Genomic DNA, 288,358 nt, shown 5'->3' on the forward strand with positions numbered 1-288,358 from the left:
CTAATATTATAAAGAGGAAAACTTTGTTTGTTTGTAATGAATAGGCTCAAAACTACTGGACCGATTTTAAAAATTCTTTGACCATTCGAAAGCTACATCATCCACGAGTAACATGGATTATATTTTATTTTGGAAATAGGGCTCGAGATATAGGTCAAAACGTGGACCCGGGTAACCTTCGGATGTGTATGTACAATATGGGTATCAAATGGAAGCTGTTGGTGAATGCTTTAGTCCAGAGTATGTTTCATGCTGCTCCGTGACTAGGGTCTCGAGATAGAGACCAAAACGTGGACCCTAGAATGTGTTTGTACAATATGGATATCAAATTGAAGCTGTTGGTGAATGCTTTAGTACAGAGTATTTTTCATGCCGCTCCGTGACTGGGGTCTCGAGATATAGGTCAAAACGTGGACCCGGGTAACCTTTGGTTGTGTATGTACAATATGGGTATCAAATGAAAGCTGTTGATAAGTGCTTTAATACGGGGTAATTTGTTATGTTATGTAATGTAATGTAATGTAATGTAATGTTATGTTATGTTATGTTATGTTATGTTATGTTATGTTATGTTATGTTATGTTATGTTATGCTATGCTATGTTATGTTATGTTATGTTATGTTATGTTATGTTATGTTATGTTATGTTATGTTATGTTATGTTATGTTATGTTATGTTATGTTATGTTATGTTATGTTATGTTATGTTATGTTATGTTATGTTATGTTATGTTATGTTATGTTATGTTATGTTATGTTATGTTATGTTATGTTATGTTATGTTATGTTATGTTATGTTATGTTATGTTATGTTATGTTATGTTATGTTATGTTATGTTATGTTATGTTATGTTATGTTATGTTATGTTATGTTATGTTATGTTATGTTACGTTATGTTATGTTATGTTATGTTATGTTGTGTTGTGTTGTGTTATGTTATGTTATGTTATGTTATGTTATGTTATGTTATGTTATGTTATGTTAAAGTATATTATGTTATGTTAATGTTAACTCATTCTCTATATCCATACAAAATATCTATCAAACAAATAAAATTAAAATTTTCTTTTGAAAATGCAACCATTCAATCAGTATTTTCTTATGACGTTATCACGTTAAGCTATCGTCAGTAAACCGACTTTACAGACAACCTCTTTTTTTTTTGCTGAGATGTTAAGCATTTTCTTCCAAAAAAAAAGATGTGGAAGAAAATTCTCAACATCGTATACACAAAAGCTTCTCAAAAATTAACGCGACTTCAAATTACATTTGAATATATTGCCGACTCCGAACGGTAGATATTTTTTTATGAGGAGCTTATTCATGGCAGAAATACACTCGGAGGTTTGCCATTGCCTGCCCTATTAGAAACAATTTTTTTTTTTTTTTCATTTTCGTCTTTCACCGAAGCTGCGTTCTCTCTGAATTCCGCTAAGGCGGCCGCCGTAGTCGCATTTTATCATACAAAAATTAAATAAGCTAAGATATAAAATAAGGTATGCGGTGCGTAGGAAGTTTTCTTAAGATTCTGATTAAAAAGTTAAAAAATGTTGATGGCATTTTTTTGAAATTCGTTTAAGTTTCGTGAATTTTGTACGAAGTATGGAGCTTTGCGTTATTTCATTGGTATGGCAAGATGTATCTTTCTATGCGGGCAGCATAACTCCAATGTACCTACCTAATTTCATTGGCTATTTTAAAGCTATAGCTGCGGATTTGTAAGTTATGTTTCATTGTGCGCCGCGCCTTCCGTATATTTGTTTTTTTCTTCGTTGATGATAGGTCCCAATAAGTCCTACTAACAGAATTTCATTAGATGGCAATATGTATTTACTTTTACTTAGTGAAACATAGTAAACTGAAAACTTTGGAGCCGTTTTACTCGAAATATTGGTTTTTTGAGTTATGTCGCTATTGAAGTAAATGAGCGATATGCGTTCCCACGACAGTCGGTTGTACGTAACTGGAATGACCCGGATTTATATCTGGCCAAGCGCTGTCACTTCAGCAGCATTCCTCGTATATGCATGGGAAATGTTTATGCTGCTACAACAACAACAACCGATATGCGTGTGAAAAAAATTTAAAAAGAAATATCCCAAAAATGCAACTCCTAATTCCCTGTAAAAACGTAATGAATTATTTTAATTTGACATCGCGTAATTTCAATGCAACCCTATAAAACGTTAATAAATTATTTTAATTCAATTATGAAAATTTATTCAAATTCAATTGACTTCAGGTATTCAAATGTCTTATTAGAAACGTCTTACCAATGCTAGTGCCACGTTTTGTGGTAAGTTTCATTATGCAAAGCAGCAAATAAGCAAGAAGTCAAGTGTCAACTACTAGTCTTAGCGATTACTTTCCTTAACGAAAGGCCACTCAAAGACACGTGTCACACTAATAAATCAAAGGCAGGTTAATCCTTATGAGTCAATTAATATTCTACCGGTTTAGGTGAAAATTCCAAACACCAACAAACTACTCACGCCATCTACCTACAGAATTCTTGTTGCGTCAACAATTAAAAAGTCAAAAATTTCAGTTACATACATAAGTACCTGCATAAAATGAATTTGTGTAAAGGGAAATAATAATGTTGTTGTTGTTATTGTAGCAGCATAAACATTCCCCACACATATGTATATGGGGAATGCTGCTGAAGGAAATACTAATAATTTTAGGTGGTTTAAGTTGTGTGCTTTCTAGAATATTAAATGAATCTAAAACGCATTATTTATTTTAAATGACTGTTTAAAGTGCCAAACGATCTCACAAAACTCCTTGATCATTGGAAAAATTCACTTTTGGTATTTATTTAAAGTTGTTTATTTCACTTTGAATTGTTCATATATAATCGTTTTGTTTTCACTTTTTGTTTGTTTATTTGTTTATCGTTTTATTATTATTAAGCTTTACAATTTCTTCAGAACTACGCATGTTTTGATCATTATACTTATTTATAATCATGAGTGGAGTTAGAAAATATTGATGAACAAACTCAATAAACAAATATTGTGGTGTATATGCACGTATGCCGTTCTTACATATTTACGTAGATGTGCATGCATAATATACATACGCACACACACACACATATGATCAAGTATCAAAGGACAACAAGATAACGCATATACTATAGATACATAGGTAATTCATATGAGAAAGACTTTCTTAAATTCTTGTATTAACATATTTTAATACATACAAACAATGCATTGTAAGTGTTGTGTTGTTGTGTTTCTCATTTCGATATCTTTCGCTTAGTAATGCACCTGATACAGTAGCTTGCAACTACATTTGGGGGGTTCTTTTCATATAATTAGTTATTTTATTATGCACCAGTTTGCGCTTATTATAGCTATAAAAAATATTATAATTGTATGATTTGAGGTATGCTCAAAAACGTAGGTTCTTAGCAAACTTTTTTGAGTGTGAGTTGTAGCCTACAAATTCGAAATTAAAAGCATAAGCTATTATTTTAAACAAAACTCCTAAAGATTAACATTTTTTGAAAAACACTACAAAAAAATTACATACGTAAATATTAATATTATTAGAAAAATATATATTTATTTAGCGTAAACTAAACAATAGAAATTGGAAACGTGAATTTTAAACCAAGGGATAGACATTGAAGTGTATAGAAAAAATTTGCAACAGTCTCGAAGGTAACGCTGCTATTCCTAGACTTAATTTTCATTTGCTTACTTCGGACTTTGTACTAAATGAGCTAAACGTGTAAAAACAATTTCGGTCAACAAAGTTTTTTTAATTTGAATTTATTTCCTTGTTTGGAATTTCTCAATTGAAAAAATCGCATTCAGAGACTAGAGCCTAATCACTAATGCACAATTGGAAATGTGGCATTATCTATATTTGATTTTTTTGTTTGTTTGTTATAATTTAGTTTAGTTTCTCATATTTGCACGTCTGTCAATACGCCTCATTCGAATACAATATTATCTATATATTTATATCATGCGTAATCACACCTGCATACATTTATCTCATTTAATTCATACAAAGTGTAGCAATGAATGTTTTATTTTTGTTTTTTTTTTTATAATTAAAATGTCTAATTGTTTGAAGTTTTCAATCACCATACCAATATGTTGTTGTTACTTGTTCACATTTGAATTTTTGTATGTGTTTCTTGTCTAATTCATATGCGCACGCCATATTCATTTGCACTTAACAGCACTAGTAACCTATTGGTAGTTTTCTAACGGCTTTGGCTTTTCGAGTGTGCGATCAACCATTGCAGCGTTATGTCGATGTTGTCCTTTTCCTTACACGAAATACTATAACAGCAAATTTCTCTGTCTTGTATACTTGCTAGGTTCCTGTGGAATAATTAAAAAAACAAAACAATAGTGCTCACACACATACATACTTATGCCTAAGCTAAGATTTACTCACATTCGTTCAATTAGGCCGGTTTCATCAAGGGCACCTGGAAGATCACGTTTGTTGCCCAGCACAAGCACAGGTATGCCCGCCAACTGTGGTTTATCCAATAATGAATGTAATTCGTTTCGGGATGCCTCCATTTTGTCCAAATCAGCCGCATCTACCATATACCTAGAAATAATTTTTTTGTTGTAAATTTTTTGATTTATTTGCTGTATGACAAATCAGGTAGTTACACAATAGCATTAACACCGCGACAATATCGCTCCCACATTGATCTGAATCGCGGTTGCCCGCCGATGTCCCAAACTTTGATGGTAACATTGCCTTTGGTGATTTTGCGCATGTTAAAACCCACCGTAGGGATCATGTCCTCGGCGAATTGTCCAGACTGAAAAGTATTCAAATTTGACGAAATATTAAAATGAAAAAATTGCATGCAAATTTCGATTATTTTTCATCATAGTAGCTAATTAAAAAGTTCGATAACAAATTTTCATTAGATGATTTTAAACTCTAACATTTTACCACCATCAAAAAAAAAAATGCAGACGACATTATGGTGCGTTTGGCGATGATATTTTGTAGAAAAGCAATCATCATCACAGGGGGAAAAAATACGACCTATAAAAACGTTCCCACGACAGTCGGTTCTACGTAACCGGAACGACCCGGATTTATATCCAGCAAAGAACTGTCACTTCAGCAGCATTCTCAGTATATGTATGGGGATTGTTTATGCTGCTACAACAAAAACAACGAACTATAAAAAGAATCTGGCAGCTGCATTTCAGCTTCTGTTGGGCGCCGCCATGTGGTACGTAGTCTGCCAATTCCTCTACCTGTTGAAATGGATTCCAAAGTAACGCTTGTTTAGAGATATTTCCGTCATTTTCCCTTAGCGTGTGGGCAATCCATTCGCATTTCCTTTTTTTGATTTCTGATGCAACGTCAACCTGGTTAGCTTGCGCCAACAAATCGGCGCTGGTTATTGTCCAGCCAGAAAATTTGCAAATCCGCCGATGGCAGCGATTTTTGAACGTTTGCAGCCGCTTTGTGTTCTTCGCAGTTACTTTCCAGGTGGTGTAACCATATAATAGGACGAATTTGACGTTCGAGTTGAAGATGCGCAGCTTGGTGTGAAAGCTGATACTCTTGTTTAGCCACAATTAAGCGAGGATGCCGAAAGACGATTTAGCTTTGCTAATTTTATTTCATCTATGCCATCCGAGGTGGCCATGCAGCCAAGGTAGCAGCATTTTTCCAAGGTTTCGAGCTGTTGTGCACCGACATGGGTTGGTTCCGATATGGTTTCATTGAGATGCAGCGCTTTCGTTTTTCAAATGTTGAGTTTGAGGCCGTTTGATTTCAACTTCTTCTGCATCGCTTGTGTCAACAATTTGAGGTCTCACAGCTTGTATGCGAGCAAACAGATGTCATCAGCGTATAGCAGCGCTCTAGATTTTGTGAATTTTGTGAACGCTTTCGTTCTGAAAATATTAAATATTAATTTCACTCTCTTCAGCTATTTCATGCTAAATCGAGAAACAACATCAGTAAGGCCGTCATTTAAATAATCATGGCATCCATCTTATTATCCTATTTATCCACTCTCATACGATTTTGCTCTTATTTTAATAGTAAAAACATCCTTCACATACTTTTAGCAAATGCTGCTGCTGCGACAGTCCTCAGATTTTAGATTTAGATTTATTGTAGGTTTGCACTTAAACCTCTTTGTCTTTTGCGACCCCTACAGCACAGTATTTCATCCAAACCCAATTCCCTTACTAAACTCAGGATAGAGCTGGGTTGCATTGAACGTATGTGCCTTTCATCTGTTGAAGCAACATACATATTCCCCATACATATATAGGGAATGCTGCTGAAGTGACAGCCCTTGGCCCGAATATAAATCCGGGTCGTTCCGGTTACGTATAACCGACTGTCGTGGGAACGGTTGGGCAAAATGTCTCAACCTTCATATAGCGCTGCATTTCAAGAGAAGATGCATTGGAGGCTCTTGAGATTGATCGCAGAAACAACAAGAGTTGTTGTTATAGCAGCAATACTAAACCCTGTCAGTGTAATATAAATCACCGGTCGTCTTCGTCTAACTCATCTAAAGCTAGGCCCAGGAAACTGTCTGTTGCGACATGTTGGGTTCAAAGAGAGAGAGGGGTGTTGGATGAGTGGGTCAGGTGGGCCATGCGAAAAAGGTGGTTAGTGTTGTTGCTGTTGTTGTGGCAGTATCTTTGCCCTGTCAGTGTAGTGTAATCACCGGTTGTCTTCATCTAGCTCATCTAACGTTAGGCCCAGGAAACTGGCTGTTTCGACGGGTTTTGTTCAGAGGGAGAGAGGTGTTAGATGAGTGGGTTTGATGGGCCATGTGAAAAGGTGGTTAGTGTCGTGCGGGGTGCCTTCACATGCCGGACATATGTATGTTTAGTACGTCGGGGTCGATTCTGGTTAAGTAGGAGTTTAACCTGCTACAGTATCCAGAACGTAATTGTGCCAAGGTTACGCGGGACTCCCGAGGAAGCTGGAGCTCTTCATCTGCAATTGGTGGTGGTTGGACTCCGATGACGGCATTCGGGGGTCGGGAACTTAAGAAGGTGGTAAGGGTCTCTCGATGAATGTCGTTTATGGCCTGTCTGTACACTGTCCGATCCTGGAGTGGTCTGTCTGTTTTGTCCAGGGTCTCGTCCACGTAGTTGAGGAAGTGTCTCCTGATGTGCCTGGGAGGTGGCTCAGGCTCAAGCAGGTGTCTGCATGGGTGAGGCCCACGGTGACACCCTAGCAGAAACTGCTTGCTGAGCAGTTTATTATGCTCCTTCACAGGATGCATGTGAGCGTCGTCGTGGAAGTGTCGTATGGGGGACATCAGGAGACATCCTGTCGCGGACCTAATTGCAGTATTTTGGCAGGTCTGGAGCTTCGTCCACTGCGTATCACTAGTTCCAGGCGACCACACAGGCGCAGCATAGTTAAGAACCGGTCGGCCTATAGCTTTGAAAGTCGACAGCAACATTTCTTTGTCTTTGCCCCAAGTGCTGCCGGCAAGCGACTTGAGGACCTTGTTGCGATTCTGCACTCTCGTTGCAATAGCGGTTGTATGCGCTGAGAAGGAGAGCAAGCTGTCAAAGGTGACTCCCAATATCCTGGGGTTGTTTACCGTCGGTATTGCGGTATCATCGACGTGTACCTGAAGTTGCAGTTTGACCTCCTTTGTCCAGGTGGTAAAAAGGGTCGCCGTGGATTTAGTGGGAGAAAGTTGTAGGTTTCTCGCAGTGATTAAGCGAGAAATGCGGGCGAGGTAGTCGTTTACTTTTGTGCATAGACCCTCAATGTCATTGCCCGACGCCATTATCGTGCAGTCGTCGGCTTATGAGACCAGTGATACTCCCTCTGGTGTCTGGGGGAGTTTCGAAATGTAGAAATTAAAAAGCAAGGGTGTAAGGGCACCACTCTGCGGTACTCCCTGCTTTATTTTTCTCTGTTTTGACGTTTGGTCTCGAAATATGACCGATGAGAGACAACCACTCAGGTAGTTCACGCTCCACCTCTTCAGCCCTGGCGGGAATGTCGACTGTAAAATGTCATCTAGTAGCGTGGCGCGGCTGACTGTATCGAAAGCCTTTTTTAAATCCAGGTTGGTTAATGTCGTGCGGGGTGCCTTCACATGCAGGACATATGTTTAGTATATCGTGGACAATTCTGGATAAGTAGGAGTTTAAACTGCTAATTGTGCCAAGGCATCCGGTTCTACGATACGTTACCAGAATGATTCGGGTTTTTGCCGACGAAGGGCTGCCGCCCAGTAAACTAACCCTGTCTAGTGAATCCTAAACGGCAAGAGCCGTTTTGTTTGGTTGGTTGGTTGAAATCTGATTCATCCAGAATCCAACTTCCTCGTTACCAACTTATTTAACTGTTATTTACACCATAACTATATCCAGTCTGTGCGGTTTAAGAACCTTATTAGGCTTTTGACTGCTAGGCCAGACAATAGTTCGAGACTCTCGAACAGTGGTTTGTCCAGGGTTGACATTCTCTTCTTCCATAGGGCAGGTCATTCACAGAGGAAATGAAAAATCGTTTCCTGTTTCCCGGTTGTTTACAACCGAGGCAGTCCTTAGTAAGATACGATGCACTAAACAAGGCTAGTTTACTGCGGCAGCAGCTCTTGGTCGGGAAAAACCCCCGAGTCATTCCGGTAACGTAGAACCGGCTGCCATGGGAATGGCAAGATTATACTTCACAGGATCATTTCTGTAGTCAGTCTTTATTTACTTTCAAATTACTTGCAATGCAGTCCTTAGTATTTCCAATTAGTGAAGGAAGGACTTGAACTGAAAATCACTGTTTCCGTTAAGGGGGTAGTATGGTATTTTTTTTTTTTCATTTTTTTTTTTTTTTTTTTTTTAATTATTCTATAACATCTTAAGATTATTGTGTGAAAGTTTGAAGTGCATTAGAGTAAAATTGACAAAGACACAAAGGATTAAGTATCTACCTCTCCAACCGGATTTCACGCTGCCGAAAATCTTTAAACGCGTTTTTCTCACACTTGCCTTTTTTACGGTCGGTGTCCACTGCAGATTCATATCTACTGCACCGATTCTTTTCAAATTTGGTTTTTTTGTTTCTTTACTTTATTCACGAGGTAATGACGTCGAGTTTCTTTTTTTTTTTAATTTTGTCATATTTTAAAACAACAAAGTTTTCAAGTTTTTTTTATGAAAAATCGGTGTTTTGACTTCAAAGCGCTTTAAAAAATTAAAAAAAAAAAAAAAAATTCGACGTTGTTACCTGCGAAACTTTATTAGCTGATGAAATCAATTTGGTTTTTTGATTTTAGTTGATCCAGTAATGAGTTTTGAGGGACAACTTTTTTATGAGACGTCCGCGAAGATTCGCTGCCACCAACTCATTTCTTCATAAAAATCAATGAAAATTTTAAAATTTTGAATAAATCAACTGTGTCGACAAAAAAAATTTCGAAAAATATGCTTGTTTTACACCGAATTAACCATACTACCCCCTTAAGTTCCTTAAAAATGCATTAATTTTGCGCTAATTTGTTATCAAATCAAGTAGGTAACTCAATATAAAGATCACATGGGTAGTTGTGGAAGACATCTACGAGTATATATACATACAGTGAATGTGATTGAAAATCGTCTAGGCATTATTTTACGATGTTCGCATATTTTATGTAATGTACAACCAAAAGTACAATTTATATGCTAACAAAAACAGCATAAATCAAAGATCCAAGCTTCTGCCAAAGTCTACACAATTTCAAACTTTTTAATGAATTTTTAAAGTTTCTTTTGCATACAAGTTTTTGGCATATTCGATTTTAGTATAGAATAGCGCGAGTTTGAACGACTATTCTTACTAGTTTAGAAGTTGTTTTAGTGAGAATCGTGCGCATTTCTTCATAAACGCATTTATGTACGTTTTTGGTTTGCTTGTATGTGCAGAAAACGCGCAATACTGATATGGAGAAACCTTATAACTTCTACTTTCTCTCATGAAATTTCTAAAATCTTACACAAAATATTATATATTGCAAAAGTCTAAAATTGTGATAATTTTTTAATTAAAGTTTCCGAAAAAAGTTAAATATATTTTTATAACAAATAAACGAAAATTTAAAACACGCTAACATTTCAAATAAATAGCGTTGGCCGACTTTCAGCGACACTCACTGTAAGTATTAAGCAAGGAATTGAGATCACCAGCTCAAGCGTACGGTAATACTTAAGCATTTACATATAAAGTTTTATATTCGCGCAGAGGGTTATATTCACTGAAGCATGTTATCACCAGTAAAAGAAAAAAGCAAATGAGTCACTTTGAAATCGTTCCTACTTAGCACCCAACTTAATGAAAGCGGGGTGGTAAACAAATTTACAAATACAATATTAATATATATTTCACTATTCCAGTCAAATTATTTCGATTAATACATTTTTGCAAAAACTGTTCTGTTTGTAATTGAGAAGTTTTCCCATTTAAATTTGAGCTTAAGAAACACAATGCATAAGTACCGCGTTGAAAATTTGGAGGATGAGTTCTCCGAGGGGTGACTTGTGGTAGTTGTCAACGATCAGATGACAATTTATTGATTTCTAATAAAAATGAAAATCATCCTCGATAATTAATTTTAACAATATCTTCTTGCATTAGGTGGAACAAAGCTAATCTTAAGTAATAAATAGAACAAATATGAAGTAATACAATGGAAATGTATAAACAATAGACAGGCTGTTTGTAGTTTGATAGCGACAAAGTACGCCAGCTATGCGGACAGTGACGCAAAGCAGCAGCAAATAGTTGACAGTAGCAACGCAGTCAATGACTGAATTTATTGGTGGGGAGTGGCGTTGGCCAATGGTCACAAAGAATAACTTTTTTCATGCAAAGAGGAACGGTTAACGCTATCTGTGTGGGTCATTACCGAATACTCATACGTTTATAAATGCGGGTTCACGTTTGGGGGGGTGCTAGCAAAATTGGTTTTGCACACGCACAACTACACAATACTCACTGCAATAACATTCACGAACGTTGTTTTGCCTGAAAACTGCAGTCCCACCAGCGTCAATTCCATTTCTTCTTTCCAGAAAATGCTCTTAAACCAATCCAATATTCTGTTTATTAATGCCAACATTTTCTATGTTTTTCTTAAAAATTTATATAAATTTTCACTAGTTATTGCTTTTCCCACCGACTTTTTTCACTTTTTCTTTTACAACAGATGCAAACTGGCAAATCAGGCAAATTTTCTTTTCTTCTTCTACTGCGCCGTTGATTTGTGGGAAAAGAAGAACAACTGACTTATTTGACAATGATGACAAATACCCACCAGTGTTGTAGTACTATTGAGTAAAAGAGGGAAATTCTTGTTCAAAGGGGAATTTAAAATATTCGTTAGATCCATAGTGAAATTATATGAGAACTGTTTTCAAGAATATAACAGGAAAATACACGATTTAAATTTAAAATATTTAGAGTATTACGAGTAAAGCGAATCTATTAAAGGTGGTATCGGTAAATCAGCTGATTTGTTTTTTTTTTTTTCTTTCGCCATATACATGTGGCTGTCAGCCCAGAATGAAACAAGGCGAATTCATTCCATGTTTTCTACTTTTCCCATGCTTTTCTTTGACAATCAAACGTACAAAATATTGTTGTTGGTCTAGTGCCACAACCTTTATTGAGTGCGCCTTGATTACGAGTAATGATATATTATTCCGACCAGTCGATTTTACGTACCTGATATTTATATACATATACCCAAAAATTGATAGGGAATGTTTTATGTCAAGTGTTTTTAAACTATGTGGAATTTTTATAAAATGTATGAGAATTGTATACTTAAATTAAATACAGCCGTAATCTGAGGCTGGAAACATTTTTTTATACAATTTATAAAAATGTCTATTCAAAAATATACAAATCTGACATTCGACTCGGATATAGAATCGGCTAAGTATTATCCATATAGCAATATTCCTAAAAAAAAATTTAGAAAGTGTTATTATGTTACGAAATAGCTTCCGTCACCTCCAAATAATCTCATACCAAGGCAAATTAAGGACCATAGGTGGCGCCGTACCAAAACAATTTATTTATTACCAAAACTTTATTCTTCGCTACTTTGACAAGTCTGACGTCAATTCTTTTTCCAATACAAATCATTCTTGATCTCATACCAAGAAATTTTTGGAGAACCTTTAGCTTATAGAGAAATTATTCTGAATTCGCCGCCTTGCTCAATAACTGCACACATTTACAGGCCATCCAACGTCTGTATGTGTGTATGCGGCCAAGCTTTGTCCTATCCAAATTTTCTAGGTTTAAACTGAAAATAATTTTCCAATTAAACACATTTTATTACCTAAATTACATACATTCTTAATCAGTTCCAACATATTTTTCTAATAGCTCCTGTTTCCGTTTCTTCAGTAAGGCCTCCTCAATATCTTTCTGCGTAGGCACGGGTACATGTGCTGTGAAACGCGGTGCTAACATATCCAATGGATCGCTTACTGTTATTTTCGACGCCGGCTTGCCGCTTTCCTCACCGTCTTCGTTATCCTCGGCGGTTGTCTTGAGAGAACCATAAATCTCCTCTTCTTCTTCTTCATCAATATGTCCATCACGTGCCATTTTTTCTTTCCACTCTTGCAAAGCCTTTTGTATAGCTATGCGTTCAATACGTTCTTCTATTGGTATTAAAGTGCCATCGTCATCGTCTCGATAGCCGTAATATTCGGCATCAATATCCTTCATAAGTTCGGCGCGCGTTTTACGTTGGGGCGCTGGCGGTTCTTGCTCAAATAGTTCACGCACTCCAGGTAAATCTTTCGCAGCACCAAAATACTTGTAGCCACGATTGCCTGGTACTTCTCGTCCTTCGGCATCAAACATTTTTGGTCCATAGCGTCGATAATGCGGTCCACCCAAGGCTGATATTTGATTTTCCCAATGTCTCTTTTCTCGTAACAACTTATTAATTTCATCATTTAAATCTCGTATTCGGAATTCACCTAAACCAGCTGTGAAAGAAGAAAATAACACAAATAAGCTGGTTATCATTGATTACTATTTGTTTTGTCATTAATTACCATTTTGGATCTGTGCAACCTTTTTAGAGATTTCACGTATAATCTCTAAACGATACTTTTCACACTTAGGCAGACTTGTGCACTCCGACGCCAAGTACGGACGTCGATCTTTCTCTCCAGACTCGGCTTCCTTGGCAGCGCGCCAACGAGCCAATGTCGTCCTGTAAATGACAAATTTAATCTTTGTTTACATATTTGTCAGTAATTTTACGACATTAACTTACATTGCTTTCTCTGCATTACGCGCCTGTGTGAAAACAAATGTTTTATTAATTCATTATGATTTTTTATTTATGAATAATTACCATTTTACAATTGTCCAATGATTCTCATGCACACACCAATTATTATCATTAAGATTCACAACATCTCTTCTTCTTACTGCAAGTGCACCATTCGCAATACTTTAGTTACAAGATGATAAAGTACTGCGATGCAACACTGTATAAAGAATACAAAACATGGCACCTTCCAAAAACCGTTAATTAATTTTTCGGGATTGTGACAACAATAAACATCAGTTTACAAGCATCTTGTTTGTGAATATTCAGTGAGTGGAATTGAATTGCGGGACTTGCGACTTTTAAATACAACAATATAAAAAAATCTTGTTGGCTGCTTATTCGCTGATTTCACGGCACTTCTGATTACAAGTTTATTCTACAAGGGCGAATTTATACGATAAATGGCAAAACCCTGCATTTGCTTTTGGTTATAATGTCAAGATCTGAAAATTGCCTGGCTCTTTGACATAAAACTCATTAAGTCGACAAAAATAATTGTATATTGACGTCGCTCAGTGCTCAAATCCGACATTCACCTAAAATGTTCCCCAAACTTGTGTATTCATAATTATCAGGAACGCAATACTTTTTGCAACACACTTGTAATGGTTCACATATAAGTAGATTATCTACTTTTTCGTGCTCAACCCCCAATACGTAATTAAAAAGCGAGATTACCCATACACAATTTCTCTCCCGAAATTTGAGATTATAAAATAATCCTACATTATTATCAAATAACCTGTGTTACAGACAATTATTTTTACGAATGTAAAGAAAAACGCCAAGTAAAAACTTCATGAAATGGATGCCGGCAAAGAAAACAGGCTTGTGGACATTGCTCAAATAAAATGTTTGTTAGGTATTATTAACTATGAATTAACATTACAAAAAAAAAGGTGGTATCCATAGACGCTTTGGCCTTCTATTGCTCATTATAAAATATGATATCGAATTTCACGTGCTTATTGTTTGGAACCCGCAAGGAACGAGCAGAAGCGGCAGACCATTGACGGCTTGGCAAAGCACTATCCGCAATGAAACTGGAAAATCGTTTAATGATCTTATGATTTATGTCTAGAAAAAGAAAGTTTGGAAAACTTTTGTTGAATGGTTAAGCTTCTAAAGGAGTATGGAATAATAATTATAATTGCTGCCATAATTTTTTGCAGTATTAAATTAACTATTGATTCTCTTTGCATTTTCGTTATAACGTTAATAATAATTAAACAAATCAAAAACACAAATATTCCCCCCAAACCAATTTCTACCACCCTTCACAACAGTATTGACAGCTGATTATCAATTTTGCAGGTATCAACATCATAGTACCGGGGTTGCATCTCTTGCATATTGGAAGAGATCCAACGTTAGCCGTGGTAAAGCAAACCGTGGCAACGTAATCTGCCTTATATGAACGGGTAGATTAATTTTGTGTATGTATATGTATGTGAAAGTACTTTAGTTGTAAACACAACCTAACATTATCGAAGCTTCCATTGTGAATATGTAACCTTATTCCCGCCTGTTTTGAAATCGATTAGCATTGTTTGCGAATATTTCCATTGTGCTTGCGGAAAATAGTACATTTTTTAAGATTTGCGAATTTTTCTGAAAATTAGATTCCAAATATTATACATTTCAAAAAAATCTCTTATTTTAATAAAATTATATTAACATGGCCGGAATAGCTCCTCTGTCTACCGGTGTTATTGAGGTAAATACATATAAATGCCCGGTTGTGAAATTATAGATATAAAGTTTTCTTATTTTTCCAATCGAATAGCGTATTATGCGGGGTGAGGAAGTGGATAAACCTGTCTTGCAGATACTGGGCACCAAGAAGATTACCGGCGGTGAAACAGATCGTCTCCGTTTATTAATTTCTGATGGAAAGTTTATCAACAGTTATTCCATGTTGGCTACCCAACTCAACCATTTGCATGCAGAGGGCAAACTTGCCGAGTACACTATAGTCCAAGTGGACAAGTATATAACATCTGTGGTTAATGGCAAAGATGCCGGCAAGTATGTAAATCCATAAATTCTATTATGCAAATTTTTCATATCGAATTTCTCTGTAGACGGGTATTAATCATACTGGAGTTAAGCGTACTAAATCCAGGGACGGTTGTCGGTAGAAAAATTGGGACGCCCGTATCGTACACGGAAGAAGCAGCAGCACAAAGTAATAAAGCTAGTTCGAGCAGCAGTAATGCTGCCGTGAAACCGCCCAGTGCTGCTGCAAATAACGCAAACAGAAATGACAAAAAAGCAACACTATACAACAACAATAACAGCTCATTCAGTCAGGATTTGAATTCAGGACTTACTAGTCCAATATCTAGCTTGAGCCCATACCACAATAAATGGGTTATTAAAGCACGCGTTACAGCTAAGAGCCCCATGCGTACGTGGAGTAATGCAAAGGGTGAAGGAAAGCTTTTCAGCATGGATCTAATGGATGAATCTGGAGAGATTCGCGCGACCGCTTTCCGCGAGCAGGCTGACAAATTTTACGATATAATTGAAGTTGATCATGTTTACTATATATCGAAATGCCAACTTAAACCAGCAAATAAACAGTTTACCTCATTGAAAAACGACTACGAAATGACGTTGACTGGCGAAACAATGATACAAGCATGCGAGGAAGATGATAATGACATACCAGAAATCAAGTATGATTTAGTACCCATATCGCAGGTGGCGAATCTGGAACCACGCACAGTTGTCGGTGAGTAGAAATTTGAGGACGATACGTCAATAAGTAAATCGTTTATACATTTTTCTCTTTTTCGCTTAGATACAATTGGAGTATGCAAGGAAGTTAGTGAATTGCAAACCTTTACTTCTCGCACAACCAATAAAGAATTTAAGAAACGTGAGCTGACACTCGTCGATGCGAGCAATGCAGCTGTAAGTGAAAACAGAAAATCAAATTAAGCGTAAAAATATGAAACTTTGAAATTTTAAGGTGAATTTGACCTTATGGGGTGATGAAGCAGTTAACTTTGACGGCTACGTACAACCGGTGATTTTGGTAAAAGGTGCACGTGTGACGGAGTTCAATGGCGGCAAAAGCCTAAGCATGGGAAATGGTACTGTAATGAAAATTAACCCCGACATTTCAGAAGGTCATAAATTGCGTGGCTGGTTCGACAATGGCGGTGGTGAACATATTTCAAATATGATTTCGACCAGGTGTGTATTTGTACAATGCGTTCATTAATTGTGAAATAAAAAAACTAATAACATTTAATATTATATTATTTATCTCACAGAACCGGCGGTGCTGGTGGCGGCTTCAGCACCGAATGGTTGACATTCCACGAAGCGCGTGACCGAAATTTGGGCGCGGGCGATAAGGCGGATTACTTTCAATGCAAAGGTGTTGTTCATATTGTCAAGAGTCAAAATGCATTCTACAAGGCTTGCCCGCAGGCGGACTGCAATAAGAAGGTCATTGACGAGAACAATGGGCATTATCGTTGCGAGCGTTGTAATGCTGTTTTCCCCAATTTCAAATATAGACTACTAATTAATGTAAGATTGTGGTGTTATTTTGAGTGCTTTGCCATTTGCATGTACTGTTTTTTCTTGCAATTAGATGAGCGTTGGCGATTGGACCTCAAACCGCTGGGTTACTTGCTTCAGCGAAGTGGGTGAGCAGATGCTGAAGCGTTCGGCACAGGAGATTGGTGATCTTTTAGAAAACAACCCACCCGAAGGTGAAGAGGTGCTCTCGTCGATCAACTTCAATTCATACATTTTTAAATTGCGCAGTAAAATGGAAATGTTTGGTGTAAGTAACCAACCAAGTAACCTGTTGAGTGGCAGTGGTGGGCATAGTGCACTATATAATTATTGAAATAAGCGGATAGTTACAACACTGAGAAACTGCGATGGTAGTGCAAAATGCCCAACTCTGTTGAGTTGTTTTTGTTTGCTCTGATGGGATTGCATTATTTCATAATATTTATGGCCTTTTTAATTTTGTTTAGGATATGCAACGTAATAAATTGACCGTACAATCAGTTGCTCCAGTAGACTACAAGGAGTATAACAAATATTTGATAAACAACCTGAAGGAGTTGACCGGTATTAATAAAAATTAAAATTATACTCATTTAAATTGTTTAAGAGAATTATATTTACGTTCATTTTTATCTGCTCTTGTTATTAAAATATTAAAATATGTTTGTCATAAAAAATAATACGCAGTCTATGATTTGTTTTGATTTTTTCCTACAAATAGAAATACTAACACTTTTGTATGTATGCCACATACGCTCTGGAATTAGGGAGGGAAAGGAGAAGGAAATTGAAACTTTAGTTTGGCAAAAATGAAATTCACTGCAAAGCTATGCTGGTTTTTTGATTTATCGAATGCAGATTTATGTTGGGGGGAAACACAGCTAAAATTAATTTTAAATGTGTGACATGTGATATGGTGAACAATTTGAGCAGCTAAACGAAAATCAGCTATTTTGTTTGTCAGCATTTCGCTGGCTTTCCAACGCCGTTAGCACAGTGCACGAATAATTTGTAAAACTAAAAAAAAAGTGCGAAATTATCAAAACGAGCATCGCTCAATGTACTTAAGGTCTGTTCATGAAGCAAAGAATTTGTAGTTGTTATAAATTATCAAGTTTTGTTGCTTATGTAGCCAAAAATATTGCAAAGTAGGGGAAAGTGGGAGAGCAAAATGACATTTCATTTTGAGGGGAAGTTTTAAGCTTTTACGAATTAAAATTTGCGAATTGAGTCAAAGTTCTAAATTTAAATGAAAATGGTGATTAAAATGGATAATGTTAGTAAATATAAGCCGCGTTTCATAATCATAAGACACCCCTGATTTTTCAAAGTATTTTAATTTATAGATTTCAGAGGAAAATAAAAAATTTTACACATCGATTAAAGTAACAAAAGTTATCTGTTTTATTACAGAATTTAGAACTTTTTTTAATACATAAAGAACATTTTTAGCAAATTTAGCAAAACTTTTTCCAGACGTTTTAAAATGATAAGACACTGTTTAATTAAAGTGATCGTTTAACAAAAGTATACTTTTTTCGAGTTTTTTTCTCTGTCGCCTAGAATATGTTAGTATTCTATGAAAGCACCATTTGTTTTAGCGACATAAAATAACCTCTTTTTCATCGATTCTGCTAAGTTTTTAAGTAAATTTACATTTAGAGAAGCCTATTCTGTTGTTGTTGTTGTTTTAACAGTAATAGAAGCCCCGTCGGTGTAGGGTGTATCGCCGGTCGTCTTCGTCTGGCTCATCTAGAATTAGGTCCAGGAAACATGCTGCTTCGGCGGATTGGGTCCAGAGGGAGAGAGGTGTTACAGGGTTTGATTGAAAAGTAATGAGCCTTCCCGCGCGGAGCGTCTGCCAAGCGATCAACCGAAACGGCTGGTGGGGGAAAATGATCGTTGGACCTTCCCCTTCCATTAGAAATCGGTCCCAGTTCATTGGCAACAGCGGTGCAGTCAACATCGCTCCGCGCGTGAAAGCTGTTTTAAAAGTGTGTTAGGATTTTGCAGTGGCGAAAATGCAGCGATCGTTGGAGTAACGTTACTCGATCAAATTTTGCATAAAGCTAAACAAAACGAGTACCGAAACCATTGGGCTACTCAAGGAGGCTTGCGGGGACCAATCTCTGTCCAGTGCCCAGGTAAAACGGTGGCACAAGTCGTTCAAGGAAGGCCGGGAGGACGTCGAAGACGAACAGCGATCTGGAAGGCCTTCGACGACGCAAACAGACGAAGATGTGAACCGGCATCGTCCACAAGGAGTTTGTACCTCCAGGAAGCACTGTAAACGCGGCATTTTACAAAGAAGTGCTCCTTCGGCTGAAAAACCGCGTCGCCTGGGTTCGGCCCGACCTCGTGATCAATTGGACCCTGCATTACGACAATGCGCCGGCGCACACCGCCTTCCTCTGCACCTCTGCATTGCCCAAGATGGGGGTTCCGATGCTTCCCCACCCTCCCTACAGCCCAGACCTGTCCCCTCCGGACTTCTTCTTGTTCCCGCGCCTGAAAAGAAAGCTGAAGGGGAGGCGTTTCGACTCCATCGAGGCGATCCAATAAACTGTGATAACCTAATTGAACGCGATTCCGGCGGATCAGTTTAAGAAATGTTTCTTGCAGTGTAAGGACCGCTACCAGCGGTGTATTGACGCTCAAGGGTCCTATTTTGAAGAATATTAGTTGTAACCCAAAAGGTTTAATAAAACTGCTTAAAAAAATAAGGCTCATTACTTTTCAATCAAACCCTGTAGATGAGTTTGTTTTAAAGGGCATGTGAAAAGGTGGTTGGCGTCGTGCGGGGTGCCTTCACATTCAGGTCATATGTTTAGTATGTTCTGGATAAGTAGGAGTTTCACCAGCTACAGTATCCAGAACGTAATTGTGCCAGTGTTACGCGTGTCTCACGGGGAAGCTGGAGCCCTTCATCTGCTATTGGTGGTGGTTGGACTCCGATTACGGCATTCAGTGGAGGGCAGCTTAAGACAGAAGCCCATTCTCTCTTAATTGCCGTTTTAAGATCGTTGGTGTTGTCAAATTGGCGATCGTTGGCGTAAACTCTTCTGACGAATATACCCCAAATGTTTTCTATTGGGTTTAGATCCGGAGAACACGCCGGCCAGTCCATAGTTTCTAAGGAACAATCGGTCAAATACTGCCTTGTTTCCCTGCTTACGTAGATTCGGGCGTTGTCTTGCTGAAAAACGAAGGGCACACATCCCGATTATCCTAAATAAAAGCAAGGAGACTATTTTTCAAAACGTTGTTGTAGTCCCCACTATTCAATCGCGGTGATGTTAACTGTATATCAAGAGTTGCTTTCGATGTAAATGCACCCCAAACCATAACAGAACCTCCACCGAAGTTGCGCTTGGAAAATAAGATGGGGCTCTTGCGCAAATCACTCCGATAATTTAAAAAACCATTGGGTGCATCAAGGTTCCATTTTTCGCATCGGAAAATATAACCTTCTTAAAAATTAATGTGAAATCGGGCAACATTAAAAATATTCCAATATCTTACTGTGTCCCAGTAGCTGGTGTCTAGGTGTTTTTCTGCAAACCGAAGACGCGCCAGCTTGTGCCTTGGCAAAAGATGAAGTCCTTTACTTATTTTCGATAATTTTAAATGATTGCATCTCTGTAATGTGCGCCAAACTGTTGTTTTTGAAACCTTGTTTTGAACAACAGCGGCCAAGTTTGCGCAAGACTGACTCGAGTTAGAAGCTTTTCTTATGATTTCTCACTGTTCTCGACTTTATAGGGAGCATTTTCTTCCAACGGACTTCAAGGCTTGTTGTAATTCTCAGGACTCCGTTAAAAATTGCGGATAACACAACGACTTCTGCCTGTTTCTTTTGCAATTAATTTGATTGACAAGCCTGAATCCTTGTAGACCAAAATTTTCCACGCTCCTCTTGTGATAATATTGAGCCCCTCGGAATTTTAAGTTAAATTGAATAAAATTATAATTAAAGTCATCCAAGACAACTATCTTCTATCCTTCTATCTCTTCAGAAGCTTTTTTTCGACCAGTGTCTTATCATTATGAAACGCCGAAAAGACTAGCAAAAGTGCAACTTCTTGGAAAAAGATATCGGTTCTACAAAATAGAGTGAGCTTTCGCAAGAGAACCAATTGATGGAAGTCTAACGCCAAATAAAAGCTACTCCGGAAAGTAAAAGCGAGCTTATGGCAGTTCAAAAATTTTATACCGAAGGTGTCTTATGATTATGAACCGTACTTTATTTTAGATAAAATTTATTTGAAGTCTCATATTAAACAGGAATCGACCAATGATTTAGAGGTATGTACTTCTGAACCACAGCCTCCAGTCACCGTTGCTGCAGTTACTGAAATATAAATCGAAAGCATTCAAGGTATATTTTGTGTTTTATATTTGTACTTCTTGATTATTGACTAATTTGGCAATATACAGCCATGGACAGATAAATAGCACAAACGTGAACCTTATTTGTTAAGTTACGTTTTTAGTACGAACTCCGTTTTGATCAAATAAATTTGTTTGTTTACATTTATTACCGTTATTAAATTTATATTTATGCGAGGAATTTACCGTTTTTTTTCGATGGAATTTTTTGCGTTCTATTTTATTTATGCCTATTGCTGTTTTGAAGTTGACATAAAAATAGCAGATTTTAACTTGTGCAGCGGAGAATATTGTTTTAGGGATTTTAGTATAATTTTTTGTTTCTCAAAATTTTAAAGTAATTACTAAAAATGGGACGTGGAAAACATTGCCCGCCGAAGAAAAGAGCTCTTATATACCGTATGAGTCAAAACGAAAAAAGCTATGCAGAAATAGCTGAAATGATGATGTGCTCTCGGAAAATGGTTAATGTTCTGAATTTAGTTAAGAAAGATTCATCCTATCTAAGCAAACAAACGAAAAGATAACCAAAGCCGCGAAAAACTGATGTTAATGTGGATAGAGCTATAATACGCAAAAGCAAAGCAGAACCGTTTAAGTTGCCACGGCAAATAATGCTTGAAATAAACCAAGAATCTGATGTACAGGTGTCCAGAAAGCGGCGACTTAACGATGCCCAACTTAACGAAGCCCAACTGTTTGGCCGCATAAGCAGAAAAAAACCACTCCTCTCAAAAAGACATATCAAACACCGACTTGCCTTTGCAAAAGCCCACAAAGACAAATCTATTCAGTTTTGGAAAAACGTACTTTGGACTGACGAAACCAAAATAAGTAGGATGCGGCCAGATAGGAAAACTATTGTACGTCGTCCAAAAAATCAAGCGCTAAATCCTAGGTTCACAAAAAAGACTATTAAACACGGCGGCGGAAACATCATGGCTTGGGGAGCTTTTTCCTGCCATGGTGTTGGACCGAATGTTCGCGTGGTTGGTAAAATGGATAGATCTCAGTGTCTAGATATACTCCAGAATAAAATGGAGCCATTTGTGTTTGAGTTTATGCCATTAATTTGGACATTTAGGCAGGACAATGATCCAAAGCATACTGCTAAGGCAGTGAAGCAATGGCTTAGAAGAGAAAAAATTAATGTCCTGGATTGGCCGGTGCAGAGCCCTGATCTCAATCCAATAGAAAATTTGTGGAATGACGTTAAGGTCAAAATCGGTAACAAAATTTTTAAAAATTTTGATGATTTGCAGGCCGCATTTGAGGAGGCTTGGTACTCGATTCCAAAGGAAAGATGCCACAAGCTTGTAGAAAGCGACGGCTTGAAGAAGTAATCAAAAACGGTGGATATAGTACAAAATACTAAACTGGTAAAACAATATTATTACTTAACTATGTATCTGATTTGTTCACTATTTTTGCTTTTATTTGGAATCTTTTAGGATGTGCTATTTATGTGTCCAGGAGGTTTCGTGAGATATCAACGTTCTCGTAAATTAAATCAGAACTGAAATTCTTTTTGACCATTTTTTTGTTTTAAAGTGAAAGTAAATAAGTTTTTTGTTTTTTATGTTGTTTTTTTCCTAATAAAAAATAATTATTTAAAAACATATTCAATTCTCTGCTTTCAAAGTCTAAATGTGCTATTTATATGACCAAGTCTGTATATAACGGGTGATCAATTAAGAGGAGTTTTTTTCATTTGCGTTTTTTTTTACAGATCGCGCGCGAGTTGTGGCAAACTGTCATCGTGGATTTGTTGAACGGCGTTTGGCATTTCATCATGGAAAGACTCACACCGCAACAACGTCTACAAATTGTTCAACTGTATTATGAAAATCAGCGTTCTGTGACAAATGTTTTTCGTGCGCTTAGACCGCATTATGGTCAACATAATCGGCCTGCCTTAAACACTATTCGACATACCATCAACAAATTTGAATCCGAATATTCATTGGTGGATAATTCTCGACCGAATAGACCACGTCCAGCAAGAAGCATTGAGAATATAGCGGCAGTAGCAGAGAGTGTACGTGAAAACCGCGATGAATCGATTCGGCACCGTTCTCAGCAACTTGGGCTGTCGTATGGAACAACTTGGTCAATTTTACGGAAGGATCTTCATTTAAAAGCATACAAAATACAGCTCGTACAAGAACTAAAGCCAAATGACCTTCCTGCACATCACCGTTTTGCTGATTGGGCTCTTGAAAAGATTGAAGAAGATCCGCTGTTTTCGAGCAAAATTTTGTTCAGCGATGAGGCGCATTTCTGGCTCAATGGTTACGTTAATAAGCAAAATTGCCGTATTTGGGATGAAGAGCAACCAGAACAGGTTCAAGAGCTACCTTTACACCCAGAGAAAACAACGGTCTGGTGTGGTTTATGGGCTGGTGGAATCATCGGTCCATATTTTTTCAAAAATTATGATGGCCGCAACGTAACTGTGAATGGTGCTCGCTACTGTACCATGATATCGGACTTTTTGCTACCTGAAATTGAATCTAATGATCTCTACGACACTTGGTTTCAACAAGACGGAGCCACTTGCCATACAGCTCGTGAAACAATGACTTTATTGAGAAGTTATTTCGGAGAGCAGCTAATTTCACGTTTAGGACCTGTGAGTTGGCCACCAAGATCTTGTGATATCACACCTTTGGACTTTTTTCTTTGGGGATTCGTGAAGTCCAAGGTCTATGCTGATAAACCAGCTACGATTGAAGCTCTGGAAGCCAACATTACGCGTGTTATTCACGACATACCAGTCGAAATGTTCGAACGAGTGATTGAAAATTGGACCTTCAGAATGGACCACCTTAAGCGTAGTTGCGGCCAACATTTGAATGAAGTCATATTCAAAAAGTAAATGTCAAAGAATGTCCTTTCAAATGATAAATAAAGGTTTTGAACATAATTTACATTTTTGTTTTTTTTTAACTATTGAAAAAAGCACCTCATGATTGATCACCCGTTACATACATGTCAGTCGGATGCAAGGAAAATATGAAAAAAGCTGTGATTGCTACAATAATACAGGGTCCGGCACTCGAAGGGTAACCAACTTCAGACCGCTCGTGCAGTTGATACACGGGCTGCTATCTGTTAGTGGCATAAATGACAGTCCAAAGTATTGTTTACAAGCGCGCGGAAGCATTTTGCCGAGAGTAAAAGCGAAAAAGGAAATCAGTAATGGATTTCAAACGTATATTTGGCTAGAAAATCACAACCGCATAATGAAAAATTATCTCAAAGTCAAGCCTTACAAGATCCAAAGGGCGCATGATCTCATACCAAAGCAGTAACAATCAGACTTGAGCGAGCGAAGGAGTTGCTTCGTTTGGCCGAAAGTGGTTAATTTCCGAATATTGTGTTTTCTGACGAGAAAATTTTTCAAATTGAGCAATTCGAAAACTCCCAAAACGAAAGGGGTTTATTTGACCGACCGTTCATACGAGAATTTGAGTCATTGGCGGCAGGCGATTGGCTATCAGGAGGCAACACCCGCCACAGGTAATGATTTGGGCCGCTGTAACCGCAGATAGGCGCTCTCCAATGACTTTCAACGAGCCTGACGTTAAGGTAAGTGCGAAATATTATCAGGAAAGTAGTCTGGAGGTTGCTTTGAAGCTGTGGGCAGACAAACATTTCGGTGGCAGACCATGGACGTTTCAACAGGACTCCGCATCGTCTCACAAAGCTCGAGTGAACCAAGAATGGGTAAAAACCATGTTCCGAACTTCATAACGTCCACACAATGGTCCCCAAATTCATCAAACGCGAATCCGATGGATTATTCTCGTTGGGCATTTTGCAGAGCAAAGTCTGAACTAAAAGATTCACCAGTCTCGAGGCGCTTAAAAAAGCCATTATCTGCGAGTGCGCCAAAATACCTGCAAGTCACATTCGGGCATCATGCGATTAATTTCTGGACCGTCTCAAGGCTATAGTCAAGGCAAAAGGTGGTCATATCGCGCAAAAGTAAATTTATTCTTAAGGGGGAACGCCACTGTGAAAATTAAAAAAAATCGATTTTTTTTACATAAATTGTTAGTATAACTACTCAAGAAAATGTGGTAAAAATTTTAAAGCGAAATTCGCTTTATTCCCGATTCTATGTGCACTTAAGTGAGCGCCCGTCGGTTCGGCGCCGTAGCGCTTACGATACGATGCTTTATTTCAAATGCGTTTTTCTCGAAGACTAATGAACCGATTTTAATTTTATTTTTTTCAAAATTAAAAAAAATGGTGAAAAACACACATCGAAATTCAAATCACCACCATTTTGTCAAAAAAAAAAAAAAAAAAAAAACAGAACGGCTACGTATAACGATAGCCACTATTGTGTAGATTAATAAAATTTTTTGATTTCAGATGATTATTCATTACTGTCACCAGATGACGCCATTTTTTTTTAACTCGCTACATTTATTTACATAAATTTGTCAATTTTCAATATTTTTTTATAAAAATTTACATCAACAGTTTAATACATATATAATAAATTGCCTTTTGTCTGATCCTCGAGTAATTATTCCTACTTACATAAAAAAAAATTCTCAAAAATCGACTATTTTTTTACCCCCACAGTGGCGTTTTTTATGAGGAGCTTTTTCATGGCAGAAATACACTCGGAGGTTTGCCATTGTCTACCGAGCGGCGACCGCTATTAGAAAAAACTTTTTCTTTAATTTGGTCTTTCACCGAGATTTAATCCTACGTTCTCTCTGAAATCCGAATGGTTCTCACGCACCTACCCATTCGGCTACGGCGGCCGAATACTATTTTTATTTTTGTCGAAACAACTAGCAAGTGCAGCACTCAGACATTAATTAAGTCCATTGTACTACACTTGAATACTTACACCGAATACTATACTTACTTTTAAAATTTTTTTCCAATTAAATTTGAAACAGGTTTTGATTTTTTACTTTGGATTATTATATAGTGTAATTTTCGGATATACATACATTGATACGTTAAATAGTCTAAATTCACACAGTTTAAATTATCAATATATTTTGCACTTAATTAGAATTAAAAAACAAAAACACTCGAAATAATCGTTAATTTATAGATTCGTTGATAAGATACTACGCGCTAGAGCTCCCTTTCCATTTCGCTTCGCATTAAAGAGCCGACCAGTAATCGATTAACCTTACATACTTGACTAGCCGATATACGGATATGAAAATGAATTTTTTTTATTTTTTTTTAATAATATTTTACAACAAAAAATTGCTGTTCTAGAATATACATACATATTACAACAAAAATAATGTCTATAAATTTATATAAAAAGCACACAATTCGTTTATTTTGGTACTTTCGTATATGTAAACAATTGAAAAATATAAAATTTGCTTAAAAATATTATATATTTGTATATGTATGTATGTATGTAGGTTAAATTTGTTTAAAAAATACAAACTTCCATGTGCGTATTGGCGTATGGTAAAGAAGTATTTAGGTAAATTATTTGAAGTTTGGAGACTTGGCATTTACAGTAATGTTGCGCGCCTGTTAACAGCTATATGTAAATGTGCCATGTGTGGTGACTTTTGAGGCGCTTTCAATCCCTTATTAGATGGTACACTATTTTAAAATATTAGTAATACTTTATAATATTTATTTAATAATTTTGTTTTTGTTGTTGTTGTTGTTTTTATTTTAATTTTATAAAATGTGTTGATTGGTGTTTTGATTACGTTTCCACTTATGCTTTAGAAAGTTTTGTATTTTTCGTTTTCATGCTTGTTACGTTTTTGCTTTTGGTTTTGTTTTTGTTTTTTTTTTGTTTGTTTTTGTTAGAAGAACTTTGATTTCGTTACTGCAATAATTTGCATTTTTCACAACTTTTAATTTCATTGTTTATACTCATAATTTTTATAGTTATAATTTTTTTGTTTTTGTTTTTGTTTTGTGTTTTTTAATATACTAAATTTCACAATTCGCATTGATATCATGAGGCTATTCTTACAATTGTTTATATGTATGTGGTATGTTTGTATATGTAGATCAAATGGAAGTTAATACGCATATATATGTATGTATGTGTATATGTACATATATATGTATGCGTATGTATGTATGTAGCAGCTAATATATATTATATAAAATTCAATTCGCATTTCACAATTCTACGGCAGTTGGAATTTTAGTAAAATTTTTTTAATTTTTAGCAATTTTTGATTTTTTAGTAATTTTTGATTTTTTTTAATTTTTATTTTGGTTTTTGTTTCCGACAACTCTAGTTCGCATAGTTATGTTTGACCTGTATATGCACGCATGCGCGTGTTGCTACATAGTTTTTGTAAAATGCAATTTCATAAGTTAAATTTTCGTTTATTCCTTTCGTTTCTGTTGAGGGACTATTTGTTGGTAATTTGTGTCGCTGCATGGATTTTAAATCTAGGTATTTTCTTGCTTTACTTGCTTAGTGTGTTTTTAACGTATTTTTTTTACAGTTGTTGTTGTGTGTGTGTGTTTTCTTTGTACGTTTAAAACTTTGATTTTCTTGCCGTTTGCGCAATTAGTAACTCATTGTTTTATTTCAATTCTGAGACTTGCCTTTTTTCACAAATAAAAAAATTATTGATTAAGGGGGCAGCCTGCTTTAGAGGCTTCAAAAAATCGGTTTTTTCGTGGATTTTTTTGGGAAGGAAAGAAATATTCGATTGAAACTAAACTTTCAGGTTATATTGTTATATATTTCAACAGTCTTCTCAAATTTTTTCATTAAAATATATGTCATATTATGCCTGGTACAAGCATTTTGCCGACGCGCCTCGAGAGTGCATGTGTCGTGCGGCGGGAAAGATGCAGGTCGCAATTTTCACCAGAAACCAAAAACCCAAAAAAAAAAAGTTATTTTAGTATAGTAGAGCTTCTAGTTAAACTAAGAAAATTAAACAAAAAGTGAGAAATTCAAGAAGTTTTCGCTAATTAAATAAAAAATTCATTTTTTTGGAAAAACAAATTCACTTTAGATTGTTTAAAAAGTGGGTTAACTTTCTTAAGGTTTTTTAGGTTCAACTAGAAGAGAATTTAATTCCGAGTACGATCAATGTTATCTCGTTTCGAAAGGACGTTTAACTTATTCCCTATCTTTCCCGCCAATTAGAAAAAATCGTAAAAATAAAAAACCGAGAAATCGCACTTCGAGCGATCCGGCCGCCCGACTCTTGCTCATAATTTCTTCTGTAACTCCAAAAATATTTTGAATTTGCTTCTGAAATTTTGAGGACACATTCTTGGATAGTTTGGGAAGACATTTATGCAAAAAAACAAAAATTGAGTTTTTGTAGCCTCTAAAGCAGCCTCCCCCTTAAGTTTATCATAAATTCTCGACTTTGAATTCATACACTGCTTTTTTTATTATTTTTATAAGAGGGATTGCACTTCATTTGCGTGTATGTATGTCGTTATAAGCAAATATTATTAAAATCACATTTTTGTTTTAGTTTTTAAATCTAAAACTGAGAAAATATATATTAAAAAAACAAGAACAAATAAAAACAACAATACAAATAACTACTAAATACACAACCATGAACCAGTAAAAAAATACAAAAAAAAATTTATCTATGCAAATATGCCTTTATGCGAATATTTGTAGACTTTTGAGCAAAATTAGGTTAGGTTATATTCGTTTTTTTTATGCACAAAGTGAATTTGACTATACAGAGCGAGCTGCTCACAAATCTGGTGCCCGCTTGAGCAGATAGTAACATTTCGTAGAGTTAAAATAAATATGCCTTCATTTACAATACAATTTTTGTTGTTTTGTTGTTGTGTTTGAATTTTTATAAAACATGCAAAAATGTCCTTATTTCCAATTTTTTTATTTAAATTTTTATAAAACTAAAAAAAAATATAAAATGTCTTCATTTCCAAATTTTTTTATTAAATTTTTTATAAAACTAAAAAAAATCTCTCTTTCCATCTCGGAAAGAATGGAATAAGGGATTCTCACTAAACAAGTTCGACACTACATTCTATACAGATGCTAGTATATGTTCTCATAGACTTAAAATTTAAAGATCTGTGCGTCTCCCTAATGCTTGCAGTGCCTTTCAGGGGAAGCTTGTAGGCTACTAATCGCAGATCCCTCTTTTAAGGGCAATATCGCTATTCTTTCGGATAGCCAAGCTGCAATCCAGGCACTGGGTTCAGCTACAACAACCTCTAAAGTAGTGGAACAAAGCAGGACTAGCCTTACCACCTCGAGCGAAAATCATAAAGTTACCTTGATCTGGGTCACGGGACATCGGAGCATTGAAGGCGATGAAAAAGCGTATGAACTGGCAAGAGGGGGTTCTGCCATGAATAACGCTCTTGCAGTACCAGTATTCACACCATTAGGTGCAGTCAAGAGTGCAATTTCCCTAAAATACCTCCGAATCGCGGATTGTAGATGGAGAGACCAGACGAAATGCAAAATTAGCAGAACGTTATGGCCCATCTACAACCTTAAGCAATCGTCAATATTGTTAAACAGGAAACGACGGGACGCTTGGAGACTAACAGCAGTCATAACTGGCTTTTGGTTTGTGGGAGAACAAGCAGCCAAAATGGGCATCCCTCACAACACATACTGTCACAGTTGTAAACAATATTCCATTCCATTTCCTCTGCGAATGCTCTGCCCTATGGAAGGACAGAATGTTAACCCTGGGCAAACCGCTGTTCGAGAGTCTGGAACAGCTGTCTGGCTTAGATATCAACAACCTGATAAGGTTTTTGAATCGCACAGACTGGATATAGTCATGCTGAAAAAAACCGTTAAACAATTTGGTAACGAGGATGTGGCAACAAAATGGTGCGGAAGCGCTAGTAGGATTCTGGAAGAATCACCACTTAAACCAACCAACCAAAAAAATCTAAAATGTCTTAATTTCCAATTTTGTGATTTTTTTTGGAAATTTTATAAAACATACAACACAAAATTAAAAATTCCTTAATTTCCAATTTTTTTATGTCAATTTTTATAAAACTAAAAAAAAATCTAAAATGTTTTCATTTCCAATTTTGTGTTTTTTGTTTTGGAATTTTTATAAAACATGCAACACAAAATTAAAAATCTCTTCATTTCTAATTTTTTTTGAATTTTTATAAAACATACAACATAATTTTTGAAGCGAATGAAATGAATTTTGCCGACTTCCTGATTGAGCATAATTCAATTATTAAAGGTTTGCTCACTAGTGACATTCGATTTTTGACATTCCCTTACAAAAGATTGTAAAGGGTGGTTAAATTTCAAGGGCCGATGTTGTATGTGAACCACATCTAAACGTCAAGTTTTTTTCTGTATTTCATTTGACATTTTTCAATTTCAGACTAACTCAATTTGAACCATGGAAAGATACATAATCGAGCAACGCGTTAAAGTTATTCAGGCTTATTATGAAAACGGGCGTTCAAATCAAAATGCATATCGAAGAAAATCATCTTCAGTGATGAGGTACATTTTCAACTCAGTGGTTTCGTCAATAACCAGAATTGCCGCATTTGGGCGAAGTATAATCCAAAAGTGATTGCCGAAAAACCAATGCACCCACAAAGAGTGACTGTTTGGTGCGGTTTACGGGCCGGCGGCATCATTGGGCCGTATTTTTTCCAAAATGAGGCCGGTCAGGCAGTTACTGTAAATAGTGTTCGCTATCGGGAGATGATAACGAACTTTTTATGGCCCGAATTGGAAGATATGGATGTGGACGATATGTGGTTTCAACAGGACGGTGCCACTTGTCACACAGGTAACGAAACAATGGCTCTTGTGCGTGAAAAATTTGATGGCCGAATAATCTCACCTCACGGCGATGTCAATTGGCCGCCAAGATCATGTGATTTGACACCGTTGGACTTCTTTTTTTGGGGTTATTTGAAAGAAAAGGTGTACGTCGATAAGCCAGCAACAATTCAAGAGCTAAAGGATGGGATAATTTGGTACATTAACGGCATAGAACCTCAATTATGCCTCAGCGTCATCGAAAATTTGGACCATCGGATGGAGGTGTGCCGCCGAGACAGCGGCGGCCCTTTGACCGATATTTTGTTCCATACGTAATTGAGCCATACCAATATTATCGTAATAAAGAGAAATGATAACAATTTAAAAAAAAATTGTATTTTATTCAAAATCAACACCGGCCCTTGAAACTTAACCACCCCTTATTTAAGAAGGTGCATAAAGTGGTAAAAATTAAATCCGTTTTGATAAAAACTGCGAACGGTTTAAAAAATAAATTTTAATTAATATTTGAATGTAAATAATGGTACAGATAGAAGTTATTAGCGGAAATTGGCAAGTCTAATATTAAAACAAGAAATTACTTCACATAATCCAAGATTTTGTTTTGTGAATTAGTTTTTAAATTTAAACCGATCGCGAAGTTTCGCCAATATGAAACTATTTTGTTAAAAATAAATAAATAATTGGCATGTACAATTCTGTTAGGTGTTTCGCCGAGATCCTCCTCCTATTTGTAGCGCGCGTTCCACAAACGGAAGGACCTACAGTTTTAAGCTGATTCCGGTAGATGGGTTTTTACGAGAAGGTTTTTCATGCTGGTACTGTGCTTTGTGCTCAGCCTTCTCTGGACACTTCAACTATCCATGGGAAGGTGGGCTCATTGGAAACAATTTCCGGACTATCCAATTCTTCTCCCTGTCGTAACTCTTTGGGAAATGCTAACTCTTCGCAAAACATGAATTCCGTCTAAATCACCACTTCATAAGAAACAAAGCTTTGTACATTCTCCACTCATCGATCTCGGATTGCGTCAATTACTCTATCATGTCCTGACTTAAGCGGTATGTATTTCATGTCATACTACCTTAGCTGTGAAGATACCGATGAAAACTCTTTAGCGAGTTGTTGCTTGTAAGCAGATGCATTTTGAAAATGAAATGTTTTTTTTACAAATTTTACTTTTCTTCCACTTTTACTTAAAATTTGTAGAGCTAGCAATCCGTATCTTGTTTAGGAAGCCGATTTGACAAGAGAGAATGAGAAAGCTGCTTACTGAGCAAACCTTTTGTCATTGAATCATGCTGATTGAGTATGAAAATATTTAATATATAAAATCGGAGGGATAGTAATATTTCTTAGAGATACAATTAAGAACGTCTTAATTTCCATTTTTTGTTTTGGGAATTTTTATAAAGCAAGCAACATAATTTGCGATGTGAATAAAATAAATTTTGTGGACTTGCGAATAAAATTATTAACTTCGAGAATAAAAATATTCACAAATATGCAAATAAAATCGCTCAACAGCTAATTTTTTTAATTTTTTCGGTGCATAATTTGTAGGGTTTCGATTTTCAAATCAACCGCTTGCTGTATACAGTTTTCATTCTCATTCTCTTAAGGGGTTACATGGGTTTCGTGGGTTCAAAAAATAATTTTTTTTGCTTATTAATTTCTACAAGATCTGAAGAATATTATCCTAAATTTTCAAGTCGATCCGAATAATAGTTTCGGAGATACAGCCTTTGGAAGGTGTGCCACTTTTATTGTTACTCAAAACTTTAAACGCGTTGTTCTGGGAACCGTGTTTTCAAAGTCGGTTGTCAAATATTCTCGAAAACTACTGAACCGATCTTGATGAAATTTTACACAGGTGTTCGAGATACAATTTGCTCGTGCTTGAACGAAGGATTTGGTTTTTTTTTCAATTACAACTATTTAAAAAAACAAAATGCCAAGCAAATTTGGCCGAAATTTTCATTTTTTTGGAAAAATGTTTGCCGAAATTCCAAATTTTTGCTTTTTTTTCTCTCCTTCGTTCAAGCACGAGTTTATGATCTTAACTAAAACATTTATTTTTGTTTTTTTATTTGCTGACAACACGGACGCACCTTTTTTTCGAGGGGTCACCGGAAATGACGTCACAATGGAGGATTTTTAATATTTTTTTTTAAATTTCAGAAATTATTCTTTAAATATGTATCTATAAGACAGAAAAAGTTTGAATTAAATAAATAATGTTTTACATAGAAATAAAAAATTGAAAATATGCCTTTTTTTACCCGACGAAACCCATGTAACCCCTTAAGGCAATTCGCCTACCACAAATTGCTTTGCTTTCCAATGCAAATTGAATAGGCTGAGTGTGGGCGTTCAACTTGGGCACAAACCTCATAAAATACGTTTCGAGTTCTTTGATTAAAGTATAGGAAAGTATCATTAACATGACATATTTGATCTATGTATATACAGTGAGCGTCAAAAGAAAGCGCACACCACAAATCGATAAGTTTTCACTATTTATTTATTTATTCATTTTGTATCAAGTCGTTCAAAAGTTGCTTTGCAAAATGCTCGAACGCGGGAACAACTGGAACGCGGTAAAGAAATACATCGAGAACGTACTACGAAGAAAAAAAGATTGACCTCGACACAGTGCAACAAAGTGAAGCCGCACAGATAGACACACAAGAAGACGAGCCTATAGCATGAAAGCTGGCTACAAATATGGCGCACCCAGACATGGATGAATAGAAGTGGTCCTTTATGGATGCTGTTCTGGGCCCTCCCGAAGTAATATAGAAAGCAGTTCCGGGAAGGGTATCTCCCCAGAAAGAGAGGAGGGATCGTTTTAGTGGCCACACCACACGACGCAGTAGACGACGGTCGCTGTAAGTGCGAAGGCATTTTGAACCCTACCTACCCCACCAAAAACAAAAAAAACAGTTGCTTTCATTTGTGACAATTTTTTCTGCGACGTTTCGTTCCGTTTTCTGCCATATCAAGAAAAATGTGGAGAAAATGCACAAGATCGCGACCGAAAAAAAAATTCTAAAAAATCAGTGTGATTTTTGGACTACTTGAAATTGGCACTTTACTATAACAAAATTTGATGAGCTAAAAAATTTCATGCTTTAATTGTTTTAGAAATTCCGATTAAAAAGATTGAAATTTTGATGTCTTTTTTTTATAAATTTTGATGATTTTTTTTTTACTGTATACATTTTGTACAAAGTTTGAAACTCTGCATTTGGTAGTAGTATGAACTATATTTCTTTATAAAATTAATTGAAATTTAAAAATGAATTAATAAATTGTAAAAATTTTACTCCTAAAAACTCAATGTGATTTTTGACCTACTAGAAATTGGCTTTACTACACCAAAATTTAATGAGCTATAAAATTTCATGCTTTAATTTTTTTAGAAATTCTGATTAAAAAGATTGAAATTTTGATGTATTTTTTTTTTATAAATTTTGATGAATTTTTTTTACTGTATACATTTTGTACAAAGTTTGAAACTCTGCATTTGGTAGTAGTATGAACTATATTTCTTTATAAAATTAATTGAAATTTAAAAATGAATTAATAAATTGTAAAAATTTTACTCCTAAAAACTCAATGTGATTTTTGACCTACTAGAAATTGGCTTTACTACACCAAAATTTAATGAGCTATAAAATTTCATGCTTTAATTTTTTTTAGAAATTCGGACTAAACAGACTGAAATTTTTATGAAGTTTTTTTTAATAAATTTTAATGAAATTTTTTTTGTCGTATTTATTAATTTTTTACAAAGTTTAAAACTCTGCATGATATGGGATTGGTAGTAGTATTAACCATATTTTGTTATAAAATTAATTGAAATTAAAAAATAAATAAATAAATAGTCCAGATTTGTCAATATGTGGTGTACACTTTCTTTTGACGTTGACTGTATGTGCACGTAGAAGCGATGCCTACGTTCGAAGAGATCTACAGATAATCGCATAAAATGACTTCAAATAAAAATAAGTGCAAAGAACGAGCGAAAATCGCACGTTTTCAAATAGCTTTCAAAATATTTATTTCAGAGAGCACAAAATACACTGCGGCATAGTGTGATTTAACTCAGAAAGTAAGTAGTTTGTACTTCAGAATATTGAATTGTACACGGTGGCGCCAGATTAATCATCATCAATTTTGTTTTTAAATAATATTTTTACTAAAAACAAAAAACAAAAAATGTTTGAGTGATGGGAATCTCTATTTTGACCTTTACGCGCCTCATTGCTTATCTGTTTGTATACTACAGCTGCCTAGTACACAAGTGCCAAGTATGATTGACATGCGAAGTCATTTGCAAAAATTATAAATCTTCCAATTCTTCTTCTTTCTTACCATGACAGTCCCGGGTAGTGGTCCACCCGCTTCCGCAACTATCTTTCTACAGATTTCTCGATTCGCTGTCAATCGCCAGCAGTTTTGTATGTTCATCTCTTTGAGGTCATCGATAAACGAATCAATACATTTTTTTCGCTGGTCTTCCCTTAGTTCGCTTCCCATACGATTGCTTCTTGAAGGCTTATTTTAGTGCTCTTTGCTCTGGCATTCTTTTTACGTGTCCGAGCCAGATTCTTCGTTGAGATTTTAAGTATTTTATGATGTGTCGCCCCTTTATAAGGTGTTCAAGTTCTAGTTGGTATCGAATACGATATGTGCCGTCTGCCAACTTGATTACGCCATATATTTTTCTCAAAATTTTCCTTTCGAATGTTGCTATTTGGTTGACGTCATTCATTTTCATCGTCTATTCTTCACAGCTGTATGCCAGGATTGGGCATAGGAGAGCTGATACATATGCAATTTCTGGTATCTCGATAGGGTTTGGACTTAAATAACTTTATATCTGAGAAGTATATCCTGTTTGCTCTTGTGTAGCAATCGGTGAGTCATCGTTGGCACTAAGCACCCAGATATTTAAATTCTTCTACAACTTCGAAACAGTTATTACCAATAACAAGACCAGCTGGGTTGCTTTTTGATTTGCTTCGCAGCATATACTCGGTTTTGTAGTGATTAATTTGTACTCCAATTTGCAGGGCCTCCTTTTCTAGGTCGCTGAATGCTTCTTTTAGTGTTGTTACGTTTCTCGTAATTAAGGCTATGTCATCTACGTACGCACGCCTTTGCATACTGCTGTTGAAGACGCCTTTTTGTGAATCGAAACGATGAACTACTTCATTCAGCACTAGGTTGAAAACCAAAGATGGTAGGGCATCTCCTTGCATAATTTCGAATGGGTCTGACAGATTGTTTTCATCAACCACTTTGCTAATTGTGTTTCGCTGTGTAATATGCACCAAGTGTGCTAATTTTGCTGCGGTGCCATTTCTTATAAGCGATAGTGTGATTAATTTTGCGCCACCTTGACCTTCAAAACAGTCAGTTGCCCTATAAAATCTGTTTCTGAGGTACCTAAAAAATATCTAAGGTATATACTTTGAAATATTACATACTACATACTACTATATACAATACTACACAGTATATTTAACCCTCCATTCGACACCTTTTTTATAACATTCCGTTGGACACCTGGGTCTGGCCTTTTTTCGTCCTGTTCGAGAACCCTTTTTAAAGCGTTATATCTATAAATCGGTAGAGAATTGAATTTGAGGAATCTACCTGGAAGCTCAAGTCGTTAGCTATATAGCAATGAGTTAAATTCACGTCAAATCGAAAAAGTCTGGCCAGACCCGAGTGCCCAGCGGAGGGTTAAAAGTGTTATGAAGTATATTTGAAAACTTTTGTAGTAAATTGCACGCTCTTAAGGGTTAACACCACTGTACACGCGTAAAATAAACACGATTTTTAAAGAATTTTTTTGTATAGAAGGAAAGGGAAAACAATCACTCTGATTTGGGAAGTTATTACTTATATACTAAAATACAAAACTACAAAGTTTGATCGAAAAATTTTACAAAATGGTGGCATTGGACACATTTTTGTAATGTGGTTTCTCTTGAAGGAGCTCCGCGGCACGCAGCACAGAGGGTGCAAATTTTAATCTGGAACAAAGAAACATTTTTTTTCTTAATCTAGATAAGAATAGCTAGAGAAACACGTAGGGGATTTAAAAAATATTTATTTTTGTGGAATTAGCAAGCATTTGAAGGAAAAAACTCTATTTTGGACTAAAAAAACGGCACTTAAATAATTATAACAATCGTTTAAATTAATCTATCGAAAATCCCCTACGCTCTTCTCTTAAGAAGGTTATTACACAGACGTAGTGAAAAACCTGATTAAAAATATTTAAAATTGTTTGAGTTAGGCTGCGTGCCAATTTCAGAAAACGTGTTTTGAGAAAAACGCGTTTAAAGTTTGGAAATTTGGAGAAGTCGTTAGGTAGCAGTCACTAACGCTTGGTTAAAAGCTTAAAATATTTATGAAATAAACTTCGGTAACGTGTACAACTTTTTGTTCTGTATTTTAAAAGGTTCAAAGAATTTTTTAAGCTTATAAAAAAAAATCAATTTTTTGAAATTTCTACAGAGGTGTTACCCCTTAAAGTATATTTCACATACATATATGTATACACATAATTGGCGCGTACACCCTTTTTGGGTGTTTGGCCGAGCTCCTTCTCCTATATGTGAAGAGTGTCTTGATGTTGTTCCACAAATTGAGGGACCTACTGTTTCAAGCCGACGCCGAACGGCAGATATTTTTTTATGAGGAGCTTTTTTCGTGGCAGAAATACACTCGGAGGTTTGCCATTGCCTGCCGAGGAGCGACCGCCGAGATTCGAACCTACGTTCTCTCTATTATTTTTGTATATATCCAACGTATTTTTACCTACAATTTACTATTATGAAGAATTTCTGACTTTTTCTGAAATACATTTCCCTGATTTGGAGCACATTTGACGCGCTATGATATACAACTTACTATTCTGAAATACATATAACGCTTTCTGAAGTACAATTGACTATTGTGAATTAGATTTGACAGTCCTGTTGAAAAAGTGGTAAAATACTACAACTTCGGTAATAACTGAATGGACTGCCTACTACTGCCCTACTGCCTTGCCTAAAGTGTCTCTTTTTTTTGCATACCGAATTATGTCTATAAAATTATAAAGGCTTCAAAGCTATTTCGTGTTTTTTCCTGAAAAAAAAAATGTGCACGCCAAATTATTCCTATAAAATCTTAAATGTTGAAAAGCTATTTTGGGGTTTCAAAAATTCTACAAAATTTTCCAAACAATCATTTATATATGAAAATATTTAAATATAATTGGCGCCTATCCTATGTTGGGTGTTTGGCCGCCTTCGAGCGGGAGTTGGTTTGTAACGAGCACCTTTTTTCAAGGCACAAATACCCTCGCACGTTTGCCATTAACTACCGAGAGGCGACCGCTATGAAAAAAACATGTTTCATGCCCCCAATGGGTTTCGTACACAGGTCGTATTGAAAGGTAGACACGCATAAATCTATTCGGCTACGGCGACTGAATCTACACAACTTTGCAAATACATAATTTTCGAACAAGATTTTCCAATTAATACTTATTTATATATTTACATACCGTATTAAAGTCTCAATCGAAAAGTTTAAAAATCAGTTTACAGCTGAAAATCCTCACTCAAAATTTTAGCAGAAATAAGTAACAAAAAGTTGAAGTTGAAGCTAAAGTTTTAGACCAAAGCATTTAAGTATCAAAAAATGCCTCTATAACCAATTCATAGAATAATTTACTTGCTTAATTTCGTAAAAAAATTAACTTCTCTAAATCTGATTGCATTAAAGTCGTATAGGTTACTTTGAAAGCTTAAATGTCTACACTTTTATTTATTAATTTTATTACTTTTTTTATATGGCCTCTAAATTTTATTTCACTCTCTGCAATCTCTATATGTTATTGCACCCCGGCCTCAAAGTAATCTTTTTCCAAACCTAAAAAAACTATTTGACGTAGATGATTAATAGTAATCCCGCCCCTCACTGGGCGCATAGTGTCAGGATCCGGTATCGCGGAATTGTAGAGTTCCGGGAGAGTCGAGCTGCAGGCTTCCGGACAGGTCACAGGATGCGCATAGTGAAACGGCCTTCAGATATGAAGGGTAGCTGTGAGTAAGTGTTTATTTACAAACAAGCAGTCCCGGACTAGCAGCGAGTAGGAATAATGGGTGTCTTGCATTGCGGTATGGCGAGTCCTTCAAAAAACCCACAATGCTCGATAATTCTAACAAATAAGCCCTCTGCCCTAATTCCACATCGCAGCGGATCAAACAACGTCTGTATTGTTTTTGTTGTTGTTGTAGCAGCAAAAACATTCCCCGTAGATGTGCGGAGTGACAGTCCTTGGCCGGAAATATAGTAAATCCGGGTCGTTCCGGTAACGTAGAACCACCGACTGTCGGAGGAGGAACGTCTGTCACGTAGCGAGCGGCTGTCTCTTGGAAATGCTATTCCTCACAAGTCATAGTGCACCCCCTCCTCGGGGATAGGGTTTGCAGACTAACAACTTATTACTACGAAACCACAAAAACTATTTAAAGGGGCAGATACCTGTAAAATTTCGAAAAAAGTGAGTTTTTTTTCATGAAATGTTAATAATATAATCCTTTAAGAATTTGTCAAAAAAATTTTAGAACGTAAATTTAAGTATTTCTTATATTATAAATCGTCAACCGTGACCACTCTATTCTTTGCGTTCGAGCGCTGGGAGAGGTATAGTTACGTTGCCGACTTAAGGCGCGTTTTTGTCAAATTATATTTTTCGAATTGGCGTACACGATAACTCGAAAAGTTATTGACCGATCTCCCTGAAATTTTGCACACATCTTTTTATGATATTACTTTCTATGTGAATTTAAGTTTTCGAACATTTTTCGAAAAAATAATTTGTTCGAAGCAAAAATAGTAAGGAAATTCGCCTCAAAATTCATTTTTTGTTTTGAAGTATTTTATTCCGCGATTTTTTCCCCCATTTTTGTTTAATTCATATAGAAATTATGACATTAATATACAAAAAAATTTAGGTATACAAAAAAATGTAGGTTTTTTGTATTCAGCTGCCGATGCTACAATGCCTGCCGATTGAGAAGCTCCGCTGCGACCTTCGTGGAGAATTGAGTGTACATCCGCCGTTTCCACGACAGTCGGTTCTACGTTACCGAAACGACCCGGATTTATATCCGGCCAAGGACTGTCACTCCAGCAGCATTCCCCGTATGTAGGTAGGGGGAATGTTTATGCTGCTACAACAACATTAAAAAAAAGTTATATTATTTTAATGTATAAATAAACTGTATGCCAATTTTGAAAAAAATATATTGACTGCTTCATTTTAAATAATTTTAATGAAAATCAGGGGAAATATGTCCGTTTACAGGTATCTGTCGCCTTAAAACATATTATTTGCGATGATTTCTTGGATTACGTAATTTTGTGGATACCAGATTGTCTTTGAGAACTTTAAAAACCGTTCAAAGGTTCACTTACTGTACAGCCTTAATTAATGACGTCATAGTAATTTGCCAAAAAAACTTAAAAAATGCTTAGTAGCTGAAAAAGCTCAGCCAAATAAATCCTATAAGTCTGTTATGAAATTCATTAACGAGGAATTCACTATAATTCACTAACGAGTGAATTTCAAAGCAGTTGCCAGAAAATTCCAACGAAATTCACCCAGAAGCGAGTTACAGAACCTGCCCGCTTTCTCTCTGCGAGTCTTAAAAAACCTGCTAGATTCGAGCATGCTCTGTAATTCACTTCCGAGTGAATCTCATTGAAATTTTCTGGCAACTGCTTTGTAATTCAGTCTGAAGTGGGCTACAGCACTTGCTCGATCGTCTGAAAATTTTTCGTGTTCGCTCAATGATGTTGCATTAAAAAATTATATGGACAGGTTGTTGCACAATTTTCGTTGTTTTTGAAAATGATTTTTCTTAAACTCAAAATTAATTACAATAATTACGTGACTTAGAATATTTTGGGAATTATTTTTCACACTTTTGCAAACCGAAAACTCTAAAATAAAATTTAAGTAACTACTAATTACAACTTTTTTAGCACTTTAGCCACCAAGTAGCTCCGTACTTGTGGTTGGTCTTTCACCAATTTGTATTATTATAATTCGCCTTAATGGTTTATTTATGTTTGGTATCGATAAGTTAGAATATTTGTGTCACAATTTGATTCCTAGTAAAACACGCAACTCCTCCCCTCACTCTGCTTCCCGCGTCTATAATAATTGAGTCACTGTCACCGCCGTCTCCGCCTTCAAGTCCATGCATCATCGCTGCTCATAGGCGAACTCCGTTTGCGCATGCGCATTGGAGCGCGAATGCTGACAGCAGTGCGCATGAATGTGCGTGGTTTGCGTTTGCACCGCACTCGCATAATCCTCACTCGAATCATTCGTTGTCGATTGTTCATATTCATACATATTACTACTACTACTATATACACTTTGGCTGCCATATTGAGTGGTCTGTATGGGTGACTCAAAGCGTACCGTCGGCATTGGAAGTTCATAGGCGGCCTCAGGTTCCACAGTGAACGTTAGGCCACAGGAACAGTGTTCCAGCATGGGTGCTGGCGGCGCTTCGGTTTGTGTCAACGGCATGGAAAGTGGCAGCAATGGCGGCAGCGGTGGTGGCGTGACCAGTGAGGACAGAGATGAGGACGCATGCACCACTGCCTGTTCGGTTATGGTAGCCGCAATTGGCGGCGGTGATGGTGAGGAGAGGCAGTCATGGCAATAGTGTGTGCTGTGGTAATGATTGTGACGATGACGTGTATATGATGAGTGTAGCTGAGTGGTGCGTGAGGGTAACGACAATGAAGTGACAGTCGATATTGCATTTGGCGATTTGCATGGCCGGCGCAATGTTTGGCCAGGTGAGAGTGCGATATGTGATGCATGTGTGCGGAGCAATGGTGGTAGTGGTGGTGGGGTTGGTGAGGGCGTTTGTGTTGTTGATGAAGTCTCAGTTTCGGTCTCGGTCGTTGTGGCTGATGGTAGCGGCGGTAGAGGCGCTATAGGGCGAAGCAGCGGTTGATGGCAGCGACATATTGCAACTCAAAAAGTGCCGCCATCATTTTGTGATTCGGTGGCGCTAGCATTGTCGGCGTTGGCCTCACTCTTTTTGGGTACTAAGTAATTATCGTTGGTGTTGGCGCCGTTCTGTTGATGATTCTGACTGTGCTTATGATTCGAGTGTTGTTGCAAATGATTTGGATGATTTAAGGCATGCGTATGCGTATGATTGGATGAGTTATGGTTTTGATTTGCATTGGGAATCGGCGAATGATGCTCGTCAAGCGAAGAGGAATCTGTAGTGACGATAATATTCAATGACTTGGGTGGTATGGGAGGTGGTGCTGGCATTGGTAAATCTTCCATATCGAAGGAGCTCGCCGAATTTTCACGATGATTTATATTGAGCGTAGTGTTGATGGTATAGGTACTATCCGCACTGCCGTTCGATGTCATGCGACAGTGATCGCGATGATGCACGGTGCTCAAAGAGTTAGAGGACGACTCCTCGCTCAGATTATTTAAATTATTGAAATCGTGTGAGCTGGTCGTTGAGATGCCTGAATCACGAAAATCATGCGGCCCATAGCTGGCCACATTCAGTTGCCCCGGCTCGCCAACACTTGTCAGCGAGTGTGGCGGCTGATCAGCCTCGGGATCATCAAAGCTTATATCTACCACTGAATACTTTTGTCCATGTTCATGTTGTTGCTGCTGCTGCTGCTGCTGCTGTTGATGTGCAGATAATGGGCGGCGCGGTATGGAACCACCTGTGGGGTAATGGCTACTCGAGAAATCATTTATGGCAATGGGGTTTGAAGCGCGTTTATCGGGCGTTATGCCACGCGGCGGTAGCGGTGGCGCATTTGTTGAACCCACCTGATTAGGATTACGCTTAGGTGGCACTTCCGGACCTTCGGTGGCAGGCATGAAGTTCTGCGAACGCGGGCGATTCGGTATAGGTGGCACTTTGTCACGCGTGATTTCCGTTATACTCACGCTTTCATTGCTCAGCGTTTGGTAGGAGTTATTTATAAGCAAGGCATTGCCAGCTTCGACAGGACGTAAGGTATCACCCGGACGTGTATAGATGTCATCCTGCTCATAGACACCATAATAATTTGAAGGTCCAGCACTCATATTAGGATTGCCTAGGCTCAGCGTACGCTTTTCTGTGGGTAGTGGTGGCAGCGGCGTATTTACTATGCTCTCCGAATGTTGGCGCTTCAATCGTCCTAAACCCGATAAACTTTGTTTTAGTTGCGAGAAGCGTTCAAGCAAACGATTATGTAGCGGTTGTACGCCTGCGGGCGCTAGTGTACCATGCAATTCCAGAGCCTGCTCAAGCACTTGAATTTGTTCGAGTATAAGCGCTTTCAATTTTTGCACATTTGCCTGTTGGCCATGACCCTGGGGAGATTTCAGGAACTGCTCCGAGAAGAATGCCTCTTGATACTTGCTTATGCCACCCATGACATTGGCATCGATTATGCCTTGTAAGCGCATCGAGAAAGGATTTATATTACGCTTCGGTTCACTGCGGTACTGCACAATTAGATCCCACAATTCCTTGCCGACATTATTCATAGTTTCACATGCAAACTCTACTGGGGTGATCTCATGCACAGACTTGTGTTTCACCTCGAACCAACGCAAAATGCCTGGGAGTGGATTAGAAATTTCCAATTTGGTGCGTTCGATCCACAGTGATTTGAATTCGTTATCCTTATCGATCGGACCTTTATAGATGGGACGATCGTAGATGAAGCGCGTTACGTCGTTGACCTTTAAGGGACAGAGAAATAAGCGTTAATTATATATTGGTAGATCTACAGTCTGTCTATTAGAAGCGTGACCAGCAAAATTCAAATTTAGAAGGCGTGCATGTTTTAAACAAAAGTGAGTTCCGCGTGTGATAAACGATTTGAAGTAGTGTTCTTAAGTCCACACCCTAAAGTTTTAAAAATGTCACGTGCCTCTGCAAAAAAGTATTTGAAGAAGTCGAAGATCTTTATAAATAAATGGGTGCATCGGTATAAATAAAAAATATATATAAGGTTGGCCAACAAGTCTTGCGGTATTTCCGCAAGCTTGTCTTTGCAAGCGCGTAGTTCTAGTTGTATTCGTCGCATCAGTTCACGCTAGAGCTTTTTGGAAAGCTTTTTTCACGTGCTAACACGTGTTTGATTAATTGTTGTTTGCTTTTAGTCGTTCGTGAGTTATAGCGTCGCAAACATGGAGCAAAATAAAGAGAAACTACGGCATATTTTACAGTACTACTACGATAAAGGCAAAAATGCATCTCATGCTGCCAATAAAATTTGTGCAGTTTATGGACCCGATACAGTTTCCATTTCCACCGCACAACGATGGGTTCAACGTTTTCGTTCTGGTGCAGAGGTGATCGAAGATGCGCCACGGTCCGGAATGCCTGTCGTCAAAAATTGCGATAAAATCGCTGAATTGATCGAAAGAGACCGGCATAGTAGCAGCCGTAGCATCGGCCAAGAGCTGGGCATGAGTCATCAAACCGTTATAAACCATTTGAAGAAGCTTGGATTCAAAAAGAAGCTCGATGTATGGGTGCCACACGACTTGACGCAAAAAAACATGTTTGCCCGTATGGATGCATGCGAATCGCTTCTGAATCGCAACAAAATCGACCCGTTTTTGAAGCGGATGGTGACTGGCGATGAAAAGTGGGTCACTTACGACAACGTGAAGCGCAAACGGTCGTGGTCGAAAAGCGGTGAAGCTACCCAGACGGTGGCCAAGCCTGGATTGACGGCCAGGAAGGTTCTTCTGTGTGTTTGGTGGGATTGGCAGGGAATCATCCACTATGAGCTGCTCCCCTATGACCAAACGCTCAATTCGGACCTGTGCTGCCAACAACTGGACCGCTTGAATGCAGCACTCATGCAGAAGAGGCCATCTTTGATCAACAGAGGCCGAATTGTCTTCCATCAGGACAACGCCAGGCCACACGCATCTTTGGTGACGCGCCAGAAGCTCCGGGAGCTCGGATGGGAGGTTCTTTTGCATCCACCGTATAGTACGGATCTCGCACCAAGTGATTACCACCTATTTCTGTCCATGGCCAACGAGCTTGGTAGTCGGAAGTTGTCCACAAGAGAGTCCTGTGAAAATTGGCTCTCCGAGATTTTTGACAATAGGGAAGCGAGCTTCTATAAGAGGGGCATTATGAAGTTGGCATCTCGTTGGGAACTCGTCATCGAACAAAACGGCGCATATTTGACTTAAATCGCATTATTATAACCAATTTTATGAACAATTGAAAATTCAATAAAAATACCGCAAGACTTTTTTGACAACTTTATATAAATAATTGGCACTTACATTTCTGTTAGGTGTTTGGCCGAGTGTTTTGATGTTGTTCAACAAATGGAGGGACTTACAGTTGGCGACTCCGAACGGCAGATATTTTTTATGAGGTGCTTTTTCATGGCAGAAATACACTCGGAGGTTTGCCATTGTCTGCCGAGGAGCGACCGCTGTTAGAAAAAAATTTTTCTTCATTTTTGTGTTTCACCGAGATTTGAACCTATTCGAATTCTCTCTAAATTCTCTCTGAATTCCGAATGGTAGTCACGCACAAACCTATTCAGCTACGGTGGCCGGCTCACGCATCGGTATACCGAAGTTAAAAACCTTGACGACCTCCAAGGACGAGACCCAAAAATATCTCTCCCAAACAAGATGAGAAGATAATTGATTTGTTGGTGACAAAACCGAACTTATCGTTGCGTGAAACTGAAGCGGTTTTAAAGAAAAGTGGTGTAATGTATCCAGAGACACGATTCGAGAAAGTTGAGATGTAGACGACCTCAAATACCGGAGCATATTGAAAACCGCTGCTCTCATTATCACACATTAAATTCAGATTTAGATTTATTTGAGATTTGCACTTCGACCTCATGGTAGTTTGTGCCCTCTAACATCACAGTACCTTATTCAGACCCAGTTCCCTTATTAAACTTAAGATAAAGCGGGGTTGGACTGAGCGTATGTACCTTTCTTTTGGTTGCAAATGGCCGAGATGTCTTAACCTTCACCGTGCTATAGCGCTGGATTCAAGAAGAAGGTGCATTGGAGTATCAAGGGATTGATCACAGAAACGACAAAAGTCAGTTGACTATATCCCGATCAAGTGCAGATGACTGCTGCCTGCTCACGGGTATTCTCAGCGTATCCTTTGGGAGTGTTATGGGTTTTTTAAACCTCTTTTCGTTGTACCCCCAGTAAGGATTTCGCCTGGCGTAGCCCCATAATTTAGTGCCTGCTAACCTCCCTTAGCCTTATTAATACACATTGGGCACAAGACTTGCATGGGTTTAGACAAATTCAGAACAGAATTGAGAGAATTGGGAGAATAATTGCATGTGTTGGTCCTGGTGAACTGGTGATAGTCCACAAGTTCAAGGAACTGTTAAGATTCCAGTTAAGGTTCATGTTCGGGACTGCTTCTCCGAAAAGAATTTGGCCTCTATGGTTTGGTGGCGGCAGGCCACACGTCAGGAGCTACACAGGCTGCAAGCAAAGAAGTGTATGTTTATGCATTACGAGTGCCATGACTACAACCTACGGCGATGTCCTAAATGCTACGCCTGATTTGCTCCCCTTGGATCTTAAGATACAGCAGGAAGCAATACTCGCAAAAGCTATGTGTAAACTTCATAAATATGATTTATGGTACGAAGACGCAACTTCGCGACATAGAGAAGTCTTTAAGATGCTATCTGAGCAGTACAGAATCGCAACAAGGTTCTCAAGTCGCTTGTCGGCAGCACTTGGGACAAAGACAAGGAAATGTTGCTGTCGACTTTCAAGGCAATAGACTGACCGGTTCTAAGCTATGCTGCGCCTGTGTGGTCACCTGGAACCAGTGATTCGCAGTGGACGAAGCTTCAGACCTACCCAAATACTGCATTAAGGACCGCGACAGGATGTCTCATGATGCCCCCGATACAAGACCTACACGACGAAGCCCATATGCTGCCTGTGAAGGAGCATAACAAACTGCTCAGCCAGCAGTTTCTGCTAGGGTGTTACCGCAGACCTCACCCATACAGACATCTGCTTGAGCCTGAGCCACCTCCCAGGCACCTCAGAAGGCACTCTTCAATTACGCGGACGAGATTCAAGACAAAATAGACCGACAGCTACAGGATCGGACATTGTACAGACAAACCATAAACGACATTCATCGGGAGACTCTTACCACCTTCTTAAGCTCCTGACCCCCGTATGCCGTCATCGGAGTCCAATCACCACCCATCGTAGACGAAGAGCTCCAACTTCTCCGGAGTCTAGCGTAACTTTGGCAGAATTACGTTCTGGAAACTTTAGTACGTTAAACCCCAACCTATCCAGAATCAACCCAGACATACTAAACATATGTCCGGCATGTGGAGGCACCCCGCACCAAACTAACCCCCTTTTCGCATGCTCCATCAAACCCAATCATCTCTCCCTCTGGGCCAAACCTGTTGAAACTGCAAGTTTCCTGGGCCTACCGTTAGATGAGCTAGACGAAGACAACCGGTGATTACACTACACTCACTGTTACTGCTACAACAACGACAACATCTGAGCAGTATCCACTGTTTTTGCCATCTAACAACGGTCTTATACCCATAGTTTCGTTTGGAAGGAAATTTAAGGTCAAATGTAGTAATCCAGAGTGCATTCAAGGAAATTTGACGGATATTTTCTTTACCGATGGGTCCAGGAATGAAATAGGTGTCGTAGGATAGCACGTAAAAGATATTAATAAGTAATTGTGCTCTGGGAGGAATAGCAACTGTTTTCCAATCGAAAATTTGTGGTATTCTGGAAGCGGGGAACAGAGAGTCTATAGTCAGGCTGTACTGAAGGCCCTGAAGAACGCAAAGCAAATCTCAGAGATTGTTAAAAAATGGTTTTGATGAATAAAATGTATCAAAACGCATTATTACCGTCAGCTGCGAGGAACTAGCCAACATTGGATTGTACAAGAAGATAATGAACCCAAGCATCGAAGCCGAAGGTATGTAGAGTGGAAGCAGCAAAAAGCGATTGAAATATTGGATTGGCCTTTACAGTCACCTATTGACAATTTTTTTGGCAATAGTTAAGCAAAAACAAAAGGGAAAACAATTTTAGACGAACAAAAGACTTATCAAGGCACATTCGGCTGATTTGGGGTCGATTACCTCCACAATTTGCACGGAAATTAACACAAAGTATGACTCAAAGATGTTAAAAATATAAGATTTAGTGACAATGAAACCCTTATTTCAACTACCACTAAAATATTAGTGATATAATAAATATTATAGGCCCAGACAATGCAGTTTGTTAGTAACGAATTAGTCAAATGGTTTCCAAGTTATGGCGGTTACGCTTCTATTAGGCGGACTGTAGTATGCATTTAAAATGATAAGCAAATATTCAAAGAACGATCGTATTAACAAAAAATAGCCCAATATGGATTACTCGTTCAGAATAATCAGCTTTACTCACCTCATAAAATCTAGCAATTTTCTCCGGTACCGGCACCATCGCCGTCTTTAGAGCTTGCGCATCACCAACCGGCCGCACATTACTAATTTGTATATATTGCTCGACTGCAGTGAGTATCGAATTGTCCGGTGGACTGTTGTTAGTCAAAATCTGAGCTGTAGGAAATTCGGTTTGTAAGCGTTGAGTGAAAGCACCTATACGTTCATACTCCAAGCCGCGATACACAAATTGTTTGTTCTGTAATATAAGCAGTTTTATGTAAAGTAAATATATCAATAACAATTCGGCGAAAATAAAAAGAAATAGACAAAACCTTACCCGTACAAAGAGCGGGAAACCAAGCCCAAAGAAACCCACACGGAAATATTCGGGCTCAGGGCGCAATTGTGTCAAGATATTTTGGAAAAACTTCGCCTCGAGTATAAGTATTTCACTGAGCTTATTGTAGTCGAAGCGACGTGTTTCATAGAGCACAGCCAATTCCTTGCATAAGGGAATGCCCTTCTCCCAACATTTGCCTTTGTCGAAATATTTTAGAATCTGCAAAGAGGCGCACATAAAATTAGACAACAGAAAGTAAATAATAGTAAAGAGAACTAAGTAGAGTAGAGAGCTACCTCATGATAGAGCCGCTCTTTGCGCTGCCACTCAGGTTGCCCAGTATTATCGTTCGGAGCGAAGCAGAGTGATTCACGATCCCAATTCAACATGTTCGCGTAGAGTTTGAGCGTGTAACCGGCTTCGGTGTAGTTTTCGGCTTGCAGGTGCAAGTCGTGCAGTTTATAGATGTATCTGTAGGTGAACATAGAAATATATCAACTTCAAATAATTTGCCTATTTATTAATTGTGTTTATTGTAAGTGCAAAATAATATTTGACAATTGTTAAAGTCCAGACGTAGGTTTACTATTCTGGGTAGACAATTTTTTAATGAATTGGAAGATCTCAGTTCTGCAGAAATCAGGGATACTTTATCATTTTTTAAAAGTACAAAATGGTTTTAGGGGAGATAGGAACAAGTTCCCCAGGTGCCATCACAATGGGCTGTGAGCCTGAGTGTGCCTCACAGGTTAACCGCTTCAATCTAACCTAATCTAACTAAAAGGCTCATATATACCTACAAACTGCGTGGTACTAGTTGCATTTTGTCTTCAGCGAACACGAGATGGGTTGATAGTCTGAAATGTAGGAAAGAATTTTGCCAAGATGGGATGTCAGGCGGTCCAATGCGCTACTTAAGCGGTTAAGGAAAAACGTCTCTATGTTAGTTGCTTCGATCACTGGCCATTATCTCAGATGCCGACATGCTCAAGGATTGAACGTACCTCATTTCGACTATTGCAGAAGCTGCAAAGCAAGAATTAGGAGGAGAGTCTTGTAGACATCTTCTCTGTCACTGTCCTGCGTGGAATGCCACTAGGTTTAGATCCTTTGGCTCAAAGTTCTTGAATAATACTGATGACCCTAGGGTTATAAGTACCAGCCAGATCAACGAGGAGTAGCAGGTAAACTGGTACTGGGTACCACAATGGATCGGCAACGGCCTAAGTGAGCTGCTTTAAAGACCGACTGTCACTTCTACATATCTACATAAAGCCCTATATGAGTCTTTTTATGAGTTGCCTTAAGGCAGGTTATTGCATCAAATGCCTCTCTTTATTACGACGAAGCTTTTAACTACATATGGATTACCTGTGAAGGTAACGTCATTAAATCTTTGAATTATCTTCTGAGATTTAAATTATTACAAACTATATGGAAGAATTGTCGAGGCAGAATGAATGAAGTTCTTTCGCTCATATACAAGACCTTGTGAGACGACGGTTTTGAGCTGATGCAAGGTTATATAAACTTGATTATTAAGTGGTTCGCGTATTGTGGAAAAGTTGTGAATCCTAAAAAATATGTATTGTAGTTAGAGTAAATTAGAGTAAATTTAAGATTGGTAGCGTTTACCCTCTTATTTTCCATACCTTTTTAAATTTATATCTATGAGGTCAGTCCATAATTTCGTGCGTATTTTAACCATATTCGCGACATATAACGGAACTATTTATATTTTCTTTGATATAATATATTGTGCATTCAACAAGTGATTTTAATGGCGGATAGAAGCACGTGTTGTTGAAAAATAAAATGGAATCTTCGAACGCGTATAAGAGGCATATTTTGTATTTTTTTTTATAAAAGTGGTAAAAATGCAACAACTGCTGCTGCAGAAATAAACACTGTTCACGAAGAGGATACCGTGAGTGTAAGGACTGCACAAAAGTGCTTTTCAAAATTCCGAAGTGGTACCTGCAACGTGGAGCTGCGCGCTGGTCGTCCTGAAGTCTTTAACTCCGACGCCTTGATCGAACTCGTGGAAGCTGAGCCAAATTTGACAGTCGATATGATAGTTCAGAGGTTAAATGCATCGCATGGAATAGTTCACAGGTACCTGGTTCAGTTGGGAAAGGTTTCAAAGCTGGGAAAATGGGTTCCGCATAGATTTTCCGTCGCCAATCTTCAGCAGAGACATTCACTCTCTTGTTCTCAGCTGCTGCAACGGCTTGAAAATAAAAGTTTTTTGAACCGTATCGTTACTGGTGATGAAAAATGGGTCCTTTACAATAATCCTGTTCGTAAACGTCAATGGTTAGATAAAGATGAAACACCAGAACCGACCCCTAGAGATGGCCTTTACCCCAAGAAGATTCTCCTGTCTATTTGGTGGGATATGGCCGGTATTGTTTATTATCAAACCAGTCGATAACTGCTGATTATTATTCCCATCAGCTATCAAACCTGAATGAGGCACTTAACAAAAATCGACCGTCTTTAGTGAATAGACGCAAAGTTTTATTTCACCACGACAACGTAAGATCTCATATCGCAAGGCAAACATTAGGCAAGCTGAACGAGCTCGTATGGGCGCTAATGCCGCATCCACCATACTCTCCGGATATTGCACCTTGTGATTATCACCTTTTCCGTGGACTTCAATCCCATATGAGTAACAAGAACTACTCCTCAAAAGAAGCTATAAAAAGGGATATCGAAGCGTATTTTGGCTCCAGGGCCAAAAAATGTTTTGAGCAGGGAATTAAAAATTTGCCTAAACTTTGGGAAGACATTCCAAATAATGAAGGGAAATATATTATTGATTAATAAATACTTTAAACATATTTTTTATTAATTTTTAAACCACCTTTAAAAAATGCACGAACTTATGGACTGATCTGATATGTGGAATTGACAGACAAATGCAGGACTACTACCTTTTAGACTACAATATAAATGCATCCATTAAAATGGAGATCACTGGCCAACCGAAAAGAGCTCTGAACTATACGTTACTAAACGGACACACACACAAAAATAAGATGCACGGGACCGGTCGGACTCGATTAACTGTAACATTAAATTAATACAGTGTTGAAGGATTGTTAAACAAGTAAACTCGACTTTTATTTTGCATGGCGGAAAATTTCATTCCATGTATTTGTACGAGTATATAGTTGCCGTTTACATCTTCTTTTGGGTGTTCAGGAGAGTTTTTCCTCCAACAGTTTTATGTCGCCTCCGAAAAGCAGTGAAGAGCTTTTTCATGACAGAAGAACATTAGGAGGTCTGTCATTGATAGCTCAGAGTCGATCGCAATAGAAAAAATCTTTTCTAGCATTTGATGTTTCATGACCACAGCGGGTTTCGAGCCAGAGCTTTACCGAATTGTAGCCACGCATAAATCCATTCGGCTACGATAGCCACAGATGCCACAGACTACTAACTTGGAGGCCAAATAATGATAAGATGATACTAAAATTACCTCGTAGCTTTATTGGTAGCTAAACGATTTTTCTATATATCGACCATTTGCGTCCACGGCCCGATGGAAGACTAGGACGACACGAACAAAGATCGCTTCTATGAGGGTGTGGAGTGATTGCTATTATATAAAAATCGTACTTTATTTGATCGCGTAATCGAGAGTTTCATCTTTCACTACGAAACGTTCGCTAATGGATCGAGGCTGAGTAACTTCGCTAATACCCAGAACATGGTAGTCTTTAGCAAATTTAGCAAAAAACGATCCATTGACCTAGGTGACTGTCTCTTAATCAGGCAAACAATTTTGAACACCTTTTTAGGAAGATAATCTTAGTGCGACTAATGTAACTTGCCTAGCTAGGGCCGAAGGTTGTTTATAGGTTACTGCAACGGTCGTAATCGACTCAATTCGCACCTGCATCGAATAAATATCTCTACGGAGACAAAATGACAACTATGTCTGGAGTATTCGACTCATTTTATTGTTCTGGGGCGAAAAAATGCCTGCCAATAAGTGTGCCTTTATAAACTTAAGGACGATCCTTCAACTTGGGTCAATTATAGATGCATCAGTTTTCTTTTAATTTTCTTTGATTTCTTTTACTAAGATGTAATCGAGCGCATTGTATGAAAGTCTAAATCCCCTGTTAATGAACTGATTGGAGAAAAGGGGTTTTAGATTCAGTAAACACACCATTAATCAGAAATTCCCAGCACACTAAACCTTTGTACGAGAAACCTACACCATTTCTTTGGCGACTTTCAGCCTGAATTTGTCCTCCTCGCTAAATTAAAAGGACTGTGCAAATCTACGTTATACAACAGCACCAACTCCATCAGAATTCGGGAAAAATCTGTTCGGCTGATTTGATACGAAACGCGGATGGAGACTGGGTAGCCATCATATGATTTCTCTCTTTCTGTTCCCGGGATGGGCAGTCGCACAGAACTGGTTAAAGTGTAACACTTGGAACCGACTACCGATAAATCTGTTCACGTATTTTTATATACAGGCTGCATACGGTAGTTGAGGACATGCCTACATTTGGCTATAACTCCCAGAAACTTTTTGCCGTTTTTCAGATAAGACATAGAGGACTGCAACTTAACCCAAGAAATGATCAGAAATGCAGTTATCGTCGCTATATACGCAAATGTCACCGATTTAAAAATCTCAAATTTTGCGTCCGTTCATAAGCTTCGTCGTGAATTGGATGCAGAATCTGTTGCAAAACGCAAAAAAACACGAGAAACGTTCTGACACTGTCTGATCTGCAGAATTTATTCAACAAGTGCAAGCGATCATTGACGAAGACCCTTTAAAATCAATGAGTGCACTTGCACTACCCACTAGCGCTGGCCCTAGTCAGGATATCACTACATATGCGGTCGTAGATGCTGAACTTTATAGGTGGAAGTTATAACTTAACACTATCCGATAGGGATATAAGCGGTAAGAATAAATGTGATCCTAATTGGTCTTTGCTTGCAAGACGGGTTGGTTCAATTATCTCAACATTTTCTCTGCAGTTGAGATGCTTCAGACAGACTGCGAGATACAAAGCTTGGTTCCAACTTCCCAAACCATCTGTGTGAGTGATTTTCGAACCGCACACGCCGGTAAAATTCTTTTATTTAATAAAAAAAGTTATTCGAAAACAAATGTAAATGATTTATTTTGTGCAATCAATAAAATGCAATAAAATTTTAATTCACTATATTTTGAAATATGCACAAAATTGAGATGGATTTTCTTCAATTTGATTATTTTTGGAAGCAATTTCAATTTGGCATAAGCTATAAAGTCTTTTTACTTAAATAATACACTTACCCTTTGGCGAGTATCCTAATTAAATATAAATTTATGCGCTCACATTTCCTTTCACTACTCACCTTAAATACATCTCTTTCCGGTTTATTTCATTTTTGTAGAAATTCAATAAATTCACTGTGCAAGACATTCGCTTGTCACGATTCTCTTCGCCCTGCATAACGCTGCGATAATCCAATAGACGCTCCAGTAAACGCGTTACCGATGCTATAAAAGCTGTACCAGAGTCTTTCCAGCTGGGATTCTCCGTTTGAACTTTTTCCAGTAAACTAAATACAAAGCGATTTTAAAATTAATTTTTGTAAAAATAAGGCGCAAAAATAAGCTATAAAAAAATTTGAAATTTCATATCTCAATTTACAACTAAAGCATACATTTTCTATGCAACAACTAAAGCATTTAATTAACTGTACGAAAATGTCACTAATAAGAATTTAAAATTTTATAATTCAATTTAATGTTTTATATAATAATTAAATTGGTAAATAAAAAGTTATAAGTAAAAGTGTGATCCAGACAGAAATTTCTACTCGTTTACCTATCCAGAGGAGATTTTAGTGAAATATAATTAGAACATCTGACTAACAGTATGTATATAAGTATGTATACAATGGGCGAGCATAACTGATCGATTATTTGGCCTTTTACAAGGTGAAATCCAAAATAAACAAGACTGGCGTTAGAAAAATGGTTTTGATGGCGCTATCTTTTTAATGAGTTAGTGCGTTGGAAGTTACGAATTTCGAACAACGAGCTAATATTAAATTTTGTTTTAAAATCAGTAAAACGTTTACCGAAACATTTGAATTGATGAAAAAAGTTTATGACGATGGTTGTCTATCTCGTGCCAGAGTTCATAAGTGGTTTATACGTTTCAGAGATGGTTGTGAGGGCCGCCCAATATAAGTAAGCACCGAAAAGTCTATCCAAAATAGTTCGTAAATTTATGACAAATGAACCGAAATCATTGTTGAAATTCATGGAATCGGAGTTGAATATCTCAAAACCTCGACTTATCCCATTTTAACTGATCATTTGGGCTATAAAAGGACTGTGAACGTTTCATTCCGCACAAGTTAACTGAGAACCAAAAATTGCGCAGAATTGAACATTCGAAAGACTTCATTAAAGAGGCGAGAAAAGACGAGAACTTTCTTTACAATATTGTAACGGGTGATTAAATGTTGTGTTTCCAACATGAACCTGAAACTAAGCATCAAAGTGCCGAATGGAAAGCCCCAGACGAGCCACTAAACAAAAAAATCGCGTTTGGAGAAGTCAAAAATCAAGTCGATGCTCATTTCCTTTTACGATTCCAAGGGAATTGTCTACAAGGAGTTCGTGCCAATGGGCCAAATCGTGAATGCAATTTTCTATCTTGGCGTTTCTAAGCGTTTGTTGCATCTCATTCGTCGAATTCGTCCTGAATACCGCGAAGGAGGAAGCTGATGCTTATTGCTTGATAATGCACCATCTCATCGATCCACTTTTGTGACTGATTTTTTGACTAGAAATTGCATTTTAACCATCAATCACTCACCGTATTCACCTTGATATGACTCCCTGTGACTTCTACCTATTCGGAAAATTGCATTTGACCTTGAAAGGAAAACGTTTTGCGTCCGTAGAGGCCGTCCAAACGGCTTGTACCGACTTCCTGAAGGACATTCCGATCAATGACCTGAAGCACTCTTTCGAAAAGCTTTTAGATCGCGCAAAACAGTTATCGCGGCCAAAGGGGATTATTTTGAACAAATAAACTCGAAGCTATCAGAACAAAGCGCCTGTCGTTTCTATTTTAGCTCAGTCTTGTTTATTTTGGACTTCACCTTGTATATGTATTTACAATGGTTTTCGAGTTGGTTTTTTTTTTAAATTGTTCATTCTTTAACCAAAACCTATTATGTAAATCAAGCTTTCAAACTTTATACAAATTTAAAAAATCTGAATAAAATTTCAACTAAATTTTGAACTTTTCAATCTGAGGAAAAATATTTTATAAAATTAATGCTTATTACTATTATTGTGCCAATTACCGCGGGACTAGTCTTCTAAATATCGCCCAAAAGGTTCTAGGGAGCGTATTGTGTGAAAGGCTGAAGCCCACCGTCAACCAACTGATTGGCCCTTATCGGTGTGGCTTTTTCACCTGGAAAGTCCACCATCGACCAGATATTCGCAATACGCCAAATCTTGGAAAAGATCCATGAAAGGAGAATCGATACACACCAACTTTTCGTCGAAGAAAAGGGGTTATTTATATATCGCGATGTCTGAATTTGGTATCCCCGCAAAACGAATACGGCTATGCAAGATGACGTTGCTCAATACCAGCAGCGCAGAATTGGGAAGGACTTTTCCGAAGCGTCTGATATCAAAGGGTGACTCGCTGTCATGTGACTACTTTAACCTGTTGCTGGAAAAGATCGTGCGAGCCACAGAATTTAATCGCTCAGGCACAATTTTTAATAAAAGCATACAATTGTTGGCGTATGCCGATAATGACGTCATCGGCCTTAACAACCGCGCTGTTAGTTCTGCCTTTTCCAAGCGGGATAAAGAACAAAGCAAATGGAACTGGTGGTGAAAGAGGACAAACGAAGTACCTCCTGTCATCAAACAAACAGTCGGCACACTCGCGTATCGGCACCCACGTCACTGTTGACAGTTATGATTTCGAGGTTGTAAAGGACTTCGTATACTTAGGAGCCAGCATTAACACCGATAACAATGTCAGCCTTGAAATCCAACGTAGAATCTCTCCTGCCAACAAGTGCTACTTGGGACTAAGTAGGCAATTGAGTAGTAAAGTCCTCTCTCGACGAACGAAACTAACACTCTACAAGGCTCTCATCACGCCCGTCCTAACGTATGGCGCAGAAGCTTGGACGATGACAGCATCAGATGAAGCGACGCTTGGTTTGAAAGAAAGATTCTGCGTAAGATTTTTGGACCTTTGCACGTTGGCGCCAGCAAGTATCGTAGGGGATGGAACAATGAGCTGCATAAGCTTTACGACGACATGGACATAGAGGTGCGAATAAAGATCCAGCGACTTCGTTGGCTGGGTCATATCGTTCGAATGGTTACAAACGCTCCGGCTCTGAAAGTATTGGATGTGGTACCAGCTGGTGATAGCAGAGGAAGAGAAAGTCCTCCTCTACGTTGGAAAGATTAGGTGGAGAAGAACTTGGCGCTGTTGAGTATGAGAAAGAAACCTCTGACGCGCTTTGATGAACTCGGCCAAAATCGCGTATGGGCTGATTCAAGAAGGAATTTTAGTAAAATTTATGGTAGTTATGGACGGTGGGTGCGACCACAATTTCGAGATTGGCACGCTCACTCATTTTTTAGGACTACTTGGATAAGCTTGGCCCTTTCTCTACCATTTCCAGCTTTTATCGAAAAGATAAGAGTGCATTTGAATTCACTCAATTAATTTAAATTCCACTTACTTTTTGTATTTAATTTGATATAATAAAAAACATCAGCGATACAAATTTGCGTGATATAAAAATTGTACTTTAAATAGTGGTCATTTGGGACGGATTTTTACAACAACAAGAAAGCAAAAATAAATGTCCTCATTTGAAACTGATTCTGTTTCCTCAAGACTGGTGCGCACCTGCGTAGTTTGAATGGCCAAAATTAAAGCTTGAATTTGTATAAAATCCTCCGTATGTACGTAAGTTGAAGAAAAAAACAAATCGCTGACACCATTAAGTTCATTGTACTGCACCTGGGTTTCCTTTTTAATTTTTTTTAAATCTACCCGATCTCCGAAGAAATCTGAGTAGATCTTGTGGTGCCAAGGAGCCAAGATGGTCACTTCTTAACACATCAGTGCCAAAGACCTCAAGCCTGTTTCGAGCAAAGTCCGGACAGACGCACAGAAAGTGGTCCGCCGTCTCATCCTCCTCTCGACAAGCAGGGCAGAGTGCACTGTCTGAGATGCCTACATTTTCCATGTGCTTTGCCCATAGAAAGTGGCGCGTCATCAGTCCAACAAGCTGCCTACAGATGCTTAATGACAGGAGGATCTGCGACAGTTGGTCGGACATGACAGGCAACATCAGTTTTGGCCATCTGCAGCCTATCTCAGCCTACCACGCTCGCTTGTGCGTTAAAGTAACCCGTTTGCTTATCGCGGCTTTGATGGCTGCAGATGGGATTGGCAGAACAGGCTCCGGCCAAAGAAGTTGGCCTTAGAGCCCGTCCTAGCTAAAGAGTCAGACACCAAATCGCTTAGTGAACAACGGACTGAGAAGGTCATCGCCCAAAATGTCTATTTTTGACCACCTGGAATCTTGCTTTTTCGATGATTTAAAAAAGTCGGAAAAACGTCTAGAAAAGTGTATAGAACTAAAGGGAGTTTTGTTTGAAAAAAGGAAAGAGATATCTATATTAAATAATGCCCTTTTCTGTCTTTTTCTAAGCACTTATTGAACGACCCTCGCGTAATAAAATCACAAAGCATTGCATTAGCATAAGAATTGGCTTGCATTACTTCCATTACTTCCAAAATTTCTATATTGCACGCCATTGCCTATTATTATTTTTCACATAACTGTGTAACTGCGCTGACAAACAGCAATAATGAAATCTAAACAAAAATGTAATACCTACAGCATACGAATGGCTTAGCTTATTTAGAAAAACAAAATACTACAATAAATAAATGTGTAATATTTTAGATTTCACTATTTACTTGATCGTAGAAATAAGTTTTCGCTAACTAATGCTAAAATTTACAATGAGATAGATGATAGCAAATCAGAAATAATAGATTATAACAACAACAAAAATTGGTGACTGCATATGAGTTGAGATTTTTCACTTACACCAAGCTCAGATGTTCCCTTCGTTTAGTTGGTAGCATTTTGTGTAGGGTAATTGAATGCATATTTAACAAGTTTTTTAAGAGGCGAGTTGTAGGCGATGGACAGACATTTAACATGATAATGATTAGTACAAAATATGCATATGTTTACACACATAAATGTATACAAATTAGTAGAATTATTACAATATTTGATTTGGAGGTATATTTTCAATCTTAAAAACATACGCACGCACAAAGACAAACAATAAATATATTAAATAAACATACAAAAGTTTGGCACTGTGCAAGAGGCTGGAGGAAATATAGAGGTTTTAAAGTTATGTACATACGATGGTTCTATACTGAGACTCTGCTGTTTGAATTTTTGAATTAAATGTCAAGAGTTAGAATAGCGTTACAATTCATTAAAAAAACTTGTTTTTTGATAAATAAATACTATACCCGGCTCAATCTTCTAATGGTCTGCATCACAATAAATGAGTTTATCACCGTTTAATAGCGATTAGGTTTCTTCGGGTTAGACAGGTTTTTGTGGTGGCAAGGAAAAAACAAATTCTCCAACCCTACACCTGCTACTTAGCTCTAAGCTATCTCGATATTTTGACGAATTCTTCGACTGTCTTTTTCTTTTTTCCTTTACATCCAACGCGCCCATTTAGCTATACAAGTTTTTAAAGCCAAGTAGATCAAGAACAGTAGGCAAAGCTGCATTGGGCCAGCACCATTGGTGTTTTCGTGAGAAGTCGCTTATTCTTGTATGAAAATTTCGTTTTCGTGTTTCAGATGAGTGTCGCGTTTGCTCTCAGGAGAGAAAATAGGCAACCAGCTGGTCGACCCTGAACCTATTTTAGGCTTTTTTCTTCGGAATCCCTTTCAGTGAGAAGTCCATTATTCCTGTTAAAAAAATTCGTTATCTCGTTCATCTTCACGTAAGTCCCTTTTAGACTTTTCGTCGATCTGTGAATACAATAACTTGTAAGTTTGGACTCAAGTCATCAATACTTAGGTGCAGCTCTCGATTGTTGTAGATGTTGCATCGTTACGTATTTAAGCGTTGAAATTTGGCCTTACTTCGAGTCGCATTTGCGGGAGCTGTCTAGGAGATGAGATGGAATCATCGCAGCACTTCCTCCTCAGCTATCTCGCTTTTTCGAGACTAAGATTTAAACATCTAGGGTCGCCTGCGGAAATAGCAGGTTTGGATATTAGCCGACTACTGAATTTCATCAACAGCACGAAGCAATTAACACAATCTTAGTCCACTTTGGGTTTTCACCTTCTTGCCAATTCCCTTTTCACTTGCTATGACATTACAAAGGACGAATTTAACTTCCGTCTAAGTGAACCATCTTATCCTTGAGGGAAATCATATAACTTAACTCAACACCGGTTGTTTTTTTACACACTTTCTCATTTCTCGGAATACAACTTTGTCTTTGGATAAAGTACAGATGGGAGATCGCGTCTTTACTGCCTACAAGGAAGTCGATTAATCTGTCATGCTCAGTTCATAAGTCGACCTGAAAATTATTACTGACGCTTTAGATCATTACAATCTCAATCTGTTTAGGTTTCCCTCAGAGAAAGTTGACGCGAGAAATCACTAGCTCCAACTTTCATTAGTGATCTCGTCACTTGATTTCGACACTGGACTCTACTTCGCTTCTGGTGGCAAAGTTAGTTAGTTACACCCAAAGCTAAACGCATGGATTTGATAGGGACGAAATTTTCACTTATTTCTCGCTCTGTTCAAAATAGTGGTAGAATGTTAGTTGCGCCAAGTTTTAAAGCGCTTTTAAATTGAATGATGTGCTTCCAGTAAATGTAGAGGAAAAATGGGAATTGGGGTTATCGTTTCTCACCGTTCCGAGGCGCCATAGGTGTTTTTGGACCATTGCATGTTGGCGACGGCGAGTACCGTAGGCGATGGAACACTGAACTGTATAAACTTTAGGACGACATGGACATAGTGCAGCGAATAAAGTTCCACAGGCTTCGTTGGCTGGGTCATGTCGTCCGAATGGATACAAACGCTTCGACTCTGAAGGTATTCGATACGGTAGCAACCGGTGGTAGCAGAGGAAGAGGAATGCCTCTTCTGCGTTGGAAAGATCAGGTGGAGAAAGTCTTGGCTTCACTTGGTGTGCCCAACTGGCGCCGGTTTGCACGAGAAAGAAACGATTGGCGCGCTTTTTTAAACTCGGCAAAAATCACGTAAGCGGTTATCGCGCCAATTAAGAGGAAGAAGAAGAAGACTTTGACAAGCGCTCTTCGATATTCTACTTGTCTCGGGAAGCCGTTAAGAAACTCCATATGAAGCGGAGCCTAGGATAAATAGAGCCAGTGTATGTGTCTAATTATTATTTCATTCGCCTAGTGCAGGCCGCCAATTCTCAACAAGTTTATAAAATAACACAGGCCGACAGCATCTCAGACCCAGAAACCGGACTATATATTTTCGAAGGATTTTGAAAAATTAGTAATCGACTATATCATGTCTATGTTATCTTAATCGATTTTCAGGTGTAGGAAAATTTAGAAACATGAAAATTTCAAAATGCGATATCTCAGTGAAAAAAAATTATATTTGAGCAAACTCAACGCCATTTGAAAAAAGAAGGCTTGTATTTAAAGATGCCATCCTTTAATTTTGGTGAAAAAAAAATCTGCAAGGCTACATAACCTCAAATATGGGCAAAAACGGTGTTTTTTGCACTTTTAGGCTAGGATATCTCGAAAACCAGAACTGATAGAGCAATTCTGAGACCAGATTTGGATTCAGCGCATCATAAACCTTCGGAAATATATAGTCTGGTTTCTGAGTCTGAATGTTGGTTAAATTTTGTCGGCCTGTGTAATCGATCGACGCGATGCGACTAAATATTGAGATCTGCCTGTTGATCTGCATAGCTTGCAATCATTGGGCGAATTATCACTAATTATCACAACTAGAGTCTTCCGACAATGCTATCCCATAAATTCAATCACCATGCAAATTCGCCCTAACCTTAAATTTTGAAAATTATATTAAAAAATTTCTGAAATAAAATGAATACCTAATTTAATGTGTGCTTGGTTTTTGACTACTTTTATGACCTTTTGTAAACCGCAATTTTCATTTGTGACAAAGAACTAAACGAAATGTAGAGTAAAGGTACATAAATCCGAGAGCCTTTACCTCTTATGGAATGGTTTGATGTACAAATGTACATCTCGTTTTTGAAATTCGTTGTTTGTTCATCTCAGCCTATTGCACATGCCGTTAGAAGCTATGATATTTAGTTAATATTGTTTCTTAATTAGAAAACTTACATTGTGCTGAAAAGTTCGCGATACTCATCGTCGCCTTTATTTTCGCTAATTAGTAAATCTAACTTATCGATAAGCTCACTCTCCACCAGCCGGAAGGAACCACGTGCGCTCTACGAAAAAAAAGTAATAAAAAATTTATAAATTTGTAGATTGCAATTTAGTTAAAATTTAATGTAAAATTTTCTTACTTGCTCGCACTGCATCATATCGTAGAACACCGTTAAGGTCGCCTTTCTCAGCGCTGGTTCTGGCACGAGCGTTACTTCCAGGAACGGTCCCACCATAGAGGGTATAAAGTGCAATTTCTGTTCACCCAACTGCGACCACATGCTGAGTATTTGGAACCCCATTAACACACGCATATCTCCGTGAGTATTCAAAATCTTTCGGCGCTTCGGTTCGCGATATTTTTCCAACTGCAGTGAGGGTTGCGTTAAAAATGTGACAGCCAAACTAAAGTAGGACCACCAAAGTGGTGAATCAAAGGATTGCGAACCGAGAAAGCGATAAACCAATGGTTTTGCGAATTCCTCCAACGCCTTACGCAGCACATCATTGCAAGCTAACTTCATGACTAGCCAATCGATGGGAAACACCTGCCAATCCTGCGAGAGTAGCTCCTCGAAAACCATTAAAGATTTGCTGAGAAAATCTTTCAAATCACGTGGATCTTTATTGGGACTCAGTTCATCCCAATAGTGTTTGTAATGTGTCTCATCGAGCAGCTGCAGCAAACCAAGCAGGCAGGCGACCAGTTGTGGCAGCACGGCGTGCGCCCCTTCCATCATTATGCTAATGGTTTTGATGAGTATGCCGAGTATATTCTTGCACAGCGAATCCAGATCGTGTTGCAAAGTGTTTGTCACTTTTTCGCGTTGTTGTCGTTGCAAGTCATAGAGATGATTTAGAATTTCAGATATGATTTCAGCGCAAAGACGCAACTCGTCGCGACGTCCCAAATGCATGCGTAGGTGTTTGCAGGCAACTGAGAGAACCACAGTGCGTGAATCTAAAAAAATGGAGAGGAAGTTTTTAATATTTTTCTAAAAGGGAACAAAGCTGGTATATAGGCTTGCAGAAGCAGTGAAAGAGTGAGGAGTATGAAATAGTCCGGCACCCACAAAGCATAAACACATCGTGAACTCCTGTGCGTCTAAATCGCGAATGAAGTTAACTTTTATAGATTCTCTGTTTGAACTTCTAACTGAGCGAGTTAAAGGGGTGTTTTAATCGCCACTGTGGAAGGTTCTAAACTTTTGCAGCAATATAGGCATTTGCTTTCAATCTCGCACAGGTCCGGTTTTTAGCTCAAAGACTGACTACTCTAAGAAATTTTATTGTAAGAGATTAATTAACGATAATATTTCATATTAACCCGTGGATGGCTGGTTAGTTGATGTGACGTTGATTACAACTTAATTTAACTTGCAATGTAGTCTAGAATGGAAGCGATCTGAGTGGGAATCTTCCTAGAAAATTCAGTGAATTAACGTTAAGGTTTAGTCAAACGCGGCATTTTAAACCTACATAGTGCTGAGAAATTCCAGAGGAGGTACTCTACCGTGATTTCTATTTGCTGTCAAAGCACAGAAGACACTGCATGCCTACGTAAGCACTCGGTGCACCGTGAAGTCAGAGGTTGGGAGGTATATATCCGTCCTTCTCATTTTATTGATGTCTGAAGACTGTGCGTCGAAGTAAGCTTCAAACCTCTCCTCCAGATCTATAGATCATTTCATCTGCCAAGCTCAACTAGTGTTGATTCGAGCTTTGATGCAATTAAAAGACATAATGACCTCTTATGGCTCTAAGATACTTAGAGTACCCGCCGTTCCGGGCCAGTTGAACGGAATTTTTTTACTATGAACGTTACGGTCCCCCGGCTGTGCTGACGAGCTAAGTTGTTGTCGCGGAATGATTTTTACAAACCGCGAGCTTTTATTGCTGATTGACTATCGTCGATACCATTATGAGACCTCCAAAAGGCAGATATCTGCAGCCAACCAGAGCTGCTGATGTAATGGAGAAGAATGGTGGGATTTAAGTTGGCGCAGTGCCCCAGGCTGTCAAAGAAAGGAGCGCTCAGTGACCTTAATCGTGTAGCTGCCAAGCCCGCACAGTTGCAGAGAAAGTACCTAACAGTCTGCTTCTCTTAAAGATCCCTACAGCAGCTGCAATGGGGGTTAAATGGTAAATCTAACTTATCCGCGTGTGTTTCGATCGTCCAATGACCGGTAAACATAGCTACGAGTGTGGAAATTGAATGACGTGAAGTCCCCAGAACTTTCTGCGTCTTCCGTCTGGAGTACTGGATCCAAACGGTTTCCGAAATAGTACAGGAAGGAATGAAGCTCCAACTTTTCTGCGCTTTCCTGAGAAATACTGTGAATATTGTGAAATTCCTCTTTAACAACAGTCAGGGGGATGCCGATGACTGGATAGTAGGTGTCTGATACCAGATCAGAGGAATGTTATCTGCACACCAAAGAGTATTGATCTCCTTCTTACAGAAGTTAGGAGGAGAGGTGGAATCATCACAGCACCTGCTCCTTAGCTGCCCCGCTCTCGCGAGACTAAGATTTAAGCATCTTGGTTCTCACTTCTTTTCTACGCCTGCTGACATAGCAGGTCTTATATCAAAAATCTGATAAGCTTCATCAGCAGCATAAAACGGCTAACACAACCACAAATTAGTCACCGTATATTGTCCACAAATACTCAACCCTCCCCACCCCTCTCTTTTTCGTGCTAGCGTTGTTTTCCCTTCACCTCTTTTTCCCTCTTGCAATGGTATCATAAAGGATGAATCAAACTTCTTTTGTCCAAGTGGGCCCACTCTCTGGGCAACCATTACAGTCTTAGACCTACAGGAAGTAATTAGTTTGGATCTGCACCATGGCATCATCAGAACCTTGATCGCGGCTTGACTATCGAAGAAAATGTTAACATCTCCCTTGCTCCCACGTTCTCTAAAAAGTTTCAGGGTCGCAAAGACTGCTGCTTGAAAAGCACGAGCAGCATTCGGCAGTTTAAAGGAGATAGATAAATTTACTGATTTAGAGAAAACTCCTGCTCCAACTCCCGATTCCATTTCCATTCCCGATTGGAACCGTCAGTGAAGACAGAGGTGCAAGTGTCGGTGCGGATTTTCCCCTTGATCCAATCCTGCTTATTTGGAAAGATTGCCCTAGCACGGCCCTCAAACTCTAGTTTGTGGATAGAGAGATCTGATCGAAGTTCGGAGAAATACGGTGTTAACTGCCCTAAAATGCTACCATGTCTCTTGAGAGATTGCCTCCAGAGGTCGACCTCTTTTAAATTGATTGCACTTTGAGCAGCGATGGAAATAATGTCGATAGGAAGTAAATGCAAAACCCGAAAATGAATATAGCATTTTACACGTGTAAGAGAATGTTGGGAAAAAATAGGGTCTCCAACCAAAACTATCCAATTGGTCCTACACAGCCATTGTAAGGCCAATACTAACATATGCGACACTAGTTTGGTGGCCTGCAACCTCAACAACAACAACAAATGCAAAACGATATTCAGGGCAGCACTGGGGCAAGTTCTACCTGCTCCGGTGATGGCAATACATTTTTATTGCTTTTTTTTTGTATTCTTCTCAGTTTAGTGATATTATAGCCATTCCGAAGATCTTCTCACCAAGCTAGGCATCTATACTTTGTACATTCACAGCACGACCTGTGGCTTGAGCCCCTATTTTTTGCCGAACATATGTAGATCTGCAGGAATAGAAGACTATACTGGCCTTTTTACCCGATTTTCAATGTGTAGCTTCCAATGGAATTTGGAGTCAAGTATCACTCCTGGATACCTAACTTCCGATGAAATCGAGAGAAGGTGGTCGTTTAATTTGGGAAGTCTAAAGTCTCTTTTGTAATTTGATACCAAAACCTTTTTTATAAAATGTGGTTCATACTACAACAAAAGCCATATAACTCAAAGTTTAAAACTTTGTACAAAATTCAAAATTTTTTTTTGAAATATTGTGGGTATATAGGATTGAAGACCTACATCCATGTCATGCAAGTCTAAAGTGGCTCTAAATTGGTTTTGATCTTTTATAACTTTTTTTTCATAGAACTAACAAATGTCGGATGTCTTTTATTGCATAATAGTATATGGTTTTTGTTGTAATGTGAACTATATTATAAAAAAAATTACAATAAAAAATTTTACATAGTCAAAATTTTGATCGTTTTTAGGAAATCTGTGACAAATACTGAGCGCGATTTTCAGCAACACTTACCATCTTCGTGAAATAGTTCGCCGGACACCAGATCCTTAACAGCATTCAACTTCGCTTGTATCAGGCGCACGGGTGCATCTCTGGGTATGGCATCGAGCATATTGCGCGCCAACATACCCAACTCAGGCGCTGGCAAAGTGTCCTTCAATTGTTCCAGCACCACGCCAGTGGAGTTCAGCAGCGCCTCTTGTGTTGGTATGATCACATCGTAGGACGGCACTGCCAACATACCGTTAAGCGCGGTAAAGAGCGAATGTAAATCCCTACGGAATGAGTCCTCGTATTGGCCGCCAGTAGCACGTGCAAACAGTTTTCGCGATTGTATCAGCAATTTGAAAATATACTCCAATGAACTAAAGCATTTTTGGAATGGGTCGGGATGTTCGGCTTTGGTCATAAACACTGCCATATGCTCGACTGATGTGATTAGTCCCTTATAGACGAGTGCTGCGGCAAAGTGATTTTCAATGTAAACATTCATTACAGGTCGAAAGTGTTGGAATTTGTTGCTTTGCAATACGCTGAAGATGCTGACGAGTACATGAAACACCAAACCCGAATGCTCAGTGCTGTTGCCTTCTTCGTTGGAGAACATGGCGAATAGCGCGTCTAGCACATCCTGCAGAAATTTGACCAGTTCCTCATCATTCAACCGCAGTACGCCCGTGAGTGAGTCTTGTATAGATTCGGGATTCGTGCGCCATTGGAGAAGCGATAGCAAATCCGCGTTTTGGGTCAGTTTTGTTGAGCACAACAGTGATTTTATGATAAATACTTCCTTCGAACTACGATGAAATATCGAACTGCAATCCACTATCGCTTGTGGATCCTTCGGTTTACTTGGTAACTTCAGATAATTGCCAGCATGCAGCTTTGCCGGATCCTCACACTTATAAACGTACAACTCATGCTGGCCATCGGTGAGTGTCGCACCACTTGGGTCCATTAAGCGCGCAAAGCTGAAACCGAACAGTTTGGGATCGGATTTATCGCGCGTAGAACAATGCCGGAACTCAAAGCGCACATGCGCGGTTGAGAATTTATCGATTGGCACACTTAAGCGTAGCATTTCATTCCAACAGGGTGAGTTTTGGTGGTAGAGTATCATGGATTTGTAGTAGTTTTGCGAATCCATGCCGGAAGCACCCCACAAACATTCAGTCAGAATAGTACCACCTGTATCGAGCACAACCACGGTTGTTAGGATATTTTTGGCAGTGTTCTTGCCGCCACGCTCGAATTCAGCGCGCTCCAAGGTGATGAAGAGATCGTTGCGCACGTCGCCGGGCATAATGACGTCGGGAAAACCCATTTTCCGGGTGATTGTCGTGCCTTGGAAGAGTAGCGGTTGCTCTTGACGCGCTTGACCGAGACCGCCATGCAGCAGTTTGAGAGACACTACGATGCCCTGCGTGTTTTGATTGCCTGAGGTTATTGGCGAAAATTTGCCATTTGATTTCTTAATGATTAGTTCGTGCAGTTGATGAAAGTCTTTTTCTTCGCATTGATAAATCTAAAGTTTATCGATTTTTTAGGTGATTGGGAAAAATGGAGAAAGAAGAAAACTATTAAGCAATTGTAATTCCGAAGTGTGTATGTGTGTGTGTATTGGAAAACGGACAATAAAATTTCCAAAAAATATAGGGTCCTTCAAGCTCAAGTTTTCTTTTTTTAAATTCCGATAAAATTTTGCATAAAAATGCACTACCTATTTATTGATATATGTATAAGGTGGCGCAAAATTAATCATTCAATTTTGTTTTTGAACAACTTTTACACTAAATAAAAAGAAATTAGTTGTGAATGATGTGCAATAAAACTATTCATCTAACAAACAAAAAATACAGGGTGCTTCACGGCTAACTTTTATTATAATTTTGCATTTATTTTTAATTTTGCAGGGAAATTCACTCCCTATTTATTGATATATGTATGTATATGTATATGTACAAGGTGGCACAAAATTAATCATCCTGTTTGGTTGTTGGACAACTTTTTTACTACAATAAATAAAGAAAATAAAATAATTTTGAATGATCCGGAATAAAATTATTTATCTAACAACAAAAATACAGGGTCCGTCAAGTTTAGGTTTATTCTTTTTAAATTCAGATTAATTTTTGCAGGGAAATTAACTACCTATTTATTGATAAATGTACCGCAAAATTAATCATCCAATTTTGTTTTTGAACAATTTTTATACTAAATAAAGAAAAAAATATTTTGGATGAAGTGCAATATTTTGAATTTACCTAACTAAATAACAGGGTCCTTCAAGTATAAATTTCTTATTTTTAAATTCAAATTAAAATTTGCACGGAAATTCATTACCTATTTATTGATATATGTACAAGGTGGCACAAAATTAATCATACTGTTTTGTTTTTGAACAACTCTTTTGCTAAATAAAAAAATAATTTTTAATGATGTGCAAAAAAATTATGTACTTATCAAAAACAAAAAATAGAGGGTCTCTCAAGTTTAAGTGTCTTTCTTTTTTAAATAAATATTAACAATATGAACAACTTTTTTACTAAATAAAAAATAATAATTTTTAATGATGTGCAAAAAAATTATGTACTTATCAAAAACAAAAAATACGGGGTCTTTCAAGTTTAAGTGTCTTTCTTTTTTAAATAAATATAATATTAAATTTTGCATTCTAATTCATTAGTTATTTATTGATATATGTACAATGTGGCGCAAAATTAGTCAACTAATTTTATTTTTGAAAAACTGTTTTACTAAATAAAAAATAATAATTTTGAATGATGTGCAATAAAATGAATCTAACAAATAAAAAATACAGGGTCCCTCAAGTTTAAATAAAGGTTACATTTTGCACTCTAATTCATTACCTATTATTGATAAATGTGCAGGGAGGCGCAAAATTAATCATCCGTTTTTGTTTTTGAACAACTTTTTTACTATTATGTATTTATCTAACAAAAAAAATTCAGAGTCCGTCAAGTTGAGGTTTATTCTGTTTTAAATGCAGATAAAATTTTGTATGGGAATTCACTACCTATTTATTGATATACGTATACAATAATTCGATTACCCGAGCAGAGCATACAGACCTTAAAATTAAATTCCTTCTCCTCAGATTCAACAGAGCTGTCATAGTGTATAATTTCGTTTAGCGGCAGCACACCCACTCCGAAAGGTCGACGATAGGTGGGACTTGTGCCGTAAACATTACTGTTCTTTTCAACTTTTTTGCCCGTCTCCGAGGGGATAATTTTGCCCACTCGCATTACCACAGCCACTAAATGTAAATCTTCATTCAAATCGATGGCACCTGAAAAAATTTTAGGTAAAATAAAAAGTGCATGTCAATAAAAGCTATACACGTTTTGAAATGGAGGTTGCGGTTATGTACAAGTATACGCGTTTTCATTGGTTTTTGTAAACGTACCCAAATCCGTAAACACTGTACAATTGCTGTGTAATTTTTCTATATAATTCGAGAAACCATCCTTTGAGATTTTAACCAAAAATCGTTCCGATAGCGCACGCATGCGCGATGGGTTGGCATCGTATAGGAAGAAATAGATCTCAGCATCATCGCCGCCGATGCGGTGGCCAAAATCACGCATACAAAAGTACAAATGGTGTGTGAGTATTTTTCTTTGAACTTTGCGGCGTAACGTACCGCGGCTCTATAACGAAAAAAAAAAATTAATTAAATGAAAAAAGTTATGTGAAGACAAATGAAGCTCCGTTCAAGCTTATCTTACCGATGACGCCTTGGCATTGTCTGCGCTAGTCACATGGACGTTGTAAAGTCCCACAATTCCGATTTTGTGCGGATCAACTGCTAATGGGCCGATGCGTGGCACCTGATCCAAGGCCAGTTTACTGTAATTAGAAAAATTATTGATTGAATTACTAAGTATGGAAAAAAAGAATAAACAAAAATATTATATTAATATACTAAATTATTATAAAATTTATATTATTATTACTAAACAAAACTCTTACACACAATAATATTATTAGATATTTTTGTTGTTTCTTTGCTAACAATGCGATAAGGTTCACACACGTATTCAAGGTGAAAAGCTTCTGGCTAATTATTTACGTTTTTGAAATTGATAGTTAATCCTCTTACGAAAAACACAATGACTAGGTGTTTGGCATACCAATCATTCTTGAGAAGTCAGGCTAACACCCATCCACACCAAAAACAAAAATGATGTAGCACCGAATATGTATAAAGGGAATCTATTTCAATGCATGTCCGAACGCCAACGTCTCATAACCCGATTATGACAGAGTTATGAACACTAGCGTCAAAGAATTTTTAAGTACCACTGGTCGACAAAATATTGCCAGAAGAATAACTGCTGAATAGTTTTATTGGATTTTCAATTTTCATTCACGATTTTCTACAAATCAAGCCCTGATGAAAAGTCGGTCAGAGTAATCGGAGTCAGGACTAAAGTTGTTAACATAACACGCCTGACGTTGATATGGATGGCTATTTAAGATAGTGTTCAGTAAAGCAGAAACTCATCTGTTTAGACAGAGTAGGAAATAATCATAGAAGTCATAATCACTATTGATAGTTCCTGAAAAGTATTAGAATACCACCTGAAAACTTCAAAGTATTTTCGCCCGAGGAAACTGTAATAGTATTTTTCAAGCAGAAATTCTCGGGATAAGGGAAGATTGCAGGATAATTAGAAACCATCCGCATAAACTATCGGAAGTACGCATTTTTTCAGATAGTCAAACAGTCAATAGTCAAATAGTCAATAATCGACCTCGCTTCTGCAGATTCCACTACAGCAAACTGCGCAAAATGGATGATAGATGGAAATTTGTACACTCACAGCGATCATTTGGCTATAGTAATTGAGATAAATAACGGTATACAACCGCCAGAAGAACGAAGGTCGCGACAAAAATGGAAGTGACTTGCCTTCAATGCCGAGAGCTTCCAATTGATTTGGAGAAATGTTACTGTCTCCCGCACTGCGGCGGAAGATATGACGAAACAGATTTCCGAACACATGAAAGAGGCGTGTGATGCAGCCATGCCAAGATGTAGATTCAACAATAAAATAAACCCCGTCTATTAGTGGACAAAGGAGATAGCCAGTATACGTAAAGCCCGTAATAAAACACGTAGAAAAGCGCAAAGAGGAAGACATCGTCCAACATGGGCAGTGCTGCACGCCGAATGCCGTGAACGCAAGTTTGAGCTGAAAACAGCTATTAAACAGAACAAAACTCGATGCTACGTTGGCTGGGTCATGTCGTCCGAATGGATACAAACGCTCCGGCTCTGAAAGAATTCGATGCGGTACCAGCTGGTGGTAGAAGAGGAAGACCTCCTCTGCGTTGGAAAGATTAGGTGGAGAAGGACTTGGCTACACTTGGTGTTTAACTGGCGCGGGTTAGCACGGCTAAAATCGGGTAAGCGGTTATCGCTCCCATTAGGAAGAAGAAGAACTGTCCTCACCGATTTCCTTTTTTATAGGCATGTTGTGTCGTAGAGATAAGATTTTTCTCTATAGTTAGGTTTAAGTGAAGGTCTATTAACCTCATCAAAGTTTTCAGTAGGAAATAAGAAAGAGATATCGGTCTTAAGTATTTTTGCTGAGTATATGCGCTTTTATTATATACCTTTACTTTAATAACCTTTTTCTTTCATAAAAATAATTGCTTCTAATTACGTGAACCGGACTGTATGTGACATCAGCGACAAACTTCAAATGAAACAAGTTTTGCGGGTGTCTTATGCTGCTTTCAATCTGAGTTGCTCGAGCTATTCAACGACATCGACACAAAGCAAAGGAGTAGTTTTTCTTTCCACGGACAAGGAGAAACATTTGTTGGTGAAATTTTATGCCGCCTCTGAACGGCAGAGACATGGGACTTAGAAGTTTTTTCATAACAAATAAACTCGGCGGTACCAAGGCGGGTATAAAGTCCAGTTCTTCTTGTCGGCATGGCAAGCACCAATACGCCCAAATACAGCGGCCGTCGATCACGAAAAGCACCAAAGTACTTTATGCCTTAAAAAAACTTCCCGTTCAAACTATATATTTATGGTCTGAAATGACATTAATAAGTACCGGCAATAGTGAAAAATGGCCTCCCCACATTCAAGTTCAATGCAAGACAACCAAAATTCGGCAGTGACGTTACATTCATTTCGAAGTAAATCACCACTGCCAAATCCAACATCCAAATCCAAGCCGACAATGATACGAAAGTGAATAAACGACATTCCAAAGCAACAGAGCGCACAACAATTCGGTGCAGATCAGTTTGGTACGATCATGTGGCGATTGCTGTTGTTGATGTATACTTGTTGGCCAACTACCACTACAAGCACAGCTAATGCTCAGGCGGAACGAAAACGCGATGGGCATTCGCCGCGTAGCACTTACATACAGCAGCAGCAGAAGCAGGTCCGCTGTCGCTGTTGTGCTACACAGCGGGCTGCTGTTCTACGCTTACGTCGTCTACCTGGCTTACGCAAAGAAAGAGACGACCGACCAACTAACTGCCCAACGATGATGACGATGGTAGCGATGGCGACGAAGATGAACGGCGAAGGTGCATAAGTTGAAATGAAGACCGATCGTGGTAGACGATGACCATAGCGGCGACAACAACAATGTTGTAGCGGCTGCTGATGAGGCGCTGCGCGTGCGTGCGACTCTCACCGCTGATGATGGCTCTAACAAGGCACAAATGTGCAATGTACAAATCTATGTTAGTACATACATATTTATGTGCAGATGTATGCACGTGGCTATGCTATGCTATGCTGTATACATATGCCGTCTCATGCAATTCATCACGTTCCAGTTTAGGGTTTGCGAACATTTTTCAAAGTCTCTGAATGCATTCATATTGATTTTGCTTATTTGTTTTGTTTCTATTTCTTTGCTTCTTCTTATGCACTCATTTTGCTGTATGCACTTTGAAGAGTGCCTGGGTTGCCTGTGCCATTCAGCAAGTATTGGAAAAGGGCTGCTCAGTTACTCAGCGTAGGTATGACAGCCAGCTATGCCAGAGTTAATGATATGTACATAACTCATTGATTTTATGCGAGAACACCACCATCTGCACACACACACACACACACATACATATGTAGTACTCACAAACATTTGTGACAACAGGTTATAACTTCATTTCTCTGACTCCAAAAAGCCAATGTGTATGCGCGCGTGTAGGTGCAAGTAGGTGTGCATTTTTGAGGTTAAAGCTGCTCGCTCCAAGATCAGTGAGTCATGTCGGCTACATGCATACAAATATACATGAAAGTAGGTATTAAGCGTATGAGAAAGACACACTCAAGTACTATTGTTGGAAGAGTTGCCAACTTTCAGGTAGGTAAATGAAAATTACCATTTAATTCGACCCAAGCAAGTTTAGTTTGATTGATTTTACGAAATTTAATTCAATTCAACTTTACCTAATCTGATTCAAGTCGATACTAGCGACTTAAACTGTTAGTCACCAGGTCGACATCAGCTCATTTATTTGAATTACGGCAAGATGCTGCGTCTCACAAAACGGGAACTTTAATATAAATTCGAAAAGTGCTCACATATGACCCAAACAAGTTATTTCTTGTTTTTGCAATAGCATACACCCTTAAAAACTCCAGAATGGCAGACGCTTCTTCGTGGCAGAAATACAGTCGGAGATTTGTCATTGTTTTATGTTCAAAGTAGACCTTGAATCTAGAACCTATTGCCGGGTCCACAACAGCTATTTTTTCACCACATACCTGTATATACCATGCTATTCGATGACATCATTACTTACTTACTTACTGCTATCTTAATCTCCTCGAGGAGTTTAGAGTATTTACAATAGATCTAAATCCCATTTTATTCGCTGGCGTTTGCCGTCCATTTCATTTGACTTCCCTATCGACGGTTCTGCGCCAAGTGTTGGCTGGAGCGCCAGGTCGTCACGAACTCTGAGGATTTCAAATTGCATCTTAGCGCCTGCCTTACGATATGGTCCACAGGTTTGCGGAGTGTGACCAATCTAGCGTCAGTTACGCCTACTACTTAGGGGATGGCTATAACAACTAGAGGACGCATCGCAGGTGCCGGATAGCCTAAAGAAGGAAAACTTCGTTAAAAAAAAACAGTCTAATTCTCAGCGTCATTTCACCATGTTAAGTGCGACTGGAGCGGGTGTCGGATGGAGAGCTCAGTGTTTGAGGAATTACTCTTTGCCTACGGGACGCTGGACTATTGTCCACATCTAAGCCGTGCGTGGCATATGAGCTATATTTAAGGATGATAGAATTCAAAATTGCGCCAGTTGTCCACAGAGGTTTGTTTATTTTCTGTACTGGCGTCACTCAACTGTCAAATTGGCCAAGAACAAAGTAGCGGTTTGCGTACAAAAACCTTATCTCTACATCGTCAGCTGTATTGATAAAAAAGAGGTAAAGTCCATTAAGAAGTTGTACAAATGAAGCTCGCATCGACGAATGCGCTTCAGAATCTGAGCAATTTGGGCAAAATCTCACTAATTGAATTCGTTAAAAGCAGACGATAGGCCTTACTTGCTGTATATTTAAAGGTGAGACGAATATTACAATATATGATATTAAGCTCTTCTCTCTTCAAAAAAAAAAAAAGTAACTTTCTTAACTTCATTTTATGTATAGACTAAGTGCCTTAAAATATGCTACTTGTTTCGCATTTCTCACTAATTTTCCACTCTTTTAGCGACATACTTCCACGTTTCTTATTATTGACAACATATTTAATATAAAATTTGAGAATGCTATTGCTGGGGCATTGCTCTGCTTCTAGTGGGAACATTTCATTTTGACGTTAAAATTTTATTTCCTCGTATTTCAATTTCTATGATCAGAAGAATTGATTGACGACAAAAATCACTTTGTAAAAAAAGTAGATCATTCAAGGAGCGACTTCATGTAGAAACAATTGCAAAAAAGTAGTTGAAAATTTTTTATTTAGCAAAAAACAAAAAGTGCGAAACAGGTTTTTTACTCAAAAATTCATTACTCAAAAACAACTCATTTTAGCTACTGAGCATTCAGCTTAATTGAAGTTTGTGGTGTCCTCTTGATTTGGAAAAAGTTATAAAAAAATACACTTTTTAAAATATTGAATTTCGAAAAAATTTCATTTTTTTTCTCTTTTGCTATTGAAATAAAAATTTTCAACTACTTTTTTGCAATTGTTTCTACATGAAGTCGCTCGTGTAAGTAATGACGATCATTTTGAACCCAGAATTACTAAAATCAGTTCATTTTTGACTAAGTTATGGGCATTTAAAAAAATTTTTCTTATATAATTAAAAAAAATCGATTTTGAGCCGAAAAACAAAATTGCCGATAACTCTTAAAAAAAATTTTTTTCGGGCGAACGAAAAAAATACGTGTCTCATTATTTTGACCAGAGAGCAACATATTTGAGTTACATCGAAATCGAACAACATGACCCGAATAGCCCGGTTGAATTGAAATGGAAAGCATCAGGAGAAAATAAATTTAAAAAAGTTGTTTCTGTAAATATCACTAAGAGACGAGTAGCGGTTCCGCCCCATTGATGAAAAGATTTTAAAGGTGATCTCTTTAATAGATCGTTATTCGGCACTGAACGAATTTGACAGAATCAGCTGATGGACTGACGTCACTTGGGGTGGGTTTACAAAAAAAAAAAACTGACATTGTGTGGGTGATATACGAAAAAAATCAACCAATAACACTTCGTTGCTGAACAACGAATGATTGAACGACTGCGTGAATGCATTTGAAACATCGTGCAGAATTAGGTTGCCGAATCCCCATGGTGAAAAATTACACCTTTAAAAATCTGCTGATGTCACTTAGGATATGTTTCACAAAATTTAGCTTGGATGTGATGCTAGCTAAATTTTGTGAAACACATCCCAACTGACGTGGAATCCAAAGTTCCCCCCAACATTTTTGTTTCCACCATACCTAACGAGCAAACCTGGAAATCTATCATCCTTGTCGAATCTCAAAGTGACGTAGTAGCCAAAGTTCCTCCCATACCTAACGAGCAAACCTGGAAATCTATCATCTTTTTCGCATCCCAAAGCGACGTAGCACCAAAAGTTCCCCTCACAATTTTCTTTTTTAGCATAGTTAAAGGGCAAACCTTGAAATCTATTAGCCTTGGTACCGCCCAACCTACTGCATTCTCACCTTCTTTGTTGATCACTCATTACTTTATTTTAAAATAGCTGGCACCTCTCTTGAAAGATCCATCCGTGCATACATACACACACATATATATGCATAGGCACATGAACACATACACGAATACATATTCAACGAAATTTATGAGTAGTTAGTTGACTTTTTGATAAAAACGAGTTTTAATCTTGAAAAATGGCTCAATAATTAAGTAAGCGTGCTTACAATTATCACCTACATACATACATAGCGAGCAAAAGGAGAGTCAGAGAAAGAGAGAGAGAGAGAGTCAAAAAGGTTAAGTTTTTAACATACACACACACATTTACAAGCTAAAATCAATTGGTAGACTTGGCCAAAACAACAAACGAGGATTCGAATTTAAAGCCTCAACGATCGCATGTTTATTGGCTGTGCCGGGGCTCACTAACAAACTAAACAGTAGCAGTTTAAGTAATGAACTCTTTAAGTCGCTTTTAATTGGGCGCAGCAACAGAGTATTATTTTTGGATAAATTTAAGGTATTCAATTTTAAATTACAAAAAAAAAAAAAAACAAAAAAAAAAAATATGTGATCTAAGCACTATAAAATGGAAAAAAATAAAAATAGGATAAATAAAGAAACATGTACACATACACAGGCATTTAAGTTGAAATAAAGTGGGAAGTGTTAAAAATACATACATATATCATATACATATATTACCAACTACAACGGATCTAACAGACTGGGAATTTGAGCCAACCACGCAGATAACCAAACTCTACAATTATTTACTCTTTGATAAGAAAGACCGGTCAATATTTTTTGTCAATTGTCTAACATATGCATACAAATAAATAAGAAGTTAGTTGTGGCATGGAACGTGAAATTGTTCACCCAACTATGTAGATAAGTATGTATGTACGTGCATACATGCAAATAACTTTCCACATGTCAGTGACTTCAATAGAACCGTTTTTTTTTGTTTGTTGACAAACTCAGTGTTTATCGTTTTTTTAATCGTATCCTTGGATTAGTAATCCAAACAAATAAAGTGCAAATAAACAAAAAATGTGACAGTTGAAAAATTATAAATAAAAGTTCATAAGAATGTAAGTATGTATGTATGCGCTTACATACAAATCCCGCATGCAGTAAGAAGTGTTGATTTGTCTGCGTCCGTCAGCATGCGCATATGCACATACATATAGATATGTGATCTCCTTATCTGCACATCGCACAATCTCATCTGTTATACACCTATTACACTTTTATGCGCAAACACACGCACGCACACACACTCTCGTGGTATGTATGGATGTAGTATATACAGATTCATAGAACTCGTCTGCGGTCGGCAGCCTTTGCGTGAACCTTTTGCTGGTATGTAGAAGTGGTCGTCTTGTTTCAGCAATGCCTTGGCGACAAGTTTTCAGCGGTGATATCTTCTTTTCTTCAGTGTGTCGAAAGCCTCGACTTTGTCGTTAACCATCGCCATCTATTATACCTTAAAAATGCACGGATAGGTACACAAACATATGCATATATGTATGTATGTAAATATTCGGCTGAATGTTGTGTGCTCTGGTAAACAGTAAAGTCTATTGATGCGATTTATTTTCCTATAGACAACATGCGAGTATGCAAGAAGTGCAAATAACGTGCATGGATTTGTGTGTAAGTCTTTCACTGGCGACGAACCTGATGACCTGGAGAGACAACAACACTAGTGGCTTCTCCATGGAAATGTCTCTCATTTTTAAAAGGATTTTTAAAAGTTCGAGGTTATGAGACATGAAAAAATATATTTTTTTTTAGAATTTAAGTAATGATACGAGGGTTGCCACTCAAGTTTAGTTCAATTTTTACGCAAGCCATAGAGTCTGAATAATAATACGAGGGTTGCTCTCCAGCTTAGTTAAGTTTTATGCAATGCATAGAATTTACTATAAACAGGGATGCGAGGGTAGCTACTCAAGTGTTGTTACATTTTTTATAAACGAGGGTTGCTACTTAAGTTGAGTTATTTTTTTTTATGCAAAGCGTGGATTTCAAATAATTATACGAGGGTTGCTACTCAAGTTTAGTTAATCTTTTTATGCAAGCAAAGCATGAACTTCAAATAATTATACGAGGGTTGTTACTCAAGTTTAGTTAACAATTTTTTATGCAAAGCATGGAATTTGAATAATTATACGAAAGTAGCTACTCAATTTTAGTTTAATATTTTTATGCAATGCATGAACTTTGAATAATTATGCAAGGGTTGCTACTTAAGTTGAGTTATTTTTTTATGCAAAGCATGGGCTTCAAATAATTATACGAGGGTTGCTGCTCAAATTTAGTTAAACTTTTTATGCAAGTCATAGAATTTAAACAGTGATACGATGGTTGCTACTTAAGTTAAATTTTTTTACGCATGCACTTTAAGTAATGACACGAGGGTTGCTACTTAAGTTGAGTTATTTTTTTATGCAAATCGTGGATTTCAAATAATTATACGAGGGTTGCTACACAAGTTTAGTTAATTTTTTTATGCAAGCAAAGCATGGATTTCAAATAATTATACGAGGGTTGTTACTCAAGTTTAGTTAAATTTTTTTGCGTCATGTAAAAACGGGAGTTGCTACTAAAGTGTGGAAATTAACAAAAAAAATATTTACAATCGAAGCACTCCGATTAACCTACATAACTCAACAAATAGTGGTTTGAACACATCAACCGCTTCCCCAGGCGCTGAACGCAGACCTCTGTGAGAATAAAATGAAATCACTGGGTGCAAAATCTGGATTGTATGGCGAATGACCTTCCAATTCTATGTTTAGAAGGCTTAAAAATTCACTTGTTTGAGTCGATGTGTTAAAGCTCGCATTGTACTGGTGAAAAAGAATTCGTATTTTGTGATTTTTTCCCTCATTTTCCCCACACTTCTAGTAAAAAAAAGGTGGATATACCATGCAGAGATTGCCCTTCCTACGTTGCTCCCATGGGGGTAGTAATATGACCTGATCGTTGCACTGGAAAAAATTCTTCACGATTTATATTTTTCCATTTTTTTTACCAAGATGGGTGCTTCAAGTGTCTGTAAGCAACACAAATAGTCCTCGTATGACAAAACTTTCTGACAATGACTACCATTAGACATTTAAAATTTCACGGGAGGCATATTCCCTCATGCCTGAAAACTTAAGTAGCCACCCTGGTATAAATATATTTGCCACACTTTGTGCCATGATCGTGTTCTAGGTTTCTGGAAACCTCATCGCGTTTCTGATAAGTGTTTTGGTCGATAGCGATATATACATACGTATAACATCGCCATTCAAGTAAACATGACTAAGTAGGTTTTAGACATTTGTGGTTAGTGTGTGCTAAGTAGAGCGGGTCGGCCTCATACAAAAAAAAGTTACAAAACTCCTTCTTCTACTTCTTGATTGGCGCGATAACTGCTTACGCGATTTCGACCAAGTTTAACAAAGCGCGCCAGTCGTTTCTTTCTCTTGCTAACCGACGCCAGTTGGACACACCAAGAGAAGTCAAGTCCTTCTCCGCCTGATCTTTCCATCGCAGAGGAGACCTTCCTCTTCCTCTGCTTCCACCAGCTGGTACCGCATCGAATACTTTCAAAGTCGGAGCGTTTGTATCCATTCGGAGGACATGGCCCAGCAAACGAAGCCGCTGGATCAGAGCCGGAGGATGGTTCAATATGTAGAAGTCCACGCAAGTCGGGAACGTGTCTGCTCGCCATTCACTTGGGAGTGGCCAAGACAATTCTTCTGCTGCATACGGTCCAAGTAGCTCACAACTTTGGGGGCTTCATCCAAGTATTCTCTGGGTAGTTTCCCAACATCCGTTCGAGAGCGAGCTAATGTGAGAAAGCGAAGCAATCCAGAATACCAGGTTGTGCGCTGGGCTTGGGACCCGCCACGTAAAAATTCTCTCCAATGAAAACGAAAACAGAGCCTCGGATGAGAACTGTCTACACTGAAGACGACCACCGCAACCGAATTAAGGTTACGAAAATCCACCCCTGTATTTAGAGCTTATGTAGAGTGAATTTCGGCAATACACAAAAACATTTTTTTTGAACCTTTTAAAACTACTTTTTGGATTATTTTAAAAGAAAAACATTTTTTTTTACAGAGCCGAAATCCTTTCAACCGAAACCAAGTTATAATAAAAGAACTACTTCGGCGACTTTTCAAAGTACAAAAAAAAAATGTTTACAGAGCCGAAATCCTCTCAACATATGCTGGACAATTACCAGTTTTTTTCGACCCAGCCAAGTATGCCTTTGTATGTATGTAAACCGGACGAGTACTACTTTTAACCAGCTGTTGAAATATATTTCCAAATCAGTGTTCAGTGGGAAGGTTCGGCCAAACGTTTTACAGTTTTTCTGGTTTGGATGTGGGTTCTGGCTCAAAACCGAAGATCGAGTCAATGTTTCGCTCAATGATAACACCAATCGGTTAAATGTTCGATAGTGAACAAGTGCAACGGGCTGTGAAAATGAGATTCAAGTGACAGCAGTCAAATGTCAAAAATGCAAAATAATACCTCTGATAAAAGCCCTGATATTACCTCTCTGAGAAACCAGGTGTAATACTACTTGAAATGTTTTTTTTTATTTGTCTTCAGGGAGCAAAAATGACGACTCCTCGATCCTTGATCGACCGTACTAAATGAATATTTGCACCCAATTCCTGCATTCAACTTTTTTTCTTCAATTCCGGTGACATATCTATCATAGATGCACTGTAGGCAACGTCCTAATGGACTTCTAGCTGGAATCAAAATACGCACATTCGCACTTACATTCACAAAACAGTGCATTGACAGTATCCCAGTCCGGCATATAAGAAAAAGGGTGTGACAAAAAAATGCACGACTATCACCGATAAGTGACAAGAAAACGAGATTGACAATAACAACAACAACGCCACTAACAATAACCATAAAATTGTAGGTGCCATTATGCGGTGTTGCTAACATACATACATACACACACATCTGCACATACATACAGACGGGTGGAGCGCCGATTGTGGCTATGGGTTCGATAGAAATGGAATTGAGTATGAAACCATTTTATGACCTGGTTCGTGGTTCGGCCTGCTTTTAGCAGTAGTTATTTACATATAAACATATGCAAAATTGTTGAGATTATGTTGCACTTCACAAAGGTGACCATTATAATGCGTGAAATCGAATTGTGCATGGGTTTTCTGCTTCATGACTTTACTTTTCAACGATCAGTGGCCAAGGGCCGACATGAATGCTGTACGAGTTTTATACACAAATGATCATTAATATCGAGAAAAGCATTTGGGTAATTGGAATAATAGGTTTGCTCATGTAAAAATTATCTAGTAACTTAATTTCCGAGAATTCGCTTTCAAAGAGAAAAATGTTAAAAAAAGTACTTGAACGCAAAACGAATAACAATTTGCGAGTTACATGAACAACTGATTAAATGGTTGCCGAGAAAAATCACAAAAAGTAAAAAAAAAATAATTTGAACTACTTCGTATGAAACTAAAAATAAAAATAATAATAAATAAATAATAATAAAGCAAAAAAAATGATAATAAAGCAAAAAAAAAAAATAATAATAAATCAAATAAAATGTCTAATAATGAGCTTAGCACCACCACACAACAGGTGGTAGCTGTGAAAGTGCGGAAACCAAAAATGTTTGGTTGGATGCGCCAACAAAGCAGCCCGTCTCTAAAGTTGAAGACTTGAGATCAAAAGTAGAGGAAAATGCCACTCTAAAGAATAAAAAGCTGAAGTGGGTCAAAATGGGCAACGAGCTTGTATTGCCTAGAAAGGAAGTCTAAGCGAATAAAGCTCCATAATTCAAAAACAGATAGGTCTAGCCTAGTTTGCCCATATCAACTGTTTTACCCATATTATAGTTTTAAAAAGGCTTTGGTTGCACGACAAAACAGGTTTCTATCTATTTCTCTTTTTCAATCAACTAATAAACAGTGAACTGGACAAAATACAAGTATTTAAAGAAAAAAAAAAACAATTTCCCAGAGGCTGTCTTCGACGGCAATGAAACTGTTAATGAGATCAGCGATTTAGAAGATGACATAGACTTACGTTCCAACGACAGTCGGTTCTATGAAACCGGAACGTCCCGGATTTATATCCGGCCAAGGACTGTCAATTTAGGGGCGCCTCTTATCAGTCGGCTTCAAAAAATCGATTCTTTTTTACTGCAATCGATAGATATATTATAGGAGAAAATGCACTCAAAATTTTATAGCGGAATTTAAAGTGATTTCAGAGTTACATGCCTGTGTACCGTCCCACGTGTGAGTATACTGTCTACCTTCTGAAATCTTTGAAACACGTTTTCTCAAAACCATGGTTTTGAAAATACTTAAAAAAAAACGACGAAAGTTATCGCTTCTAACCGATAATCTATATAAAGATAATTAAAATGCGCAACTATTTAACTAACAAAATACAAAAAAAAAAAACATTTTTTAATGTTATTTGACACCTTGTTTGAAAAAAAATAGCGAAAAAATCACTTTTTTCAATAATTAATTGTGTGTTCATTTTTTCATATTTTTATGCGGGAAAGCCTTCTGAATAAGACAATATTTTTCTTTTGTGTTTCAGGTGAAAGCTAAGACCGCAATCTTACCGCCGTTTTACTAGCGCGCAACGAGAAGCTGTGCGAGATCCCTTATATGTCCGCCATTTCGTTTTTTTATTTATGTTAAAAAGAGGTTGTCTGTAAAGTCGGTTTACTGACGATAGTTTAACGTGACAACGTCATAAGAAAATATTGATGGAATGGTTGCGATTTTCAAAACAAAATTTTAATTTTATTTGTTTGATAGATATTTTGTATGGATATAGAGGAGGAGGTAAATGGAATTGCAATGGAATAGGCAAGTTACATTTACACAAACGTGAAAAATGACGAAACATTTATCAAATTCATGAAAGATATGTTCACTTTCGATTGTGCATCAGGCGTTAATAAGTCAACAACACTAAGAGGCAACATCATCGATTTGCTTTTTTCAAGACACTTTACACTCGAAACATTCCCTTTCATTTCCTACTTTTCCTATCATCATCCTATTCTCAACAGAGAAATGGTTCATTACCATGCACACAGGAAGAAGGCATATGCAAATACAAATATGTGAATTTATATACACATGCGTATATACATACATATATATGTTCACTCAAGTAGGACAGAGCCAGATGTCGAACGTTGCCGAACGCGGGGACCGATTGTGCTCTTTGTCGTTCGTTCCGCGCTCTCGCTTGCAGTTCAAGCACATTAGCTTACATTTGCTTGCGTACGGAATAGACTCGTATATTTGATATGTCCATGTGATTTGTATGCATCTTTACATATAGATTTGCTCGTTTTGAAAATTGCGCGAAATTGTATATGTATATGCATGTTTATATACATATATTAGTATACAACATATCTTATAAGGTATGTGGTAAATATTACCATACATTTTTTCCTTCATATATAATAAAAAAACTAATAATAATAACATTAAAACAACAGGTATTATTAATAAACTTGGTTTTATTTTAAATTCTTCAAGTAAATCAAATTAATAATAATCAATAAGAAGGCATATGCAAATACAAATACGTAAATTTATATATGTACATATGCGCATATACATACATATATACGCTCACTTAAGTAGGAGAGAGCAAGATGTCGAACGTTGCCGTTCGTTTGCTTTGTTCGTTCCGCGTTTTCGCATGCAGTTCATTCAAGGTAACGACAAATGAGCAAGGTAACACTAATGAGCAAGGTAACGACACATTTTTTCGTGCGTGCAGCCGGCTAAATCGAATTATAAGACGTTATCACGTCAAAAATTGTTTATTACTCTTCAATCATGCCTTCAAATAAATGCAAACGATTATTCCTGTGTGTCGCTTTTTTCGTCTCGAAAAAAAATTGAGAAAAAACACCTTTTTTTGAAGCCACTAATAAGAGGCCCCCCTACAACAACAACATGTCATATACTTAACACCAGCTACCCCAGCTTACTTTTCATATTATTCCATACATCCATATATAATATTTATTTAACTCGTAAATATATTTATTTTCCTTTGCACTCAGCTTTTTTCCTCACTTGCAATTTCTTACAAGTTAAAAATTTATACAGTAAAAATTGACAACTTCCCCCCAAAGTGAATGCCATTTTGCTCTTTCATTTTCCCCTACTTTGCAAGTTTTTTGGATATATGAACACCAAAACTTCATAATTTTTAACAATGGAACAAATTATTTGCTATATGAGCAGACCTAATATAATTTTCTTAAATAGTAGAAGAAAATGAATCGCATGCGCATGAAATTAAAGGAGGCTAGCACTTGAAAATATGCAAAAATTTATTTTTGGTTTAATAATTTTATTCCATATGTTTCCGATTTGATGCGATTTCCTATAAAAGTTCTTATACTCTTAAATTGCGCTACACATTAGTTGTTCGTTCTATAGCGGAATCTGCATCCTTTAACTGGATACCTTATCATGCCTGTCATTTAAATAACTCGAATTGAACGTATTCAAACATTGGGCTTACTCTACGTTCCCTTCGTTTTCATGGCGGCATTTTTTTTATTCCTTCATAAATTATACATGCAGATCACATTCTCAATTGAAAATAAAAAAAGTATTTAAGAAAAACATCATAATGCATAATATATAGCTCCTACTCGGAACATAGGGCTTAAATCATAAAGCTAAATACACACCAGGCAGCCGTTGAAGCAACGGTTGCAGCAACGTGTTGCCTTTGTTTAAAAACACGTTGCGACCGTTGCTTCAATCTCAGTATTGTGTATAACTGTGGTGCAGGAAAGGTACAAGCGGAAGATACGTAAAATTAAATTTTTTAAATGATCGACGAAATGCGTAAAATTACTTCTCTTATTATAATTGACGAACTTTTGTACGAAAATGAGGAAGAAAAAAAATCTGGTCCAAAAATTGGCTTTTAAAAAAATCGAATTTTCGAACGAGAGGCTCCTGAAAGAACTGAAGGAAAATGAGCCAGCGGACTATAAAAATTACATGAGGATGGACGAAGCCCTGTCTAGAAAATTGTTGGACTTCGTAAAGGCCAAAATAACGAAACAAGATACCATAATGAGAGAGGCAATATCAGCAGAAATTAGACTGGCAATAACTTTGAGGTATCTTGCAACCGGAAACGCTTTTGCGGACTTGAAATTTTTATCAATTTTATTGTATTCATTTTTTAATTGTTCGTATGCTTTTTTTCTAAAAGTTTTATTTTTATATTTTTCACTACTTATATCCCACAGCTCTCTCAAATTTTTATATTCGTTAATAAAATTAACATAATTTTCATTATTTTCAATTGCCATTTTTTCCTTTTTCACTTTATTTTACTCCGCACGAACCTTCTTCTTTGCTTGTGTTCAACGAACTGAACGAGTAAAAGCAGTAAACAATGATACACACGAAGCAACGGTTGCAGCAACCTATCCCAAAAATCAAATTTATTTGATATTTCAGGCAACGGTTGCAGCAACACGAAAATCATTTGGCAACACAGCTACACACGAGGCAACGGTTGCTTCAACATGGCCGAGTTGCTGCAACGGTTGCCTGGTGTGTATTTAGCTTAATGTATAATATATCGCTCCTAAATGGAACTAAATGAGCGACTAGGAGAAATGATAACATTTTCTTCGAGTGTGTAAGAGAGAGTGAGAATTTGAAATTCTCCTCCCCTCAATTTTATGGTTTGCAGTTATTATGAATTTTTGTTTACTGAGTTTTGTATTTGTTCGGCACTGCAATTTAGAAGGGGAGCGCAGTCAACCTTTACAACCGTGGGACAACGGGCCGCCTTTTTTTTGAAACATAGGAGCGACTAGGAGTTCCGACTGAGAGCTATATAATATGTATAATATTCTAGATGTCTGTATATGAATTTGAAATCTCTGCAGTCCTGGCGATATTTTTTGTCTTTATCTTTCGACTTCGATTTTATTCAAGGTGTTGTGAGTTGCCCCTCCCTTTGGAGCAAATCTGTCGTATGCCTCATCTAGAGCGCTTCGCTATTTGGATTTTCTCCATATTGGCATTGTAAAAACTCTGTATGCAAGGAGTGCACATGCATCAAGAGAGCTCTGATAGAATTCAATATCATCTAGAACGCTTTTGAGATTGACTGTGTTCCTCTAAACCCTCTTTCATTCAACTTCTTAATTATGCCTATGAATAATTGATTTATAATATTTTGTTATATTTTCTTCTTCCTGATTAAGACTTCTACTACATTTTTTGTTAAATCATCTTTATTAGTCTGTAAGACAATAAGGTTTTGTTAACTAATTTTTGATTCAATAAATAAATAGAATTTATAAATAAAAAAGCCGCTAGGGGCTAAACAAGAAGCTAAAAAACATTCAACGAAAGTCACTGGAATTCAGTTCCATTTTATCTATGCATTTTTCCAACTTGTTTTAGGGAATCTCGATTGTTTCAAAGCATTTTATTTGATGGCCTCATGACTCAGAAGAAGTCTTTCATTTGATCTCTTCAAGCCAAAACAACAAGTTTCTCTACTCTTCAAGCCTGTTTAGGTTCAGAAACCAAAGCAAAGTAAACAACTAAAAAAAAAAACAAATGAAGAAGGGATTCTTACTGGCTTCTCATGCATTACTTGCATACATTTGCAAATATCTACACACCTACATATGTATGTACACAAATTTCTTTTGCATGCAAATTAAAAGAAAATAAAATTCTGCTCAGACAAGCCGGAATCCAAAAAGCAGCCACATTCAACAAGCCGCACTTCCAAGCGATAGGTATTGAAATTTAAGGTAGCAACAGGCAATATATCGACTATAGAATCCCAGTAAAGACGAAAACAACAAAACGATTGTAAAAATGTTCGAATGGAGAAGAAAAACGTGCAGGAACACACCAGGTAGGAATTTATATGATCAATGCAATGAGAATTGTCAGGATCAGCGCCACAAATGTAGATGCGTGTAAATGTATTGTATGGATACATACGCACAAACAGGGCTGCACTTTTATGAAGGCTGAATGCGCTCAGTTGAACATGACTTTGGTCATGTTGGTATTCAGAGAGAGCGCGAGAGAGAGAGAGCGTTGGTGGCGAAGGTAAATATAGAGTGGAAAATGGAAATATGCTGAATGAGTGAGTTTGTATGAGTTTGTAAGCGAACGAAATGCAACAATGCATATTTCTCCTGCATTTCTTGGCTTGGATCAACGCTTGTTAACCGAGTTCTTTGGTTAGCGCTGAATGTGGAGATAAGCGAACTCATTGCCAAAGCACCAGCGAGTAGTTGACATACACACACATATAAATGTATGTATCTACCGAAATACGCGCAGAGAGCGGGAGAGTATTAGAAGAGTTTTTGGTATGCAAAAGATACAAAATAGGATTGCCAAACGTTAAATTGCTTAATTCAATGAAATAAAATGTGTTCTTTTTTCTCAATGAATAACGAATTTTAAAATGTTTACTCAAATAACCGTAAAACAAATGAATGAGTATATAAATAAAAAAAAAATAAAATAAAAATAATCAAAAAGTGATTTTCTCTATAAATACACACATTTTATTGGAAAGCACCAGAGATTCAGTGCAAAAATATGTACAGCTTTCTTTTTTAACAATCTGAACAATTGATTCTTTTAGGTATTATACACTGCCGATCCTAATGAAGACTAACAATTTTTTAATTAAAAAACCAACTACTTTTAATTCTTCTTTTATAAAAATCAGCTGAACTCGATTCCGAGTGTGCAGATATTAATACTATCAAAATGCCCGATAAAGTGGTTTTTAACTAGGATTGCCCATCGACAAGTAATGATAAACTTAAATAAAAGTTTCTGTCGAAAAAATGTTTCTATAAAAACAATTTGCTGTCTGGAGGTGGGATGAAACTTTTGTTTTAACTTCATTTATAGGACAACATCAATATGCTTTTTACAAAGTGTGTACGAAGCTAATAACTTTGAAAGCCCCCTTGAAAAATAGTCTAAACACGTAAAATCATATGATTTTGGAAGCTAATGAAGCCACCGATTTACCGAGCATATATAATATTTATCACTTTGCTGTTGAAACAAAGGCATTTCAGATTGAGTTCAAGCACTTTTGGAAACACAGACTGTTGAGCATTGCTTTATGCTGGTCAATTTTTTCGTTTTTAATACGTACGATCAATAGAAAAAATAGTACATTTCTCGTGGTGCTCCCGTGCTTCGATAGATGGAATTCAAAATTGGCAATATTTACAATTTTCACCAGGCCTCCGAAATAAAAGTGAGCCTCTCCACTGAATACAAAAAATTGGAGCAAAGCGCTCTTGGCGCTTACTTACTCAAAGTGGATTTGGAAAATAAATTTCCAGGTTGTAAATGCTGCGGGAGAAAAAGTCTGTATTATAAAATGACGAACAATACTGAATAACGGCGCCTACTGAAAAGATCGTTGCCTCTCTTGCTATAATTTTACGGAATTAAAAATGCTATAAAAAGAAACTCAATATTTTTCCAAACTTTTTTTTAATTTTAACATTAAACATTAAATTAACATTTTAACACAACTTCATTCATATGGCTGCCTCGGCTAGCCATGCACCATCCCATACGATCGGTCTAATTTTTCAACACATTTTCGATTGTATGCGGCTGTATTTCAGCTATGACATCGCGTATGTTGGTCTTCAGTCCATCAATTGTTGCTGGTTTGTTGGCATAACACTGGCCGGGTGTACGCACGGTTTTTGGTCGGGCACGCGTTGATTTGTCAATAAGCAACCCAGTTTCTCTGACTTTTTTCGCAAAGTATTTTCGTACACATTCTGAAACATTACCATGATTTTCAAAGTAATGTCGCAATATTTCCCAGCGTTCTTTGAACGTATACACAACCATTTTCGTTCAGCGGAAGAATAAAACTAATTTTCTGTCAAATCAGATGACAGCTAAGTGTTACCATTCTTCAAATAATACCTAGTTCAAATCCGCAACGATAGATTGCGGGCCCAACACCATATGAGCTTCTCATCATGTCCGTTCTATCGTATGGCGCAGAAGCTTAGACGATAACAACATCCGATGAGGCGCCTCTTGGAGTGTTTGAGAGAAAGATTCAGCGGAAGATTTTTGGACCTTTGCATGTTGGCGACGGCGGCGAATAAAGATCCAGCGGCTTCGTTGATTCTGCGCTCCGGCGCTGGAGAAGTACTAGGAGCCCTCTATGTTTGTTCAATTTTGTTATTTGTTGTAGACTAAAAACTTAAACAATTGCAAGCAACGGAGTTATCCTGTGTGAACGTCGCGGACAACACTAAAAGAGAATTCACAAAGTTGAAACAACAAAAGTTTCCCTGTAAAAACACCGTCTCATACTATAAATATTTTCTGTTGTGGTACTTTTAGAAGAAGTCATGGTGAAACATTTTTTAGAGGAGTGCTATTAAGCAGAATTTTGCAGAATCAGCTGATGGGCTAATGTCACTTGGGATGTGTTTACAAAAACAAAATGAGTTTGTGTTGGTGAAGTACGAAAAAAGTCAACCAATGAAACGTCGTTGCTGTTTGAACAACGACTGATTGGATGAGTGTGTGAAACCATGAGAAATGATCGTGTAGAATTCCGATGCCGAAGCCCCAAGTGAAGTGGCAGCCAAAATTCCCCCCATATTTTCTTTTTCACCATAACGAAATAGTAATCACTCTTGAGAGGAACAGCTGATTTCGGCGTGTGTTTCGTGAAGTTTCAACAGTTATTCGCCGCATTAACGGAAATAGTCTGATTTTTAGAGTAATTGAAATATTATTAAAGCGCTATTAAGACATATATTTTTAAATTCACCGAAGAATATCGATTGCATATTTGGTTATGTCTATAATTAGCGCGTACACCCTTTTTGGGTGTTTGGCCGAGCTCCTCCTCCTATTTGTGGTGTGCGTCTTGATGTTGTTCCACAAATGGAGGGACCTACAGTTTTAATCCGACTCCGAACGGCAGTTTTTATGAGGAGCTTTTTCATGGCAGAAATACATTCGGAGGTTTGCCATTGCCTGCCGAGGGGCGACCGCTATTAGAAATATGTTTTTCTTTATTTTGGTGTTCCACCGAGATTCGAACCTACGTTCTCTCTGTGAATTCCGTATGGTAGTCACGCACCAACCCATTCGGCTACGGCGGCCGCCGCATATTTGGTGATGCACATTAATATTATCAAAAAAAAGTATTCTCGATCTAGCACATGGCAACTCTGCGCGCGGCCATTAGCCACTGAGCTCAAACGCGCTAAAGCTGCAGTTGATGTTGTCGCTGCTGCTGCCAACGTTGCCGTTGGGGTTTTTCATTCAGCGCGGGTTTCGTGAGCCGCTCATTGAAAGTACATTCACCAGTGTGATTTGAGAAGGCGAAAAGATTGGTAGAATTAGCCGGACGATATAAACGCAATAACGATCAAAGTGGCAAAGCACAAACTATAGGCCCACAGTGTCACCAACAACAACAAGAACTACTAACACTACACTACCAACAACTCCATCAATATCACTCAACAGTAGAGCGAAAACTGCCAGCTAACAAACGAACGAACTAACCAACCAACCAACCAGTCAAGTCATTCCAGATACAGTAGCAAAAACGTCCATTTGTAATTTTTTCCATATGTAATTGCAATACACATGCGGCGAAGTTTTTGACGAGAATAGGCTAAACAGAAGCTGTAGTGAAATAAAAATTGAAGTGCAGTAGCACATACGAGGGTGAAATTAAAAGAAAAGTGAATAAAATAAATATACAAAATAGGAAATAAAAATTGAGAAAGTGCAACACAATTTAAATGAATAATTAAACAAAAATTTTAAAGTAAAATATTTGATTTTAAAAGTACATAGAAAGTCAAGGCTTCTTCTATAAATGGAATGAATTTACTACTGAATCATTCAAAATTCAAAAGGTAAGGCTAAACGAAAAACTAGCAACTTGTCAATAAATAAATAATTTATTATATGGCTAAGATGTTGTAGACAATACAACAAAAACAAAAACGAAAAAAAAATCGCAAAAACCTACGTGAAAGCAACAAATACAAAAAAAATGTATGTAAATATAAGAAAAAATTTGCATAAAAGAAAACAAAGTAACTGAAAAAGTTGAATACCATTAATTTTCGATAAAATAAAGGAAGCAATAAAAAGATATGTGTTAAAACTGTAAAGAAAGCAATAGCTGAAATCATGCAAAGCATCAAGAACATCTCGTTTGGAGTTTGGGTCATAAACCACTCTAAAACACACACACACACACGCACAAACACGGAGGCAGTATAAAAGCAGACTCACCACCACCAACACTACCAATGCGGCAGCAAGACAGACGGACGGGAAAGAGTGGCATCAGCCACAGCCGTCTGACGACACTCCAGAATCAAGAACGAAGACTCAAAACCCGTTTCGAAATTGTAGCGAGTTGAAAAAAAACGAAAAAACAAAACAAAAAACATTCCAGAGGCGCAAAGGAGTGCACTCCCGTAATAAGAAATGTGCTCAAAGCTCGCACATATGTTTTGTGCTTTCCCCCCTCCTTTCTATCTTCTACAAAGTCCGCATGCATTTTTAAAGCAACTGCAACATGTAGCAAAAACATTACGGTTAAATTTTATATAAGAAAATGTATGCTCACAAATATTCCAAATATGGTTGAGACATCAGAGAGATCTGTGAGCACAACAGCATACCTAAAAATGAGGCAACACAAGCAACAGTTAACAACATTTCGAATATACAAAAAAACAAAAAAAGAGAGGAAAAGTCGTAAATTTTAATAGAACTGGAAATGAAACATTTGCTTATGACACCTTCTAAACGAACGAAAGAGTTGGAAGGTTTGAAGGTTCAAGCTGCGAGTAAAATACATACACACATACATACCTACATATGTATTTGGTGGATAAATTATGCTTATGTAGTTGTGTGCGCGTGAGTGCGTATGTGGTGAAAATGCAAATTTCTGGCATTGAATAATATCGCAGACCGGAGTAATAAACAAAAAAGAAAAAACAAAAAAAGAGCAAAAACACAAAAAAAAAAAAAAATTAGAGAAAAACACAAACAAAACAATAGCTAAAAAGAGTGTGGTTAAAGAACTCAAATATAGCACACATCTACAGTTAACCCAAGTGTGTGTCGGTATATGCCTTGATATGATTGCCTACATATTTGTGACTGGACGGTAGTTAAGTTTTAAAAAGAACTAAAACTTACGCATTGCTCATTGATATTTTTAAGTTTCAAATAAATTTGCATTTGAAAGCGTATTTTAATTCAAAAATTTGAGCTGTTCTAAATGAAAAATGGCGCTAAAAGGTACAATGTAGGCAGCTAAATAACACTCATTTGCTGGGAGAGTCACATAATTTGGTTTTTTTGAGTGGGAAATCTCATTGGAATAATTTTTTGATTTATTTTTTACTTACATTGTAAAGTGAAAACTTTAAAATCGGCTTACTGGAATATTTATTTTTAACTTTTATTTTTTTAATATTTATTTTTTAAATTTTTATTTTTAAAATTATTTAAATTTTAATGTTTTTAGTTGCTATTTTTAAAACGTTTTTAATTGTTATTTAAACAAATTTTTTAATGCGACGTTTTATGCGTATGCAAACGCCCGGCTTGTAGCAGCTTTTAAAATTGTGAAATTGCGGCGAGTTCAAAATAAAAACAAAACAAAAAAAAACCAGCGGCCGAGGTTATCATGTTGCTACAGTTGCAACAAATGGCTAGTTTTAACACCATGTGTAGGTATGTATGTAGGCATAAAGCATAGAGCATTTACTGCAGTAACTCTTCGAAAACTAATTGATTATTCTGAACGGCGAATGACATATTTTTTCTTTTTATAAAACTAAACATGAAGCAGAGGGGCATTTACTGAAGTGACTTTTGAGAATGTCACAGATTTTGAGCTCAATAGCAAAGCATTCCATATTTATATTTACAGCAGCGGTTTTCTTAAATACGCATCGTTCATTCACTTTAATAGCGTCATTGTAAAAAAAGTATATTATATAAAAATGACCACAAGCACTTCTTGAATGCTGTGTAAAAAATTCATGGCGATATCTATTAATGGTACCTCATTAGATGGAAATAAGTATTTACTTTTACTTAGGGAGGCATAGTAAATTGAAAATTCTGCAGCCGTTTTTCTCAACACTTTGGTTTTTTGAGCTATGACACTATTGAAGTAGGAAATGAGCGATAAATACAACTCGTTTAATGTTTTTGAAAAAAAAAAAATCAGAAAATTTCCAGGATGATTCACTACGTAAGAGTAGTTGAATAGGTCATAGTGGTGAAACTCCAAATTTTCTTGAATAAAAATATTACAAGGTTTTAAGTTTGGTATTATAAATATATTTAAATTTATCTATGATATATAATAGATACAATGTGGCGCAAAATTAATCATACAATTTTGTTTTAACTTTTTTTTTTGTACTTTTACTTAGGGAGGTATAGTAAAGGGAGAATTCTGCAACTATTTTTCTGGACATTTTTTATATAAGGTTGTCAAAAAAGTCCTGCGGTATTTTTATTGAATTTTCAATTGTTCATAAAATTGGTTATAATAATGCGATTTAAGTCAAATATGCGCCGTTTTGTTCGATGACGAGTTCCCAACGAGATGCCAACTTCATAATGCCTCTCTTATAGAAGCTCGCTTCCCTATTGTCAAAAAACTTGGAGAGCCAATTTTCACAGGACTCTCTTGTGGACAACTTCCGACTACCAAGCTCGTTCGCCATGGACAGAAATAGGTGGTAATCACTTGGTGCGAGATGCGGACTATACGGTGGATGCAAAAGAACCTCCCATCCGAGCTCCCGGAGCTTCTGGCGCGTTACCAAAGATGTGTGTGGCCTGGCGTTGTCCTGATGGAAGACAATTCGGCCTCTGTTGATCAAAGATGGCCTCTTCTGCATGAGTGCTGCATTCAAGCGGTCCAGTTGTTGGCAGTACAGGTCCGAATTGAGCGTTTGGCCATAGGGGAGCAGCTCATAGTGGATGATTCCCTGCCAATCCCACCAAACACACAGAATAACCTTCCTGGCCGTCAATCCAGGCTTGGCCACCGTCTGGGCAGCTTCACCGCTTTTCGACCACGACCGTTTGCGCTTCACGTTAACGTAAGTGACCCACTTTTCATCGCCAGTCACCATCCGCTTCAAAAACGGGTCGATTTTTTTGCGATTCAGAAGCGATTCGCATGCATCCATACGGGCAAAAATGCTTTTTTGCGTCAAGTCGTGTGGCACCCATACATCGAGCTTCTTTTTAAATCCAAGCTTCTTCAAATGGTTTATAACGGTTTGATGACTCATGCCCAGCTCTCGGCCGATCCTACGACTGCTACTATGCCGGTCTCTTTCGATCAATTCAGCGATTTTATCGCAATTTTCGACGACAGGTCTTCCGGACCGTGGCGCATCTTCGATCACCTCTGCACCAGAACGAAAACGTTGAAGCCATCGTTGTGCGGTGGAAATGGAAACGGTATCGGGTCCATAAACTGCACAAATTTTATTGGCAGCATGAGATGCATTTTTGCCTTTATCGTAGTAGTACTGTAAAATATGCCGTTTTTTCTCTTTATTTTGCTCCATGTTTGCGACGCTATAACTCACGAACGACTAAAAGCAAACAACAATTAATCAAACACGTGTTAGCACGTGAAAAGAGCTTTCCAAAAAGCTCTAGCGTGAACCGATGCGACGAATACAACTAGAACTACGCGCTTGCAAAGACAAGCTTGCGGAAATACCGCAAGACTTTTTTGACAACCTTATATATATTTTTTATGACACTTTTCAAGCAAATGAGTATAAGTACGATAAGTGCATCTTTTTTTAATATATTTGAAAAAAAAAATCAGAAAATTTCGAGTTCATGAATACGAAATTGGCTACACTGTGCGATTGCTTAAATATAGGATGATTCGCTATATAGGAGTGGATGAATTGATTATAGTGGTGAAATTCCAAATTTTCGTAAAGAAAAATAACAAAAAAGTGTGAAAATAATAGAAAACAAATTAAAAAATTTAAATAAATTAAAAAAAAAATAAAAAAAAAAATAAAAACAAAATTAAAAAAAAAAAAAAAATAAATAAATAAAAAACAAATTAAAGAAGCAATAAAAAAAATAAAAAAAAAAACAAAAAAAAAATTAAAAAAAAAACATAAAAAATAACAAAAAGTTAAAAAACAAAAACACATTTTTATATATGTACGATGGCTCAAAGGTGGCCCAAAATCAATCACCCATTTTTAATAACTTAAAAAATGATTTTGGGAAAGAAGAGTATAATAGATCAAAGTGATCCAATTTTCTTTTTGAATAACGTTTTTACTAAATAAAAAAAAAATGATTTTGAATGATGGAAATCCCTATTTTGATCTTTACGCGCTTCATTGTTGGCTATTTGTATATTGCCACTGTCGACTTCAAAAGTCTTAATAACAAAAAATCTTCCCTTAGGGTGATTAATTTTGGTCAAGCGGGTTTTTTTTTACTATATTAATCACAAGCGTTATGCCTTTGTGCACTTTTTTTGTTTGTATTTACAAAACAAAACAAAAAAAAAAAATAAATAAATAAATAATTGGCGCGTGCACTTCTCTTAGGTGTTTAGCCGAGCTCCTCCTCCTATTTGCGGTGTGCATCTTGATATTATTCCACAAACGGAGGCCCCACAGTTTCAAGCCGGCTCCGAACGACAAAAGATTTTTTATAAGGAGCTTCTTCCTGGCAAAAATCCACTGGGAAGTTTGCCATTGCCTGCCAAGGGGCAACCGCTATTAGAAAATTAAATAAAAATTATATAAAAATATGCAACATCATAAATGAAGAAACTTTTTCATCACCATCTAAGGTGCGAACCGCATTGTTGGCAGCGTTACCAGTGTGACAGAAAAGCGATTACAAAAACAAAAAACAACCGTGACAATTAGCGTGTTTCCATGGGCTACCCAACTCAGTACAACGATAAATTCACACTCGTTGTTGCCATGGCAGTCGGGATTGTCACTCCAGCATCATTCCCCTTACATGCATGAAGAATGTTTATGCTACTACAACACCTACAAGAATTCACACTACGATAAGGATAATTTTTAAGGGTGTTACTAGCACTGATAGTCCCGATTTACACAGGGAAGCATTTTGAAAGGGAAAGATTTTGTTCGTGGGAGATGGACAGACGGACAGGAAAGAGTGAGGTATTTTTTCCCCCACCCCCACTGGCGACCCTCATTGTGCTCCTTATTCGTATTGTCAAACTTAAAGAAGTAAACGTCAATAGCAATGAATGTTACCGAAAACAATACTGCCCGTGTGACCGCGAAAGAAGCATCAAAAGAGAATTTACAGTGGCTCTCTTCCAGATGTCTCTATGTGTAAATCGGGACAAATAAAACTTTTGTTTCGATAGTACGAAGAGGATGCAACATAAACAATTAATTTGTTACACTCCTCCAAATACTTTTTTAATTCTCTTACAGAGCTGTCTGGCGTGGGGTTGGGATCAATTCTACGTTTAATAAGAGCCACAAAATCGTTCCACAAAGGAAGGTAAATGGGGTTTCCGTGCAGCACAGTGGTATCATAACGGACCTGTAATGTCTAAGTGAGTTGGTCGTGCAGACCGACTACCACCATAACCTAACCTACACTCCTCCACAAAAACGGTTGTCGAAAATACGTTCGGGATACACCTAATTTTCTTTCATTTAACTCGAGTTAAGAAGAAAAAAAATCTTTTTCCACACGAATTTGTTTGTTTTAACACGATTTTGAATATTTTATGAATTTTTCAATAGAGTGAGATTTTTCGACGCATTTACGAAACGTTTAAATTAGTATCAGGAAAAGCCTCTGAGACTCGGTAGATTTGCTTTCGCCGCTTAATAATTTATTTCTTATAATATATTTAATTTATTAAAATGTGTAAGCACAAAATAAATTCTTAAGTGAACTCTACAAAGAATTTTTAAATATTTTTTCCACCTAATTCTCATTTTACACGAATTTTTTGGGAAAGTATCTATCGTGTAAAAAGAGTAGTAGGTGCACTTTAATGACATTTATTTTTGATAATGACACCCGAAATATGTCCGCCACGGCTTTCAGTTACAAGATTCATTGGATTAGTCCAAATCTTGACTACTTTTATTTGTTTAAAAAAAGAGGTTGTCTGTAAAGTCGGTTTACTGACGATAGTTTAACGTGATAACGTCATAAGAAAATACTGATTGAATGGTTGCATTTTTCAAAAGAAAATTTTAATTTTATTTGTATGATAGATATTTTGTATGGATATAGAGAATGAGGTAACATTAACATAACATAACATAACATAAAATAACATAACATATCAGTCGAACGTGGCCGTTCGTTTGCTTTGTTTGCTTTGTCGTTCGTTCCGCGCTTTCGCTTGCAGTTCATTCAAGGTAACGGCAATGAGCAAGGTAACGACAAATGAGCAAGGTAACACTAATGAGCAAGGTAACGACACATTTTTTCGTGCGTGCAGCCGTTAAATCGAATTATAAGGCGTTATCACGTCAAAACATTTGGTTACGTGCAGAAAACACCTGTGGGTATCAGTCTTTAACACATTTTTTGCGGACTTGATGCTTTTGCTCTTGACGTTGAGAAATAAAGGCCACTGTTTAAATATTTGTGTAACAGTTACCCTATCCATTTACGCAGAAATAAATCTCATAATTTTAATGAAAAATAATAATTAACCGCTGAAGCAATTCAACTGAATTGCACCGATACACTTTTACTTTTATCATATTTCTCGTGGTATAAAAGTGCGCCAGCATTTCGGATAATCGTATTCATTTCTTTATTATGCAGAAATCAATGTGAGGATATGATAAAAATAATCACATACATACGCACATACACACGTAGGTTGCGAGCTTTAATGTCACTTGAAGCAGTGATTCATGTATTTACTTTAATTACAATAAAACTCAATTATTATTCACATACATAAAAATATGATAAATAAGGATGAATTACTGGCGCATAACTCAATTATGTTGAAACTGAAATAAGAGGTATTCATGAAACTAATTATTATTTTCATTAATGCGGCATTACATCATCACGGGTAGGATAAATGTAAAGCAGAATGTTCTGACTTTTTGCAAAGGCGTTTGTTCAGTGGGGGAACTACGACTCTCTTTGGAGAAACGAGTTTTTTTCAAATCGGATTCAAGTGCTAGAAAATAAATACAATACTAGAATAATTAAGAGTGCCGAAACGTAACACAGGGTAGTTATTAAGCTAAATACACACCAGGCAACCGTTGCAGCAACTCGGCCATGTTGAAGCAACCGTTGCCTCGTGTGTAGCTGTGTTGCCAAATGATTTTCGTGTTGCTGCAACCGTTGCCTGAAATATCAAATAAATTTGATTTTTGGGATAGGTTGCTGCAACCGTTGCTTCGTGTGTATCATTGTTTACTGCTGTTACTCGTTCAGTTCGTTGAACACAAGCAAAGAAGTAGGTTCGTGCGGAGTAAAATATAGTGAAAAAGGAAAAAATGGCAATTGAAAATAATGAAAATTATGTTAATTTTATTAACGAATATAAAATTTGAGAGAGCTGTGGGATATAAGTAGTGAAAAATATAAAAATAAAAATTTTTTAGAAAAAAAGCATACGAACAATTAAAAAATGAATACAATAAAATTGATAAAAATTTCAAGTCCGCAAAAGCGTTTCCTGTTGCAAGATACCGCGAAGTTATTGCCAGTCTAATTTCTGCTGATATTGCCTCTCTCATTATGGTATCTTGTTTCGTTATTTTGGCCTTTACGAAGTCCAACAATTTTCTAAACAGGGCTTCGTCCATCCTCATGTAATTTTTATAGTCCGCTGGCTCATTTTCCTTCAGTTCTTTCAGCAGCCTCTCGTTCGAAAATTCGATTTTTTTAAAAGCCAATTTTTGGACCAGATTTTTTTTCTTCCTCATTTTCGTACAAAAGTTCGTCAATTATAATAAGAGAAGTAATTTTACGCATTTCGTCGATCATTTAAAAAATTTAATTTTACGTATCTTCCGCTTGTACATACCTTTCCTGCACCACAGTTATACACAATACTGAGATTGAAGCAACGGTCGCAACGTGTTTCTTAAACAAAGGCAACACGTTGCTGCAACCGTTGCTTCAACGGTTGCCTGGTGTGTATTTAGCTTTATGATTTAAAAAGGTCGAGGGCTCACAGTCGTAATCATTTCAATCTCTCTCTCTCACGCATATCAGCTACTTTTACTGTCAGATCTCTACATTACATTTGTTGGTATTTAAAAATAGGATAATGTATAATATCTTCCTGGTTGACACTCTTGCAGTAATGGAGAGTTTGCACTTTTGGCATACAAAGTGCGACTCACCATCTGTTGTCGAATAACAGTCACTCTCCCTGTGCCGCCCAATGCGATCTGTTTCTCACAGCGTCATAGCTTTTATGGAGTTGAATCGGTGAATTGTTGAAACAAGTAATGAATCAGTTACGTGAATACTCCTATTACCAACAATCATAGCTAAGTACGACCATCTGACGTATTTTGAGTATTGGTCGTAGTGAGAGTAATTCTCGAAAATTTTAGTTGAAAAGATCGCGAGTTCAGCTTCGTCAACTCTCTTTACCGAAAGCATTATCGTAATAAAGCGTTATCGTAACATTTTGGACAAAATTACAAACATTTCAAATAAAAAGTAAAAAATTATAAATTAATATTTATAAACTCCACTCGAGTTGAAAGCTCTCGTTTACTTAGAGGGTCGAAAAAACCACAAATAATCAACTTTCTATTCGAAATTTCAATTTTTGAGATGAAGCCAAATTAAAGTTGAATTAAATTCTGCATTTGCGGCCGCCGTAGCCGAACCGGTTGGAGCGTGGCCGCCATTCTGAGTACGTATAGCCGAATTGCGTCGTAGTTGTGACCAACATTTCAAAGGTATTATCTTAAAAAAATTAATGTCATGAATGGTTCTACATAAAATTTATAAAGATTGCCCAATCAATTTGAATTTTCGTTGTTTTATTTCAATTTGAAATCCGAGACCTCTAAATCGATCACCCTTTATATGGTGATGCATTGAGATTTATTAGCATTATTGATTATGGGTAGGTGGCTATCGTAGCAGGATAAGTTGCTGAGATACTACCATTCAGAGTACGAATATTCGAATCTCCTTGCCTGAAACAACAAAATGAAGAAACAACTTTTTCTAATAGCGGTTGCCCCTCGGCAGGCAATGGCACACCACCGAGTATATTTCTGCCATGAAAAAGCTCTTCAGAAAAAAGTCATTTGCTGTTCGGAGTCTGCTTAAAACTGTAGGTCTCTCCATGTGGGGAAGAACATAAAGACGCTTTCCACAAATGGAAGAAAAAGCTCGGCCAAACACCTAACAGAAGTGTACGCGTCAATTATTTATTTAGTTATTTTTTTAAAATCTGCATTTGTAAAAATTTGTTTAATTAAAAATTAGTTTCTGCAATTATACATTTTTTCAACACTCATTAATGGGTTCAGTTCATCAGTTTAAACTACACTAAATTTCATTATTATCTTCAAATTCTCCCAATTCACACCACTAAGCAATAATTAGCTCCAGATCATGCACCCTACTACTATTTCACGCGACAATAGGAGTATTATAATTATTACTGTTTTACACATTTCATTGATAATCTTAGCGATTACCATAAATGTTTAAGTTATGCATTCTCACAGCTAGACAGTTACAGCCTAAACGTCACACTGGCAATGTGAGAAAAAAAAAGAAATTAATTATAAATACTCAGCAATTAAATGTAGTCTAGCGCGACTCTTACCCATTGAGCGGCTTCAATTAACTGTGCACGCAAATCGGGTGGGCACACACACAAACTTTGCAAATATAGCCGGTTAAGCGCATAAAAGCCGGTGGCAATATGCACGTATGTGTGTATGTATGTGACGCGGCTAGCAAATCACGTTAATAAACAAATCAATGAAATTAATGTACACAAATGTCGCAATTCTTTAATTTGTATGCAAAAAGGTTGCGCAATATTGTAATTAAATTTAAATACAATTCTTTATTGGTTATTAATTAATGTGTATTTTTTTGTTGTTATTCTTACAGTTGAAACGCAAAAACAAACAAAGCAAAAAGAGAGAAAATCACAAGAACTGAGCGACGCACGTTTGGAGGCAAATTAGATACCAGGAAAGGAGATCCGTTGCTTAATTAGTGCTTGAGAGGATTACGGCAACAAGATGGCCCTCTTTGGGATGGTCTCAGCCGTTTCCGGCTTTGTGAAAATTCGAAGTCTTTTGGATCGTGCCGTTATCGACAATATGGTTTTTCGCTGCCACTACAGAATTACCACAGCGATTTTATTTGTTTGCTGTATCATTGTAACGGCGAATAATTTGATTGGTGAGTAGGAGAAATTGCAAATCAGAAAAAAAATAAAGAAAATATGCTAGGCACTATATTCGATGAAATAAAATGATGAAGAGGGGAAATTCAAAATTAGTGCGAAAGAATAATAATAAAATATGAAAAACAGAAGTGAACTAACTTAAATAAAATAAAATGTATGAAATAATACAAAATAAAATACAATCATTAACGTAAAATAAGCGAGCAAAAGCCAAGAAAAAAATTTAAATGGAAATAAAATTAAAGGTGAACAATTAATTTATTACGATAAATGAAAAAACTATAGATATTTTAAATTTATATGCTGAAATAATATAAAATAAGGTATAAAGACAAGAAAATATTAAATAAAAAAAATAAATTATTGATACAAAAATGTAAATAAATTAAGATAAAAATTAAATATATAATATAATAGAGAAGCATAGGATACTATATAATAGAAAATAAGATGATGTAATGAAGTGAAATAAAATAAAATAAAAGGAAATTCAATGAAATAATATGACCTAAAAAATAAAAGTAAAATAAATGAGACGAAATGGAATGCAAGCAAAGAAACAAAAATATGAAAAAAAATTAAATAAATAATTAAGTACAATTTAAAGAAAATAAATAATATGAAAAAACAAAAACAACAATAAAATAAATGAAACGAAATGGAGAAAACTGAAACAAAATAAAAATACAATTAAAGCCAATTAAATATGTAATGTGAAATGCAAGAAAAAAAAAATAAAATAAATGAACTGAATTTAAATACATTGAAATTAATTTACATAATATTAAATAAAAATAAATAATTAAAATAAAAAAATAATAATAATAAAATGCATAGAAAAAACTATAATAATAAAACTAAATAAAATAAAATTAAATAATTTAAAAATTAAGTAAAACAAAATAAAACCAAATCAAATAATATGAAATGAGAAAGAAAACAAATATACAAAATACAATTAAACTAAATTAAATAATATGATATAACAAACAGAAAAACAAAATAGCATAAATGGAATGAAAAAAATTGAATTAAATTAAATAATATGTCATGACACTTTTGTTCAATCCTTAAGCTCCTAAAGTTTAATTAATTAAAGTTAAACCAAATAAAATGAAAACAACCCAAATAATATGAAATAATGAAGAATCGAAAGAAAAAATAAAATAAAATGAAAAATAAAATAATATAAAATGAATAAAAGGGAAAAAATGAAATGCAAAAACAAAAATTTAATGAAAAAAATAAATTAAAGAAAGAAAAAAATAAATTAATAAATTAAAACAAAATAAAATGAAACCAAACCAAATAATATGAAATACTAAAAAATCGAAAGAAAAATCACAATAAAATGAAAAATAAAGTAATATAAAATAAAAAGACAAAGGAAACAATAAAATAAAATGAACAGCAAAAAAAAAAAATTATTATAAAAAAAGTAAAATAAAATAAAAAGAAACCAAATTAAATAATATGGAAGGAAAAATCGAAAGAAAAAATAAATAAATTGAATAAAAGAATAAATAAACTGAAGTAAAAAAATAAAATAAAACCAAATCAAACAATATGAAATGAAAAAATTAAAAGAAAACCAAATGGAAAAAGAAATAAATTAAAGTAAAATAAAATGAAACCAAATAATATAAAAAAAAAAATTAAATGAAAAATACAAGTGAAATGAAAAAATATAAAATAAAAAAGAAAACGATGTGAAATTATGTATAATTAAATGAAAATAAAATAAAATGAAATGCAATGAAGGAATATGTAATGAAAAAAAAATTAAATAGAACAAAATTTAATTGAACTGAAAGGAATCGAAAAATGTAGTTAAATTAAACCCAATAAAAAAAACTAAGCACCATCAAATAAAAGAAATAAATAAAATTAAATAAAGTTAAATTGAATGAACAAAAAATTAAATACAACGAAATTAAAAAAAAACAAAAATAAAATAAAGTGAAAAGAAAAAAAAGACAACAACAAAAATTAAATTAAAAAAATGAGTACAAAAACAAAATTTCGAAAAAATTTAATTATGAATAAGTTCGTGCGGTTTTTTTTGAAATTTGAATTTCGGATCATTCCCATGGCTTTTAAACGTTTGGAAATGGTTGATTGATCAACTTCCAAAGTTTTTGCAACCTCTTCTTGCGTTTGAGCCGGATCTTGATCGAGCAATTCCTCCAATTCGGTATCCATGAACTTTGGCGGCGCGGCCAAAATCACCACTTTTAAAGCGTGCAAACCACTTCTGGCACGTTCGCTCAGCTAGAGCATGCTCACCATAAACTTCCACCAAGATACGATGACTTTCGGCTGCTTTTTTCTTCATATTAAAGAATTCCCCGCAAAAACACATTATTTGGCACGAAATTCGACATTTTCAAGTGTGGTAAAAATATTGTTGTTTACGCTTCAAATAAAAAACTTATACTGACGTTTGTGCCTTACGACAGTAGCTCTCCAATGAATGTTTGGAAATGTGGATCGATGGAATAATAATCAAGTTACGCCATCTGTTGTAAAACCGCACGAACTTATCCATAATAAAATTAAATAACGTTAAACTCAACGAAAAAAAAACGAAATAAAATACAAAGAAATGAAAAAAATTAACAAAAATAAAATAAAGTGAAAAGAAAAAGATTAGACAACAATAAAAATTAAATAAAAAAATTAGTACAAAAACAAAATTTACATCTTAATCTCAATCAGAAGGTCAACAAATGAACAAAAAATATATTATTTGTTTCAAATCGCAGGAAACAAAAAAAAAAAACAAATCAACAGTTTCACTGATATTAAAAAAACAAAATAATTGCCGCGTATACTTCTGTTAGGTGTTTGGTCGAGCTCCTCCTTCTATTTGTACCATGCATCTAGATGTCGTTCCACAAATGCAGTGACCTACCGTTTCAAGCCAACTCCGAACGGCAGATATTTTTTGGTATTTCATCGAAATTCGAAGCTACGTTCTCTCTGAATTCCGAATGGCTTGGCCATTCGTCTACGGCGGCCACCTTAGGTGATATTACCTTGTATGAATTCGGTTTGTGAATACTCGTCTTTCATATTTTTTAGTTTACTATGTTTCACATCAGAAAAAATAATTTCGGCAAATGAAATGTGCATTCTTGCTTAAAATGAATAAAATTTATTTTTTATTTGTAAATACATATGTATACATAATATTCGAGAGCCCGCTAACATTAAAATAATAAATCTTTTGGGTTAACTCTAATTCCAGCTGTAGCCAAAAGTCTACCTCTTAAAAAGTCTACCGCTCAATTTTTGATTACAAATCAACAGAACAGCTGGCCTTTTGCCAGCTATCGGACAACTGTTTCTTTGACAGAGGTGACATTTCAGTTGTCTGAAGTTGATTTGATATTCTGATAGAAGAATTTATTGAAAATTTTGAAAGTGTAAAGCTTGCACTTCGTTTTTACTTATATTTGCCATATTAAACGACTACGACTTCCCTAAATTAGTATCGCAGCATTGCACGCCGTCTGTGTGACCACAATGCAAGTATTAATTATCAAGTGCAGATCCTAAAAACAAAACAAAAAAAAAAAAAATTCGAAATACAATGAAATATTTCTGTACAAAATTACAAAAGATCGATAACAAAAAGCCAGACTTGTTAGTTGATTACGTCGCTAAGCTCGCAAACAAGGCCGGCCGCTTATAATAGTGTCGCTGTGCATTTGTACGATTTATTGTTGCGCGTTGCACTCGGAGACGCGCGTCAAATTTGTGCTAGACAATCAACTTTCACCGCACACCAACGCATATACCTACATACATACATACGTACATGTAATTCTTACTTTTTGTTTCGGAGCAATGAACACAACGCCCAAACCTCCCATGATGCCCGCCCGCAATGCCACCTGCCGTGCCTGTCTGCCTGTGAGCAGCAGTGCAGCGTTGCAGTGCACATTTTAGCTTTCTTACACCTTTTTAAGGTATTGACAGCGCACTTAGCCAAAACGATTAGCCGTTTAGTGAAAATTGAGTAGCGCACGTTTTTCATGCAATTTTGTTATTTTTCGTTTGAATTTCATTTTGCGAGTTTGCGCAAAAGTGCATATTAGCAGAAGCATTTCAAAAAACAAAAAAAAATAGCAAATAAAAAATGGGAAACTGGAGTGCGGCGGGTATTTGTGAAAGAGGCTATTGATTTATTGCAACATTGTTTCTGTTTTCAGTTTTTATTTATTTCTTTATTTCCACAATTAAAATGTTGTTAAGTGCTGCTTTTGTTAGATTTGTACAAACGCCTGCTTAGCGTGAGTGTGTGTGTTTTATTTTTAACTGCTTAGCATGAAAGCTGATACAATATGAGTTTGTAAAATGCAAGTTAACAAAAACAAAAAAAAAAAAAAATTTAAAAAATTAAAAAAAAAAAAATGATAAAAAAAAAATTAAAAAAGCCAGCTAAATACATTCCTACTTATTATTAGCATTGTTGAACGGCCCGCTTGAGTGAAACCTCGATTTCAGCAATACGTAACTTGATAAGTCATTTTTTTTTGTCTTACTTTTTTTATTCCTTGCCTTTGTTTCGCTTGTTGTTTCTGTTACTTTTTATGTGCTAATTTCTGTTGACGAATCAACGAGTTGTGAGTGTCACGTAAGTGGCCAAAACCACACACTTTTGTGATTTATCTGCTCTTTTCCATTCAACGGGATTTATCACGAATCGAAGCGTGAATCATGTAAAGTGAACCCGTTTACGAGGCAAATTTGAAATATCGCTGCTTAGTAATTTTTTCAATAACTACCCAAGCCTTCTAGCTTTATTTGGTCAAGCAATGGCCGCACTATAGCCACATGTGGCGTTTGGATAAAACAGAGCTTCTTGCTAGATTAAGTTTAGGTAGCGGTCTCAGAGAGAGATGCAAGAGTACACCAGTTCGTGTAATATGATGAGATAGGAGGAGAAAGAAGTGATAGTAGGAAAGAAAAAAGGCATGGCAGATTTGTGAATGGTAGCTATTAAAGTTAATTAATGAAACGCTGCCTGCCTGCTGATAATAAAATTGCACAGACGGCTGATAGTCGTAGAGGCTAATGCACCCCTGGCGCACTTTCTGTGTCACGGACCAGCATTTGCTGAAGCGGTTGTCCTCTGGGGCACACTCAGGCTCATAGCCCAGACCCAATGTGATGCCGCGTAGAATGATTTCCGCAAAATTGAGATACTCCAATTCATTAAAAAATTATTTACCTAGAAGAGTAAACCTAAACCGTAAAGAGTAGCAGAATGGCACAGAAGGTGCGATATCGTCTCTTCCTCATCTAGAAAACACAGAAGATCACTTCTGCAGAAGTCATGTGTTTGCACATCCACCCTCTGGGCAAGGGAACCTATTAGGCAGCGCCCTGTTATAACCTAAGTTAGTATGCTAAGTCTACTTATTTTGGCTTAGCCGAGATTCTGTGCGTTTAGCATTGAGAGTCTGCCACAATCGTCGGTTAGGATGCTGAATTAATTTAAGTAAGAACCAAAATTATTACCTTGTACTAACTCCCACGAATCCTCTAGCAGAGAGTAGCCAGTTAAGACTCCCATCCAACAACGATAGTTAACGCTCAGTAGGCTTTAGAAGCTCCTCAAGGATGAGGAGTTTGTTCGTTAGGTATGGTGAAAAAAAAAATTTTGAGGAGAACATTTTGATTCTACGTGATTCGTTTTTTGTTTCACAAAATTTAGCTTTAGCTTAGTGAAACACAAAACGAATGACGTCGGCATATCTGTAAAATTCGCACAGAGCCGAATAACGGTCTACTAGGTGGTACACCTTTGAAAATCTTTTCACCATGGAAGCTCCTAGTTGTTGTAGCAGCCATCGTGAGAATGAAGCTATTTTTTGTTGTTGCAACAGCATTAAAGAAATTTCTTTACTTTTTGGGGAAGGCTGCTGATGCATGGTGAAAAGATTTTCAGAGGTATTCTTTGTAGCAAACCGTTATTCGGCTCTCAGCGAATTTGAAGGAATAAGCTGATGGGCTGAAGTTACTTGGGATGTGTTTACCAAAAAACGGAGATTATGTTGGTGATATACAAAATCGAAATCAACCAATGGCACTTCGTTGCCGTCTGAACAACGACTGATTGGACGAGTGTGCGAATGCATGTGAAATGATCGTGCAGAGTTCGGCTGCCGAATCAACGAAGTGACATGGCAGCCAAAGTTCCCCTCACAATGACTTTTTCACCATAGCTAGATAGCAAACCTGGTAATCTATCATCCTTGTGCTGAAATGAAAGTTGATAACTCGTGAATACTCGCATAGAAGTCCGGGTCGTTCCGGTAAATTAAACCCCCTGTGTCATATAAAAGCTCGCTCGAACGCCTCAAATCAACGCCTTTTAGGGATTTGTATTACGCCTTGAATTCTCAAATAATGAACACTTAAAAAATCAATTCTATTTTTGTAACCTTTTAACCCTTTTGCATCACCGTTCGAAATGCGCGATTTATGCATAATAGTAATGAAAAAGAATCTTACAGAATTACCAAAATTTTTTATTTTATTCAAATTGTAACAAAAAAAAAAAAAAATTCTTAGATTGCGGACTATTCCGTTCTTACTATTTTAAGAGGGAGTTTTTGTTCGCGCGGTCTATTCCGCTCTTGGTTTTGTTCCGTTTATGATGATTAGAGGGTTTTTATTTGCGGATTATGTCATCGACTGATGGAGCTAAGAACCGTTATGAACAGTAAAATTGCAAAAATATTTAGGTGTCAGAGTATAAAAAAGTATCGAAATATCTTATCCCAGCTTTTATTTGACTGGACTTCTCGTATCCTTTTTAAGCAGATTTGATTGAAATACTCGAAAATTATGCTCAAGCAAGAAATGAACGAAAAAAAAAAATTGTGAGTATGAGTGTGGAAAAAAGTTGTACATAACTAAGCCACCTTTGTTTACATTAGTAATAAATCCAGCAAAGCACATACACACAACCATACATACGTATGTATGCACATAGTTCATTCCCCATGGAGCGGCACTCCCTAAATTCAATTCACATTAACTCAATTTGGCTTGAAATTCATCAAACAAAAAAAACGTAAGGGACAAGTGCCAAGCTTATGTTTTCGCTGTATTTCGTAGCTTTACGTATGCATACGCAAACACACACACACCCATACAAGTGATAAATGTAGCTGCATGACACACTGTGTTTTCTCCTTTTGTTTATTTATTATTATTATTTTTTTTGTTATCTGCATATGTAAATGTGTTGCGGCAAGAGTGCTTGCTTGCTCCTCAATTGCCGGGCGAGCCAACGGCGAAACACTCCAACAACTCAAACTCAAAACTGGATTTTTCACAATGCACACACAAAACTATGAACGCGTCTGAATGTATGTGAGTATGTATGTATGCATGTATGTGTGCATATATGTATGAATGTATGTTTGTATGCATGCTTACATTACATTTCGTCATAATATAAAAAATCATTAGTAGTTTGCCATACAAATATGCATACATACACATACATACATACATACATAAGCACATACATACATCCATATTTACTGGCATTCAAACAGGCAAAGCAAGTGCACTTTAGGCTCTTATCTTTTTAGAACATGAACGTAGAATTACTATACGATATACCAGCAAATACTAAAAAAATTACATAAAATAAAGAATAAAATTATAGAAACAAAAAGGCAGTCCAACTAAAGCTCCTTCTTCAGCTTCGGCTTCATGCTAGTTTGTATGGCATTTCCATATTTACTCTCCTTCACTTCTTACTTTTTGAACTTACAGGCCTAGTGTGTGTGTGGGTGTATGTGTTTCCAGCATGGCAATCACACGCCCACACAATATTACATAAAGTTACTACATACATACGTATGTATGCATGTGTAAATCTACCAGCGGATGACTTTGTGAATGCCCCTACATTTGTATGCATGTTTGTTTGTGTGCATGTTACATGAGTTTGCACTCGTCTCATAAGTGTTGCTGATCATGTTAATTTGAATACAGATGAATGTATGTATGTGAGTATGTGTGTAAGTATTTCGAAGCATCATGAGCTAATAGTTATAAGCACAGCTTGGCTTGATCACGCATTTTCTAATGATGCTGAGTGGGTGGAGAAAATCACAGGCGCTGCGCTCCGTAACTGTATAAATTCAAGTAATTATTAGCAGTGACAGCTGCGATTAGGGGAAGTGAACTTTCTTTTTTCTTATTTAATAGTTAATGGGGAATTTGTATTTATAATAGTTTTAGGTCAAGTAGGTATTAAAAAAAGTGGTCATGTGATTTATAAAAGAGCTTCTGTAAAGAGCGCACGCAAATAAAGTAAATCATAAAAAATCATTAATATAAAAAAAATAATGGAAAATATATGCACAAACATATTTTATAAAAAAAAAATATATAAAATATGAAGATGAACTTAATTCATATATTACTAAAGTAATAAATTAAATTAAATAAATAATAAAATAAAAAGAAGAAGAAAGCAAAATAAATAATTCAATTAAAAATGAATGAAAATAAAATAAATTATTAAAATAAAAAAGAATGAAAATAAATAAAATAAAAAAGAATGAAAATAAATAAAATAAAAAGAATGAAAATACATAAATTAAATAATTAAAATAAAAAAAGACCAAAACTAACTAAAATAAAAAAAGAACGAAAATAATTAAAATAAAAATGAATTGAAGGAAAATGTATTAATAAAAAAAGAAAATGAAAAGAATAGAAAAAAGAATGAAAGTAAAAGAATTAAAATAAAAAAGACCGAAAAAATAAATAAAAAATTAAAATAAAATAAATAAAATAAAAATAAAATAAATAATTAAAATAAAAAAGAAAGAAAATAAAATAAAAAATTAAAATAAAAATGAATTGAAGTAAAATATATAAATAAAAAAAGAAAATGAAAAAAATAGAAAAAAGAATGAAAGTAAAAGAATTAAAATAAAAAAGACCGAAAAAAATAAATAAAAAATGAAACAAAAATAAATAAAATAAAAAAGAAAGAAAATAAAATAAAAAACGATGAAAATAAAATAAATAATTTAAATACAAAAGAATGAAAATAATTAAAATAAAAATTAATGAAAGTAAAATAAATAATTAAATTAAAAAATAATGAAAGTAAAAGAATTTTTTAAAATAAAAAAATAAATAAAAAAAATTAAAATAAAATAAATAAATGAAATAAAAAATGAATGAAAATAAAATAAACAATTAAAATTAAAATTAATGAAAGTAAAATAAATAAAAAAAAATAACAAAAAATTAAAAAAAAAAATTTAAAAAATAATAAATAAATAAAACTAAAATGAAAATAAAATAAAAAAGAATGAAAATATAAATAAAATAAATAATTAAAATGGAATAGGATGAAAAAAAGTTAATATGAAAAATTAAATAATATATAGAAAAAAAGGTATTAGCAACTTTTACAAATAAAAAAGAAAAAAAATCGAAAAGTAATGTTAGCAAAAAAAAAAAATTTTTTTTCTTAGAATTACCTCTCAGTTTCTATTTTGTGCCGTATATTTGTGGAGAATGTACAACAGCAGCAACCAATTTAATGAATTCTAACCATACTCGGCTAGCGGCGAATCTTTTTCCATAACTTTGTTGTTGCGTTTACACACAAATTGTTGGTCAAGAGAACCGAGCAGAGAGATAGCGAGCAGAGAAGTGGCGAATAGAAAAGGCCTAGAGATGGTTAGTGTCATGCGGGGCGTCTTCCCAATCGGATAGGAGTTTAATCTGCTTAATACCCAGATCGTCATTGACCATCAGTGTAACTGAAGCTATTTGCTTTATAGGCGCATAAAATTGTAGGCCCCTTCATTTATGGAAAAACCTCAAGACACATGCCATAAATAAGGAGAGAAGGAGCTCGGTTAAACCTAAAGCAATGGGTGTAAGCGCAACTGCAACTCTTGGATCGGGCAGCATAAAGACAGACGTTAAACGACATTTATCGGGAGACTCTTACCAACTTCCTAAACTCGCGACTCCCGAATGCCGTTCTCGGAGGACAAACACCACCTATTGCAGACGAAGAGCTGCGCAGCTGCCTTGTGAGACCCGCGCAGCCCGTGAGACTCTCAAACCTACTCTAGTACACTCCTAACACCTAAAATGTCTCGAGCAGCTTTTAGATAGTGAATTTTAGGTTAAAAACATGCATGTGAAACCTCTTAAATAGTTGCATCCTGATCTGAGCAACAACCATCCAGGTCAGCTCGTTGGCAACAAACAGTGCAAGTGAGAAATCATAGTATCGTTAAATTTTTTTCATTGGTCAGACATCCATTAGCGTGGCTGGATTTTCGATAGAATTCGAACAGTTTTCTATATCTCAAGGAGTATTTTTCTTTAATTTTAACTCAAATTAATAAAACATACATACAATTTTATAGATTAATCCGTTTTAATGAATTTTCTTTCCTTTTTTCAACCAGGTGATCCCATCGCCTGCATCAATGACGGCTCCATACCAATGCATGTCATCAACACGTTCTGTTGGATTACCTACACATTCACCATACCCGGGCAACAGCACCGACAAATTGGCACCGATGTGGCAGCTCACGGTTTGGGTAACGAACATGGACAAGAGAAACGCTTTCACAGCTACTATCAATGGGTGCCATTCGTATTGTTCTTCCAGGTGAGTGCGAGATATTTATTTGTTTAAAGTTACACACGCAAATCAATATCAATTATTCTTTTATACCTTTAATTTGCCTGCAGGGCCTCATGTTCTATATGCCACATTGGATTTGGAAGAATCTGGAGGATGGTAAAATGCGCAACATCACCGAAGGCCTGCGCGGCTTCATCACCATACCCGACGATTATCGCAAGGATCGTCAGGCGCGTATCATTAAATATCTGATGGACAGCTTGAATTCGCATAACGGCTACTCGTTCGCTTACTACTTCTGTGAGGCATTGAATTTTGCCAATGTCATATTGAACATCTTCTTGGTTGACAAGTTTTTGGGCGGCACTTTTATGACTTACGGCACAGACGTGATTAAGTTCTCAAATATGGATCAGGAGCGCCGCTACGATCCGATGATTGAAATATTTCCACGTTTAACCAAGTGCACCTTCCGCAAATTCGGTCCGGGCGGTTCACCACAGACCCACGACACTTTGTGTGTACTGGCATTGAATATTTTAAATGAGAAGATTTATATTTTCCTGTGGTAAGTTGCTTGAGATTTTCAGGCGGTAACTTAATTTTGAATTTGAATGTGATAAAAAAAAATAATAAAAATAACAAAAAAAATTCTTTACAGGTTCTGGTTCATTATTTTGTCGGTGATCTCTGGCATAGCACTGGTTTACTCACTCGTCGTCATAATGATGCCAACTACACGCGAAACCATCATCAAGCGTTCATATCGTTCGGGGCAAAACAAGGAAATTCAAAGTTTAATACGTCGTTTGGATGTGAGTTTATTTCGAAATGAAAAATTATTTTTGTACTTCCTCGCTTTTCGAATAAATTTAATAATTCACAACTATTCCTTTTTGTTTCCACAGATTGGTGATTTCCTCATTTTGCACTTTTTGGGACAAAATGTCAACACTAGGTACTACTGCGAAATGATACAAGAGCTCTGCAACATACTCGGCAGTTCTCGCACTCCTTCGGCACCATCCACATTGGAAATGCATCCCATGTATCCGCAAACAGATCGCTTCGGCAAGGAGACGGAGACATAAATGCATTTCCCCTGCAAGACTTTTGCTCTGGCAGAGCAAAACAATGCCTAGCAACCGAAACGAAAATAGGCAACCGTGGAAGAAATACAGAAGTAAAAACTTTAAAGCAGTTTAAGCGCCATTTTAAAATAAAATACAAATAAAAATTTAATGAAGTGAAGCAATGCAAACAGCAGCAATCGGCAAATGTTGTGTTACGATGTGTTTAAGCCTGCAAAACTGACAGGTCGCAATACATCGCTTTCACAAATGCGCCACCTTAATTGATGATATACCTTGGATCCACTCCAGAGCAACAACAACAACAACAATGCCTGCATCAAAATTGGTGTATACTTAAATTTAAGACTGTCTTTTTCGGTTTTTGACAAAACAAAAAATTAAAAAAGGAATAAGAATACAAGAAAATAGTGTAATTTTAATTCAAACAGCGGCAACATAACACAGCCAAGCAAAAATAAGAATGTTTGCTTGTTAGCTGAGAAAATGAAAAAATGAAAACCCAACAAAAATTGTCAGCGCATCAGTGCAATTATTACACTTCGTAATCCTATTGAAAGAAACATCGAAAATGTCGATCACGAAAATTATCTAAAGCACAAATAATATAGAATTTATTAAATACAAAAACAAATATGTTTAATTATGCTCGAAGCCAATATGAACGCATACCATATACAGTGAGTGTTACTAAAAATCGTACAGCGATTTTTTGGAAAAATTTTCGGAGTTTATTTTTTTTGTATTAATTTGATAACAAATTAAAAGCGATTCATAAACAAACCATTTATAACAGAAACAGTATAAAACAAAATCTTGACAAACAGCATATAAAAAAATGTACGAAAAATTGCTACTAAATTAAAAAAAAATTTAAAATTTTGCGAAATTTATTCTTTTTGTTTTAATTCAATAATAAATTAAAAGCGATTCATAAACAAACCATTTATAAGAGAAGCAATATAAATTAAAAAATTAGACTAAAAAAAAAATCGATAAATTGCTTTTAAATTCAAAAAAAAAAAAAAAAAATGTATACTGATTTTTTAGAATTTTTTCGGGCATGCAGTTTTGTGTCTTATTAAATTTTAGCAAAATTTCAGTTATAAGCTTGGAGTAGCTGCTTTGAAAAGTTGTCTACTATTAGCACAACTAAGTTATACTTATTTTCCGAATACGACTCATATTTTTACAAAAAAAGAAGAAAAAAAAAAAAAAAAATTACAAATAAAAGTAACAATTGCTGTATGTATGTATGCGCGAAAATCATATTCCCTATTTGCTTCCATTTTCATATGTACTTTTACTTTTTATATGTATGTATGTGCATTTCTTATTTAATCTTTTTAGTTCATAAATGAAATATTTGTAACTTGTGAGTAAGACTTTAGCTTTTACTTAATTGATCTTTTACTTTGTACGCATAAAAAGAAGAGTTGGAAATTTTAAAAGCAAAAAAATTCAAAATACATTCGTTAATGTGTTTAGATAAGCGAAACTTTAGAAATTCATGTACGAAAAAAGTGAATATTGTGATTATTGATAGGCAGACTTCTTTAAATAAATTTTTTCTATTTTATGAAGCGATATCCACAGTTATTTTCTCTCTTACTCACACTCACAAATGGTTTTGGTGGTGGTGGGTGGCAATACAAGTTGTGTTTTTGTATAGTTGTAATTCATGTTTGCATTAACTACTTCGTGGCAGTAATAACAACGAAAACACTGAGAAACCACAGAGTAGTACTCTAGCTACTGCTCTGCTCTCGCTACGACTCTGCTCTCGCTACTGCTCTGAACTTGAACAGTTGAGTAGTGGCGCAGGTAACGAAAAGCGCAGCAACAACTTTTTTGCTCCGCTTCAAGCTACGTTTTGAACTACGTTTCGTTACTGCTACCTCAGAGCAATGGTAAAAAAAATTGTAAATGCTCTTTGTAATTTGAGTAGTAGCAAAGAACTTGGAGTCGGCCGCAGCGTTACTTGTAAAATTATTTATGCGTCCTCCAGCTACCGTTCAAGTTCGGAACAGTAGCAAGAACAAAAATGAAAGTTATGAAGTAGCGGATTTTAATACCTGCTTAGTATAAAGTCGTTTTGACATCGAAAATTCTCTTTGCAACTCATAATTCTAACAAAAGTCCAAATATTATATCTCTACGAAATTTGGCACACACGACATTCTTTGTATAGGAGCGGTTGTATAGGAAAATAGCAAAATGGGATAATAGCCAGGCCTTTTTCCGCTTATGGTGTAAGAGTAATGAAAAATGTACAGAACGATTTCACTTATAGCATATACGGTGGTGTTACTCGAGATTAACGTATTAATTAGGAATTATTTCAGGAATTAATTGCAACTAATCCGGATCAACTAACCGGTTGTTCAATAAGTTGTGGGGTTCGATAAAAGAGGGCGTTGCTACTAGCCTAAATTTTTTTTGTTATGTTGGTACACTCTTCATATGAACATTTGTGAAGTTTTATTTGAATCTGTCAATTCATTCTGTGTTTACAACCCATTTAGTATCGGCGTGTCACGGTATTTTCTACAATGGAAAAAATCAAGTATTGTGCAGTGATCGAATTTTTACTTTTGGAAGGTTTACAAGCAAGGGAGATTTATGAACGAATGTTGAAAGTGTATAAGGAAGACGATCCACGTCAAGTACGTCCAAAAACAGCAACAACACCAGAAATCGTAGAAAAGACACAGGAACTCGTATTGGAAAATCGTTGAGTGACTGAAAGAGATTTAGTAGAAGCCACAGGTATCTCATTGGCAACGTAAGCAAGATTTTAACTGAAGTATTGGGTTTCAGAAAGCTGTGTGGATGAACAGTGCGTGCCGCACTCGCTAACAATGCAACAAAAACACATTCGAATGCGACTTTCTCAGCAAAATTTAACAGAGTTTTCGAAAGGATAAAGTGGATTTTATGCATCAATTCATCACTATGGATGAGACTCGGATCTATCACCATGATCCCAAATCAAAACAAGAGGGTAAAGCGTGGTGGGAACCTGGTTTTTCGGCTTCGCAACGAGTTTGAGTCCAGAAATCGGCAAAGACGGTGTTAACATCAGTATTCTGGTATGCGAAAGGAATTTTGTTTCCGGATTACTTTCAAAATGGTAGAACAAAAAATCGGAACTGAAGGAAAAGATTTAAGATCGACTGAAGGAAAAAATTCGTGAAACAAAACCAGTTTGCAAAAGAAAAAAATTATTTTTCATCAGGACAAGGCCCAATACTATCCTCCAAATGGTTAAAACCTATGAATAAAAGATCGAATTATGGGATCATCTGTTTCCAGACCTAAAAAAATGCATGCGTGGAAATCATTTTCCCCATCAAATGTCAAGGTCATCACAGCGATGAAAGCGTATTTTGCAGTCCTTTCCGATTCTCACTTCAGGGATGGAATTCATAAATTGGAATCTGAATACTGAATAACGAAGTGTATTTTAAAATATAAAATGCGTTATTCTTATCGAACCGCAAAACTAATTAAATAACCTCGTACCAGAGTTAAGTCCCGTAATTTAGGCGGATTAGGAGAAGTTTCGATGGCAACACTGCCGAAAAAGGATTAATACGTATTGTGAATGAATGAATAGTCAAACTTTTAAAGAGAAGAAAAGAAAGGTGAAAGTGCTCCTTGAATCTGGCGTTGTCCATTCTATGCATGTCATACTCCCAAAATGTACCATTGCGGTCCTTCATGAATATATAATATGAATTACAACCCTATAAATTGTGTGATATCAAACTTACAGTTTTCCAGATTTCTCGCTGAGATTCTTGTTTGCTAAGATAGTACGGATGAAATGCTAGTTTATACTAAACGTTCGAAATTATAATAATTGTTTTGATATTTCGGAGGAATTTTCTTTAAATAAATAATTATTTCTTAGTATCAGCGCAGCTAATACCCGTATTTGTTGCCTGCGTCCATCTTTTACTGACAAAACTATCCAATAAGCAAATCAGCTGTTCACTAATCCGCGTAACAACCTTTTGTCACACTACGATTTTGGTCAGATTAATTGCCCGGATTAACTCCAATGTCTGTCAATGCTATTAAATATTTACGCGAAGTTCACCTTCGTCACGATAGTCAAAAACACAAAGACCAAAGACAAAGCTTTCTTGCGCACTAACCGTAATCCGCACCTCCAACTGTATTTTTTACTAAACTTTTATTATATCCCTTTTGGAAAGGGTCAAGAATGTTTATTTAGGTAGGAGTTAGAGGGTTAAAATTTACGACCTGAGAGAAATTATATTTGAAGTCGTTTCATACATAATATTTTCAATAAACTCTTGGCACTTTCGATTCAAATTTTAAAACCTTGGCCGTTACTGTCTTCAGCAAAGTTGATTATCTTTCGTAATTATTGGGCTTTTTTCATTTTGAGTGCAATCCATTGCTGCCCAGAGCGCTATTAGGTTAAGGAGGTTAGCTTCTGGAGGCAGTCTCCTGAATGATATGGTAGCATTTTGAGGCAGATTACTCCTTCGTTCTCTGTAATTCGTACGGATCTCTCCATCTGCAAACTGGGTTTTGAGGGTTGTCCTAGAGCCCTCATTCCAAGCAGGTTAAATTGGAAGGTGCGGACAGTCTGTATGGACATAGGTACCTCTGTTTTGATCGACGAATTCAAGATGGAATCTGGTCAGTCCCCTTTAAACTGCCGAATTCCAGTAGTGTTTTTCAAGCAGAGGTCTTCGCGATTCTGCATGCAAAATGCTTAGGAATCGCTGTTGGAAGGCAGATATAAATATCTTTTCCGATAGTCAAGCTGCGTTTAAGGCCTCATCATTATGGTGGAACTCTCTTCTGGTCAACTACTATAAGGAGGAGGGAGATCAAACGCCTCGAACGGGCAAGAAACATTTCTCTTGTCTGGGTTCCAGGGCATAGGACATAAAGGGAAGATGATATTGCCGACGAGCTCGCCAGATAGGGGTCTACAGAAACGCTTTCAGTTGTCCCCATCTCAGACATCCGTGTCTCCTGGACAATTGTTAAAGGGAAACTGCACAATTTCTTTCATAAAAAACGCAAGCTAGATAGATTTTAAGTGGTCAAATAAGAGCTACGGTCACGGCAAAATCCTGGCTGGCACTTCGGAGGTTTCCCGTTTACACTTGTTCACGACGTTCACGACCCTCCTACCCTCAAAGGAAGAGTGGGCACGGGACGATGTAAGACAGGGCGAGTCTCTCCATGTATACACAGATGGCACAAAGCTCGGGGGCAGAGTGAGCGGAGGTGTATACTCTGAGCATCTGGGGATTTATTTCAGTTTTCGGCTCACCGACTACTATAGTGTCTTTCAGGCTGAAATGATGGCAATAATGAAAGCCGCGACACTGGTACAGTGTGATGCGACATGGAAATGATATCTACATTTTCACTGATAGCCAGGCGGCGATAAAATGCCTCACAAAACAGTCGATAACCTCCAAGATAGCGATGAAATGCCGCACATGTCTTAACGAGGTGGCTGACTCATTTCGCTTAAGGATAATATGGGTTTCTGACCATCGTGACATTGAGGGTAACTGCAGAGCCGATGAACTAGCGGATGAACTCGGGTGAGCACTGAGGTGATCGCAACTCATGCAGAGAAGCTTCGAAATGCGTACAACCCCCATTGCAAAAGCTTTAGGGAGACTGTTGGGCGCTTTCTTTGCAAATGTCCGAGTGTGATGACTAGGCTTAGTGTGCCTTTTGGAGATAGCCTGAGGTAGTTCTCCAGCCTAGATCCCTTTTCTCTCATGAACTACATCAATGGCCCTGTATTGTTGTAGATAATTTTGTAGTGTTGTTTGTTTTGTAGTGTACCCGTGATGCTCTTGCCATCTAGCCTACCATTTAGATATAATTGTTGCACTGTGCAATTGAGATATTCACTGAAAACAAAAAATTGCGCGATTTTTATTAAGCGAATTATTCTTTAAAATTTTCATTAAAAATGCACACGTCATATAAAATTCTTTTCAACTCGAACTTGGCGCCACTTTGCCCTCCTTATTTTATTATTAAAAAAACAAAAACACCCTTTGTTAGGTATTTCAATACATGCACACCAATCAAAAATTCACTCACCGATTTCCCCAATCGATGCGCGATACAACCAATGTTTGCAATTCCAGTGTTTGATCCTGCGTCAGCGTGGCACCCAACAGTTCGCGACGACAATCCAGAATTGACAGCATCACCTTACGCAGTGTGTGAAATTTATACGTTTCGCGATCCTTTAGCCGCAGTAATAACGAAATAAATTAGATATGAAAATATTAAATAAAAAATATATGAATCTATATTATATAATTATGGCATATCTGTGGACTTTTAACAGCATAACTTAAGTGGGCTTTGCACTTTTTACCTATGAAGGACTGAATTTAATTGCTAAGTTCTTAAGAAATATTTCAACTAAATCTTTTCATAACTTTGTTGTTTTTTTTCATTGAAAAAATTAAAATTATTTTTGTTAAAGTTCACGAATCAAAACCTGCTAAAATCAGATACCACGACGTTCAATAATGTGTGTGACTGACACATAGATGGCGGCACTAGTACTAAATCAATATTTTTTCGAAAGTTGGCAACCTTTTTAGGCTTACTGTCAAAATCATATGTTAATCCGACCATTTGTTTATAAGTTACAGTGATTTAAGTAACGCTACTTTTGAGTTTTAAACAAAAATGAATTCAAAGCAATTCCGTGTGCTGATTTATCATTGTTTTTTAATGAAAACAAAAATACTGTTCAATGCCAGGAATGGCTTGAAAAACATTATTCGGACTCTGCTCCATCAAAAAGAAGCATTTGTTATTGGTATGCCGAATTCAAACGTGGTCGTACAGACACCGATGACATTCCATCTACTGGAAGACCAAATGACGCTGTTATTCCGGAAAACGTTGAAAAAACACTGAAAATCATTATGTCCGACCGTAAAGTGAAAGTGAGGGAGATTGCTGACATTCTAAAGATATCAGCAGGCAGTGTACACACCATAATACACGAACATTTGGGTATGAAAAAGGTGTTTTCCAAATGGGTGCCGCGTTTGCTCACACCGGAGCAAAAACAACAACGAATCGATGATTCAAAGAGCTGTTTGGACATGTTTACGCGCAATAAGTCGGAGTTTTTGCATCGGTACATCACAATGGATGAAACATGGATCCACCATTTCACTCCAGAGTCAAATCGGCAGTCTGCTGAGTGGCATGCAGCCGATGAAAGCCGCCCAAAGCGACCAAAGACGCAGCAGTCGGCTGGCAAGATTATGGCGTCTGTATTTTGGGATACGCATGGAATAATATTCATGGGCAGACCATCAACAGCGACAACTACATAGCGTTAGTGGAGCGTTTGAAAGACGAAATCGCAAAGAAACGGCCTCATATGGCGAAGAAAAAAGTTTTGTTCCACCAAAACAATGCACCGTGTCATAAATCAATGGAAAGGACGGCAAAATTGAACGAATTGGGTTTCGAATTGCTTCCCCATCCACCGTATTCTCCAGATTTGGCCCCCAGCGACTACTGGCTCTTCGCAGACCTCAAAAAGATGCTCCGTGGTAAGAGATTTGGCTCAAATGATGAAGTAATCGCCGAAACTGAGGCCTATTTTGAAGGCAAAGTAAAATCGTTTTACAAACGCGGTATCGAAAGATTGGAAAAGCGTTGGAATGATTGTATCTCCCTAAAGGGGGTAGTATGGTATTTTTTTTTTTTAATTATTCTATAACACCTTAAGATTATTGTGTGAAAGTTTGAAGTGCATTAGAGTAAAATTGACAAAGACACAAAGGATTAAGTATCTACCTCTCCAACCGGATTTCACGCTGCCGAAAATCTTTAAACGCGTTTTTCTCACACTTGCCTTTTTTACGGTCGGTGTCCACTGTAGATTCATATCTACTGCACCGATTCTTTTCAAATTTGGTTTTTTTGTTTCTTTACTTTATTCACGAGGTAATGACGTCGAGTTTTTTTTTTTTTAAATTTTGTCATATTTTAAAACAACAAAGTTTTCAAGTTTTTTTTATGAAAAATCGGTGTTTTGACTTCAAAGCGCTTTAAAAAATTAAAAAAAAAAAAAAATTCGACGTTGTTACCTGCGAAACTTTATTAGCTGATGAAATCAATTTGGTTTTTTGATTTTAGTTGATCCAGTAATGAGTTCTGAGGGACACCGCAATAAAACTTTTTTATTAGACGTCCGCGAAGATTCGCTGCCACCAACTCATTTCTTCATAAAAATCAATGAAAATTTCACACAATATTCTTTAAATATGACTTTATAATGAAGTAATTTGAAAATTTTGAATAAATCAACTGTGTCGACAAAAAAAATTTCGAAAAATATGCTTGTTTTACACCGAATTAACCATACTACCCCCTAAAAGGGGACTATGTTGATGAATAAAAACGAATTTTGGCAAAAAAATGTGTTTTAATTAATTAGTCACACACATTATTGAACGAAGAAGTTGCTTTGTCAAAAACTGGCGGATATTTTATTTCTTTCAATTATACAAACCACGTAAAGTTTCTTCCATATTTCGGACCATTCGCGCAGCACTTGCGTACACTCGGCGACAACTGGATCAATCTTCGATAGATCTTTGATGTGTATATAGGTTTTGGGAAAGATACCGACTGCACGTGACTTGCGCGCACATGTGCCGCGATACCAATTTGTGCATTCCTCCAGTATTTCGACGGAGTCGCCCACATCGAGCGGAAGACCGTAGCGGACATCACCATGCCAGTTGTGAATGGCTGTAAGAAGAAAAAAGGAGAATTTATTTAGAAACAAAAGAAGGGAAAAACACGATTTAAATACTTCATTTGTTTAAAATAATAGGAATTTGTACTATTAAAATTATTTATATTTAATTATTATTTTTGTTTTTTAACTCAATCTCTTAGCCTCAAAATGAAATTAAAAATAGAACCGGAGTTATGAATTTTTGCAAATCCAAGCTAAAAATCAAGAAATCCTTAAAATTTGTATCGCGAAGTACGAAAGCTACCGTTTAACAGGGTCGCCATTGCAACACTTCGCGTGATGAGCTATAATTCGATATTTTGTTCGAAAAGTTTGGTATTTGTTAGCATAAATTTATATATTATATAAAATTTTCATTTATTATACAAGCTTTTTTTGTTCTTTTTGCAGAGAGTTGAAGAGTTCATCTCGTCCAAAAGATGGAATTAGCTCGCGAAAATTTTCGTGCGATGACGTATTACGATTTTCAACGTGGATTACCGAGACAGAACTCCATTGATCAACTTACTTCGACATTTAGCGTTGAAGCACTAACCTTAGTCACTGAAATGGAACTAAGGCGCTAGTACAGTGAGTTCTAATGTGGCCGTCGATCTTTACAGAATGAATTACGTAAAGGCCGTCCAAAACCGGTTGTAGTGCCAGAAAATATCGTGTGCCAATTGATAACGCAAGATCAACATGTGACATACGCGAGAAAGACGCATCCTTGGAACTAGCAAATATTTAATATTTCGTGAGAATTTGGTCATCACGAATATTTGCTTTCGTTGAATGCCGTGTAATTTGATAAAAAATAAAATAAATAATTGGCGCGTACATTTCTGTTAAAGTGTTTGGTCGAGCCCCTACTCCTATTTGGAGGGACCTATAGTTTCAAGCCGACATCGAACGGCAAATGGTTTTTATGAGCAGTTTTTTTCATCCCAGAAATACATTTGGAGGTTTGCCATTGCTTGCCGAGGGGCAATCGCTGATAGAAAAAAAGTATTTTTATGAGCCAATATTTTTTTATAGCCAAAATTTTTTGCACGGAGATTCGAACCTACGCACTGCCGAATGGTAGTCACGTACCAAACATTCGACTACGGTGGCCGCATAATTTGATAATCTCCCGAAAGAACACCCGTGTGGTTTGTTGTAAGGATATACTGAAGAAATTCAGCCGCGGTCCAAGACAAGTTGTTCGCGGATAAAGCACCTTAAAGCATTCAATTCTGAGTGATGTATAATCTGTTGTTTGTTAGAAGTTTTCGGAAAATTGAGGAAAATCGCCGAAGACGAATCATTCTTCACCAAGATAATGCGAGTTTTCACGCATCGCCATACACAAGAGAGTTTCTGAGCCCTCAAAAGATCGATTTAATGAGCCATCCGACGTACATCTCTAATTTGGAACCTAATGACATCTTTTTGTTAGCAAACATAAAAGAGAAATTGCAAGGCCTTAAGCTCTTAAGCCTTTAAATTGATTGTTTTGAAGGTATCCACTAGTAAGTGGCGTAAGCGCGCTTTTAGAAGCCATGTGAGAACTAATTATCAGGCTCCACAGTAAATAAGAGTACCTAACATATGGGCTGAAAACAAAGGGCCTAACACAGAAAACAGGTTTTTTTTTTTTAAATTAGCTTTATTATTATTTTTCTAACATTTCAATACCACTTTTGTAGAACGATTTATTCTTTGCCTTAAAATAGGCCTCAGTTTGAGCGATAACCTCTTCATTCGAGCGAAATTTCTTACCGGCGAACATTTTTTTAGGTCTGCGAACAGCCAGTAGTAACTGGGAGTCAAATCTGGTGAATACGGTGGATGTGAGGGCAATTCGAAGTTCAATTTATGTAGTTTTGACATGATTTTGATTGGCTTGTTACAGGGTACGTTGTCTTGTTCTTGGACAACTGTGAGTAAAAGCGGCACCCATTTTGAACAGAGCTTTCTCATAGTCAAATGCTCATGCAATATAAAGCCAACCCGTAGATATTTCTACGATGTCAGCTAACTCACGGAACTTCAGTTTTCGATCATTCGAAACGTTTTTGTAGATTTTTTTGATGATGTCCGGTGTTACCGCCTCATTTGGACGTCCACTGCGGTGCCCATCATTGGTTCTACAACGACGTTTAAAGTTAGAAGTCAGCAACCCCCACTTTATTGTTGCTTCTGATGGAGGGGAGTCCGCAGAACACTTTTCAAGCCATTGCTTTGCTTGAACGATACTTTTTCCCCATCAAGAAGCAGTGCAAAATTAAAACACGAAATTCCTTTTGATCCATTTTTTTGGAAAATAACAAAAATAGCATCACTCTTAGCACGATAACTCAGGAACTAATGAATGGAATATCATGAAATTTTAGCAGCATTTTCAAGTCTTTTTAAGGTTAGTACTAACTGAAAAAGAGGTGAATGCTATAAAACTAGTGCCATCTATGTGTTAAGCCCAGAACTTTTCAGCCTATGTGTTGCCTAAAGCACCTGTACGGAAGCCTTTATACAGTTAGTAACAGAAGTAAGTATACACCGGATACGTTCTCAATTTTCCTCCAAGCGTTTCTTTTCTTAAGTTATAACAAAATTGTGTTTTATTTACATGAATGAAATACAAAAATCATATTTAATTCAAATAGTGACACAATTTTAAAAAGGAACAAAATTATAGCTTTTTATATTAAACTTTATGAAAATTCATGTCTCAAAAGTAGGTATACAGTTTATCATATTATTAATTTGTGAAATCAAAAACATAATTAAAATCAAATCCTAGTATTTGGTAGGATAACCATTAGACTTTACAATCGCTTTAAGTCGTGATGGCATTGATTTCACCAAGTTTTCAGTTAGAGCTAGTGGTATTTTATTCTATTCCTCTTGAAGGAGGTTTTTCAGTTGGTCCTTATTTCTAATCGGATTTTTACCTATTTGCCGCTTTAAATGTTCGATTGGGTTGGTATCCGGGGACTGTGGCGGTGTTTTCAGCTGTTTTCGCACATTGTATAACAGCCAATCTCGTACACTGTTGGATGTGGCTTGGGGTCATTATTCTGCTGGAAGATAAACGTTCCTCCAAGGCGCAATTTCGTAGCACTTTCTTTTTATTTTTCAAAATATTTAAATAACCATATCGGTCCATAATATTTTCGATAAATACCAAGTTTCCAACCCCGTTCGCAGCCATACGTCCCCAAACCATCACAGAGCCTCCCGCCATGCTTCACAGTGCCGGTCATATTGTTTGGATCCAATTCCGCGTTAACTTTTCTCCAAACTTTTTCACGGCCATCAGATCCACAGATACTGAACTTACACTCATCAGAAAATATGACTTGATTCCAAAACGTTTGGTCATATTTTTCATGACCTTTTGCGAATGAAATCCGTTTACTCCGATTGACACTACTCACGAAGGGCTTTTTCCTAACATTGCGCCCATGATAACCCGGCCTATGCAAAACCCGGCGAATAGTTTGGGTGCTAAATTGTTTTCCAGTCTCATTTTCAACTTCAGATTTCAATTTGGGGGCACTTATTTTGGGGTTTGTCCTGATTTTCCGTACGACTAAGTTTTTTTCTCTGGGACTTAAGAGCGGCGGACGCTCACAACGCTCTTTATTAGTGGTGTTTCCCGCACTTTTATATTTATTCACAAACTTTTGAACTGTAGCAAAACTCCTATCTATCAAACAACCGATTTCTCGCAATGATTTATGTTCCTTCATAAAATCATCAGAAAGTTCTTTCCTCTTGGTGGCCTTACTAAAAATGTCGCAAAAATTAATACAAAACGTACTTCCCTAAATGTTTATACTCACTTTAATTATTTCCTTTTAATAGCTTTACCTTTTTTAATCAATACGTAAAAATAAATGTTATGCTAACTGAACAATCGTTTGCTGTATACTAACTTTTGTGACGTAAATTTCGCTGGTATCAAAGACTAAGCAAACCGTGGATAACGGTACCTAAAATTTACAGCTAAATTAAGGCGCATATGAAAGCTTATCCCAGTACACAATTACAACGCATAAAATATTTTGATTACATATTAAGGAAAGCGTTGGCGTAAAACAATTCCATAAATCAGGCTGCTGTATACTTATTTATGTTACTAACTGTATGTATGGAAAAGAATTGCTTAACATCTCATCGAAAAAAAAATGTCAAAAATCAACGAGAATTTCGAGCTACTTGAAACTTCCACTTTATTACATTTAGGAGGGAGCTTGGTTTATAAGATCAAAAAAATCAATTTTTTTTTCGTTTTAAGCGATTCCTAATATATTTCAGAATATTCACACAAAGTTACAGAGCCTAATTCTCAATATTTCCGTAGATACAAAGCCAAAGGTAGGCGAGCGTTAGGTAGTTACGCTGTGACCGGACAGCTATAGTACAAACTTTATCCTTTTTTCTCGACTTTTCATTTTTATGATTTCTTTGAATTGGCGTACATGAATGAAAAAAAACTAATGAACCTTTTGAAATGAATCATAGCTTGTTCCCTTCAGTATTAAATTCTCTTCTATTTGAACTAACAAAATAGATTAAACAAAATTTTTCAAGATTTTTATACCAAGTCTAAGTGAGTTTTTTTTTTATAGAAAGGCATTTTTTTCTTTAAAACCTCCAAAGAGTTGAAATTTTGGAGTTTCTCTCAGTTTTCTTAGTTCATCTAGAATAAAAAATCATGATAATTAGAAATCCATTTGAATTTTTTGTTTTAGATAATAATTACGAGCTGTATCTTGTACGCCAGTTGGAAACTTCAGCGTTGCAGCGCTCTACTAATTTCTATGTTAAATATTTTTTTCAACTTATTTTAACCAGTACAAAATTTTTTTATACTTTTAAAATGTTCATTAAAAGATAGAAAAAATTTTGCAGTGCTAAATTAATTCTTTCCTTAAAAAAAAAATCGCAAAGAGATGCAATTTTTAGACCTCAAAACCAGGCTCCCCCTTTAATACTCGTATAGAATGGGCTATAATATAAAACTGCATACCAAAAAAATCGAAATAAAAATTTTTAAATTTTTATGTCGTTTCTTTAATATTTGTTACATTTTTGGGAGTTTTGCACAAAGTTTAAAGCTTTGAGTTATATGATCTTGATTGCATATTGCACGAAACGTTTATAAAACATAAAAAAATTCTGCCACTTGATATTTCGTCGCGCTACTATTATTTTGTCCACAGGTGTAGATACTTATATTCATTATATTCATGAAAATCAGCACGGTGAATTGTGAAATCTCATAACTCTTACGTTGCCATTTTATTGTACCGCTTTTGCTTCATAAAATATATACATACTTATATACGTACATACATACATACATACATACATACGCACATAGCAACTTATTTTATTTAGTAAGTAGTGAGCCTGTAATTGTAATTAAGGTTCAACGATCCGATAAAATAAACGCGCATTAACTATATAACATTTGCATTCTGCATGAATGAAGCTGTAAGTATGTATGTATGTGTGTATGTATGCATTTATACTTGTATGTATGTGCAAAATCAATGTGATTGGTGGCAGCTTAGTCATGGCAATAGGTTCAAAGTGCGCAAAATGCAAAACAGCCGCTGGGAAAAATCGAGGTGCTCATGTATTGTTTTTGTATACAAATGCATATGGTTGTGTTATCAGCTTTGAACGTGTGAGTAAGCATTGACATTGACTTTGCTATTTCTCTAGCGAAACTAAACAATTGGCTAGCAAGAAGTGAAATGATAGAAACGCAGTCAAATGTGATGCGCATAGAATTAATCAAAAACAATACAAATGAATTAGGTTGTTCACGTAAGGCCGGCTATGGAGTCACGCGGTTATATCAGCAACACCAAAAAATTGTTGAAAATAACCAACTATGACCAAACAAAGGCTAATTTATTAAAGGTGGTATCCAAGGATAACGAAATACAAGGTTGCTCATCTGAATTTGCCGTTTCGTCAGAGCCCATGAACAAACAAACAAAAGGGAGGAGAATTACTTGCTTGTGAAGAGAAAGAGTAAGCGAAAGGAATGATAGCAACTAAACACAAGAAATTATACGCACACACACATACTTTCTTGCCACGGCGTTATCCGTATAAAAACGCAAAACAAAACTGCATTTGGAGGGTTTATACTCATTTGTGCCTTAACAATTTAATACGCGGCATTATTTACGTTTTTATTAGTTTGATTAGTTTAAATCTCATAAATCATATTATTACCAAGCCATTCACTTAATTTTCACAAACATGTAATTTCTCCTCCTTTTGTTAGTTTTGTATTGTCAAAATCGCGCAAAATAAAGTAACTGTTTTGGGAAGACGCCACCTATAGTACTCAATTCGCCTTGGCTGTCAACACTGAGGGGAAGACGCCACCTATAGTACTCAATTCGCCTTGGCTGTCAACACAATAAGGCGAATTCATTCTTTGATTTCTACTCTGCAGTTGAACATCCCGGTCTGGCCAGACTTTTTCGATTTTCAACGTGAATTTAACATATTTCTATTAAAGCTAATGACTTGAGCTTCCAAGTAGTTTCCTAAAATTAAATTTTCTATCGATTTATGGATATAATCTTTTAAAAAGGTTCTTGGAACAGAACGAAAAAGGGCCAGACTCGGTTGCCCAACAGAAGGTTTTAAAAAAGGTGTCCAACAGAGGATTAAATGAATTCCAGCAGAATAGTTCCGTGTTGGCAGCACTGGTGGTCTGGTCAGGGTGGTCCATTTGGTGTTTTGTTTTAACTCAGAAGAATAAACAAAAATCAATTTTTTTGCTATTTAGAAGAACATGGCACACGATTTCATTCATGTGGCTACCCCAGCTGGCTGTACAGTAACGCATCCTGTTAACCTAGTTTTCCAAGACCTTAATGACTCCATATTGTTGTTGTTGTTATTGTTGTGACAGTTCACTAGGCTCTGCCAGTTCGGTATAGTCACCGATCGTCGTCGTCTAACTCACATAACGCCTAGGAAACGTGTTATTTCGACAGGTTGGATCCAAAGGGAGTCGATTCTGGATAGATAGGAGCTTCACCTGCTACAATATTCAGACCATTAGATTAGATTTTCTACGAGGTCTGCACTTGAACCTCATTGTCTTTTGTGCCCAGTTCCCTTTTTAAATGCAGGATAGAGCTGGATTCGATTGAGCGTGTGTGTCTTTCTTCTGGCTGCAGTTGATCGAGATGTCTCAACTTTCTTCGCGCTATAGCTTTGGAATCTCCTGGGATTGGTCGCATAAACTACAAGTATCAGTAGACCATATTCCGATCATGTGCTGATATCTACATAGTCTGTAGTGGCCTGTGACAATATCCGTGAGCATTCTCAGCTTATGCTTTGGTAGGTTTATGTGTCTTTTAAACCTCTTTTGGTTGTATCCTCCCAGTGAGGATTTCGCCTAGGGGACCCCCATAGTTAAGTGCCAGCAAACTCTCTTAGCCCTAGCTCTTCACTCCTAAGCTTCTCCTTGATGGTGTGTTGTCCCTTGGCAAAGAAGGGCTTGGATTCTATTTATGGCGAGGCTGCAGCCAATGTGGCCGCTATTTCGTTCCCAGTTATACCCCTGTGTCCTGTGACCCAAATTATGTAGCCGGATGCGATTGTACGTTCCTAAAAGATTCAGTTTGTCGATACACTCAAGGACCAGTGAGGACTTAATCTCACAGGATGATAGAGCCTTGAGTCTCGCCTGACTGCCGCTCAGAATGGTAATTCGCTCATTCCGGATAGTTCTGTCTATGCCTTCTGCGGTCTTCGAACCATCTGTGTACCAGTGCAGGGTATACTCCTGGAGTTTCCTTTCAAATGCAGGCATACTCCAGTTTAACTTATCGTCCAGTTCAATTCTGAACTTCTTTTCGATTTGATGACTTTGGTGATATCATCTCTGGGTAAAGTGGAAGCTGCAGCGTCAGCAATTCCATGTTTTTACATGATATCGCTTTTCCTCTCCCGAGGCCTTCCACGGTAGTATTCAACAGGCTACGTTTGAGCCAAAGTTACGCGGGTCTCACGAGGCAGATGAAGCTCTTCGCCTCCAATGGGTGGTGGTTGGACTCCGATAATGGCATTTAGGAGTCGGGTCTGACTCCATTTCACGAATGGCTTGCTCGATGTTTGCTTTAAGAGCCTAAGTTATTAATGAATTGCTTGCAAAATATTGGTTCTGTACGGCACACCACAAAGAATAAAGGCTAACGGTGTCAAATCGCAGCTCTGAGGTGGCCTATTGACATCGCCGCGACGGCTGTTAGCGCGATTACCGAACTTGGCGCGCAAACTATCGATTTTGGCATGGACTGTGTCGCATAGCGCATCATCGTTTATCATACCTCTGTAGTACTCATCTTTGACCAAAATGGCGTTTGTAACAGGATTTTCAAAGAAAGTCCTCGAAAATCCGCACCAAACTGTCACTCTCTGAGAATGGCTTGGCTTCTCGACGATCTCGTGTGGGATTTTCGATTCCTGGACGCGGCACCTTCGCATGTTGACATAGTCGTCAAGATGGGAATGCGCTTCGTCAGGAAGTATGATTTTGATTTATTTTCAACAAATGCAGTGTTTGGGCTATACACCATTGGACAATGACTTTGGAAAAAAGTTTGCAATATTCCTTAACTTAGTTTTTATCAAAATGAACATTTACTCCCAAATTACACATAATTAAAAAAAAACTACTAAATGGACCCCCCTGTACTTTAAATTCTATAATTTGGCTTTTTACTTTTTACGTTCAACTGATTACAAACTTAATTGAAGTGGGTTCAATACTTTTGTTCTGATTGCTTAAAAATAAGCAGCTAACCAAATAATTAGCATGTCAAGGTGTTCAAGGTGCACAGCACTTAAAATTACAACGAATTCCATTGTTGCAGCAGTTTTACGAGTATTGGTAGAAGAGGAAGCTTGGTAAAACAGGTATTTACGAGTGGAGCGCAAAATGTTATCATATTTTTTAATTAAAAACTTAAAATTGAAGAAATATGCGTTTAAATCGTACTTGAGTGAAGGATCTACATTTAAAAATACGCTTTGTGAGACGTTATGCGCTGTTAGTTTTGTTGTATGGTATGGAAACGCTGAAAGATTCTACTATGAATTGCATAGACACATTCGAAATGTGGATGCTAAGAAGACTACTGAAAATTCCGTGGCCCGACCGTATCTCCAACTCTAAGGCACTTCGAAGAGTTAATAACGCGAGAGAGCTTCTCAGGTGCATATATTATACATACCCAATTGGCGCGTACACCCTGTGTTGGGTGCTTGGCCGAGCTCCTCCTCCTATTTGTGGTGTGCGTCTTGATGTTGTTCCACAAATGGAGGGACCTACAGTTTCAAGCCGACGCCGAACGGCAGATATTTTTTTGTGAGAAGCTTTTTCATGGCAGAAATACACTCGGAGGTTTGCCATTGCCTGCCGAGGGGCGACCGCTATTAGAAAAAAACTTTTTCTTCATTTTGATTTTTCACCGAGATTCGAACCTACGTTCTCTCTGAATTCCGAATGGTAGTCACGCACCAACCCATTCAGCTGCGGCGGCCGCCTCTGCTGAAATTAGCTTGAGCAACAACGTATAGTAGTCCGACTTAGCGTTTAATCCTCTACATATCCGGCAGTGGGTATAAGGCCTTTGAACTAGCCTAAGTGCAGACGTCTTTGCAGAACTTTTTTCTATGTACTAAATCTATTGGGTGAAAGTCCAGATCTGCTTTAGGAGTGGTGTGCATTGCAACTCTGCAACTCTTTGTACTTTCTCCAATTTGTTAGCGTATGTCTTCTTGTTCAAACTTATCCACCATACTAGAATGCCATAGAGCATTATTAAATTCGTTTACATTCTTAATGCGGTGGTAGAAGCGCTTGGTCTGAGTAGAAGCGTCTGATCTGAGTGGCGATGATTTCCCTGTTAACAAATCCTCGATTCAGCGAATTCGTTCTGAAACTAGAAAATCAAGGGCAGAAGCAATAAAATCTGTCCATTGGGATGGACAACTTTTTCCGGTGCCAAAACTAAAGAGTTCTTCTGGAAAACATCAAGCTAAGGCCGTTTCAACAGCTCCCTTTGACTGGAATCTTCACCGTACGGTACAAATAATGTTCTGCGATACAACAGCTTCCAATACTAACCGTTTCAATGGAGCTTGTGCTATTTTGGAGTAAACTTTAGGAAGAGAAATGTTGCTTTTCGCCTGTCGTCATCATGTTTATAAATTGGTCCTAAAAGGTGTCTTTGAAACCAAGATTAAGCAAATTACTAGCAGCCCAGATATTCTGATGTTCGAAAAGTTCAGGGAACACTGAACCATCTCTTACTTTCATTAAACAACGTGTCGCCGAGACGGACATTCAAGCTCTGTTAATATTTTAAAAGGCAAAATTAGACAAAGGTTTTCTAAAAGATGACTACCGCGAATTGGTCGAACTGTGCGTAATATTTTTTGGGAGGAGACACAGAGGAAAAATTTAAACCAAGGCCCCCGGGAGCTATGTATGTTTACTTCACTCACTATGCAGAATGACTGTGAAGAACAAAAAGGCTCTACAAGATGTTTGCTTATTTGTCGTGATGTTGTATGTTAAAGCTTGGCTCGAATGCACAGTGGCGACCTAACCAAGATTTGCGCGTGTTGAAGATGTTAAAAGAGTACGGAAAAGTTTAGTCATCATTTTTTGGTATTTATGTGAAGAGACAGTCATTCTATCACTCTTTGATGATGTAGTTGAAAACCAAACTAAAAAGAAAATAATTGCCAACTTCAACAGGGACAAAACCTCAGATTTTAACAAGCGCTATGACCCGTCGAAAGAAGAACATACTGAAAAGTTGTTTGGTAAGTTAAATTTACTTTTTCTGATATAAGATTTTAACGGACTTACTTTTATTATACTTTAATTGAATTTACTTTTATTATACTTTAATTGATTGCATTTATAGTGATTTTATTGCAGACCGAAATAGTAGGGGGAAAAACACGATTTTTACTAAAATTTGAAGCTCGGTCGACACTGGTTGCAACTTTGCTGGAAAGATGAGATTTTATATTTGAGCATCTTATAGCATTAGTAAAAAATGTAGAGGGTATGCATTTCGAAATTCGGAAAAAAAAAATTTTCATATAAGGGACACCCTAGTACTTAGTGCAAGTCTTAACTTGTAGTGTGACGCTAACCAGCCTAGATGGGGTCCAGCTCGAAATTTTGTACTTCCTGTCCTTTATACTTCCTGGTGAACAGTACTAAGTCCGTCTTCTCAGGATTTACTTATAGTCCCGCTGCAACTGCCCGCTTGCTGATTTCTTTAAGTGCACCTTCAAGAACCTGATTCCAGGCCATCTGCATAAGCAGTTAACTTTGGTCCTCCGTTTTACATTTTAAGTAAGATCCAGTTTGCTGCCAGAATCCACAGGTGGACCGTAGAACAGTTTTAACCCTTTGGGGACGGAGCCGCTCGACGGGTGAGCGTCGCTGAGGACGAGAGGTATTGGAGTGCGCAGTAAAAATTTTTATAAAATCAAAAAATAATTATAAACAAACTGCAATCACGGTTAATGTTGAAATGCCTAAGTGGATTCCTTATTGCACGGATTTCACTTCCACTTGGCGAAGTACCGTTTTCTTCCGTCTTATCAGATTCAAAGTGATATTTGCCAGAACTGTCACTATCTAACGTATCATCTCTAGATCGGTTAGCCTTCGTGCGTAGGTTAATAAAGGGTGCTCCAATAGTGTTTGACAAATGACATGTCAAATGTGTTCATAATTTACTTAAAGGTTTGACATTTACGAAATGGGACGCTATTTGTTTCCAAAAATTGAAGAGGATGACATGGACGACATTTGGTTTCAACAGGACGGCGCAACTTGTCACACTCCCAAAGTTACACTCGAACTTTTGGCTACCGTTTTTGAATTCCGATATTAATTGGCCGCCTCGGAGCTGTGATTTAAGCCCGTTGGACTATTTTTTTGTGAGGAGCCGTTAAGGACAAATGCTATGCGAACCATCCAGAGACGATTGATGCTTTAAAACTCGAAATCGAAGTTGCCATTCATGAAATTGGAGCCCAAACAATCGAAAATGTGCTTAAAAATTGGGTTGATCGAATGGCCTACTGTAAAGCCAGTCGTGGCAGTCATTTGAACGATATTATTTTTCATTCATAAATCAAAATGTTCAATCTTCAAAATAAAAAAAAAGTTTGAAAAAATATTGATTCGTTTTTTTTATAGCCAATTCAAAAAGCAAGTTTTACATGGCCCACCCTGTATATATTAAAAGTCTGCTGGTTCCTCTGGCAGTGAGACTGAGAGACTGAATCGAAGAACTGAAATTCGCTCTGACTCTACCGTCCTTTCACATCGTAATTTTACATTACTCGTATAAGGAAGATAAGAATTCGTCGGTAATGGCCCCTAATGTCTTTGAATGAAAACGTGATTCTTTTATATACTATACCTATGCGTATCTTATCGCTAAGAACGACAGAGTTCGCGAGCCTTGGCCGGCTATATGCCGACACTCTTCCCCAGAGGGTTAAACCATTTGTGCAAAAATAATGGATTTATTTTTCCCCAAACTTAGGTTGTCAAAAAAGTCTTGCGGTATTTTTATTGAATTTTCAATTGTTCATAAAATTGGTTATAATAATGCGATTTAAGTCAAATATGCGCCGTTTTGTTCGATGACGAGTTCCCAACGAGATGCCAACTTCATAATGCCCCTCTTATAGAAGCTCGCTTCCCTATTGTCAAAAAACTCGGAGAGCCAATTTTCACAGTTGTCTTGTGGACAACTTCCGACTACCAAGCTCGTTCGCCATGGACAGAAATAGGTGGTAATCACTTGGTGCGAGATCCGGACTTTACGGTGGATGCAAAAGAACCTCCCATCCGAGCTCCCGGAGCTTCTGGCGCGTCACCAAAGATTGTGTGGCCTGGCGTTGTCCTGATGGAAGACAATTCGGCCTCTGTTGATCAAAGATGGCCTCTTCTGCATGAGTGCTGCATTCAAGCGGTCCAGTTGTTGGCAGTACAGGTCCGAATTGAGCGTTTGGCCATAGGGGAGCAGCTCATAGTGGATGATTCCCTGCCAATCCCACCAAACACACAGAAGAACCTTCCTGGCCGTCAATCCAGGCTTGGCCACCGTCTGGGTAGCTTCACCGCTTTTCGACCACGACCGTTTGCGCTTCACGTTGTCGTAAGTGACCCACTTTTCATCGCCAGTCACCATCTGCTTCAAAAACGGGTCGATTTTGTTGCGATTCAGAAGCGATTCGCATGCATCCATACGGGCAAAAATGTTTTTTTGCGTCAAGTCGTGTGGCACCCATACATCGAGCTTCTTTTTGAATCCAAGCTTCTTCAAATGGTTTATAACGGTTTGATGACTCATGCCCAGCTCTTGGCCGATGCTACGGCTGATACTATGCCGGTCTCTTTCGATCAATTCAGCGATTTTATTGCAATTTTCGACGACAGGTCTTCCGGACCGTGGCGCATCTTCGATCACCTCTGCACCGGAACGAAAACGTTGAAACCATCGTTGTGCGGTGGAAATGGCAACTGTATCGGGTCCATAAACTGCACAAATTTTATTGGCAGCATGAGATGCATTTTTGCCTTTGTCGTAGTAGTACTGTAAAATATGCCGTATTTTCTCTTTATTTTGCTCCATGTTTGCGACGCTATAACTCACGAACGACTAAAAGCAAACAACAATTAATCAAACACGTGTTAGCACGTGAAAAGAGCTTTCCAAAAAGCTCTAGCGTGAACAGATGCGACGAATACAACTAGAACTACGCGCTTGCAAAGACAAGCTTGCGGAAATACCGCAATACTTTTTTGACAACCTTTACTAAAATTTTCATTTGCCATTGCAGACGCCTTTTGGGTTCATATTTTCGCCCAACAGTAGGAATACCTAAATCGGTTTTGGATTTGGAATATCAATACCAATCAGCAATGAACTTATTATAATATTTTGACCATATCTTCATACGTGGCTGTATTACAAATACCCTTTAAGTATCGTTCAAACTACCGATAGGTTCTCAGAAAAACATCTTAAACAAAAGCCATTGTTACTTTGGAAAACAAGCCATTTAAACAAAACTGAGCACGAATAATTAAATCGCGCGATAAGCTGTTCGGAAATAAAATTTATTGACTTCAATAGAACATTAAACAAGTAGATAATAAATGATGTGGCGCATAAATTGGAATTAGCTTGCGAAAAGTGGGCGCCAGGATGCAATTGTGGGTGTAGTAAGCAAATATTTACTGGCGTATTTGTATAAACAGGCAGGCACTTACGCATAGCAGCTACCTGGCAACAGTGGCGCATTAACTTATATATTAACATATCTATGTATGTGTGTGTGTATGTATATATGTATAAATATACATCCATACATACGCTACTTATGGACGGAAAGCGATTTTTTAATATTTTCTTTCTTTGCACGCTAAAACCCTTTAGCAGCGTTGCCAATTATGGATTCAAAGCGCATACGCGCCATTGGCAACTGCAGCAGTCAGCAAATTCAGCGCAAAATAAATGTAAAGGAACGAAAAAAAAATAAAAAAATAATGAAAAAAATAAAAAGAAACGAAATAGCCGTGCAAATGATATGACAAGAAGCAAATGCAACTCCATGGAGTACCATAAAGCACACAAGCACACACACACACGCGCGCTGGCACATGCACTTGCACGCTTCATGCATTTGCAAAGCCAGAAAATATATAAAAGTATTGTATGGATGTGCATATATACCGACAAACATACTTATACACATACGCACATAGGTATCTATGTTTGTTTGAAAGGCAAAACGGCGGGAAGTGCGATAAAAGCAAGCAGGCAGTCAGCCGGCAGACGCTGAGGCAAGCCAGAAAGAAATGCAGTAGCATTAAATGTTGCAAACAAAAACAAAGCACAAATTTACGAAATGTGAAATAGAAATGAAAGAAAAATTCAAAAGAAAAACAATGAAAAAAAGTAAACAAAGTTACAAAAAGACACAAAAAATGCGGTTTCCTGTTTTGGGACGAGCACTTGCCAGTTACGCAGTCAACCAGCCAGACGGGCAGCCCCGTCAGCTTTGGGGCCGGCACAGAGAATCGCCCGTCCCAGCTGTGGTGATGGTGATATGGGCTTGGCAAATAGCGCAGCGTTGCTAGCAGCAACACAGCAGAGTATTTCCCAAACAAAAGGCAAAGCGACAGCAGCGACGCCGTCGACGTCGCTAAAGGACAGTGAGGTGTTTATAAAGGCGACAGCAGACAGATAGACATATTTAATGATATTAAAATGTTTTACAGCTCTTAATTATAAATAATAAAAAAGAAAAAAAAACAATAAAAGGGAATGAGGTAATATTAAGTACGAAGTATTGTTTAACCTTAACATTAAGTCAATGAGAAAATTATGCGAAATTAAAAGAATGCACTTATATTTGTTAATTTCGCAATAAAAGTACGTTTAACTTCAGAACGCAGTACCAGAATGCATTGAGGGAGTTTGAAGGACATAAAGAAATGATATTTTCAATAGCGCCAGAAGTGCACATGAAAAGGAGGTATGCACTTCGACCAGCAGATCTATTGTTCCTTATAGGAGTATAATATGGCTTAGGCAAAGCCCAATTGGAGAATTTTCGGTGCTTCAAATGCTCAAGAGGTTCCACTTTCGGATTTTTAATTAATTGGACACAACATTTGCCACGCGAACTGAGCGATTCTCAATTATTAAAAATGGCATACCAAGTTATTGAGCTTTTTGAATGAAAACTGGTGAACGTTTTTGAACAGATTTAAAAAAATTGGATTTTTTTTTGCATTTTCTTATACTCGCACTTTATCTGAAAAATATTGTGTGAAAATTTGAAGTGAATCCCACAAATACTTTTCGAGGTATTCATCACTTACACAGGCCGACAAAATTTAACCAGCATTCAGACCCAGATGATGCGCTGACTCCAAATCTGGCCTCAGAATTGCTCTATCAGCTCTGGTTTTCGAGATATCCTAACCTAAAAGTGCAAAAAACACCGTTTTTGCCCATATTTGAGGTTATGTAGCCTTGTAGATGTTTTTTTTTCACCAAAATTAAAGGATGGCATCCTTAAATACAAGCCTTCCTTTTTCAAATGGCGTTGAGTTTGCTCAAATATCATTTTTTGTCGCTGAGATATCGCATTTTGAAAATTTCTTGTTTCTAAATTTTCCTACACCTGAAAATCGATTAAGATAACATAGACATGATATAGTCGATTACTAATAATTTTCTTGAATTGAGTCTTATTTTTCATAAAATTTTGTCTCACACCATAAGTGTGCTAACTCACAAACCCCTACACTATCTAACCCACGGGTACCGAGTCACACACTGCCCTAACCCCTAGAAACCACCCCTACCACACCACAAGCAGGCTAACCTACCTAACCTTGGGAACAGCAAGTTAAGTCGCATATTTTTCTTGAAATAAGTCTTATTTTTCTTGAACCTTCGGAAATATATAGTCTGGTTTCTGGGTCTGTGATGCTGTCGGCCTGTGTTATCAAAGGGTGCTCGGGCGCTCCGGAGCGTTCGAGAGTAAGTAACTAGCAGCAGCTGCAAATAAAAGTGGCAGATAAGCGAGCCAACGATAACACTCGTGAAGGTAGAATGCTACGTAGGCAACAGCAAATCGATATTTTGGCAGCTGCTATTATGACTGAAGAACTATTATATGGCCCAGAAATAGATGAAATAGATTAAGTAATTAAATAATTCGTATAACTCTACAAAAATCGATAGCAAAACTTTAATTGCGTTTTTCTTAAAACTATGTTTTTGAACTACTGGTCACTGTTACTTAAAAACCGCTTCGTAGATTTCAATAAAATTTATACTGCTTTTGAAAAACAAAAAGCAAAAAAAAAAACTCGTGCCTGATCGAAGGATTTTTTTTCTAAAATTTCGATTTTTTTTAACAATTAATTGTCGGTTTTTTGTCAAAAATCTGAAGAATATTTCCTGAGCCCGCCAGGAATTTAATTAATTTTGAAAAAAGCTTCTATCCGGCAAAAGATTATCTATTGATAAAACTAATTTCTCTTGTCCGATTGATTTTAGATGATTCCCCAAGGACTTGTGATGATCACCGAAATTATTAATTTTTTTGTAAAATAAAGCAATTGACTAGCAAAAAAAAATTTTCGAAATCATAATTTTTTCGGGCCTCTGACAACCCCTAACCCCTAATGGAAGCGTGACCGGCAAAACTCAAACTTAGAGTTCCATTATAAAAAAATTTAAATGCTGCTAAATGAGCCGCCGTAGCCGAATGGGTGGGTGCGTGACTACCATTCGGGAAACAGTTTTTTCTAATAGCGGTCGCCCCTCGACACGCATGACAAACCTCCGAGCGTATATTGCAGAAAGCTTTTAATATAAAACCAACGGCAAATGGTGTCGGCTTAAAACTGTAGGTCCCAGCATTTTTGGGACGTACACCACAAATAGGATGAGGAGGTCGGCGAAACACCTAAGAGAATTGCAGGCGCCAATTTTTTATTTATTTATATGGGCGCATCCTTTTCGCAATACGCGTTGTGCAGTTTTAAAGTCCGAAAAAAAATGTCACTCCAAATCAAGATCGGGAGATCATTGATTTGTTTGTGACAAAGCCGAACTTTTATCGTTGCGTGAAACTGAAGCATTTTTATGGAAAGATGTTAATGTATCCAAAGACACGATTTGAGGACGTTTAAGGGCAGAATACCTCAAATTCCGGAGCACATTGAAAAAACCGCTAGTCTCATTATTACATATTAAAAAAATACTTGCTTCAGCTAAGGCAAATTCAGAATGGAATTGGAATGTATCTTCCTTTTGGGCGAATAGCTGCGTCGGTCCTGGTACACAGCAGATAATCGACACGAACTATTATTATTTCATGTTTGGGGCTGCTTGTCCGAAATAGCGTTATGCCGTTTATTTGTGTTTACCGCCAATTTCAAAGAATTTTTGATGAATAAAATTTACCAAAAAGCATCATTGTATGAGCAGCAACGATATTTCGAAAATCTGGGAAACCTTTGATTTAAACAAAAACCGAGGACCACGATCGCCGGTATCGAAGCTGAAGGCGTATAGAATGGATACAGCAAAATGGGATTGAAATGTTGGATTGGCTTTCACAGTTGCTTGATGCCAACCCTATTGAAAATGTTTGGGCAATAGTTAAGTAACGGAAAACAAATATGGACGCTCAAAAAGTTATCAAGACGAGTTCGTCTAATTTGGAGCGGATTACCTCCACAACTTGCGCAGAATTTAACACAAAGTATGACGCAACCATACAGCCAATGGTGTGGTGGTGGTGGTGGTGGCGTTTTTGCAAGTGTGGTCTGAGTGACACAGCCCAGATCCAATTAGCACAAAAGATGTCACTTGCTGAACGACTACTTTTTATTAGTCGAACCATTCGCATTTGAGGTTGCCGATTCCCACAAGCTATCTCTTAATGTTCTGAGATACGATCTATGGAAGTTTGTCATTACTGTGGTTAAGCAAGGAGTCTCCGCTACGAGTGGGATGTTAAACGTTTGTTTCGCAGATTTGTCTGAAAGCTCATTGCCTGTTATTCCCGTATGACCTGGTATACATATTAGTTCAATGTCGTTCTATCTATTTATTCTTCCCATTACATATCGGTGCGCTTCATTCTTTCTATTTTTTAGCGATTTTAACACACTCAAGCTGTCCGAGAATATGACGGTCCGTTTGGTGTTTTTGGCAGCGTGGTGCACGACAAAATGAATTGATGTTAGTTCGGCGTTGAAAATACCAGCATTTGGTGAAGAAAGAGCTTGATGGATTTTTTGGAAGGCTCCGTCCTCCCGTTGTTCTACAACAGCATAAGACGGGGATTCTTCGAGCAAAGAGTCATCCGTATAATAAAAACTATCAGCTTCACACTTTTCTTTATATGTTAAGAATATTTTGTTCTACGAGGGGTGCCTTTTATATGTCGGGATTAGAGAACAAAAACAAATTTTAATCATCGAAAATCACTTTATGGTTTTTCAAAATATTCTCCATGAAGATCTATACATTTTTGCATGCGTTTGAACCAATTGTCGAAGCACTTTTGCCACTCTGAATGAGGTCCCTCCAAAACATGCATTCTGAATGCTGCAACCGCTTCTTCAGGTGTCGAAAAACGTTGACCTCTCAGTTTGTTTTTTACGGACGAGAATAAAAAGAAGTCATTCGGTGCCAAGTCAGGACTATACGGCGGATGACCCATTAATTCGATGTTTTGGGTGCTCAAAAAAGCAGTTGTTTGAGCCGATGTGTGAGAGCTCGCAGTGTCCTGGTGAAGAGTGATCCGTCTTTGGCGATTGGTTTTCTTAATTTCTTGGAAGACAACTGGCAAACAAATGGTTGTGTATCACTCAGAATTTACTGTTCTGCGTTGTTCTAGTGGTACGGTTGCGACATGTCCAGTTTTTCCGAAAAAACAGGCGACCATTTGCTTGGAAGTGCTTCGTGCGCGAACAACTTTTGTTGGATTTGGCTCATCTTGAAACACCCATACAGTCGACTGCTGTTTACTTTCGGGCTCATACGCGTAAATCCATGATTCATAACCTGTCACGATGTCATAGACGTATTTTGAAGCCCCGCGATCGTATTTTTTGAGCATTTCCTTCGACCAATCGACACGAGCCTTTTTTTGACCGATTAACAAATTGTGTGGGATCCAACGCGAACAAATTTTTTTGACAGTCAAATGTTTATGCAATATTGAATGTATGCTGGTCCCATTAATGCCTAAGATTGCATCAATGGTTTTCGGAACAACAAAAGATTTTGGACGACCTTCACGAAATTCGTCTTGGAGTGAACTGCGACCACGATTGAATTCACCATACCATCGATAAACACTGGTCCATGATGGAGCTTCATCGCCAAAAAATTAATTAAGTTCATCCATGCAATGTTGCTGAGTTAATCCACGTCGAAAGCTGTAAAAAATAATCGCACGAAAATGTTCACGATTTAATTCCATTTTTGGACCGAGATGAATCTTTTAAGTGACCGTAAACAACACAAATATCGCTGGTATTTCAAAACGTTCTGAGTACGTAAAAGCCAAAAAATGTCAAACTTTTCGATCGAATGGACCATGTAACTCGTTGCTGCAGCGACCACATGCTGGATATAATATTAAAAAAATAAATAACCAGGTTATAATAAAAAAAAATTCAACTAAAAGGTAGATTTGTTTACTAATCTTCTAATCTTTCTCTTTGCTTTTTTGTGGTGCCCTAAGGCTTTCTCTTTTGCCTGTATAGTTAACCCGGCTTTGCTATATACCTCAAGTAAAATTTTTAGCAAACTGATTTTTAATAACAAAAAAATTTAAAACACAATCCTTAAGAATTTCAACAACTCACATATATACACATGTATATATGTGTGTACATATGTATCTTTGCTGTGACTCTGTGGAACAACGCAGTATACTCGCACTCGTATGTAAAGACAATCCACTTTTGTTGCTATTAATTTAATGTTTTTATAATTTAGTGTTGTGTTGGGCTGGAATTGATGCAATTGACGCTTATGCACTCTGCAGTGCACTTTCCTGCACTTCACTGAGCATCACATCACTACCGGAACACAAACACACACACACGCACATGCTCGTGTTCATGCTGAGGCGGGTAGTCGGCTGTCGTTCGTCGTTTAGACGGAATTAATGGCGCAGTATTCTGTTATCAACTGTTTAAAATTAACCAATGGCACAGCTGATTTGAGGCATTTCATAAAGTGTTATTTGCCTCTAAAGACACATAGGACGTGCATACATACATACATACATACAATCAGAATTAATGTGTTGCCCGTAGTTGATGATGATTTAGGGTTACACAGGGTCTTTGTAGTTCGAGTTGCTTTTTTATTAGTGCTTTTTTTACTGCTATCACAATTTGATGGCGCTTCTTTGAACAGATTTGAAGTCGTAAAACTAGAATTTCCTTAGCTGAGTTCAACTTCTGTATGCAAATAATTAAAATGCATTACGAAAACAGTGGTTCTGTGGATTTTGCATCTTTCCAAATTTACAAAATTGATGATATTTTCAGTCGTCGTAATCGTCTAACAGAGTTCAGGATAAAAAAGCTTAACGAAGAATTTGAAGAAGTGTAATGATGCAGCAGCTAGGCTCCAACTATGGCTTTCTACAGCGAGGCTGAATTTGGCCGCACAAAAAACAGAAGCGGTCCTCGTAACTACGCGAAATGAAATACTGTCGCAAGAGGCAATAAGTATCTAGCACGCCAGAAGGCACCTCTTGGCAAGTGTGGTGGATTCAGATTCCCAATAGATATACTTGCGCAGGAAATGGGACAACTTTATGATAGACAAGGAGTAACGCCGACAACTGAAGCGAAAGCTGCAGAACGTCTGCATTCGTAAGAAAAGTGACACAGCAGATGGGACTCGTCTGTTAACAGACGTATCCCCAAAATTAGCCAATGGGTGACCAGAAGGCACGATGACGTAGACCACTATTTAACCCAAATATTGAGCGGTCACGGATTTTTCTTCGAGTACCTCCATCGTTTTCACATAGAGGACACTCCGTTCTGTCCAAGTTGCAACAATGCAATAGAAAGACGCGCGGAGCACTTGTTCTTCTACTGTGATTGTTTCAAAGAAGAACGCCGAACGGTTGAGTTAGTCTTGGGTGAACAGCTGAGCCCAGACAGCTTAATCAATTACACATGACTGTTGGAACGCAGTTAGGATAATGCTGCACCTGCAACGCGCGGAATGGCAGCGCAAAACAAATCAGCCCTCGATAGGAGGTGGACTGTCTAAGAACTGACGACAAATCACAGACGGTTTTCTTTGCTGCAAATGCGAAAGGAACCTCGATAGAGTATAATATCCATACGCTCATGTGATATGAACCTGAGAGCATACCACACATACCACTGGTATGATGGCCCAGAGACATTAGAAGACGAGCCTATAGCATGAAAGCTGGCTACAAATATGGTGGGGCCAGACGTGGGTGAATAGTATTGGTCCATTTAATGGACACCGTTCTGGGCCTTCCCGAAGAAATGCAAGGTAGGTAGTTCCGGGAAGGGAGTCTCCCCAGAAGCAGGGAAGGGATTGTTTTAGTGGCCACAAAAAAAAAACGAAGAATTTGAATGAAATATGTTGGTAGAATACTTAAAAACTCCAGTAAATATTTTAAGAGGCCCTTCAATTGAAAATATCACTGAGGTAAGGGAAAGTATCAAAAAAGAGTTGGGCAATCGTTTCTTCTCAGCGGATTGCGGCATCGAGATAAGATCGATCGCTTTTTTACAACAGTTGATGTTAAGGGGGTCGAGGAAGCTAGCACCGCCACAACGTCAAAATCAAAAACATTTTGTTGGCCGCGACAAAAATTTTTGGGCTCTTCTCAATCTAGAATCATTGACACTTCAAAGTGGCGGTGCCAGCTGTAAAATAGCCAGCACCGCCACAATGATAACTCGAGAACGGTTGGTCGTAGAAAAATCTCAAGGATATCAGAATTTTGGGCTATTTATGGGCTTTCAAATCCATATAAACAAATTTTTAAAAAGTCACCCTCTCTGCATATTTTTTTGTCATTTTTATTCACGCAAGTTGAGGAGGGGGGTGTTAGTGTACACAGAAAGGGTGGTTTTTTTTTGTTTTGTTTGTATGCATTTGAAAGCCCACTGATGACTAATTGTGCATTTCAGATGATATATGGAACGAAACACGTCGAGGTGACGATGTCGACATCAACGATTCCGGAAAACAAAGTAAATGTTTGATGTTTGCCCAAACCATCCACGATGAAATTGTTCCACGGTGCATCACCAATGACGAAGACAATACAGATTCAGATAATGCCCATTATTGCCCGGACATCATTAATCATATTTTAAGGAAATCTAAAACATTTCCGTTATGGTCGTGTGTTTGTCGTGATACTTTCAATTATGGCAGAGTTCCGGCGACGAGCAGCTGCAGTGAGTCAATGTTCAATAACATCAGAAACCGATATTTTGGAAACATGACATTTCCAATTCGTGTGGATGATTTTATTGTAAAGCATACAGACATCATTGATGGGAAAATGCATATGAGTGGAATAGATACGACACCGACGATGTCTTCACAACAATCGCCAACAGATGTGAATTCTCCACGATCGTTCTGCAAGGAACCACTTCATCGTGATTCCTCAGTTACTTGCAAAATTTGCACGTCCTCGTTTGCTGCAACGATTCCTGAAGATGAGCCACTGGACAAGCATCTGTGTCAATTGTGTCTGCGGATGTCAAAAGAGGAAATTGAGAACATTCTGGCCTCCAGAACTTATGAAAATTGGTACGGGCTAATGGCAAAAGAGGAAAAAAAGAAAATAGCCGTAGAAAAAAAACGAAAAGTTGAAACACAATCACTATACTTGCAGCCGAATTTTACTGAAAATCAGCTTTTACTGCATCAATCACTTAAACGCTTTCCAGTATTAAAAAATGGAAATAGTTGCACTGCACCTGTACCAGTCGATGGAAAAGCCACAGTTTTATCAAACACTTGTGCATTTGATTCCATTGCTCAGGTAATATATACACGCATCATAGCGAAGTTTCCAATAAAAACAATTAATATGATAATTTTGTTATTGTATTGTTATGCAATCGTTACATTTTATTTCAGATCTTCACGGTTGCATGTTTTGACGATGCCGATTTTATGGAGTGCTGCAAAAAATCAAAACTGATTTTCTTCGATCTTATTGCAAGCATGAGTACCCACCAACTGAATTACGGCATGTACATTACGCGAGCAAAATTATTAAAATCGTTGATGCCATTTCAAGAAGGAGAGGAAATCGACGCAGTGAAATGCCAAATTAACGCTGGAGAATTATGCGCAAAACTGTTTTCAAAAATTCCCAGCTTTACAACGATCAAAACTTGTAGTACTGGCTGCGCTCCCATAGAAAAGGATTGGCCAACAGTTTTAGTGCCACTCAACGAAATAAAACAAATTCCTCAGTATTTGGAGGAATCTGTATTTATTAGACATGCAAAGCCATGTCGAAACTGCAAAATAACAACAAATATTGATTTTCGAATTGGTGTGTATCAATTTATAAATTTATTTTCTTATATTTGTAATATTTTACTTTATTTAATTAAAAAAATTTTATTTTAGGGCCCTTTGCAATAGTCGAGATATACCCTGTAGACGATAATAACTGCAATATACAACTGAAGGATATTCAAAAATGTATTGAATTTAAGAATAAAAATAAACTGCAGCTACTTGGTGTCGTCAAATTTAGAGAATTTATTTCTCGAAAAAATACAAGAAATCAAGAAATGAAAAAATTAAAAACCGCCATTGAGAATAAAGAAAATATTCTTTCAAAAAACGAAGGTAATGAATCGCTAACACCAAAAATTGCCATGAAAGTATTAAAAATTATGATTCTTTTTCAGTTCCGGTAAATGGCCATTACACGGGTCTTGTTTTGTGTGGAGATAACTCATGGATAGAGTTTGATGATTTTAATCCCCAACAAAAGCCAAAAAAAATAAAAGACTGTACGTGGCTTCAGCCACATGTAGCCATCTATAAGCTTAAAAAATAAATATTTATTTTAATGAATAGTTTGTTTTTATATTTACTGTATGAAATTATAAAACCTATATGATAATATAGTTTAATTAAAGATATTTAATTTTTTTTTGGATCTCAAAATCAATAAAAAAAACTATATATTTTCGTGTGATTGCGATTTTTTTCTTATCACTATATGACACATCTGTTAGTTTGCCTACAAAAAAGGTTCAATCATCAAATATTAACTCTATTAAATAGGACACTAAAAAAATTACTTCTCCATACAATATTGTCTACTTTATGCGCTGCAACAAAATTTTTTGGACTTGTATAGTTTTCGATTAATTTTCAGTTTTGCATATCAGCTGTGAAATAGCCAACATTGGTACAGCGATAACTCGAGAACGGTTGATCGTTCACTCAACCTTCATTTATAAAAAATTTAAAAAATTTATTAAAAATTATTTTGCAGCTGAATACTATTAAGAAGCATGTAACTGTAATGATACTGCTGTAAAAATTATATTATTTAGTTTGCCATTTTCATTATTATTTACGCGAAAATTGAGTGTGGGTGTTAGTGTACACAGAGGGGGTGGTTTTTTTTTGTTTTGTTTGTATGCATTTGAAAGCCCATAAATAGCCCAAAATTTTGATATGCTTGAGATTTTTCTACGACCAACCGTTCTCGAGTTATCATTGTGGCGGTGCTGGCTATTTTACAGCTGGCACCGCCACTTTGAAGTGTCAATGATTCTAGATTGAGAAGAGCCCAAAAATTTTTGTCGCGGCCCAAAATTAGCCCATAAATAGCCCATAAATTGGGCACAAAAAGTTTTTGATTTTGACGTTGTGGCGGTGCTAGCTTCCTCGACCCATGTTAAGGATATTGAGGGCAAAGAAACAACCAATTTATTGCAAATGAAATTACCGAGAAGAATAATTTCACGATATTTTGCAGCTAAGTCCGCGCAATTTAACCGCTTTGAATAATCTTCTGGGCGGGCATCTCAAAGTTAAAGTTTATCTGTAAGAGTCACATAACGAAAACACACGGTGCCGAATTGACGAAGTAGAGTTCAAATTAGAGCTCACTGGATCGGGTGTGTACTCGGAACAATTGTCTTTAAATTGCTCCTTTAGACTCCCAGACTGGTGTAGCGGCTTCCAAGCTGAGATCTATGCTATAGACCAAGCAGTAAAAACGATAAGACTGATGGTCTTACCTCCAGTAAAAATGGTAATTTATTGATAGTCAAGCAACGATCAAGGCACTGACGCATCAATTCAAGATATCGCACCCTAAATACAAAAGGGTCACAACTCAAAATGTACTTCTGCTCAAATATGAACGAGACGTTATCAATAAAACGGTCCGCGGATGACATATGGCAGAAATAAATTTTTTGTTTTTTGGTAGGACTGTTATAAGCTTACATGGCAAATTTCAGCGTGATATGTCACATAGTTTGTTTTCTATGCTACTGTAAACAAGTCAAGTTCGAGTGTGGAAAATTTTGAGTTGTGACCCTTTTGTATTTAGGGTGCGATATGTTGAAGAATGCAGGAGGTCGCTCTCGCATGTTCAACAACTCAACACCACACTTTGTTGGGATCCCGGTCATTCTAGAGTGGAGGGAAATGGAAGAGCGGATGAGTGTGCAAGGAAAGGCTCTGAGCTTGGTTTTCAGCGACTCTATCACTCGCATTCCTCTACACACAATTATACACTGCGATTGATCTGAGCGTAAGCGCGGCAATAAACGGAAGGTGGTCTTTGACTACTAATTGCACGGTCTCCAAAACGCTCTGGACAAAACTGAATCTTAAAAGGACAAAATGTCTGCTTGGAGTCAATAGATCAACTACCAGCGTCCTCATAGGTGTTGTAACGCTATTGGCACCCTTTTCAGTAGAATAGGTGTTCTTCACAACGACATCTGCAGGAGTTTTTGATATGAAGAAGAAATTGAATCGGTACAACACCACCTCTGTGTTCCTGGGCCCTCAAAGATGCTGTGACAAATATCTTCTCGATTATTTCTTTGGAAACCTGGGAACTTTGCAAAATGTCTCACTGGAGGGACTAAAATAGTTACCTTCTTAAAAATATTTGAGTGGTTTAAGCAACTTAGTTAGGGGATGGAAAGCAAATGCAGTCATCACAATCGGCTTTAGGGCCACTCTGTATCTTGCCTTAGACAAGCAACCTGGCTCACCTAACCTGTATTTTATAGGCACATAGCGGTCGCCCCTCGGAAGGCAATGGCAAACCTCCGAGTGTATTTCTGCCATGAAAAAGCTCCTCATAAAAATATCTGCCGTTCGGAGTCGGCTTGAAACTGTAGGTCCCTCCATTTGTGGAACAACATCAAGACGCACACCACAAATAGGAGGAGGAGCTCGGCCAAACACCTAACAGAAGTGTACGCGCCAATTATTTATTTTTTTTTTATTTTTAAGCCAAGATCTTTAAGTAAAGCTATCCACGTAATCGAAGAATAAAGGTTAACAAGTTGAGAACGACGAGGAATGACATTTCGGCGCCTTCTTTAACACTTCGCTCGCGAACAGATTTATTTTTTTCAAAGTCCACATTTTCCAATTGCCACAATTTGGAAGCGTTGTTCTGGCGTAAAGGATTCATGGTGACTTGCCAAACCTTAGTGATCAGAAATGTCAACACAGTTTGGCATTCTCAGTTGTCAAACCATACTTACCGATATATAGTTATCATGCAGCAAAAAAAAAAAAACACCCTATGCTCGTACAACTAAGTTAAGTTGAGCGCCTTAGTGCTGACGTGAAAACATATAAATGAAATAATCTACTGGACAATCTCAGGCTTTCTTCGCTTTCTGACCATTCCAATAGATGCTCGGCTGAAAATTCCTATTCTTTCGAATCGTTCCCAAAGCAGTCGCAACGATCTACGTTACCGACAGGACCCGGATTTATATTCGGCCAAGGACTGTCACTTCAGCAGAATTCTTGGTAATTGCATGGGGAATGTTTATGCTGCCACAACAGCAACAACATTAAAAGAACCATCTAAAAAGATGAGCCGCTAGTTCGCTTATTTCAAAACGATTAGCGGATTTTGAAATATGCTGTACACGGACGACCAAAATAAGCAGTTCTGGAAAAACGCTCCAAAGTCGGAGAGGTGTAAAAACCAGCCCTGGAGCAACGCGATGCTCAAATACTCATAACCCCGTCAATTTTGATTCGATCCACTTAAAATTTCGACACAACATTCTTGAGGCAATTTTCACTTTTTTATATAAACTTTCTCATATAAACTATGCGAGGAGAAGAGCATAAAACATTCATTTCTGAGTGATCCACCACCATTTGGTTGCCAGAAGTTTTCTTAGAATCCAGGAAAACCAAACGCCAAGGACGAATCATTCTTCACCAAGACAATGCGAGCTCTAACGTATAGGCTCACACAAGAGAGTTTTTGAGCACTTAAAACCTTGAATTAATGGGTCATCTGCCTTACAGCTTTGATTTTGTTTCTGATTGTTCTCGAGTATAAAAAAAAGCAAGGTGAATATTTTTCAAGCCCTGAAGAAGCTATTAAGCCTTTACATAGCTCCTTTTGGAGGTATCCACTTTTGAGTGGCAAAAATCATATAAAAATCGGTGTATTAAGTTCGTAGGAGAATATTTTGAAAAACAATAAACCCATTTTCATGTATTTTTATTATCGGGCTCAAAACGAAAGGTTAGGTAGTGCTGGCTGATCTGTAAAAAGATCTCACTTAGACTCCTACGGTCCATTGAGTTGCCGGTGCTACATATTTCGGAGTCGAATATATCATTTTATATAATTCATAATGCACGTCTTCGGGAAGTCGTTCAATCGTTTGTCCGCAATGTCCTTCAAGGTGAAAAATATGTTGATCCTAGGCACATTTGGCTAGTCCTAAAAAGAGCAGGACAGTGGCAAAGTATGTGTTCCAAAGTACCACTAGCGTTCGATTCGTTGCATATGTTACAAGCACCGCTCTGGACTAATCCCTTTTTGGCTGCGTGATGTGGGGTGAGACAGTGTCCCGTTAGTACTCCAACCAATATTTTGCAGTCTTTCGTAGCCAGTGATAAAAAAAGGTTTACAGTTTTCATATATCAAGTCCTTAGCATAATTTTGACAGTTTTGTATGAGGTTGAATGTTCCCATATCGACTGCGTTCCCATAGTTAGTTCCTCATTTAGTTCCGTTTTCAGAAAGGAGAGTGATGGGTACATTCCTGACGTGCTTAATCTCGGTAAGTAAATACCTGTTTGAATGGGCTGATTGGCTCTCTCATTTTCTCTCTCATCCATTTTGCATCTGCATTATTGAACTCATTCCGAGTTAGTGCAAGGAGCTTCTCCATGAACGAAAACTAAACCCCATTTAATAGTAACTAAGAGATTTTTATGAATTTTGAATAAAGTTTTCTATGCCAGTTATTCATGTATGCCAAATATTATTCTTAACTGCTCTTTTTAGGTCCAATGCTTGCTGCTTTCATGTTCTGGCAACACTTGAAAATTTTTAGGTCATTACTTAACTTGCGGTTGCCTGTGTATCAGCAGTAATTAATTTGTTTAGCAAAATAAATAAAGAATATGAAAAAAAAGAAACAAAACAGCTTTCCCAGAACAACTGCATCATGACTGCTATCAACACAAGTTCTTTGGCGAAGCGTTGCCGCAAATGTGAAAAAGCTAATAAAGCGTCAAAGGAGGATAAATGGCATAAGCTACGAAAATATAAGTATTTAAGATAATTAAGTGCGTTCCCTAGGTAAAGTGGGTGTGTAATACGCGTACTTAGCGCGTAAGTAAGTGAACCAGTGAAAGGGGGACGCCACACGGCATGGTAGGCATTTTATAATTAAAACGTACCACTAGCACTAATTGCAACAACGCGGCCGACCGACCGCCTGCACCACACGCTGACAGGCAATTACGAATTGCGCAACTTTTTTTTTAGTTTCTTCTTTTTGTTTTTGCATAGGAGCATATGCTGACTACGACTATGCAGAGAAAAATGTGGATTGCGGCGAAGTATGGGAAAGTGAGCTACGAAATATGCGACTGGCAAAAGCGACAACAAACACTTGCACTTACTTACAACTGCAAAATGGCAAAAGCAAAAACATTGCCAACAACGTGAGCAAAGCGGAGCGTGAGTGGCGCAACTAAAACGCTCCTAAATAGGTCAGTCACATTAAGATAAGAGCGCGGTTGTAAGTGCTGCTGTTGTTGGGTTGTTAGGACACACTAAAGCAACAACGCGCATAGAAATCCTGCAAGGGAGGGCACAACTGCTATGGCACTTCAGAGCATTTTTTCACTAAAAACATAAATAAATAATAATAAAAAAGGAACGTTCTTACACTCGGCATTTAGTGACAACAAGCACAATGGAACACAGTGTGTACCATTGCCAAATGAACGCACACACATACAAATGTACGGCGCATAAAATAACCACACAGTGAAAAAGAGTGACTCCAATGGTGATGAATGTAGGTTGTGTTTTTAAATTTTTTCTCGCTAATTCAGTTTTTCTAATGGGACGTTATTTAACTCTCAAATTGTGCGTAATAAATATTGTGATTTTCTAGACAACGCCGTCAAGTCAGCAGATATACAGTCCACGACAAAACGTTAGTGTCATACATCGCCATTTTGACCAGTTTTGATTATTTTTCGTTTCTTTTTTTGAACGTTCATGGTTTTTGTATAAAATAATAGCTCTAACAAAAACCATAGATTAGATGGATTGGCCACATCATAAGAATGCCCAACGAAAAAATCCAATAAAAAGGCTGTTTACTTTGCGTCCAAGAGAGGCCGACCAAGAGATGGCTTGATGACTTAGAAGCAGACTTAAAAGCGACGAACGTTCGTAATTGGAGAAATGAGGCAAGATAGAGACTGAATTGGAGGAGGATTGCTGATGAAGCTATGGTCCGCCACAGACTGTGAAGCTAAGAGAGAGAACAAAAACCATATATAATATATAAAATTTTAAAAATTAAATTAAAAAAAATTAGAAAGCTTCCCTTAAATTAAAAAAAAATTAGAAAGCTTCCCCAAACTTTTCATGCGATTCCCAAGGGTTTCCCTTAGAATTCGAGAAGGATTTTTGGTATGCCATTTTATAGCTCATTAAATTTTAGTATAATAAATTGCAAGTTTGAAGTTGCTAAAAAATCTCGTTGATTTTTGATAATTTTTTCTCTTGACGCTGTTGCGCATTTTCTGCATATTAAAAAACAAAAAATGTCGTGCGTTTATTATTTGAACCAAATTTTCTATGTGCTATGATTTGTCGAGGGCTGCACAAGTTGTGTTCCATAGTAAATCGAACCACACCTACTCGTATTTCAACCGTTTTTATTAGGCGGCTGATTGCATTAAGTGGCGACCGTCTCCCCTAGGCCGGCGATGGCAAACCGCCGAAAGTATTTCTGTCATGAAAAAGCTTTTCATGAAAAACCATTTGGCGTTCGGAAGTCGCTTAAAACTGTAGGTCCCTCTATATTTTTTAGCCAAATATCGTTCATGCGCCATTTTTAAACGTCATCTTTGCCAAAACGGTTGCAAATATTTTCACATTTTCCTTGGAAAATTTTCCAATCTTCTTTCATTTCACTGCAGAAGCTGTGTACAAAAAGAAAAAATAAATAAATGGATGTAGTCTACGTTGACTTTAAGAACGCATGCGACACAATCCGAACTCCTAACTGGCACTGCTTCACAATGGCAATATCAACGACCCAATCACCATGAACTCAATCGTAAGGCAAGGTTGTCACCTGTCGCCCTTTCTCTGCGCCATCGTTTTAGACGTCATGAGCCAATTGACCCTCCACAAAAGTATGGAGTTCCTCCAGACATTTTTAGAACTTGGACTTCGCCATAAAATCTGCTTCCTCTCCTCCTACCGCCGCACACTGGGGATTTAGCGGAAAAAAGTCAAATTTGCAACATACCACCTACGCAATGTTTAATGGTATTTTTAAATTCCAGAATAGAACCAACAATAAAATCAAAAAGAATTACTAAACTCCGACTTACAGTTTTTTTTTATAGATATGTCAAAAGTATAATTTTTTTATAGTATTGAACTGACTAAGAAAAAACTTCAAAGCCCAAGGTGGTTTTTTTTTCCTTTTGCTTAAGCTGACTTCCAATTTTTTATTTTTCATTTAGGGTACGATATTTTTATATATTTTAGTCGGAAGAACAAAGGCTGTGAAGCATTTGATTATTTATTTATAATTAATTTTACGAAAAAAAAAATCATATTCCTTCATATTCTTGGATCTGCAAGTTGAGCTACATTTACCTACGGTTAAAAACTAGTATCAACGTGTTTCTTAATAGCGTCTCTTTCAGTTTTAATCAATTGCAGGTGCCACCAGACGCCACTGATTATTTTTTGGCAATGATAATAACTAAACGCTTTCTTGTGTGTGCATAATGATAACGAAACACTTTTAATTTTGTTTTGACATTTTGAGGGTAATTCAGAATTATGAACTTACATGTATCCTGTGCGTAAATATTTGCCGGCTTATATTAATACAAAAAAAAAAAAAATTTATGAATTTTAAAAAACAATTTTTTTTTTTTAATTTTTTTAAAAAATAGTATAGTTTTTAAACATGTTCTTTTCATGCACAAATATATACAACTTCGTTAGTAGTAAAAATGTAAATATTTTTTGGGATGTATACTTTTTTCCGCATCTCTGTACAAAAATCCCCAGTGTGCGCCGTGGTCCTAGACGACGTTATGAGCCAATTCACCTTGCACAAAGGAGGTATCGTATGGATTCTCACCAGACATCTTGAGGACCTGGACTTCGCCGATAAAATCTGCCTCCTCTCTCACAAACTTACTGACATGCAAACGAAGCGGACAGACCAGTCTCGCTGGCACGCACTGTCAGGCTGGAGGTTAACATCGCCAAGACCAAGGCTATGAGAATCCACCACAATAAAGCAGACCCTATAATGGTTGACGGTTGTCCGCTGGAATTTGTCGAAAACTTTTGCCACCTCGGCTGCACTATTAGGACAGACAGCGGAGCAGATGAAGATGTCAACTGCAGGTTAAACAAAGCAAGGGCGGCATTCGGGCATACAGTATGGGCGAGTTCGCAAATCTGCAGGCGCACTAAATGCGAATATTCAGCTCATGTGTGAAGTATGTATTGTTGTACGGAAGTGAAACATGGCTGGTTGCTAACACCATCACATAGAGGCTACAATCTTTCGTCAACAAATGCCTCCGCATTAGCTGTAGAATATTCTGCCCTAGCACCATCAGCAACGACGAGCTGTGGAGATCAACGAAAGAGGAACCCATCCTATAGCGAATTAAATGCAGAAAGTGACGATGGATAGGTCATACGCTTAGAAAACCACCAGAAAGCATCACGAGAATGGCACTGGACTGGAACCCACAAGGGAGCAGAGGTCGTGGACGGCCAAAGATTACTTGGAAAGATCGATGTTGCACGAGCTAGCGGAGTGAACAAGGAAAAAACAAAAGGGATACGGGACAAAATGTGAAAGAAATTACGCTTAAAGTAAAATATATTTTTTGTTTATGTAAGTGAATTTTAAAGTACTTGAGATTGATGAAACAAAAAAGATATCTTAGGGTGATACAACTCTGGTGACTACGGAGCTCGAAAACACATAAGAAGAAAATATAGAATACTTCAAGTCTAAAATAGTGACATATGGGTTTTGAAAATCGGATAAAAATAAAAGTTGTAACAAATTAAAAAAATAAATCATCTTCAAATAAGCTTTAAATACTGGTACAAGTTTTTGGTTTTTTTTTTGTATGGCCACCCACACGGTCCACAATTGCTGCATAATAGGTCTTTGTGTATCAAAGAGCTTTCCTTATTATTGTGAAAAAACCTCTAATTTGAAGGGAGTTCTGCTGAAGTTAATCCGGATCGTGGACCCGGGAATATCCAAGCAACATCTTTTTTTCCCAACAAATGCTGCAGATTATAATAATTTTCAGCAGAACTTAACTGCCACTACTTCCACACATTGAATTTTGTATACTTTCTAAAGTAAATATTGAACTTTTCAACTAAGCAGCAGTTCTTACTACACATTTTGTAACCATTTGGAAACTAGTGAAAAACGTGCATAGAATGGAATAGCTATCGGAGTAATTAGTGCGTCACTAACACACATTTTTCCGATACTGTTCTACTTCTATCGGAGCAGTGTTGGTGCGGTGTTTTGTGTTGAGCAGAAAATCCCTGAGTGCGGTTGGGTATGTGGAGTAGGGGGCATACATTTGTAGACAGTTAGTTATGCGTGCAGAATTGCCATCCGAGCTGTTGGTAGGCATGGAAGAACACGTTGTCCTTATTATATACAAATACAGTGAAATCTCGCTAATCTGTAAGCGCAATTTTTATTGTAAAGTGCCCCAACGCGTTTAGTTTCCAGCAAAGAGATGAATGCGAGAAAACTTTGACAGTAAGTTTTTTATAAACTTTATCCATTACTGACTTATTTTCAGGAATTAAATGTATCGCATTTATTATTCACTAAAAAAAATTAAATAAATAAAAAAATCTATTTAGCTTCCGCTGATTTGTAACTTTCGCGAACCGATAATGGCAACAACATGAACATTTTTCGAAGGACTACAAGTTATCGGGGTTCCACTGTAGCATAGTCAAACATAAATACATGCACACCTACATATGCATGTATAAGAATAGTGTGTAAAACTGTGTTTGGCTGAACATTTTCTTAATATAAAATTCTTGTGCTAGTTGAATTATGAAAAGCTGCAGAAAAAGCAGCCAGATATACAGGGTGCATTGTAAGTTGCAGATCGGTTGTTTGACAAAAATTTTGGTTTGGATGACATGCGGCAGTTGATAATTGATTTAGCAATTAGATTGATAGCAACTTAAAACCCCAAAACGTGCTAAATTATAAAAAAAATTTTGGAAAAAAATATAAAAAAATTAAAAAAAAAAAAAGAAATTATTCAAAAAAAAAAACAAAAAAAAAATTAGTTGTTAATAGTTGGGGCATCAGTTACTTGTAAGGAAGATCGATAAAGCCAGCGGGTTGAAGCAGATTGCTTTGCGCGCCTTCTTCGTCCCTGAGAATCTTTCGAGCATTGACCAAAAGAGACATAGATCACTCCACCGTCGGCCGGATTAACAGTAAGAGGAATAAGCTTCCATGAGTATTAGAGAAAGAGCGCCCATATGGTGACGTCATGTGACCCATGCAATGGCCTCCCATAGAACATGAGCTCAATTAGACCACTTGGGTGTGGTTACGTGTCAGTAGACTACGTTGATGAACTGGCAATCATAGCAACGGGTAAATTCGACAAATAGGTCTTCAACGAGCTGGTAATTAGGAGATTTTTAAGCATTCGGCTTTTTTCAGGACTACAGTTACTGATAGGATAAACTCAGGGGAGGCTAGAAGGCACTTTGAAACAAGAGGGAACTTCAGACGTGCTAAGCTATTCTGTTATAAGTTTGGTGGAAAAGACATTAGATGTTAACTAGAGCTGGGAGAATGGGATAACGTTAAGGACTTTGACCCAGGGTCAGTAGCTGTCTTCACTGACGGCTCAAGATTAAAACGTAAAGTCGGGAGTAACATCCATTCAGAAGTGCTGCAGCCGAACCTAAGCCTAAGGCTACCTGGCTACTGTAGTGTCTTTTAAGCTGAGTTAGTAGCTACCAAAGAGGCTGCATTTTCGATCAGCAGCTTGTCCGTTGTAGCACAATCGATCATCATCTATTTGACAGCCAATCTGCCACAAATTCTAAAATTTAATAATAAATTCTGCCATAAATAGTGCTACAATACTTCTTCCAAAATGGCAACTGAACGAACGTTGTCTGGGTCTCTGAGCACAGAGACGTTCCTGGAAATTAGATCGCGAACGAGCTGGCAAGGAAGGGATCTTAAATCAGTCAACTCGGTCCAAGATGTGGATATCCCATTATCCTCAAGCAAACTCTGGATCAGGTCCGTCTACATCGCATGGGCCACATGTGAGGTAATTAGACGGATCTTTCATTCGTGCATCATCACTAGGCAATGCCTAATAGGAATACAAGGGAAGCGTGTGGGGTTTTCTTCTAAGAATCTCTGTCATAGGAACGAGGAGGAGGGGCCACTGTCTTCCTCTTGCCAGAACACGACATCGCTGCCTCCTTCTTTGGACGTCTGGTAGACTTGGAATCTACATCCATCCACAATTTGTCATGTTTTATCAGAAAGACAAAATGGTTTCACCACCTCGAGTCCTATGTGGGCTCTCTACATTCTCTTATATAAAAATACAAAAATAGGGTTTTTGCATTAGAAGGAATATTTTTTCTTTTATTGTATTCATCTTGTGATATTTAATTAAACAATTATTTAAGAGCAGTGATGGAAGTTAAAAAATGTTATTCGAAGGGGCTAGATAATAAAGATAATCCATCACCTGCATTGCACCGGCCGTTAAATATATTTACCAGCAGTGATAATCTGGAGTTGTAGCACCAGTGAAGGCAAAGAATAGCAAAATGCGCTCTGTCCAGTTGAACATAGTTTTAGTTATAGTCTAGACCATCCCAACTTGGATTATGCCATCTCATTCAGGACCAGCCAATCTTATTTACGACAAAAGTAAAAGCCAAAGCAACAAAATTATGCTTTCGATTGGTTTAATTTGAATGTACTGTTAGCCCTGCACGTCAATTCACCACTGCTGATCTTTTTCCATTTTTCGAAAAAGTGGACTGGAGAGCAATTTGGTATAAAATATATAAACAATAACTTCAAAAATAAGTAGCCGTGTTTTCTTTCTTGCTGAGGTTAGGTCGGGCTGGTTGATCTGTAAAAAGATCTCTTAGACGACTAGGGTCCTGCTGAGATTTATTATTATTAAAAGTAATGCTTGACGCACTGGCACATTTTTCATGGAAAAAATTAAAAATAGTACAGATACAGAAGAACTTTGTTGATGCGTCAAAGATTACCTTTAAAATATCTACAAGGTGAAGTCCAAAATAAACAAGACTGAGCTGAAATAGAAGCGACAGGACTTTAATTCTGATAATTTCGAGTTTATTTATTCAAAATAGTCCCCTCTGGCCTTGATAATCTGTTGTGCGCGATCTAAAAGCTTTTCGAAAGAGTGTTTCAGGTCATTGACCGGAATCCGAAATGTCTTTCAGGACTTCAGGATGTCGGTACAAACCTTTTGGACGGCCTCTACGGACGCAAACCGTTTTACTTTCATGGCCAAATGCAATTTTCCAAATAGTAAAAGTCAAAGGAAGCCTTATCAGACGAATTCGGTGACTGATTGATAGTTAAAATGCGATTTCTAGTCAAAAAATCAGTCACAAGAGTGGATCGATGAGATGGTGCATTATCAAGCAATAAGCGCCAGCTTCCTCCTTCGCGTTATTCGGGGTGAATTCGACGAATGCGATGCAACAAAAGCTTTAAAAAGTCAAGATGGAAAATTGCATTGACGGTTTGGCCCATTGGTACGAACTCCTTATGGACAATTCTCTTGGAATCGTAAAAACAAATGAGCATCGACTTGATTTTTGACTTCTCCAACCGCGATTTTTGGGTGGTGGCTCGTCTGGGGGATTCCATTCGGCACTTTGACTCTTAGTTTCAGGTTCATGTAGGAAAAACCACGTTTCATAACCAGTTACAATGTTCTAAAGAAAGTTCTCGTCTTTTCTCGCCTCTTCAGTGAGGTCTTTCGAATGTGTAATTCTGAGCAAGTTTTGGCACTCAGTTAACTTGTGCGTATTGAAACGTGCACAGACCTTGCGTAAGCCTCAATGATTAGTTCAAATCCGATACATCGATGTTTTGAAGAACTTCAACTCCAATTCCATGAATTTCAGCGATGATTTCGGTTCATTTTTGATACATTTACGAACAATTTCGATGGAGGTTTCCGTGATTACTTATTTTGGGCGGTCCGTATGTTCATTCTCATTTATGTCCGCACAACTTAAACTTTTTACCGATCTTAAAACAAAATTGAATATTAGTTCTTTGTTCGAAACTCATTTTTGTACCGATGACACAAACAGCCTGACACTTTAGACGCAATAACTTCGCTTCCATTGAACCGAATGTCACCAAGCTTCCACTGGAAGTCTGCTAGGAATATAACTTGCAACGCACTAACTCATTAAAAAGATAGCGTCATCAAATACGTTTTTATGACGTCAGTCTTGTTTATTTTGGACTTCGCCTTATAAACTCACGATACCCTTTAAGGGTTAATTTTATTTAAAATTTCTGTATGTCGTGTCAAAATTTCCATAAAAGCCTCCAAACTCTATCCAATTTTGTTTTTGAATAAATTTATTATTAATAAAAAAAATGATTTTGAATGATGGAATTTTTTATTCCGACCTTTACGCGCCTCCATTGCTTGTCTGTGTACTTTAGCTGTCAAGTTCACAAGAGTACGACACCATTTACAAAAAGTATAAATTTTCCAATAGAGTGATTACTTTTGCGCCACCTTATACATGAGAAATTCTAAAAATGACTAAAAATATAAAATATATTTTTTTCTATTTTTACAAAACTAGATTAATTTTTACCAAAACAAAAATTAAATTTTTCCGCTTTTATCAACGGGCTATAAAAGTTATTAAAAACAAGTTTCGCTCTGGAACATAAAACGCACCCTGTATGTAAAGTTGCATGCTCCTGCAAACCATTTTAAAGCTGATAAGCATTTAAGTAAGCAAACACGCGAGCAACAAGAGACAATCACACAGCAGCTATATTTGTATGCTGTAATAAGAAGCAACAGCAAGCCGGAATTAAATGAATGAAAATATTTACATTTACATAAAATGAGATGTCACGAATGCGTATTGAGCGCTTGGCGCCTCTGTTGAATGCTCCAAGAAATGCCACAGCAGAATAATCTGTTTTCATTTAAATTTTTATATATAAATAAAATTCCTCTCTTACTGAAATATATATCTGTGTATGTATGTATGTATGTATGGGCTTATGTATAAATGGAAATGGGTGATAATTTCAAGTTTCCGGTTAATGAGTAAGAATTCAAGTGTGATAGTTAAACTGATTGTAAAGGAACTTACTATTATATTGCACAAAACAAAAATAAAAAAAATAATAAAGCGGCAAGGAAGTGTAAAACGTAGAGAAGTTGGTCAATTTAAAGGTTTCTAGAAAAACACAGAAAAAACACATTCAGTGACCGACAAAAGTCTATATACACCCCCCATTTTCACTGGATTGAAGTTCAAAAACTTTACTGAAAAATGTGTTTATACAGTTTTATTTGAAAGCTTTTTCTAATCATTCTAAACTTAAAAAAATCCATACATTAACAAACTATGGCAAAAAAACCTAAAACCAACGAAAGTCTACATACAGTACAGAAATATCTTAAGTGTGAAAAACTTCCCTTAACTCTAAGTAATATTGCTTCTTAGTATTTAGTTGGTCCACCATTAGCATCAATTACAGCTTGAAGCCGTCGTGGCATCGAGGTGACTAAATTTGTTAACTCTGCAGAAGTTACAGTGAGTCACACTCAAAATTGGACACCTCACATATAAAAACCAATTTATTTTCTACACTTTTACTAAGACATAAATTCAAGTTTTCTATATTTATTTATAAATACTCTTCGATGAAGATAAATATGCAAAAATTAAAATCGTTTTATTCGTAACTAAAAACAAAAAAATTCATTTCATAGGTTAGGCTCCTTCTTAGAAGGTTCACACTCAAAATCGGACACTTACTTTCTAGTTCAAATAAATTATGAGCACATATGAGCTAATATTTCGTGGGTCTTCCTTTGTACTTTATTACTTCCTGTAAGCGACGTGGCATACTTTCAACTAGTTTTTTGCAGTATGTTGGCTCGATTTTTTCCCATTCCTCCAATACTGCTTGCTTTAATTGCGACTTACTGCTCACGCACCGTGAGTCGAGCCTTTTTTTAAGTTCCCCTCACAAATACTCAATAGGGTTCATGTCGGGAGACTGAGCAGGAGTAGCTAATACTTTTGGGCAGTTGTATAGTAACCAGTTTTTAGCATTCCAGGACGTGTGCTTCGGATCGTTGTCCTGGTAAAACATAAAGTTACTACGAATCCCAAGTTTTTCAGCACTGGTATGAACATTTTGTTTTAATAGGTTAATGTACCCTTTACTATCCAAGATTCCATCAATAATATGCACTTTTCCGACGCCAGCTCCCGACATAAAACCCCATATCATTATTGAGCCACCGCCGTACTTCACCGTCTTTTTAATATTCTTATCCTGCAATGCTTTTCCGTCCATTCTCAACACAAAACGCCACCCGTCTGAACCAAACATATTAATTTTTGTTTCATCTGTGAACAAAACCTGCAAAACCTGGTTCTTTTTCGAAATAAGTGGCTTTCGCCGGGGAATTCTTGCATAAAATTTGTTATTCTTACGAAGTCGGCGAATAGTTTCTGCAGAAACTTCAACGTTCTTTTCCTCCTGGAGTTGTTTTTTTTAGGTCTACGGCAGATATCTTAGGGTTTTGCTTTACTAATCGTAATATATATCTGGAGTTTCGATCATCAATTTTTCTTCTGTTTGTTAAGTTACGTTTTTTGTCACACACGTTACCTCTTCCCCTATACCTTTTAATAATATTATGCACTGTAGACATTTTTTGCCAATTATTTCACCAATCTCCCGAATGGACTTTCTGTTTTTGTAATTTCTTATAATAATTTCCCGCTCAGCAATATAACGGTATTTCGCCAATGAACTCTAACTGTCCCATTTTGAGTGTGAGTAGCTCACATTGCATTGTTGTATACTTATAATATATGCTGTTATTGTTTTTGTTTGAAGGGGAGTTTGTTGTTATAATTGTACTTCTAATATGTTAGTATACATAAATAAATAGAAATGAATTTAAATTTGTTTGTAGTTTCTTATTGGAGTTAAAAGTTTTCATATGAGTATAAAGTGTCCAATTTTGAGTGTGACTCACTGTATATTGAGTACTGAAGCGCTTGAAATCGGATTTTTTCTAATTTTTCGATCCCAGGCATGTTCAATACTATTCAAATCTAGGTTTTGCGGTGGTGTATTTAATTGCCTTGTAGCATGCTTTGGATCGTTATCCTGTTGACAGACCCAACCTGGACCCAGCTCCAAATCATCCACCGAAGATTTCAGATTGACTTCCAATAGTGATTTGTATTTATAACGATCCATATTACCTTGAATAAATACTAATCTTCCAACTCCTGATGCAGCAACAGCTCCCAAAACCATTACATTGCCGCCACCATGCTTCACTGTTGATACCAAATTCTTCGGACTCAGTGCAGTATTTTTTCCCCTCTCCACTTTTACTCTTCGATCGCTACCGAATATATTAAACTTCGACTCATCTGTAAACCTAGCTTTTTGCCAAAACTCCATCCCCTTTTCTCTGTGTGCTTTGGCGAACTCCAGGCGAAGTTTACGGTTTTTTTCAGAAATAAGACGCTTTTTAGTGGTGTTCTACTATGAAAGCCGTTTTTGGTCAGAGCTCTTTCAACAGCACTTGTTGGATGAGCTTGCTATATCCTGGGCCAATTTCGGAGCAGAAACTTTTCGATTTTTGTCCACTTCTTTTAGAATCGAGCTGACGTCTCTGCGAGATAGTTTGCTCGTGCGGCCACTGCGCGGCTTATTTTCGGTGGAACCACTATTTTTAAAGTTTTTTTACATTGGTCTGGACTGTTGCACGACTTAAGTTTAAGATTTTTGAAATTTCGCCATATGATTTTTTTTCTTTCCTGTGCTGAATAACTAAATTTCTAACGTCAACTGATATTTCTTTTCGCGGAGCCAGGATGTTTAGGATTCAAATTGCAACTAAAATCAATATTAGCAAAGAAACAAACATTAGAAAAGGAAAGAAATAGACAAACGGTATTTTACCGTTATCACAACATAGGATATCAGAGTATAAGCTAGGAAACCGGTTCTGTATGTACACTTTTGTCAACGTTGTTTTTGCGTTTTTTTAGCATAATTGTGTTGTTTTATGTTAAAGAATGGATTTGTTTTAGTTAAGTAGATTAGAAAAAGATTTCAAATGAAATTGCATAAACGCATTTTTAAGCAAAGTGTTTGTATTTTGTAAACAACGAAAGGGAGGGGTGTATGTAGACTCCTGTCGGCCACTGTAGTTTATAAACAAAAAAAACATTTTGACCTGTTTTGACTACTTTTCAGGTTTTTATTTTAACTTTCATTAACTTCTAATAAAAATAAAGTTCATTCCACGACAAATATCAAGTGAAATATTCGAACTTAGCCCAGTTATTATTATTATTATTCGGTTTTGGATTGAAGGATGAAGCTGAAAAGTGAATAATTACATTTGTATTGTAACCAAGTTACTGATGAAATTAACCAGGTGTGTGATATTTAAACCTGCTATATCTACAAGTGTAGCAGAAAACTGATAGCCCAGTTATCTGAACCTTTGCCCGACAAGAAGAGAGCAGCTGGGAAGAAGGTCCTGAGATGATTCCACCTCATGCTCCAGACAGCTTCTGCAAAGAGGATTTGACGCAACCCCAAATCTCACCACATGGATACCTATCGGACCATGTTCGGCAAGGATACCCACCAAATTTGAGAACTGCGGCTTTGTTAGCCTTAGAAAACCCTTCTCTGATCTACCCGTGGCTGGAATGGTCGCGTGACTTTGCACGTTTGCGCACTAATCCTGCGCTTGCTGAATTAACGAGAGACCCGATTTTCTAGGAATAGATCACAGGTTCTCGAGGGAACCAAAATTCTCTCGTTTTGCGAAGAAACAGTCTCCAGGGCCCTCTGCCGTGTAAATCCTTCAAACGCTTATCCTTCCTCTCCTTTTCATTCGCTTTGTTTCTGTGCTGGCGTCAAGGTATTGGGATGACGCAGTCTTGTATTCTAGTATAACTCTTGCACGTATTGAGTATTAGCCGAGGATGATAGATTAGGATTCGGAAGCAGACTTCTGCCTGTTCATTTCACACACTCCTCCAATCTGTAGTCGTTCAGACGGATACGAAGTAACATGGACGAAGGTTGCGTTGAGTTTTTTTTCGAATTTTTTCATCAACAAACCGCTGTCAGAACCCGTGTTACGTCAGCCAATCAGGTGATTCCTTCAAAATCGCTGGAAGCTGTAAAAAACGACAAACATTGCGTGCCTAGCCTAGACGTCGAGACAGTTATAAAGACAATTCACTTTTGAGCAACCGCTCAACGTTAACGGGATTACCAGCGCAGTTAATTCTGATAAAAATTGTAATGTGACAGACGGTTGTTACCCGGAGTAGTGAACAGCTCATTTGCTTAGTGGATAGTTTTGTCAGTAAAAGATGGATCGCAGAAGACAAATACTGGTATTAGCTGCCCTGATACTAAGAAATAATTTTTTATTTAAAAAAATCTTAAATTGCAATTTCTCAAACTGTAAACTAGCATTCCATCCAGTCTATCTTGTTCTTCTCTTTAATAGTTTCATTATTTTTCATTCACAATAGATGTTATCTGCCATTTTTCGGCACTGTTGCCAACGAAAATTCTCCTAATCTGCTTGCTCTGACTTCGATTCTTTCACGAATTACAACGAAACGTCGCCGAGAATTCGCCTGTTACGTCAAATCACTTGCCAAATTTACTGTCTTCGAAAAATCATATACAGTGACGAAGACAAGGAGAGAATTGAGAATAATACATAGTAGTGAAAAAGTGTGAATGTATTGCTATTGTCTTTGCAAAACTGTCAAGAACGACCCGGATTTATATCCGGCCAAGGACTGTCTTTCCAGCAGCATTCCTGAAACATTTATGGGGAATATTTATGCTGCGACATCATGCAACGTAGAAACCACAAGAGAGTAAAGATCAAAATACTCTCGGACAACCAATCAGTTCTAAAAGCTTTAGATAGCTATACCTACAACTCAAAAACCATCTTAGAATCCCACAAGGCACTCAATAACCTGGCATCCAAAAATAATGTTTCATTAATTTGGGTACCGGGACATGAGGGATATGACGGCAACGAAAAGGCAGACTTTCAAGCCAAAAAAGGGGCAGATGAAAACTTCATCGGACCTAGTCCTATGTTCGGATTCAACAAAAAAAACCTGAAACAAAAAGTAAAATACTGGGCCAAAACTCTATTAAATCAGCATTGGAACAACCTAGAGGGTCTTAGACACTCCAAAAAGTTCCTAAGTTTCAACGCTAAAAGAGCTAACATGGCCCTCACGTTAAACAAAAAGAGCAGTCGCACTCTCACAGGCGCCCTCACGGGTCACTTCACGTGCAACAAACACTTACATAAATTAGGCATAACTAACACCAGCACCTGCAGATTTTGCTGCGAAGATGAGGAGTCTATAGAACATCTCATTATCGAATGTCCGGGGTTGACGCATAGAAGGAAAAGGTTTTTAAACAAGTCCATGCTTACAGATGAAGACCTTCAATCACTCCCTCAGAAGGGGCTGGTACAATTCATAAGCATACTTAACAGTCAATAGACAGCATAGGGTGCACAATAGATCAATATGGTCGCAGTGCTAAAGGGCCATACCCTAACCCTTTACCACCATTAACCATTATGCTGCGACAACAACAACACTTTCCCCTCAGTTCTCTCTCGTAACTCATTTAAAATTATGTCACTGCAAAACTACTCCTAAAATTCCACTTCAATTGCATCAACTTATAATCTTCTATAAATTAGGCTTCCTTCTCATCAATAAGGATTGCATCTAACATCCCCTTATTTTCTATTAAACCAATAACTAAAACCTAAATGGAAGCACTGCAGCTTCAATTGAATGGAAGACAGACAGCCCGCTCTCCAACTTCAACACAAATCAAATTTAGAATACCAACTGGAACTGGATCAAGTGAAAACTAGAAAAATCACACTTTGTAAAGCTCTGTACTTATTGCTATCTGCACGCACAAAGTGGAGTCGCTGAATGCGTCTGCATGAACAAAACAAAAACAACACACAATTTACACATGATTGGCATCATCTTCGGAAATGCACTGCCAAGAGGCTTTGACCTAAAGTCGGCGACATACTGGTTGTCATTTGCGCTCTTGTGGCAAGGCAGTTTGTTGGCACTGCCAGCTTTGTGAGTTCAAATCATAAATTAAATTTGTGTAATGCGCGTAAACTCACATTCATGCACACACACGCACACATGCACGCATGCATGCCTATAAGCGCGCAAATAGGAATATGGCACAAGGAAGCAGCTACACTTTGTCATCCAAGAGTAGATATACATACTTGAAGATACGAAATTATGTGCATGCATTTGTATGCGTTAATTTACAACAAATGGGCACGTACATGCACACTTAAGCAAGTTATCGTAAACGCGGCTCACCACAACATGAGAATTAATTAGGTTAATTAGAATAAAGTATGCCGCGACCACCGTCGATGATATATGAAATTGCATTAACCGCTGGATATTGAGCAGTAATGGAGTGGTAGGGAATAGGAGGCGGTGGTGTGTGGAATAAGTGGATGCGCTGTATGAAAGGTCTTGGGTTAGGAATATAAACTCTGCAGGTTCTTAAGTTTCTTACGGTAAGTTGATTAATGAAAATTAATGGTGTTTGTTTTTCTCGTAATGTCGCATTTATTTGGCTCTACGATAGAGCTGTCAAATTGTCGTGTTCTTCTCTTTAAAAAAATATGGTTCAAACAAATGTGTAATAAAGGGTTTTCCAATAACAGGTGTTATTTAAACATATAAAAGGCAATCGAGAGATGATTAACGATAATTTTTTATGGCCGCAATCGGATGGTATTGATCTGGACAACGTTTATTTTCAACAACACAGCGCTACGTGCCACACAAGCAACGAAACCATTGATCTTTTACTGGAAAAGTGTTATCTCTCGAAGAGGTAATGACAATTGCCCATCGAGATCTTGTGATTTAACACCTTGTGACTTTTTTCTTTGTGACCACGTGAAAGAAAAGATCTACACTAACAGCCCAGTGCTGATTCAAGACCTCAAAGATGGAATTCGTGAGGCTATCGAGAACATAGGGCAGCTACTTTGCAATTCGTTTATGGAAAATTTCATGAAAAGGATATTGTCCTGTAAGCGTGGTCGTGGTGGTAATTTGCCTGATGTTATTTTTCACTATTAACGCCATACCTTCCTATTTATAATGAAATAAACATCCGATCATTTATATTAAAAAATAACATTTTTCTTTGAATATCAAAATAACACCTCTTATTGGAAAACTCTTTATATTTCCACCAAAATTTCAAGCTTTTTGGTCAGAACTTCTCAGACTAACAAAGCCGCAGCACTCAAATTTGTTCGGTTTCCTTACCGGTCATTGTCCGCTAGGTGTCCATACGGTGAGACTTCCGATTGCTGAAGTCTTTTCAGCAGAAGTTGTTTGGGGGACGAGCCCTAAGATTCATATATCTGGGCTCTCACTTTTTGCTACACTTGCGGATATAGCAGTTTAAGTAATACGCACCTGGTGACTTTCAGCAGCAGATTGAAGTGGTTATCCTAATTAGTCATCATCCTCCTTCTTCCTTTTCTTCTCCTTTTTTGCAATCGTTGGTTTTTTCCTTTGTTTTTTTCCTAATTTTTTTCTTTGTATGTCATCACAATGGACGAATTTGATTTTTTGTCCAAGTGGGTCCTCGTCTGGACAGCCATTTATCCTAGTCAGAGTTTAATTTTGTTTTTTGTTTTTTTGCAGAACATCAAATTTTGGCTTAATATTCCGCAAGATTGAAGTGACTGAAAATTCCCATTGATTTTAAAAAAATTCTTGTGTGCACTGTTGCGCTTTTTCTTCTACATAAGAAATTCCAACATTCGTTATATGGACGCAAAACAAAAAATTATCAAACACCAACTCGACCCCCTTTCAGCTTGCACAGATTGTACGAAAATGGAATAAGCTACACACAAAAAAAAAAAAAAAATTAAAAAAAACTAAAAAAAACAAAAACTAAAAAAAACAAAAACAAAAACTAAAAAAAACAAAAACAAAAACTAAAAAAAAAAAATAGTTAAAACTTCGCAATTGGTCGTGGTTGCAATTATCTGGCCATCACTCCAAAAATGTCACATTTATTCTGCTCTGCTGGTGAAATGGTTGAATATTTCCACGGAAGTTCAACAAATTTTCTGGTTGTCAATGTTGTCTATTTTCTTTTACATAAAAAAAATTCCCAACATTTGTTATATGGACTGAAATACAATTATCAGAAATCAACGCCACTTTTAACTTGCACGGGCTACTGCATACAAAAAACAAAAACAATGTAATTTAAAAAAAAAGTCAACATTGCACTATGTCACATTGCTATTATTTGGCCATCACTGCAAAAATGTAGCATTTATTTCCGCTGATGTTGAACAAATTTTCTTGTTGACAATGTTGCCTATTTTCGTTCACATAAAAAATTGTAAATATTCGTTATATGGACTCAAAAAAATTAAAAAAAAATTATCAAAAAATCAACTCAATCATTTCAGGCCATTTTCAACTTTCACAGAATATACCAAAATTTTATTGTTTCATTGGCAACAAAACAGCATACTAACTAAAAACAAAATAAAAGAAAAATAGTTAAAACTTTGCTCAATTTCGCTGCTATTATTTGACCCCCACTCTAAAAATGTTGCATTTATTCTGCTCTGCTTCTGAAGTGGCTGGAAATTTCTATTGATTTTTCATAAATTTCTTGTTGACAATGTTGCCTATTTTCTTACACATAACAGAATTTCAAACCTTAGTTATATGAACCCAAAAAAATTTATCAAAAATCAACGCGAATTTTTACCCACTTCCAACTTGCACAAATTGTACCAAAATTGTACGGGCTACACAACTGCATATCCCACCAAAAATATTTAAAAACTAAAAAAAAATTTTTGAATTTTGCATATGTCACGCTGCATTATTTTTACCACCACTGTATGTACGAGTACCAATGAACACGATTATGAGACAAGTTATTTGCGAAATTGCATCATTTAGTTTTTAGCTCATCAAACTGTAGCCTTTGTCTAATATATCCATATTAATTGATCCAAAGGTAATTTAATACTTTCCCTGAGTGGGCACTACACTATGGCCATTTATAAATCAACTTTGTAATAACGAAACAGAAGTACAGAAATGTGTAAGTATCTTTATGCGCCAATTTAATTGAGCTATTATTGGTTTACATCACTACCAGGGTGCGCCTTATTATTACGAGTATTGTGTGTATGTAGCTGTGCTCAATAGTTTTAATAAAGTGCCTTTGCAAATATTTAGTTTAGGAAATTTTTACGCTTCGGAGTTTAAAACTGTAGCAATTCTTAGTTTGTGTTACCCGATACTACTATTTCTTAGGTATACAAATTGATTTATGTTTAGCGGAAAATTAAGCGGGTAGAGCTATGCTGTGCATGCCTTCGCACATACAGCGTCGAATAAAAGATATTGAACTGATACTTAGATATAATTCATCGCTCTGTATATTTTTGCATATATTACTGAATTCAGCTGTTAGACATTATAAAGTAAGTAAAGATACAGCTTTAAAAATTCCTGAACAAAAATATACATATACGCGGCCCATATCACTTTTAAGTTAAAAATAATATACAAAACTAAAAAATTTTGGGACAAAATATATGAACTATGATAGAGTCATCATCACTATAGCAATTACAGCTCGGGGTGCTTCCTTCATAATCGCGCTCCATGAACTAGAGTATATTAATCAATATTTATTGACAGTAATTGATCATGCAGCATTCGCAAAATTGGTTTAAAAAAAGAAGTCGGACATTTGAAATTATTGCCATTGTTTGGCGGGAATTCCAAATATAAATTTTCTCTCGGTAGAACAGTGCAAAGGAAGAACCAAACCTAATAAATTAAAATAAAATTTCAGTCGTGTTTTGTTGAATAAATGTCCAAATTGGAAACCTGGGTAGACAGCGTGGACGAAGGTCAATTGAAGTCAGAAATTTAATTATTAGTCATCATGAAAAGGGTAAAAGCGTTCGGGGAGTCGCAGAAATAGTGTATAGACCCCGTTCCTCTGAATACGATGTGGTAAAACGTTTCAAAGAAACAAAATCCGTGGAAAATTAGAAGAAATCGGCACGACCAAAACTGTTTTCGGTTGCAGATGAATGGTGAATAGCGCAACAGATTAAAATAAATCCAAAATTGAGCGCTGCTAAGCTCGCAGCAGAAGTCGCCCAACACCTTAATATTGACGGCAACCCCGAAAGTATAGGTATAGTGTTGCGAAATAATAATTATAATGGAAGAGTTGCATGTAAAAAACCTTGCACCAGCGAGATTAACCGACGCAAGAGAATAAAATTCGCAAAGCGTTATGGGGATAAAGATTTCCAGTGCTGGAAGCACGTTTTACTTGCAGATGAAAGCAAGTTTAACATATAATATTTAGGTCAAATGGGCAATCATATTTTGGAAAATAGCTAATGAAGACTTGCTGGAAAAAAACTTACGTCCGACAGTTAAACATGGGGGTGGCTCGGTAATGGTATGAGGCTGCATATCTGCTGCTGGTACAGGAAAGTTGTGGCTCATTCAGGGCAATATGGGCCACAAACAATACCTAACAATTATGAAAGAAAATTACGTCCAAAGTGCTGAAAAGTTAAAAATAAAGGACAATTTCCAGTACTATCAAGACAACGATCCCAAGCACTTGAAACACCTCCACAATGTCCAGACATCAATGTAACTGAACATCTGTGGGCTTATTTGGAAAACCAACCGAATGGAATGCTCTAGACGAGCCACCACCCAAAAAATTGCGTTTGGAGAAGTCGAAAATCAAGTCGATGCTCATGTTTTTACGATTCCAAGGGAATTGCCCACAAGGAGTTCGTGCCAACGGGTCAAACCATCAATGAAATTTTCTATCTTGGCGTTTTGAAGCGTTTTTTGCATCGCATTCGTCGTCGAATGCCGCGAAGGAGGAAGCTGTCGCTTATTGCATGATAAGGCACCATTTCATCGATCCACTCTTGTGACTAGAAATCGCATTCGCCCCTGTGACTTCGTATTCGCCCCTGTGACTTCTACCTATTCGGAAAATTGTATTTGGCCATGAAAGGAAAACGTTTTGCGTCCGTAGAAGCCATCCAAAAGGCTAGTGCCGACATCCTAATGGACACTTCGAATTCCGGTCATTGACCTGAAACACTCTTTCGAAAAGCTTTTAGATCGCGCAAACAGTTCATCGAGGCCAGAGGGACTATTTTGAATAAATAAACTCGAATTTATCAGAAAAAAGTCCTTGTCGTTTCTATTTTAGCTGATTTTTGTTTATTTGTTGGACTTCACCTTGTAGTTTGTGCTGCATGTCTTGGCGAGTTTTAATACACAATTTAAACTTTTGTTAGCAATATCCTTCAGAGCTTAGGTTAGTTTGATCTGGTTGGCTGAAAGCCATCACATAGACCTTTTCTTATTTACCTGAAACACTTTTTCGAAAAGCTTTCAGATCGCGCAAGACAGTGTATTGAGCTCAAATGGTAGTATCTTTGGGTACAAGGTCTAACCGCGAATCTCGGTACCACGAGAAACAGGAGCCCTTAGAGTTCGGTCTGACCTGTTCTTGGGAACGGCGCCTCGGGGAGGTTTTCTTAGTGGCTGTGTTTAATACCTAAAACGCTGGTAAATATTTTCTGGTTAATGTGGAGTTGCATTGCAACCTGGTGTCGGGCCCCACTGGAACGGCAAAGGTTGAGCCTTGAGCCCTAGCAAGGCGGTTAGGTTAGTGTGTCCGCACCACACTGCCAATTGGTACCAAGACCTATAATTACTTAGAACCATAAAATAACACTGAGAACAATAAATGGATACAAAAATAAATGAAATAAATACTTTGGGTTCTGATCAATAATATTTGATAATAATTGATCCGTGTGCTTTTGAGCACCGTGTGTTTAGGCCGTCACCGCCAGGTATTCACGTAAAAAACATCGGACGTTGACCGTCGTCGAGATAAGAGTAAGCGGAAAAATGACAAGTGTTAATAAGAAATTTTATACTCCTCTGGAGCACTAATTTTCATATTTCCGAACAACTCAATATGAGAACGATTGCTCCTATTTTGCAACCATTCTTTTATCGAAACCTGTTTTTTTTTTCAATTTTTTTTTTCTTAGTGCACATGTAAATAGCTGCAAGAGCAAATCGCGTCATCCGCTTTTTGTTTTGGGTGTGCTATGGACTAGAAACAAATCGCTGGGAATTGTGCCCTGTTTGTGGCCAGCTTAAACAGCCGTCCAACTCATTATACAACGTTTGGAGTGTGCATACTCTACATCAGATTAGATTCTTCTTAATTTGCTTTACTAAGTTTGTGAATATTTTAGAGTTTTGTCAATGCTAATTCTCAGGTTAATGTTTTTTATAAGAAAGGGACTAAGTGGACACAACCTAACAATATTCTAAAATAAGATTGGGTATTGTTCTCAGGTATTTTGCAACGACTGATTTGACTTAACATTGGACATTTTTTAGCATTATTTTCTCTCACTAGCATAAGACTGCAATAGTGAATATAATGCGGTCATCACTTTTCCAACTGCAAGGTGATTTTCCAATCTAAACTATGCGAATGTATAGATTTTTGACGGCTATTGATACTTGTGCCAAATTCCATGCCATTGTCTCTATTGGTTTCACAGTGATGTCTTATATTTAGTGTAATTACTCTAGACGTAAACTTAACTTAAGTCACGTAAGAACTTAAAGGTGTTTACTAAAACTGTCAAATCAGCCTAGGCATACAGAATCATGCCAAATAAATAAGAGAATGGAATTTTTGTATAAGCTTTTCCTCCCAGTTTTACTGAGCTCGATCAATACTCCTAACAAAATGTAATTCCTAGCTGCTGTAACTCGATGCTTATTCTAAGTCTGGTCCCCTACTCTCACTCACTTTAAAAGTTACACAGTTATGATAAAAAAACCGTTCATAACTAGTCTGTACCTGCATTAGCAATTTTTAAAGATGCCATCAAATAAATTTATGAAAAAAATTACTATCACATACAAAATTTTGAAGGCTTATTAAATTAAGAAGAAATTAATCACATGATAGCATGATTCTCTCACCGCTCTCAACTTGACGTAATTGACGTAACTTAAGAATGCAAACTAGAGAGCTTTTTTAATTTCTTAAAGTTGGACTAATTATTTATGGATGCTTTCCAAGAATGATAGAAACATGATTGCGCCCATCAGAGAATGCGTGACGTCCCATTAGCCGAGTTGTGCAGTGTTACCAACCATTTGCTCTTCGCAATAAATTTAGTGCTTTTTAATATATCAAAATGCGAAAATTTTTAAGTTGGTGTTTATTACTTATTTTTAATTTAAAGGTACTGAAACTATAAGTTAAAAAAAACTTTATTATTAAACAAAAGAATGTTAAAAAAGGTCACTCTGAGAAGATTTTAGTGTTAATGAAAATTTGTTGGTTTTTTAATGTGATGCAAGAATATTAAATATCTCTCTCTCAACTCTTCTTCACCCTCAAAACCTTTTTAAACATTTTAAAAAGCGTTTGAATTTACTGAATGCGAATTAAACCGATAGAGAAAACACTGAAGAAACCATAGCGACATTTTTACACAAAATTAACTTATCTTGTTACATAACCTGAAATATAGCAAAAAATCGTTCTCTTAACAAAAGGGTTTCTCTTAACATAAAACTCATCAATCAAATTGTACATAACCATAAAACATTTATTTAAAAAAAACGCACATTTTAAAGACATTTTGTCACGCATACAAAGTTCTTTAAGTGATTCGATAAAAATTTGGTATTTTATTTTCTTTAAATGGGCATTTTAGTGCGTTTTTATATACAAAGTTAGGCAACACTGCAGTAGCGAGTGAGAGAATTGCCTGCTGAAAGGAGAAGAACACCAACAATAACCGCAGTCGCGGTCAATGCGACCAGATGTTAAAAAAAAGGTAAAGCTAAATAAAACTGAGTGAATTATTGAACTAATTTCCAAAAAATGTATATTTTACAAAATTATAAACATTACATTTTAATTAGAACAGGCTAGAAAAAAGTCCTGAAGAAAGAACTCCGAGACTTAATAACAAAAAAATGCTAAATCAAGTTAGGAAAATGCTAATCTGGCCATACTGGTGCTAATACGACGTCACTCATTGCCAAATTAGCTGAGAGCAAAGTAACGGTACCACAATAGGCGCCATCTCATTATTCTTTCCATTTCCCAGCTTGCTCTTCAGTTGGTTAAGTTACGTTTAAGTCTAGAGTAATTTTATCATTAGTTTTGTGAGCAACTAACAACTAATTTGCGATTTTTACAATCTATGATTCTATTGAGCGGAGAAGTTGCATTGAATTTTGTTGGAAGCATTGAATTTCGGCAGCAGAGAAGTTCAGAATGTTGACAAACCACTTCGTTGGACAGGTCTTTTTGAATAAAATAAGGCCAAAGACATCAATTGACGAATAACACATCAAGGAAATAAAGAATTTCAATTGACTTGAGGCCAAGTTAATATTGTTACCATATCTTATTTATATTGTACATACAGTCACTCACACCTCACTTGATACAGATACGATTTTTTTGTAAAGTGTTCTATAGTAGATTTCACAATATTTTGCGAAAATGTAAAAACAGAGGAGGCAGATATTTTATTTATTTTGTTTTATTTCATTTCTCATACAAAACTCATATCAAATACAAAACAGCGTCCACTCATCCACGCAAAAAAAAACATACAGAGAATTCACGCCGCAGTTTAAATTACACATTGCCAAGACAATAAAATGGGGAATTCTTTGAGTATACTCGCAACTATTTATTTACCCTGCATTTAGCTCCTGCCAGTTGGAATCAACCGTGAGGTTCTGGACCGTGAAAATCTGCTGCCGATCCCGCCCTAGCGAGTTCATCGGTAATTTCATTACCTTTTATTCGCGAGTGACTCGGAACCTGGACCCAGCAAAGTACAATTTTCTTTGTTGTACTAAGTTTGTTTACGTTGCTAAAGCAATCGTAGACTAGTTTCGATTCCACAGAATTTGAAGGTACTGCTTTTAATTCTACAAAATGGTCAGCATATTCAATAGCACTAAAGCTTGTCACTTGTAGTTTTATTCGGAAATGATCAATGACTAAAGATCACAGAAGTGGTGACAAAATGCCTCCTTTCATTGCCTGTACTGAGACTGTTTCAGCCCCCAGAGTTGAGCTAATTATTTTGATGCCAAGCATCGTTTTCACTCACCCTACAATCGGTGACGGAGTACTACTTTGTAGAAGAAAATATTTGTATACTAGTGAAAATGATTTGTGTAAAGAAAGCATTGACAGAAAAATTACCGAATATGCGACTAGACCCTAGACCCCTAGTATTTAGAAATTTTAGGGGTAGTCTTAGTGCATCTGCTGTATAAACCAGATCTCTTCTAAGCCTCTTCTGAATTTATCCCTTCCGGCCAATTAAAAATGCCTTTTTACAAATAATTTCCACTTCAGCTGATGACATCAAAATTTTGGCTTCATTGTCACTTTTTCTCAAAATATGCACTTTTTTCCGGCACGGCATCAATAAGTTACCAAACAGATAGTAAAAAGTTACAGATTTTAAGCGATAATACTTTGAGTGTAAAATCATATTTTTGCAAAACAAAAATTCCCCAATTTCGATTTATATACTCGATTTATATACTCATCGATTGCACTATTGAAAAACGTGCAAGAAATTGTAGACAGGAAAATTATCTTGTTTTTTTATACTTCTTGGAAAAATCGGCTCTTTTCATTACATGCACTTTTTTGCCTGTTTCCTCATGCAACGAATTTTTACTTTTTACTTTTCTTTAGCTGATTGCACTTTGTGTGCCAGGTAGATGTAAGTAAATATTCTATGAACATTATTATACTTACTACATCACTTACAGTCGCGGACATAAAAATTGGCACAACTCCCATTTTGGAAATTATTGTCAAAAATTGGATAAAATATATGCAGTACTAATTTTTTTTGTATTTATCTCATATTTTCTGATTTATTGGCTATTAATATTAAGGAAATATCAGCATGAATTTTATTTACTTGATCTATTAAAATTAAGTAACTTAAAATGAACCGCTTTCATAGGGAGATAAGAGTATTGGCACACAACTAAAAACTAAAATGTAAAACAAAAAACAACTTATTTTTAAAAATGTTTTGTTGGCATCCATTTTTGCTTGAGGACGGCACTCTAGCAGTGCGGCATTGGATGCACTAACTTTTTGGTGGTCTTTTCCCCAATAGTTTGCCAATCTGCTTTCAATGCTCTTGGCAAACATGACTTTGTTGACCGACTTTTGAAAATTCGTTCCATCTCCTCACAAAAATGATCTCTGGTATTAAGGCCAGGTGACTGTGGAGAGTGTGGTAATGTAAGAGCAACGTTGTAAACATCCCATATGGGAACACTAAGAGCCGTGTGATTCGGGTCGTTTTCTGGCTAAAAGGTGAATGCATTCGCTATTTTCGGTTCCTCCGCACTTTTTTTAAAATTCTCCTTTCAAATATTTAAGTAAAATACACTTTCAATGCGACCATACCCTGGTTCGGCTGTCAGAGCGATAGATATTGATTGTTCCCCCGACAATCGGTTCTACGTTACCGGAACGACCCGAAAACGTAAAGTTTATAAATCTCCCGATAAGGTGATTAATTTTGCGCCACCTTATACTTACTTTCATACGAACTCAGAATTTATTTCCATTGGTTAAGTGTTTTGGTCTTGAACTCTTTTGCGTAAGCAATCCTCTTTGCTTTGTTGGTAGTCGAAAAAAGTGGCTCGCGTCTTGCCGTCCGCGAATTGTAACCGGTCTCGTGTAATACTCGTCAAATTTTTTTGGAATTCACTTCTTTACCATTATCATCCTTGGAAGATATTTGTATGGATTTGTGTTCAGCTTCTTCTTAACTTCTGATGAATAGGGCTCGTTCACGTTCGGCTAGTTTCTTTGGGAGACCAACACGTGGCGCATTTTCGATACAAGTTTTGCTTATGAAACGTCTGCTAAGCCCGTTTAGCTCTTCAATCTCAACACACGATTCACCATCGCTGTATTAGTACCGGCTCAAAAGATCATAAGGTCGAAGTGTAAACCTCCAATTAATCTGAATCTAAAGTGTAAGAGCCACTTTTCACAATGACTTTTCCGCCTGCATGAGCTAAAAGTGTAGGGAAGTCAACGGGATAGGACTGTACACTTACGGCCAGCGAAATCGATGTGCTCTTTTGACATTTCGCCTTAACCGTTTGCACATTTTCGTATTTCTATTCAAGTGATGGACCAAAGAAAATTGTCCGCTCAACGTTAAAAACGCGCAAGGAAAACCACAAACAAAAAGTCATCGTGTAAATGGGCGAAGATCTTCGAAGACTTTTTTAAAGAACCCAGTCATCAAAAAGTTATCGTATGAATTGGATCTGAGACGATTTTACGTTGCGATTCATTCAGTTACGGCGCAAGGTTTTTGTATTAATAGCGCGAATATGTTCTCTACTCTACTCCTAACAACCTGGCTAAGGCTGAACAATTACAGACAAATTGTTCTATTGCTTCTTCCTCGTCTCTGCAACTTCTACACTATCCATGGGAGAAAACTCTTAGTCTTAAAAAATACCTACCTAACAGCCAATGAAAAGTGACAAAAGCCACGACCTTCGAGATGTTCTCTCTTGAGAGGTTAACCAGCTCTTTTAATATTTTCTTATCTATTTGGGGCCAAATTAGCCTGGTTGTAACAGAAGTATTTTCTTCTCTTGCTATAGGAATTCCAATATTGCCTCTGTTTACAATATCTCTATTTCTCGGAACCCATGTAAGATTGGCCTTGATGTCGGTGCTAATATCATTTCGGGCTGCCAGGCATTCCTCAGCAACCTTTGATCTTAGATAACTGCCTTCATTGACTTGGTGGTCGCCTGGCTATCCGGAAACATGTTTATAGTAGTTTTTTTACGGCGTGTGTGTTAAGGTACACAGTTACCTCCTTTATGGCTAAAACTTTTGCCAGGTAGACGCTGCAGTAGTCTGGAAATGGGACAAATAATTCTAATCCTAATTCTTTTGAAAAAAACTCCATGGCCTACTTTGTTTTCTAGCTTGAATCGATCCATGAAGTAATTTATTTCCCTCTTTCTCCATGGTCTTTGAGATTGCCACTCTCTTCTTAACGGGGGGCTATTCTTGAAGAGCCTGTCGAAGGTGGGTTTAGGGTAGGAGTAGTCGATTTGAGTGTTATAACAACTCATAGTATGTGGTGTAGAAGCGGGGTCGACCGCCGGTTCTTCTATAGCTTTACACTATTAAGTCTTAGTGCTGAAGCGGCCGCCACGTGTTGTCCTACCAGATTTAGGCAGCCAAGTTGATTTACACTCCGGGCGGTGAATTTTCAATTAATGTAACAAAAGTAATGGAACGTCACAATTAATGTTTTGTGTACCAGCGTTGCCAGATAAGCAAATTAAACCCAAAGAAAAGTTCCCATTTTGAGGGCGCTATGAAGCAGTCAGTTTTAAGTTCTTTAATTTATGTCGATAAAATATTGGGTTTGGGAATAAGTTCATAGCGTTTCTATATTTTCTTTCATACAACGATTTGTTTGCTGTTTGGCAAAGGGTAAGTATTCTAGTAGAAAGTAGAATTAGTTCTGGTCTACAAAACTGTGTTAATTGTATCTTGAGTTATTTCATTTTGTATTTGTATGTATTTTGGAGTAACCAAAAGTTAAAAAAAAGCCGACTTTGACGTCGATGACAAGTTCCGCAGCGGCTTCTAGAATTTGATGAAGAACGTCTCAAATCGTCTTTGAAGAAAAACAGTCGCCAAATCAGTTGTGAATTATACCCCAAAGCCAAGAGTCAAGATCTTCATCCAAAGAAGATCATGATATGTTTTTGGTTGGGCTGGGAGGGCATGCTGCACTGGAAAATGATCGAAAAGAATGCCACGGTGAATAAGGGGCTCTACATTGCCCAGTTACACCGCGTGAATGACTGAAAAGACCTGATCGACATGGTCAGGCCATGGTCCCTCACGATAACGCTGTTGCACAAGTTGACAAAACCGCACTCCAAGAGCTCGAATGGGACGTCTTGCAGCATCCGTCGTATTCTCCGAACCCTGCACCGACCGATTACCATTTTTCCGCTCTCTGTCACACCATATTAAGCGCGCTACTTTCGATAACGAAGAGGCCCTTAAAAACTGGCTCATCAACTTCATTGGCACCAGACCAAGCGATTTTTGGCAGAACGGTAACAACAAATTTGTCGAGAAGTTGGACAAAAACAGCAACGGCGAATATATACTGGATTGACTTGTTGATATAATTATTGTTGTTTGTCTACGAACTTATTCCCCAACCTAATAAATAAAATTCACACTAATATTTTTACTTGAAATTAATACGAAACAGGTATTATTTCATATATTGTATTTTATTCAATTTTTGACAATAATTTTCATAATAGCAGATGTGCCAATACTCATGCCCTGGACTGTACGTATTTAATTCGCTGCTACTGAGCGCACAACCATCTAATACAGTATGCAGCTCGTGGCGGTCTCACGCACACACTCACAAGCGCGATGCAATTATGAAGTAATGTGTTTGTACGTACAAACGCGTATAAAGATTTAGAAAAGTAAAACCTCAAAACCTAAATGGCAAGTGGATGTACTACCGCTACTTCTGCGATTCCCAGCTACTTCCACTTCCAACAATAAAGCAAACTGTACGTTTCATTACCTTCAAATCGGCAACTCGCCTAATTGGCTATTCCTATTCGGACTTGGACATTATTGCCATGAGTTTCTCTCGCCTTTTCTTTTATGCAGCTATTCTTCATCCGGTGGAGGAGTGGTGCGTGCTATACCAAGAACTCAATAAAAATAATAAATAAATGTGTGTGCCTACTATACATACATACCTACACATATGCATAAACTAATGAAAAAACATAGTAAATATGTATGAACATACACACACACACACAGATGCGCACATACTCGTATATCATAATCACATTAATAAATGTACATTAATGTAAATAATCGAATGTGGTGGCCGGCCTCTTGACACTTGTCAACTGGCATTTGCATGTGATTTGTCTTTCAAAGTGTCTGTGCTGCTTTGAAAACTAAACAAAAATCGAAAACAACAGCGTTCTTCTCATATTCACAACGCAAATAAATTTGTATGTACATGAATACCCTCTATGTGAATACGTCTGTACATGTATGCGTGTGGTTTGGTCATCCGGCAATGCTAAGTAAATTAGCTGACAAAACAGGAACTGAATCCGTAGTCAATGAAAAAAAAATGCCAATGTAGTTATGGGACGTGCAGAATTTCGGGAATGCCAATATCAACATATCCATGGGAATATATGTGTGTATGTATGTATGTTTAGTAAGTATGTATGTATGCATGCATGTGATGAGGTGAAAGCACCCAAATTAGTTATGCCAAGCATAAATTAAATTATGAATCAACTTGGTATTAAATTAATGACTCGAATAAATTAATGTAGAAGGAATGGAATTAACTTTTGACAAAGTTTGCTGCTGGTGTGGGGTAGGAGTATACAAGCATAGAAAAATCGGAAATAAAAAAACAGCTCTGAGCATACATTGGTATATTTGTACGATTGCGAATGATCCAATACATATCTTCCCTCTAAATACATGCGACGCTCGCATGCCCAGGCGAGTAATGGGTAAACACATATCTCGGTGCTACTGGTGGAACGAGAACACCAAGCTACTGAGATCAAATTGCCTCTGCACTAGACGTAAGATGCAGCGCAGTAGAGGGAGACCCGATTTTGCTGACAATGTTCATAGTTTCAGATCGGCAAGGCAGTCAATAAAAACAGCTATTAAAACTAGCAAACAAAAAGTTTCAAGAAACTTTGCGAAGAAGCTGATATTAATCCCTGGGCGCTGCTTACCCGGAGGTATTATCCAAAACAAAAACCACAAAACAAAACCCCACAAATTACTTGCCTAGAAAAGTTGCGTAAAATTGTTACGACTCTTTTTCCTGAAAGATATGAGAACATATTGCCACAATGCGTGATACAGGAAGTAATCGACATCCCTTGCCTTACCGAAGGAGAACTCTGATAGGCGTGCAATAAAATTCAGTCTCAAAGAGCTTTTGGACCGGATGGCATACCAAATATATATGTATATATATATATAATTGGCGCGTACAACCACAAATGGAGGGGCCTACAGTTTTAAGCCGACTCCGGACGGCAGATATTTTTATGAGGAGCTTTTTCATGGCAGAAATACACTCGGAGGTTTGCCATTGCCTGCCGAGGGGCGACCGTTATTAGAAAAATGTTTTTCTTAATTTTGGTGTTTCACAGAGATTCGAACCGACGTTCTCTCTGTGAATTGCGAATGGTAATCACGCACCGACCCATTCGGCTACGGCGGCCATACCAAATAGGGCTCTGAAAATCGCGATCGCTGAACGTCTAGACATATTTTTTATCGGTTTTCAAAACTTGCCTTAACGAAGGCACTTTCCCAAAGAGGTGAAAGATGCAAACACTTGTGCTTTAACCCAAGGGAAACCAAAGGCCTGGTGAAGTGAACCAACGTCTTACCGACCGATATGCCTACTAGATACAATGGGAAAAATTCTTGAAAGAATTATCTACGACATCTTTCGCAGAAGATGCAGGTATTTGGTCCACCTACCAGTTTGGCTTCAAGAGATCCTGCTCAGCAGTGCATGCAATCAAACGCGTGATAAAATTAGCAACAGAAGCCATTGAGAGCCAGAAATGGCATGACGGAAAAAGAATACTGAGTTGTGGTAAGTCTGGACGTTAAAAACGCTTTTAGCACAGCGAGCTGACAGAAGTAGGGGCTCCTAGTTATATTACCAGAAAAATTAGGAGCTATTTTTCGGACAGCAAACTGAGGTTACGAACCGACAAAGGCATTGAGGAGTACAATGTAACAGTAGAGGTCCCTCAAGGATCAGCCCACTACTATGGGGCCTTATGTACAACGCGGTACTTAGACTAGATATGCCTCCCAGAACGAAAGTCATTGGATTTGTGGATGATATCGCGGTGGTAATAGTGACAAAACACATCCAAGACATTGAGAGGATCGCCAGCGAATCGATAAGTAGGATTAAGGCTTGGTTGATGGCCATGAACCTGGAATTAGCTGAGCACAAAACTGATGTGGTTCTAATAAGCAAAAGGAAGGCAATATAATCCATGAAGGTAAAAATTGGGACTGTAACTATCAATTCAAAACCCGTCATTAAATACCTAGGGCTGATGATTGATAGTCATCTAATTTTTAAATCGCACCTAGAATACGCTGTGAGGAAGGCATCGAGTGTGCAGTCCTGTCTGGCACGAATAATGCCAAACCACGGTAATCATAGCAAAATAATGCAGTATAGTAGGGTAGGCAGCTCGGTCCTTTTGCATGCCGCACTGATCTGGGCGGATGCATTGAACATAAATAGAAACTAATAGTCGTCTATTGGCTAAGCGCTTTACGGACTATCTGCGGCTTCCGCACAATTTCTGGCGACGCATCGTTTGTCATTGCAGGACTAGTCCCAGTTGACATTCTGGCTAAAGAAATACAAAGACTATTTATAAGGCTATCGGAACTCAACGAAAGATCAATGCGTAAAGAAATCGCTGAAGGAGAAAGGCGTCGCTCTATCGTCTACTGGCACGACCGGTAGAACAGGTCACCGAAGGGTAGATGGATGCATGAGCTAATACCCATCCTTACAACTTGGTTAGAAAGGCACTACGGTGGAACAAACTATCACCTAACTCAATTCCTTTCAGCGCACGAGGTATTTAGAAAATATCTCCAAAGATTTGGCCATGACAGTTCACTAAACTGCCCAATCTGCACGGAGAGGAAAGAAGATGTTAAACACGTCTTGTTCCAATGCCCCCGCTATGTTCCCAAAACCTGTAAAATTTTAAACGTATAAAATATTGAGGATTTTATACCGAAATCAGCTAATAACTGGAAGAGAATTTGCGCGCGTATAACACAGATTCATAACGATCTAAGACGCGCAGAGTTTCGCAGGCGTCAACAATATTTAGAAGCTTTTGCGCTAACCAACCCCGTAAGGCAATACCTTTTTGGCAGTTCTGCGGGCGAGTGACAGATATTGGAGAGGTGCTTAGTACGTAGATGTAGCTGTGAGGCTACGAGTCGTGCATACTGCGATGTCGGTATAGCAGTACTCATGATATTTTTCTCTTCATCGGCGTCATCCCAGAAAAAAATATATCTCTGATAAGGACGAAAATTATGATTTTAAAAGAAAGAAAATGGTAATCGAAAGAGCAGACCTCTTAGTAGACCTAATTCCTTCTTAGCACATTGGCTACATACAAAGATTTATACGAAGTTGTTCAATAAGTTTTGCGATTCGTTAAGAAAAACACAAATTTTTGGTTTCAAACACACTTTGATATTGAGTATAGTCTCCCTGAACATCACTACACTTGTTCCAACGAGATTCCAATTTATGAATTCCATTCCTGAAGTGAGAACCTGGAAGGCTTCCATAGATGTTATGTCCTCATCATTTGACAAAAAAAAATGCTTTCCAGGCAAGATTTTTTTTTAAATCTGGATACAAATGGAAGCCGCTAGAGGCCAAATATGGTGAATACAGTGGATACTCCAACAATTCGAAATTCAATCCCAAACTTTAATTCATGGATTTTAGCCATTGTCAAAATGCTGATCAGAGTCCCCATGAAAAATATTTTTTTCTTTTGCAAACTGGGTCTTTTCCCAACAACTTTTTCCTTTAGTGGTCTAAAAGGTTACAATAATATTCAGATTTTTTTTTAATTTACAAGTAATCCACAAACAAAATTCCTTTTGCATCCCAAAAAACTGGTGCTAACGAACTTGTTTCGGAGCCGAAAATCCAAGTTCACACCACTCTTTAGCCTCTTGTTTGGATTTAGAAACATGGTGATAGACCCAAGTCTCATGCAAAGTGGTTAAGCGATGCGTAAAATCCACTTTATTCTTTCATGAATAATGGAATAAAAATTGGAATGTGTTTTGTTCCATTGCTATCGATTGCGGCACCCACTGCCCGTCCACACAGTTTCTGAAACCCAATACTTCAGTAAAAATCTTGTTTACGTTGCCAATGAGATGCCTGTGGCTTCTACTAAATCCCGTTCAGTCAATTGGAGATTTTCCAAAACAATATCCTGTATTTTTTCAACGATTTCTGTTATTGATACAGTTTTTGGACGTCCCTTTCGTGGATTGTCTTCAAGACTTGTACGACCACATTTAACTTCAGCAACCCATCTTTCGACTGCGCTAATTGATGGAGAAAAGTCATTCTACAATTTGATCTCAAAAAGTCTTTCAGACTCCTTAATTATTGTAGTATATTTCAAGCTTAAATCTATGCCGCAACAAAGCAGCTGAATTGGTTCTGAAATTAACTCCTTTTAATACTCGGACAAACATTTTCATTGATAGCTAAACGGCTATTAACGCAATTATGACTCCTTGCACTAACTCGGAATGTGTTCAACAATGCAGGTCCAAAATGGAAGAACTCTGCGGAAAAGGGCAGGTCACTATTAACTGAATACCCGGACACAAAGGAATAGAAGGAAATGAGGAGTCGATGAGCTCGCTACGGAAATGAGCACGTCAGAAATATACCCATCATTCTCCTTCCTGAAAATGAAACTAGCTCTGGAAACGCAATCGATATGGGAACACTCAACCTCATACAAAACAGTCAAAATTATGCTAAGGACTTGGACGAAAAATACAAACTTTATTTTATTCCTTCTCTACAAAAGACTGCAAAATATTAGTGGGAGTACTGGCGGCACACTATCTCACCCCACATCACGCAGCCACAATGGGATTAGTCCAGAGCGATGCTTGTAACACATGCGACGAGGCGAATGCTAGGCGTGTTCTGGAACACCAACTTTGTCACTTCCCTACTCTTTGTAGGACTCAGAAAATGTACCTAGGACCAACATATTTTTCATCCTTGAAGGATATTGCTGACAAAAGACTCAGCGGCTTGTTTAATCTGCCGAAGAGGTGCATTAAGAATTTCATCAAATGATAATTCGACTCCAAATATATAGCACTTTCAACACAATGGATTCTAGAGATCTAAGTGAGATCTTTATACAGATCAGACAGCACTACCTAACCCAACCTATCATAATAGGTTGTTAGTGTGATACATTCACAGGTAGAGTGAGTGCCAGAGTATTAGTGATTGTAAAGTCATCCACCCTTTTATCATTTCTTGCACCTTGAACGATTTGTATTTCAATCAATTTAAAATGTCACACTTAGCTTCCAAACCAAAATTATATTTGAAAGTTATCATTACACCCTTCCCGGCGATTAAATTTTCCGAACATCTGCTATTTTTTAATAATCTACTCAAATAGTACAAATTCCCTGCGTGCCATCAAATGAGGGTTGAAACAAAAAAAAAAAAACAAAAAAAACATAGACAAAAGTCAAATTAATCGAAAAACACCCTTTCCAGTGTAGTGTAAGCATCCATTATCGATTTTGAACTCTTGAATGTTGTATTCTTGCGCAATCCACCATGAATTCACATTGTGAAGTTGCACAGGAAGCAACAGTCGACAGACCGGCAAAGGAAGCGACTACGACGACAACGTTGCCGGCGTGGCGCAGTTAAGTGAAAATAAAAGCACAAGTAATTTCTAAATTGAATACAATTGTAGGAAGAGAATAGTAAAACGAGAACGTGCTACTCTCAGCTGAACACGTGAATGAATGCCGCTTCGATAGAGGCAAGGGCAGGGCAGCAAAGACACTCAAAGCATGCCGGAGTGAAGCAACCAACTAATAACAAAAGCGAGCCACAGATCGGCATCCAAGTAGTGTACGATTTCAAGTCAACGTCCCCACCAATCATTTAAATATGCACACACATATATGTTTGTATGTTTGTATGTATGTATGTATAAGCAATAAAAGTCACAAGCATGCAAAATGGAGAAACCAGACCAAATAATCGTTATTCACTTGCCACAATTTACAATAAAAATGATGGTAGAGCACCAAAAAACAAAAAAAAAAAAAAAATTAAAAGCACAATTAGAACAATGGAATGAGTATAAATTGAGTTGAAAATCAGTGAATGGATTTGCTTCAGCGAAATCGGCCACAACAATTTCGAAGTTACAGTTTTTTTAAAGCAACCAAATAGTCCTTGGGCGTTAGCCTACTGTGACAAAGGCGCATTGGCTGTGCAAGTGCGCCTGCCCGAAAACCCCGCGCTAAAATAGTACAACCAACAAAATTTTAAAGCCAAAGCCAAAAGCCAAACACAAAAGGGGCAATTGACGCTGGTCCAAGCCAATGCAAATACTGGTGCAAATTCGAAATTTGAATAGATATTACTTCTATACATACGTACGTACGTACGTGTGTGTGTGTGTGTGTGTAAATGTGTGACGACAAATGCCTGGTCACATGGTCTGCGAAATAAGGCGAGTACCACCAGCTAATAACAGCAGAGTCGTAGTAGTAGTAGTAGTAGGAAAATTGGAGAGCTACGCTGAAGTGGGCTGTGAGGTTTGCAGATAGTGGACATGAATGCGTTGCTGTAGGCGGATATGCAAATAAGTAAGAAAATCGACTAACTCAACCGGAGTCAACACAAATGTTGCCAATGCGAATAAACCGAATTGCAAATACTCGAGGCTGCTGGCCAGCTGTATGATGGACCAATAGTAGGGTGTTTGTAAAAAGGGTGGTGTGAAAAGCATTTAAGAGTGTTTTACTGCAGAAATTAAAAAAAAAAATCGATTTTCTTCTTTTGATAGAAGTTGCGCTAAAACCTTAAAAATGTCATATATAGCTTATTTGATGCAGCCAAAAAAAATTATTAAAATATCAAATATGTTTTATGACGGTTTTTCTATTACAGAAAAAGATCTTATATTTTTTATTGTTAAATAACATTTTTTATTTAATAACAAAAAATGCTTCTTCACAAGAAAGATATGGCAAATTAAAATAATTCAGTTACAGTTTTGAGGTCACAGCTCAAACGATGCACTAAATTAAAAGTATTCAGAAAACATAAACACATTAATATTTACAGTTCATGATTACGGCTAATACTTAGTGGGGTATCCTTTCTTTCATAACAGCTTTTAATCGGGAATTCATAGATTCTACAAGTTTTGCTGTATAATCGGAACTAATTTTATCCCATTCTTCCTGTAGTGCCCGTTTCAGATAATAAGCATTAGAAATATTGTGGTTTCTGATTTTATTTTCCAGCACTGACCACAAATTCTTAATAACGTTGAGATCTGGACTCTGTGCAGGTGTCTGTACTACATGTGGGCAGTTCCAGATAAGCTAAGTTTTTACAATACCAGACGTATGCTTGGGATCGTTGTCTTGGTACCACCTAAACGAATCCCTAATGCCCATTTTATCCGCATTTTGTACTAAATTATCTTTTAGTAGATGCAAACACATCTCTTTATTTATGTTTCCTTCGATAAAGGTTAAATTTCCGACGCCTGAATAGGACACGCAACCCCATGCCATCACACTGCTCCCGCCGAAGAGAACAAATTATATGGTTGAAGCGCGGTGTTTCGTTCCCATCAGACCTGAAAAGGTTAAATTTGCTTTCATCCGCAAAAATAACGGACTTCCAAATGTCTTTGTTGAAATGTTGTCTGTAAAACTTTATTCCTTGTTTTCTATTACGAGCATTAATCAACGGCTTATTTCAGGCAGTCCTTTCATGAAAAATTTCCTTGCGCAGAACTCTACGAACAGTTTCAAGGTTACAAATCTTGCCTGAGTATTTTTCGACTTCGTTCGTTAATTTTGGAGCGCTTAAATCGGGGTTTTCTTTAACTTTGCGAACAATAAACCTGATGCAGACACATTAAATATTTTATTTGGCGCATATTTGCCCTTATCGTCTATCCTGTTTTCGTGGCGAAACCTTTCTATAAAATGCTGGACAGTTGAGGAACTAATAGCAACAGTTTCTCCCATTTTTCGTTGGCTTTTGCCAACGTCTTCCCTTTTTTCAAGTGAGGTGCGTTTTCCCATTTTAAAAAATTTAAATTTTTTCAACTTTTCTTTACAAAAAGTTTTTGAGAATGGCTTAAGACGCTAAGCTAAATAGAAAAAATACATTTCACCGTTATTGCATTCTCAGAGAAAACTATTTGTTCTGCAGTGGTAAATGGTATATACATACAAGTCGTATAAGTTTTTTTTTTTATTAAATTTAATAAACATCGAGTCATTTTCTTTTTTCGAAAAAAGTATTACCTGGATCAAATAAGCTGTGAGTCACTGTAGGTGAGTTTTAGCTACATGAGAACTATCGATATCGGTAACTATGATTTGACAGCTAAGAATGGCCAACTGTGTGAACGGACATCTCTGTTCAGTAAGATTTGGCTAATCATTATGAATCGTTTAACGCCAAAACAATGTTTCGAAATTATGGAAATTTACATAAAACAAAAATAAATCTGTTCGCGAAGTGTTGAAGAAGACGCCGCAATGCCGATTCTATTGTCGTTCTCAACTTATTGGCCTTTGTCCTTCGACTACGAAGTACAGCTCGTCCAAGAACTGAAACCAAATGACCAGCGATCGCATTTTTGTTTATTTATTATTCAGATTTATTGGGAAAAGTATTCAAAAACTGGACTGATCTATTGGGCTATGTAACTCGTAGCCGCGGCGGTTATGTCGGATATAATATAAAAAAAATGAAATGCCATGAAATGTGAAAGAATTCATTTCAACAATATTTCTGTTTCTTATTCTTATCATTTTAGGAAGGTATCAAACTCTAACAAAAAAAAAAAAAAAAACATCCGATACATGTATGCCTAAGTGACGCGTACATTCTTTATCGGATGTTTGACAGAGCTTCTCTTCCAATTTTTGAAGTATTTCTTGATGTTGTTGATGCCTAAGTCGCCTTCGAATGGCAGATGGTTTTTCATGACAAACTTTTTCTTGGCAGAAATACTCTAGAAGGTTTTGCTATTGCCTGCCGAGTGGCGACCATTTTTAGAAAAAAACTTTTTTTATAATTTCGTGTTTCATAAGTTGTAAGCCACGCACCCATCCATCCATACTCAAAGGAAAGGTGGGGAAAACGTGAAGCAGCTCGTCTTAGTTCGATGTGAGCGCACTGAGAACTTCAAATGCGACTTTCTCGAAATTATATCGATTTTTCAAGTTGGCTAGACTCATAACTCGAACTATTCTTAACTGAATGGCTTGAAATTTTAACTGGACCATATGCATATTAACCCTCCGTTGGACACCTTCGTTTGGGCAGCCGGGTCTGACCTTTTCTCGTGCTATTCGATCACTTTTAAGAGGTTATATATAAAATATTTAACCCATAAACCGATAGAAAATTTAATTTTAGGAGACTACCTGGAAGCGGCCGCCGTAGCCGTATGGGTTGGTGCGTGACTACCATTCGGAGCTCGGAGAGAACGTTGGTTCGAATCTCCTTGAAACACTAAAATGAAGAAGAGGTTTTTTCTAATAGCGATCCCGCCTCGGCAGCCAATAACAAATCTCCGAGTGTATTTCAGCCATGACATAATATTATAATAATTTAATAATTTTTACAAAGTAATTTGTATCCCAAAAAAAAAAAAAAAAATGTAAAATGTGAGAATGTAAAAATGAGCGGAGAGATATATCGTCCCCTTAGTATAACAATAGCCTATGTGCTCATAGGCTATTATTTTTTTATTGGATTTTTGGATTCTCCATCGTCGATTTTATATGTGGTCAAAATTTTGTCAAATTCTAGTTCCACAAAGTGAGTCAAAACGTCAGTCAAAAAATAATAAATATTTGCAGACATAACGAGATTTGAGTGAGAGCTACTTTCGACAAAAAGTTTGAAATTCATTTTCTCAAAACATCAAAAAATTTATAGGCTATTTTAATACTAAGGGGACGATATAATATGTCGCTTTCAAAAGTTTTATATCAAAATTTTTAACATCGATTAAACCTCAAAACTATGAAATCTTTTCAGTTTACTTCAGAAAAATCAACGGCAATATCAGACATATAATATTTCGGAAGGTGCATATAACACAACTGCGCTCAGCGGATTTGAAGAAATCAGCTGATTTGCTGACGTAATAAAGGAGATGAGAGCAGTGTGATTACAATAGAGGTTACCAAAAATCGCTATTGTGTTGGTCATAAAAGAAAAATCAACGCAGCCTATGGTGAAAAGACTTCAAAGGTGAGCTCTATAACAGACCGTTATTCGGCTCTTAGCGAATTTGACAGAATCAGCCGGTGGGCTCACGTCACTTGAGGTGTGTTTACAAAAAAACACAGAGATTGTGTTAGTGACAAGGAGAATCTATTAAAGGTGGGATCGGGAAATCAGCTGATTTATTTTTGGCTGTCAGCACAGAATGAAACAAGGCGAATTCATTCATTGTTTGCTACTTTGCCAACATGACAATCAAACATAAAAAACATTGTTGCATACGCCTGGGTTGGTGATGTACGAAAAGAAAAATCAACCAATGACATTTCTTTGCCGTCTGCACGAGGAGGCTGTGAATATGTGGGAAATTATCGTTCAGAATTCTGCTGCCAAATCCCCAAGTGAAGTGACAATCAAACTTCCGCTGACAATTTTCTTTTCCACCATAGCTAAGTAGCAAACCTGGTAATCTATCATCCTTGAACCCTGCCAAATGATTTGTACATTTTTACATGGGTGAAAACAACAACAACGGAATGACCAATTTTGACTACTACAGAGAAATTGTAAGCATTTACATGAAATACATTTACAGGAAAATTTGAGGAACACGCTATTTCTTCAACTTCCGGTTAGTTAGTATGAATATTACGGCACATGAACAGGCAAGATTATTTGTCCACACGATAAATTCGATTTCATCTTCTAAACATTTCATTAAAAATTTATTTAATAGTAGAAAGCACGTGACAGCGCCGCACAGTGTAACGTTCTCATATAAACCAGGGCTAAAAATAGTAAGCGTAGTTGGAATTCGCATAAATTTGGTTTATATTCTACGCCACCTACAAAAGATGATGGAAAACATTAATCCGGAAAATAACAAATTTTGGAACTCTGCCCATCAACTCAAGAGGCAAGTTATATGACACTGCGGAGCAAGGCCACAGAACTGCGTTTTTATGCATCATAATCGCTTTAAAGACTACCCCAAATTATCCGCTTGAGGTGCTACTCAACAAACCTGCTCTAAATCTGGTAGGAATACCCGTGGCGGCCGCTTCAGCGCTTCGACTTAACAGTAGAGTAGTTATAACCAAGAAATCGACTACTTCTGCCCTAAACCCACCTGCGACAGGCTCTTCAAGACTAACATCCCGTCAAAAGCGAGTGGTAAACTCAAATATCATGGAGAAGAGGGGAAATAAATTTCTACACGGATGGATCCAAGCTAGAAAATAAAGTAGGCTATGGTGTTTTTTTTTTTTCAAAAGAATTAGGACTAGAATTATCGGTTTGACTTCCCGACTACTGTAGCGTCTACCAAGGAGAAGTCTTAGCCAAAAAAGAGATAACTGTGTACTTTAACATGCACGCCGTAACAAAAACTACTATAAACATCTTCGCGGACAGCCAGGCGGCCATCAAATCAGTGGAGGCAGTTATATTAAGATCAAAGGTTACTTAGGAACGCCTGAGAGTTCTAAATTATATTAGTACCGTCTTCAAGGTCAACCTTATATTGGTTCCGGGACATAGAACCTGCTTGAACTCTGCTTGAAAACAGAGTCAATATTGGAATTCCTATAGTAACATACAAAATAAGGATAAGAATAATATTCTCCAGGAAGCCAATAGGTCATGGCGAAAGAAAATACTTCTGTTACAACCAGGCTAATTTGGTTGCAAATAGATAAGAAAAGATTAGGAGAATTGATCAGCCTCTCAAGAGAGAACTTCTCTAAGGTCGTGGCTTGTGTCAACGGTTATTGGATGTAAGGTAAGCACTCTTCTAGGCACTTGGCTTTCTTACGAAATTATCCGGTGTTGGAATAGAACCTAACCTACGCTTCATAAGAGGGTCTAACTATATATATATATATATAATTGGCGCGTACACCCTTTTTGGGTGTTTGGCCGAGCTCCTCCTCCTATTTGTGGTATGCGTCTTGATGTTGTTCCACAAATGGAGGGACCTACAGTTTCAAGCCGACTCCGAACGGCAGATATTTTTATGAGGAGCTTTTTCATGGCAGAAATACACTCGGAGGTTTGCCATTGCCTGCCGAGGGGCGACCGCTATTAGAAAAATGTTTTTCTAAATTTTGGGGTTTCACCGATATTCGAACCGACGTTCTCTCTGTGAATTGCGAATGGTAGTCACGCACCAACACATTCGGTTACGGCGGCCGCAAGAGAGCCTAACTGGTTCCATGCAAAATAAGCAGTAAGGCTCCCGCGTTACACAGTGGTACCCCAATGGACTTGCATGGCTTTTCTAAACCGACTGCCACAAAAACCCAACCTTATATAACTCGAAATACGAAAAAAAAACAAAAAAAAAAAAACCATATAGCCTTTTGATGCGCAGCATTCAAGTGGGTGTCAAATCAAGTTTGCGAACTTTTTCATACCTTCAATATTTTGAAAATGGAAAAATTAACAACAAAAATACAAATTTTTGTAAACAAACTCAGCTGATACGTCTTCTTCTATCGGTTTTTGCAAGTGATGACTAATTTTGCGTTCGTTAATTTGTTGCTCTTTCTGCTCTTTGGGAGAATGAGAATTGAGAATTTGCGCTTACGCTTTTGAGTTTGATTGAAAGCTGGTTAATTTTGTTAATGGCTAATTTTGTTATCGAACTCAACTAATATTAGCTGTTCCATGTCTAACCTGAATCAGGTAATTATTTAGTCTCTCTGGTTGGACAATTATTACGGACGACTTAAACGACTTAAGGCCTGTTCTTTTCGCCAAGTGTTAGTAAGTGGCGAGCAGATGAAGGAACTGGTATAAAAACATATATTGGCAATACTCGATCAGAGCTGTCTTAAATTACTTTTGTTTGTAAAATAGCGAGTTATACCATCTGTATGAGGTATAACCATACTCGCTAGTGGCGAATCTCGCTCGATAACTTTGTTGTTGCTTTCGCATGCAAATTTTTCGCCAAGTTTGTCGAGCACAGAAGAGGCGCATAGAAGAGAGCTTTAGATAAAGTTGTGTGCAGCGACTGATATCTTCTTTACTATAAAGGTGAATGTCTGTACGTTGTCCGCGCATCACTACGAAACGACAACACCAAATGACGTAAACATTTTTATACATTCATATTTTCACCCAATGAAAGTCAATAGGTATGTTTTTATGATGGGACTCCCTTCCCACAGCCCTCAGGCCGCGCCACCACTCTCATTCGTCACTAATAATCGAATATTAGCTTAAATTTAATCTAAAAATTCTTAGTTTTTCCTATTTCCCACTATTTATAGCACACTCTTGACTTCATAATCCGCATAAGCTGTTCAACTATGACCCAAATGCAAAGTTCAAAAACGGTTTGATATAGAAAACTAATTAAAATAATTTTGCTTGATATTTTTCTGATTGGTTGTTTTGATTTTATTCAACGAGGCGTAGCAACGGATGCCGGGTATTGTAATATTATGGTTATTAATAAAAAATTATTTTCTATGAAATTATTGTTTGTAATTCTTTTATAAATCCCTCAAAACTACTCCTACGCGAGCGGGGCCGCGGGTTAAAGCTAGTATTTGATAATTTTTAAGAATTTGCAAACTGCTAACAGACTATCTGTTAGTGATTCTCTCTAGAATAAAAGCGTAAAACTAGAATAACGCGTTGATATTGCCACATCAAGAAAAAATGTAAGTGGGCATATGCATGTACGTATTTAACTACAAAACTATTAGGTTTCTATTGTAAAAACCTGTTACAAAGTTTTGTTTAAAATTATCAAAATATTTGACAGCAAAGCTTCAAAAACGTTAAATAGCGTCGGTGTTAAAGGTGGCTTCTGACAATAAAATTTGCCAAAACAGATTTTACTCTCAACTCGATTTATTTTTCGTACCACCCTCTATATCGCTGGTGCAGCTTCTAGTTGAGTTTTTGCTCTTGCTATTTGATACGAGTATTTGTAAAAGCTGTGGCAACTATCTTTTTATTGCTATCATACTTATTGTTGTTGCATTGTAATTGTTGTTTTGGTCATTGTTGCTGCTGTTTTATTATGGCCATTGTTGTCATTTGCAGATGTATTAAACTGGAGCAAATGTTGACTATGTAAGTATGTAAGAAAGTATGTATGTGTATGTGTATGTTTGTACTTGGTAGCAGTTGGCTATATGTCTACATAACCGGCGGACAGATGCCGCAGTTGACTTGACGGTCCAGCTTCTGTTGTTAAATGGAGTGAAAATAGACAACTTAAAGTCAAAAAGTAAAAACATTCAAAAAAAGAAACCAGAAAAGCACAAAAACAAGAAAAAGCAGTGGAAATTATTTATCAAAACAAAATGTTAAGAAGATAGAAAGAGAAATTTCAAGCACATGTGTCAACAGATTATAAAAGAAGTGGTCGTGTAGATGCTTGCATTTAGTGTGTGTGTGTATGTGTATGTGTATTTATATGTGTATGTGCGTATGTATTTCGACTTAAATGGAAAACCAACAGTTTATTTTGTTTTTATAGACACTTAGCTTGTGGTTTTATGAGAGTTAATTTTTTTTTTAGTTGATTTTCAAGATTAATTTAATTTTGTTATTGGGCAACATTAACAGTTTGAAACATTTTTCGGTCAGTTGCTTGTCGAGTCGCGTGTCAACTCGAAAGATATTTTGAAAAAAAAATGTACCTTAACATTTACAAAATTAGATATGCCGCAGACGCTAAGGCTGCACAAACAAAGTAGACGTTTTTAGTTAAACTTCCCATGGAATGTTAAGCCTGTTATCATTGAGTGATAAGCCGGTGCAGCAAACATTGTCAATATCCTAGTGTGCATGTCTAGTAATGAAGAGTCAGGGCTTTACTGAAAGATGCGCTGATCTCTTTAGATCCATGATTATCCATGACAAGATTGCTCAAGATAATTAACATAGAAGAATAAAGAATAAAATAGTAAATACATTGTTATTGTTGTTCTTGGATTTATTCAAGGGATGCTGTCAGTTCGCCATTCAAGTTCGATACCTGCATTCTATTTACATTTCATAAATGAAATCTCTAAATTTAAGCAATTTTTTACTAGGAAAACCAACTAATGATATCACAAAAATCGATCGTGTATTGGCTATCTGTGAAACTTTAAACGTTTCCGTTTTTAGATGCATACAGATGGCGAAATGTTGTAAATTAACCAATGGTTCACCAAGGGCTGTCATGCTAAGAAGAAGAAGAAGATACTTATGAATACAATATATGTATATACAGGGCCCGGCACTCAAGTGTAACCAATTAAAAAGGGCCATTAATTTGGTTTGAAAAATTACTTTTATTCAATTCAAAGTAAAAAATGTGGGAAATAACACAAAATTAAGAATCCATTTACTTTTGCTCGATATGACCACCTTTTGCCTTGACACGGTCCAGAAACGAATGGCAAGCTGCCCGAATGTGTTTTGCAGGTATTTTGCCCACTCGCGGAAAATGGCTTTTTTCAGCGCCTCGAGACCGCTGAATTTTTTAGTTCGGAGCCTGCTCTCCAAAATAGCCCAAAGAGAATAATCCATCGGATTTGTGCTTAGTGAATTTAAGAGCCATTGTGTCTACGTTATGAAGTTCGAGACGTTGTTTTTTAGCCGTTCTTGGTTCACTCGAGCTTTGTGAAATGGTGCCGAGTCCTGTTTAAACGTCCATGGTCTGCCAACGAAATGGTTGTCTGCTCACCGCTTCAAAGCAACCTAAAGAATACTTTCCCGATAATATTTCGCATTTACTTTGACGCCAGGATCGATAGAAACGATTGGAGAGCGCCTATCTGTGGTTACAGCGTCCCAAACCATTACCTGTGGCAGGTGCTACCTCCTGGTGGCCAATCGATGACTCAAATTCAAATAAACCCTATCGTTTTGGGAGTTTACGAATTGCTCAATTTGAAAAATTTTTTCGTCGGCATTGTTCGGAAATTGACCGCTTTCGGCCAAGCGACGCAACTCCTTCGCTCTCTCAAGTCTGACTGGCTGAGATTTCGCTCAAGTCGCTTCTTCACTTTTTGAACCATTTCACGTGACGTTACAGTCTTTTGATGACCACCCCCATGACGATTCGCGATGCTACCAGTATCATTGTAATGAGTTATGGTGCGATAAATAGAAACTTTATTTACTTTAAGGCCAGGTTACCCTTGATTTGTGTGCTTTTTTAAATAAACTTTATTCATAGTACAAAATATATTTATTAATCAATTTTTTTACATGTGAAAAAACAAATATTAAATTGCTTAAAAAAATTTTTTTTTTTTTTTTTTCAAATGGTGGCTTTCAAAATGGCTGCTAAATTTTAGCTGATTCGTAGTTGGATGCCATCATATCTCGAAAACGAATTATCTGAAAGTAAAAAATCAAACGGTTTCATCTTCTGTATTGAATTGGTTATGACCGCAAGCAGAATCACAAACATTTATTGTTATTTAAAAAAGTTATAAACAATTAAAAGTGAAAAAATAGTGGCAAAAAATTCAAAAGTCCGCCATTTTGTTTTTTTTTTATTAAAAATATTTGATTCTGCTTGCGGTCATAACCAATTCAATACAGAAGATGAAACCGTTTGATTTTTTACTTTCAGATAATTCGTTTTCGAGATATGATGGCATCCAACTACGAATCAGCTAAAATTTAGCAGCCATTTTGAAAGCCACCATTTGAAAAAAAAAAAAAAAAAAATTTTTTTTAAGCAATTTAATATTTGTTTTTTCACATGTAAAAAAATTGATTAATAAATATATTTTGTACTATGAATAAAGTTTATTTAAAAAAGCACACAAATCAAGGGTAACCTGGCCTTAAGGTGCTCGAGCTCACGAGCAATCGCTGGTTGTGAATTTCCAGTGCAATCTCACTATTGCGTTTGAAATCCATTACTGATTTCCTGTTTTCGCGTTTACTCTCGGCAAAATGCTTCCGCGTGCTTTTAAACAATACTCTGGACTGTCATTTAGCCAACTAACAGACAGCTGCTGCCCGTGCATCGCGCTCTGTAGTTGGTTACACTTCGAGTGCCGGACCCTGTAAATCCCTAAAAAGCTCAATTGTATGTATGCGATGATGAAATATAAAAATCTCCTTCCCATTGATATAAGAGCATGACTATCAGACAAGAGTCCTATCTTCACTTCCAACCAGATACTGCACCCGGCCATTATTCCAAAAGCTAGGCATGCAATATAATCTCATTGGTATGTTCTTCAACAAGTAAACTTTTTTTCCTGTCAATTGTGGAGATTTTGACATTGGCGTGGCTTGGTAAGTAAGTGGTAAGCCTTATGTAAACCATATACATCTTCCGCCCTTCTGAAGGTACAGGTAAAAAAGATGAGTCCCAATGCTTTACCAGATTTGGATTGGATCCTTGACCAGAAGCTTGGTGTAAAGGAAGAATGATATAAGGATTAATACAAAATTTTATTAATGCACTGGAAGAGCGCAATGAGTTTACAATTTAATGTTATATTTTTAGCAAAATTTAGTCGGAGTTATGTTAATATGAAAGATTTTACTCGTTCCGGTAAAGTAGAAACAGACTGTCGCGGAAACCATCGCAGAAATTATTAAGGCATTCACAAGTCACAAAAAAAAATACACTTTTTGCTTCGGCAAAAAAATGTTAAGTGTAGCAATGAGCTAACGAATTGTTGAGAAACGTCATTTGAAAGTTGGAAAACCCACTTCTCAAAGTTATAGTATATTGAAAAAATGATTGTTTATCGCGAGCAGATGTTTTCGATTTGTAAAAACTCGAAGTTATTATTATTGTTTTTTCCGTTCATGAGATTGCGTACCTTAACTGGTTATTGAATATCAAATTACTAGTAAATATTACTGCTTTTTCTTCTTACTAAACTCTATGAAAGAATACGAAAAATGGGACACGAATATTGGAAGGGCATGCCATGAGTACTCCACCAACAACATCAGCCGCCTTATTCGTCATGCAATTTCTACCTGATTTCTAAGGGGAGTCCGCACTAACATCGAAAAAAATTTCAGTACGCTGAAGCTGCTAAAGAAAAAGTGGCACGCGTCCCAAAGCAGCTGACAGAAGCAGACTTCCATCACATTTAGAAGAATCATCGGTTTAATAGAAGAACATCATAAAGCGTTTTAACGTTAAAAAAGGGCAGTATACGAAGTGAAGTCCAAAATAAACAAGACTGGCGTCATAAAAATGTTTGATGATGGCGCCATCTTTTTAATGAGTTAGTGCGTTGGAAGTTACATCCCTAGCTGACTTCCAGTGAAAGCTTGGTGACATTCGGTTCAGTGGAAGCGAAGTTATTGGATCTAAAGTGTCAGTATGTTTGTGTCATCGGTACGTAAATGAGTTTCGAACAAAGAGCTAATATCAAATTTTGTTTTAAATCGGTAAAACGTTTACCGAAACATTTGAATTGATGAAAAAAAGTTTATGGCGATGATTGTCTATCTCGTGCCAGAGTTCATGAGTGGTCACCGAAAAGTCCATCCAAAATTGTTCGTAAATTTATCAAAAATGAACCGAAATCATGGTTGAAATTTATGAAATCGAAGTTGAATATCTCTGAAACATCGATTTATCGCATTTTAACTGATCATTTGGGCTTACGAAAGGTCTGTGCACCTTTCATTCCGCACAAATTAACTGAGGACCTAAAAGTGCTCAGAATTCAACATTAGAAAAACCTCATTAAAGATGCGAGAAAGGACGAGAATTTCCTTTACAACATTGTAACTGGTGATGAAAGCTGGTGGTTCCAACATGAACCTGAAACTAAGCGTCAAAGTGCCGAGTGGAGGCCTCAGACGAGCCACCAATCAAAAATTGCGTTTGGAGAAGTCAAAAATCAAGTCGATACTCATTTGTTTTTACGATTCCAATAGAATTGTCCACAAGGAGTTCGTGCCGATGGGCCATACCGTCAACGCAATTTTCTATCTTGGCGTTTTGAAGCGCTTGTTGCATCGCATTCGTCCAATTCGCCTTGAATACCGCGCAGGAGGAAGCTGGCGCTTATTGCATGATAAAGCACCATCTTATCGATCCACTCTTGTGACTGATTTCTTGACTAGTTATCGCATTTTAACCATCAATCACTCACTGTATTCGCCTGATATGGCTTCCTGTGACTTCTACCTATTCGGAAAATTGCATTTGGCCATGAAGGGAAAAGGTTGTGCGTCCGTAGAGGCCATCCAAAAGGCTTGTACCGACATTCTAAAGGGCATTCCATTCAATGACCTGAAACACTCTTTCGAAAAACTTTTAGATCACGCAAAACAGTGTATCGAGGCCAGAGGGGACTATTTGGAATAAATAAACTCGAAGTTGTCAGAACAAAGATCCTGTTAAGTTTCAAGGGCCGGTGTTGATTTTGAATAATTTTTTTAGGAAATTATTGTCATTTCTCTTTATTATGATAATATTAGTATGGCTCAATTACGTATGGAACAAAATATCGGCCCTCCGATGGTCCAAATTTTCGATGACGCTGGAAGCATAATTGGGGTTCTATGCCGTTAATGTGCCGAATTATCTCATCCTTTAGCTCTTGAATTGTTGCTGGCTTATCGACGTACTATACACCTTTTCTTTCAAATAACTCTAAAGAAAGAAGTTCAGCAGTGTCGTTGACGTTTAGGTGTGGTTCACATTCAACATCGACCCTTGAAATTTAACCACCCTTTATTTTAGCACAGTCCTGTTTTTTTGGACTTCACCTTGTATTAAAGGTGAATATGAATGAAATCAACACTAACTTTTTATTTATTACTATTTTACAGCCTCACACCACCACTGGGATATGTAATACATGCACACAGGTATATAAGTATTTGCCAATATTTCGTATAAAATCTCAACTTATAATCCACTCATAGTCATCTCGTTTAGCCAATACTTTTGCGATCATTTGTCAGTATTAAAAAAGCGCCTTCCTGTTATATCAGAACTCGCACTGCGCCGCGTATAAATATTTAATCACATTTATATGTATAACAAGCAACAACTTCATCTGTCACGTTCACGCTTTGTTATCATTTTTATGAAGTGCAGTTACAATTAGTCAACAATTAAAGCAAGAGATTATTTATAAATATTTATGTAAGTGTGCATGCAAGCCTTTAATACTCGCTTTTATCTCTCACAATTGTAAGTATTTTTTAATTTATTAATTGATAGTCTGCGCAGCGAATAAATGTAGCGATAACGATTTTTATTGATTATACACCCAATTATATAAATATCTATGTTAATTGCGGATTGAATTGCTTTTTGGGAGACCATGAACTTGCGACAATGACGACATTCGTTGGACTGTGGAACGAAATGGGAATTTATGTCTCCGCATTTGATGAAACCAAAAATTAATGAAAGCCTGCTGCGTGCCTACCATTCGGGAGTGCGTAGGTTCGAATCTCTGTGTGTGAAACAACAAACAAAACAGAAAAATGTATTTCTAATAGCGGTCGCCCCTCGACAGACAATAGCAAACCTCGGAGTGTATTTCTGTCATGAAAAAGCTCCTCATAAAAAATATCTGCCGTTCAGAGCCGACTTAAAACTGGAGGTCTCTCCATTTGTGGAACAACATCAAGACGCACACCACAAATAGGAGGAGCTCAGCCAAACACCGAGAAAGGGTGTAAGCGCCAATTACACATACCTCACAGAAATAAGTATATGTGCAAAGTGTTTTATACCAATATCTTTGTTGCGAGATTTGGTTTTCATATAAAATAAGTATACAGGTTATCACAAAATTTTGAGTTATTTGCATTGGTATTATAAAGAAAAATGTAAGTAAAATAGATTAGAGCAATTGAATGATTGATGGATTCATCTGTAGAATGCTACATGGAAGATATTAATCCGAAGAAGAGCGTAGTCTGATTAAAGGGCTAAGCGAAAGTGGCAAAAGTATTCGTGAAATTGCTGCTAGAGTAAATCGGCATAGGAATACCATCAGCAGCTTTCTTAAAAATCCAGAAACATATGGCCAACTCAAACGAAGCGGCAGGCCAACTAACATCGACAGCAGATGCAAACGAGAAATTTGTCGTCTGGCTGCTCAAAAAGAAATGTCTTGCAAGGAAATTAAACACCATTTAAGTCTTAAGGTCACCGATAGACGAATACATTAGATTTTGGTCGAGGACGGAACACTTAAATATTGTTTGCGTGAGCCGGTACCTAGACTATTAGCACGCCACATTAAGGCTCGTTTAGCGTTTGCCGAAAAATATAAATTTTGGACTAAGGAATTCCGAAAAGTTGTATTTTCGGACGAAAAAAAGTTCAACTTAGATGGTCCGGATGGTTACAAGAAATATTCGCGGGACCTTAAGCAACCACGCCACGCGCGCCATAAGCGGAACCTCGGTGGCGAGTATTTGATGATTTGGGCCGCTTTCGGACATGATGGAAAGTCCCCAAGTCTGTCTTTATTCCGATAAGAACCAACGCACAATTCTATGTTGAAATATTAGAGGATGTTCTCATTGAGTTTGCAGCAAACATATACGGAGACGACTGGGTTTCCCAGCAAGACAACGCCCCCATCCATATGGCTCGTTTAACTAAGGCCTTCCTACCGTCAAGTGAAAAAAAGTGTAAAGAAAGGCCAATGCACATATACTTATTTCATATGAAGTTATTTTAATTTCTTTTTTAATTTAATAAGTTTAGTCAAGTTGCACTTTTGTTGTATAATTTTTTGTTCCTATTTTTCCTAAATAAATTTGATTTTTGATTTTATTAAGTTAATTTTTTTATTAATCAAGTATTTCAATGAAGCTTTAATAGATTGCACTCTTCAGTTAAGCACCTTGTGATACACGACATTTTTTGTTTTATTATCAGGTGCAAGAACAAGCAACGCAGATCGTTTTCCGACCCGTGAACATGCCACATATAATTGACCATGAGAGAAACATTGATTTTCTAGATTCAGACCACAAACTTTCAAGGATTGACCTTGTGATTTGTTAATGGTCATGGCGAATGCAAGACAGATCGGAAATTGAAGTCTTTTAAACTCAAACGGAAGATCGGTTGGGATCATCGGGATCCACAGAATGAGAACTCCTTCACCTTCGAATTTTCCTTTGAGTATCGTCGCGTAAATCATATTGTTCATCAATTTATTTACCACCAAACGCGTACCGTGGCAAAGTTTTGGTGGGCCTATGTTTCGAAGCATGATTACTACGGAGCCAACTTTTAGGCGTAAATTGTGCGGTGGTAAGCCAGGCACATCCAAGGAGTTTAAAAATTCAATGGGATAGTTGGTGGCAGCACAATCTGGGCGTTTTTCCGGAACTCTTCAATGCGCCACAATACTCGCAAACAACGTTCATTGGCCCAATGCAAACGCTAGGATGCAAGCAGTAATCAGTGTTGCAATCATATCGAAACGCTGCTCGATTCAAATTAGCACTTGATAATTCTCTTCTTGTGCGTCGAAAACGATCTACTTGTTGATCTCTGTTATTCGCTAAACGATTCCGCATTGCCAACCGAGCCGTTTCACGGGCTGCCTCGCTTTGCTCTTGTGATTGAGAAGCACGAAGTCGAGCCATACTAACGCGGCGCTCTTCACGGGCAATTCCTTGTGCTTTTTCAGTCGTTTCATTCGCCATGTTTCGTATCCTTCTTGCGTTACGGCTTTGTCGGGAAATCGGCATCTTTGTCGCGGATCGTCTTGGTCGCGGCATTGATGATGTTGATTCAAAGAGAATACAAATTACTGTGATTATATATTTTTGACAAAATTTGTATTATCAAATTTTCTACTTAACCATAGACAAAATTACGTTTAGCTGTCATTTGCGTTTTGTTATTCCATATCAGATGCGTTTTTGTTATACCACATTTTATAGTGACTTCACGGAAACGCGTTCGAATGCGATAAAAAAAAGTATCCTATGTCCGTCCCCTGGTTCTAAGCTACCTCTCCACCAATTTTCAGCCAAATCGGTTCAGCCGTTCTCGAGTTATAAATAGTGTAACTAATATGACTTTCTTTTATATTTATAGATTATTGGTAGAACCCTTCTCCTGCTTCTTTACAGTTTTTCATTTGAAAATACCCTTGCACATATACTTATTTCTGTGAGGTATATATCTGTAAACAGTTTTTCCTGGGTCTTCAAAGGGGAATACGACTGCTACGACTATAAACCGCTACAACAACGACGCCTTTCCAACAGGCCGGGTAAAGAGTCCAGTGAACATTTCCAATTCATAAGCTATCTTTGGCGTGTGCTGCCTTTAAAACCAGTTTATAAAACACTCTTTTCCCTTTAGTCCGAAAACCACACGAGCTGCGTGTGAGCCTACTCAGTGAGAAAAACAGCTGACCGCAAAGTAGAAATAAAAACGAATTAAAATTTGCGAACTGAGTCAAAGTTACAAATTTAAATAAAAATGCTGATAAATAGGAGAACCTAAGCCAATATACATATTTTAGATAACATTTAAAAAGTTCGTCTGTCAAATATTAAATAGGCATCAGCCAATGATATAGAGGTATACTTCTGAACCGCAGCATCTAATCACCGTTGCTGCATTTTCCGAAATACAAGCCGCGATCATTGAAGGCATCTCTTGTGCTTTGTTCTTGCATGGTACTTCTTGGTTATTAACTAATGAGGAAATATACATATGTATGTGCATACATACATACATTCATTCATAGAGGAAAACTGATTAAATTAAACAATGAAAACAAATTATTATGGACAAACTAAAATCATGTGATGCTGAGCTCGTTATTTTGCATTTTCTTTGCTTTATTTTTTTAAATTTAATAACTAAATTTTTTTTAATTTTTGTAATTTTTCCCGCCAACAATTTAATCAGCTGTACTTGCAAATTATTACAGATTTTGCGTTCATGTAATTTTTTTTGATATTTTCCTGTTTGAGAGCGGATTCTTGGAAATTAAGTTACTGGATAATTTTTACATGAACAGTTCTAATTACACAACGATAACAGAAAGAATTAATTGCATTTTATTAGTCAGGACGCCAATTAATGCACAGCCAAGAACAGTCACAAACATTCTCCATAAACGTTTAGGGAGTGTTAATAGAGTGACAGTTCGTGGCTGGACATAAAGTCGGGTCGTCCCAGTAACCTAGAGCCGACTCTCGTGCAAACGAGTCAAGATCTGTTACTGTAGTTACTGCTGCATGCCAACAAAAGTTTATGGATAATATTTTATGATATTACAACAATAATTGGTGATTCATCTCACTTTTCATCGCATATTTTTTCATTCCATTTTTCCCACAGTGTATGCGCATCAAATGTGAAATATTTGAGACGGTTTGCGGTAGCTGTCACCAGATGTTAGGTTTCATGATGTCAGCGAAACTATTTTTTTCTATTTTGATACGCACACGCATAGATGTATTGCGCATTTGGCTAAACGGCTGTACCTTCTCACACAAATATTCAAATTGCTATTGACGGATTTGTGCAAAATTTTGAAAAATGTATTGCCTGCTGCTCACAAATTTTTTGAGCACCTGTGCTATCGAAAGTGATGGCACAATAAAGCAAAAATAATAATGGAATGTATTGCTAAACAGCAAAAAAGTTTCAAGTATTTCGGTTTGTTTTAGGAATTCTAGTTATAGAAATTGCAAAGGAATTTCTAGAGTGTTGCAATTATTGAGAATTCACTTAAATCCAGCATTCTACAGTAATAACCAAGAGCTGTTGTAAAATATTCATATAATAATATTCAACCCCTTATATTCCACAAAAAAAAGAAACAAAAAATTAAATCAAATGTTAATTATTCACTTGATGTAATCGAAATAAAAGGCCAATTTTTAAAAGCGAAAACAGAGAAGTATGCGCCCATTGTTCTCCAACCACTGCCTCTGTGAGAGATTATGAAAGAGAACAACACCTGAGAGGTGTTTACTTTTCCCCACATTAACCTTCAGGCCGTTATAATGTAGCAGAGCGCAAAAGGCAAAAAAAAAAGGAAACGAGCACAGGCTAAACAAAATACGCTAGAGCGGAGATGCAAAGAAAAATATCACTAGAATATAAAAGCTGAGCGAATGATCATAGCAAACAAAATGCGGAAGAGTAGAAGCTAGCGACTGAACACTTTTCCGGGGCCGTGGCTGCAATGACAAACGCCTCATCAGCATTCAACGTCACTGATTCGTGGAAAGCAAACGTGATTCATAAGAAAATCCGCACGCTGTCGCACAAAACACATTTCCATTGCAGATGCCTGTATTTATGTGCATACATCTCTACATACCTGCATAAAATATGTACACAAAGTCCAATATATACTCGGATGTACATACATACGCAAGCGATGAGTAGCGCATGTGGGTGGTTGTTTGGCACCGGCAACCAGCACTATCATCGCCACCACCTGCGCAGCTGGGGGTTGACAGTGGCCACCCAGAGGTGGTGTGTGAGAGTAGTCGGCTTTTGGGCGCGTTCGCTTTATGTACTTACCAACGCCGTATTTGTTGTTGGATGATATCCACATTTTAGCTCTTCTGCAATAGCGACAACAACAGCGAAGTCACGTCCAACCTTGCCCGCTTGGTTTTAACAGCAAACAACAGCAATAATATGAAGCCTTCGGTTGTTGTGCTCTTCACTTTTTTGCTGTTGGTCTTAATTTCTTGTAATTAAAATGAGTTATAGCACTATAAAAGCGACATTTTCACATTATTTACAGATTCTCCGCTACTTTTTTAATACTTTTTTGCAACGTTTATTTACTTTTATTATTTTGCACTAAATTTTATTTTTCTTGATTGCTTCCCTTACGTTTTCTATTTTGTTGTTTCTTTTTGGAATTCACACTTTGCGTTATTACTCTTCTTTTGTCGCTGTACGCTGCTGTTGGCCCCTCGCACCTTTTGCACTTTGTGATATTTTACTTCACTAATTTATGGTTTTGCCAATTTTATTTTCACGTTTTCATCTTAACATTTTTGCATCAAACAAATTATTAAAACACCAATTGATTTATTTTGGTATTTTTCTTTTCCACGTATTTTTGTATTCGACCCCCACCAATACCGTTAAATTCCAATCACTTCTAGCCGTTCCACGTTGGTGTCTAAGAAGACAAACGGGGGCCGTCTGGTAAACGCTCACCAATTGCCGTCAATTACGTTGCCGCGCACAAACAACAAGAACAATAACATTTTACACTTATTTTCATCTACATATATACATCTTTTTAAACACACAATTGACCGTCAAAGGAAACAGATTTTCTTTTTGACTCGCTGGTTGATTGTTGGTTTGTGTATGTATTTGTACGGTGGAAAACTAATCGATAAGTTTCCCTTTTGTGTCTGCTGCCGCAATAAATTATCTTTGTTGCGAGATTAGTAGTTCGTATTGTTGGAAAATCAGCAGTCGCACACGTAGGAATGCAAATGTTTAATAACAACAGCACCAACAACCATAAAGAGCACTAGAAAATTAATACTTAAAACCAACAATCAACAATAAATAGCAAACACCAAACAACCAACTGCTATCAAATGCAATCAAACTTCAAACATCTACTATCAACCTGCACGAACGCGAGGAACAAAAATACTGAAAATGCAAAAAACCAAACAGTTGACAGCAGTTTATGCAGTTGAAAGAACGAGAACGCTACGAAAATTACTAAAAGGCAGACTGCGAAATGACAGCAGCTGACCGCTTGTGGAGTTGCCATACCCATTGGAAATTGCATTCGAATGGGGGGTTGCGTAAAAACAACAGAGTTCTTGCTGAGGTAGAGCACTTGAGTACCCTACATCCAGCTTATGATTACAATACCCGTAGCCTTTCCCATTGAACAAAAACGCAAGTACAAATATTCTTTTTCTTCCTATTTGTAGACAGGCACCTATGGAGAGAGTTTGAGAGACAGTCAAGTGAGTGATGGCGTGAGTGCTTGGTCTTTTTGTTTGAGTATATTGATGAGGTTGTTATGCCAAATTAAAAATTTTAGGGTTACATTAAAAACTATAGAATATCGAAAAAAATAATATAGAATATAATATCTATGACTTGGAAAATTTACAATAAGAAATATTTTTTAAATATATTTCTTAGCTATAATGCTTTTTATTGAGAAATATCTGAACTTTTACGTCATTTTCTAGACTGCTTAATACAATCTTCCATGAAATTTCATCATCGTTTCATTTTTTATACATCCCTGTTACCTAAGCGGTTAGGGGTAGCCAGAATTTAAAAAAAATTGGATTTTTTTTTTTGGTATGTTCTTAAAATATTGTTTGAAAATTTGAAGTGAGTCCGAAAAATACTTTTCAAGTTATTCAATAACTAAAAAAGGGCGCTCGGCCGCTCCGGCGCTTCGATAATTACCAGATTGTCTATTGGTAATTCTATCACTTTCAAACCTGGCTCTCAGCTATGGTTTACTAATGGAAAATGGTAGAACAGGGGAAGGAATCAATGGGCCTAAATTCAAAAAATCGATTCCGATGGGACTCTACCCAACAATATTCCAGGCAGAAATACATGCCATTGAAATATGTGTGAGAGAATGCCTTAGCAGGAAAATGAGAGGTACTCACATCTACATACTTTCAGATAGCCAAGCGGCTCGAAAAGCTTTTCTATCAACAACTATCACCTCTAAATTGGTAAATGATTGCCTAAACCTTCTCAACACGTTAGGAAACCTCAACATAGTAACACTAGGCTGGATTCCGGGACATGAAGGACATGAGAGAAATGAAATGGCTAATGACCTTGCAAAACAAGGAGCAAATATGCAACTTACTGGTCCTGAGCCTTTTTGTGGACTCACAAAAAGCCACATAAATGAACTCCTTACGAAATGGGAAGAAAGGAAATTTGCTGCACACTGGCTAAACTGTGCCGGTCAGCATCAAGCCAAACTATTTCTAAGTTCCAACAAAGGAATATCTGACAAACTACTCTCACTAAGCAGAGTAGATCTGCGTTTTGACGTGATAACGTCTTATAATTCGATTTAACAGGCTGCACGCACGAAAAAATGTGTCGTTACCTTGCTCATTAGTGTTACCTTGCTTATTTGTCGTTACCTTGCTCATTGCCGTTACCTTGCTCATGGCCGTTACCTTGAATGAACTGCAAGCGAAAGCGCGGAACGAACGACAAAGCAAACAAAGCAAACGAACGGCAACGTTCGACATCTTGCTCTCTCCTATGTATATGCGCATATGTACATATATAAATTCACGTATTTGTATTTGCATATGTCTTCTTATTGATTATTATTAATTTGATTTACTTGAAGAATTTAAAATAAAACCAAGTTTGTTAATAATACCTGTTGTTTTAATGTTATTATTATTTTTTGACGTGATAACGTCTAAAAATTCTATGTAACCGGCTGCACGCACCAAAAATGCGTCGTTATCTTGCTCATGCGTCGTTACCTTGCTTGAAAAGCATGTTATGTTATGTTATGTTACGTTATGTTATGTTATGTTATGTTATGTTATGTTATGTTATGTTATGTTATGTTATGTTATGTTATGTTATGTTATGTTATGTTATGTTTTGTTATGTTATGTTATGTTATGTTATGTTATGTTATGTTATGTTATGTTATGTTATGTTATGTTATGTTATGTTATGTTATGTTATGTTATGTTATGTTATGTTATGTTATGTTATGCTATGCTATGCTATGTTATGTTATGTTATGTTATGTTATGTTATGTTATGTTATGTTATGTTATGTTATGTTATGATATGTTATGTTATGTTATGTTATGTTATGTTATGTTATCTTATGTTATGTTATGTTATGTTATGTTATGTTATGTTATGTTATGTTATGTTATGTTATGTTATGTTATGTTATGTTATGTTATGTTATGTTATGTTATGTTATGTTATGTTATGTTATGTAGTATCTCCTTTGGAACAACAAACCCAAAATTGTGCTAAAATTTTTAAAAAGCCTCAAACTCTAGGGTTACTAAAATAGGCATTTCACAATAGATCAGCTTTGGTCGCAGTGCGTAATGGCCTTCTAATAATAATAATCTATTGGTAAAATTAATTTCTCTTGTCCGATTGATTTTATATGAATCTCCAAGGACTTGTGATGATCACCGCAAGGGACTTCTGGAGGAATGTGCTCTACACAAACAGCGATAACTTTTACTATTAATCTTTTTTTTTCTTTAAATTTTGGTAAAGTCAAGTCGAAGCAAGATGTATTAAAGTAAAATAATGCAATTGATAAAATTGAAAAAATTATTGAAAATCCAAATGTTTGTGGGCCTCTTACTACCCTTAATCCTTTAGTACAATTTTCTATGAAGTTTCATCATCGTCAATTTTTATACATCCATGTTACATAAGTGAGTGTTTTGGAATCAGGTGATCTCAGTTGTGGGCATATGGCATATATATAGTAGGAAGCAGATTTTTTGTGGGCGACTTCCCTGCTCTATTCTAATATTTTGTAATAAGCAATGCCATTATGTTCACATGGAAGGGGATAACGACAGATTTTTATAATCAGCCTATTCGTTTACAGGGCAAAATAATAAACAGTCGAAGCAATTTTATATCTAGATTTTTTTGTAGTAGGACCGTTATTGATAATTTAATAACAATAAAATTGCACTGCGCTACAAATCGATTCGGAAGAAATTCTCGGTAGGTAGGTACTTAGGTATAGTGGTTGTCAGATGACACACCTGCTGTAGGCCCATTGTGATACAACCAGGGCTGGCCCCTCGCCTCACTCTACATTATCCTCATTGAATCAAACTGTGGCTTTAATGTCTCTAACAAGTCTTGTTATTTTTAAATTGGCTACTTCTGCCAAGTTATTTAAGGAACTTTTTCCTAAAATATTGAACCTTCTTTTATCCAGAGCCATGCACCCGCATATAAAGTGTTTCACAGTCTCTTCTTCTTCAATGTCGTTACAGCTTCAGCAATAGTCAAATGCTCGGTAAATAAGATAATGCCAATTATTCCGACTCCGATGGAACTTTTCTGTTTAAGAAGTATTAGGTCTAAGTCTCAAAATGAAAATAATCGATTAAATCCAAGTGTGCACCAAAAAGTATCCATTTTAGAAATATTTTAATAACTGCAATGTTTTTGAGGAGAAATAATTAAGCAAATTTTGTTTAAACAAACAAGACGGCAACATTGATCTCGTAGCGAAGTCATAGAATGTTCAATATTTATATTTCCTCTGCTAAAACAGTTTTGAAGCATCTGGTACAGTTTGAGAAGCGCTAGAGTTTGGTGGATGAACGAGCTTAAACAATTTCTTCACAGTGACGCTGAAACTGTGCAATGTAATGAAATCATGAATTTATTAAAGGTAAATAAAAAAGTGGTATTCACATCGCACTTGCTACTATGCCAAAGCGTTGTTACGGTAAATCTTTTAACTGTAAACAAGTTTTATTAACTTTCGGTGGACCGGTAAATTGTTTGACACCTTATAACGTTTTATTGAAAAGTGAAATCAAAAATCGCCAGAAAGAGTGAAATCTAGAATTTCTGAGACTTTAATTGAAAATGAAAATAGTGAAAAATAGTGAGATGTATTCCTAATGATATGCTCGTTGAAAACACGGAAAGCGATGTCTTAGAAAAAGTTTTCCACGAAAAGACTCATGAAGATGATATGGAAGAATCAAGCACCATTCACTTTGAATTAAAAAGGCATAATAAAACACAGTTTTTTTAATTACTTTTATTCTTTCAATTATTTTTATTTTTTTAAATATTTTGACACATTTTAATACTTTTTTTATTTATTTTAATTATTAACTATTTTATTTACCTTTCTTCATTTTAACTACTTTTATTTTCTAATTATTTTTATATATTTTAACTATTTTTGTTATATTATATTATATATATTTTTTAAATTACTTAAATTATTTGTATTTATTTTAATCTTTTTTATTTTTATTTTAGTTGAATGATTTTTATTTATTTTAATTACTTTTATTAATTTTAGTATTTTTTTATTTTAATTATTTCCATATATTTTAACTATTTTTATTTAGTTTTATTATGTTTGTTTATTTTAATTATTTTTAGCTTTTTAAATTATTTATATTTATATATATTGCATTTTTAATTTTAATTCATTTTATTTATTTTGATAATTTATAGTTTTTGTTTAATTATATCTATTTATTTTATTTATTTTTATTCATTTGAATTATTTTTATTTATTTTGGTTGTTTATTTTTATTAATTTTAGTTTTTTTTATTTATTTAAATCATTTTCATTCATTTTAATTGTTTTGATTAGTTTTCATTATTTTTATTTATTTCAATTATTTTTGTCAACTATTTTTATTCATTTAAATTATTTACATTTATATTAAATATTTCTATTGATTTTAATTTATTTAAATTATTTTTAATTTATTTTTATTTATGTAAATTATTTTTATACATTTTAGTTATTTTTCATTTAAATTGTTTATATATATTTAAAGTATTTCTATTGATTTTAATTATTTTTATTGTTTTATTTTTTTTCAATAATTTCTATTTATTTTTATTTATTTTAACCATTTATATTGATTTTAATTTTTTTAATTATTTTTATTTATTTTAATTTTATTTTATTTTTTAATTATTTTTATTTTTGTAAACTGTTTTTATTCATTTAATTTATTTTAAGTAGTTCTACTGATTTTAATTTTTTGTATTAGTTCCATTTATTTTTATTTTTGTAAATTATTTTTATTTATTTCAGTTACAATTTTATTAATTTAAAATATTAATATTTATTTTATGTATTTCTCTTGATTTAAAATTTTTTATTTGTTTTAGTTATTTTAAAACTTTTTATTAATTTTTGTTTATTTTTAATTGATTTTTTTTTTTTTAATTATTTTGGTTTTTGTAAATTATTAGGAGCGCAACTCAGTTCTCGCTGGTTTTTTACAAGTGAATCATTGAAAGTATTGCCCATCACTGGCTACTACTTTTCCCCATCTTTCTGGTAGATCTCGTATACCGTCGTGGTAAAACTGTTCATCTTTTCAGGCTATCCACGGTTCAAGCCATTTTTTGATGTCTTCATATGAATGGAACTGCTGGTCAGCTAGACCATGTGCCATCGATCGGAACAGGTGATAATCGGACGGCGCAATATCTGGAGAATATGGCGGGTGGGGCAGGATTTCCCATTTCAGTGTTTCCAGGTAGGTTTTAACGGGCTAGGCAACATGAGGCCGAGCGTTGTCATGCTGTAGAATCACTTTTTCATGCCTCACCGCGTATTGCGGCCGCTTCTCGCGCAGTGCTCGGCTCAATCGCGTCAATTGTAGTCAATACCAGTCCCCAGTGATGGTTTCGCTTGGTTTCAACAGTTCATAATAAATAACACCAACTTGGTCCCACCAAATACATAGTATAACCTTCGTAGCGTGAATACTCGGCCGAGGCGACGACGTAGAAGCATGACCGGACAGTCCCCATGACTTTCTTTTCTTTTGATTGCTGTAATGAATCCGTTTTTTATCACCCGTCACGGTGCGATGAAGAAAACCCTTCAATTTTTGCCGCTGGAGCAGTTGTTCACAGGCGAAAAAACGACATTCAACATCCCTTGGTTTTAACTCATAAGGAACCCAAGTCGCCTGTTTCTGAATCATTACCAAAGCATGCAATCGCTTGGAAATGGATTGGCGGGTAACTCCTATTACTGAAGCAAACTCTTCTTGCGTTTAACACGGATCCTCATTGATCAATGCCCCCAATTCAGCGTCTTCGAAGGTTTTCGGCCCACCTTCACACGGACGGTCGTCAACATTAAAATCACCGTTTTTGAAGGGGCGAAACCAATCTCGGACAGTTGCTTCACTTAAAACAGCATCTCCATAAACTTTTTGTAACTCTCGATGCGCTTCAGCCGCCGTTTTTTTCGAATGAAAGAGGAAAATCAACACTTCCCGCAAATGACGATTATTCGGCACAAATCAGACATTTTCACAAAACCAAAATTATATGATACCAAAACAAAATCAAAGCAGTTCGTTTACCACATGTCTAAGCTTGGTTTATGACGTTTAGGTTATGTTAGAATCGACTAGCACACACTGCTGGCGGCGTCTATTGACAAACAGTGGGAACGTAGTTGCGCATCTAATATTTTTATTAATTTTAGTTATTTTTATCTATTTAAACTATTTATATTTATTGTAGGTATTTCTACTGATTTTACTTTTTTTATTTATTTCAATTATTTATTTGTAAAGTTTTTTTAAATATTTATTTTAATTTGTTTTATTTACAATATTTAAATTATTTTTATTGTTTTTAATTATTTTTATTCATTTTAATTTTTTTTATTTATTTTAAATTCTTTTAATTATTTTTATTTTAATGAATTTTTTTTGTTTATTTTAAGTTTTTTGATTATTTTTATTTCCTTTAATTATTTTTATTATTTATTTTATATTTTCCTCCGACAAAGCATTCGCATAAACAAGTCACGGAAAAATGTATTTCATATGAAAAAAATAATACCGGTTTGACGAATTTCGAAACTCAAAATGGCGGGAGTATTCCGTGATCATAGCGAAATTGATCATAGCATTTTTCCGACGTAGACGAAGTAATAAAAGCTCTGTATATTTCTTAAGTTAAAATGTAATACTGGCCACTTTATATAGTTGCTGTAGAGTTTTAGTTTTTGCCGTCTCAAGTTTCGGAAGTGTTTTACTCATAAAAAAAGTTTCAAAATGTTTTTCTTTGAAGAAAAAATATTTGTACGCGAAAGTTTTTCATGAAAAATCAGTATCTGTACTTGTATTATCGATAACTCACCCGATCAATTCTTAATATGTTGTAAATTTTTACATTTCCATTCCTCTTCTTAACCCTTTCGCTACTGCTGGGACACTGATATCCCACAGCATTTTCACTTCACCCTGAAACTTGCAATTTTCATAGGAAACTCAACCAAAATGTCCTAATCAATAGCTGCGAACAATACCTTCAATTTACCGTTATCCGCATTCCACACTGTTTCAATCGTGTTTAGTTTTGATCAGTTGTTTGAGAGCAGTCGCTAATATTGCATCAAATTTACACGTAATTTTGGTGAAATAATACGTATTTTTATAAGAAGTGTTAATTTTTCTAAAGAAAAATATTGCCCATTTACTGGTAAGTGCAAATATATATTTTAATAAGAGTTTTGTGAAAAATATTCAGCGAAAATTAATTTTGGGATGCATGTGTCCCAGCAGGGCTTTATATAGGGACATATACATACATATCCAAATACGTGCTAAGGGCGACCACTTGCGCGATATCATATTCAAAAAGTGATGTAAACGAATCTCCTTGAACTAAATTAAATGTTTTTCACAATGAAACACAAAAAAATGTTTCTTTTTCCATATTTTTTTAATAATCACATGGGTCAGTTTAATATGGCCAACCCTGTATGTCCCAGCAGTACGTTGTACATAATGTATCACACAGCTAATTTTTTTATTTTTGCAACTTCGTAGACAGCAAATTAGTGCATTACTTTAAGAAGATGATGATGAATTAATGGAAACAGGAACTGATTTTAGTGACGAAAGTGATGATATTTACAGTCCTGAGTTAGATAAAACCACTGGCAATGACGATTCTTCCAGCGATTCAGAGGAGACCGGATTGAGTGACGAGAATGGTGGCATATACGATCAACCTGCACGAGGTGAGGAAGCCTCAGGCACGGTTATTTGGAGCACACCGAATGAGTCGTTTGTTTCAAAAAAATCGGTTAGTAACCACCGCGAATGCAAAATTGCAGTAAATATTGGGCGCCACTCAACCCCCTACGAAATTTTTCGCAAATTGTTTCCAAGAAGCATATCTTTGTATATACATTGCCCAAGCAATATATGCCACTCAAGCCAGTGAAACGGGGCATCAAAATGTGGCTTCGCTGCGATTCTTTGACTGGAGACACCTATGACATGAGTATCTATTGTGGAAAGAAGAATCTGTCCTTGAAAGGACACTCGGCGAACGAGTTGTGAATGAGCTTACAGCAACGATTTCTAACCATGACGTGACACTTTGCTTTGATCGTTTTTTCACCACTGTTAATCTTATTCACAACATACAATATCCAGCTTTGGGAACATTCATATCCAACCGGAAGAATGTTCCGAAAATACCAGAAAAATTACAGCGAGGCGAAGCTATTTTCAAAGTTAATTCGGCGGGTACGAAGTCAAACTAAAACCCTTTAATTAATTTTTTAAGTAACTTTCTTGATTGCAGGTACCATAGCGGTAAAGTGGCAGGACGTCAAAGAGGTAATGCTGCTCAGTAACTGCCACACATCTGAAATGAGCACTGTTAGACGCAAAATAAAAGATGGAACTGAGGCAGAGTTTCCATGCCCTGACATCGTAAAGACGTACCGCGCAATAATGGGCGGTGTGGACTTGGCAGATCAAATGTCGGGATTGTATGATATAATCAGAAAATCAAATAAATGGTGGAAAAAAATATTTTATCGTGGCATGATGATGGCTGCTGTAAACACTTGGATTATATATTCGGAGCTGAATAGGAAGAAACCTGCCTTATTACCAGTGCTGGTCGAGATGGCTGAGTCGCTAATTGAAAAAGGAAAGGAATCTACCGTATATAAACGATCCCGTCGGTCTGGATCATTTACTCATAGAGCAGTATAAAAGACGTCGGTGCGTAGCATGCGCCAATCGAAAAGTCGAGAAAAGAACAAAAATTATTTGCCGGGCTTGTAATTTGCCATTCTGTATACAATGTTTCGCTCCATCACATTCATAAAATAAATGAAAGTACAAATCATATGTTATTACCAAAAAAATGTTTCTACTTTCTAGGTGTAGTTTGTACCCGGTTGGGACAAATATATCCCATTTTTAAATACTGTAGGGACACATATGTCCCACCTCAAAATACCGTTATCTACATAAGTTATAAGCTTCATCTAGTTTCTATGCACATAAAGTACCAATGGGTATCCAAAAACTCAAAAATAAAGTTTGAGCAAATACCCTGCAAAAGTCGGAGCGAAAGGGTTAAACCATACATAATTTTCAAGTACAACAAATAAACTAAGTTTGCTCTTTTTTATATTTACATGCAAATATTTTGGTTATTAAGTTCAAAATTCGGTTGAACGAGAACGGAGAAGCGAAAGTTAAACGTTATGACTTTTCCAGCATTTTCTAGCAAACCACAGCTAAATACTATTAACGCATTTTTAAGTGTCTGCTTTTCGCTTAGGCCTAAACCACCGGGAAATTATTAAGGGGGGAAGCTGGTCTAGAATTTTGAAAAAATCGAAAAATTTTTTTTTGTCTTAAAAGGTGCTTTAGGGTCTTAGAAATAATATACCAAATGAGGGATGCCAGCAAAAATGTCTAAATGCCCAAATTTTTCATTCGACGGCAGTGCCTCGCAGGTATGCCCCGAACGCTATTTACAACTTTAAACGCGTTTTTCTCGAAATCACTTTTTTTAAACTGGCCGAAGACATAACTCGAACAAATCTTTACCGATTCTTACGAAATTTTGACAATACATTCGAAATACCTTTCTCCGGAGACGTACGTAGGATTTTTTATTTATATTACATAGTTTTGTTTTTAATCAACAATTTTATGTCGTTCTTTATAGTGAAAATTGTAACTTTTTGTTCAAACGTGCACCATTTCGCGAAAAAACAAAATATCGAAAAAATCCTACGTACGTCTCTTTCTGTTGTTATATAGAAACTAAAAAAATTTTATTTTTTGATCCAGGACAAAAATTAAGGAGTTTACGTCTTCGGCAATGGACCCATTTTGAAATTAATTCAGACGAAAAATTTTGTATTTGTACCATGAAAGCTATATTATTAAACCTATTTCACAGATTTTCGATTGATTCCTTTGTTGAGTCAAAATAAATTCATAAAATATGCCCATTTTTTGCGCTCTAGACCAGCTTCCCCCCTTAAAGCAATAATTTTAAATTTTTTCATTTAAATTCTTACGCACACCACTCACAATAACGCCAGACGGTCCCAACGGTGAACAGCACCAGCCAGTAAATGGCACAAAGTATGAGCGAGGACAAATGGGCACACACACACACAAACACAAAGTTGTTTGTAGCGGAAATGCGTTCATTTCTAAAAAACAATCGATGAATTTCCGGTGTTGATAGGTCGATGGGCGACGTTGGTGAAGGCTGTTGTTGCGGTCGCACGAAGCCAACGTAATAAGCTAACGTTTTCCAGGTGAATACTGGTGAGCTTGTGCGTATGCGTATGTGTAGGTTTCAGATGTAACATATGCGCGTTTTATGGCACCGGCCTCTAAGCGTGCGTGTGTGTGTGTAGTGGCACTCGCTTCCTTGACTTTTTCTGTGATTTCCTTTTAGAAAATTGCCTGAAGTTGTTAGGTAACTTAAAATCGATTTTGTGGCAATGCAACGAGACTCTAATCAATTTTAACTTTCGACATGCCTTACTACGGCCAGCACCCAATACGAGGCGGTGGAGTGTCGTGCAGATGAAGTAGATGAACTAGCACTTGGGTGAGGCGTTGGCGAATGCCAATAAATTTATGTCCACTCACTTGGTAGCACTCGCTACCAAAGTGCTGTTGCGTGCAAGCTACATACACATACACGCATACTTACCCATACATATACACCTTTAAGTGCGTGCATGTCCACATCCTGCTGGGAAATCCAATAGTAGCGAACTGGTGCGCTTCTAGTGAATTTATCTTTTCCAGTGAATTTTGCACGGCTATGCGTTAGGAAGTGTCAATTGGCGCCAGGTGCATTCATTTTACTTCGAAGTAGTCCTTAAATCGACAAATACACAAGCAACCAATTTTCAAAAATTTCCACAACATTCAAATATGATAGTCGTGCATTATAAAAGTGTAATAGTTCTTGAGATTCTATGGAATTTCGTTTTTGAGCTTTAAAAAGGTAAGGCTACTAAATTTCAAATAGTTTCCTCCTTATTTTTTATAGCGATGAGGTAGAGGGTAAAATGCCTTCACATTTACAGCGACCGTCGTCTTCTGCGTCGAGTGGTGTGCCACTAAAATAATCCCTCCTCTTCCTCACCTGGATGTTTCCTCTGACATGGAACTACGGTAGCACTCCGTCGAAGACAGAAAAGATCCAAGTAGGAGTTCTGATAAAGACTGCCTCTTCTACTCTCCCTGCGCCCTGGGTCGCCAGTTTTCGACCCAGCATCATGCTATCGGCTAATCTTCTGAGTAAATAGGTTAGCATGTCCGCTAAGCATCTCTGTATATGTCTGGCGCGACAGCAAAGCTGCGCTCATGGCCTTAGACAGCCCTGCAACCACTTCAAGAGTAGTTGAGTCCTGTAAATCTAGGCTGAACAATGTTGGTAGACATAATCTCCTAACATGGGCTCCAGGACGCATTGGTATCGCGGGTAACGAGACCTCTGACTAGGAGGCTTAGCTTCGATGGGCTCTGAGACTAACTTCTTGGGCCCGGAGCCCGTTCTGCCACTCTCTTCTGTAGCCACGATTAGCAAACAGGTTACTTCAACCCACAATTGAGCTTGGCAGACTGAGAGAGACTGCAGATGGACAAAACTGATGCTAAGTGTCATGCCCGACCGGCTGTTGATGATCCTCCTGTCATTAAGCAGAAAGGACTGTAGGCAGCTGTTTGGACTAATGACGAGCCACTTTCTTTGGGCCTAGTAGCTATCTCAGACAGTGCAGTCTGTCCAGCATGTGGAGAGGAGGATGAAACGGCGGACTACTTTCCGTGGGTCTGCCCTGACTTTGCTCGAATCAGACTTGAGATCTTTGGCACTGATGTGTTAAGAAGCGACCATCTTGGCTCCATGTCACCACAAGACCTACTCAGATTTCTTCGAAGGTCAGGCAGATTTGAAGAAAATTAAAAGGGGAACCCGAGTGTAGTACAATGGATTTAATGTTGTCTGAGTGCTGTACTTGCCCGACTGCTGGTTTATTCCGACAAAAAAACAAGCATCTCGGTCCATGTCAAACTTTTGGCACGCAAATCTTTATACTTGCCAAGAAGTTGCTAGTGTTCCGCGTTTTCGACGCTTTGCGATCTAATTTCCACCTCTCACATTTGAAGAATGTCTGATCTGCATTGTCAATGGATGCAGACGGATTCAGCGGTTTCCGCTTTCCCTATTTCGTTTAGATGTTTTGGAAAATACCCATGTCCAGATAGCATCTGAGTAATATAGAAGTTCACCTCTCCGAATTGTGTGTCATACCTTTGTCATGGCTTTGGCAATAATCTTGCGGCGAGATTCAACTTAAAGTGTGTCCGCTCTTATCTCTCTCTTGAGGAAAAAAACTAAGACCTTATAAGTCTCTCATCATGCACGTTCGGCACAGAAGCGTGGACGATGACAACATCGGATGAGGCGTTACTTGGAGTGTTTGAGATAAAGATTCTGCGGAAGACTTTTAGACCTTTGCACGTTGGTGACGGCGAGTATCGCAGGCGATGGAACAATGCGTACGCGGCTGGGTCATGTCGTCCGAATGGAAATAAACGCTCCGGGTTTGAAGGTATTTGATGCGGTGCCAGCTGGTAGTAGCAGAGGAAGGAGAGGGCTCCTCTGCATTGGAAAGATCAGATGGAGAAGAACTTGGCTTCATTTGGTGTGCTCAACTGGTGCCGATTAGCACGAGAAAGAAACGACTGGCACGACAGAAGAAGTTTGAAAAACAGGTTTGAATGCCATTGAGACGGATGTCTCTAAGGCATTCAATAGGATATCTCAGCCGCGCTCAGAGCCCCAGCTCTTTCCCACTGCCTTATTTTTTATTATTGTTGTTGTTGCTGCCTTTTTTGCTCCAGGCAAGCTAAGAAGTCTTAAAATTTTTTGGGATCTGAATAGGCCCGGTGTTAAGGATGCGCCTGTACACTACGCCGAATTAATATCCTGGCTGCAAATTATTCAATGGGTACAGTGACGCATAACACCCTGGACTAGGAAGTGGCAGCTCGTAGTCATCGTTCTCAAGCGGTACCAGAAATCAGGATGAGTTATCATCTAAACGACTGCTCCTCTCGGTGGCTTGAGCCGGTTTGAGATTCGATTAAGCCCTCATAGCGCGACAAGGTGTCTGGCGTAATGGAAGATGTTGAATATAATTTAAACGTTCCCTTCCCCCGTCAAAGTCAATGGGAGCTTATATCGTTCAAAGTGATGGCGAGATTCTAATCTTCACATACGATTCAAAAATGAACAGTGTTAAAGAATCTGGCGTGTGCTTCTAGTAACTCTCAAGCTTACAAATTTCCAGACTACATCAAAAGTCGTTATTTTTTGTAGACAGCCTGACCCCACAGCTCTTCGAAAGTATTGCTTCAATCTGCGCTGAGCCCCAAGTGATGCTTCGCAAAATTAAGGAGTAGACGAGTGCGCGAAGAAAAGATATAGGACCTCCGCTGGATTTGCCTTTTTCGTAAGTTGAGCAGAATGCTAGAGAAATTACTGCAAGGAAGTATACGAATTTATATACCATCGAGTAACGCAGTTACCATGGCCAACATTAGAAGAAGAACCCGAAATTCACCGTAACTCTCGAAAACGAATAGGCGAATGGGATTTTCATGGGGATTTTTAAAGCGCACTAAACTATTAGTCATATAGTCGCCACCTACAAAACCTTGCCCAGCCTAAGCTAGAGCTAAGTTTTAAAACTCCGGCCTATCTATAGCCTATAATGAAGAACTACTTGCGAGACTGCAAAGTCGTCTGTCGAACCCCAGAGGGTTATCGTTGTATAGACATCACATGCTGAGCAGTACAAGGATCAATTCTCGGTGCCGATTTGTGGAACTTTAGTTATCACGAAATGTTCAATATAGAAATGCCTGATAGTACCTTCCTAATTGGATACGCAGACGATATCGCAGCAGTCATCACAGCAGGAAACCTTAAAGAAGCTCGTAGATCAATCATCAAGTAATGAAACGAACACAAACGTGGCTAGATTCACGTGGCCTCGGAGCTAATACTTCTTACAAAGAAGCATATCCCGTCAGAAGTTAGCATGCAAACTTGCTCAAATACGCTAACCACAAAAACGGTGCTTAGACATACGACTGAACTCAAGACTAACCTTCTGGGCGCAAATAAAACACGCAGCAGAGAAAGCCGCTAGGATGGCACCCCTATTCAGTACACTGATGGCAAATATAGGGGGTCCAACCCAAAGGAAACGGGAAATAATCAAGGTCACCTCGCTTTCCCTTCCCTTATACGGGGCTGTACTGTGGACAATTGCATCGCATTTCTTAGCATCGGCACAACGAACAACAGCCGTTTGATTGGTGTCCACTTACCGCACAGTATCAGGCCCAGCTGTTCAAGTAATAAGCGGGTCAGTACCGATAGACTTACTAGTTTTTGAGAGGAAAAAGTTATGGGCATTAAAGAGAGAGGGACTGGAAGAAAGAGTAAGAAAACCTGCAGCGCGCGAAATAAGGGATGAAACGCTAAGGCTATGGCAAGACCGCTGGTTGAATGAAACACGCCGCAAATGGACGGAGTTGCCACATGGAGCAGCAGGAACTTCGGTGAAGTCAATTTTTACGCAACCCAAATGCTTTGGGGTGGGGGGAGGGGCGGAAAAGCGAACACCCCACATGCACATACGGGGATGCCGCCGAAGATGCCGCTGAACACACATTCGCAATGCATGCGTTGGAGAAAGCAGTCGGTCACATAACCACTGAAAATGTTATCGATAAGATGCTAAGCACCGAGGAGACATGGGAGATCATCTGTGGGTTCGCGAAAGAAGTTCTCTGAAGGAGAAAGCGGGATTTGGACGTAGGTACGTAGGTATTGTAATGAGGAGAATGGAACGCCACCCTTCTGAAGTAATGCGAAAGCGCTTCCGGAGTAGGCGATGGTTCCAAACGAGGGGGAGTTATTTAGTCTTCGGACATACTACAGGGTTTGTTTGAAAAGTAAAGAGCCTAATTTTTTTAAGCAGTTTTATTAAACCTTTTGGCTTATGCAACTAATATTCTTCAAAATAGGACCCTTGAGCGTCAATACACCGCTGGAGTCGAAACGTCTCCCCTTCAACATTCTTTTCAGGCGCGGGAACAAGAAGAAGTCCGGAGGGGGTAGGTCTGGGCTGTGGGGAGGGTGGGGAAGCACCGGAACCCCCATATTGGCCAATGCAGAGGAGCAGAGGAAGGCGGTGTTGTCGAAGGCCTTCCAGATCGCTGTTCGTCTTCGACGTCCTCCCGGCCTTCCTTGAACGACTTGTGTCACCGTTTTACCTGGACACTGGACAGATATTGCTCCCCGCAAGCCTCCTTGAGTGGCCCAATGGTTTCGGTAGTCGTTTTTTTTTAGCTTTATGCAAAATTTGATCGAGTAACGTTGCTCCAACGATCGCTGCATTTTCGCCACTGCAAAATCCTAACACACTTTTAAAACAGCTTTCACGCGCGGAGTGATGTTGACTGCACCGCTGTTGCCATCGAACTGGGACTTGTTTCTAGTGGAAGGAGAAGGTCCAACGATCATTTTCCCCCACCAACCGATTCGGTTGATCGCTTGGCAGACGCTTCGAGCGGGAAGGCTCATTACTTTTCAATCAAACCCTGTATTGCTGCGATGGCAACTTTGATGATGCATTAGGCATTTTAAACCCCCTCATACGCAAAAAAAAAAACAAAAAAAACCTTGCCCATTTCGCCCGTTTGCCATGTCTTACGAAAGATGCGGTTAAGATTTTTGGGGCACAATTTTGCGGGTATCTGAAAAGTTTAAGCGCAGCCTTGCTAGCTGATATGATGTGGGATGGTTTGAGGCAACTGAGTGAACTCTTTGCAAAGGCAGCACACTTAACTTTATCTACACCCTAACCTTGTTTGTAAAAAATTAAATTTTCCAGGAGATTCTCGGATTCTACTAAAAGCATTTCGTATAACAGCAATGAATGATTTTTAAAAATTGCGTACTCTAAAATATTCCATCTATCGTTTTAAGTGAAGTAAAATTGCTTGCCTGTTGCGGCACACACACACAAACACACACGCACTAACCCATATGCCCACATTTAGATCCTAATCCTTCAACGAAATTCACGTACTGGCTTTAATCAATCACAAGTGACTGAGCTATAAAGACTTAGTGTGCGCAACAAATCAAACATATGCTCGTCAAGCCATAGACGAAGCAGCCAAATTCTTCACCTGCGTACACCCCGTGCACACCTCATTGCATAGACATGCTAGACATCTAGAATGACTTCACTGGGTTTATGAGCATCTGAGCCGCACAGGTAGCTGTAGCTAGTTTTAGCAAGCGTTGCCCAAAGACACACATTACGCAGTCAGGATGCTATTAACAAGCACATGCCTGTATGTATGTATGTATGTGCACTGTTTAGATAAATTTGTATGTTAGCTCAATTGGATGGAGTGAAGGAGAAGGTAGGAGAAGCAACGGGTAGCAAAGAAGCTTAAACTGGAAATGTAAAAAAGTATATTTCCTGCTTGTGTCTGGACATCACTTCGTTTTCGTTTGATATCCACCAGCGGATTAAAGAGTAACGTTCACAGGAGATTCCTGCGCAAGTAATAGTAGCTACATATGTGTGAAATCAGCAAAAAAGGCATCAACTGGCAAGCAGCCAACCTCTTTCCGATTGTTTTTTTTTTTGTGCGCCTAAATTTATGTGAGTAAGCGCTAAAGTCTGTGTGCTCATATTGCATTTTCGTGAGTAAACATGCACATACATATACATGCATACATATGAGCACATAAATTTTGCAGCTATTGTTTTTTGTTGCTACCAACACGCTGAGATTCTGCACACATACAATTTCGTTTGTGAGTATGTAGAAGATTTTGGCATGCACGTCATTTACGTTGGCTATGGGCATTTTTAAGTGTTTGGTACGTACAAAACGAAAGTCCCAAGAAGGGGAAATGAGCCGTAAATCTGAAACTACAACAAGTGAGTATACCATACACTTAATATATACATACATAGTTGTACATACTTTTGCAGTGACATGCAAACAAGCGCATATAAGCGCCTGCCTCTTATTCTTATGTGCCTTTTGTGTATGTGCCTTATGTGTGAGTTGAGAAATTTTCTCAGCCACTGGAGCAGTTCGACCGGTTGGCAATTCACAAACAGTGCCTTTGGAAAGTGGTGGGGACGGCGGGATTGCGTATTTGATGCCCGTTATATTCGTTTTACAAAAAAAAAAAATGAAGGAGTGGGAGGGACTGTGGGAGAGCTTAACCGGTTTTAAAGAATTGTTTTTGGCGATACAGACAATGTTAGTTTGTTTAGTAAATTTCCATACTCGTAATACAACAAATTTTCATTGAAAAAAAAGGAAATTGAGCGAGTGACACAAAAAATTGTTTTGCGGTGTACACTAAAACTCGGAACAGAATCATCTAAAAAAAGAAAAAAAAACAGAAAAAAAGCAAGTTTCATTTGTTAAAGGAGATGCTAATCGAGTTATGTCAGAAATGATTTTTTTCGAAGCTTCAATTTTTTGCAGTTACTTGGAGTGAGAAGAAGAAACCGATTTTCGCTAAAAATACTTGACTTATTTGCTGTTGTAAGATTATTTTAATTTTGTTTTCTATTCTTCAATTTTTTGTAGTAGACTTCAAATTAGAAGCTGAGTAGGAGCCCTCACAGGACATTGAAAACAATTCAACACCTTTTTTGCACATTCCCGGTTCTAGCCAGAAGCAGGAACCGATATTTAAGATCCTACTTCTAATTTTTTTCTAATGAATATAGATAATCTATACACTTTAGGTATCAACAACCTTTTACGCTTTGCCAAAAGCTCAGGATGGTTCAATATGGAAAGGGAAATGTAGCCCAGCCTCTGCGGCTCACAACGGATCCATTTCGTGGTCTAAGTGGCATCGCTGTCATTACAGGGTTGCCCATATTCGACGGACCCGAGGATTTCGATGACTCTTTGGGCTCATTCCAATCGGTGGGGCTTGTCCGCAGGATACAATCTTTGCGTCAATTGAATCTTATACGGGAATAAATGTAAATCAATGCGGATAATTCGTTGTAAAGTGGTCCGAGCAATGCCCAACTGCTGAGAACGGTGATTTTGGGATGTCCTTGGCGACGCCTTGGTCGGTTTTGATTTGGCCTCTTTGGTTTAGAAAGAGCATCACCAGTCGAAAACCTTTCGTACAAACGTTTAATGGTGTTCTTAGAAGGCACACTTTTCACATTATTTAATCTTTTATACGCACGTTGAGTTTTCACAATTGACTTCTTTTGTTGAATGCAAATTTCAACAATTTGGGAGCGCTCGCGTGGCGTGTACTGTTCCATGGTAAAAATCTGTTTGGAATGACGCTTCCAACGCGGTATGTCATTAAGCGATCTGACGTCTTTGCCAAAAGATACAGGGTTGCCAGATGGGTCCGTCGAATATTGGCAACCCTGTATGTGAGATACGGCTGCCAAATCTAAACCTAAACCTAAGGGGCTTAAGTAGTAGTATGCCCTGAAGAACACTAGACGAAGCTACAAAAGAATATCAGAAAGTATCATCGACAACGACTACGCAATAAAGAAGGGGGAGATAGGACTTTCTCCACGGTAAACGATTTAATGAAAACCTAGACTAGCTAGTTTGGTCATCATGTGTGAGTAACTAACTTGACAAATGTCTTAGAAAGGTAGGGGTAGGCGGTAAAGGTAGTGTCAAAGGTCGACGTGCAAAACTAAAAAAATAGAAAGATTAGTGACTATCAGTCATGAAGCCAAGCTGAATGTTAGAGTTCATATTTGAATTTTATCGTCGTGATAAAGGAAGTTAGCATTAAAAGTCTCATACTCAAATTTTGTTTCTTTGAGAGTATAGCATCGAGGCTTAAGTCTAGGCGATTTGTTAGCTGCCTCGACAAGCACTAGAATGCACGGCTACTACGTCAGCTTGGATTTGTGATTGTATGACCGGGCAATGGCTGAGAAGTTGTATGTTTTTAATAACTGATCTCATAGATCAGTCCATATATGTGTCCATGAAACTCTTATGACTTGTGTAGGCATTTAAGAGTGACTTATTGTACTCTCCTCTGGTACTGAAAATCAGTTTTGGTTTGCTTGCATTAAAAAGTTACGTATACGCCATGTAACTGCTTCATATACTAACCTTCCGAATTGATACTCCTTTGAAATTGCGACAAGAGTCAACAGTGGTAATGCAATTTTCGCTGCTCCTCGTTTGTTTGTGTGTATTGCATTTCGCTGACTTTATACGAGTTAGTCCATTGCAATTCCGCTGCTACTGGCAATGATTGCAAGCGCTGCAACGCCATTGTTGCAAACTTCCACTGTACGGTCGCTAGTAAGCTAATCCTTTGCATGCTGGTCACGTGCCAAGCGAGCCAGTTTTACCATTTCTGCCCATTTTGCTGCGATACTCTCCGAAAGTTTATTACCATCAAGCTTTGCTTTTCCACATACTTCTGCTCCCCAAACATTTTGCTTCTTTTGATTTAGTGGTTATTGTAAATTCTCGCTTCGTTTGTGCTTCGCCATTGGCTGCGTTGTGCGAGCTAACCAGTACTGAAAATGGGGGTAAATGCAATTCGGATTTCATTGCCGCAAATTTAATTTCGTGTTGGGAAGGGGTTAGGGGCAGTTTTGTTTGTGCACTTGAAATCGATAGCAATCGTAAGCATATAGCGGAAGTGGTTGAGTGATTGAGTGGAGCCTACGAGTATATGTATGTATGTATATGTGAAGGAGAAGTGCAAGTTGGCTGGGCGCTATCTACTCAACTGTAAGTGCAAATCTGTTGTTATTAGCAGGTTTCCTGTTTCGCTGCATCGACGTGTGGGAGTAAAGTAAATTGGAGTAATGAGCGGTGCGATAAAAGCCGAAGAGGCTTTAAAGAAATGGACTTTTTGGAATTAGAAAAACAAAATAGATTTTAGCGAATCAGCGAAAAGAGTTCTAAAGTTAATTTTTGATGGATTTTTTGGCGCACTTGATGCAGTTTGCGTATGAAAAAAAAATGAGAACGCAAAAAGTTGCTTTTAAAGCTTTGCTGAAGCTTATAATCAATTACACAAATTGAAAAAAATGTATTCAACTGCAGAATCAAAAACCCAGACTACATTTTTGCAAAGGCTATTGGCGTGCTGAGCCTGTATTTGACCCCGGAATATAGAAAAACACGTCGAGATAATTCCGACGTACGTTGGACCGAATGGACTGAAAATAATTACAATTGGTACCAATAATTTAATGAGTAATTTTATGACGTAATAATAATTTTGAATGCTATTTTGAGGACCTTGCGGTTAAATATTCAAACGGCTGCCAGGATTATATTCTGTCCACCAAGCTTTTTAGTAAATTTTTGCGACTTATGGCGATTCCATGTTTAAGGGGTCCCAGTGGTCTAGAATTTTCAAAACATCGATTTTTTTTATATTTCAAAATTATAGGTTTTTAAGAATATACTGTCAAATTTTTGGAAAGATATTCCCTGTATTTTCGATTCTACAGCCGTTTTAGCAGGTAAAGTAAAATTCGTCACGCGGCCGCTCTCAAAACTTTAAACTCAATTATCTCAAAACTACTTTTTCCGACCTGGCATAACATCAATGGCTATCGATCGTACTAGAATCATATTATTATACCAATTATTTCGTATTTTTATTATTAAAAAACTGAAAAAGCCCCGATTTTTAGAGTGCCAATTTCAAAACAGCGCCATTTTGTGAAATTTTGTTTTTGACGTGATAACGTCTTATAATTCGATTTAGCCGGCTGCACGCACGAAAAAATGTGTCGTTACCTTGCTCTATCGTCGTTACCTTGCTCATGCGTCGTTACCTTGCTCATGCGCCGTTATGTTGCTTGAACTGAAAGCGAAAGCGCGGAACGAACGACAAAGAGCACAACGTTCGGCAACGTTCGACATCTTTCTCTCTCCTACTTAAGTGAGCGTATATATGTATGTATATGTATGTATATGCGCATATGTAGGTATATAAATTCACATACTTGTATTTGCATATGCCTTCTACCTGTGTGCATGATAATGAACCATTTCTCTGTTGAGAATAGGACGATGAGAGGAAAAGTAGGAAATATGAAAGGGAGTGTTTCGAGTGTAATGTTTCTGCCTCTTCGTGTTGTTGACTTATTAACGTCTTATGCTCAATCGAAATTGAAGATATCTTTCATGAATTTGATAAATGTTTCGGCATTTTTCACGTTTGTGTAAATGTAACTTGACCTATTCCATTGCGATTCCATTTACCTCCTCCTCTATATCCATACAAAATATCTATCAAACAAATAAAATTAAAATTTTGTTTTGAAAATTGCAACCATTCCATCAATATTTTCTTATGAAGTTGTCACGTTAAACTATCGTCAGTAAACCGACTTTACAGACAACCTCTTTTTTATTCTGGTACGGGTCATAGCTACAGTCATACTGATTAATATTTTTTTTGGTTTTTGTGTTTCTGATAAATAGAGGAGCCAAATTGGACAACAATTTTTCGAGAGAGTCAACTTCAGCGCCATTTTTAATATTATTAAAATTAAAAAAAAAGTTTCACTTTTGTATGTGAATAAGAAGCCTAAATTTTAAATTTATCTGTAAAGGGCCCTACGGACAGCTTCTAGACGACTTATTGGCATCATCATGTTGGCTGATTATTCGATTTTCGAAAGCAGTACCGTTGCGTTGGCCTGTTGAACTTAAATGTCGCCTATGTTAGCCTTTCAATTTGCGGGGGAAAACACGGCGCAGTAGCAGTCGCCTTTGACTGAAACTTTAACGAAGGCTTTTGACTCATTTTCGAAAAGAAGAATTGTTCAATGATGTAGCTCGACCAAAATTCGTTTCGCGCATCGTGGTGCATGCATCAGCTTCTCTTTGATGACGTCTGTTCTTTCTGACCATAACCTTCACCTCTGCGGTGAATTTCATCTGAGCAGATGATTTTAGGACTCATATTTATGTTTTCAATATTTCCCAGCATTCTGCAAGCAAAAACTAAAAACTAAATTTCTGGCAAATCCCAGATATTTATTTAGCTGGCAAAGTATATTAAAAAAATCGATAGATCCAATTCCTGTATAATATTTTTTTTTTTACAAGTTTCTTTATATTGCCAGTCACTTGATGTGCTTTTAAATTTCCAAGCGGTAACTGCTAACTATTTTTTTTAAATTTTTTAAATTTTTTTATTTATTTATTATTTATTTTTTTTTATTATATATATTATTTATTTTTCATCTTTTTTATTTATTTAAATATTTAGAGTAGAGTTTAAATTTTAAGTAAACGAATAAAAAAAATTGTGTGAGTTATGCTGCCAGCTGGCTCAAAAAAAGGAAAAACGCGTCCTAAGACTTAGTTCTGATAAAATCATCTAACTATAATTTATGGCCTTCATATCGATATTTTTGCGAGAAACATCTGTGGCCGCGTTTTAAATTTTTGCAGGGGTAAATTTATGTGTTCGTTTTGATTAGCAGAGAATGCAGCCGTAACAGCAGCTGTAGAAGCTGATTCTCTGTTAGGCAACAACATAAAGAACGAACAGAACCGACAAGTATGGCAGGTGTGTCGAGAGAACTTACAAAAATCATGAACCAATTATACCAGATCACATAAGCAGACGACCGTATATTTGTTGTCAAATTTAGGAAAAAAGTGCGTAGTGACGTCACTTTCTTTGCGATTCTTTGTGAACACTTCTTTGCTTGTTCACTCCTTTGGTAATGGCTTGTTTGCTATTTAGAAGTCATTTTGGCAGAGATCCATTTTTGCAGTATAAATAATGTGAAGAATAATTTATGCCATATATCATTTTAAAACCACTGTTTTATTACAATTGAAACGATTTTGGACAATAAACGATTTTGTTTATTCATTCGCTGAGCAATCACATCTGTTTTCTACATTTTCGCTTCGTCGCATAATTCGTAGATCTTGATAATAACAAAAACATGGCGTCGAGACGTGACGTTATTGTGAGAAAATTTTATTTATTTATTTTAAAAATTGACTTAAAGAGTAAATATTATAAGCTAATTGTAAATAAAGCGATAGCGCCGAGGCCTTACGCTTAAACTGTGTATATGGAGTTCTTTTGTATTGTGTCTGAAATTCTATGGTATAGGTTGGTTATTTTAAGGAATTTGGTTATTAAAGATATTGAATCGGAGGTTGGGGAAAATAGATGCGTCATTGGGTTTGAGTTGCTGAAGATTTGTCTTCTGCGGGCGGTGTATAGTGTGCAATGAAGGAGGATATGGGGTATGGTACATATTACGTCCGGGTTGCACGTGCACGTAGTTGGGTTGGTGTTAGTCATGAAGTGTTCTTGTGTAGTCTTTGTATGCCCTAGCCGAAGACGCCCGAACTTTATGACGTCTAGTCGGGTCAGCCTATTTTTATTATATTTTATAAAGTCCGTTATGTGGGTTTTTGTATGGTTTACCTGTTGGTACCAGTCATTGGTTGAGGTCCATGTATGGTGCTGTTTGTTTTCAAAATGTTTTTTTATATGTTTTTTTAATGTCGGTTAAGTTGAAGTTATCTGTCATTAGTGTTGCTGTTTGATGTGCTGCTTTGCGGTGTAGTCAGCGAATTCATTTCCGGTTATGTTGGCGTGTCGCTATTGGAATGTTTCTAATGGTGATTGGGTAGTGATCGTAGTTATAGTAGTAGTATATGTTTGCTATTGAGTTGATGGGCGAGAGGGAATTAGAACATATTGCGAAGTTTTTGCTTTTGCTCTTTATTGTGTTTATAGCTTCACATATGGCTATAATTTCTGGAGAGTATGTTGAGCTATAGCTTGGTAGGTTTGACATTTTCATAACTTCGTTTTGTGAGGTTATGCTGTATGTAGTATTGTTGTCGATCTTAGATCCGTCTGTGTAGATAAAGGTATAGTTGTGCTATTTCTCTTTAATTTCGTAGAACTTTGTTTGATACTGGATTGGGCTCGTGTTGTTTTTGTTTAAGTTACTTAGGGTAGTATTAATTGCTTTAGGGTTTAGTATCCAGGAAGGCGAGTTGTGGATGGTATGTTTTGGATGTTTTGTAGGTAGATTGAGTTTTGAACTGAGGTTTAATATTTTGCCTATGGCTGGCTCTTGTTTGGGTATGTATTTTCTTTTCTTGTAGATTTGGGCGATGTTATGGAGAGGGTTGTGTTTTGATACAAAACATGTTTTAAATAACCTTGCAGTGGTCAAGTCTCTCTGATTTTCTACCGATCGTATATTGGCTTCGAAGAGTATGTTAGCGATTGGAGTGGAGCGCAGTGCCCCCAGGGCAGTTCTTATTACTGTGAGAAAATAACTTTTTCTATTATTATTATTATTATTATTTAATGACTGGTATGAATACCAGTACTAAAATTATGTTTTTCTATTCTTTCCCACTTACTTGATTTTGTGTCCGTTGTTGATTCATGTCGTTGATGCATTTGCAGGCTATAGTTGTAGCTTGCCGAAGCGCCGAGCACGCGGTGGATTTGAACATATTGTTCATTCGTTATAAGGAGAAAATACACAACATGGGAAACAGTTATCAAAAATTTATAAGAGTTTTGAGCTACTTCAAACTTGCCCTTTATTACACTGAAATTTACTGGGTTATAAAACTGCGTTTAAACTACATTTCATTTTTTTAATTCTGATTAAAAAGTTGACATTTTGATGCAAATTAGTTGAATTTTTATAAATTTTTTACAAAGTGTGAGTCGTTGACTTATGTGCATGAAATTTTTTGTAGAATGGACTATGTTTTTATTAAGAAAAATGAATGAAAATTTAAAAATGTAAAAAAGGTAATCAAATTAGGTCACAATACCGCGTATCTATTATTTTGATCATAGCTGTATACTAGTATTATTTGGGTACGTACAGGCTTGACCAAAAGTATTAGGGTGAAATTGACCCACAGAAATTGAAGATTGAAATTGTCTAAGAAAATGGTCGCCAAGAAATTCCATTATCGAACAATGAACACTTTTCATATGTAATAACATTTTCTATAAATAAAATTTGGAAGCTTTGATCCACTGCTAAAGAATATGAAGCGTGCTGGACTATAACTTTGGTTTAAACACGGTCTATTCATGATGTACTTTCATGTTCATATACGCATTGGTCAAAAGTATTAGGCACCCCACTAAACTATAATTCTTTTCAAATGTGGCTACCAAAGCGACCGCTGCTTTTTGCAAATGTGTCGCTGGTCTGCAAGGTGGATTTATTATAAATTCGCCTTGCTGGTCTGTTTAGACTTTGATTGCAACAATAAATTATATTGCATGAAAATTCATGGCAAACTTGGTGCGTAAAGTCTAAAAAGCGGGCTTCTTTAAAGGTATACTTAAAATATTTTGGCATTTTAAATTTGGTAGTCAATGTGTGAGTAATCTTTAGTGCACAATTATCAAGCGGATATTTAAAATTTCGAAATGCCTAAAAAAGTGAACATTCCTACGACAAAAGAATCAAAGTTTTAAGGGAGGAAGGGAAGTCTCCGGTTCATATTACCAATTTTGTGAGATGTTCGCGGTGCACAGTCGAATGTGCTATTAAGCGATTTGCGGAGACAAAATCCCGCCATAATAAATCAAAAAGTATAATAAGACGCCTCACCGGTGAACGGGAAGTCCGAAAACTTATACGCGAGTCTCTCAAGAAACATAAAAAATTCTCTTCTATCCTTGCAGCTGCGCAGTCGAAGCAATTGGAAAATCCAAAAGTGCTCGAACAGATCGAAGAAGGATGCAAAACCCGAAAAAAGCTGTGGCTTTCAGAAATAAATCGGAAAAAAGGTTTAGAATAGGCTGTCCGATACCACCATTTTTAGAGAAAGATTGGTCGAATGTTCTCTGGTCTGTTGAATCGAACTTCGAGAGAGGCTTAGTTTACATCATTTTAAAATATCAACAATTAAGTGATGAAAATAAACTAATAATTTATATGTCTATATTTCAGCCAATAATATTATATGCCTGTCCAGCCTGGAGTAATATCGCAAAGTCACATGTTAAAAAACTGCAAATCTGCCAAAATAAGGTACTCAAAATGATGCTACGACTCCCATGGCATTTCTCCACCAGAAAGCTTCATGATGAATCAAAAACTAAGATTTTGTCAGATCAAATACAAAATTTGACTAAAATATTCAAAATTCGTTCCAGTTTTTCGGACAATCTGCTAATAACTGAACTTTCTTAATGTTCAATTAGGCCCTGGTACTTAAATGCGTATAGATTAACCCCAGCTTGTAAGATGTAAAGCGGAGGTTTTTCATAGTAGTTTTTTCCTTCGAAAAAAAGAAAAAATCGTTTAAAAAAACCGAAACCTGTGATAAATACAGGGTGGCTGATGAAAGCCGCTACCAAAAAAAAAAATTGAATAACTTTTTTTCTTTTTAAGTTATCTGTTCCATTTTTGTTTTAATTTGCAGATTGATCTTTAAAATTTATTAAAATGGATAACTGGGACACGCAAACAAGAATTTGGATAGTCCGCCGCTATCACGCACTGGAGTCCGTAGTTTTGGTACAGAGAGAGTACAGGCGGATGTTTGGCGGCGATCCCCCGAGCAGATGGACCATAATGAGACTGGTGAATAATTTTGCTGAGCAAGGAACAGTCGCAAGAAGGCCTTATCATCGAAACCCACCAGTTCGGACGGAGGAAACGATCGCTGCTGTAGCTGCAGCTATACAAAGCAATCCAAGGGTTTCAACAAAAAGCTTATCTGCTCAACTTGGTGTCAGCCGACAGTCTTTGCAAACAATAATGCACAAAGATTTAGACTTATTTCCCTACAAAATTCAAATGGTTAACAAACTGAATGCAGCATTCTTGCCGATTCGCTTGGAATTTTACCAGAAGATCCTGCAAATGGTGGAAGAAGACCAAAACATGTTAAACTGCCTTTTCATGTCTGATGAGACCCATTTCGATTTAAACGGCAATGTGAACAAACAAAATTGTCGAATATGGAGTACTTCTAACCCACAGATACTCCACGAGACGGAATTGCATCCTCTTCGCGTGACAGTGTGGTGTGCGGTTTCTTCACGCTGTATTGTCGGGCCTTATTTTTTTGAAGGAAATGGTCACACCGTTACGGTTACTGGAGACCGTTATTTGAAAATGCTGAAAGAATTTTTCTATCCAGAACTACGCCGAAAGAGAATTCCTTTCAACTCTGTGTGGTTTCAACAAGATGGGGCAACGTCTCACATAGCCCAGACTGTTATGACAGAGTTGCGACGAAACTTCCTAATGAACTGATTTCAAGAAATTCCGAATTTCGTTGGCCCCCCAGGTCGCCTGACCTTACTGCACCTGACTTTTTCTTGTGGGGTTTATGTAAACAAGAAGTTTATAAAACAAAACCAACAAATTTGGATGAACTAAAACAATCCATTCGGGCAACAATTGCGGCTATTCCTGTCGCAACTCTCAAAGCAGCAATGAACAACTTTTTACTAAGATGCCGCACTTGTGTCAACGAGCATGGGGGGCATTTAAATTCAATTATTTTTAAAACCAGTTAAGCTACATTTAATAAAATTTAATGACCTTCAACTTGAAAGAAAAAATAAATGAATTCCATACACTAAAAAAAAGTTATTTGAGTTTCTTAATGTAGCAAAATTCATCAGCCATAAATATAATGATGTAGAATTAAGATTTATATCATATTCTGTAAATTGTGCGATAACATAAATATTGTAACGTTTTTCTACTTAATAAACTCTTATCTTATCAACAACCATATCTTCTTTCCCTTGTTTAATTTATTTCCTCGAAACACACACACATTTATAAAACGATTTTTTCATTTCCCATAGGCCGCCGTAGCCGAATGGGTTGGTGCGTGACTAACATTCGGAATTCTCAGAGAGAACGTAGGTTCGAATCTCGGTTAAACACCAAAATTAAAAGAAAACATTTTCCTAATAGCGTTCGCCCCTCGGCAGGCAATGGCAAACCTTCGACTGTATTTCTGCCATGAAAAAGCTCCTCATAAAAATATCTGCCGTTCGGAGTCGGCTTGAAACTGTAGGTCCCTGCATTTGTGGAACAACATCAACCACAAATAGGACAAGGAGCTTGGCTAAACACCCAAAAAAAGGGTACGCGCCAATTATATACATATATATAGGTATCTGGAGGATGGTCCCGTGTGTAGAACACCACGCAAGCTTGGAAAGTCCTTGATTGCCATTCACTTGAGAGTTGCTAGGACGAGGGAGGGAGCCAGCGTGAGAAGGCGAAGTATCCCAAGATAGCTGGTTGTGTGCTGAGTTTGGGATCCGCCAATGAAAACAGCAACAAAGCCGGGTAAGAACTTCCTATACTGATGACGACTCCTGCAAATGAACTAAGGACTACGATTCGAGGGTATTCACCTGAAATGTCCGGTCCCTTAACGGGGAAGGTGCCTCTGCCTGCCTTCGTGAGAGTTGGCCTCGTGAGAGTAAAGGCTGACATCACTGCCATTCAAGAGAGGCGGTGGACGGGGCACGGCAAGAAAACCATAGGACCTTGCAACGTCTACTATAGCTGCTATGTAAAGGAGCGCGAATTCGGTGATGGATTTATACTCGGAGAGAGACTTCGTCGCCAAGTACTTTTGTTCACTCCGGTGGGCGAGCGTCTCGCAATAGCCCGCATTAAAGCGAGATTTTTCAACATCTCGTTCATTTCCGCCCACGCCCCGACGGAGGAGAAGAACGATGTGCCTAAAGATTGCTTCTATGAACACCTGGAATGTTCCTATGAGTGTTGTCCCTGCCACGATATAAAAACCGTGCTTGGCGACTTCAACGCCAGGGTGAGCAAGGAGGGAATTTTTGGTCCCACAATTGGAAAAATTTCGCCTGCACAACGAGACATCCGGCAACGGACAGAGGCTGATCGACTTCGCCGAGGTTCGGAACATGGTAGTCTGCAGCACAAGATTCCAGCATAAAAAGTTACTCCGAGCAACGTGGCTGTTTCCTGATCGGAAAACGCGAAACCAGATCCATCATGTGATTATATATGAGAGACACGCTTCTAGTGTTTTAGATGTACGCACGATCCGAGGACCGAACATTGACTCGGGTCATTACCTCGTTGCAGCCAAACTGCGCTCACGCCTCTGTACAGCAAAAAATGTACGACATCGAAAAGCTGCAATCGCAGACAGCCAGAAAATTCCCCCGTCGACTCTCACTCCTGCTCTCGGGCGCGCTTTGGTAAACTCGGCCAAGATCGCGTTAGCTGTTATCTCGCCAATCAAGAAGAAGAAGAGTCCAAGATTCTGGCATCCATAAATAAACCATAGACTCCATCATTGGGACCACCCTTTATGAGCCACCTACCTACCTACTTATAAAGGGTTTTCCAATAGCAGGTGTTATTTTGAAGCCCGCTATTGCGGTAGATGTCACTTTTGAAGCTGTCTTTTTTTAATATTTGATAACTAGAAACTACGCCATTAATAAAAATGGAACGATACACGCTTCAACAACGCATTGAAATTATTAAAATTATTAAAATTCACTATAAAAATGGTGAAAATTTGGCAGAGACGGTTCGTAAAACTCCAACATTTTTTTGTCCTTGTCGGACCTCATATAGAAATTGCTGAAAAAATTCGAGCTGTTGGGACGAGTTAGTGATGTAAAGAATTAAACCCGTGCACGTCGCTCAAGAACAGCCGAACATATTGCGTTGTAGCCGAAAGTGTTAAAGAAAACCCAGGTTTGTCCCTCCCTCGTCGTTCTTTGGAATTATACATTGCATCAACCGTCATTGTTAACACAAGAACCCAAGCTGGCCGATCATCAACAACGTCGTGTCTTTGCTGATTGGGTCGTTGATATGCATGAAAATTATCCAGAATTTCAACGAAAAATCGTCTTGAGTAATGAGGCCCATTTCCACCTCGGTGGCTTCGTCAACAAGCAAAATTGTCGGATCTGGGACTCAGAAAATCCCAGAGTTATTGGTGTTGAGAGGCATTCTATCCTCAACATGTGACTGTTTGGTGCGGTTTATGGTCCGACGGAGTCATTGGACCTTACTTTTTCGAAAATGCAGCTGGAGCAACGATTACGGTGAACGGATTGCGCTATCGAGATATGATTAACGATTTTTCATGGCCGAAATTGGATGGTATTGATCTGGATAACGTATATTTTCAACAAGACGGCGCTACGTGCCACACAAACAACGAAACCATTGATCCTAACACCTCTTATTGGAAAACCCTTTATATGAGTCCATATTTTCACTCGCTCAGCTGTCGCAAGCGTTGCTGATTTTACACGTGTGCCAACACTTGACAAAGAATTCAATTACACGAACGATGATTGCAATCGCTTAGTAATTTTCGTGCAAACGCATTTGAATATCAAATAAGAATTGTGCTACTGTGCAACTGCTAATGTCAAAGCAAACAGTTGCATTTAGCGCTAAAATATCCACACACAGCCACACGCACACTGACATGCATTACTGCAGTAAAATCTTACATTGCAGTAGTAAAAGAAAAAATTACTTAGCATTTAACTAAAAATTGAAATTTATGGCATTTCCGCGAATTTGAGTTTTTTTACGGCTTCTATTCACTTAACATTTGATTTGCGAGCATTTCTGCATCTGAAGATAAGGGGAGGAAAAATAACTCACTTCAGCTGGGTGCACATCACAATAAAAGTTGGGCCAACTAATTTTCCATTATTATTTCTTGTTTTTGCCGAAGAAAAGTGCACAAAGTGAGGCATTTTCTGTGGCACTGCGCGCTGCCCAATCGTTCGCTGCTCCTCTTCGTCGTGTTACCTCATCGCATTTAAATGGATTTTCTTGCGCTTGCTTCCGGCGTCACGTATCCGTAGCCTAATGAAAAATTTCCTCCAGAGATATTGCAACGTCATCGTTCAGTGGTGGTAGTAGTAGTAGGTGTTGTTGTTGTTATTGTTGGCTTCTGCTTTTGCAATTGCTCATTGCTACAACTGCAAGTTAAGACAATTTTACTTCCTATCCACGCGAAATTGCCTGCAACATCTGTATTGCACGCACACAGTGCCAGGTAGGTGAATGGGTGAAGCGCCTCAAGGTAGTACGGGTGTGGTTGGCAGTTTGGAATTGGCAGTAAAAGTGCAGTCAAGTTTACAGTGATTGCTTGGTTAAGGGCAGATCGGCGGTGGGGGTGGCAACCTTTCGCTATGGTACCATAAAAAATTTCATGTTTTCATTTTTATTTATTGTGCGCTGTCAGCATTTCTTCAATGTTTGCTTGTTGTAGTTGTTGTCTTTTTATATTACTATTTTTCTTGTTGATCGGGCGCGAGTGGTTGATAAATTACATAACTTTGTGTGGGTGTCGTCGAGTGGTGTGTGCTTGTAGATGCGCATACACGCACACATATGAAGACTCGCATGCTTGTGTGTATGTATGTTGGAGGAAGGAAAATGTCACATTTGGCAGTTGTTTTTGCATAAAAAATAATCGCTTTATTTTCTTATTGACTTATTTACATCACTCAAATTACTTTGTATGTAAGCGGGTTTACGGCCTATTTATCCATATCCAACATGCAGTAAAAAGTTGATTCTCTATCCTTTGTGAAATTCATAATTTGATAATTAAAATTATTCGTGTTGATATGATATGATATGCAAGCGAAGGCGGTCAGACTTGTCACGCTGGCTCGCACTTTCGGCCTGGAGGTCAACATCGCCAAAATAAAGCAAGACCTATAATGGTTGAGGGTGTCCGGTGGAATTTGTCGAAAGCTTCAGCTACCTCGCCTGGAAACCCAACGTAGAGTTTCTCTTGCGAGCAAGTGCTACTGTGGACTAAGGAGGTAACTGAGTAGTAAAGGCCTCTCTCGACGAACAAAACTAACACTCTACAAGGTTCTCATCATGCTCGTCCTAACGGATGGCGCAGAAGCGTGGACGATGACAACATCCGAAGGAGCGACGCTTGGAGTGTTTGAGAGAAAGATTCTGCGCAAGATTTTTTGACCTTTGCACGTTGGCAACGGAGAATATCGCAGGCGAGGGAACGATGAGCTGTAAGAGCTTTACGTCGACATAGACATAGCGCAGCGAATAAAGATCCAGCGGCTTCGTTGGGTCATGTCGTCCGAATGGATACAAACGCTCCTGATCTCAAAGTATTCGATGCGGTACCAGCTGGTGGTAGTAGAGGAAGAGGAAGGCCTCCTCTGCGTTAGAAAGATCAGGTGGAGAAGTACTTCGCTTCACTTGTTGTGTCCAACTGGCACCGGTTAGCACGAGAAAGAAACGACACGTTTTGTTAAATTCGGCCAAACTCGCTTATTGGTTATCGCGCCAATTAAGAAGAAGAAGTTCTGCTACCTTGGCTACACTATCACGACAGATGGTGGAGAAGAAGATGAAGATCTCAACTCCAGGCTAAACAAAGCATTCGGCATAGGGGCGAATGGATACCATGCGGTTGAGTTCGCAAATCTCCAGGCGCTCTAAGCTGGGAATATTCAGCTCGTGTGTGAAGTATGCATTGTTGTACGGAAGTCAAATATGGCCGGTCTCCAACACTATCTCACAGAGGCTACACTCTTTCGTCAACAAATGTCTCCGCATCATCTCATCAGAATAATATTCTGGCCAAACACCATCAGCAACGATGTGCAGTGGAGATCAACGAATGAGGAGCCCATCCTGTGGCAAATCAGTGATGATGGATAGGTCACTCACTTAGAAAACCACCAGAGAATGGCATTGCACTGAAATCCGCAAGCGAGCAGAGGTCGCGGTGAGCCAAATATTATTTGGAGAAGGTCAAAGGTGCGCAAACTAGCAGATGCTGACATTACATGGAACGGTGCAAAAACAACAGCTTAGAACCGCAGACTGTTTGTCGAGGAGCCTTGTCGAGGCTCGATGCTCCCGAGCGGAGTGGACAAGGATATAAAAAAAATTCTTAGTTGATGTCAAATATAGCCTCGGCATACGGTGCACGCTACTCGAGTTATACGATTTCGCCTTTACATGGTTTTTAAATCACAACAAGGAGTTTTTTGTTTTTGGCATTATGCCAATAGTTATGCGTTATGGCATTTATCAGTGTAATATTGCTGAAGTACTTTTTTAAAGGCTAGTTCGAATTTACCAAACGCACCCTTTTCCAAAACGTCAGTCGCAAATATTAAAGCAGTGGAATTTTGCGTGAAGAAGAAAGTCGAAGTCATTTGTTCTGATCGAATTCTGATTACAGGTGAAAAAATGCAGTTTCGTAGTTTTTTTAAATGTATTTCGTAATAGTCCATCAGTGGTCTGGTTGAGTAGACTCTCTCTCGTGGGCATCAGGAGGACCTTATCGAGACTACAACGCACCGTGGCCATCTGTTGAAGCTTTTCTCGATTACTTCAGGCTCGCCATTACATGCTCTGATTAGTCTACCACTACTTGATGTTGCCTTGCAAGGAGAAGCCTTGAAGGCTATCTGCAGGTTGAAAACAAATAGGAATTGATATAGCCCCTGCCCGGTATTGGATAACAGAGAAGGCATCAGCTTCAATCCAAAGATTCTCTCCATGCCCCTTGACTCCATGCCATCAGGACTCGTACTTGAAAAGAGATACAATGGGCTGATGCCAGAGACACAATTTTGGTCAAACTCTGAAAATGAGCCACTCAAACACTGTTTTCGCATTTCCACTGATGGTTCCAGGAATACGGAGCACGGCGCTAGCTCTGGTGTCTACGTGGAATCCAGCGGAACAAAACTACATTTTGCTGTTGGAATGTAAGCATCTGTGTTTCAAGTGGAGGTGCATGCTGTTCAAGTCCTTCAACTTTATTAGAGATCTATAATGCCACGAAAAACCAAGGAAAAGAAAACAATCAGTTTGGAGAAAAATGAATTATCTGTTAGTGACTCCGTTAGTGATGTTACACCAGCCCTACCAAAGAAAAGTAGGAGAGTCTAGCTTCACAAAGCTCAGAAGAAAAGTAAAGGCTGATTTTGATTTCTTTTTTTTGAAGTGAAAACTTCTTTAGAATCGTTGGGAGTGATTTGAGAAAAAGTGAAAAGAAAAAAGCGACACTCTTGGCTACGAATATTACATATAAACGTAGCGACGAACTAAATAACTTTTAGGCCAGCGCCGACAGCATGGCGTGATAGCCGAGCGGCTAGCAATGTGAGCTTCCGATCCAAAATTCTTGGTTCGAATCACAAGAAAAAAATTTTTTTATACAGTTATTTTATTTTATTTTATGATATGTTTATGAGGAGCTTTTTTTCATGGCAGAAATACACTCGGTGTTTTGCCATTGCCTGCTGAGGGGTGAGCGCTCTTAGAAAAATAGTTTTCCTTAATTTTGGTGTTTTCACCGAGATTCGAACTGACGTTCTCTCTGTGAATTCTGAATAGTAGTCACGCACCAACCCATTCGGCTACGGCATTTGTCTAATTTTACTGATGCAAAAATGAGGAAAAATATATGAATAAAGTTTGCTTACTGTTTACACATTTTCCAAAGGTGACGGAGAACCAAAAAAAAAAGTCGATTTTCAAACAAATACGAGTGCATATGTGTAATTGTGTTAGAGTTTCGGTCACGACCCAGCAAAACCTGCGTGCATATGTGTTTGTAACATTCAAAAAAATGTAATTGTGTTAGAGTTTCGGTCACGCAGGTTTTGCTGGGGACGCTCATAATAGCAACCGCGTGTGTATTTTTATATTCGTAAATATTTTCATTTTTAAATATTTACCGCAATTATGCCGAAAAATAATACAGAAAAGTGTCGTGAATATCGACAGAAAAAAAAATCAATAAATAGCATCACGGAATTCATTCACGAAAATTTAATAAAGTATACACCAGAAGTATCGCGGATACTTAGAAAAGATTACAATAAAGTTCCAATGATTTTAAGTGGCGATTTTAACGTAAATTTTGCATTGGACACAGCGGTTCCTTTAATTGACGTTCTCAATACAACATTCAATTTAAAAATGTGTAACAATCGCACTGAATCGACAACACGATCAAAAACAACCATTGACGCGGTATTTCAAAGGTATGTTGACAACATCGAAACCAAAGCATTTGTATCATATTTTAGCTATCATAAGCCACTCGTATCATTTGTTGAAATTGAAAACATTGAGGATGAATAATAATAAAATGAAGAAAATAAAATATGAACTTTATAGCAATATTATAATGAACCTATAATTATCCCGCTCCTAATGCTGCTTTCGTCTCATTCTCTCTCAGTTTGTTTTACGGAAGGTTTCACTTCTATCGCGTCTAACCGTTAGACTGGTATTTTTTTAAGTCTTAGTTCTTATAAAGGTTATTAGGATTATTATTCTTATTATTAGGCTATTGCACACTGCGACCAAAATATATCTATTGTGCAAAACCTGCTGAGGTTCCCTATATTTTAGGTTTTTTTCAAAATTTTAGCACATTCTGGGGTTTATTGTTCCATAATTTATCTGGAGGCCCGGAAATACCACCAAGACTGTTTAACCGTTTTTTGTCTGAATTTTCAGTGTCCATTTGACGCAATCGGCAGATGATGGTCTCACAGGTACCAATTTTGTTTAAGTGTTATCTCAGGCTACAGTGGCCTGTACAGTAACCAGCTAGAAATCTTAAGTTTATGCTGCTGAGTGAAAGTAGCTTATCAGAAACTCATCTGTCTTCCCTTAGAAATTGTGTCGCTGGTTGCTAATCGATAGAATTTCGACAGTGTTCAACGCATTTCTTCTCCTCCCACCACCCGAGAAGTTCATTGATGTGGCACTTTGTGAGCCCACAGAAAGGCTCAGGACCAATTAGAGGCATGTTTGCCCCTTTTTTAGCTAGATGGTCCGCTATTTCATTTCCCTTATATCCCTCGTGTCCAGAAACCCAAACTAATAATGAAAGTTGTTGAAGTTCGCTAACATGTTGGGAGGGTTCAGGCAGTCATGTACCATTTTTGAGGTGATTGTAGTTGATAGAAGGGCCTTCAAAGCCGCTTGACTATCTGAAGGTATGCAACTGTGAGCTCCTCTTATTTTTCTGCGGGCACATTCCCTCACACTTATTTCAATGGCATGTATGTATGTATTTATGCCTAGAAGATTGTGGGGTAGATACCCATTGGAATCGTTTTTTTGAATTTAGGCCCATTGATTCTCGCCCCTTTCTACCATCTTCTAATTTCGATCCACCAGTGCATTATTATGAAATTTATTCATATTCTGAAGTTGCTCTCAAACTCAAGTGTTTGTTGGGTATCTGCGTATATATGTATGCACTTGCGTATATCTGTTGTTAATGATGTTTTTCAGGTCATGTGCATAATAAACTGTTTTATTTTAAATGTGCAATGGCAATTTGATGATGTGTGTAATATGAGCCACTCGCCAACAAAGTGATTGGGCGCTTGTTGATGATGATGAATTATAGTTGGAGGATATACACTTGGCTTGACTGGTCTCTCAAAGGGCAAGGTGCTTCACTTAGTTATTTGGCCATCTCATAATTAATAAGTCTTACGGTACCACTATGAGGAAAAGGGAATTGAATATTGAATATTTTATTATTCTTGACTATGAGGAGTTGTGAGGGACGACAGAGTGGATGGCTGGTTTGCATTTTACTCACAGTCATGAGGAATAAGGAAGCGAACTGCGGTTAGTGGGCAGTTTCAGCCTTCACCATGCCAAGGGCGACGCTTAAGAGTAATATTTATTCCGAAACCAGGCAAAGATGACTATTCCATAGCTAAACGTTTTAGACCAATCAGTTTGACATCGTTCTTGTTGAAAAGTCTAGAACGAGTGGTAGAGAAATAAATTCGAGTGCGGGTATTGCCGAAAAGTCCACTTAGTAGAAATCAACACGCTCACCAGAATGGAAAATCATCTGAATCAACCTTACACGATCTTGTTAGCAAGATTGAAGCCGAGCAGCAAGCTGACGAGCACATAACGGACGTGTTTGTGGACGTGTAATGGGGCTTTTGATGTTGCCACTTTCGGCTCAATATGTTCCTCTGCCGAAGGACAGGAATTAATTAGACCATTATAAAATGGATACATTCCAAGCTCTTTTAGATGCTGCTAACCGCTGGTGAGAACACTGACGAACTAATCATCGCCAGGGCTAAGCAAGGATGTCCCCAAACGGGTGTTCTTTCTCCGCTGCTGTGGTGCTTCGCCGTAAACTCTCTGCTAATGGAAATGCAATAGCTCGAATTTTATGTCCAATCATATGTGAACGATGTCTGAGCGCTAACATCAGACAAATTCCTAAGAAGGCTTTGCATGAAAGTGCAGAGAATTCCGGATAAAATTGGCAACTGATGCATGAGTCAAGGTCTTTCCGTCAATCCGTAAAAAACTACCTTAGTCTTTTTCACGAGAAAACGGAAATCGGATGGGCTTAGTCTTCCAGCACTGAAAGGTGTGACACTCAGTCTCTCTGAGAAAGTTAAATACCCAGAAGCAATCTTGTATAAGAAACTGACTTGGGTGACACATGCGAAAACCTGCGCTCTGAAATCTGCTGTGATCCTTTGGATATACACAACACTTGCCAGACCAATCATTACTTATTCCTCTGATGTTTGGAAGTGATGGATCATGGTTTAGTCCCCACTTCGGGAACTCTACGGGTGCCATGAATACAATCTCCGGCGATACCCTAAATGCTGTGTTTGATTTGCTCCCCTTAAGATAGTGCAAGAAGCAATAAAAGCAATGTGTAGATTCCATGAAGATGGTTTCTGGCACCAAGATGCCAGTCGCCTTGCAAGTCGGCATGAAGCCGCCTTCTCGAATGATATTAGCTCCAAAGGAAGTCATGCGAAAGCAGTTATTGTATTCAAGGATGCGTTGAAGAAAATGGTTGGAATCGGGATCAGTTCCATCGAACAATGGTTTCAGTGGCTGTTGGTTGGTTAGAGTGGTGATTCATCCAGAATCCAACTAGCGCTTCCGCACCATTTTGTTGCCACATCCTCGTTACCAAATTGTTTAACAGTTATTTGCAGCAGGACTATATCCAGTCTGTGCGGTTTAGGAACCTTATTAGGTTGTTGACGTCTAAGCCAGACAGCTGCTCGAGACTCTCGAACAGCGGTTTGCCCAGGGTTGACATTCTGTCCTTCCATAGGGCAGGGCATTCACAGAGAAAATGGAAGATTATTTCTTTTTTCTCCGGTTGTTTACAACTATGACAGTATGTGTTGTGAGGGATGCCCATTTTGGCGGCTTGTTCTCCGATAGACCAGAAGCCAGTTATGACTGCCGTAAGTCTACAGGTGTCCCGTCGTTTCATGTTTATTAATGTCGACGATTGCTTGAGGTTGTAGGTGGGCCATAACGTTCTGCTGATTTTGCATTTCGTCTGGTCTCTCCATCTACACTCTGCAATTCGAAGGTATTTTAGGGAAATTGCATTCTTGACCGCACCTACTGGGGTGAGTACTGGTACTGCAAGAGCGCTATTCATGGCAGATCCCCCTCTTGCCAGTTCATCAGCTTTTTCGTTACCTTCTATGTTCCGGTGTCCCGGGACCCAAATTAAGGTTACTCTATGGTTTTCACTCAAGTTGGTGAGGCTATTCCTACTTTGCTCCACCACTTTAGAGGTTGTTATAGTCGCATCCAGCGCCTGCAGCTTGGCTATCCGAAAGAATAGCGATATTGCCCTTGAAAGAGAAATCTGCGATTAGTAACCTACAGGCTTCCCCAATTGCTAGTACTTCCGCTTGGAAGACGCTACTGGTATTAGGGAGACGCACAGATTTTGCAATTCCAAGTCTCTGAGAATATATACCAGCTCCGACACCACAATCCATTTTACTGCCATCTGTATAGACTGTGGTATCGAAGGTGTTTAGAGAGAATCCCTTATTCCATTCTTTTTAGATGGAAATAGTGTGGCAAAATTCCTATTGAACGTTACCATCGGGACGATGTAGTCAGTCCTCACCGAGGTTAACTGAGTTTGTCGCAATAATAGACTAGCGTGACCATAAGTTTTTTCTTTCCAGCGACTCGCTTCATTTAACCTAAATGCACTCATGGTTGCCGTCTTCTTTATATGTAGGTCTATTGGAATAACGTGTGTCAGTGCATTGAGAGCCTCTCTAGGACATGATCTGATTGCACCGACCGTTATTGCACAGGCTGATCTTTGTATTCTGCCGAGTAATTCAGTGGCTGTGGTGGTGTAAGTAATGGATCCAGTTTGACTTTTCCACTTGCGCAGCACAATCCAGCCGTTTCTCTTTTGAACTTTAACGCACCGCAATATCGACATACAGTCGGCATTGGTCCAATATCTAAATTGTCATCATCACCGTAGTTCGCAGTGGGATCATATTGGAATGCCAATGATCTTCATGTGCTTACGCGTTGTCTCAATCGGGCATTTTCTCTTATTATATTTTGTCTTTCTTCGCTTAAGTTCTGTGCGGCGGCCGATGTTCGCACGTCGTTCTCGCGGCATTTTCGACTACGGACAAACTGGTGAATTTAACCTCAAATACACGATCCACATAATTTACGAAGTTCAACTTACCACATTAAGGACAAATGCCTGCTGTTGAAGATGAATAAAAATTTGCACAATATTAAGTTAGCGTTTGAAAGAACGTGCGCATAATAAATGTCACGTGAAATTAACTGAGCAGAGTACGTGCTATAAACCTCACGAAGCCCGGGACCTTTCCAACAAATGCAAAACCGCGGAAATCGGTTCGTGCGTTCTGGAATTATAGTGTCAGGAAGGAAAGCCCGACTTATTTTTATATTATAGATTTTCCTATATTTATGATGTGTGTCATTCGGAGACTGTTTCGACAAATGGCGCTGAAAATACATTTTTCACATCAACATCATGTCTACTTCAGTCAACAATTGAGCCGAATGGTTCAACTCTTATACAATGAAGTTTCGTAAGATAACCGTCCACCTAACTGCCCAAGAGTGGCGAGTGCAGAGATCTCGAATGAAGGTGCTTCAATTACGATGAAGAATCTAAAAAATCGCAACACAACGAAATGATAAAATATGGCAACGAAGTTGTTTCAGAAGAATTTAGCAGATTGTTTCAAAAGCTTCTCGATACGGGCAGAGTTCCAATAGAATGAAAAAAAGCATCACAATATATAATATATATATAATTGGCGGGTACTGCCTTTTTGGGTGTTTGTACGAACTCCTCCTCCTATTTGTGGTATGCGTCTTGATGTTGTTCCACAAATGGAGGGACCAACAGTTTTTCATGGCAGAAATACTCTCGGAGGTTTGCTATTGCCTGCCGAGGGGTGACCGCTATTAGAAAAAAACGTTTCCTGCATTTTGGTGTTCCACCGAGATTCGAATCTACAGAAGTTCTCTCTGAATTCCGAATGGTAGTCACCACCAGCCATTTGGCTACGACGGCCACTTACACATTTTTAAAAAAAGTCACAAAAATAACCCAAGTAATTATCGGGGTTTAACGTTATAGGAAAGCTATTATCAAAAATTTTCGCTGAGAAAAGCATACGCGGGTATAAATAAAGAACAACAAGGCTTCAGGAAAGACCGATCGACAATCGATGCAATATTTATACTGAGACAAATGATTGAAAAATCCATAGAATTTAAGTGCCTTGCTTAACTTTGCATTGCAGACCTTGCAAAGGCATTTGACAGAGCAGTTTTTATAAATGTTATGGACGTGTGGATATAATAACATCTTCAAAGATCTTTGATGAAGTACGAAATCAATCCGAAAAAGCCGCATGGGTGTCCGGGTGTTTACGCGATGGAAAAACAAATCAATGAGCATCAAAATACATAAGGCCAATTATGACATACGGAATTGAAATTCGAGCGGATACAACTACAACAGAGCGAATAATATCTACCGCCGAAATGCAAACGATGCTAGAAGTAGCTGGATACACAAGGCGCGATCTTGAATGAAATGAAGAGATACGAGAGATATGCGAAATCACTGACGTAATAAAGCGCAATTGCAAAAGATTGTTAACTTAAGACACCACGACTTCCAGGAAGACCACCAAAGCATTGATACGAATTTTGGACGCTTGGTTCCCGATCCGAATGACGCAAGAATTCAATTTTTATTTTTATTTTTAATTTATAATATAATTTTTTATAATTAAGTTTTTATTTCTTTCGTTGATTTTTTTTCAACTTCTTCTTCTTCTTAATTGGCGCGATAACCGCTTACGCGATTTTGGCCGAGATTAACAAAGCGCGCCAGTCGTTTCTTTCTCGTGCTAACCGGCGCCAATTGGACACACCAAGTGAAGCCAAGTCCTTCTCCACATGATCTTTCCAACGCAGAGGAGGACTTCCTCTTCCTCTACTACCACCAGCTGGTATCGCATCGAATACTTTCAAAGCCGGAGCGTTTGTATCCATTCGGACGACATGACCCAGCCAACGAAGCCGCTGGATCTTTATTCGCTGCGCTATGTCTATGTCGTCGTAAAGCTCATACAGCTCATCGTTCCATCGTCTACGATATTCGCCGTTGCCAACGTGCAAATGTCCAAAAATCTTACGCAGAATCTTTCTCTCGAACACTCCAAGCGTCGCTTCATCGGATGTTGTCATCGTCCAAGCTTCTGCGCCATATGTTAGGACGGGCATGATGAGTCTTGTAGAGTGTTAGTTTTGTTCGACGAGAGAGGACTTTACTGCTCAATTGCCTATTTAGTCCAAAGTAGCACTTGTTGGCAAGAGAGATTCTACGTTGGATTTCAAGGCTGACATTGTTATCGGTGTTAATGCTGGTTCCTAAATACACGAAGTCTTTTACAACCTCAAAATTATAACTGTCAACAGTGACGTTTTTCAACTAATCTCGTAAAATATTCGGGCATAGCTCAGTAAGTATGAGTTATCCCTGCAATTTGGACTATATGACTCCGAAATACAATTGGGTGAAGAGATTCCGAACAACAATAAAAGAAGAGGGGTGGAAAAGAGGTATGAAACCTAACCCCAATGCGCTTAATATATTTATTGACGGCTCGAAAATTATGGACGGAGTACAGGGTTGCCCATATTCGACGGACCAATGTGTATTTTGGCGGCCGCCGTAGCCGAATGGGTTGGTGCGTGCGAATCTCGGTGAAAGCAAAATTAATAAAAACATTTTTCTAATAGCGGTCGCCCCTCGGCAACCTATGACAAACCTCCGAGTGTATTTCTGCCATGAAAATGTTTCTCATAAAAATATCTGCCGTTCGGAGTCGGCTTGAAACTGTAGGTCCCTCCATTTGTGGAACAACATCAAGACGCACACCACAAATAGGAGGAGGAGCTCGGCCAAACACCTAACAGAAGTGTACGCCCCAATTATTTACAATATTTTTTTTAATGTGTATTTTGGGCCCATTCCAATCGACGAGGCTTGTCCGCAGGCAACAATCTTTGCGTCAATTAAATCTTATACGGGAATAAATGCAAATCAATGCGGATAATTCGTTGTAAAGTGGGTCGGTTTTGATTTGGCCTCTTTGGATTAGAAAGAGCATCACCAGTCGAAAACCTTTCGTACAAACGTTTAATGGTGTTCTTAGAAGGCGCACTTTTAACATTATTTAATTTTTTATACGCACGTTGAGTTTTCACAATTGACTTCTTTTGTTGAATGTAAATTTCAACAATTTGGGAGCGCTCGCATGGCGTGTACTGTTCCATGGTAAAAATCTGCTTGGACTGACGCTTCGGTATGTCATTAAGCGATCTGACGTCTCTGTCAAAAGATACAGGGTTGCCAGATGGGTCCGTCGAATATTGACAACCCTGTAGGTGCGGAGATTTATTGCGCAGAGCTGGACATCAGGCGGCCAATTATGCTCCTTGACCATTGCAGTATTTTTCAAGCAGAAGTCTTTGCGGTAAGAAAGGCTGCAGAAATAGCACTAGCAAGGACATCGAGCAACTCCAACATAAATATATACGTTGACGATCAAGCGGCAATAAAGGCAATAAACTTATATGAAATTTCATCTATATAAAAACGTTCTTAAGCGAAATTGTAGATGAGATTGCCGAGAGCGCTGTTTACATACAATTCTAACAAGAAAACCACATACTGAAACCTCTAAATACGGTATACTATACAAAGACGTCGCTGCGGACATGAAAATACGGATGGACAGGAGGTGGCATTATCTACAATAAAGATGAAGAAGAAAAATCGGTTCGACTTTCTATTATGGATACGCTCAGTAAAAAGCAGAGCCTTACGGTGTATCTGCAGAGAAACGAAATAAGTGATGAACTTTGAACGCTAAGCCTCTGCCACTATGCCGCTCTGACTAAGGCGCGATTTTGTTATCTTCGAAAAATACTTCTTTGTATGCCTAGCGGCATGTCAAACGACGTCAAAATTCACAATCGAGCTCTCTTAGTTGTTAAATTTTAGGGGGAACTAAAGAGAAAATTAGTACCTCTGAGCAACTAGTTGTACCCCAAGTTGCCATTGACTGCCGAGGGGCGACCGCTATTAGAAAAATGGCTACGGCGGCCGCCAAGTGGTACTAAGTGTACCCCAAGTGGTGACCTGAAAAAACCTACTCGTGTTATACATACACACGATGTCATTGATTGCCACAGAGTCAAGCTAGGAAGAGCGGCATAATTGTTGGTGTATGTACTTAGCCGCCAAAAATGACGAACTTTTTCATTATGCTCCTCTTCAATTGATTTACAAGCAAAGTTTAGGTTGAATAGATTAATGAGATGCCTTTCAAAGTCTTGCACACAAATAAGACTTTACATTGAAAGATGTTAAAGCCACCTGCGGCCACGGTGAATGCACAGGCTTTGCACAAATTCAAAAATTCAATAATGCAGAAAATATGAAAAACAAAAAAGCAATAAAATAAAATGAAAATAAGATAAAAATAAAATATGAGCAAAATAAATAAATATATAGTAAAGAGCATAACGAGAAAATTATAAATTTTAAAGCTCTTATAAGCATAGACATTGTATGGGTATTTGCAGTGAAAAGCTGCCGCAAGTATAGAAGTATTTATGTATGTATTCGTATGTAGTTTACACTTTTATTGCATGGAAGTGCATTTGCTCTTCTTTGCGGAGTTTTGAATTATTACTTTTCTTTCTCTTGTAGTTATTTTAGTTGCCGCATGCCACATTTCAGCGAAACTACAACAGTTTTCTATGCAGTTTGTGCAGCGAGGCTTCTGTTTATAATTGATGGCAATTTTATTAAAATTTAAAATTTTTTAAATTTTATAAAAAATATTTGCAGTAATTAGAACTGCATTAGCTAAAAAACTAGGATAGATAAACAAAAAAATTATTTAAAAATTTGGAAAAAAATATTCTCTCCATTTCCCTGTAAGAATTAGTTTAAAATTCTTTTTAGTCAGTTTTCCAATTTCCTGAACTGTAAAAGTCGATAGATATTACGCTTCTATAGTAAATACTTACATTGTTTATCTGCTTTGATATGCTGTTGTTGTTGTAGCATAAATTTTTCCCATGCATTTAATTGGAATGCTGCTGAAGTGACAGCCCTGGGCGCCATTTGGAGCAACCCAGTTGTACAATACAACAACTTACAGTGACTAAAATTTTATTAATAAAAAAAAGTATAAATATAATAATGTTTTGGTGAAAATAAAAACCATTTTTAGGGTACATAAATGCTCAACATTCTAAATTTAGTTTAATTGGAATCTTGTCTCAGGTTCGCTGATATCGACGTCTGAATTGTTGACTGCTAAAACTATTTCTTTTTTTGTCCCGTGCGAATGCTTTGGTTTTTTGTAATTCTTTTGAAACGAAAAATTTCCCTAAAATCAACTTTAGCAGCAACTACAGGACTAATTAAGAGCTATAGGTTAAGTCTATTATCAAAAATTATGAAAAAAAACCTATTCATTTTAAATATGTACAGCGCTCACGATCGACATGATGGAGGTGCCTATATCGAGTGATTTGTCCAATGTTCGTTTGCGATGTTCTCTTTAAACAGGCGGAAAGCAAATCTGACGAAAAGTAGATCTTAAAAAAGAGTTTGGGTTGAAGTGAGTAACGAGTTGTTTTAAGAATCCACTGCTTGCAACGTTAAATATTAGAAGACTGTTATTATTTATTGCATTTTACAAATTGAAGGAGCACTCCCTTATCGAGTGATCCAAGTATTTTGGGCACTGCCTTAAATTTTTTTTTTGTGAAAATTGGTTCCCTTGTACTCTTGAGTACAATAAGAAGCACAATGAAAAAAAATTAAAGAATATATTGTAGTAATTTCGAAATGTAGGTATTTAATATTGAAAATTTGGATACAGAGTTTTAAAAACAATTTTGTTTTCAATTTTTAATGTAAAATAAAATTTTAACATTTTTTGTAAATTTTTTTGTATGACTTAATTTTTTTGTATAATTTAATTTTTTAGATTGTTAATTTAATTCGTTTTTTTAAATTTGGAAAAAAACCTTATTTACAATATGAAGTAAAATGAAACAAAATTTTTTAAATGCAGTAATTTCGAGATTTATTCAATGTTAAAAATTTTGATACAGAGTTTTTTTAAAAACAATTGTTTTTTTTTTAGTTTTTAGTATAAGATAAAGTTTTCAAATTTTTTTTTTATTTTTTAATACCACTTTACTTTTTTTACATTTAACATTTTAAAATTTTCATTTATAATTTTTCATTTTTCTCGTTTTATTAAATTTTTCAAATATAGGAAATTGAATTAAAATTAAATTAAAAAAATGTGTAAAACGACGAAAAGCAATACGAATACAAATACTCATAAAAGCAACCACAACTACAACGATTTAGATGCTAACAATGATATGTCGGATGAATTGAGCGCGTACAGCTCGGAGGAAGACGAGGTGACATCACGAAAATCGCGAAAAATACAGCAAACTGATGCTGCGGATTACGAGGATGGGGGCGGAATGTAAAAATGTAAATTAATTTGTGTGCAAGTAAATTACAAGTGATATTTTCATATTTGAGCCGTAAGCCCTGGCAGCTAGTGCTCCTTTTTTTTATTGTAAAATAATAATTTATTGTTATTTTCCATATATTAAATTAATTAATTAATTAATTTTTCATTTTCATTTATACCTATACTTATACTTATATTTATACTTATACTTATACTTATACTTATACTTATACTTATACTTATACTTATACTTATACTTATACTTATACTTATACTTATACTTATACTTATACTTATACTTATACTTATACTTATACTTATACTTATACTTATACTTATACTTATACTTATACTTATACTTATACTTATACTTATACTTATACTTATACTTATACTTATACTTATACTTATACTTATACTTATACTTATACTTATACTTATACTTATACTTATACTTATACTTATACTTATACTTATACTTATACTTATACTTATACTTATACTTATACTTATACTTATACTTATACTTATACTTATACTTATACTTATACTTATACTTATACTTATACTTATACTTATACTTATACTTATACTTATACTTATACTTATACTTATACTTATACTTATACTTATACTTATACTTATACTTATACTTATACTTATACTTATACTTATACTTATACTTATACTTATACTTATACTTATACTTATACTTATACTTATACTTATACTTATACTTATACTTATACTTATACTTATACTTATACTTATACTTATACTTATACTTATACTTATACTTATACTTATACTTATACTTATCCTTATACTTATACTTATACTTATACTTATACTTATACTTATACTTATACTTATACTTATACTTATACTTATACTTATACTTATACTTTTTTTGTAATTATTGAAAAAATACCCCTCCTTCCTGATTTTTGTCTTATGTGTCTCAATAAGAGGTGAGCTATGCTCAGTAATCCTTGAAAGTTTCATAGTGGAATTTCCATAACTTTTCGAATTATACTCAGAAAGATAAGATTTCGTGTAAAAAAAGTCTGATACAATTTTATGACTTTGTATGGGTTGAGCGTATCAGATATGGAAAATACTAAATATAATCTCACAATTTTTTTCAAACGGCACGAAAAATTTAACCATTTTGCTTAGAATACTTCCAATCACGAACAAATATCTTTCGAATAACGATCGCTCTTCGGAAAGCAAGTCTGTTGTGGCTATGAAAAATATGCTTCCCTAAAAAAACTGCCTTTTGAAATTGGGGTTTAAACGGGCTTAAATATATGCAATAAGACATCAATCAAATATCTTCCAAGACTTGTAAATTTTTTTCCTTGTTCACTCCTCTCGGGAGCATAGGGCTTCGACAAGACTCTTCCATCGTACACGGTGCTGTGCTGTTGTTTTTGCACCGTCCCATGAGATGTGGGCATCTCCTAGTTCGCGCAACATCGACCTTCTCCAAGTAATCTTTGGCCCTCCGGGACCTCTGCTCTCTTGCGAGTTCCAGTCCAGTGCCATTCTCGTGATGCTATCTGGTGGTTTTCTCAATGTGTGACCTATCCATCGCCACTTTCTGCGTTTGATTTACCTAAGGGTGGGCTCCTCGTTCGTTAATCTCCACAGTGCGTCGCTACTGATTGGCAAATACGAGTTGCCAAATTTTCAAGCACTCTGCTAAATCTGACTCCACTGAAACAGCTGAATGGTCTGAGTTATTTTGGCTTTGAAAGAATCAGTTGATTGGCAATTTTTTGTATAGGCCTGTGACATCAGAAAAAACCTGACCTTGAATCAATCATAATATAGTTTTATAACTTTGATTTCATACTGATTGGGCATCACTGACTGGATCATAAACAGGAACAGAGGCCGCCTGAATAATAGGGCCATCCGAATCCGTCCCGCTTGGACCCGTTTCTATTAAAATCCTTTCATTTGGAATTGGCCAACTTTAGATCATACAAATAACAACTACACATCCTTTTTATACCTAGTATTTCAAATAACACTCCAGTATTTTAAAATCCGAAAATCGAATGCTTCTCTTAATCTTGAAACCTTTAATTTTCAAAGCCGGTTTAGTGTCTGGATATCTGTAGTAAGAACCACAATGGATTTAAATATTATAGAACTTCTTTAAATCTGGCATGCGAATTTTTCTCTACCACGTCCAAGGTCAGATACCCTGTCAAAATCGCACATACTTACATATAATTATGAATCAGTACTTGTATTATGTCACACCCCATACATATTTTCCTATTTTCCACAACAATGTTCATGCTGCACTTGCTACTTAGTGGTCGTGCTATGCTCGTCACGTTTCGTAGTTATTGATATACACTCCATGTGCAGATTAGTAAAAATGCTGTAAGTTCTTCTCAGACTCCTCGTGTGATACAATTACTGCCACTTTTACGCCATTTTGCACACACGTACACACTTAAACACAATTTTATATACACAGTTACACGTGTGTATGTATTTTGTAAGCACCACACATACTCATATTTAATGGCTACCCGTAGCACACTGTGACTTTTTATCGTTTTAGGATGCCAAAATTAAAAAAAAAAAGTTCTGCGAAAATGATTTTCTTTCGGTATGTTGTGTAAAAATGACCAAATTTTACGACAGTGTACTCAAAATTTATCAAAACAATAGTTTTAAGAAAGATAACCGTTTACAAACACAAGCCGGTGCGTCAATTGAATAATTTTTATTTATTATCCGAACATCGCTGTGAAGTTTGTCAAAAGATATAATACGAATAAGTATCAATTTCATAAAATTGAGTATTTGCTGATTAAATTTCAACAATTTTGTACTTCAGGGGTAAGTAAGAGGATTATAAAGTTTTTACTATCGATACAAATCCGCTCAGTAAAATATCACTAAAACAGCCATAGCTTAATATTATTTTTGATATTTTACTGAGAAAAACTTATATTGGTCCATCGAGTTCCGTCCATTCTTTAACAACGAAACGACCTTTAGGATTCTGTGTTTCAGATACTGGAATAAAATTTTGCTACAATTTGCTATCACAGCTTTAAAAGAAGTTTTCATGGCGATTCCTCGGAAAGAACTTTTTGAAATTTGGCTGACGAGCTCAAAAGAAACGCGTCGTGATGCGGTGTTAGAGAAAATTTTTGCGGTGATCGGAAGAGACGTGGATACTAAAAACCTAGGAGAGCGTATAAAAAAACTGTGTTACCAATTTTCTTCAAAGTGGGCGGAATTTTGCCGAGTTAAGGTCCGTGTTCTAGCCCGTAATTATAGTTGGTTTTCCAAGAGTGTAGACTTTGGAAAATACCGTCTTGATGTTGGGCCATCAACTTCATCCTCTATTAGATCCAATGTAGGTAGACCACATGTGGCGTTTTCCGATTCTTCTCTTCGCACAACGAAAAGAAAAGCAAAGAGTCTTTTAGCAGTATCAAATAGCGAACAAGTGCTAATGGCGGCAGAAATGGGACTTAGATCAAACGGTAAGAGAAATTCCGCAATATTATTTAAAGAGCTGTGTTTGTCTTCACCGTCAAGAGGTATTGTGATTATCTCCTTCATTGAGCAGTATAATGTAGTATAAAAAGGTACCCAGGGGCTGAATGAAATCTTTTAAATATTAGTCATAAGCCTCTAAGCTAAAGTTAAGAAATCTAAACAATTTGTATTTAAATTGGCACTGGAAAATGCTTTTAAAGTAGAAAATATGATTATGTGAAATTTTACCTTATATGTGGGCAAGGAGAAAAAGTGGGCGTATCACTCTCATTTTTATTCTCAAATCAGATTTAGGTATCTGCAACCACACTGCAAAATTTGAAATTAATTGCTCCATTGGTTTGGCTGTTATTAATTTTGGCATCCTAAAAGTGAAAAAAGTCACACTGTGCGTAGGTAGATGTGAGTGAGTTGATCCCTTCATTGCAAACGGCACCGCAACTGGCACTGTTGCCAACTTAATAGCCATCTAAAGTGTTGAAATAATAGTGTTTCTTCATTGCGAATACCTCTCGTCTTGTTGACTTGCCTCCAACGCCCACAAGGACGCCCACGCAATGATGTAAAGGTATTTAATTTCAATCATAAAGCTATGCTGGGCTTATGCAATTCCCAATTTAATAGTGGCGGGGCATATTAATGGAATCTTTAGATGCGTGGGAAATGACCAATGACAATGTATTGATTATCCAAACCAGACTGCAGTTATGTAATATATTTGCAAGAGTGTATGTAGGTGCACACTACGTTTCAAGTATTGAGTGTTTTGTGGGTCAAATAAAATATTCATGTTTGCAATAATTAATTACAAATTTTGCGAGAATCGAATTTGCCTGCAAAAAGGTGATTTCTATTTCAACTTTGAAGCTCTCAATATGAGAGTCGGGTCAATATTTTTCACAGAAGGTTAAGTTAGGTTGACCTGGCTGGCTGAAGGCCAGATGGAGCTTGACCCTTACGTTTCCTTGTAATAGCCTTCTTGTAATAAGCCTGCGTCTTTTGCGAATATAAGTAAGATATGAAGCTCTAACCCAAAGAGACTTTTTAACCTCTCATATTGAAGAGCTCCTAAACATTTCATTTCTAGCTAATGCAGGGCAAGAACATAGAGTTCAAGAGTTCCCCTCTCTTCTAGTTCATTGCAAAATCTGTAGCTATCATTGTTTGCAATTCCCATCTTGTATGCATGTACCGCTAACAAATTGTGGCCTATCGTAGGTATACACGATAGTTCTGCATTCTTTTCTAGACAGGGCTAGAACGAATCTGGCGTATTTGTCCGCATTCCGTGTACACATGATTTTTCACGGAAGCTTATTCGGATTTTTTCTAAACGAATTTAAACGAAGAGGTCTATCTCTCTGGACTGAAAGAACAGAGGTGAAATACTTTGCTGCCTTTCGTTTTGAAAATTTCGATATTGAAAAGGAACCGCGCTGTAGCCTACCAATAACTGAAAAGGTTAGTATGGGTTTCACATAAAACGCTGCAGAACTGCAAAGTGTTTAGTGATAAGCCCGCACAGAAAACTTTAGAACTTTCTTTTAAAACTTAGTACAAAAGTCATTCGGTTGATGGTCGGCATTATTACAGAACACAATTCATGGGGTTAGCATATGACCACCATTGGATTCATTAAGGCCCCGATTTGCCTGTCATGCTTGGAGGAAGCGGATAGCACTGCGCACTTTCTCTGTGAGTGTCCTGCCTCTGCTAGAGCACGGCTGCGAATTTTGGGTTCCGATGTCATGAGAACAAGTAAAATTCGTTCTCTCAAACTGGAGGATAGGTATTTTCAGATTAGCCAAAAAATCTGGAAAATGCTCACAGGACTAGCTGTCTCTATCTCTGTCTCTATTCTATCCTATCTATTTCCTTCTGCTACTTTTCTCCTCGCCTCTTTGACTTTTTACCTTCAATTTCCAGAGCTTTCAATACAATGGAGTTTTTAGCCTGAGTGTTTTGGAAGTTACCAAATTTCTCGGTACTTCTTGGCTCGGCCCTTCAAATTTCCATTTCAATGGGTTTCACATAAGGTGGGTACTCCCACCGCCGCTTTGCTACCATTTTGAACCTTCCAACGGCTGTAGATATCTGAGCCAGCCAAAGCTGTTGACGTAATGGAGTAGAGAGACGAGATTTAGATTGGACCTGGACATTTAAAGAGAAAAAAGTCAATAGTCTCCTTCTCTAAAAAGTCTCTACAGCTTTTGCGGTGGGGGTTAAATGGTAAACCCTGATTTTCCGCGTGTGGGTCGATTGTCCAATGACCGGTAAACACAGCTACAAGTTTAGAATTTGAATGGCGTGGAGTACCCAGAACTTTCTGCGTCCTCTGTCTAGTGTACTGCATCCAAACGGTTTCCGAAATAGCACACGTAGAAATGGAGCTTTATCCGCCCAGCGTGTGTTTTTTTTTTTTTGAGAAATTAGTTGTGCAATTCGCCTTTAACAACAGGGAGCCGATGTCTGGGTAGAAGACTTTTGAGACCAATTTAGTCAATCCCTTTCTGGCAGGCTCATCAGCAATTTCATTTCCCTCTATGTTCCTATGTCCTGGAACCCAGTTCAGAGTGAAGTTAGCTGCACATCCAAGAGATTTGATCTCCTCCTTACAGGAGTTGACCAGCTTGGAAGAATTAAGAATGAAACATTTAATGCTCTGAAGAACTTTTGCGATACTAACACTAGTTTATTCAGTCAAGTTCCATATACTTATAATAATGCAACATTCAAAATGATAGAAAAAGTTTTTTCTAATAGCGGTTGCCCCTCGGCAGGTGATGGCAAGCCTTAGAGTGTATTTCTGTCACGGAAAAACTTCTCATAAAAAATAGCTGCCTTTCGGAGATTTTTTCATGGCAGAATTACACTCGTAGGTTTACCATTGCCTGCCGAGGGGCAGCCGCTATTATTATAGAAACAAGTTTTATATTATTTGATGTTTATGCTCGGAGATTCGAAGCTACGGACTCCCGAATGGTAGTTCCTAAACTATTCGGCTACGACGGCCGCGGGTCGCGTATAGATTAAGCATACGAGTATACGAATTAGATAACACAAAGCCTAATGTGAATAAGATTTCCTAACAAAATGGTCACATAAAATGTGAAATTCGTTGTCAAATAATGACAAGACCTTCTGTTTCTGCATACCGAGTCAACAAGATATTACGAGTTTTTGATTTTTAAGCATTTTTTAATATCGATGCTTTCCATTTCAATTCAACTGGGCTATTCGGGTCATTTTCTTCGATTTCGATGTAACTCAAATATGTTGTTCTATGGTCAAAATAATGAGAAATGTTTTCAAGCTTTATCGGTAATTTTGTTTTTCGGCTCAAAATCGATTTTTTTTAATAATATAAGAAGTTTTTTTTTTAAATGCTCATAACTTAGTCAAAAATGATCGTCGTTATTTACACGAGCGATTTCATGTAGAAACAGTTGCAGAAAAGTATTTGAAAATTTTTTATTTTGCAGAAAACAAAAAGTGTGAAACAGGTTTTTTACTCAAAAATTCATTACTCAATAACAACTCATTTTAGCTACTGGGCATTCAGCTTAATTGAAGTTTGAGGCGTCCTCTTGATTTGGAAAAAATTATAAAAAAAAAAAAAAATACACTTTTTAAAATATTGAATTTCGAAAAAATTTCAATTTTTTTTCTTTTTTGCTAAATAAAAAAATTTCAACTACTTTTTTGCAATTGTTTCTACATGAAGTCGCTCGTGTAAGTAATTACGATCATTTTGAACCCAGAATTATTAAAATCGGTTCATATTTCACTAAGCTATGAGCGTTTAAAAAAATTTTTATAATTAAAAAAAATCGAGTTTGAGCCGAAAAACAAAATTGCCGATATCTCTTGAAAAAAATTTTTTCGGGCGAACAAAAAAATACGTTCTCATTAGTTTGACCAGAGAGCAACATATTTAAGTTTTATCGAAATCGAAGAACATGACCCGAATAGCCCAGTTGAATTGAAATGGAAAGCATCTATCCAAAGAAAAGTGATTCTTAGTAACCCACATGCAAATTAGCAATACGAGATTGAACATTATGCCTGCCATTCAGATCTTTTATGACATAAAAATGTTTAAATTATCTGCATAGAACAAAAAAATAGCATAAGAAAAAGAACTACCCCAGCGTTAATAAAGAGAACAAATAGTAAAGGGCCTAAAATACTTTCGTGGGGAACCCCGGAAGAAGCGAAGGACGGTGTAGAAGGTGTGCCATAAACGGTGACAACACATCGCCCGAATGAAATCCGAAGAAAGCTAATTTACTAATTAAGATAGAATGAGACATCGTATCGGAGGCTTTTGAAAAACCTGTATATATACAGTCCACTTGGAACCCACTTGTAAAACCCGCAATGAATACCTCATTCACTAAAAACAGCTAAGTTAGAAGCTGTTGAACGATTACAAACAAATCCATGCTGATTTGAGGAAATGAAACTTTTCGACAGAAACTTTATCTTTTCTTCGAGAATATATTCAACGACTTTAGAAATTGTTGAAAACTTAGCAATAGTCTATGATTACGGACACTGTTCTTATTGCCACTCTTAAACAGGGGACTAATATAGAAAACTCTCGAACCGTGAACGAAAATTCCTGAGGCCAGTGATTTATTAAAAACAATACGTAATCGTAATACCAAAACTGGAATATTTAAAAAAATTCAGAAAACCCATCTACATCAGGTTTTAGGGGCGGCTTAAGCTAAGTGATCCCGTATGAGCCATCATCGGATAACAAAGTCAGAGAGCCGAAATTGGCAGTAGAGTTTGTCGAAGAACCACATTTTACGTTTTAATATATCTTTGGAAAGCAGAGTGCAGGCATTTTTTAAATCAGTATTGGCTTTTGCGTTCTGCCATGAAAAAGCTCCTCATAGAAAACAATTTGCCGTTCGGAGTTGGCTTAACGATGGAGGCTTCTCCATTTGTGGAAAAACATGAAGACACACCACAAATAGGAGGTAGGAGCTCGGCCAAACAGTTGAAGTTTTTCTTATGTTGAAGTCCATTCATATTTTATTAAGTGATTCAGCCCAGAATATGTTTTTTCGCAATACTTTCAGTGTCAGATTATGCGGTAGTCTTTTGTTGCTGTACTCAAAAATTGTTTTTTGTATATAATTTTGATGTACAGTTGTAGTATATCGATATATGATCCAAATAAATATTTCTAACACTCAAAACCATGTTTTTATTTAGTAAAAAAGTTATATACAAAAAAATTATATACTTCTCTGAAAATCTATCTACCTCTGGATCTCGTCCCTGCTTGGTGGTAGGGAAATAAATGCTGTGGCAGGAGGGCGGCGTCCTCTCGCCTCTCCTTTGGCTAGTAGTTGAGGATGAAGCTTTAACTCGCTTAAACAGAAGTGGGGTAAAGGTGGTAGCATATACCGATGACTTGGTCCTAATGGTCTCAGGTTCCTTCCGATCAGTAATGGCTGAAAATTTGGAAGGTGCACAGGCTACACTCAGTAGATGGGCTGCTAGTTGCGGCCCCAGAGTCAACTTTGAAAAAACGAAGTTGATGCTATTCACCAGAAAATACAAGCCTCCACCTTTTAAGCTTCCAAGACTTAACAACCAGTGTCTTACTCTTTCATCGGAAGTCAAGTATCTTGGTGTAATACTTGACCCCAGGCTCCACTAGAAGCTGCACATAGAGAATCGAGTTAAGAAGGCCAATATAGCCTTCTATGCCTGTAAATCTATGTTCGGCAAAAAATGGGGTCTCAAGCCACGTGTCGTACTTTGGATGTACAACTTAGTGGTTCTGCCAATTTTGACACACGGTTGCCTAGTTTGGTGGGTAGCTCTTCAGAAGGGCTACAACACCACTAAATTAGAGAGAGTGCAGAGAACTGCATGTGTGGGCATCACTGGTGCTTATAGAACATGTCCCACTGCTGCGCTCAAAGTTATTCTGCAGTTACTTCCTGTGGATCTGCAGGTTAAATCCATTGCTGCTCAGAGTGCTATTAGGCTGAAAGAGATTGGCCTTTGGAGACAACTTCCTGTAGGACATAGTAGCATCTTGAAGCAGATCTCCCCTTCCTCCTCTGTTATTCGCACCGACCTCTCCATCCGTAAACTGTGCTTTGAAGGTTGTGCTAAGGCTATCTTTCCGAGCAGGCAAGATTGGAAAGAAGGGAGAGTCGGTACGGCTATAGATACCTCTGTTTTCACTGACGAATCCAAAATGGAGTCTGGAGTGGGAGCGGGGGTTTACTCTAAATCAGCCATCATTTCGGTCTCCTTTAAATTGCCGGAAGCAAGCAGCGTTTTTCAAGCAGAGGTCTTCGCGATCCTGCAGGCATGCAAAAGGCTTCGGAATCGCTTTTGGGAGGGAGACCTTAATATTTTTTCCGATAGTCAAGCTGCAATCAAGGCACTGTCGTCGCCGTATTGCAGCTCTCTTCTCATGAACTCCAGTAAGAAGGAGCTCAAACGTCTCGAACGTGCAGGAAACATTTCCCTTATCTGGGTTCCTGGGCACAGGAATATAGAGGGAAACGAAATTGCCGATGAGCTTGCCAGAATCGGTTCCAGCTGTCTCCTTCTCCGACATCGGTATCCCCTTGGCCGTCGTTAAAGGGAAACTACACAATTTCTTTCTAAAAAAAGCGCAAGACAGATGGACGTATATCTCATCGTGTGCTATTTCAAAAGCATGGCCTCAATACGATAGAAACAGAACGCTTAAGGTGATGGGAATCCCTCGCCATTCAATTTCCAAACTCATTGCGGTGTTCACTAGTCACTGGGTGATCGGTACTCATGCGGAGAAGCTTGGATTTCCGTACAACCCCCATTGCAGAAGCTATGGGGATTCTGCAGAGAAAGAGACTGTGGAACACTTTCTCTGCAAATGTCTGGCTTTGACGGCTAGGCGCTTGAGATTCCTTAGCGTGCCCCTTGGGGATGACTTGAAAAAATTCTCTAGCCTAGATCCCTTTTCTCTCCTCCGCTACATCAGCAGCACTGGGTGGCTGTAGACGGTTTTCTCTCCTCCCTAAATCCTTTCACAGGTAGTGGTCCACATTACGTAAGTGCTACTTGTAGCGCCAAAAGCGCTTTTATTTTTCTCAACTATCTCATGAAAATAATTTTACCATAACAACTGAGAGGTTGGTTGAGAAAATGGTCCTTATTATACAAGGCGGCGCAAAATTAATCAACCAATTTTGTTTTTGAGAAACTTTTTTACTAAATAAACAAAACTATTTTGAGTGAAGGAATTCTTTATTTCGACTTTCACGCGCCTCATTGCTTGTCTACTTGTATACTGTAGCTGTCCAGCTTCTTCTCCTTCTTCTTAATTGGCGCGATAACCGCTTACGCGATTTTGGCCGAGTTTAACAAAGCGCGCCAGTCGTTTCTTTCTCGTGCTAACCGGCGCCAGTTGGTCACACCAAGTGAAGCCAAGTCCTTCTCCACCTGATCTTTCCAACGCAGAGGAGGCCGCCCTCTTCCTCTGCTACCACCAGCTGGTACCGCATCGAATACTTTCAAAGCCGGAGCGTTTGTATCCATTCGGACGACATGACCCAGCCAGCGTAGCCGCTGGATCTTTATTCGCTGCGCTATGTCTATGTCGTCGTAAAGCTCATACAGCTCATCGTTCCATCGCCTGCGATATTCGCCGTTGCCAACGTGCAAAGGTCCAAAAATCTTACGCAGAATCTTTCTCTCGAACACTCCAAGCGTCGCTTCATCAGATGTTGTCATCGTCCAAGCTTCTGCGCCATACGTTAGGACGGGCATGATGAGAGTCTTGTAGAGTGTTAGTTTTGTTCGTCGAGAGAGGACTTTACTGCTCAGTTGCCTACTTAGTACAAAGTAGCACTTGTTGGCAAGAGAGATTCTACGTTGGATTTCAAGGCTGACATTGTTATCGGTGTTAATGCTGGTTCCTAAATAGACGAAGTCTTTTACAACCTCGAAATTATAACTGTCAACAGTGCCGATACGCGACTGCGCCGACTGTTTGTTTGAAGACAGGAGGTACTTCGTTTTGTCCTCGTTCACCACCAGACCCATTCGCTTTGCCTCTTTATCCAGTTTGGAGAAGGCAGAACTAACAGCGCGGTTGTTAAGGCCGATGATGTCAATATCATCGGCATACGCCAGCAATTGTACGCTCTTATGAAAAATTGTGCCTGAGCGATTAAGTTCTGCGGCTCGTACGATGCTCTCCAACATCAGGTTAAAGAAGTCACACGACAGCGAGTCACCTTGTCTGAAACCTCGTTTGGTATCAAACGGCTCGGAGAGGTCCTTCCCAATTCTGACGGCGCTGCTGGTGTTGAGCAACGTCATCTTACATAGCCGTATTAGTTTTGCGGGGATACCAAATTCAGACATCGCGGCATTTGGGTAACTCCTTTCCGTACTGTCGAATGCAGCTTTGAAGTCGACGAAAAGATGGTGTGTGTCGATTCTCCTTTCATGGGTCTTTTCCAAGATTTGGCGTATTGTGAATATTTGGTCGATGGTAGACTTTCTAGGTCTGAAGCCACACTGATAAGGCCCAATCAGTTGGTTGACGGTGGGCTTCAGCCTTTCACACAATACGCTCGCTAGAACCTTATAGGCGATATTTAGAAGACTAATCCCGCGGTAATTGGCACTGATAGCAGGATCGCCCTTCTTATGGATTGGGCAGAGTACACTTAAATTCCAATCGGCAGGCATGCTTTCATCCGACCATATTTTGCATAGGAGCTGATGCATGCACCTTACCAGCTCCTCCCCGCCATGTTTGAATAGCTCAGCCGGCAGTCCGTCGGCGCCCGCGGCTTTGTTGTTCTTTAGCCGCGTTATCGCTATTCTCACCTCGTCATGATCGGGTAGCGGAACGACAATTCCGTCGTCAACGATTGGGGTATCGGGATCTTCACTTTCTCGGTGACATGCGCAGCTGTCACTGTTTAATAGGTTCGAGAAGTGTTCCCTCCATAATTTAAGATTTCTCTGTACGTCAGTCACCAGTTCGCCGTCTTTGTTCTTACAGGAAAACGCCCCGGTCTTACAACCTTCTGTAAGCCGCCTTTCTGGTAGAATTTTCGGGCGTTGTTCCTGTTGGCCAGCATCTCAAACTCTTCGCACTCACGTATTTCGGCCTCTCGTTTCTTCTTTCGGATAATACGTCTCTCTTCCTTTTTCAGCTCTCTGTAGCGATCCCACATGGCTCGCGTTGCGCCCGATCGCAGCGTGGTTCTATAGGCGGCATCCTTTCTTTCTGCGGCAGCATGACATTCCTCGTCGTACCAATTGTTTTTTCGGGCTCGCTGGAATCCGATTTCTTCTTCGGCGGCGGTACGTAGAGAACGAGAAATGTTGCTCCATTGCTCATGCATGCCGGATTGTTGGGCAGTAGCTGTCCAGCTTACAAGTGCCAAATATGAATAACGCCATTTGAAAAAATTATAAATTTTCCGAAACGATGATTAATTTTGCACCACCTTGTAAGTTTACGCTCATATATTCAGTTTACTAGGAAATTATGCTATGATTCTATGTTATTCTTTTGTTACAAATTCTTTTCTAGCTGAATTATTCCTTTTTAAAGACGCACCAAAACTTTTCTAATCCACTTCGCTAGTTCCATTCACATAAAATTTGTTCGACTACTCATGCAAAAATACAGAATATACGACAGCAATTGCTATTTTGTATAGTTTTATCGTTATTTTGTTGATATTCACACCTCACAGAAAAAAACTGCTAACAGAAATAACTGAAAACAGGAAAACTACAGCTTTTACTATTGTAAAAGCCAACAAAATAATACGAAAAGATGAACACGAAATACCGATTCATGCCCCTTACGTGAGAATCACACAAAAAATCCAAAAAAAAAAACACATAACAAAAAACAACAATATTTACAAAACTAACAAGTGATATGGGTAAATAATATAAGAAAAAGTGCTTTCATGCTGTGTACGTGCAAAGGAGTAGTAGTGGTATGTGTACGCGTAAGTTGTTAGTGCAAAGAGAGATGCGTGCAAAGGTGGTATACTCGTATTTATACGAGTGCTAGAGGAGAAGGTGTACATATGGATGGCTTGTGGTACAAAAAAGAAGCTGAACACGGCGACTTGAATAGAAAAGAAAAATATTTTGTTTTATTTTTGTGTTCTTTTTTGATAGCGCCCATAATGTGTAGAGCTTTTTAGTTAGTATGCAAATTTACCGATAAATATTCCAGCAACCTACTATTTTTGCTTTTTATACTTATTTTGCATGCATTTTTTTCGCCAAATCTAACGAAGAGATGAAGTCGAAACCATTCATGTGCACAGATGTGTGTTTGTGTATTAGATAGATAGATGAATAGATTAGGCAAAAAACATTTTAAATATATCCAACTGTCAATAAAAGCGGTAATAAATTTACACACGGATTTCAACAAATAGCTGACAGAAAACTGAATGTCATAAAATGGAAAATTTATGTCCATTAAGGAAAATAAAAAAAAGGACGCAATTCGTATGGAAATCACCGATTTATAGATTACGCTGTTGCGCAGATAGATTTGCAAAAAATAAAGAAGAAAAAAAAAATATATACAAGGTAGCGCAAAATTAATCATCCTATCGGAAGATTTTTATTTTTTGCAATTGACAAAATGGCATCTTATTTGCACAAATTATACATTTTCCGATAGGGTGACTAATTTTGCGCCATCATATTTGACGCTTGTAAACTAACGTGTAGCAGTAAACAAACAGATAGCAAAATGGGGCGCGTAAAACTCAAAATATCTTTATCTTCTATCACTAAAAATATTCGTTTCTTTGAGATAGTAAAACAGTTACTAAAAAAAAGGATGATTAATTTTGCGCCACCTTGTAAAGGTTGTCACCCTTGGAGGTACTTTTTCCAAAAGGATTTCTTTAACAGATCACGCGTGACAACTGTCAAACTAAATACATAATTTTTTTCAATGAAATTTTATCACGGAAGGACCTCAACAACGTTTACAAATCGATAACGCAGGTCAATAACGTTTTGTTCTAGGAAAGTGTAGTGTCGTTTTCGAAGTAATTTTTTGCGTAGAATCCGAATCCGGGATTTAAATTGCTCTATCACGTCAGGACTTTGAGATATCCTAACCTAAAAGTGTAAAAAAAGCTGTTTTTGCCATTTTTGAGGTTATGTAGCTACGAAGATTTTGCTCTTCATAAAAAAGTAGACAAGGTATTTTAAATTATAAGTCTTCCTCTTTTAAATGCCGTTGAGTTTGCTTAAATATCTTTATTTTTCACTGAGATATCGCATTTTGAAGTTTCCATGTTTGTGAATTTTTCGATATTCGAAAATCCATTGAGATAACATGAGACGTGATACGGTCGATTACATAGTCGCACAAAAAAATAGCCAATTAGATCTACATATCCCTATGTATTTTTGGTCGCTGAATCCGAATCCGAAGTCAAAAAAACGGAAAACCCATCCCAACCCCTAAACCATTACCAACCACCCTTACCAAACCGCGAGCAAGCTCCCCTTCTGACTTCAAAATGCGATATCAGGTGAAAAATTAAGATATTCGAGCAATTTAAACCCCGGATTCGGATTCTACGCAAAAAATTACTTCGGAAATGACACTACACTTTTATAGAACATTCCGAACCCATTTTTTCGCAGACCTGTGTAATCTTTTTGTGGCGAAAGGCAGAGGTGAATTAAAGAGTACATTTTTTAAATTAGAAAAAATAATACGAAATACTGGGCTAAGAACTGACACATAGAAGACGAAGTTAATGATCCGGTCTAGCTCCGATTTAAGACATGATGACCTGTTGATCGGAGACTATGCATTCGAGAGTGTACAAGAATTTAGCAATCTGGGTATCAAAATATCAGCCAAAAAGGATGCATCATTGAGAATAACTGATAGAGTTTTAGCAGCAAATAAGTCTTAGTTTTTTAATTTGAAGCTGATTAGGTCTAAAGTATTACCTCGCGACCAAAAGTTAAGGGTATACAAAACATTGATCCATCCCGTGCCTACGCTGAAAACGACTGACATTAATTAGCTAATGGTATTTGGAAGAAAAATATTGTGAAAAATATATGGACCTGCAAGATGGTACTTATTGAATTAGATATAATCATGAGCTGGAACTACTAGCAAAACACGAAACTGTGATAAGATTTACAAAATCTCAAAGGACAAGATGGCTCGGTCGTGCATTTAGAATGCCCAAGGAGAGAAAAACTCGAAATGCAGTTCAATTAAGCCCTTGTTGGAGGCTGAAGAGGACGCCCCAGGAAGAGTTGGCTAGAAGACGTGGAAGTTGGCCTTGAAAAGCTAAACGTGCGGTGGTGGAAGGAGGTAGCCTTAGATAGAGACAAATGGCGCAAAGTTGTAAATGAAGCAATGATTCACCAAGGTCTGACTAAGAAGAAGAAGAACGTTTACAAATCGAGCAGTTGTATTGGGTGGGGTATTGGAATAAGTTCATAGCGTTTTTATATTTTCTTTTACTTTACGATTTGTTTGCTGTTTGGCGAAGGGTAAGTATTCAATCATAGAACACTTTCTGCTCTACAAAATATGTCAATTGTATTTTTGAGTTATTTAATCTTTTATTAGTTTTGAGGCTTAGAAATAGAATACCCAGGAGGCAAAAATCAACATTTTCGGCACCTGCTCTTCTTTGCTTTTCGGCGAGGTCAAAAAATTGCCGAAGCAGCCCGCGATATTTGCGATATGTATGGAGGTGTCATAGGTTAGTCTACAGCACGGAAATGGTTTGTAAAGTTCAAAAATGGCGGCTTTGACGTCGATGACACGCCCCGCAGAGGAAGGCCTTCTGAATTCGATGAAAAACGTCTCAAATCGCCTTTGAAAGGCCAGTCGTGAATTCACAGAACAAATAAACTGCGATTATAAAACGACAAATCAATCACCTTCTTTCAAGGGAATTACCGAAACATTGGGACCCTGGGTACCTCACGAAAAAAAAAATAAAGTCATCTTCAAATTACATCCCACCATCTCGCCCGCCAGCAATAAGAAGCAAAGAAAGGAGTGGAGATATCCCAGAGCCGAGAGTCAAGCCGAATCTTCATCCAAAGAAGATCACGATATATGCTTGGTGGAATTAGGAGGGTATGGTGTACTGCGAAATGCTCGAAAAGAATGCCACGGTCAACAAGGAGCTCTAGATTGCTCAGCTACACCGCGGGAATGAGGCTATTCGACTGAAAAGGCCTGATCGACATGGTCTAACTATACTTCTTCACGACAACGCCAAGCGCTATGTTGAACAAATCGACAAAGCCGCAAGCCAAGAAGTCGAATGGGAGGTCCTTCAGCATCCACACTCTTCTCTGGACCTTCCACACACCGATTACCATTTTTTCCGCTCTCTGTCAAAAAATATGAAGAGCGCTACCTTCGATAACAAAGACTTCCTTAAAAAATGACTCAATAACTTCTTTGACACCAGATCAGGCGATTTCTGACGGAACGGAATCAACCAATTGGTCGAGAGTTGGGAAAAGGTTGTAAACAGCAACGGCGAATATATAATTGATTAACTTATTGATATAATTATTATGTTTTGTTTAAATAAAAGGCTTCGGTACATTACGTACTTATTCCCTAACCCAATATTACGAAAATCGAAAAAAATATCACGCCAGTGAACCGCTAGCGCGCCTTGGTAAGCGACGTTTTGATGAAATTGGAGTCCGTGATCTCCACAACATTTGATTTTAACAAGACAGCGCTACTTGCCATACACCCCGTGAGACAATGGATTTACTGCCGTTTCGGTGAGCAATTTATCTCTCGTCTCGGACCTGTGGATTGGCCACCAAGATCGTGTGATATCACACTTTTGTACATTTATTTGTGGTACAAAGTCTGAATGCTTTTTAAATAAACCAGCTCCGATGGAGGCATTGAAAACTAACACTACTAAAGTTATTCACGAGAAACCAGATAACGGCCGAAGTCCTCCAGCGAGTCATTCAAAATTGGTGTTTACGGATGGCCGAATTACGGTCCAGTTGCGTTCGACATTTGAAAGGGATTATCTTTAAAAAATAAATGTGTTCAATGGTTCTACACAAAAATATTAAATTTGAACTTTCTTTGTTTTATTTCAATTAAAAATACGATGCCTCTCAATTAATCACCCTTTATATGTTGGTTTATATGAACGTCTATTGGCTTGCGCGCAATAAAATTAGTTCACCATTTGCAAGCCTTTGCCCTGTTCGAAATTTAGAATTCGAATTACCATTTCAACTGGATCTCTGCTTGTGTTTTGTTTTTGCAGACAATTTTTTATGTCTATCCCAAGCACAAAATAGATTTGCGACAAATGCAAATACTCTCTTGCCAACCACAACCAAATCTACTCCTACTCGCACACACAACCACACCGACATATGACAGCTTTGGAGCAGCAGAGGTAGTCACCCAGCAGCTTTTGCAGCAATGACATTGCAAATGCCTAGAAAATCGAGCTGAGAGGTGCTAGAATGTGTAGAAATGCAGTTAGAGCGCCTCGGAGAATGCTAAATAAAATAAAACAGAAGCAAATAATGAAATTTGATTGCAATTTCAACAAGATAAAGCCAGAGAAAAATACACACATCGTGGCCACAAATTGATTCAGGGCTGAGCCACATAGCAACTTGCAACACACTAGCACACATTCCTTTATGCTGTATACATATATGTTCGTGTATGTATGTATATATTGGCCGGGTGCGGCTGATCTGAATAAATGTGTGATTTCATATTAGGATTATCGCTTCATATTTCGTTGCAGGTGGATGCAAATGTGTACATATGTATGGAGGTATATTTGTATGTGTTTGTATAAGTATTCCATACATGTGTAATATATCCACAGAGGAATATGTATGTGCTCAGCCACAACATGCAAACATTTATGGCCCAACATCAAAAGTGAAACACAATGTGCCGAATGGACTGGGTGGTCAAAATACATAAAAAAAAGAAAAAAATGTGAATTTGTGAATGTGAAAGCGAAATTGAATTTGTTTACTCCCACATGTCGGCTCATAAATCATCATCATTTCCAGCAAAAATTTTGTCAGCAGAACACATATCAAAGGACATATTTGCATACATGCTGAGTTGCAGATATAGATGATGTAAATATACAGGGTGAGATGAGGGGAGATGACAACAAAAAAATGTGTAGCTGTATGGTTCGGCTGTATATTCGCCTATGCAAGGAAACCCAAATAGCGTCTCTTGTTATTTCATTGAGAGGATGAAAGAGGAAAGACAGAAAAGAAAGATAAAAGAAAAGGAATTAAGTTTGCGGGCTGTGGAGCAGACCGATCGATTACTGCTTGCCATTCTGTTAACCGCTTACCGTGTGCGATATCTAAGCGGGCTACATCAGCAGGTGTAGCAAAAAAAAATAAGAACAAAGATGTTTGAAGCTCAGCTCAGCGTGAGCTGTACAGCTGAGAAGAATGTGCTGCTATGATTCCAACTCATCCTCCAGACAGCTGTTGCAGAAAGTCTGATCGCGTGAATACCTAATGGATAATGTTCGGAGAGGACCCCCACACAACTCGAAAACTGCGGCTTAGCCTTAGAAATTCGCTTGAGGGCTTTTGATCTATCCACGGCCTGGAGGATATCGTGACTTTATACGTTTGAGTACTTAACCTGCGTTAGCTAAGTTTACACAAAGTCAACCTTTCCAGTAGCCGACCACACGTTTTTAAAGGCACCCCAATCCTCTCATCACGCGTGAAAAACCCCTTCGATTAGGAACCTGTAATTTGGAACCCATAGCCGACTAAATTTGTGCGTGTCTACCACTGGGGAGTATGCAGGTTCGAGTCTCCGTGACTGAAACTCTAAGGTAGAAAAAGTTCTTTCTAATAGCGGTCGCTCCTCGGCAGACCAAGAAAAGCTCCTCATAAGAACCATCTGCCACTTGGAGTCGGCTCAAAACTGTAGGTCCTCCCATTTGTGGAACAACATCAAGACGCACACCACAAATAGGAGGAGGAGCTCGGCAGAACACCTAACTAAGGCGTCAGCGCAAATTATTATTATTACTTTTTAATTAGGAACCCAAATGAGTAGTATTCATACACTATTGAGAGGGAAGCCTTACATTCCCTATCTAAATTCGAGTGCACCAAAAATGAACTCAGGATCTTAATTTGCGCTTGGTTGTCGGAGTAAGTATTTATTTAACTGGCCGCTGTTAGACAAGTAAGTAACCAATCAATTGCTTCCCTGATTTCGGTCACCTCCGCTTGGAAGGCACTACAGCGATTCAATAACCTAAACATGAGCTTAATGGGAAGCTTTTCGCAAAATACTTTTTCACCAGCTCTTCCATCGAACTTCGCGTCTTTCATGAACATGTTTACCATGCCTATCCAGAAATGCTTTGCCACACTCACTCTTTAGTTGAGTGAAAATGAGTGGAAAAAGTCCCGCTCGAACCGAGCTTTAATGGTAACAGAACTGTGGAGAAACGAGTTTTAAATCTCAGATGGCCGGACAGTAATAAAAACTCTTGGCTCTGTAATAGTCTCTTCAAGTCTTTGAAAATCAGTACAGGGTAAACATTACGGGCTTAGCTTAGTATTAACGCATAGTATTAACTACCGAGAGCTTAGAAAGGAAGGGAGACGTATTATCCGACAGAAGAAATGAGAGGCCGAAATACGTGAGTGTTAGGAGCTTGAGATACTGGCCAATAGGAACAAAGCCCGAAAATTCCACCAGAAAGTTCAGCGGCTTACAGAAGGTTTCAAGACCGTGGCGTTTTCCTGCGAGAACAAAGACGGCGATCTGGTGACTGACATCCAGAGCATACTTAAATTATGGAGGGAACACTTCTCGAACCTGTTAAATAGTGACAGCTGCACATGTCACAGAGAATGTGAAGATCACGGTACTCCAATCGTTGATGACGAAATTGTCGGTCCACTATCCGACCATGAAGAGGTGAGAATAGCGATAACGCATCTAAAGAACAACAAAGCCGCGGGCGCCGACGGACTACCGGCTGAGCTATTCAAACTTGGCGGCGAGGAGCTGGTAAGGTGCATGCATCAGATTCTATGCAAAATATGATGAGCTGTGTGAGCTTTAGACATAGAGCTGCGAATAAAGATCCAGCGGCTACGCTCCTGGGTCATGCCGTCCGAATGGGTGCAAACGCTCTGACTTTGAAAGTATTCGATGCGGTACCAGCTGGTGGTAGCAAAGGAAGAGGAAGGCCTCCCCTGCATTGGAAAGATCAGGTGGAGAAGGACTTGGTTTCACTTGGTGTGTCCAACTGACGCCGGTTAGCACGAAAAAGAAACAACTGGTGCGCTTTGTTAAACTCGGCCAAAATCGCGTAAGCGGTTACCGCGCCAATTAAGAAGAAGAATGCAGTTGAAAAGATCAGTGATCGTACCGAACCTGCAGGAGTTTGTGATAATCTAGTCTTCAAGGGTATACTCGTACACAGACTAACCTAACTGTGCACTGAGTGCTAACGTAGTAAGATGGAAATTGAAGCAAAATATTTCCTGTTTTCTCACAGTTGGCAGAAACGGCAAAATAGCTTTTCCTGTAGAGAACTTCTCTTATAAGTAGATCTTTTCTACTCGATTGCCTATTCAGTCCAATGTGGTTTATTATTCATAGTATTGGTAACGGTCCCCCAGATTGCGGAATCCTCTTAATTCAAGTGACTTTCAAAACTTACATCGTTGCTGTCTGTATTCGGTCGTTCACTGTGCCTTTGATCTCCGAAGATACTTTGTCGGACCTTCAAACTCATCCACTTCGCTTCTTTCAACAACTAAGCCCGATGATGTCGACAGTCTCGACGTTTGCCAGCGATCATAAAAAAGTGATTCCGGAGCGATTTAATTGTGGAGCTCGAAAAATATATTCCAACACCATGAATCGTCTAAAAAATGTCAGACTTTGACCCTTTTCCACTATAATCTACTATACTTTCTATCTACTTAACCCACCCTGTACGCTACTGAAAGAGATATGAAAATATTTAGCAGTAAGTATGCAATACAACTGTGGCTTTTCGTACATTTTGTTTAGATGTAGTTGTAAAAGGCCACATATACATGCAAAGTTCCCCTAAAGTCCGCATGGAAATAACATTAGCCGGCTAAAGATTATTATTTTTTTGCTACATTCCTGTGTTAGGGAGTGTGGATGTAAATAACATGAAAGGGCAGCAGAAATGAAACGATAAGAATGGGAAAACGTTTAACAATTTAGACGTATCTTCTGGTTTTTATGTTTTATTTTTTTGTAGCACAAGTTTCCGTTTATATGAGCTCTGCTGCGTCCAAAGCTCGTGAGGATAGTTTACAACCCACTTTAGATCTGAAACCAGTCAAATGGTCAGGCATGAAAATAAGTTTTTGCTGTCTGAAAATGCACTTTCTTTCATTCGGTTGTAGTTGCACACAGCCACACGTTGGTTTGGGTCGAAATCGTCTGAACTGCCAACATGTCGCATTCGTGACTTTTTTTCATGTCCGCAACGAATTTATTACGTTTTTAGTAGCTTTTAGTGAAAAAACATGAAGATACGAGAACTCGGTCGTTCATGCCTCCAGTTGTGGTTTGCAGGGTGTAGCCGCTCAGACAGTCATGGGCGCGATGAATCAATCAGTAAAACTGTTTGCAAAATGTTGTTGGGTGTGAGGTGCTGCTTACTGCAAGGCTGTTCATATAAAAATTGTTAGTTATAAAGAGTTCAGAAAATTGTCCAACTCCTGCAAGCACTGATGCTCTGAGCACTATTGTGTATTATTTTTTTTAACTATTTGAAATATTGCAGGCTCAGGCAAATCGGTTCGAGCGTGTCTACCATTCGGGAGTGCAATCAATTATTTAATTTCTTATTATAAGAGATTCCCCATGAGTGCCGTACAATGTGCGCCTATATACTGACTGGACCAGACCAGCTGTGTTTGATTCTGGAACTCGTCAGTTTAGTTAAAGAGATGCCTCATTACTCGCCTGAAAGGTGGCTCAGCTTTCCGCAAATGCGTGCAGGGGTAATTCCTGCGGTAGGAACCCAACAGGAATTGCTTGTTGAGCATCTTAGACGTCATGAAACAACCCCCATGGTTGTCCCGATGACAGAGTTTTGATAGGTTTGGAGCTTTCTGTATTGTGAATCACTAATAACAGGCGACCAGATGGATGCTGCATAGTTCAGAAGCGGCCCCCATGGTTGTCCTGATGACAGTGTTCTGACAGGTTTGGAGTTTTCTGTGTTGTGAATCACTAGTACCAGGCGAGCAGATGGATGCTGCACAGTTCGGAACCGGCCACCCAATTGCTTTAGTCGTTGCCAGCAACATTTATTTGTCTTTGTTCTTAGTGTTGCCGGCTAGCTATTTGAGGTCCTTGTTGCGATTTTGGGCCTTAGTGGCAATTGTGGTTGTAACCGAGAAGTAGAGCAAACCATAAAAGATGACCTCCAATACTTTGGAGTTATTTTGGTCGGTATTGATATGTCGTCGACTTTGACTTTTAGCTGCAGTTTGATCTTCTTCCACGTCCAATCGTATCTACCCTATCGATAGTTAATGTTTTTCGCAATACATTTTGTTGTTGACAAAATTTAGTGTCTTATATAGTGCTTTATGAGGGGTTAATGGGAAAGTAATGCGAATAACACACAGCCACTCCTCTCCAAACGATAACCCTCACCCATTGTGCTAGACACTGCCGATCGAGTCAAGGCGGTATAACCTTGTTAGCACTTTGAGGCAAGGTGTTGAGGTACTCATACCGGGAGTTGCATGACTGATGGTAATTAAGGGGGGACCCTCATTTATCGGGTCAAAAAAATCGATTTTTTGGAAATAATTTTAATCTATTCTACAACTATTTAAGAATATACTTTCAAAATTTCAAGTCGATATCTGTATTTTTGAAGGAGTGACAAAATTTTTAACAGGACGCGACGGGTGGCCTGATCGCCTGTATCCAAAACTTTAAACGCGTTTTTCTCGAAACATCATTTTTCGATTTTGTGTACACAATTGAGAACGCTGTATTGAACCAATCAGGCTTTACAATAGCTCATTTTAAAGATAATTAAATTGTTTTCAATGTGACATTAAGTGTTTTTTTAAAAAAAAAGATTTTCATATTTTTTTGTAATTTTAAAGTCAATTTTTATGCATGAAAAATCACTTTTAACATAAAACTGGGTAAAAAATATCAATTTCGACATTTTTTTTTAAATCAAAATGTCACATCGAAGGTATTATCCTAAAGTTTTAAAAAAAATTTGGTTTTTTTATTTCAGAAAAAAATTCAGAGCGCTAGAATGTACACAGATAGAATGAGGTGCCATGCACGAGGTGTATATTTCCATACTTAAAATGTTTTTTTTCTTCTCCGAAAATTTTTGTAGACAGTCAAGACATTTATTAAAGTACTTTTACAAAACGTTTGAAGTTATTTTACCTGAGAAAAAAATTCCCAAAAATGATGCATTTTTCGACCGTCTAAATGAGGGTCCCCCCTTAACCAGTCGTTAACGGTCCCCTATGATGGCCAGTCAAAATCTGCACCGAACCTGGTAACTCGGTATTCACTAACGGCCCGAAGATGGAATCGCGGCTCGGAGCAGAGGTTTTTTCTAAATCAGCCAATTTATCTATGTCCTTAAAATTGCCGAATACTGCTAGTGTTTTTCCGGCAGAAGTCTTCATCCTGCAGCGATGCAAACGTGGCAGTGAGGGAGATATTAACATTTTTCTTCGATAGTCAAGCCGCGATCAAGGCTCTGACGACGTCATAATGCAGAATCAAAATAGTCAACTTCATTTAAGAAGGAGATCAAATCTCTGGTGTGTGCAGGTAAAATTTCTCTGATTTGGGTTCCAGGATATAGGAACATAGAGGGAAATGAAATTGCTGATGAGCTTTCCAGGAAGGGACTGGCTTGGTCTCAGAGGTCTCCTACCCAGACATCGGCACCCACTTGACTGTACACAAAATTATTTATCAGGAATGTGCAGAAAATTTGAGATTCCATTTCTTCGTTTCTTCTTTTTTGAAAACCTGGTGGCCCTAGTACTATAGACAGAGGACTCAGAAAGCCCTGGAGACCCCACGCCATTCAATTTCCAAACTCATAGCTGTGTTTATCGGTCATGGGTAGGTAAGCAAGGTTTACTATTTAACCCACATTGCAGAAGCTGTGGGGACCTTTCAGAGAGGGAGACGGTTGATCACTTTCTCTGTAAATGCCCGGGTTTATCAGCTAGACGATTGAAGTCACTAGGTGCTTCTTTTTTCGACAACCTGGGGCAGCGCGCCAACATAAATCGCATTAATCTTCTCTATTACATCAACAGCTCTGGCTGGCTAGAGATATCTGCCTGTTGGTGGTCCCATAATGGTATCAAAACGGCACTTTAGTGCTATCCTGGGGAGTGCCAGACTGGTTCTTTAACCATTTCACCTACCTACCTTAGGTTACCATTCTGAACTGAATAAGTAAAACTGGTAAGTAGCTGTTATGAGCAGCTAAGTAGTGACTCAAAAGTTTATTTTTCTAGGCAACAAAAGTTTGATTTAAAAATTATTTGCCAAGGCATTTCTATCCATATAATTTAACTCCCGCAAAATCGTGGCACAGAAATTCTCATAATTTAACCAAACTAATATTTTTTCTTTTAATTATTAATAGCTAAAACTGCTATTAGTAGATAAACTCATCGCAACTTTTCTACTTCTCTATGCCCAATAATTTCATATTTTTATCCGCGGCCAGCTTCAGTGAAACAATAAATGTCCTCTAAATGCGACTTACTTGTGTAAGCAAAGCAAGGCAAGGAAATCCTTTTCAAAATTTAAATGCGAAAACTACGAAAGTCGTTCAAGTAAATTATCACTATGATAATTGTTGTTAGAGCTTTTAGGAAAACTTTTAAAACTATTGTGTTAATATATTCGTTACAACCGAAATTAACCCGACGTTTATTTTCTCCTCAAGTCCATTAAATATTAACTGCTTACACAGTGGAGTGTGGCAACAACATGGCCGCAAACTGGTGTAAAAGGTGCGAGTTATGTGCGAGTTAATTTGATACCTTTTTGTTTTTGCTCATAGGTTACATGCGTAGGTATGTATAAGTATGTGCACATTTAAGTGGACATAAGCAGACGCATTGTTGCCACAAGGCATATTTGGGTTAGCCGACATACTTAGATGCCCAGACAAAAGGTGCTGCAGAATAACGTAGAATTAGAGCTACCGAAAATTGCGTTTGCAATAAATTGTTTCATAATTCATACTTTATTCTAAAGGGTTTTCCAATAGCAGGTGTTATTTTGAACAGACCGCTATTTCGGTAGATGCCACTTTTGAAGCTGTCGTTTTTTTATATTTGACGAGTAGAAACTACGTCATTAATAAAAATGGAACGATACACGCTTAAAAAACGCATTGAAATTATTAAAATTCACTTTAAAAATGGTAAAAATTTGGCAGAGACGGTTCGTAAAACTCGAACATTTTCGGGTCATAGTGAAATTTCGAGCTGTTGGGACAAGTTAGTGATGTGAAGAATAAAACCCGTGCACGTCGCTCAAGAAAAGCCGAAAATCGGAAATATTGGTGTTGTAGCCAAAAGTGTTGAAGAAAACCCAGGTTTGTCCATTCCTCGTAGTTCTGTGGAATTACGCATTCCACAAACGTCATTGCGCCATATTTTGCATAAAGATTTGGGTCTTAAGGCTTATAAAGTCCAGTTAACACAAGAACTCAAGGCGGTCGATCATCAACAACGTTGTATCTTTGCTGATTGGGTCGTTGAAATGCATGAAAATTATCCGGAATTCCATTGAAATCTTGAGTGATGAGGCCATTTCCATCTCGGTGGCTTCGTCGGATTCTGAGGATCAGAAAATCCAAGAGTTATTGTTATTGAGAGGCGCTCTATCCTCAACGTGTGACTGTTTGGTGCGGTTTATGGTTCGGCGGAGTCATGGACCTTACTTTTTCGAAAATGCAGCTGTAACAACAGTTACCGTCAATGGATTGCGTTATCGAGAGATGATTAACGATGTTTTAAGGCCGGAATTGGATGGTATTGATCTGGACAACGTTTATTTTCAACAAGACTGCACTACGTGCCACACAAGCAACGAAATACGAAACGATAACACCTCTTATAGGAAAATCCTATATATTATTTTTGAATTCAAGTTCAACAAGTAAGGCAGGTTAAATTCAGTCTAGGCCGAACTTTATATATTCGCGCATATTTTAGAAAAATTTAATTTGGCTGGCTGACTGTTATTTCTTGGCATCAAACAAACTCACAGATAATCAGAGTTATAGCTTTTGACATCAGACAGACGGACTGAAAATTTAGTCTTAATATATGAAGAGTGGGCGTGAATTTATTTTTGAATTTATTTTATCCGATCTTAATAACATTCATGTCGGGGTAATACATTACCAAGTTTGGGCGAGTTGGATAGAGGAATGTGGTATTAAATCGAGTCAGACGCTAATTAAGTATCTCCCGGTTCACAAACCAGAGCCATTCAAACTTTTAAGAGGTTGTTAATACATATTTGACTCAACCTAAGTCTCGCGAAAGCAGGGAAACTAAGATGGTGGCACTTTAGCAATCTGCACTCAGAAGGGACTCGAAGATATATTGAATATAAGCATACGGATTAACAGCGCACAGTACCTGGTACAAAATCAGCGTCGAGCTCGAGTGTTGGGGTTATGCTAGCCTTAGAAAGCCGGGATCCACTCACTCAGCCTCACTGAGCTAACTCGAGGGGCATTTATCAAAGGAAATTTCATTGTACAAGTACACCATTTTAAGGTGCCCTTACTAGCTAAGGTCATCAGTATCATTTAGAAATGATGAACCAAAGTATCTAAACCTAGTGGCATGTCACGTTGGGCAGTAACAGAGAAGATGTCTAACGGACCCTTCCTCCTCCTCATTCTTGTAGCTTCTGCAATAGTCGAAATGAGGTACGTTCAATCTTTGAGACAGTGGCCTGTGATCAAAGCAACTAACATAGAGATGATTTTTCTTTGAACGATTAGGTAACGCCTTTGAGCGTCTAACGTACCATTGTGCTCCAAACTCTTTTTGTAGCATTACATGCCAGCTCGTGTTAGCTGAAGTAACTATGCTACTTGTACCACTCAGTTTGAAGGTTGAGAGGGGTATACCTACTATCACTTTATCAAGAGGGGGGCGAGTGGTAGTGCGCTCTCTAGCTAATTTGTCTGCCTTACAATGCGTCGCCACTTATATCAAATGGATGCGGAAATATTTTGCGATTTCGTTAAGAGGCGCTCGGAATTTGCGAGCAATGATGGAATTAGAGACAGCCCCACTAAGAGATTTAATGGCCGCATGGCTATCGGCTCTTTTCTCATCATCAGAGGCTGTGGTACAGATGATAAAAATCCAGGTTTTGATTGAAAAGTAATGAGCCTTCCCGCGCGGAGCGTCTGCCAATCGATCAACCGAATCGGCTGATGGGCGAAAATGATCGTTGGACCTTCCCCTTCCACTAGAAACCGGTCAAAGTTCGCTGGCAACAGCGGTGCAGTCAACATCGCTCCGCGCGTGAAAGCTGTTTTAAAAGTGTGTTAGGATTTTGCAGTGGCGAAAATGCAGCGATCGTTGGAGCAACGTTACTCGATCAAATTTTGCGTAAAGCTAAACAAAACGAGAAACCGAAACCATTGGGCTACTCAAGGAGGCTTACGGGGACCAATCTCTGTCCAGTGCCCAGGTAAAACGGTGGCACAAGTCGTTCAAGGAAGGCCGGGAAGACGTCGAAGACGAATAGCGAAGGCCTTTGACGACGCAAACAGACGAAGATGTGAATCGGCATCGTCCACAAGGAGTTTGTATCTCCAGGAAGCTCTGTAAACGCGACATTTTATAAAGAAGTGCTCCTTCGGCTGAAAAACCGCATCGCCCGGGCTCGGCCCTACCTCGTCAACAATTTGACCCTTCATCACGACAATGCGCCGGCGCACACCGCCTTCCTCTGCATTAGCCAAGATGGGGGTTCCGGTGCTTCCCCACCCTCCCTATAGCCCAGACCTGTCCCCTCCGAACTTCTTCTTGTTACCGCGTCTGAAAAGAAAGCTGAAGGGGAGGCGTTTCGACTCCATCGAGGCGATCCAAAAAACTGTGACAGCCGAATTGAACGCGATTCCGGCGCATGAGTTTAAAAAATGTTTCATGCAGTGGAGGGGCCTCTACCAGCGGGGTATTGACGCTCAAGGGTCCTATTTTGAAGAATATTAGTTGTATAAGCCAAAAGGTTTAGTAAAACTGCTTAAAAAAATAAGGCTCACTACTTTTCAATCAAACCCTGTAAAATAAATATTGTAAATAATTGGCGAGTACACTTCTGTTAAGTGTTTAGCCGAGCTTCTCCTCCTATTTGTGGTAGGCGTTTTGATGTTGTTCCACAAATGGAGGGACCTATAGTTTTAAGCCGACTCCGAATGGCAAATGATTTTCATCAGGATCTTTTTAGTAGCAGAAATACATTCGAAGGCTTGCTATTGCCTGCGGAGGGGCGACCGCTATTAGAAAAAACTGTTTATATAATATTATTTGATGTTCATACGCGGAGATTCGAAACTACGCTCTCTCTGAACTCCGAATGGTGGTCACGCTTAAACCCATTTCGCTACGGCGGCCAATGATACAATAAAGATTTTCAGGCACTCCTTGACTAATTTCGAACGCACTATCTGTGCCCCTAGGGTCTTCATTTACGAATGTGAGCCATCAAATAAAATGTTCCAATTGATTTTTATTGGGTCCAAGCAGATGCTTCTGCAACCCCATCCAATACCTAATCAACCTGCTCATGGAGGATCTGAAGGTTTATGGAAGGGTTGATTGGAGTCTTCTACAAGTATCTTCATATTAGGATTATTATTAAGCTGCCGGATCACTGCCATATTTTCCAAGTGGCGATAGCTAACTTATGTGCGAGTAATACTTTAGAAGGCGACAAATATTTATTTTGATAAGCTGTAAAGTACATTAATTCAAATAGTGATTTAAATTATTGTTGTTCGAACCCATTGAAATATGCGCTGGCTAATATTGTAATAAATATATTACATTGTTTTTCCATGGCTCTGTGCTCTTGATAAACTTATTTAAATCGACTTAATACTTTCTACACATCCAGCGCTTAATTTTTGGGCTTAAGAGTAATACAGTTAAATAATTAAATCTTCAAAGCTGCATGTAGCGTAGGCATATTTATTAATAGCCATTGAAGGAAAGTAAAAAATTGATTTATGAAAGTGAAAGTAATCTGTTAAATAACCAATCATTTTTAAGAAACAAATGAAGTCAAACTGGCAACTTTGCCAATATGTCCGATTAGTCAGCTTCAATGGTTAAATACGGCATGTCGCCCGTTACACTTTCGTCCGGCGGCCGGACAAAATTCCAGTTTTCAACATTGTTGAAATAAAAATTTGATAATGCAGATGTTTTCTTAAATATTCAAGGCAGACTTCCTGAAAATATTACTTAATTTAAAAAAAATTTCATTGTAGTTTTTTGACTTTAAACATGAAATTGTATGCAAATCGTACTTCATACAAGAGTTTCATTTTCATGTCTGCAAATAAATATTACCATTTGATTGTTAATCAAATATTGAAAAAAAAAAAAAAATTGAATATATTAACGGAAACAGTAATAATTCTCTTAAGTTGTGGTACAAAATCCAATTTTTTTTTTTTGAAATTTCAAAATTTTTTGAAGTTTTTTTTTTTAAAGATCATTTTTTCGAGTGGTCCACACCGGTCCACTTGAAATCAACGTGAGTTATGTAGCCACATATTTCAGCTATGCTCTCAAACTGAAACCTGTTGCGCAAAGTTGCGCAAATTAAAAATAATGTAGCATTTGTGCATTTACCCACAGGCAAAACGTTACATATGGCTTATGCAATTTTGTGTAAAAGACAGAAAAAGACATCACAGACCCCATCAGCATTAACAGACAACTAAAAAAAAAAATTTCATTAAAAAAACAAATTTTTTTTTCAAAAAAGGTTCTTGCGCTTTTAAATTTGAAAAATGATCCAGCCTCAGAAAACAGCTCATCAGAAACCGAGGATTCTGAATCATAAAAAAAAAATTAAAAATTAAAAACAAAAAAACCACTAAATATCCAAAAAAAATTTAAAAACTAAAACAAAACAAAAATTAAAAAATTAAAAATAAAAAAAAACATTAAAAATTTAAAATAAGAAAAAATTTTAAAATTAAAAACAAAAAAAGAAAAAATACCAAATAAAAAAAATCTAAAAACAAAAAAAAAATTAGGAGAGAATAACCTTACCGTAAACCTCCACGTGGTACTCTCTGGGATCGTGAAAAATGTAAAAATGAACTCACCAGCTAATTACGGAAGTAAAAATGTATTTATAGTATTCAATGAATTTAAAATTTGCTAAAACTAAGGTCAGATTCGTCAACACTGATCCTTAAAACCCCTAAATATATATTTTCAGCTTAATTAAATGAGTTTTTGAATTTTGTCCGCCAACGCCTTCTGGTCGGGCCACTGTGCGTTGGTGTGATAAGATATTTTATTTTAAAAATGGGTAATTCTTGACACAAAAAGATGGCGTTTTGAAATTTTATGACTGAAATTTTATGAATTTAAATTAAAATAAAAAAATAGCTGCTTTTTTACTATGCAAAAAGGGCATTTAGAGAATTTCCTAGGAAGCAAATTAAGGCACTTAAAAGACGTCACGTTTTTGATCTTCGCAATCAAGAGACATAAAAATAAGAAGCACATCAAAACCTGGCAGACATAAAGACATAAATGCTACGCTTCCAATTTCCCACAATTTCTAAATTTCCAAGAATAATAAAGTGTGCTGCTTTAGGTGACAATTAAGTGGCCTGTGACCAGATTAGCGGCGCTTAGCAACAGTGAGTTGAGTTTAATTTCGCTGTACACCTTGGCGTATGATTAACACGGAACTTCAATATGGAGAAAGTTTGAACTGCAGTATGAAGAATAGATTGATTTTCTGCATAAAGATACTTTCCTACTTATATATTTAACGCTGTTTTCAGTATTCCAGCTGACATTTTATGTATTAATATTTTTTATTATCATTATTTTTTTTTTTACTTGATTTTCAATGAATTCTTGCTATAACTTGCAATTTCAGCTCAATTTCTTTTATTCACCACTGGTACCTGATTTCTAAACAAAAAACTAAATTCAGCGCGCATAAAAAAGCAACACAATTTCTGTGTAAGCCCTCAACTGCCAATACTAGTGTTTATTACAGCACTTTTAATCAACAAAAACATTCACCAATCGATCATTGTATGGCAGTAGTGGCAGCAGTCCATAGTTAGGGTTAATAAACATTCCAACACGTCCATCGCACAACACGAAATTTGTTGGTATATGTATGATCATTCACATCATAACGCCCACCGTACAAAGCGCATGGTGCCATCAGCTTTTCGATGCCACTGATGTCGAGCGCATTGAAATGTCAAAGGAAAATGTTCGATTCAATTTATTGATACACCAATGCGCCATCTGTACCTGTGTACAGGCAGATTTAATTATCTTGCAATAAATGATGGCGAAATGTCATGTAAGGTTAGAAATCATCCCATAATAAAAAAGCGCAGCGAGAACACTGTACATATACCGTTAGGACATACATATCATACTATAAGAAAGTGTAGTGTTAACAAATGCATATATGCAAGTAGAGGTGTGTGTTTTCAAGCGAAATTAAAATTCACATACCTTAAAACAGTTTTCGTACTTTCCCCTTCATAATTAAAAAAAAATATTTTTAAACATCTTTTTTATAATTTTTCAGTTTATAGTAGGGTGAGGTTACATTCTGAGTGCGTCAGTTTTAGTTAAATTTTACAAATTTATGTATATCTTGGCATGGTAGGAGGTAGGTGAAATGGCTGAAGTACTACTTTGGCACCCCTCAAGTAGCGCTGATACTATTGTGAGACCTCCAACAGGCAAATATCTACAGCCAGCCAGTGCTATTGATGAATTGCAGAAGATTGATGGGATTCAGGTTATCGCATTGCACCAGGCTGTTGAAGAAAGGAGCACCTAGTTATCTCAATCGTCTAGCTGCCAAGCCTGGACATTTACAGAGAAAGTGCTCAACAGTCTTTTTCTCTGAAAGCTGTGGGGACCAGCTTCTGCAAGCGCATTAATTGGTACACCCTGTCCAATGGTAAACACAGCGACAAGTTTGGAAATTGAATGGCGTGGAGTCCCCAGCACTTTTCTGAGTCCTCCTTCTATTGTAGTGGAGCCAAAGCTTTTCCAACATAGCACATAAAGAAATTAAACTTAATCGTGCAATTCCCCTTTAACAAAAGTCAGTGGGATACCGATGATCGGGTAGGAGATCTCTGA

The 288,358-nt window shown here is 37.5% G+C and overlaps 5 protein-coding genes, 1 long non-coding RNA gene and 1 pseudogene across 9 annotated transcripts; 4 read left to right on the top strand and 3 right to left on the bottom strand.

Moving 5' to 3' along the window:
* Positions 1 to 2,809: 2,809 nt before the first annotated feature.
* Positions 2,810 to 11,232, bottom strand: LOC129238967 (ADP-ribosylation factor-like protein 8). The gene is made up of 4 exons (XM_054874221.1): positions 10,977 to 11,232; positions 4,654 to 4,808; positions 4,427 to 4,588; positions 2,810 to 4,350 (listed from the first exon to the last, which is right to left on the bottom strand). The coding sequence occupies exons 1-4, from the start codon at positions 11,097 to 11,099 to the stop codon at positions 4,230 to 4,232; spliced, it is 561 nt and encodes a 186-aa protein (XP_054730196.1). The 5' UTR covers positions 11,100 to 11,232; the 3' UTR covers positions 2,810 to 4,229.
* LOC129236617 (small nucleolar RNA U3) lies at positions 8,665 to 8,759 on the top strand (annotated as a pseudogene).
* An 854-nt stretch (positions 11,233 to 12,086) lies between the features above and the next one.
* On the bottom strand, positions 12,087 to 13,453 carry LOC129238977 (pre-mRNA-splicing factor ISY1 homolog). 2 transcript variants are annotated; one of them, XM_054874241.1, is made up of 5 exons: positions 13,365 to 13,453; positions 13,284 to 13,306; positions 13,060 to 13,220; positions 12,343 to 12,990; positions 12,087 to 12,293 (listed from the first exon to the last, which is right to left on the bottom strand). In XM_054874241.1, exons 1-4 carry the CDS (start codon positions 13,365 to 13,367, stop codon positions 12,347 to 12,349), a joined length of 831 nt encoding a protein of 276 aa, XP_054730216.1. In that variant the 5' UTR covers positions 13,368 to 13,453; the 3' UTR covers positions 12,087 to 12,293; positions 12,343 to 12,346. The 2 variants fall into 2 exon arrangements, with proteins under 2 accessions (XP_054730216.1, XP_054730207.1); XM_054874232.1 differs by lacking the exon at positions 12,087 to 12,293 and having other exon boundaries at positions 12,304 to 12,990.
* Positions 13,454 to 14,876: 1,423 nt separating this feature from the next.
* On the top strand, positions 14,877 to 17,560 carry LOC129238992 (replication protein A 70 kDa DNA-binding subunit). The gene is made up of 8 exons (XM_054874252.1): positions 14,877 to 15,060; positions 15,130 to 15,371; positions 15,428 to 16,080; positions 16,150 to 16,262; positions 16,321 to 16,547; positions 16,628 to 16,889; positions 16,954 to 17,148; positions 17,348 to 17,560. Exons 1-8 carry the CDS (start codon positions 15,022 to 15,024, stop codon positions 17,459 to 17,461), a joined length of 1,845 nt encoding a protein of 614 aa, XP_054730227.1. The 5' UTR covers positions 14,877 to 15,021; the 3' UTR covers positions 17,462 to 17,560.
* Positions 17,561 to 42,105: 24,545 nt separating this feature from the next.
* On the bottom strand, positions 42,106 to 208,801 carry LOC129239011 (dedicator of cytokinesis protein 3). Of its 2 annotated transcripts, XM_054874275.1 has the most exons (15): positions 207,716 to 208,801; positions 122,753 to 122,994; positions 120,301 to 120,449; positions 70,399 to 70,519; positions 70,077 to 70,320; positions 69,739 to 69,959; positions 66,659 to 68,171; positions 62,574 to 63,394; positions 62,386 to 62,495; positions 59,072 to 59,089; positions 54,293 to 54,499; positions 49,207 to 49,381; positions 48,908 to 49,129; positions 48,590 to 48,826; positions 42,106 to 43,852 (listed from the first exon to the last, which is right to left on the bottom strand). In XM_054874275.1, the coding sequence occupies exons 1-15, from the start codon at positions 207,747 to 207,749 to the stop codon at positions 42,110 to 42,112; spliced, it is 6,057 nt and encodes a 2,018-aa protein (XP_054730250.1). In that variant the 5' UTR covers positions 207,750 to 208,801; the 3' UTR covers positions 42,106 to 42,109. The 2 variants fall into 2 exon arrangements, with proteins under 2 accessions (XP_054730250.1, XP_054730258.1); XM_054874283.1 differs by lacking the exon at positions 59,072 to 59,089.
* On the top strand, positions 77,269 to 114,686 carry LOC129239026 (innexin inx3). Of its 2 annotated transcripts, none has more exons than XM_054874304.1 (6): positions 77,269 to 77,362; positions 102,123 to 102,419; positions 112,908 to 113,116; positions 113,200 to 113,660; positions 113,754 to 113,907; positions 114,001 to 114,686. In XM_054874304.1, the coding sequence occupies exons 2-6, from the start codon at positions 102,257 to 102,259 to the stop codon at positions 114,181 to 114,183; spliced, it is 1,170 nt and encodes a 389-aa protein (XP_054730279.1). In that variant the 5' UTR covers positions 77,269 to 77,362; positions 102,123 to 102,256; the 3' UTR covers positions 114,184 to 114,686. The 2 variants fall into 2 exon arrangements, with proteins under 2 accessions (XP_054730279.1, XP_054730269.1); XM_054874294.1 differs by lacking the exon at positions 77,269 to 77,362 and adding an exon at positions 91,289 to 91,855.
* LOC129239041 (uncharacterized) lies at positions 146,576 to 147,749 on the top strand. The gene is made up of 3 exons (XR_008581819.1): positions 146,576 to 146,680; positions 146,779 to 147,504; positions 147,567 to 147,749. It is a non-coding gene; the product is annotated as an uncharacterized LOC129239041 (long non-coding RNA).
* Positions 208,802 to 288,358: the final 79,557 nt, after the last annotated feature.

This window comes from Anastrepha obliqua, chromosome 1 (assembly GCF_027943255.1).
Source record: "Anastrepha obliqua isolate idAnaObli1 chromosome 1, idAnaObli1_1.0, whole genome shotgun sequence".
NCBI lineage: Eukaryota > Metazoa > Arthropoda > Insecta > Diptera > Tephritidae > Anastrepha > Anastrepha obliqua.

Coding starts and splice junctions, on each gene's coding strand:
- LOC129238967 (XM_054874221.1), bottom strand. CDS start 11,099: ATGTTGGCATTAATAAACAGAATATTGGATTGGTTTAAGAGCATTTTC. Junction 4,809..10,976: donor CGTTCGTGAATGTTATTGCA/GTGAGTATTGTG, acceptor AATACTTTTCAG/TCTGGACAATTCGCCGAGGA. Junction 4,589..4,653: donor CGCGGTGTTAATGCTATTGT/GTAACTACCTGA, acceptor AATTATTTCTAG/GTATATGGTAGATGCGGCTG.
- LOC129238977 (XM_054874241.1), bottom strand. Junction 13,221..13,283: donor CGTAATGCAGAGAAAGCAAT/GTAAGTTAATGT, acceptor TGTCATTTACAG/GACGACATTGGCTCGTTGGC. Junction 12,991..13,059: donor GGTTGCACAGATCCAAAATG/GTAATTAATGAC, acceptor CTTCTTTCACAG/CTGGTTTAGGTGAATTCCGA.
- LOC129238992 (XM_054874252.1), top strand. CDS start 15,022: ATGGCCGGAATAGCTCCTCTGTCTACCGGTGTTATTGAG. Junction 16,081..16,149: donor GGAACCACGCACAGTTGTCG/GTGAGTAGAAAT, acceptor TTTTTCGCTTAG/ATACAATTGGAGTATGCAAG. Junction 16,548..16,627: donor TCAAATATGATTTCGACCAG/GTGTGTATTTGT, acceptor TTTATCTCACAG/AACCGGCGGTGCTGGTGGCG.
- LOC129239026 (XM_054874304.1), top strand. CDS start 102,257: ATGGCCCTCTTTGGGATGGTCTCAGCCGTTTCCGGCTTTGTGAAAATT. Junction 102,420..112,907: donor AACGGCGAATAATTTGATTG/GTGAGTAGGAGA, acceptor TTTTTCAACCAG/GTGATCCCATCGCCTGCATC. Junction 113,908..114,000: donor GTTTAATACGTCGTTTGGAT/GTGAGTTTATTT, acceptor TTGTTTCCACAG/ATTGGTGATTTCCTCATTTT.
- LOC129239011 (XM_054874275.1), bottom strand. CDS start 207,749: ATGTGGATATCATCCAACAACAAATACGGCGTTG. Junction 122,995..207,715: donor CAACAACAAATACGGCGTTG/GTAAGTACATAA, acceptor TTCTTCTTACAG/CCATTCACAACTGGCATGGT. Junction 70,321..70,398: donor ACAATGCCAAGGCGTCATCG/GTAAGATAAGCT, acceptor TTTTCGTTATAG/AGCCGCGGTACGTTACGCCG.